This window comes from Pinus tabuliformis, chromosome 3_1 (assembly GCF_031772625.1).
Source record: "Pinus tabuliformis cultivar Carrire ecotype Pingquan chromosome 3_1, CPIR1, whole genome shotgun sequence".
In the NCBI taxonomy this organism is placed as follows: domain Eukaryota; kingdom Viridiplantae; phylum Streptophyta; class Pinopsida; order Pinales; family Pinaceae; genus Pinus; species Pinus tabuliformis.
In genome coordinates, this window is record NC_142301.1 from 177,602,239 (window position 1) to 177,890,596 (window position 288,358).

Genomic DNA, 288,358 nt, shown 5'->3' on the forward strand with positions numbered 1-288,358 from the left:
CCAAGGCATTATGAAGCCAAGGGAATAATATTAAACCCATGGGACTAATATTATAAACTTCACATCAAGTAAAGGCAAATATTAATACTACAAACACTAAAATAAACATAGTTTATTTTGATGGTGAGACAATCCTTGTCACAATGCGAAATTCAAACATGGTTCACCATGTTTGGCTACAATTTATATTATAAACCTAAGGGAATAAAAAGACCCAAATTTTGATATTATAAACCCAAAGGAATAATAAACTGAAGGGAGTAATACTAAAAACCCAAGGGAACAATATTAAGCCCAAAGGACTAATATTATAAATCCAGTATTCATAAACCGAAATATAAATATTACAAACACTAAAATAAACATGTTTTATTTTCATGGTGAGACAATCTTTGTCAAAATGTGACATTCACACATGGGACTATATTATAAACCCAACATTGGTAAACCCAAATATAAATACTACAAACAATAAAATAAACATGGTTTATTTTGATGGTGAGACAATTCTTGTCACAATGCGACATTCAACCATGATTGACCATGTTTGGCTATGATTGACAATGGTTTACAATTTTGATATTATAAACCCATGGGACTAATATTATAAACCCAACATTGTTAAATCCAAATATAAACACTACAAACACTAAAATAAACATGGTTTATTTTCATGGTGAGTCAATCTTTGTCAAAATGCGACATTCAACCAAGGGAGTAATATTATAAAACCAACATTAGTAAACCCAAATATAAATACTATAAATACTACAATAAACATGGTTTATTTTGACGGTGAAACAATTCTTGTCACAATGTGACATTCAACCATGGTTGACAATGTTTGGCTATGATTGACAATGGTTTACCATGATTTATATTATCAACCAAAGTGAATAATAAACCCAAGGGATTGATATTATAAACCCAAATGAATAATAAACCCAAGGGATAAATACTAAAACCAAAGGGATTATGAAGCCAAGGTAATAATATTAAACCCATGGGACTAATATTATAAACTTCACATCGAGTAAAGGAAAATATCAATACTACAAACACAAATAAACATAGTTTATTTTGATGGTGAGACAATCCTTGTCACAATGCGACATTCAAACATGGTTCACCATGTTTGGCTACGATTTATATTATAAACCCGAGGGAATAAAAAACCCAAATTTTGATATTATAAACCCAAATGAATAATAAACCGAAGGGAGTAATACTAAAACCCCAATAAGAACCCAAGGGAACAGTATTAAGCCCAAGGGACTAATATTCATTCATCCATTGTTGTTTATAATTCATCCTTCCTTTCTCTTCTGATCTCCATCCATCCATCGATTTCAGGGGTTTCACTGGTAGCCAATAGACTAGAATTACAAGAATGGCTCCATTCACTCTTGTAAGGGCACTACAAAAGAGTGATGCAAAGAGAGTCCACCCATTTCTAGATGAAGATCAGAACTTCATGGGAGCCCTCGAGTCTGTCGATCATTTAAGCAATCATTCCGTGCAAGGTTACAGTGCCTATCTGGATGCCATTCTCTTCCCATATTCCAACATTCATTCTCTCACTAATTCCAATTCCATGTGAGTTAACGTCTCCCTGAAGACATAGTGAAGCTTCTTGATATGTGCAATGCTGTTGGCGATAACATTGCAGACGTGAAACAATACCAGATGTTGCTTCAGAGCACTACTCACTTTGTGGATTGTGTAGGGATGGACATCAGCAATATGAGTCAAGCCTCGCTTGTAAAAGCAACCAATATGTTGGCCAACTGTAGAAGTGCCATCACCAATGTTAATGCCATATGCAATCCCTCTACTTCCAGATCGAGAGGAATGGTTCATATTGAAGAGGTTATAGACTCCTCAAGTTATTTGGGAGTCAGTAGATCAAAGGATGTTTTATTAGAGGATATTCATAATCTCAATGAGTGCACCACTTCCGTGCTTAAAACTGTAGCCAAGTACCCGTCAATTAAGATGCTAAGGCCATCTCTTCATGGAAGAGGTAATACCCGCATGCTCGCCAGTCCCAATTCCTGCCTCCGCAATTTGTTTGAAAGGGTCAGGAATCTGAACAGCAGGTGTAAAACCTCTCGTTGTCTATTGCATGAATTGGAAAATGTAGATGTGTAATAAAGTTGTATGATATTTTATTGGCCGACAAGCAGCAAAAGATGATCAATGAGCACGCAGAGGTGAAAGAGTTAGTGGACGCATTGAAGAAATGCGTGGCAGATTTTGATGAAGGGATTGTTGCACTGGACAGTAAATTCAACCAATTGTATAATGCTCTCATTAGAATTCAGGTGAAGTTGTTGGACATTCTAACCTACTCCCTTTGATTTGTTGAACCCATTAAGATACTATATGGAGGGTTTTGTGTTCTTCAAAAATTGTGGAGAGAGGATCTTCTTCAGGTTTATAGTTGAGCTACTGTTGGTGCTTGGAAATGCTTAGGCACCAAGGAGTCGAGATGTAAAAATATTACAAATATAATTTCTCAAAAATACTACAAATATAATTTCAATATTACAAACCTAATTTCTCTCTTGATTTATCTGAATCAAATTGTAAACAAAGTAGTTATGTTTTTCTTATTCACTTCTTGTTACACTGCAGCAGGCATGATGCAAACCATTCAATTTTGTTTTTGACTGGGTATTAGTTTGTCTTTGACCAAAAAATTATAACCCTATAATTTAACATTAAGAATTCATTTTTTTTTATTATTTAAATTTATTTATTTGTAAAGTGGTGAGTTGAAGTCTTATTATAGGTTCTTTAGTAACTTCCATTTCTATTAGTTACTATTTTCTTTTGTCTTTATTTAATTTACATATTTTAATAAATTTAATTAATTTTTTTTTTATATATTAATAGAAATAAAACACACACACATATAGATATATGTATTAATATAAACAATATTAATCAATCATATTTCTTAATTTTTTGTGATGACATTCCATAATAGTTGTTTCATTTTTGAAATCAAATCTTTGCTTTTGTTATTTTTTTGTTTAATTAAGTAGCTTTTGTTTTAATACCAATGCACATATTTCTACTTCAAATTCATTTTAGGTTGTTTTTACAGTTTTTTTTAGATAGGTCTCTTTCAATTCTATTTTTTTATTATACCTCCTTTCAGGATGTTATATTATTATTATTATTATTTTTTACACTCTTTTTTATTATATATGTCTCTATTTTTTTAATATGTGTTAGGTTATATTGTTTTTGTTTAGCTCATTTACATGAAATGACTAATTTCATGGTGTTTAAAATTGAATTGTCAAAAAAATTACTTAAAAAAAAAAACTTTTATATGCAACAAAATGTCATAACATTTAATAAATAGTACACCTTGTTGTCCTTTGAGATAACCTAAGGTCAATTAGTTATGCCAAAGCATCTATAATGTTTTGTTGTTTTGAGTGATTGGATGACCAATGAACACAGATTTTTGATAAAATGAAAGGTTGTTCTTTAACTGCAAATGGTTAGTTTGATTTTAATGTGATGGAAAAGTAGAGTATGGAGAGGTATAATTGATTTTATATTCAAACTGAATATTTAACCATTTACAAGAAGAAATTAAGAAAAGAGTGATTTCTTAATCAACAAAATATAATTAAACTATTATAGAGATCTAGTGTAATTTATGTTTAAAGAGGAATTTACAATAACAAATAGTTCTATAAATTAATCTCTTATTTAAATTACAACTTCAGAGAGGATTCAAAATGAAACTGATATTCAATTAAATTTTAAATCGGATGATTGCAAAAGAATTAATTTATATGAAGAAAACATAATGAAGAGACAAGAAGGAATACAAGTCACTGAGAGACAGATCATATGAGGCAAATCCAAAATATTTTATTATCTCAAACATGCTCCATCTTAGTACAAATCTGCTTGATAGCTTGTTCAAGGGTTCAACCCTCAATACTTTGACAGAATGAAGTATTTAAACAAAATTTACAAAAAGATTACAATTAATGCCTCAGTGACATGACATTCTATTATTTACTTTGAACTAACAGAAAAGAAATAATGCGATCAAAAGGAATGAATCTCATGAAGTGATCTCGACATCTAGCCCTGCTTTGGAGGAGAACATTTGTTGGCTGGCCAGTATTCGGGTGTTGCGCTAGTGAAGCTGACCTATCTTTTCAATCCTAGAATTCACACAACTTATCCCACTACTCTTCATCTAGAATAACAATCTTTGTTACCTTGCGGTAGATCTCATCTACCTTAGTATACTGAGAAAAAGTGTGTTTTACTGCAAAAATTTGTTTTATTTCTTGTTGGATAAAACTGATGTTGCTGGTAGCTTCATAAAAATATCTCCCTGTCATAGTACCTTTGATGCGGGAAGACTTAGCTATATCCTTTGAAGTTTCTTGAAGCTTATTCTTGTAATATTCCCTAGTCATTAATTTGTCATTGATCACAAATAGAGAAGGCAATCCTTTCTTGTTCAATGCATCTATTCTATTGAAAAACCTGTTAGCTGCTACCTCCAGAGTGTGACAATTGTCTGTCAGTTGTACAACCAAGTTATTCTTTGTTAGAACTTTCTTTACTTCCAAGATGGTTTCTGTTCTGTCATCTACTACTAGATCATCCAGCTCATATCTGTTTTTGGAATTGAAGAACTTTATGATGTTGTTGGTTGTAGCAGGCATTTCTCCCAATTCAACATTGATAGTGGAAATGGTTTGCTTGGCTTTCTCCATCAATTCCTTCTGCTCAAATATAATCTAGATACATGGCCAAATTTCATCTATTTATTCAATGATATTGTTCCATATGATTTATTTAACATGGGCCAATGTGTAGCCAATAGAGGACTCAACTGCTTACTTCTCCTATACCTCTATTTGATTTTGACCTCTCTATAGCTCTGCTGCATGAAAAGTCTCAGTATTTGTTCGATGATCTTGTAGAAGTTTGACTTGAGCCTATAATATTTTGATCTCTTCAGTCTGAAGAGACATGTTTTGTACTGCATTTGCCAACTGATCCGCAGCATCCCCTGTGCTTGTTGTAGAAGGTATGGTTGTAGGAATGGTTGTGATAGGGAGTGCTTCCAAAGGAACAACAGTCATTTTGGAAGGTTTCTCCTTTTCTTTAATCATCTTTTCCATCTATGTGTCCATTTGTTTCAACTTTTCACTCTCCTCCATGATGAGCTTCATCATGTCTGCCTTTTGTGTCTCTGTTTCATCAATATCCTTGGCCAAAGGATCTTTTGTAGCTGGCAATTTCAACTGCTTCCTTAATGTTGCTACGTCTAAATTCTTTTTCTTTACAATCTCCTCTATAGCATTGATGTTTGTAGGGTCATAACCCACTTTGATCACCAATTCCTCCAAAGTTTTGATCCTGGTGTCTTTGGCAAGTTCAGAGACCTTTTCCATCTTCAGTTGTGATTGAACATTGGCTAATGTAACCTGTAGTTTAGACAAACTCATAGCAATGTTAGTGACAATGGAAAAAATCATTTCTCCAGTTTGCTTTTGCATCTCCATTTGGTCAATGGGATGTATGTCTTTTACATCAAACTCAAATGTTTTCTTCTTGTATTCTGATGCTGCCTTAGGCTAGGGAACCTGGGCTTGGAGGAATGCCATTTGCATTTTACCTTTCTCTAAATCAAAGGCTGACAACAACCTATTTTGAGAACCAGAAGTTTGCTTCCAGAACTGATTGTAGGTGTTAATCTTCAAGGTGTCATTAATTACTTTTATCTCCTTAAAAATGTCCATTACACTTTTCCTTGTCTCCCTTGTAGTAGATGTGTTGGTCTGCATTTGCTGCTGATCTTGTGAAGCCGTGGAGGTAGTGGGAGACAATGTGGTCTAATCACCCACTAATGAGGAAACAAGTGGTTCATTAGTGGTGATAATGTTCTCATGCTATAAATCCTTACTGAGGCTTAGTTTGGAACTAAGCTTGGCCTTATTCCTATACATAATTTTGAATCTTTCACTGAAAATTTCAGTCCCTAAAGGGGACTCTTCTTCTCTGTTTCTCTTAGCTATTTTCTCCTGCATGGTTGGAGTCTGTACTATGGAGAATGATACCAGCTGCTCTTCTGCCTCTTATAGGGCATTCTCAACCCATTCTAGCTGGTTTTTATATTTCTCTATCTCTGGTCTGGTTGTGTGAAAATATGCAGTGGATTTGTTTTCCATTCTTAATTTAGAAATGATCCCCAATGTATCATATGACCAAGTGAAACTAAGGCTGAATTGCATTTATTTTAGTAGCTTATCGACTTTTTCCCTTTCTTCCCTGATGTTGCAAATGAAAGGCCCTATCTGTGTTTTAATTTTGAATTGAGACTTCTTCTTGGCGGCTACAAAGTGGATCTCATCCATCTTAAGCATTTTTCTGAAGTACTCTAGAGAAAAAATCCTCATTGTGAGGAATTTAGGCAGCTTGTAAGGGGCAATCTCACACTCAAATATTCTCAAATCTATATAATTATGTTAGAGGTACTAATCCCCTTTTTGAACTTGTTCTGATAGCTGCAACACCTTTCTAATTTCCTCACTGAACCTCGGTTTTGTTGTGCTACTTAAGAAACTGATTGTTGGATGCACAAACATCTCTATGAATTGTTTGTATGTGTATTCCTTTTGTTCCTTCATCACTAGAGTAGTCCAAAAGATGACTGACTGTTGGTTCCCTTCTACATCCAGCTTTTGTAAAGCAAGCTTGATGTTGTCTCCCTGAAAATATAAGAACATATAGACTAACACAGAAGCATACTTGAACACCTCCTCAGTGTGGAATTTGATAAACTTCTCATGAATTGAATATGTAAGAAATTGGCTAAAGTTAAACATGATGGAGGGCTTAGAATCAGTAGAGAAAATGGACAGAAATCCTATGATGGCCTCCTTTACCGACTAATCTGAGTAGTAGCCAAGGAGGTAAGAGATGACAGTGATAATTTTCTTGGCTCTCTCTGGGAAAATAGAGGAGGGATAGGGAGGATTCTTCTTTGGCAATGGGGCATCTTATGTCAAGAAAAGTTCTAGGGTTTTGGCCCTCTTGGCAAAGTCCAATTTTTGGTACAATTCAATAAGTGCTTCATAGGAAAAGGGGGTGGCATTCTCTACTGTAGGGGCTTGCATCATCTGGTCTATGGCTTGAGGAGTGATAGTAAATAGAATTTCTCTAGTGGGGGCAATGATGGCTCTTTGGCTTGGCAAATAACATGCATGACACTTCCTAACAAATTTTGGGGTGTTGTGGGTACGGGGAAAAATGTAGTGGGGTAAATTGGATTCCCATAACTGAATGTCATCGGCTTTTTCTATGTATTTGTCCTCAAGCCAGCGATAGATCTTTAAAAGGTCAAATTCACAGAGAGTCTCATGGATTTTATTGTCTCTGTTGGCCAAAGGGATGTAGTGAGAATCAATGGGAGGATAGATCAGAGGATTGACAGGTTATTCTGGTCCCTTGTCCTTTGGAGGCATCTTCGGATAAGGCTAAGGAAAGTAGTGAAAAATGGATCACAGGCTTCAATACACAGAGGGGACTTAGGATTTGAGGAAAAAAAAAGAGGTAATAGGCTGAAAACGAAGGATTGGAAGTGTCACTGGCAGGTGAAAATGTCGGAGTTTGGTCTAGAAAACATGTAACAAAGTAATAATAGTGGCAGTGTATGAATTTAGTAACCGGTTAATGAGTGAAAGGGAGAATTATATAACAGTATGGTTTTTTCGTTGAGGGTGGTGCGGGTCCATTGGATTAATGGCTAAACCATTTAATTATTTAACAGCTTAGTTTTGGAGGGAGTGGATGTGATTGGCAGAATAAATGGGAAAATGACGTGGCGGAAGGTGAGTGGCGAGAGCGCAATGGGTAGAAGAGTGGTATCGGGAGGCGTAGAAACTGATTTTTGGAGGGGGGGAGGCGGTTAACAGTTTCACCCGAGGGGGGTCCGAAATGCTGTAGTGTTGACACGTAGGGGCGGGCACTGTTTCGAATATCACCCATTTCAGACACGCCCCCCCCCCCCCCACCACTGATGGTAAAGCTCGGATGGTGGGGGGAGGCCGAAATGCTGTGTGGGCCATCAAATCTTGGAAGATGGGCACAGATGGGATGAGAGGTGGTGGAATGTTAATGTGAGGTGACAAGTTTCTTGGTGGGGTCGGGATAAAATAATTTAATGCATAGTGGGGAATATTTGGAGTATATGGTGGGGTAATAAAACTTAGGAATAGGGAAGTGGACAAAAATATGAGTGGGAGGTGAATTTGGGTATTAGAACTTAGGAATAGGGATTAATACACCAATATTATTTGATATATTAGTATTTAGAGTACAACTTTAATCCTTTGTCTTCTGCACATGAAAATAATACTTGAAATTTGACTTTAGGATAAAATCTTCATGTCTTTTCTCTAACCGCCATAGTGCTTCTACCTATCCTTTTCCATTCCATTCTTTTTCTAAGCTAACATTTTCTCTTCTCACTTTGCAGTGTTCACTTACGCTGGCAGACCCAAATCATTTTTCTTTTATGTACATCTACCTTATCCTATGACTTATTTCACCATTGACTCAGATTAAACTATTGAGTCAATGTTACTTCTACCTAGCTACTGGTTTACCAAGTTTAAACTATTTGGTAAACCTTCATTCACTAATCTATTTAACAGAAATTTAAATAAGCTCAGTCATGATTAAACTGTATGACTTGAACATAATTTCGATCATTGCAGCATTCAAGAATAATTTGCACACAATCCTTTTTTTAAAATGGAATAAAATATCTAACTTATCAGTAATGGCTCTTGGACTTGCAGCACTTTGAGTCTTATTTTCCATTTTTCTTTTGTGGGGTTCATATTTTTTTCTTTTTTTCTTATCTATTTTTCTAACATACCCTCTTTTCATTTTCTTTTTTCTATTTTTTGGAAATCATTTCAATATTGAAATTTATGTACAATATGAAATAAAAAATACAGAATACTCAATCACCTTGAGATCCTATAATTTATAGGACCCTTTTCATATTGATATGAATGCCTATAAAACATTAAATTTTCCTAACATTTTAAATCTTCTTTCTTTTGCATCCATATCCTAACTTAACATTTTGAAATTATTTTTGACTTATATACTAACTTATCAAAACCAAATTATGTTACAACGTCGGCTCCAGCTAGGAACTGCTCCCCCATATGGGATGCAGAGAACAAGAAGGTCCAACTGTCTTCTCCTTGGGCAATGGAGTCTTTGTTGAAATAGATACTCACTTGCAAATTTTTCAAAAATGAAATGAACTCTCCAAATATTTACAGATGGTGAATGAATGGATGAAAAATTAATAACGAATGTAATGTTTCAAGTATTTCCCATTGAATGGCAAAGAGAAATACTCTCATTCGAAATTCTGTAGGATGAATGTATTATTCCCTTTGACTTCTGCAATTCTAAATGGACCAAACCAGAGGTTGTAAAATTTTGCATGCTTTCCTTTATCTTTTCTCCTTGTATCCCATCTATGCACTAGGTCACCTTTCTTGAAATTTCTTTCTCTAGCCTTTCTGTCAAACAGTTATTTCATCTTATTTTGGTATTTCCTTAGCTTGTACTGAATTTCATCCGTCTTCATTCAACACAATAATTTGATTAATACTTCTTGAGAAATCATCTTTTTATTCATAGGATTCCTGAAGGAATCTCATAACAAGTAAATTTAAATGAGTAGGAAAAACTACTTCCTTGCCATAAATGAATTGGAAAGGAGACTTGCGTGTTGATCTCTTAGGAGAAACTCTATTTGCCAAAATTGCATGGATTAGGTGGTTGTCCCAACCCTTTTTATGGTCTTCAAGAGTCTTCTTAATGACCTTAACTAAGCTCTTGTTGGAAGACTCTGCTAGCTCATTACCCTATGGATAGTATGGTGTAGAATGGTGTAATAAGATTGAATATTTTTTACAGAACTCAATCATTTTAACATTGCTGAAAGCTGCTGCATTATCTTAACAATCTTTTGAGGACATCCAAATCTTGATAGGATATTTACTTCAAAGAATTTAATCACAACAGTATCAGTTTCATTTTTAACAAGTATGACTTCTACCCACTTGGTAAAATATTATGTAGCAGTTAAAATTCATATGTGTTGATTACTTTATTGTGGATGGATTTCCCCTATAAAGTCCAACCCCTACTGTAGAAAAGGCGCATGAACCAATATTGGAACCAAAGGAAGTGCTGACAAATTTTTTTTCCTGCAAATAATTGGCATGGTATGCGACTTCTTACTCTTTCTCCAACTTCTTTAAAAAGTGTGGGCCAGTAGAAACCTACTTTTAAAATTTTGTAGGTTGTTGCTCTCCAGGCATAGTGTCCACCAAAAAACCCTGCATGGAACTAATCTATAATTCCCTCTATTTCATTTTCAGTTAAACAAATAAGAAGGATATTAAGAGGGTCTTTCCAGTATAGATTAACATTGATAATGTAGTATTTTACTGCTTTAAGCTTCAGGGCTTTGCACTGCTTCAAGTTAAGATCAGCTGAACATTGGAAATCCCTAAGAAATTGCACAATATCAAAGTACCAATCATAGAGTAGATATTTCTGATCTATGTGAACAAGAATGGCTTGATCTGAAGAAAGAGGTTCTTGTGGGTTCTCCCCTTCTATAAGAGGAGGAGGTTCTTGTGGATTCTCCCCAGATATTAAGGAAGGTTGTTGTGGATTCTCCCCAGATGAAATTTCAAAAGCCAGATTTATCTCCAATACTTTGCAGTTGGATTCAGCTAACAAATTGGCCAGGCCTTGGCCTTTTACTAACTTTTCAATCTTAATTTCAAGGTCAAATTCAAGGATTTTAGCAATCCATCTCCCTCTTCTTCCATTAGTATCAAGCTGAGTCAAAACAGATTTAACAACATGATTATGGACATGAGTTGTAATGTGTGAAAGCAGGACATAGGTTCTAAAGGCTTTGAGGGCTTGAATTAAGTCCTAAGATTGTTTTTCAATAATATCATACCTAAGTTTAGCATCCTTCATAACTTTGGAAAAGAAGGCTATAGGCTAGTCATCACCATTTGTGTTCTTTTGTAAAAGTACAACAACTAAGGTTGTCTCGGATGCAAAAGAAAATATTCTAAAAGGTGAAGAATAATTAGGGTTAGCTAATGTAGGGGCCTCATATATAGCCTTTTTTATCTTATCAAAAGCATATCTAGCATAAAATGTCCATTTCACTTCATTGTTTTTCTTTAGCATATCAGTTATATCCTTAACTATCTTTGCATAATTAGGGATGAACCTTCTAAGAAAATTAATCTTTCCAAGGAAGGTTAATATCTCTTTCTTATTCCTTGGTAGAGATAGGTTCTAAATAGATGAAACTCTCTTTAGGTCAATTATAACTCCCTCCTTGGAGATTATATGCCCTAGTAATTTCCCTTCCTTTACAACAAATAAAGATTTCTTCGGATTGATGGATATGCCAAATTTCCTGCACCTGTCAAAAACCTTGCTCAAGTGTTTTAAATGATTTTCATCAGAATCAGAGAAAATAGTTAAATCATCTAAATAAATGACAGTAAATTCATATGTTTTACCTACAAATGCTAGATCCATGGCTCTCTGGAAAGTGGCTCCAGCATTGGTTAACCCAAATGGCATTCTAGCATACATAAATGTACCCCAAGGAGTGGTGAAAGCAGTTTTTTCTTGGTCATATTGACTTACCATGATCTGTTTGTAACCAGAAAATCCATCTAACATAGAAATCCTATTTGCACCTAAAACTTTCTAAAGTAGATGATCCATTTTGGGCATTGAATAATTATCCTTTAAATATGATTTGTTCAGATTTCGAAAGTCTACACATAGCCTAATCTCACCATTTTTCTTTCTAACAGGAACTAGGTTGGCTACCTAATCAGAATACCTTAAAGGTACTATGATATGAGCATCAAGTAGCTTTTTAAGTTCTTTCTCAATGGCTGGAAGTAGTATGAGTTTGATTCTTCTTAGTTTTTGTTGAAAGGGTTTTTCTTCTGGTTTCAAAGGAATCTTATGCTCAATCAAAGATACTCATTACAAGACTAGGAGCAAAAATCTTTGTAATTTTTAAGAAGTTTCAAGTATTTGCTTTTTACATCTAAAGGCAAGCTTTTTGATAATTTAACATTTCTCACATCATTCAAAGTCTCAATATTGCATTCTTTTATTTCTTCTTCAAGTGAGTTAAACAAGGGGTTTTTAGAGACATCATTATTATCAAATAGTTTTTCCAATGGAACTAATCCTTTAGGAATAAAATTATTAGATAATTGGATGATATCATGATCAATAATTTTAGGACTGAATGAAGTTTCTGGATTTTGGTGATTTGATTCTTGGACATCTTTTTGATCTTCTTCAATTTGCATATTTGAGAATTCATCAATGACTTGAAGGAAAGATTTTAATTTTTCATCATCTTCAAAAATATGCCAGTGTTTAAGGTTATCAGGAATTGATGGTCTATACTTGACTTGAATTTGGTACTCTAACAATACTAGCTCAGGGATTTTGAAAGATCTTGCTAAGACAACTAGTGAGTCAGCATGCATATTTTCATCTCTAGGAATAACAGTTATGTTAAATCCTTGGAAGAAATTTTCAATTGTGTCCCAAGCTTCATTTCTATAGGACCTAAGCCTTGGGTGTTTCGTTTGACACAGATTTCTAACCTGCTTCACTATAAGCTCAGAATTAGAAAAGACAGTCAAGTTTTGAACCTTTAAACTCTTAGATAGCTCAAGACCAAGAAGAAAAACCTCATACTTAACCACATTATTGGTGACCTCAAATTCAAGTTTACATGACTGAGTTATGTTTTCTTTATTTGGTGAAATTAAAACAATTCCTGCTCCTGCTCCTTCTTTTGAGCAAGAGCCATCAAAATAAAGTTTCCAGATATATGATTCTACAATTTTAGGTTTGGAAACTATATTTTCAATGGCAAGTTGAGTGTTTGATGAATTTTGTGAAGATAACTGAAAGCAACCAAAATCTTGATCTATTACATAGATAGGGTGGTTTTTTGCTTGATCAGACCTACAAACAGTATGAAGGAATCTGACTTCCCTATATAACCTTAAATGTTCACCTCCATAGACTGGAATAGTAGCAAAATACATGTACATCTAAAGTGATCCTCCAAGTTTATCACAACATGATCTAGATAGGAGCATGCCAAACTTGGTAGGAATATGAGTGATAACTATGTCTAAAACTATATTTTTGACAAGTATTTGAGCTAAGGTCACAACTAGGTCTTTGATCAATCCTAGGCATGGTAGTTTCTTCGAATCAAAGGTGTAAAGATCATGATAAGAATGAGTAACTCGTAACCGAAGCTAGTCCATAATTACCTTTGGCATAAGGTTATGAGAAGCTCCAGAATCTAGTATGTAGTTATACAAAACATAAAATCATGAGCCTTTAAAGTTACATAAAATGGTGGAACAATTTCATCAATCATATCAGAACTAGGGCCAAACACTACTGAGGGCTTAGAATCTTCAAAACTAATAACATCTCCCTCAGCATCTACACTAGAGGATTGTATCCATTTAGAAACTTAATTTTTATAACCAGGTTTTTTGGAAAGTTCAGCTAAAGGTATAGGAATCTTGACCCTTTCCAATTCCTTTTCAATATTAAAAGTTGTCAAAATGGTCTTGTCAGATGAAAAGGTTTCAGTGGATGACTCTGTAGTCTGAGGTGTTGGAGTTTGTGTTTGAATGGATTTTATGCAGTTTCAATTATAGTGGTAGATTTTGAAAGTTGAGCATCTCTTTCTTCTTGTTGAAAAGATTGAGGTGAAGGTGAAGGAACATTGCCATTTGTATTGTTGAAGAATCAATATTATTGATATCTTCAGTGATTAAAGTGCCTGTATCTGTATGTTTTAACCCCATACAGAAATTACCTGCATACGAATTCTAAAACACAGAAAATAAACAATGCAAGAGCATAACACATAAAGCACATATACACAGATATTTTCCCCTAGATCCCAAAATCTGGATTACCAAATTGATTTTTCATTATATTCCTTTCAATGTTACAATACATATTTATACATGCTAAAGCATCCAATACCATGGACCAAAAACCATTGCGTCCTAAACCATGGACCGAAAATCATCGCATCCAAAACCATGTGTGAAAACCATAGGTAGGTCCGCCCAACCTAATTTAGGGTCCAAAAAATTTCCCCGGGGTGCTGCTTCGGACCCCGTAGAGGAGGGTTACCCGCCCCCCCTCAAACCCCCCTGTGACCCCCCCACTGCACAAACAATGCAACGAAAGGGGGGTTGCCTCCAACCCCCCCCCCCCCCCCCCTCTACACAATCACCGCAATGAAGGGGGGGCACCACCCCCCTCTAAACCCCTGGTTAACTACGTGGGCTAGTAGTGGAAGGAATATAACACAACCCAACATTCTCCCTCTTGTTGTTTTCTTTCCATAAGGGGACACATGAGAGCTTAGTCATTTATCCAACCCTCCAATGCCCATTTCTTCTCTACACCAAGAGAACTTCTCAGAGCTCATAGATTTTGTCAATGCATTTGTAGTATTCTTCAAAGTGTCCACCTTTACCAACAACACCTTTTTGTCTTCTATCATATCCCTCACAAAGTGATACTAAACATCAATGTGTTTTGTCTTTGAATGGTAAGCAGGGTTCTTTGCTAAGAAAATTGCACTTTGGCTGTCACAGTCTACCCTTACAGCTCCCTATACGAACCCCATACTTGAACACAATCTCTGCAACCAAACTGATTCCTTTCTTGCATGAGTGGCTGCCATGTATTCTGCCTCTGTCATTGATAGTGCCACTATAGATTATTTCTTACTCATCCAACTGACTGCACCTCCAAATAGGTTAAGCACATACCCACCTGTAGATCTTCTCTGATCCAGATCTCCAACCCAGTCTACATCAACAAATCCACGAATATCCAACACTCTGTCCAATTCTGGTCTTCCTTGGTAACACAAACCATAATCGCTAGTGCCACGCAAATACCTGAAAACCCGCTTCACTACTGTCTAGTGCTCCTTCCTTGGTTTTGACATAAACCTGCTCAGTATTCCCACTGCATGTGCAATGCCTGGTCTAGTACAGACCATCACATACATCAGGTTACCAACTGCACTTGCATATGAAACACAGGAAATGTCCTCTTTCTCTTCTTGTGTCTTGGGACACTATTCAGCAGATAACTTTACACCTACAAGAATAGGAACCTTCACCGGTTTAATATCCTGCATATTAAACCTCTGCAGTATTTTCTCGACATACTTCCTCTAGCTTAACCAGAGCTTCCTCTTTGCCCGATCTCTTTTAATTTCCATGCCCAAAATATAGTTTGTAGCACCAAGATCTTTCATGTCGAATTTGGAGGACAATTGGGTCTTCAAATCCTGGATAATTGCTTTGTCATTTCCAACTAGCAATATATCATCCACATACAAAATAGATAGATAACATGGTCACCAATTAATTTAAAATACACACAGTGATCTGCTTTGCTTCTGGTGAAGCCAAGTTCCCGTATAAATGTATCAAATTTCTGATACCACATCATTGGTGACTGTTTTAACTCGTACAGAGACTTCTTTAACTTGCATACCAGTTCTTTCTTACCCTTCACCGCAAAACCTTCAGGTTGCTTCATGTAGATCTCCTCTTCTAGATCCCCATGAAGAAATGTTGTCTTCACATCCATATCTTCTACCTCAAAATCAAAAGCAATAGCAACAGATAAAAGTAATCTAATAGAAGCTACCTTGGCAAGAGGAGAAAAAATATCACCAAAATCAATTCCCGACACCTGGGAATAACCTTTTGTTACCAACCGAGCTTTGTATTTCTCCACCTTTCCTTCTGCATTTGTCTTCTTCTTGAACACCCATTTTCTACCAATGGGTTTCCTTCCAGTCGGCAACTCCACCAGATTCCATGCCTCATTTTTGTGCAAATATGCCATTTCATCAACCATGGCCTCTTTCCAGAGTTTACCATCCTGTGAATCTACTGCTTCCTTCACAATTCTGAGAGCATCATCAGTAATAGATAAAGAAAAAATTGAACAGAAAGCAGATGGACTATACCTTTCTGGCTGCCTTCTTTCTCGAACAGATCTTCTCACACCTAGAGTTTGTGGCTCTTCATCTTCTAATTCCTCCTCTGTTGTAGAGTCTGATTCTTCCTCCTTTAGGTCAAACTCTATCTTCTTAGGTTCTTTTGATGGGACTTCATGTTTAATAACATCTTTCACCTCTTTGAACACCACATCTTAGTTGTACACAACCTTCCTTGTTACTGGGTTCCAAAGCTTATAACCCTTTAAACCATCCTTATACCCAATAAAGATGCACTTTTCAGATTTACTATCCAACTTGGTTCTTTTCTCCTTTGGAACATGTACATATGCATCACATCCAAATATCCTCAGATGTGAAAGAGAGGGTTTCTTACCAGTCCATACCTCTTCTAGAGTCTTATCCTCCAACGCTGATGAGGGTGATCTGTGGACCACGTAACATGCTGTCTCCACCGCCTCTACCCAGAATTCCTATCCTAACATGATACCACTGAGCATGCTTCTTTCCCTTTCCATCAATGTCATGTTCTTTCTTTCTGCAACTCCATTTTGCTCAGGTGTGTATGGAGTAGTCTTATGTCGTGCTATACCACACTTCTTACATAATTATTCAAATTCCTTGCTGCAAAACTCTCCACCGTTATTTGACCGTAGCAAATTTATCTTCTTCTCTATCTGTTTTTCCACCAAGTCCTTAAATTCTTTAAACCTGTCAAAGACTTCAGATTTCTTCTTAAGGAAGTATATCCATGTATTATTTGAAAAGTCATCTATAAATGATACATAGTACACAAACTTACCCAGTGATGGAACCTTCACAGGTCAAAACACATCACTGTGCACAAGCTCTAATATTTGTTTCGCCCTCTTACCACCAGAGGGGAAACTCACCCAATTTTGCTTCCCATATACACAACTTTCACAAAAATCAAAATCTAGAGAGCTGTTAAGTTCATACCTTCTACCATATCTTTACCATGAAGTATTCGAAGGCCCTTCTCTCCAGTATGTCCAAGCCTTTGATGCCACAACATGTTCTTCTCTCTAGAGACCACTAGATTTTTTGCTCCACTTTCATGAACCACAAAACTATTGCACCCATCAACAACAGTGCTACCTTGCAGCTTGTACAGAGTTACAATTCGAAATCCCCACATCAATACCAGTGATCCCTGAACCATCTTGCAGGTATCCTTCTCGAACACTGTTTTTACACCTACATCATCCATCTTGCTTACAGAAATTAGATTTATGGCCAATGCAAGAATATGTAGAACACCCGGAAGTGTTCTAACCCTTCCACCTTTCAACTTTAACTTTAATTTTGTCAAACACACACATGGCAGCAATAGAATATTAAAGATAAGCAGGAGAGTGCATCTATTATTTGACAATGATATGCATTTATAGTACATTCGTGTGACTGCTGGGTTCCACATCCCAAGGTCTCTTGGAATTCCTTAGTCTATTTGGCTTCCACACCAACCCTTAGAGGATTAGGTGGCCAACATTCCCCCCTTTAATCTGAAGGGTTATGTATGAGTCCAAGAAGAGAGTTGTAATACAAAATGTGCAAAAATGCATGGCAGCACTAGGCTGAATGTGCTCTTTGAAATGTTGGTATAAATGGAGGTGGTTTAACGATGACCACCAACATTGGAATGCTTAGTGCAATTCTTGGAACTCTTCCAAGTCTGGCATGAAGCTCAGGTCTTCTGCTAGAGGAAGTGTTCCTGATGTTTTGAAGAGGGAAACCTTCAACCATGAAAGGGAGATCTCACCCCGCATAAAAGGGAGAACCTCAACCTAAAAAGGGAGTTCTCAACCTGTGATGCTTTAAGGATGACCAACAACTCTTGAATGCTTAATGCAATTCCTGGAACTCTTCCAAAATTGGCAAGAAGCTGAAGTCTTCTACTAGAGGAAGTGTCTCCAATTCTTTGAAGAGGTATCACTGACTGAATGCATGCTCAGGGGCATCTTTGTCTCTGGCTACAACTCTAAATCTGGTATGGCAGGTTATGGCTCAAGCTTGCTTGATGTGGCTTTGAAGCTTGTAGATGACCATCATTTCCCCCCTATCAGATACAAGGTGAGATGATAGAGAAAACTCAACTGCAAGACTATTCAATACTCTAGAACAAGTTCTGACATATGACTGGAATATCTTCTTGGCTGTTGATGCCCATTTCCAAGAGGCGATCCATCCAAGATGAATCTTTGTTCTTGCAGGAGGTTTGTTTCTGAAGCACTTGTTTGAAGAAGGACTAGTTTTATGACAGTTCTTACACTGATGAAGATCAAAATAGTGATCTTTCAGATGGCCAACTCGGTCACAGTGTTGGCATTTCACAATCTGTTGCTGTGGAAGAGGGGCAAAAGCTGGAGGTGAACTCTCATGAAGGAATCCAACACTTTGAAACTGAATGGGCTTTGAGTAGTTTGGAATGTGAAAGGACACGTCCTTGCCATATCAAAGACCTGTTCTATTCTTGTTATGGACAAGCTCTTCCCAAGGTCTGATGACTGACTTGGGAAGTGCAAACTGAATTTCTGCATCTGCATGTACAACTACTCCTGAGAGAGGCTCAATGATTTGATCAATTTTTGGTTGTTGATGGGAGTGTGTCTCAAACAAATAATTGTCCTGAACGGAGACAAGTTCAGAATCATGACTATACTTCTGTAACTCCTCTTGTTGTAGCTGTGATTCAAGCTGCAAAAAATCAATCTTTTCATGTACATCTTGTAAACAACAACGAATATCTGTGAGAAAATCCTTGCTGATTTTGACTGTATTATCCATAGTAGAGAGTATTAGATCGTACAATAACTCTAAGATTGCACTAATTGGAGCCATTTTTTAGCAAGTCAATCTCAAAAAAATAGTAAAATAATGAGGAAAAAATGGACACCAATTAGTCTCGAAAATCAATGGCAGTGAACGAATCTGTCCTTTAAGTGAAAGTGTCGTTTGTGCTTACTGCTAAATTGTTCCCTAGCATTTGCCAACATTTAATCTTGAAAATAATTTCCTTGCTATGCACGAACGTTCATTGAATCCAAAACCCTGTTCATGGTTGCAGGAGTAGTTGTACGAGCCTTTGAAAACTAGTTGAGTTCCAACTATAAATTGAACATGGAAAATTACATATGCAGACTTCCAACGAGAAGAATTATGTATCCATGCTTCCAATGCAACGAAATGCACTTACAGTTGTCAACAGAACGATAATATACCACTTTTGCAAACACTTTCCACACGGTTTTAAGCCACACAAAGAAAATTCAGCTTGTTTTGGTCGTTCAATATAGTTTAATGCAGTAGCAGTCAATAAAATTTAATGTAACAACTACCATGTAACAAGCACCGATATCGCCAATTTGACTTCTCCGACCCCATATATTGGCAATCACTGATCGAAAAGTCCAACCTTTGCATGATTCCTAATGCACATTAGTCTCGATACATGTCTGCCTTTTGTGTCTTTGTTTCTTCAATATCCTTGACCAGAGGATCTTCTGTTTCTAGAAATTTCAACTCCTTCCTTAATGTTGCTATGTCTAAATTCTTTTTATTTACAAGCTCTTCTACAGCATTGATGTTTGCAGGGTCTTGTGCCTTGGGTTTCGCCGACCCGATCCGCTAATGCCGACATTCCATCACCGACTTGCAAGCACCGATATCGCCAATTTGACTTCTCTGACCCCATATATTGGCAATCACTGATCGAAAAGTCCAACCTTTGCACGATTCCTAATGCACATTAGTCTCGATACATGGCCATATTTCATCTATATCTTTTAATGTGATGGAGAAGTAGAGTATGGAGAGGTATAATTGATTTTATATTCAAACTGAATATTTAAACATTTACAAGAATAAATTAAGAAAAGAGTGCTTTCTTAATCAAAACAATATAATTAAACTATTATAGAGATCTAGTGTAATTTCTGTTCAAAGAGGAATTTACAATAACAAATAGTTCTATAAATTAATATGTTATTTAAATTACAACTTCACAGAGGATTCAAAATGAAACTGATATTCAATTAAATTTTAAATTGGATGATTGCAAAAGAATTAATTTATATGAAGAAAACATAATGAAGAGACAAGATGGAATACAATTCACTGAGAGACAGACCATATCAGGAAAATCCATAATCTTTTATTATCTCAAAAATGCTCCATCTTAGGACAAATCTTCTTGATAACTTGTTCAAGGGTTCAACCCTCAATACTTCGACATAATGAAGTATTTAAACAAAATTCACAAAAGATTAAAATTAATGCCTCAGTGACACAACATTCTATTATTGTATTTGAACTAACAGAAAATAAATAATGTGATCAAAAGGAGTGCATCTGGTGAAGTGATCTGGACATGTAGCCCTGCTTTGGAGGAGAAAAGTTGTTGAGTGACCACTATTCAGGTACCGTTCTGGTGAAGCTGACCTGACTTTTTAATCCTGGAATTCACACAACTTTTCCCACTGCTCTTCATCTGGAATAGTAATCTTTGTTACCTTGCAGTAGATCTCGTCTACCTCAGTATATCAAGTAAAAGTGGGTTTTACTGCAAAAATGTGTTTTATCTCATGTTGGATAAAACTTATGTTGTTGATAGCTTCATAAAAATCTCTCCCTCTCATATTACCTTTGATGTGGGAGACTTGGATGTATCCTTTGCAATGTATTGAAGCTTCTTCTTGTAATCTTCCCTGGTCATCAATTTGTCATTGATCACAAATAGAGAAGGCAAGTCTTTCTTGTTCAATGCATCTATTCAAGTGAAAAACATATTAACTGCTACCTCCAAAGTGTGACATTTCTCTGTCAGTTGTACAACCAAGTTCTTCTTTGTTAGAAATTTCTTTACTTCCAGGATGGTTTCTGTTCTGTCATCTACTCCTAGATCATCCAGCTCATATCTATTTTTGGAATTGAGGAACTTTATGATGTTGTTGGTTGTAGTAGGCATTTCTCCCAATTCAACATTGATAGTGGAAATGGTTTTCTTGGCTTTCTCCATCAATTCCTTCTGCTCAAATATAATCTGGATACATGGCCATATTTCATCTATTTCTTCAATGATATTGTTCCATATGATTTCTTTAACATGGGCCAATGTGTAGCCAATAGAGGACTCAACTGCTGACTTCTTCCATACCTCTATCTGATTTTGAGCTCTCTGTAGCTCTGCTGCATGAAAATTCTCAGTCTTTGTTTGATGATCTTGTAGAATATTGACTTGAGCCTACAATCTTTTGATCTCTTCAGTCTGGAGAGACATGTTCTATACTGCATTTTCCAACTGATCTGCAACATCCCCTGTGCTTATTGTAGAATATGTGGTTGTAGGAATGGTTGTGATAGGGAGTGATTCCAAAGGGACAACAATCATTTTGGCAGCTTTCTCCTTTTCTTTAATCATATTTTCCATCTCTGTCTCCATTTTCTTCAATTGTGCACTCTTCTCAATGATGAGCTTCATCATGTCTGCCTTTTGTGTCTTTGTTTCTTCAATATCCTTGACCAGAGGATCTTCTGTTTCTAGAAATTTCAACTCCTTCCTTAATGTTGCTATGTCTAAATTCTTTTTATTTACAAGCTCTTCTACAGCATTGATGTTTGCAGGGTCTTGTGCCTTGGGTTTCGCCGACCCGATCCGCTAATGCCGACATTCCATCACCGACTTGCAAGCACCGATATCGCCAATTTGACTTCTCCGACCCCATATATTGGCAATCACTGATCGAAAAGTCCAACCTTTGCACGATTCCTTGGCACATTAGTCTCGAAAATCAATGGCAGTGAACGAATCTGTCCTTTAAGTGAAAGTGTCGTTTTGTGCTTACTGCTAAATTGTTCCCTAGCATTTGCCAACATTTAATCTTGAAAATAATTTCCTTGCTATGCACGAACGTTCATTGAATCCAAAACCCTGTTCATGGTTGCAGGAGTAGTTGTACGAGCCTTTGAAAACTAGTTGAGTTCCAACTGTAAATTGAACATGGCAAATTACATATGCAGACTTCCAACGAGAAGAATTATGTATCCGTGCTTCCAATGCAACGAAATGCACTTACAGTTGTCAACAGAACGATAATATACCACTTTTGCAAACACTTTCCACACGGTTTTAAGCCACACAAAGAAAATTCAGCTTGTTTTGGTCGTTCAATATAGTTTAACGCAGTAGCAGTCAATAAAATTTAATGTAACAACAACCATGTCATAGCATTAATACAAGTTTCGAACCAGCAATACTCACAACATCAATGCTAATCCATATCCATCATAAATTCAACGCAGAGAGATGAATACATATACCCAATGCACCCAGAGATATTTGATGCCAACGTAGATGTAATTCAAACCATTCAATGTAGAGCTTTGAAACAACATCCAATACTGCTCTTCAAAAACTCAACACTCCATTTCCAGTCAATGACGCTCCCTTTCTCGCCGAGAGCTCCAATCCAATGCAGTAAAATAGCACGACCAGCGATTAATATATTCCAGTGACATGACCAGAGATTTAATGTTTTTCTTCAATGACTTTCACATGATCTGCTTCAATTCATTTCTCAGGACTTCAAATAAAATCACAGAAAATGCACCAGGATTATGGACTTGGAATCAATGCACAACTAAAATTCAGAGGTAACATTTGAATGAGGAATGGAGAAAGAGCACACAACTTCCATTGGTTTGCAGGAACAGGTCTAAGTGGTAGCATGAAACTAACAGAGAGTGTTAGAGCGTTGCATTGGTAGAGAGGGACAGGTCTGGCAATCTTCCTCTTTGCAGTAGCAAGGGTAGGTCTACTCATAGCAAAGGAATGTTAGAGCTGATAGAGGTAACAACCTCTATTCTAACAAATGCTCAGAAAGGCATAAAATCTACAAGGAGGAGAGCATTGGTTTACAAAGGCCATAAAAATAGGTGGCTCACACTCGAGTAGTGCAGGAGTGTTGAAAATAGCAACAAGAAATGCGAAACTAGAAGTGCTAAAAATAACACTATTATAAATAGCAGTTTAGGTAGTAGTGCTGGATTGAGCAACAAGGAATGAAAAATGGAAGTGCTAAAAATAGAATTTCTATTTTTAGCAGTTCAGGATGGATTCCAATTTTAGTCAATCCATGGACTAAAATAGGAAGTAAAATTCGAATTTGAACTTAATAGTTGTTTGAAAATAAATTAACTAATTTACCATGAGTTAATTAGTTGTGAAAAATCAAGCATGAAGTCTATGTGAGGACATGCTATAGTTTCTCTATCAATTGAGGAATTTATCGATTAGTTAAAGAGATAAGGATGAGTTCTAAATTGAGTTGTAATTAGTTGGCTCAGTTAACTGAGTCAAGTCCAATTAGATTGGCTCACAATAGAGGAATGGAAAAGCTGATATAGGTAACAACCTCTATTCTAACAAATGCTCAAAAAGGCATAAAATCCACAGGGAGGATAGAATTGGCTTACAAAGGCCACAAAAACAGGTGGCTCACACTTGAGCAGGGTAGGAGATCACCTGCTCTGATACCATGTCAAACACACACATCGCAACAACACAATATTAGAGATAAGCAGGACAATGCATCTATTATTTGACAATGATATAAATTTATAGTACATTCATGTGACTGTTGGGTTCCACATCCCAAGGTCTCTTGGACTTCCTTAGTCTACTCGGCTTCCACACCAACCCTTAGAGGATTAGGTGTCCAACAACTTTTCCATGACCAACAATTCTAGCCTTCCTATCATCCCCTAAGAAGACATCACCACCATCGTATTTCTCATACTCGTAGAACCACTCTCTATGGGGAGTGAAGTGAAAGGATGCACCTGAGTCAATCAACCATGCCTCATGATCTACATGTGTACTTAAAGAAGCTAAGTACACATAACCACCTTCATCTGAGGTGGTTTTCGCCTCTGCAGAAGGAGCAACATCAGATCCTTTTCCTTTGTCAGGAGCTTTATATTTACAGTCCCTTTTGTCTTGCCCTTCCTTTCTGCATTTCCAGCACACCACCTTTACAAGTTTCCCTGGAGATTTAGATCTCCCTCTAGATTTGGATCTCCCACTTGATGACTTATTTTTGTTTCTTTTCTGGGACCGTCCTCATATAGACAAGGCATCACCATTCTGGCTCTCCATATTTTTACGTCTCGTCTCCTCCATCAGCAAGGATGAGACTATTTCATCAAACTGCAAGGTAGTTGCATTGCTACCTATTGCAATAACTAAACTATCCCATGAACCTGGTAGAGAACACAACAAACTAACGCACTTATCTTCATCTGAAATTTTAATATCAACAGATAATAACTAACTTACCATAGTATTAAATGCATTTAGATGCTCTATCACCGAGTCTCCATCTTTCATCCTCAGGTTATACAACGTTTTCCATAGGAACAGTTTATTCACGAGAGACTTAGATTGGTACAAAGTCCCTAACTTGTCCCACAAAGCCTTAGCCATAGCTTCCCCTGATAGATTCAGCAATACTGAATCTAAGACACACAATCATATTGTGCTCTTTGCCTTCCAATCCAACTTCTTCCATTCTTCATTGGACACTCCCATTGGCTTAGTACCCATATCTATTGTGATACACTTATATTTATCCACCAACAGATCCTCCATCTTGAGTTTCCACAACTCAAAACTCTGACCATTAAATTTCTCAATCTCTATCTTTCCATTGCTCGCCATCTTCTTTCACCACCAGAATCGATCACACAAATATCCCACTGAACAAGGTCTACCACAGGCCCGAGCGAAACCCCTCAGCAACAAAGGCGTCCCCTTGAAGCCAAAATAGCTTCGATACCAAATGTATGTTTTAACCCCATACAAAAATTACCTGCATACAAATTCTAAAACACAGAAAATAAACAATGCAAGAGCATAACACATAAAACACATATACACAGATATTTCCCCTGGATCCCAAAACTGGGACTACCAGATTGATTTTTCATTATATTCCTTTCAATATTACAATACATATTTATATATGTTGAAGCATCCAATACCATGGACTGAAAACCATCATGTCCAAAACCACGGACCGAAAACCATCACGTCCAAAACCATGCGTGAAAACCATGCACAAAAGCATAGGTAGGTCCGCCCAACCTAATATAGGGTCCAAAAAAATTTCCTCAGGGTGCTGCCCCGGACCCCGTAGAGGGGGGCTACCCACCCCCCTCAAACCACCCTATGATCCCCCGGCTACGCAATCGGCGCAATGAAGGGGGGGCTCCGCCCCCCCTCTAACCCCCTGGTTAACTACGTGGGTTAGTCGTGGAAAGAATATAACACAACCCAACAATATCCTATGGTTGTTGATCATCAATCAACAAAGGTGGTTGAACGTTTTGATCAGAACCTGGTCTCTGAGGAATCTGCATTTGAGGAGTTCTTTGGAATTGAGTTTGAGCTTAAGGTCTGACAGCAGTTTACTGAGCAATTCTAGGTTGTGTTTCAATTTTAGAAATCCTATTAGAAAGGTTTCCAAGTAAAGATGTAATTTCATCAAATTTCTAATCTTCAAGTTTAGATTTTGAAGAAGATGAGTCATCAACCCTAGATTTTAGTTTTCTTTCTTCTTTCTCTACTTTAGCTTTAAGTTTGCCAGAAGATGACCTATTAGCTTCTACCTATATAGAATTTGTCTGCAGTCTTCTAATGTATTAGAAACCCTTTCCCTTAGTGTGACTGCAAAGTCATCTTCAAATGCTTTGGAAAATATGACCTTTGCAGCTGCTACTGGTGGTTTAGAATCAATAGGCATTTTATGATAGAGTTTGTTAAATCTTTTGATGAATTCAACAACTGGTTCACCAGGGTTTCTCTTCAATTCTTCAAATTCAGTGAGAAAGTAAACAAGATCTTTCTTTACCCCCCATTGGTTTTTAAAGATAGTTATGAGCTCATTCCATGTTCTAATAGAGTCAGCCCTAAGTTTCCTAAACCAGATCCTAACATTTCCTTCTAAATATTGTACAAATAATCTCATATAAACATCTTCCTGTTCTATGTTCATATTGTTAACAAAATCTAGGAAAGATGATACATGATCCTCTGCTGAGGGACCTGTTTCTCCATTAAATCTTGGTAGATGTTTTAGATATCCATCAGGAAAATTTGCCAAGTTTGCAGGGAGAACTAGAGCAGCATACCTTGCTTGCACAATGGGTCGAAAAGCCATAATAGCAGGAGGAGTCTGGGGTGACTGAGTGGATGATGATGAGGAAGAGGAAGATGATGAAGATGAAGGGGATGAATATGAATCGATAGGGGTATTAGTATGTGGAGGAGAGAAAGAGGGAGGAGACCTCTTTGAGGATTTCAAAGGGGTTTTAATAACCAACTTCTGAACTCCTGGTGGAAATTCTTCCTTATTATCAAATAAAGGATTTGAATAGACAGAAAATGTCTCTTCAAGATTAGTAGAGGTTGATGGAATAGAATAAGGAGTTGGAGAAATGAAGTCTGTAGGCTTGAATTTAGGTAAATGTCAACCCAATTCTTCCTCAGATGAAGGTGATTTGATAGGAATGGATGGGACTTGATATGACTCAAGTGATTGTATTAAAGGCTGATGGAAGATCTACTCCTCTGGAATAGAGTTCAGAAAGCCTAAGAGGTAATTCAGTCCAATCAGGATAGGATGGCACAAATGAAAAGGGATCTACAGATGAGATGTCTTCAGGGTGTAAAGTTGAAAAAGAAGAAGGGGTTCTCATTCTTCTCCTTAAAGGGGCTCCCCTAATAAGTCTTTCTAGGTTTAGTAGAGGGTTAACAATCTCAGAATCAGAACGTGATCTAGTATTCTTAAAAGAAGCCAGCTTGGACTAGTGGAATCGACAGGTGAAAGATTTTGACCTAGATCCTTACCCTTTATTCACCTTCAAGGAAAGGGAGAATCGTTGCCCCAGGGAAAATTTAGCTTTCAATCCTTCGCTCCCAAGCAACAGTGCCAATCTGATAAGGTCAATTAGTTATGCCAAAGCATCTATAATGTTTTGTTGTTTTGAGTGATTGGATGACCAGTGAACTATTTATAAACAGGTGCTTTAAACTTAGACATATTTTTGATAAAATGAAAGTTTGTTTTTTAACTGCACATGGTTAGTTTGATTTTAATGTGATGGAGAAGTAGAGTATGGAGAGGTATAATTGATTTTATATTCAAACTGAATATTTAAACATTTACAAGAATAAATTAAGAAAAGAGTGCTTTCTTAATCAAAACAATATAATTAAACTATTATAGAGATCTAGTGTAATTTATGTTCAAAGAGGAATTTACAATAACAAATAGTTCTATAAATTAATCTGTTATTTAAATTACAACTTCACAGAGGATTCAAAATGAAACTGATATTCAATTAAATTTTAAATTGGATGATTACAAAAGAATTAATTTATATGAAGAAAACATAACGAAGAGACAAGATGGAATACAATTCACTGAGAGACAGACCATATCAGGAAAATCCATAATCTTTTATTATCTCAAAAATGCTCCATCTTAGGACAAATCTTCTTGATAACTTGTTCAAGGGTTCAACCCTCAATACTTCGACATAATGAAGTATTTAAACAAAATTCACAAAAGATTAAAATTAATGCCTCAATGACACAACATTCTATTATTGTATTTGAACTAACAGAAAATAAATAATGTGATCAAAAGGAGTGCATCTGGTGAAGTGATCTGGACATGTAGCCCTGCTTTGGAGGAGAAAAGTTGTTGAGTGACCACTATTCAGGTACCGTGCTGGTGAAGCTGACCTGACTTTTTAATCCTGGAATTCACACAACTTATCCCACTGCTCTTCATCTGGAATAGTAATCTTTGTTACCTTGCAGTAGATCTCGTCTACCTCAGTATATCAAGTAAAAGTGGGTTTTACTGCAAAAATGTGTTTTATCTCATGTTGGATAAAACTTATGTTGTTGATAGCTTCATAAAAATCTCTCCCTCTCATATTACCTTTGATGTGGGAGACTTGGATGTATCCTTTGCAATGTATTGAAGCTTCTTCTTGTAATCTTCCCTGGTCATCAATTTGTCATTGATCACAAATAGAGAAGGCAAGTCTTTCTTGTTCAATGCATCTATTCTAGTGAAAAACCTATTAACTGCTACCTCCAAAGTGTGACATTTGTCTGTCAGTTGTACAACCAAGTTCTTCTTTGTTAGAAATTTCTTTACTTCCAGGATGGTTTCTGTTCTGTCATCTACTCCTAGATCATCCAGCTCATATCTATTTTTGGAATTAACTTTATGATGTTGTTGGTTTTAGTAGGCATTTCTCCCAATTCAACATTGATAGTGGAAATGGTTTTCTTGGCTTTCTCCATCAATTCCATCTGCTCAAATATAATCTGGATACATGGCCATATTTCATCTATATCTTCAATGATATTGTTCCATATGATTTCTTTAACATGGGACAATGTGTAGTCAATAGAGGACTCAACTGCTGACTTATTCCATACCTCTATCTGATTTTGAGCTCTCTGTAGCTCTGCTGCATGAAAATTCTCAGTCTTTGTTTGCTGATCTTGTAGAATATTGACTTGAGCCTACAATCTTTTGATCTCTTCAGTCTTGAGAGACATGTTCTATACTGCATTTTCCAACTGATCTGCAACATCCCCTGTTCTTATTGTAGAAGATGTGGATGTAGGAATGGTTGTGATAGGGAGTGATTCCAAAGGGTCAACAATCATTTTGGCAGCTTTCTCCTTTTCTTTAATCATATTTTCCATCTCTGTCTCCATTTTCTTCAATTGTGCACTCTTCTCAATGATGAGCTTCATCATGTCTGCCTTTTGTGTCTTTGTTTCTTCAATATCCTTGACCAGAGGATCTTCTGTTTCTAGAAATTTCAACTCCTTCCTTAATGTTTCTATGTCTAAATTCTTTTTATTTACAAGCTCTTCTACAGCATTGATGTTTGCAGGGTCTTGTGCCTTGGGTTTCGCCGACCCGATCCGCTAATGCCAACATTCCATCACCGACTTGCAAACACCGATATCGCCAATTTGACTTCTCCGACCCCATATATTGGCAATCACTGATCGAAAAGTCCAACCTTTGCACGATTCCTAATGCGATTTGCCTTATAAAGGCTTTAAGTCCATTTTTATGAGAAAAACCTCCTTTTTTCAAAGGAAACATGGCAACTCTTTTCGCGATAACTTCATCATCCAGACTTGGATTGACGAACCATTCGCACCTCCATGATCAGGAAGACGAGATCTATGCTCTGGTCTTGGTTCAAAGTCATTCTGAGCGCTTTTGATTTTCGAGCGTTCATAACCCTCTATCCTGTGTGTCTTTCTAGAGCCACCTAGATCAATCCTCCCCACTAAGGAGCTTTTGGTCCTCCAAAATCATGGAAAAAAATAATCTGCAACTCTCTCTACACCGTATCTACATCACAGTGTCCTGAAAAGGTCTCACTTCCATCTCCTTCACCTTTGTTCTCCGGAGCCTTAAGCGACGAACCGACACCTGCTACTTCTACAACTTGTAGTATATTGTTTTTGCAAATTACATTCTTTGAATGACATGACAAACTAAAGACCCAAATGTCCCACACTTGCCACAAGTTTATAACACATACTCGGTGGTCAAGTTTACATCAAGATGGACGAAATACTCCAGTTATCACAACAAGGCCAACTTATCATTGTTTCTTCAAAAAGTGATGGAAAACACCTCATCACTACAACACATGATTTACATGCATAAGGCCAAACATTATTGTTTTGACAAGTGATGGAAACATAACATCACTTTCAAAGTTTTAACATGCAACTCAAAATATGACTCAAAACATGACCAGACATCATTGTTGCTGACCAAGTGATGGAAACACATCATCACTTTTACACTTTAAAAGGCAACAAATGATTTACAAAATAATGACCATGAAATGAAAACATGTCAACAAAACCATTTTTCACTTATCAATGTGAATGGGTCACCTCCTTGAGGTGGTTTTTCTTGTCGAACAACTGCTCTTCCTGGTTCACGCACCGATGCTTTGTCTTTAAGGCGCTGCTCTGGATGGAGCTTCCAACAAGTGGCTCTTTGATGGCCATTTCTGTCGCAATGACTACAGTAGGCTTTCTTCCTCCATATCTGCTTAACCTGTTTCTTTTCATGCTATTGAGAGGGTCTTTCACGCCTCATGAGTGCTGCCATTCTTTTCCAACACTTAGAAAAGGTATGGTTAGGTAAACCACAAAAGGTACATGTTTTTCGATGCCTTGATCTTCGTTCATTATTAACAACATGATCATAATCAAAATGAACATTCGAAGATCGAAAATGGTTATACCTTCCTTTGTTGTTTCTGATGTCAGTATGGTGATGAGAGCTTGCCTCAGCTCTCTCCCTGCAATGGAAACTACCATGGGATGATGGGGATGTTTTCCCATCATTCTCTTTCCTCGACGATGTCTCAGACGAATCTGACACCTTTGAGCACTCTCCTTTAGTGTATCTCAAGCCTGAAAATTGATGTTCATGCACAACCTCCAAAGGTTGAGTGATGCCTTGGTTATTAGCACCAGGTTCTTCTTTCTCCTCATGCCTCATCCTTATAAGGAGACTCATGTTTGTCCCTGTAATTGGGATCTCCAAATCTCAAACAGACATCATACTATGAGAAGATGAAATCAAAAGGAAATCGACATATTTTACCTTCTCTTTCAATTTGGAAAGAACTGATTAGGGATGCTCATCATCCGTCATTGGTGGTTTTCTAACTGTCTCAGAACATTCCCCAACTTCTTTCCTGACATACCCAAGTCTTGCCTGATGGCGTAATTCCTCTACTTTGATGGGATTGACAATGCCTTGGTCATTAACACCCGAGCCTTTTCCTTCATACCCCATTCTCTTCAACAGTTTGGAGCCAATTCCTGTGGTGTGATTTTCAAATGCAGCGAAATCATTATCAAGAAACATACATGAAGATGGAGAACTAATTTTTACCTCGCATGGGTCATGCTGCAGCTTTTCCAAGGTCTCATACTTTGCTTGTAGCTGTCGTAGAAAAATTTGTTTTTCCTCTTTCTCTTCATGTAGGCACATCTTCAATTCATCATTCTCTATTTGAAGATTATGTTTTTTTTGCTTCAGTTCTTCCATGGGCTTTTCTGTGGCTTGCAACTGAAGTTGCAACCGCTCTTTTTCCTCTGTCTCTTTCTGTAGAGTTTCATACATAAGCTCCACTCTCTTGGAAATGTTGAGCATGGTCTCGTACATCGCTCTTTCATCCTCTATCATTGTTCACACTAAAATTCATATCAATTCAAAGACTACGCTGATACCACTTGATCCAGGTCCAAGTGTGAAGAAGGACCCTTCCAAGACCTTTTACTTTCGTGATGTGTTAAAATTGCTTTTTAAAAGAACATTCACGAATGCATCTACATGCAGAAAAGAAGAGGAACATAAAAATCATCAGCACATGAAAACATAAGCATTGATAACAAAGTTCGTCCAGGCGGGACTACGTCTCCGGGCCCCAGTGTCAAGATGGTGTAGGCTGCTACATTAAGTGTTGTCAATAATGGTGATGTACACAGAGATGATGTCTCGATCATACAAGGAAAAATGCCCTCATGCAGGAGTGGCTCTAAGAGATATTCCACAACCAAAATTCTCAATCAAAAGACTCCTATCAGTATGATACAAAAACATGCATGATGAACATCCCGCCAACATGGCACAAAAGGGATGTCAAAACAAAACATGCATGACGACAACAAGAGTATCCCAACAACATACAACAAGGGATCTCAAAGCATAACATAAAGAGTTATGACAACAAGTACATCACATAAAATATTCCGCATAACATGAAGCAAGGAATCATGACAACATGTAATAAGCAAGATCATGCATGAACATCAATCAAGGATCCGTGTAGCATAATGTAAAAGAAGAAGTACATGAATAATAATCATATACCTCACACCACGGGCCATCTGAAGAAGTGGATTGTCACTGCTGACGCTGCTCAGACCATCGATCTCAAGGCGATGATCATAAAAAATTTTAGGGGCGAATGTTCGCCCTTTGGTGAAATTAAGGGGTTTTAAATTTTTAGTGGGCGAATATTTTGTATCATAGTAAATTTTTACAAATCACCTCAAATAGCCCACCTTATTTTAAGGGAGAGGGTTAAAAAGGTAAATTTAGCTCTTGAAATTAGGAGTTACAACCTTCCATTCGCCCATTTTCAAGAATAGGTTTTATTTAAGAGAATCCAATGGGCCAAAGGCCCAAATACCATATTTATAAAAGAGGTATGGTAAATAAATAAAACATTTTTTATATTTACTCCATAAGTCACCTTATATAGATGCAAGGGTGTACAAATAAAAATATAAGTAAAGTGGAGGTATGGTAAATAAATAAAACATCTTTTTATACTTACTCAAAAGGTATGGTAAATAAATAAAAATATAAATAAACTAGACGCATGGTAAATAAATAAAACCTCTTTTTATATTTAGTCCATAACCCTCGTTCTATTTATGAAGGCTCAAGAAAGAGGTTTTATTTAAGTGAATCCTATGGGCCAAATACCATATTTGTAAAAGAGGTATGGTAAATTAATAAAAATATAAATAAACGAGAGGTATGGTAAACAAATAAAACATTTTTTTATATTTACTCCATAAGTCACCTTATATTTACGAACACTCAAAAAATGCGTTATATTTAGGTGAAACCTATGGGCAAAATACTATGGGACAAATACCATGGACTAGATTGTTATTAATACCATGCAAAAAAACATTATTAACCCTAATATTAGTCTTAATAAAAATAAAAATGGCACTTGGTATTGACCCATGGTATTCACCTGGAATGTAGCCTATTTAAATGGGGGAATTAAACCATCATAGATCCACCTTTACTCTGGATCTACTAACCCCCGAGAGGTATCAAATATCGCGATATGAAAACTAGCATAGAGTGAAAAAATATTTGATCCGATCAAGAGTAAAAATGGATGTTTTAATTTAATGTATGTTAAACATTTTAGCTTGGTTAAAATAAAAAAATAAAAATTAAATAAAAAAATAAAATTAAAAAAAAAAATCAACTATTAATTTTATTAATTTTTATAAATTACTAATAGTAATTTTTAAGCTCCACGTTTATGATAACCCATGGTATTGACCCATGGTAATACCATGGTATTCATGTGAGCATAGACTATTTAAAGGGGAAATTCTATCATCTTAGATCCATCTTAATTCTGGGTCTACCGAGTTCTCAGAGGGATAAATAGATTTCATCCCCCTAAGAGTGGTAGATGTGGAGTTAAGATGGATATAGGTTGGTTTTTATGATAATGAAGATATTAAGTAGACTTAGGAAATTATATTGTAGAAACATCTTAAGGTGAATGGTTAAAGCATAGACATTGGACAAGTATATTTGTATACTTCTGTTTTAAACTGAAATAAATCCAGGGCTAAAAGGAACTGATTGATTGCACTAGTCATCCTTCTATAACTTTCCAACATATGCTGGAGTAAACAGATTGTAATTTGGGTAATTTTTCTAATTGCAAATAGGAACATACTTGTGTATTGGCAAGGTGGTTACGAGGTCAGAAGTGATGAATTTGAATTTTTCTTGGTTTTATATATAGTATTAGGTTTTTTCTCATGCTTTCTGTGAATGGCACGGGTGAATTTTATCCTACACCCACTAGGTTATCGATACGTAATTTCCGTAATTTTGATTTCAAAAGATATTTTAAAGAAATGCAATGATTTCATTTGTGTACTCAATAAACACAAGATTTTATAATTGAGTAAAATATTCACCATGCCTGGTGAGAGATTCGCCAAAAAATTATATATACATATCATATTATTGATAAAATCGCCTTCCATTTTTCCTATATACCATGGAGATTCGCCCATTTATTATACATGTAAATTTAGGGGGGGGGGGGGTTCTTAAAATTTTCCCTGGCAATGATCATATGAAGATGGCAGCTCACACAAGAATGTGCACATCTAAATCAGATTATCAAAGTGCTAAAACTTGCTTAAACATCGATTTCATAGCATCAATTGCAAGAAGAATCGATCAAAGAAGAATCAATCAAAGAAGAATTTATCAAAGAAGAATAACTGCTCTAGATTTCTCACTCTGTAGCTCTATGGCTATCTAGCCCTATAGCGCTCTGGCTTATCACTGCAACTTTGCAATCTGCCAAAATTTCAAGCACTATGACTCTATGGCTATTTGCGCTCTGGATTGATCAAGCTCTATGGCTCTATGGGATTCAAGCGTTGCACTGGCTTTCAAGCTCTCTCTGGCACTCAAGCTCTCGAGCCTCTTCCTCGCAGCCTTTCCATGCAGCCTCTTGGGCTTTCTGTCATACTGCTCTCGCCCACTGTTACGTAACCTTTCCACGCTCCCCCCGGCTCTCTATCACCATCATGTGTTATAACACGTTTGGATCAAAGCCACGCTTAAAAATAGAAGGTTTATTTTGTTCAGAATATAAGCCATTTTCTTAGAAGCATCGGCTAGTGCAACAAAATCCTCGAAATAGCCTTCTTTCTATTTAAAACAGAAATACACTAAAAACTGATAAATCCAACCAAAATCCTTTAAATTTGGCTTTCAAAACATTTTAAATCACCCCTACAAACTCTATCGGGTCCGCATTTAGATGCTTATCGCAATAGCTGTAGACCAGGGTCCTACCTTTGGCATCCGCTGATCGCCAATGCTGATCAGTCCAATCGCCGATATCGATGATCTCTAATCGCAATTGCAATCGGCCCAAAGGTCCGGGTCTTGTGCCTTGGGTTTCGCCGACCTGATCTACCGATGCCAACATTCCATCGTCGATTTGCAAGTGCCAATATCGCCGATTTGACTTCTCCGACCCCATATATCGGAAATTGTTGATCGAGGGTCTTAAAGTCTGCCCTTTGCACGATTCCCGATGTGATTTTCCTTATAAAGGCTTTAAGTCCATTTTTATGAGAAAAACCTCCTTTTTTCAAAGGAACCATGGCAACTCTTTTCACGATAACTTCATCATCCAGATTCGAATTGACGAATCGTTCGCACCTCCACAATCAGGTAGACGAGATCTATGCTCTGGTCCTGGTTCAAAGTCATTCTGAGTGCTTTTTATTTTTGAGTGTTCATAACCCTCCGTCCTGTGTGTCTTTCTGGAGCCACCTGGATCAATCTCCACTTTGTCAATGGGATGTATGTATTTTACATCAAACTCAAATGATGTTTTCTTGTAGTCTGATGCTACCTTGGGCTAGGGAACCTCTGCTTGGAGGAATGCCATTTTCATTTTACCTATCTCTGAATTAAAGGCTGACAATAGCCTGTTTTAAGAACCAGAAGTCTTCTTCCAGAATTGATTGTATGTGCTAATCTTAAAGGCCTCATTACTTATTTCTATCTCCTTAAAAACGTCCATTATACTTTTCTCTGTCTCCCCTGTAGTATATGTGCTGGTTTGGATTTGCTGCTAATCTTGTGAAGTCATGGAGGTAATGGGAGACAATGTGGTTTGATCACCCACTAATGAGGAAACAAGTGGCTAATTAGTGGTGATAATGTTCTCCTGCTTTCAATCCTTGCTAAGGCTTAGTTTGGAAATAAGCTTGGCCTTCTTCCTATTCATAATTTTGAATCCTTCACTGAAAATTTTAGTCCCTGAAGGGGAATCTTCTTCTCTGCTTCTATTGGCTATTTTCTCTGAATGGTTGGAGTTTGTACTGTGGAGGATGATACCAGCTACTCTTCTGCCTTTTGTAGGGTGTTCTTAGCCCATTCTAGATGGTTCTTATACTTCTCTATCTTTGGCCTAGATGTGTGAAAATAGGCAATGGATTTGTTTTCCATTCTTAATTTAGAAATGACCCCCAATGGATCATATGACCAGGTGAAGCTAAGGCTGAACTGCATTTCTTTTAGTAGCTTATCTTCTTCTTCCCCTGTTGCCTTTTTGTTGCCAATGAAAGGCCCTATCTATGTTTTAATTTTGAATTGGGACTTCTTCTTAATAGCTACAAAGATGATCTCATCCATATTATGCATCTGTCTTATGTACTCTAGAGAAAAAATCCTCATTGGGAGGAATTTAGGTAGATTGTAAGGGGCAATATCACACCCAAACATTCTCAATTCTATATAATTATGATAGAGATACCAATCCCCTATCTAAACTTGGTGTGATAGATACAACACCTTTCTAATTTCCTCATTGTTCCTCAGTTTTGTTCTGTTGCTTAAGAGACTGATTGTTGGATGCAAAAACATCTCTATGAACTGTTTGTATGTGTATTCCTTTTGGTCCTTCATCACCAAAGGAGTGAAAAAGATGACTGACTGCTGGTTCCCTTCTCCATCCAGATTTTGTAAAGAAATCTTGATGTTGTCTCCCTAAAAATATAAGAACATATAGACTAACACAGAAGCATACTTGAACACCTCCTCAGTGTGGAATTTGATAAACTTCTCATGAATTGAATTTGCAAAAAATTGGCTAAAGTTAAACATGATGGAGGGCCTAGAATCAGTAGAAAAAATGGACAAAAATCCTATAATGGCCTCATCTACCCACTGATCTGAGTAGTAGCCAAGGAGGTAAGAGATAACTGTGATAATTTTCTTGGCTCTCTCAGGGAAAATAGAGGAGGGATAGGGAGGATTTTTCTTTGGAAATGGGGCATCTTTTGTCAAGAAAAGTTCAAGGGTTTTGGCCCTCTTGGCAAAGTCCAATTTCTGGTACAATTCAACAAGTGCTTCATAGGAAAAGGGGGTGGCATTCTCTACTGTAGGGGCTTGCATCATCTAGTCTATGGCTTGAGGAGTGATAGTAAACAAAATTTCTCCAGTGGGGGCAATGATGGCTCTTTGGCTTGGCAAATAACATGCATGACACTTCCTAACAAATTCTGGGTTGTTGTGGATACAGGGAAAAATGTAGTGGGGTAAATTGGATTCCCACAGCTGAATGTCATCGGATTTGTCTATGTATTTGTCCTCATGCCATGAATACATCTCAGAAAGGTCAAATTTTTAGAGTTTCATGGATTTTATGGTCTCTGTCAGCCAAAGGGATGTGGTGAAAATCAATGGAAGGATAGATCAGAGGACTGACAGGTTCTTCTGGTCCCCTATCCTTTGGAGGCATCTTTGGATAAGGCTAATGATAGTAGTGAAAACTAGATCACAGGCTTCAATACACAAAGGGGACTTAGGATTTGAGGACAAGAATAGAGGTAATAAGCTGAAAACGAGTGAGCAGACAGTGTCGCTGGGGGGTGAAAATGTCGGAGTTTGGTCTAGCAAACCTGTAACAGAGAAATAACAATGGCAGTGTATGAAGTTAGTAACCGTTAATGAGTGAAAGGGACAATTATATAACAATCCGGTTTTTCCATTGAGGGTGGCGTGGGTTTGTTGGATTAACGACTAAAGCGTTTAATTATTTAACAGCTTAGTTTTGGAGGGAGCATATGTGACTGGTGGAATCAACGAGAAAATGATGTGGTGGAAGGTGAGTGGCGGGAGCGCAACGGGTAGAAGAGTGGTATCAGGAGGCAAAGGAACTGCTTTTCGGGTGGGCTGGGAGGCGGTTAATGGTTTCTCCCGACCGGGGTCTGAAATGATGTAGTGTTGACATGTAGGGGCGAGCGCGGTTTTGAATACCACCCATTTTGGACCCCCCCGACGATAATGTTTGGATGGTGAGGGGGGGCCGACATATTGTGTGGGCCATCAGATCTTGGGAGATGGGCATAGATGAGGTGAGAGGTGGCAGAGTGTTAATGTGAGGTGACGGGTTGCTCGGTGGGGTTGGTAAAAAATAATTTAATACATAGTGGGGAATATTTGGAGTATATGGCAGGGTAATAAAACTTAGGAATAGGGAAGTGGACAAAAATATGAGTGGGAGGTGAGTTTGGGTATTAGAACTTAGGAATAGGGATTAATACAACAAAATTATTTGATTTATTAATCTTTAGAGTACAAATTTAATCCTTTGTCTTCTGCACATGAAAATAATACTGGACATTTGACTTTAGGATAAAATATTCATGTTTTCTTTCTAACAACCATAGTACTTCTACCTACCCTTTTGCATTCCATTCTTTTTCTAAGCTAACATTTTCTCTTCTTTCTTTGCGGGGTGCATTTAAGCTAGCAGACCCAAATCATTTTTCTTTTATGTACATCTACCTTATCCTATCACTTATTTCACCATTTACTCAGATTAAACTGGTGAGTCAATGTTATTTCTACCTAGCTACTGATTTACCAAGTTTAAACTGTTTGGTAAACCTTCATTCAATAATCTATTTAATAGAAATTTAAATGAGTGAACAGTCATGATTAAACTGTATGACCTGAACACAATTTCGATTATTGTGCAATTCAAGAACAATTTGCACACAATCCTTACTTGAAAATGGAATAAAATATCTAACTTATCAGTAGTGGCTCTTGGACTTGTAGCAATTTTAGTCTTATTTTCTATTTTTCTTTTGTGGGGTTCATATTTCCTTTTCTTTTTCTTATATATTTTTCTAACATACCCTCTTTTCATTTTCTTTTTTCTATTTTTTGGAAATCATTTGAATATTGAAATTTATGTACAATATGAAATCACAAATACATAATACTCAATCACCTTGAGATCCTATAATTGATAGGACCCTTTTCATATTGATATGGACGCCTATAAAACATTAAATTGTCCTAACATTTTAACTATTCTTTCTTTTGCACCCATATCCTAACTTAACATTTTAAAATTATTTTTGACTAATATACTAACTTATCAAAACCAAATTATGTTACAACACACCTATCAAATCTAAATATTTATGTTTAGTAATTTATTTTTACACATCATCTTTTTAATATTTATTTTTACTATATACTTTTACTAATAAAAATGTAGAAGACAATAAATATAGTCATTCATATATTATATTATATTATTTTTAATTTGACAGTTTTTAATTTTTTAATTAATAATTAGATAATGAATTTAATATAAAATAAATAACAACATATTCTTAGTTGCGATATTCATTTGAATTAATTTATTTGCATAAACCATTTGGATTTCTTTCTAAATCTAGTTTGTTTATTTAGACAATGTTTATTTATAATTAATTTATTTATTTATGGTTATTTCCTCTCCATCATTGTGCATTATTTTATCTCTAAGGTCCTTAATTTCTAATATAGATCCCCTCTCTTATTTTGGGAGACTATTTTATCCACAACCTTATCCATTAACTTACCAAGCTTATCCTTTGACTTTGAGGTGTTTCTTGCTATATTTGATTTAATTAGACATTGGTTTCTCTTGAGGAGGGTTATTTAAATGTATTTGTGTTAGCAATAATACACACAAAAGTTTATGAGTAATTCAAATTGATCTCTTTATAGCTACTTAGACATTTTTCAATACAATTTAATTCTCTCTTCTTTCTTGTTATGCAATTGCCAACGTATAATTTTTTATGCAATAGATCTTGTGTTGACGCTTAAAATCCAACAAGGCTCAAGGGTCATCAATGATACCTCAAACCACCATAGATGACCTCTCAATCAAATCTTTGGCCTCTAATTTGCTATATAGGTATGATTAGGAGATTTGAGCACTAAGCATAGGTATTCCTTCCTTGGATGTGATTAAGAGAGGAAACTAAGGCCTTATGTCCTAAAAGAAGATTGTGGGCATGTAGTGCCAATAATGATATATTTAACCTCCAAATGGGGACTATTGAGAGTTTCTTATGTCTAGATAATCAACGTTATTATGATATTTTTAATATTAAGTATGATTCTATGGACCCTAAATATTATTAGGGGATCAAGCTCAAGAATTAGGCCATCAAGGAATATTTTAAGCTTCTAAGGCCAATAATGACATCTTGAACCACCACAACTAACCTCCCAAGGAAACCATTTACCTCTAAATAGGTATATAGGTACTATTATCACTTTTGAGCACTAGGTATGGTTCTCTTAGCCCTATACATTTTATCAAAAATGCACACATGCATTAGAACACATTTGTGCTACTACTTAGGAATTTGTTCATGTAATAAAGCATGTGTGTGTGGTGGTTCAGGGAGCACGAGTCTATAGGATAAGGGAACAAGTGCAAATTTCTAAGAACACGTGAGCATTTTTTGTTTATACTCTTCCGTACATACTACATTACCACTTCATTTTCCATCAACTCTATGCAAGCCCTGCATGATCTAATGGTCAAATAATTTGTTGTAGCAACTATTTCAATGCAAAACTAATTAGAAAAAAATATCAAAGATCAACATCCAATTTTATTCTTTGTAATTTCTCCATCGTGATTCACTTCCACCGCCTAGCAACATCATTTTTCTCAAAATTATGTGGAGTGGTCTTTTATATAGAAATACTCTATGATTTGCACAAAAATTTAAACTTCTCAAAATAATACTCACAACCATTATTGCCTTTTAAATCTTTAACATTCTTGGAACTTTTCCTTTCAACAAATATGACAAAGATCTTAAAATCTTCTATGTTGACACTTTCCTTCGTATAAAATACGCCCATGATTTTCAAAAAAAAAAACTTCAATACAAATTAGGAAGAAGTGAAATTCTCACCAAAAACACCAAAAAAACATTTATAATCTCACAAACATCAAAATACATTAACACAAATAATAACTCTTTCGTTGACACCCTCTTACCTCTTAATTTCTCAACACATGCCACAATACATCAACTCAAATAATTTTTCGTTTTGTGACCATTTACTTTCCCAACACATGCCACAAGCAATTCAAAAAAATTCTTCAAATCATCAAATCCAAATATAACGCTTTTAGTACACAACCCTAATAGGCCATTTTGAACATGATATTAATGATGCCATAACATCATGCATAAAATCAACAATTTGATTTTTATTATTATTTTTTAAATTTTACCTAATTACTATCCCTAATATGAATAAGTTATTTTCACGAAAATGTTAATACTCTCACAACATTATACATGATGTCTTGAACTCTGCATTGTGGCTCATTATCCATAACTTAAATACAAAGTTACAAACCAAATCCCTTTAACGAAACCTTATCCCTTTCACAAATTTACAACTTCCATTAAAAAAAGATCTTATCAGTCTAGCATGGAAAATTTTAGGGGCGAATTTTCGCCCTTGGGCTAAATTAAGGGTTTTTATATTTTTATTGGGTGAATATTTTGTATCATAGTACATTGATACAAATCGCCTCAAATTTATTTTATAAAAAAATTAGGTATGGAGGTTAGCCCACCTTATTTTAAGGGAGAAGGTAAAAAAAGTAAATTTAGCCTTTGAAATTAGGAGTTACAATCTTCCATTCGCCCTCATTTTCAAGAAAATGTATTTATGGTAGTTATAAATAAAAATATAAATATAGTGGAGGTATGGTAAATAAATAAAATCTCTTTTTATACTTACTCCAAACCTGGTATAGTAAATAAATAAAAATACAAATAAACTAGAGGTATGGTAAATAAATAAAACATCTTTTTATATTTAGTCCATAACCCTCTTTCTATTTAAGATACTTACTCCAAACTTGGTGTGGTAAATAAATAAAAATACAAATAAACTAGAGGTATGGTAAATAAATAAAACCTCTTTTTATATTTAGTCCATAACCCTCTTTCTATTTAAGAAGGCCCAAAAACGAGGTTTCATTTAAGTGAATCCTATAGGCCAAATACCATATTTATAAAAGAGGTATGGTAAATTAATAAAAATATAAATAAACGAGATGTATCGTAAATAAATAAAACATTTTTTTATATTTACCTCATATGTCACCTTATATTTATGAACACGCAAGCGTGTAAATAAATAAAAATATAAATAAAGTTGAGGTATGGTAAATAAATAAAACCTCTTTCTATATTTAGTCCATAACCCTCTTTCTATATAAGAAGGCTCCAAAAAGAGGTTTTATTTAATTGAATCCTATGGGCCAAATACCATATTTATAAAAGAGGTATGGTAAATTAATAAAAATATAAATAAACGAGAGGTATGGCAAATAAATAAAACATTTTTTATATTTACTCCATAAGCCACCTTATATTTACGAACACTCAAAAATGTGTTTTTTTAGGTGAAGCCTATGGGCCAAATTATTATTAATACGATGCAAAAAAACATTATTAACCCTAATATTAGTATTAATAAAAATAAAGATGGCACATGGTATTGACCCATGGTATTCACATGGAATGCAGCCTATTTAAAGGGGGCAATTAAATTATCATAGATCCATCTTTACTCTGGATCAAATATCGTGATATGCAAAATTAACATAGAGTGAAAAAATATTTGATCCCTCTCGAGGTTTGGTAGATCAAGAGTAAAAATGGATCTTGTAATTTAATGTTACTTAAAAATTTTAACTTGGTTAAAATAAAAATCAATTATTGATTTTATTAATTTTTATAAATTACTAATAGTAGTTTTTAAGCTTATGATAACCCATGGTATTGACCCATGGTAATACCATGGTATTCATGTGGGCATAAACTATTTAAAGGGGAAATTCTATTAGCTTAGATCCATCTTAATTCCAGGTCTACCAAGTGCTGGGAGGGATAAATAAATTTCATCCCTCTAAGAGTTGCAGATGTGGAGTTAAGATGGATATAGGTTGGTTTTTATGATAATGAAGATATTAAATAGATTTAGGAAATTATATTGTAAAAAAATCTTAAGGTGAATGGTTAAAGCTACATTTAGTCGCTTCACAAAATTTAGTAAAAAATACCGATATCTCCGTTAATATTTGTTTTTCTAATTTAACAAAAAAAAAAATCAAAACAATGAAATCTTAACTCTTTCTGCATCACCCTCACAGAAGAGAGATAGTCGCTACCCAGATTTCCCACCATTTTTCAAACATTCTCAATATGATATCTTCATGAAAAAGTTAAGGTACTAATCTTGGATTAGTTGTTTGGAAAATATGTTGGTTTGTACAACCTTTCATCTTCTCTGCTATTCTTAGTTTATCGTAATGATCTGTACGGGTTGGGTCACTGCAGCATATTGTCCTAAAAGGCGGAGATTGTGCACCAAAAAGGAAATTAATCCACATGTTACAACACTATTAAAAATGGTATGAAGGTAGTGAATTATGCTAATAAGAAATTTAGATTGGGAGAGACGTAATTAAATTTTGTTATTTAATTGAAGATTTCCAATTAAAATAATAATCAATCTACATTTATATATTTATATATTGATTGGAAGGCTTCTGACAATGGCCAATTCTTTCCATTAGATCCCCTTCAGGCCTTTGGGATACCTACTACTTCATTATATTATATAGTTGGGGCTTGCTACTTGTTGGCGTGTTGGGGTAAACAAACTTGATGTGTTTTTTTTTTTATCTCACAGTGGAAGTCTATGGAATAAGAAAGAAATTTGATAGGTTGGAAAAAGTGGTAGCTTGACAAAAGTGGTAGAGAAAGCATTAATCTCTCCTACCATGACAAACATGACCACTAAAACTTGCAACATTGTTTGTAGGAAATGAAAATTATGTTTCTTTTTTCCAAACATGTATGTTAGTAGATTACAGTTTAATGAATATGTTTTATTATTATCATATATGGTTTCATACTTTAACAAAACATTCACCAAGACTTCACAATGTTCTATTATTCAGTGAAAGATTTTCCAGGATCTTACAAGATTTTATAATTCAGTGAAAGATTCGCCATGACTTTACAAGATAATATAATCTAGTGAGAGATTCTCCGAAAAATATGTATATACATATTATATTAGTGATAAAATTGCCTCCCATTTTTCCTATGTATCATGGGGATTCACCCATTTATTATACATATAAATTTAGGGTGGTTCTTAAAATTTTCCCTACAGCCTAGCCTTCACGAGCTCTTTTTAGCGAAAATTTTCTAATAAATTTGCCCTATTGAACAACACTGACAGCTCTACAGATTGACTCAAGAAGGAAACACTTGAACCGGTAATTCACAAAGAAACATATGAGTATGAAGGTCTGTAAAGATATATATTTAACCTTTGGTGCAAGTTTCTAAGCATAGAAGTAAATAAAATAAAATAAATCAATTAGGAGAAAGCTATGAAGAGAAGTCTCTGCAAAAGGTCTTTGTACAGAGAGATTTTTAATATTTGGCACACGTTTATAAACATAGAAGTAAATGAAAGAAAATAAATTAATTAGGAGAAAACTATGAAGAGATTTGTCTGCAAAATGCCTTCGTAGAGTGAGATATTTAACCTTGGTGCACGTTTTTGAAGAGAGAAGTGAATGAAAGAAAATAAATTAATTAGTAGAGAATTAGGGGAGAGATGTTTATTGTTTTGTGTGGATAATTGTTATAGTACTGGTCCCACCAAACTAATAGAAATTGAGAGATGTGCAACCAATATTTAAACAAAAACAAATAACATTAAGTGCAAATCTTTTAATTTATGTCTAAAATTTCCCGAAACATTGATTGAACCCACAACTATCCATAAATAGTCTCTTAAGTATTAAAAGTATAAATCACATTGTTCCGACACAAAAAAAAAAACCATAAATCATTCCAAAATGGTCTATTCCGGAAGTACAAAGTAGCAGTCACTTCAACCCCCACTCATCAGTACTAAAACTATGTATCCCAAATACATATCCATACTTGCACATAGTAAAAGTTAATTCATGTTAGTCATAACTGTTGTGTTATTCAACATTTAAACCCATTTTGTTCAATAAATGACACCCAACCCATTATATTTCCCATTAAAACACAAAAGAAAATGGATCAACAAAAAAAATTCTCAGCCATTAAATCACATCCAAATCAATCCAAATCACATTCAAAATGAAGCCATTGTAATCCATGTCCATCCTTTCCACCAATTAAATTGAAGTGAAAAAACTATAAAACAAGTTCAACCACTGCTGAAGTTGCATGCTTAACATTCAAAATATTTACCAACCCTCGAGACAAACCATCACATAACATTTCATAGTATATTCAGGTTAGTTATTTCCATTACAACACAGATTTCTTATAGTTTTATTTCATTTCTCACAATTTTTATTTCAGTTTTCTTACTGTTTTATTTTCATGAAAATATATATTTTTTCTATTTTTTTATATTCCGAATCATTTTCAAGTTGACTGGAAAATATGACACAACCATAATGTAGAGTATTCACTAGTATGGCTAGCTACAAATGAAAAAGAACATAGCTCATTTAGAGTTGAACATCAATCCTTTTCTACAGTAGAAATTCTAAGCGGGAAGGACTTCATCTAAAGTTCTACACATTCATCCCAAAGCCAAAACAATGTCATAAAAACTAGTTCCTCAATCAGACTTAATTGGAAAATGAGCCTCCTAGCTACAGCTTAATAACAACTAGATGACCACTTGAATTAACAAGGAGGCTACTCAATTTTTTTTCAAGAGGTTGTCTAGGCTTTAGCATAAATTTATGACATGTAGGAACAAACAATGGAGAAGAATTTAGCAATAAACGACAACAGTTCCTTTATCAACTGCCTGTGAGTGACAAACTTGGAATGACAAAAATAGACGTAGAAACTCCTTTATGCTTCAGTTTCTTTGAGTACTTGTCATATTTGTTGAGAGATGAAACCAATCTAGATGAAATTTAGATTAAATTTGTAGTGAATAAAATGAATATCATCATTAGTTTTAGAACATGTAGTGATCTTTGTCATTTCTCTCAGTTGCATTTGAAGAGGAAATCTCTATCAATTATTTTTCAATTGTTTTCCCTTGTAACATTTTCATAATCACTATGTTTCTTTATAACTTACTTACCTACTTAGCATTCAAATGCTCAAGATACTTCATCTGTTTTTTAGATTTGCTTAAACCCACACTATCCTTCCCTTCATCGACTACGACATCTTCAAATGGAAATAAAGTACAATAGGTTTTTCACTATGATGCTCTTCAAAAACATCAGCAAGAAAATTAACATCAAAATATTGAGCTGACCATTGTGTCTTTTTTTACAACCCATTGATGAGGGATCAAGTCTAATGGGAGTGAAAAATCTTGGAAAATTTTTCTTACTAATTCTTTTTGGCTATCATCTATTCATAGAGCATGTATAATTTATTTGAAGTAAAAAATTTGGTAAGAATTTTTCTCACACCCATATATCTATCTGCAAAAACTTTTGATACATATGAGTGTAGTTGGATTTCACTAGATCATCTAGGAAATGATATGAGAGAACAACTCAATTCTCTATAAGTTTGAACATCTACATAACATCATAAACCTCTAGCCTAATCGTAGACTTTAAATTTGATATATTAAATACAATAGGATTTAAATTTGATGTATTTGATTCTTGTAACAGATTATATATTAGTCTTATTGCATGCCTATGACTTAGTGCTCCAAATCCATATAAAGGGCCATTGTATAACAAAATTAACTACATTACAGCAAAAACTTCTTTTTCTAGGCAGTGCACTTTATAATTAGGTCTAAGAACACAGCTAAGGCTACCCTCAATAACCAAACAACTTGCAAAATTACCATGCCTTACCAATCCAAACCTAGGATGTCTTTAAGTGTCTCCAACCTTGTCAGACTTTAAATGGAGACTTTACAGTTTTCAATATTTAAGGATTTAAGTTAATTCAAACAATAGTAACTAGACCATATCAATATATTAACTAGAAAAGGAACTAGGTGTCACTTTTTTTAGTTGAAATTCCTCCTAGAGCTTCCTTCATGCATGAAGAGTGTTATCTATAGGAATAAGAGTATTGACAAACTCAAAACCATTCCCACAATAAATTTTACAAACTCAGAACCATTCCCACAATAGGAGAATCACTAACCATTACTAAGGCAAGACTAAAGATTTTATTTAGTTGCTAAATTCCTACGGCAAGGCAAGCCTACAACTTCCTCCATGCCTAGAGGTTGTGATGATTAGAAATAACAATATTGACAAACATGGGGCTAAACAATTTAATTCAAACAACAATGACTAGATCATATCAACATCTAGTCTATAGGAGTAAGAGTATTGACAAACTCAGACTCATTCCCACAATAAATTTGACAAACTTAGAACCATTCCCACAATCGGAGAGTTACTAACCATTACTAAGTCAAGCATAGAGCTTTTATTTAGTTGCTAAATTCTTGTATTAATGCAAGCCTACAACTTCTTCCATGCATGGAGGTTCTGATGATTAGCAATAACAATATTTACAAACATGAGGCTAAACAATCTAATGACAAACAACAGTAACTAGACAAGATCAATATTCCAAATAAATATTAATAAGCTCCGCATGTTCACGCTCTCTCTTCTCAAACACAAATCTCATTGCCCTGAAGATGGACTCACTAAGTTAGTTTGAAACGTTGGTTTCAAAACTGCTCACAGGTTTTCCTCACAAATTAAAAAAAGATCAATATTTTATCTATAAGAACACCAATATTGACAAACTCAGAACCATTCTGACAATAAATTTGATAAACTAAGAACCATTCCCACAACAAATTTGACAAACTCAGAACCAGTCCCACAATAAGAGAATCATTAACCATTACTAAAGCAAGTCTAGAGATTTTATTGAGCTGCTAAATTCCTTTAGCAAGGAAACCCTATTAATGCCTCCATTCTTGGAGATTGTGATGATTATGAATAACAATAATGACAAACATGAGGCTAAACAAATTAATTCAAACAAAAGTAACTACCATATCAACATCTTAAACATAAAAGGAACTAGTTGTCACTTTTTTTAGTTGAAATTCCTCCTTGAGATTCCTTCATGCCTAAAGAGTGTTATCTATAGGAATAACAATAGTATTGACAAACTCATAACCATTCCCTATAGAGCTTCTATTGAACTCTATTGATTTCCATGAAACTAAACAATATTGACAAACATGAAACTAAACAATTTAAATCAAATTACATTTTATAAAAAAGAACTAAACTAGATCAACATCTTAACTAGAAAGATCACTTTGTTTAGTTGAAATTCCTCCTATAACGCATAAAATATTTTATCCAAAACATATATTGATATAATTGAAGACACATAACCAATTCTAGGTCAATTTCAACACACTAGCAATAGTTTTCCAAGTACAAATACAGTCATGGTATTTTAAGTGTAAAAACAAGTTATCAAAATAAAAATCACTAATATATTTGAAGACATACAACAAATTCCTTATGTAGATTTGAATTTTCAAGGATACTATCAAAAAGGCATATGTATGAAAATGTCTTAAGCTGCTACTAACATACATGTTGATAATGGCCTATAATAAAGCAGAAATATTTTTGGCTTGTATTAAAGCATAATTTTCAATTATGCTTAACTAAATGCATGCAATAATTCTGCAGGTATTTGCATCTATGATAAGATTTAGTTATGTTGCTCATACAAGGATAAATGGCAAGAGAGTGACCAGGGATGCCCAAATGCGATGCCCTTCATCAAATGAGGACATGATAGGTGATGTAAATGTCAACAATGCTCCAAGAAATGTTGTTGAGGATGACCATGCGACTAAAGATGATGTTGTCACACTATCACCCACAGAGCCACCGTCAACCACAATCGAAGGGGAAAGTTCAACTAAAAAGATCAGCGCTATAAGAGATTTTAATAAGGAAGAAATGTTAGTTGCAATTGATGACATAGAGTTTAATGGATATTTAGTTTGGGCATCTACAAAAAACATTGGTATTCCTCCCTCATCAATACATTATTAGATAAATGGGCTAACTCATAAAAAAATTTAGAGGACCTTTTACAGTTATGATTGAAGAGGAGGAGGCCGAAGTGGTTGAGTCGTGTAAAGAGATGGCCCAATTGGGACATGGGCTAGAGCTGATACAACTCAAATCCACAGTTGCTCAAATCTGACAAGGGAGGCCAAACCCATTCAAAGATGGGTTTCTTGGTAAATCATGTTGGTTTGGGTTTAAAAAGAACAAATCTAGACCTTGTATTGCATACAACTGAGGGCCTTGATAGACACAGAGCATTAACTTTGTGTCCTGCAGTTGTATGTAAGTTCTATGAGTCACACTCTTTCTAGTGCATATAATAAACATTCTTATGGTGTAGACCATATATGAAACTATGATGAAACAGGTTTACAAGCAAGAAGGAATTGTGGCTTGTGGGTAATTTCCAAGAAAGGGAGTCGAAACGTGCCAAATCATTTTCCTAAGAGTAGGGACTCGATAATTATTCTATGTTGTGTCAATGCATTTGGTGCTTCAATCAAAGGATTTTATCTAATCACAGGTGAAAATCAACTGAAATACTATATACAAAACTGTGAACCAGGTGCATGCATGACTGCACATTCCCATGCATGGATGACTAAAGAAAATTTTTTAAATTGGATTTTTCACTTTGTTGCATCTATACCAGGTGGTGTCTCACCTAATAATAGACACCTATTGATATTAGATGGCCATGGGAGCCACATTGTTGTACAAATAATTGAGGAAGCAAAATATTTTGGCATCAACCTGTTCACATTGCCCACTCATACCACTCACAGATTGAAACCCCTTGATGTTAGTGTGTTTGGCCCTTTCAAGAACTATTTTACGTCAGAGCATGTTGCATGGATGGCAAAGAATCCAGGGGTTTAGGTGAAAACGTTCGAGCTAGCAAATCTTGCAAGTAAATCATTTAAAAGGGCTCTGAAACCATCAAATATCAAGGTTGGCTTTAGGAGGACAGGAATATGGCCACTAAATTATGATGATCTTATGCATGATACTATTTGTAGCCAAGCATTTCATGTGGATGGTTAGGAAGAAGGGCATGTCCAAACAGGTGTTGAAGTGCAAGAAGTAGATGAACATGATGATGTGGTTGGAGCTAGTAATATGATTTCCCTCTATCAAGGACAATTATATGGAGATGATGATGAACATGTATGTGAAACACAGTATAATCATGAACAAAGTGACAGTAACATGGAGGTTATTCTACCAATTCAAGCACATATGCTCCTGATATTATTAATGAGATTATTGAACATGAAATTAACAATGAAGATGTAGTTTAAAATGACATTTCCAAGTTAAGTAACCCCACCATCATGGCTGGTAGAAGCCATGATTAATTTGAACAAACATAGTGTCTCAAGAACCAATGAACAAAGCATGAACATGCCTTCACAACCAGCAGAATTAAATAATGAAATTGTTCATGTTTTTGTGGACAATAGATTACTAGAAGAAGATGAAGCACATAATGAGGCATCAGATGAAGATATCAATATAGCTCAATCAGTTGTCTTGTATAATGAAAGGCAAGTCCCAAGCAATGAAATGTAGGTGGGAGGGGTGGAGAAGTTACTTGGTTGGTTCCTAAATCTACTAGTAGAGAGAGTGTCAATGAAAAAAAACAAGGAACACCAGGTAGTCTTTGTTTGGGCCGAAGTTCATAGTTACTCACCTCAGAAGACTATATAAACCTATTAGTTGAGTCTAAAAAAAGAAATTTGAAATTCAGGAATTAAAACAGAAAAAGAAGGATCTAGCCAAGGAGAAGAAGGCAACAAGGATTGTTGCAGCACAACATTGAGAAGATGAAAGGCTTGAAAGAGAGAAAGCAAGGCAAGAGAAGGACCAACAAAAACAAATGGCAATATAGGAAAAGGAAGCAAGAAAGGCTTAACAAATGCTTGAAAAGGAACAAGGGATGACCGATATGGTTGACAATGATGCAAGCACAACTGATGAAACCAAGATTATGTCAAACACATTGGAAAATATTGCATATAATACACCATTATTCTAAGATTTCATAAGCATTCAAGTTCCTCACTATCAAAATGGGGGTTTACCCACTTTCCTTATTCCCACCAGAGGAGGTGTGGTGAAGTAAAATTATGAGTGCGGACACAAACAATTCCTCTAGCCTGATAATGGGTCTAGCCACAACTGATACATTCTATGGAATATTTCCTTAGGTTAAAACCAATTAAGAGGATCTACCTCTTAGTACGCTTATCTCGTTCAATGATGTCCTTGCTTACTCGCTCCAACTATCTCTCGTTTCCTTCTTCAAACACCTGAAACAAGTAAACAACAGCAAACAACAACCGTGATAATAGACAAATTTTAATTCAACCTACTTAACAAGTCAAGAAACATTAAGCCATGAACATGTGAGATGACACATCATGTAGGAAATCAATCGATAGTTGCATATATATTGAATCAAGAAGAGATTACAACCATTGCCTTGACGTTGCCATTCTCCTCCGACAAAACCAGGTTCCCACACTCTTTTGCTAGCATTCCATTATGGCCTCAACAATAATAGTTTTAAGGCCCTTCCCTTTAGGCTTCACACTAAACTAAATTCACACTTCTCCCTCACACAACTAGAGAGCTAGAACTATGAATAGCTTGTTGTTTACTCCAAACTTAATTAGCACTAGCACACCAACATTAACACTAGCTTGTGCTTGGGAAAGAGGGAGGTTTATATAGCATGAATGGATGGGAGATGGATCCTCTTCTTATGGGAGAAGGTCTTATCTCTTTAAGTAGCTCCATCATTATACGTGAAAGGAGCCCAAAATGACATCCTCGATCCCATCCAGCCAAACCATTTACCAGACTTCCGTTATGAAGCTTCTAGAGCTGGAAGCTTCAGCTCTTTATTTAAAAAACTTTCCATAAGAGGACCGGCGTGACTGGAACAAAGCTCAGTCGCTCCGGTCGGTGCTAGGGACAGTGTTAATCCCTGTATATCGGCACAAGGAGGATAAGGGTCATTAGCGTCGGTCTTGTAAACTGGGAAAAACAAAAGATTTTGGGGAAATGGTGCAAAAGGGAATTGTTCTGCTCATGAAGAGGGACACAATGGGAGCTTCTTCATGAAGGGAAAGCATGTAAGGTTCACTGTAGAGGTCCTCCAAGATCAAGGAACGGAGAGTACAGGGACAGTGACAAAATAATGTGTAACAGATGCCCCCTAAAGCGTGAAGGCTGAAACTAGAGTGAGGGATGAAATGCTTTATGAATTAGTGGGGGTAACCATAGTCTGTCGTGAGAAAAATTGTAAGCAACTACAGATACATATACATAACTGAAAACTCTATAATGATACATGAATTTTGGTATGGATGCAGCCATCTAGAGAATGATCATGTAAATAGATCCAGGCATGGGCGCAACCATCCTTTAAAGAGGATCATAATGAAACCAAGGTATGGTCGCAGACATCTAATAATGAGAAGGATCACATACGATAACTCTTGGTATGGTCGCAACCATCCATCTGAAAGAGATATGCATATCAACATAACCATGTCACATCACTTCGCAACCTAGAATTTTGTGATCTAAGTCCAGGGTCTTGCACTGCAACACGACCTAATCAAAGTACAAATTCTAACATATGAATAGATGTGTTGACGTCAAACATGCTAAAAAGTCGCTTGGTTACCAATAAATGATGTAAACTATTAACAAGTGTGAGAGAAACTACCAATAATGACAATGGTCCTCAAGGTACTATCAGCACAATCCACGGAATGTGAATAGAGGAACTGAAGTCGAACACCCGTGAAATCACTTGATCGAAAGCCAATGATGTGAACTTGTCGTTGAGTGCGAAGAACTTGCCATTAGGGCACGCAATCTCTAGGGTACTGGAAGGGAATCTCTCGGTCAACTTCCCAGATAATGAGTTGAAGTCGATAGGATGTGGCCGTATTGAAGGAGGGCCATGATGAATCCCACATCATCGACATGAGATAAAAGGATGAAAAATGATTTTGGATGATACAGAGAATCAGAGGTAAGTGTAATTGTAGAAGGACAACTCTTGAACATATCGGCGACACAACTGGAAGTTTGGCAGCTTTTGGATCCATAGGATCGGTGGTCATGATGACGTGGCAGAGATCAAATGGAAGGAAAAAATGAATGGCCCAACCCAGGAAGGTCAACGATATAAAGGAGGATATCCCAACCCGACATGAAGCAAAAAGTGTCATGTTCAAGAGTGGGTTGCCGACACAACTGATTAGATTTCTAAATTTGCCCTCACGATTTCTGGTAGGTACCCCAATTATTTTTTAATCGCAAGCTTGAAGGGGATAACATATGCTTTCACTATAAGTTCATCCTTAGATGAATCCAACTTAGTAAGTTTAACGAGCCCTAGGAAGGAGAAGCTCATGTTCGTCATGACAATGAATCCAATGTCATTTAATATTTTAATGAGTCTGACAAAGGTGTAACTCGGTATCTTTTTCATGTTTAGAGAGTTTGAAAAAGACATGGAAAAGAAAACTCCACATGGTCCCTTTTCTTACATTTGTGTCTCTCAAGTCCGAAAAGGTAGAAAATGATACTTGAGAGAACCACTTAACTATTTCAGTCAAGGAGTACCTTTTTCGTAAATAGTGCCTCCCAGCCCGAAAAATGGGTAAACGTATACTGGGTGCACGACATTTCACATCCATTAACAAGTTCGAAATGACAAGGGCTCGACTATCTTTTCATTTTTAAAGGGTTGGAAAAGAACTTGAAAGTGGACCCCCCATTTTATTCTCTTTTACGAGTCAAAAGGGAAAAATACTCGGCAATATTTTCATATGATTTTTACGAGTCGAGAATAGAGATGAAATGTGACTCGACATCATCATCGAACATCCATCACCTGTTGCTACGCAAAAAAGGTAAAGTGCATTATCCAATTTGTGAGGCAAAATAGGTCAAAATATTTACAAAAGCCCAATATTTCAAGAAAAACTGAATAAAAGGGAGGAAACGTAAATATTTTTTACCATTACTATTTTACCTTGTTGTGAAAGAATTTTTACTCACTTTTTCCCTAATTGCTTTGGAGCAGATCGCGGGAGATCCGAGAGGTCATTCGTCGAGCCGCCAGTTACAGGTAAGAGCCAAAACTTTGAGCTTCATTTTCGTGCCATTTATTCATGTTTTTAACTATTTTTGGGATTGTTGAGGGGAGATTTATTAAAAGTTTTTTTTCCCTCGATCGGTGCGACTTCCAAGCACGGAATCACATCGGCCGAGGGCAATTAACACGGCCTATCGCACCATCAATGCAACTGTTTTTAAAACAGGCATGCCGACGCCGTGAATAGGGAAAAAACCCTATTTCCCTTTAAAACCACCATTGAAACTTGAAATTGATCGGTCAAAAATTATTATTGACTTAAATTTATGGCTTTTGCAGGAAAGAATCACTGAAAATGGTAGACTGGAAAGAATGGGAGCATGAAGATGTGGACACCCAGGCACTAAATGATCCAAATTGCCTGAAAGCTTTGAGGGCCTGTGAGCTCCTCAAATTCTTTCTCACGCCAGGGATGCAGGCCCAACCTGAGTTGCTTCAGTACCTGATTAGTCTCTGGGACATAAATCGAGAGATATTTGTCATTGGTGACTAGGAGTTGGAGTTAGAAACTTCAGACATATATTTCATCACAGGACTGTCCTGAAGAGGGGAACCAGTCAGCTTATATGGGTCACGACAACTGGGTCAAGCATATCCATGTTTCTCGCTGAACATCACCCTGAAGCCCTCAAACCCAAGAGTGGCAAGATTGAGATTTCCACCGTTCAAGATCTGACATTGAGAGTGCTACTGTTGACAATCAACATAGTGGCGAGGTCCCAAGAAGTGCACGAGAATAACAAGTGAAAATTCCTGTATGCCATTGACTGCATAGCATTGACGATCTTCAACTGGGCGGAGGCCATGAAAATCAACATAAAACGCCAACTGAAAAAAGCTAAGGTAGGGAATCTAAAGAAATTTTGCTTCGAATCCATACTAGTGACCTTTTTCTTGGAATGGGTGCCATTGTTCCAGTACCAATTGACTGAGGTAGATCCTCCCATGCCACGCGACCCACGGATGGCTCCTGGAGTCGTTTGATGCCTAGGATCATTGGGGGTCAGCACATGTTGTACAAAATTGCATTCTTTTCATGGCTACGACGAGAAAAGATCATTGTGGAGGACTGGCCGTACATTGGTACTGACTTCCATGGAGATATGGACATGCCGCTACCAGATGGAGAGGATTTTGATGATGAAGGTAAAAAATCAATTATTTAATTTTATGATTTTTTAATTATTTTTGATATATATATGTGTTTATAACATGTTGCTTTGTTAATGAATACATTGGACCAGAGCATCCTACTGGGATGTCCCCAATAGCCAAGCACATCGCCCGCTCGATTGACGTTGTCGCTCCTTATCAGGAGGGGAGTGACAATGAGGAGGAGATCATGAGGAACCTTGAGGGGTTGACTTGTGGTATCCCAGAGTATGCTGAGGTGGGAGACATTCCTCGCCAGTACTAGAGACACACAGTGGGAGAATCGGATCAGATTCGTCGATTGTTGACTCGTGTTGCACGAGCCATGTCATGCTACCATCATCACCATGCTGATTAGTTCCTAGGTCCAGCACTTACATTTTTTTAGGCCTGCTTGTTGTAGCTCCGATACCAATTGTTGTAGATCTGATCCAAAGATATTATGATAATAGAAATAATCCAAGAATAACAAGATATAAATAGATGGAAATGCTTCTTTATTAATATCAAAACCCTTAAGGTAGGGCAACACCATACATTCACTCCTTAAGGAAGGAGAACACTCCACAAGCCATATGCTTGTTCATACAATAATACTTCTCTTCATATCCTCCATGTGGAGTCTCTAGCCTTTATATAGGCCTCATACATACAATACCATGTATCATTACCATGGTTCCGTCATACCATCAAACTAATACCATGGGCCCATTACATTATTATTAACTACTTGTGGTCCCTTACATGACATGTGTTAACCGCCCTATCCTATTATTACATTATTACCTTGGGTACCTCCCTTGGTACCCCATATTATCCCCCCTAGGTATATAACATTCCCTTGGTACCCCATATTATCCCCCCTAGGTATATAACATTCCACCCCCCTAAGCATGTTTCGTCCCCGAAACATGGGAAGAACATAAATAATAAGATCTACTCAAAAGAGTAGTCCACTGATACCATGCACGTGCATCTAGCCATCCAAGAGAAAGGTGAACCCTCGATCTCGCTGGTGCCTCGCTCGCTTGAGATGGAAGTTGACCGTGGCAGTTCTTCTGTGTTGATGTGTAGTAGGTGGATCGTCTCTCCTTTCTATCCATCATGTGACTACTTGGTTTCCATCTTGATGGTTTTCTTGCGGGGTGATGTGGGTGATGATATGTTGAAGTTTTAACCCACAATGGCTTTTGCTTGACTTCACCCTGTTGTGGTGCCTGTTGTGGTGTCTTCTTTTTCAATATGACTTCAACCACTGAGCCCTCCTCTGATGTATCATCACCTGTAACCTTTTCTTCTGCAGCCTCTGTTTGTGTTTGATTGTCGATCATCAAAGGCTCATCATCTGATATGTCAGTCCCTTGAACATCTTCTGCTTCAGCCTCCATGTGCTCTACCTGTTTATGGATGGAAATATCCTGTAATGTAATTTTCTTCTTTTTATACCATAGCTTCAGGAATTTCTTCTGCACATTAATATTGATAGTACCCACGGATTCCATCCAAGGATATCCCAAAACAACATCCATATTATCCATCTCTAAAGCATAAAAATCACCATGCAACACATATTTATCCATAGAAATCTTCAAATCCTTGTACACTTGAACATCCTCATTATCAACCTGTGTATGTTCAATTTGTTTTGCTGGGACTTGCAATTTTTTTGCCAAATTAACACTAATAAAATTATGTTTACAACTAGGATTGATAGAAACAATGATCTTCACCTTTTAAATGAATCCATGAACCTGCAATAAGGAGACACCCGTAGCAATTAACTCCTTATATTTCTCATTCTCCTTTTTTCTAGCCCTAGACCATTTGTCCAAAAAGACTTTTTCAAATTTTGCATCTGAAAGTTTGGTCAACTGCTTTTGGTCAAGTGATGACCACCAATTTACATCCTCATCTCTCAGATTAAGCATCATTGAAACCTTCCAATATTGCCCATGTATGGACTTGTGTGTCTGTATGAATTCTTCAATAGTAGGACGATCATCTTTCCCTGTAAAATATAGCATCTCCATGAAGAGCGTTTGAGAAAAATTCCTCACTTGGCGAAAATTTAAAGTGGCCACAGTTTCATCAATATTACTCAGAATTTCTATTATAACCTGTTTTTAGAAATGGAACAATCATTCTGCATCTGCCCATGTGGTAGAAATCTTGATCCAAGCACTTGGAATTTCAGATCTGTGCTGCAACTCTCCCGCCGTCACCAAAATTTCTGCAAAAAAGAGCTGATTTTAAATCAGCTATATCTCGCTCATCCGGACTCCGATTCGACTGATTTGTTTTTTGAAATTCGGTGATTTTCTCAAACAATTCAGATCTAAAATTAGATTTTGTAGATCTTGCACCAGGACGTCTAGATCTGCGCCGCAAACTCGCTGCCCTGAAAATTGTCTGCAACCCCACTGATTTTTAAATCAGTGATATCTCCTTCATCTGGACTCCGATTCAACTGATTTTTTTTTTTAATTCAACTATTTTTGCACAAAGAATCCAGATCTGTAGTTATATTTTATAGATCTTGTACCAAAATGTACATATCTGACCTGCAAAGTCGCCGCCCCCAAAACCCTGCAAAAAAAAAAAAAAAATCTCCACTTTTGTGCCCAAGAAAGTGCTCTGATACCACTTGTTGTAGCTCCGATACCAATTGTTGTAGATCTGATCCAAAGATATTATGATAATAGAAATAACCCAAGAATAACAAGATAGAAATAGATGGAAATGCTTCTTTATTAATATCAAAACCCTTAAGGTAGGGCAACACCATACATTCACTCCTTAAGGAAGGAGAACACTCCACAAGCCATATGCTTGTTCATACAATAATACTTCTCTTCATATCCTCCATGTGGAGTCTCTAGCCTTTATATAGGCCTCATACATACGATACCATGTATCATTACCATGGTTCCCTCATACCATCAAACTAATACCATGGGCCCATTACATTATTATTAACTACTTGTGGTCCCTTACATGACATGGGTTAACCGCCCTATCCTCTTATTACATTATTACCTTGGGTACCTCCCTTGGTACCCCATATTATCCCCCCTAGGTATATAACATTCCCTTGGTACCCCATATTATCCCCCCTAGGTATATAACACTGCGTGCCACGGATATATGAGGCCAATGAGCCGCTGATGTTATTTTGGGCACACATACTATTTTTTTGGGTTTTGATGTATCAAACATTATCACCATATATATATATATATATGTTGTATTTTCTTGCTTGCTATGGTACAAATGGTTTGTTTTATCTTTTCACATGTTTCGTAAATGTCTATCCAACACATAATTAGCTAATACATCTATCAATGTATTCATGCGTCTAGGAATATGATGATATGTAATGTAATCATAATTCTTTTCGGATAGACGAATACGGAGACACGTTCTCAATATTTGAGGGTTTCTGATGGAATATTGCCCGTTGAGTTGAAGGACGACAAGCTATGAATCTAGGTTGACAACCAAATCTCGAATGTCAAGAGCAATGGCTTCTGACAACAGTTTGATGACCACACTGTATTCAGCAATGTCGTTAGTTGTGCGACCTAAAAAAATACCTCAAAGGTCAATAAAATCACCATTAGGGTCATAAATAACCCATGCTGCGGATGATAGGTTCTGGTTACTACGCCAAGCACCATCAGCAAAACCGATGTGGGGAGTCACAGACATCTGCAAAGCAAGGAAAACATAGTAAACAAGAAAGTTGTTTGAAAACTAACACACCAAAACACACTGTGAGAAAGGAATGACACACTAATGTACACAAGTAACCATGAAAGATGACCTAAGAATAGTACTTCTTGAGGTAAAGCCCATTTCGGGGCTTCTCTAGAGGATTTCCTTCATAATAAATAAGCTCATAGGCTCCTTTTTGTAAAACACGTTTCACAATGTAGGGCCCATGCCACATGGGTTCGAACTTGCTTGCCATCAGCTTATCATTAGCTTGGTCATACAGTAAGACCAAATCACCCTCAGATAACGCACGAGGGGAGACTGACTGATCGAAATGGGACTTGACTCATTTCTTTTGTGCTTCGATAACCAAAGTAGCGAGATGAGAAGTCTCATCCAATTGTTCTAAATATAAGAGGTGCTCTTCTTGAGGTGATCTTTCAGGGAGAAGTTTGACATCTAGCTTGAGTGAAGGAGTCTTGCATTCGATCGACAATGTTGCTTCCAAACCATAGACTAGCTGGAATGGTGTGAAACTAGTTGCATCTTTGGTCAAAGTTCGGTAAGCCCATAGAGCTGAAAAGAGCATGAGATGCCAATTTGACTTGTGCATCCCAATAGTATGCTGAAGGATTGTAACCAAAACCTTGCTCACAGCTTCAACTTGGCCATTGGCCTGAGGGTAATACGGGGTTGAGCCATCATGGTGCAAACCCAATGCGAATGTCAGCTTAGCCATCATGTAATCTCTTAAAAGGGAACCATGGTCTGTGACAATGGCTTGAGGTACGCCAAACCTAGAAATAACATGATTGAAAAGGAATTGAGTCGCCATTTTACAATATGTAGAGTATTTAGGCATTGCTTCGGCCCATTTGGTGAAATAATCCACAACAACGATAATATAGCCATGCCCCTCGGGTGAAAAAGGGTTACATGTCATATAATCGATGCCCATTTGGCAAAAGGACCAACGGTAATGACGAGGTGTAGGTGAGTGGGTGGGGTGCACATCTTGCATTGATAAATCTGGCATTCATGGCACTTGTGAATAGCAAGGATGTAGTCCTTGAAAATGGACAGCCATAAATAACTAGCGTGAAGGAGTTTTTGAGCAGTATCATAGCCAGACATATGACCACCACATGACCCAGAGTGGTAGTCATTGATAACTCTTTCAGCCCCCTCAAGAGTAAGGAATCAGAGAAGAACTAAATTGACACTGACATGGTATAAAATATCGCCAATAATATGGTAGGGTTGGGAGTGATGCCGAAACCTTTTGCGATCATCCTTAGTCAACGTGGACTGGAACATGGACGTCTGGAGATACACGATGATATCATCGTACCATGGATCAAGGGTGCTTATCAAGAAGAGACTCTCGTCCGGGAGCTGTTAATCTGCACTAGTAAGTAGAGACTTAGAAGGAAGGGAACAAATAAACTTAGCGAAAACTAGTGACTTCTTAGATTTAGCAGTAGTAAATACCAAATCAAATTCTTGCAGGATGACAATACATTTAGAATACTTGCCCCCAACAATTGACGAGTCAGGATGTAGGTCATGGGGTTGCATTTAGAAATCAAAGTAGTCGTGCGTAAGAGGATGTAGTGTAGAAAGCATTGAACATCCTGGACAACATCCAAAGCCAACTTCTCGACATGGGCATAACGTGTTTTAGTGTCAAGAAGATTATGACTAAGGAGCAGATAACATGTTCGTTGCCTTCATCGTCGTCTTGGACCAAGACCATTCTAATGGTGCTAGGGATTGCAACTAGGTAAGGGAAGTAATCTCGATGAGAATCATGGGGTTGCAACAAAGGAGTAATTAAAAGGACAGCCTTGAGATCATCGAAAGACTTTTTGGCAACCTCATCCCATAAAAAGGGTGTTCCTTGTTTGAGAAACTTGGTAAATCCTATAGCTAGCCCAGCATAATTGGGTATAAAACGACGGAGAAAATTTTCCTTTCCTTGTAGGCTTTGGAGTTGGTGCAATGAAGATGGAGGGGGTAAATTTACAATGGCCTTGACTTTAAGCAGATCAAGGCAAATACTGTCCTTGGAAACGATAAAGTTGAGGAGTCATATGGATTCTACGCAGAAAACACATTTATGCGGGTTGAGCCAAATATTGTAGTGTCTACAACGAAGAAAATTTTTCCGAAGATAGTCAGGGTGATCTTGGAGCTTATGAGAATGAGTGGGAAGGTCATCCAAGTAAGGTTGGACAATGTTGTGAATATCGTGAAACACATACGACATTGCCTGCTGAAATGTAGCCCCAACATTTTTGAGGTCGAAAGGGAGATTTTTTTACGGGAACGTACCCCATGGATAGATAAAAGTTGTCTTTTCTTGATCAGTCAATGCAATGTTAATCTGGTTGTAACCATAAAAACCATCCATAAAGGAAAAAAATTTGTTCCTAGCACATTCATCAATGATCTGATCAATGAAGAGAGCAGGGTAGTTATCCTTAGGACAAGCATGATTGAGATCATGATAGTCAACATAAACACGGATCATGCCTTGTTTTTTTGTCACCGAGACAATATTTGACACCCAATCTCTAAGAGGGATGGGATAGATGAACCCAACTTTGATAAGTTTTTCAAATTCACCCTTGATAGCGACGACCTTCCTAGGGTGCACTGGGCGGATCCGTTGTCGAACAGGCTTCGCGTGAGGAGAAGTGGGTATTTTGTGCACAACAATGTTAGGATCAATGCTAGGCATTTCTTCAAAGGACCATGTAAACACATCACAAAATTCTTGAAACAAACGAGTATAGGTCTTGATCTCATCTAGAGAACAAGATACCCTGATATGGACATGTTCAACAATACCAGGCTTGATAGAAATATCAATTGACATCATTTTGGTAATATTACCCAAATTTCCTTCCGACCCTACTTCATGAGTCATGATTAGTGGTGGAATCAGGAGGGATGGAATCAGAGAAGAGAACTCTTCGAAAGTGGTAGATGTGACTGTCGGGCGAGGAAGGAACGATGAACGATGATGAGTGTCAGTCCAAGGTGGTTCCTTGAGAGACATTACTTCCATGATACCTTCGTTAGCAACGAAAGTCTCAGCTAAGGGATCAAGTGATTCCAAAGTGCCAAACCACGGGGATTGAGAATACGTATCGAGAAAGGTCTTCGAAACAGAAGAATCATAGGATGCAGAACTTGAGGCCGAAACAATTTCTACGTAATTGATTTCAGCAAGACTAAGTGGCATAACCTCGCCCCAGGTATCAACAAGATCTTGTGAAAGTATGACCCAAGGATCAGATTTGACCAAGACCATGTTGAAAGAGGCAACATGAGGAGGTGGGAGCAGGAAAATTCCCATTAAGGAAGAATCTTTAAAAAGACCTGCCCCCTCACTCTCATAGGGAGCACCAGTTTGTTTGACGTACGGAACATTGCCATTCGAGGAGGAAGAGGCAAAGAAGGACAGCTGGTCGATAGTGAAAATCTTCCCTTGATAGGGAAAACGAATCACGTTGAATAGGCAGGAGGCTACAGCATGCATAGCATGGGTCCATCTTCGGCCGAGTAGAAGATTGTAATTGAGATTAGCGTCAACAATCTCTACCTCAAATTGTACTATCTTTCCCTCCAGAGTAATGGTAAAGTTAGGTAAGACACTGAAGGGTCGCGAATCGTGCCCATCGAAAGCTTCCAAAGTATTTGGGGATTGGTTCAAATCAGGAGAACCAATGGCCTTACAGCATGCAATTGATGTGATGCAGGTGGAAGCACCTTCATCGACGATAGTCTTGTGGATGGTCTTCTCATTGATGATTACCTAAATGAGAAAGGAAATCTAATGAGGGAGACAAGGAACATGGTTCTCTAGATCAAAACATATCAAATTGGAATTGGTGGGATCAATACCCCCGATAGCTGATAGCAAAGATTTCTGCTACGATGGGCATCTTTGGAGCACCTCGAGAGCCGACATAGCTTACGGTGCCTGAGCCAAATATTCAACAATATTATAGTGTTGAGCGGCTTGCGCGTTGGGATTGTATGAGGATTTCCTTAGTGCACCTCAAGAGGGTGGCCATATAGCGGAATCAAGGTTAGGGAACTCGATATGAAGAGGTCCAAAATTTGGGGCAGAAGAAGAAGGGGTGGCTTCTTTCTCTTTCCCAACTATCGGAGTAGGAGTTTGGTAATATTTTGATCTAGTAGCCACATTAATAGGCGTACTCATCATGAACACTTGAGATCCTTAGGAAGCAGATGATTAAGGTTGGTCTACCATTTGGGTCTGCTGAGACAGAAATGGACCTTTGAGGACAGTTGGGGTCCGTTTGAGCAAATGATTAACTTTGGATCATCAGGGATAATCCTTGGTATAGTGATCCTCCTCACAAATGAGGCAGGGATACTTAGGTTTCCATTGTGAAGATTCACCAGCAGACGATTTGAGAGGACCCTATTTTGGGGCATCAACTTTACCCTTGCCTTTGCCCTTCTTCTTACCTTTCAAGGATTTGTCCACTGTGGTAGACTAGACAGCGTGGACCTCTGAGGTTTTATCAAGGCCAGATAGATTCTGGTAAGAAATATTGGGAACAGCGTTCGAGACCGACTTGTGTATGGAAGAAGATTTAGCAGGGGTCCGGGATACTAAACCAATAACTCCATCAACAGGGGGTGCAGCCCGTGACTTCGATGCCATGGGATCAGATGATGGCCACAGAGCATCGGGTAATAACTCATAGAAAGTGCTAGACTGAGAGTAAACTAGATTTAAGTACTAGGCATGAGCAATGGCTTGTTCTTCAGTAATGCACCCACCCATAGCTATATCGCAAGCAATTGGTGCCATGAATGATTTAGTGAACCATTTGGTGAGAAACTGATCATCAATCTCGAATTTGATCAGGCAACGTCTACGTCTCCATTCATGCATGTGATCAGAGATGTGTGGCACACTATCTTGCTTAAGTGATGTGAGAAAATAGGTGCCAGTTTCATAGTGAATCGACAGTTGGCAATGCATGAAGAAAGCCATGGCTAAAGAGTTAAATTCATGGTAAGTACTTTGAGGAAGCTCGAGGTACCACTTGGCTGCAGCACCTATGAGGGTTCGTTGGAAAGGACGAGGATGAATGGAATTGTCAACGTAAGAGTTCGAAGAGCACTAGAGGTGATATGTCATCACATGGGCTTGAGGATCTTCTTTGCCTTTCCCATCGAATTTTGGAAAATCGCTCGGTATCTTGGATGGAATCGGAGGCCAGTATGGCAAATGAAGAATTGGATCATTCGTAAGACAAGACACATCTAGCAACTCTAGTGTGGCCAAGAATGGCAATTGAGTATTAAAAGGCATTGGAGGTTGGTAAGCGGGTCCAAGCAAAGGAACACATCCCTGTTGGTAAGGATTTTGGCCCCACAGTGGGGAATTTTGGCCATATGGCATTTGATGCTACCCCCATTGTGGGTTACCTTGGCCATAGGGAGGACTTTGACCTTGAATACCTTGAAATTGTCTAGTCATAAGTTGTTGATAAGCAAAGTATGGGTTAAGAGGCTGTTGCGCCTATTGACCTTGGACATATAGGCATTGCACCTCTTGTCCCTGAACATACGGGTGGTGAACATGTTGTCCCAAAACAAGACGATTTTTGACCTAGTGTCCTTGAGCGTAAGGTTGATACACTTGTTGCCCTTGGACATAGGGATTCTATACCTATTTCCCTTTACCAAAAGGATTCTGTACCTGTTGACTGAGGAAATTAGGGTTTTGTACCTGCTGCCCTTTACCAGAAGGATTATGAACCTATTGACCTAGGACATTAGGGTTTTGGGCTTCCTACTGCAAGACTTGACCCTAGCCTTTCCCTTGCAAGGGTTGACCCTGCTGATATGTATACAAGGGTTGTTGCTATAAGGGTTGGCCTTGCGGCTACAAAATTTGTCCCTGGGGCTGCAGAGGTTGGCCCTGTGAGGACATGGGCTGGGAGGTTTGTGGAGCATATTGCATCTGCTATTGCACGGTTTGCTGCAACTGTTGCAAGGGTTTCCCTTGCGGTTGTTGCAGTTGACCTTGTTGCGGGATCATTTTCCCTTGCTGTTGCATGGATAACCCTTGCTGCAACAAAGGTTGCCCTTGCGGTAACAAAGGTTGCCCTTGTTTTTGTAGAGGTTGTCCTTGCTGTTGCAAGGGTACTTGAACAATGCCCGAAAAATTCCCGAACTGAATCTGGCCATAGCCACCCTGGAAAGTGGATGAGCCAGGCTGAACGTACTGCCCAGACTGAAGGGTGTAAGGCTGATTAACCATTCCTTGAGAACCATATGGAACATAAGGAGTTTGGTATTGGACCTGAGCCTCATAGGGCTACTGATACTAGACATTTCTCGACCTAGACAGACCAATGGGATTTTGAACCTGTTGGTACTGGACATTGCTCGATCCAGTAGGATAAGCAGGGTTCAGAACAATTCCAGAAGAAGGTTGGTTCATACCAAGCATGTGAGCATGTGAGCCACTCACATTGGTGGCGCCTGACACCATAGAAACATTTAGGTTCTTCCCCCCAGGCGGTGGCATAGCTTGCCCGCTAACCAGAGCGATGGAGGAACTGAGAGAGACATTGCTCGAGACCGCTGGTTGAACCGAATGGGTAAATAGGATGGATGATACAAGAGGGTTTGGAATGGTGTGTTGCATTGGGACTGAGGTAACGACCTGTTTGGAGGTCAAGTTCACAATGAGTAGACCTGGAGTAGACATGGCGCCGGATGCCCAAACAGGGTTATGGTAAAGTGATGAGGCACTAAGCTTACCTGAAACCCACTGTGCCAAAGACACATAATTAGGCAACACACTGATGGGAATGCTCCCTATATAGGGGAAACCTTTAGGATGAAAAGGATGTTCTTCCTCCTCGACATTGTGTGGAGTAGAAACTTATGACTATTCCAGAGAGGTGACTGAAGCATCGCCTTTAGGTTCCATATCTAGGAACCAACGACGACGAATGACTGAAGAAGTACGAGGGGATAATTCCAAAGGAACACTCGGCTGATCGTATGGACTGTACAGATGCTACGGTGATATCACAACAGGGTCAAACAAAGGGTTCGAAGAATAGATAACCATTCCAAGTGTTTGGGCCCAACTTACCAAGGCAAGTTAAGCTCTTAATTCTTTTATCAACCCAAGAAAGTACACTTAGAGGTGCTTACCTAAAATATATAGATCTAGAAGGCTCTAAAATTCTAATGGCTACCTAATGGACTAAATTATCAGTGCTTTCTACAAAAGATCCTTTATTATCCTTTTAAATCATTTAAACATCAATCTAAGAGAAGCAAATTCTATGGAATTCTAGTTGCAGACTAACAAAAGCAGAGTGTTGATGATTGACTATAATTCTACATTCCCTTACAAGAATATTACTTCAAAGAATTTGTATGATCTCAATAGTCCAAAGTAATTTCAGTTTAAATCACACAGTGAATAAGATAAGCAGTATTATAAACCAATATTAGTTAGACCTCTTACAAGAATCATTTACCAAACTGAAAATTGAATTTTAAAACTCCATTCTTAAATCACTTCAGAAATAAAACTAGAACTATTCTTTAAAATTAAAGCTAGCAAACAAATCTTCAAATTAAACGTCAGCAGCATTCAAATATCAATTCCAAGATCAAGATTAGCTGAATCCTCTTGCAAGGCTCTCTCTTCACAACAAATTCAGGTTCTCTTTAACTGATAATTCTGATAACATAACTTTAACTTTGAACATGAAATGATTAACTGCTAAATTCGAATTTGCAGCTAGTAGGAAAAATAGAGTAAAGATAAACTGTACCAGCTAAGTGATGAGGGCCCTTCAGCACTCCACAAGCACACTAAGAGATGATTTAGAAGAGTGTAACTACTATGTCTTGAGAAATAAAATTGCTGAAGAGGTTTGTATTAAGTCTAAAATAAAAAATACATAAGCTGTCTTTTCATCTATTCATAAAAACCATTCTAAAACATAGTTTTCCCATATGGGTTATTTATCATGAATCCTCTAACAAAAAAAACTATTGTTTCTCCATCTAATACTAACAATATTCTATTAATTACATCCCAAGGAGGTTGAATTTAGATCTGTTCCTCCACTTATGCACAAATTTTAAAACTGGATGTTATGAAACCAGCTCAAGAAAAGATAGAAAAGATAGATCAACGCCTTAGAATCCAGCCTCTTCGAGGGGGCAATCTCCTTTACATTACATAAATGAAAAATTCTTGGATGATTCAAATGAAAAAACCTCCTTTCTATATATAGGAGTCTAAGGAGTCACAATATAACCCAGCCGACCTAACAATAATAATATAAAGCCACAAAAATAACAATAGAGGGATTCTATGGGGCATAGTAATAACAATATGGGGGCAATAGGGGCACAACAATATTAATAAGGGGTATAACTACAATAGTAATGGGGTAATCACTAGTATTATAGGGACCCAACATGCCCCTCTCCTTCAAAAAAGTGTTGTCCTCAACACTTGAGTAGTTCTGGATACTTCTGCATAAAATTCTCATCCTCCCATGTGGAATCCTCAGTGGATAAGTTCTTCCACTTGATAAGATACTCCGAAATTGATCGATTTCGTAGCTGTCGAGTTCTTTTTTTTTAACTGCTTCCGGTTCCAATATAATTTTTCCTTCCTCGTCAGGGTCTGGAAATATTGTTTGAACTGGGAGCTTGTCGCCTATAACCTTCTTTAAACATGAAACATGGAAAACTAGGTGCAATCGAGAAGCTGCAGGAAGCTCCAATTTGTATGCCATAGTACCAATCTTTTGCAACACCTTGTACGGACCATAATACTTTGGTGATAATTTATTATCCTTCTTAGCTTGCTTGAGGGACATTTGCTTATATGGTTGTAGCCGTAGGAATACCCAATCACCTACATCAAAACTTCTTTCACTGTGATGTTGATCTGCCTGTTGTTTCATTCTATTCTGTGCCAACACGAGGTTATCCTTTAAGAGTTGGAGGACTTGTTGTTGATGTTTGATGTGATGTTCCACTACTTGAACCTTAGAATTTTCTCTTAAATATGATGTGATGGATGGTGGTTGATACCCATAAAGTGCCATAAATGGGGTCATTTTTGTTGTTGTATGGAAGGAAGTGTTATACCACCATTCAGCCAGAGGCAACCATTTGACCCATTGTGTCTGTTTATCAGATACAAAGCAACGAAGATATCCTTCCAAACATTTGTTTACTATCTCAGTTTGCCCATCAGATTGAGGATGATAAGATGAGCTATGAGCTAACTGAGTACCAAGACAAGAAAATAATTCTGTCCAAAAATTTCCAGTGAAAATGGGATCTCTGTCACTTACAATAATCTTTGGGTTTCCATGTAGCTTTTGAATTGTTTCCATAAATGCAGTAGAAACTGTACTGGCTTTAAATGGATGTGATAATGCACAAAAGTGTGCATACTTGGTAAGTCTGTCAACTACCACCATGATGACACTCTTTCCCTCAACTTGGGTAAACCTGTGATAAAATCCATTGAAACCTCCTCCCAACGTTGGCTTGGAATGGATAAAGGTTGTAATAGACCCGCTGTCTTAATTGTTTCAACTTTATTTTGTTGGCAAACCAAACATTCCACCACAAACTTTTGAATATCTGATTTAAGGCCATCCCAAAAAAATTCCTTCTTAACCCTGTGGTAAGTTTTTAAAAATCCTGAGTGCCCTCCTAAGGGAGAAGTGTGCAATTCCATAAGAATCTTTTGTTTTAGCTGGGAATTCTTACAGAGGTATAAGCGATCTTTGTACCATAACGAATCATTTTGCCAGCTAAATGTATCAGATGTACTGGAATCTTTTTGTAACTTTCGAATAAGTGCCCACACTTCTTCATCATTCTTCCATTCCTCCCTTGCTTCGTTTATCCAATCTGGTTGGATAATAGAAATGGCGCACAACAATGCTTCCACATCCTCATCCTTTCTTGAGAGTGCATCTGCCACCACATTTTGCTTCCCTTTTTTGTAGATGATTTCAAAGTCATAACCCAACATCTTTGTGACCCACTTTTGTTGCTCTTCAGAGGATAATCTTTGTTCTAAAAAGTATTTAAGGCTATCATGATCCGTTTTTACCTTGAAGTGTCTTCCCATTAGGTAGGGTCGCCATTTCTTAAGTGCATGGAGTATTGCCAACATTTCCTTCTCATAAATAGCTTTGCTTAAAAACTTTCCCTTGATTGGACGACTTTCAAAAGCAATGGGTCTTTCATCTTGCATTAGAACAGCACCAATTCCATTTCCTGAAGCATCACATTCCACAATAAAGGTTTTTGTGAAGTCCGGTGTAGCTAAGATCGGTGCTTGGCACATTGCCTCTTTAAGATGTTCAAAGGCCTTTGTTGCTTCTGGAGTCCATGAAAATGCATCTTTCTTCAATAATGTTGTTAGAGGTGCTGCTATTCTCCCATAATTCTTAACAAACTTGCGATAATACCCTGTCAACCCGAGAAATCCTCGCAGATGCTTTATGGATGTGGGGATTTTCCATTCCTTAATGGCTTTAATTTTGCTAGGGTCTACCTTAACTCCTTCATGAGATACAATATGACCCAGATATTCCACCTCCTGGACTCCAAAGAAACATTTGGATCTTTTTGCATATAATTGTTTCTCCTCCAATAGTTGTAGCACCCTGTCAACATGTTCAACATGATCCTTCCAAGACTTGTTGTAGATTAGTATATCATCAAAAAATACTAACACAAATTTTCTAAGGAATGGTTTGAAAATTGAATTCATCAAACCTTGAAATGTTGAAGGTGCATTGGTAAGGCCAAAAGGCATGACCAAAAATTCATAATGACCCTCATGAGTTCTAAATGTTATTTTCACAATGTCTTCAGTCTTCATTCTGATTTGATGATATCCTGAACGAAGATCCAACTTGGTGAAGTAAATTGATCCATGCAATTCATCCAGTAATTCATCAATGACAGGAATGGGGAACTTATCTTTAATAGTGAGCTTGTTGAGCTCCCTATAATCCAGACACATGCGCCATGATCCATCCTTCTTGTGCACCAATACTACTGGAGCAGAGAAAGAACTTTGACTCGGTTGAATTATACCAGCCTCTAGCATTTCTGCAACCATACGTTCAATTTCACTCTTTTGGACATAGGGATATCTGTACGGCCTGATGTTTGGAGGAACACTTCCTGGAATCAGATGAATAGCATGATCATGATCACGCATAGGTGGGAGACCTTTGGGAGTCTCAAATACCTTGGAATGATTGTCCAGGACTTTTTGGAGATCTGGAGAAATAGATGATTCCGATGTGGAAACATCTAGCGAACATAATTGTGCAATTACACCTCTTTGCTCCTTTTTTAGAAGCTTTGTCATACCATTAGAGCTAATTATCTTTCCTGGTTTCCCTGCAATACCCCTTAATTCAACTTCCTTTCCTTCCATAAAAAATTTGATGAAAAGTTCTTGAAAATTAAAAGCTATTGTACCCAAGGATTGTAGCCATTGGACTCCTAGTACAACATCAGCACCTCCCATTGGAATGGAAAGCATTGGGCTAGTCAATACATATTCTCCCATGGATAGCTTGATATTATGGCACTTTCCAGAGCAATTTATTGTTCCTCCATTTGCAATCATCACTTGACACTCTGGTGCTGGATATAGGAAGCAATTCAATTCTTTTGCTACCTTACAATGAATAAAATTGTGGGTGCTTCCTGAATCAATCAACACTATTACCTTTTTCTTCTTGATTGTCCTTCTATCTTGATGGTTTGAGGAGTGGTAATTCCCGCCAATGCATTACAAGATATGGTTGGATTTATTTGTTCTTCATCTAGGCTTTGTTCCTGGAGTATATCCTCTTCTTTTGACCTTTCTTTCTCCTTTTCTTCTTCCTCTTCACAATCTATGTAGAATAATTTCTTCTCAGCACACTTATGACCTTTAGTGTATTTGCTATCACAACTGTAACAAAGCCCTTTTGCTCTTTTTTCTTCCAATTGTTGTGGTGTCAACCTTATAGGTTGTGGAAGACTAGGGGCAACAACACTTCGGTCTTTATATTTGTGAGTGGTATGCTTCCTGGTTTCCATAATTTTGCTTTCCATTTTTCTTGCTAACCTGAATGCCTTCTCTAATGAATCAAGTTCCCAAAGGCGAACATCATGTTGGATATTATCCTTTAAAGACCCTATGAACACATCAATCATATGCTCCTCTGGAATATCTTTTACCCTTATGTTCAATTTTTGGAACTCCTCAATGTGCTCCATTATTGAACCCTTTTGTTTGAGACTTATCAATTGGCTAAAAAAAGTGTTGCTTTTTGTATCCTCATAATGTGCTATCAATTCTTCTGTAAAAATTGCCCAAGTGATAAATTGTTTACGAGAGCAAAGCCATTGATACCATACAAACTGATTTGGTTCCAAATATAAAGTTGCCATACGTACCTTTTGTGTGTTTTGCACATTATTGAGATCTAAGAATTGCTCCATCTGTAATATCCATGTGGCGGGATCCTTGCCATCAAACTTCCTCATATCGATTTTTGGAATATGGTGAGTCTTTGATCCAACATTAGAGTCTATGGAATCATTATTAATATTTATTTTGTTTTCATCATGAGTTTCCTTTAGTACCCTTTCACCATTAGTGACCATTTCTTGTAGCAACTTATTCATATTTACCTTCAATTCTTCCATCTTATCATCCATGCCATCAATTTTAGCGTCCATGCCATTCACCTTAGCTTCCATGCCATCCATCTTAGCTTCTATGCCTTTCTTTAAACAATCCATCTTAGCTTCTACACCTTTCTTTAAACCATCCATCTTAGCTTCTACATCTTTCCTTAAACCATCCATCTTAGATTCTGTTGCTTTTTGTGCAAGTGACACTTGTTGCACTTGTTCTTGTAATTTTGATATATCATATAGCATTTCTTCTTCTTCTTCATGAGTCATGCTAGAGCTTTCAGGTCCTTACTAGGTGTTTGCATTTTCTTTCCTCGGGGCATCAGTTACCGATGATAATGCTCTACTAGCCCTTTGAATTCCTTCAAAATAAATTTTCAAACCACTCTTAAGAAAAAAATTTAAAAGAATCTACACACCTTTTTCTCACTTTGTAGGAGCTCAATATTGCCTCTGATGTACCTCTATATTTTCAGATCATCCAGTTCTGAAGTTGCAACCTGTGGTAGCCCTCTGTGTCCTATTTCCAATGCCACCAGTCTGATCCAATTTGGATTCTCCAAGGAAGAGTTATGCAAAATCTCCCACAGTGACCTGATTATAAACTAGTTCAATAGAGCGAACTTGTACGACGTGCCACGAGTCACTGTTTCGTCCTTTGGCTCTGAACAATATATACAAGAAACTACAGTCCGTCTTGTTTTTTCATCTTCTTACGAAATTTTAATCCAATTCTCAAGGAAAAAGTTATGATGATTTTCCGCAGGTCACTTGTTTGGAATGTAATTCAGGAGTCTGCAAAAAGACCAACTTCCTCAGATCATATCTCCGCAAATATAGCTCAAAAAGCTCTGAAATTCAGACCCGATATTCAGCGCGATGTCTTCTGAAATGGGTTTTTTTTTTAGCTTCTGAAACATCGCAGAAAAAAAAGTTATAATGAAAATGTCACGATGACCTGTTTGGAGCAGCGAAAACATAGAATCCAAAGCTTTGATACCAAATGTTATGAAACTAGCTTAACAAAAGATAGAAAAGATAGATCAACGCCATAGAATTCAGCCTCTTCGAGGGGGAAACCTCCTTTACATTACATAAATGAACAATTCTTGGATGATTCAAATGAAAAAACCTCCTTTCTATATATAGGAGTCTAAGGAGTCACAATATAACCCAGTCGACCTAACAATAATAATATAAAGCCACAAAAATAACAATAGAGGGATTCTATGGGGCACAGTAATAACAATATGGGGGCAATAGGGGCACAAAAATATTAATAACGGGTATAACTACAATAGTAATGGGGTAATCACTAGTATTATAGGGACCCAACACTGGAAAATATCTTGTGCACAAAAATCAGGAAAAAGTGATGAAGTGGCTGGGTTTGACCAGCTTTGACTGGACACTTGTTTTCTCCAAAACTGAAAATGAATAGTTGTTTCACCATTCTTGTACATTGTACTTTATGCCCATAGTCTTCGAATTTTCCCACCTGTGCTGCAACATGTCAATCAATAAAGTAATCAAAGGTTGTTAAAACTTCCTATAATTTTTCTTAAAAATGTCATTTAAATATAAGAAATTTCAAATATTAATCCCAAGCTTAAAATAATGAAAATGACAACATATGACTTAGTTTCTAAGGATTATAGTTGAATAATAAAGGTTAAATGGCCAAGAATGATGCTTAAAAGATGAATTTGAAGTGGAATGGTTAGTCAAATTTAGATACCAACATCCTCTCGAACCTAAGAATTTGCATGTCCTCATGCAACCAAGTCCTAACCTGTCAAGTGTTTTCTTCTACTGCTGCCTCTACCTCTGCTGCTTCAAGTAGAGCATTTATCTTCATTTGTGCTTCATGTTCTGTTTTTAGGATTTGATACTTTGTCTTAATTTCTTTCTTCTGTTTGTAAAGTTTTCAGGGCTTTCTACAAATCTGTACTTTATAGGTTGAGAGTTTCCTAACTTTCTTCTTCAGTTTTTCATTCTCTGCTTGAAGTTTTTTGCTTTGTATTTTAAGTGCCTCATTTTCTGCTTTTATCACTCTTTCTAACACTTTTGATTCCTTGAGCTCTTGTTGTAACCTCTCAACCTTTTTCTCCAATCTTCTTTTCTTTTTACCTGAAACCTGTTGTTTCTGTTGCTTTGTTTCTTTGTCTTTATCTTCCAATCCCTGTACATAGTCATATTGTGCTTCTTGTAGGACATCATCCTCTTCCAAAACTTTCCTTTGCTGGCCAAAATTTCTTTTCCTGGATTTTCTTGTGTAAGTAGTAAAAATTTTGTCTTGGTTGGTTTTTTTAGCATCTTCTCTCACCATCCCTCTTGTCCTAACGTTGCTAGTGGATCGAATGGAATTGCTTTGTCTAAATTCTGAAAAATTTTCCTCTATGGCATCTACATCAATCACTGGTTCTACATGTTGTTGCTCCTGTAAATTCTGCTATCCTTCTTGTGACTCTCTCTGTTCCTCATCAGTGACAAACTCATTAGTGATCAAGAATTTTTCCCATGTTATACCTATCTTTTGTAATTCAGCTTCAATCAGAATTTTTATCAAGCCAAAATGATGTAAACTTGTATCCTTATTCTTCCTTTACTTCTGCATAGTCTTAGACATTTTTGTCAGACTTTGTAAAAGAAAATAGGGAAGACTTATAGTACAATCCCCTCTCAGATGCATCAACAACTTAATATGATAGAGGAATACAACACAGAATCTACCTTCACAAGTTATAAATTTTTGAATTATATAAACCATCTCATCCCATGGATGGATTAACCAACTTCTAGGGATCCCTAATTTCCAATCAACTGCTGATAATCTTGACCTGGATATAAAAGGTGCCCATGTTTTCTCCTTAAATTGTTTGGTTTTAAAATATTTTTCTCCTTCTGGGCTTATACCAATTGCTTGAGAAATGGTGTCCTCCGAGACCCTAAATGACAAGTTTCCTACAACTGCCTTCTCCCCATTGAATGAAGAAGCAAATTCTTTTGTTGTTTGCTTATTATGCCCACTGTGTTTTTCTAAAACTGAGAGCCAACATTTTGCCCTAAGTATTTCTACACAGTCTTTATGATATCTGGAAGGGTCAAACTGTAATGGTTCTACCCGATTTGCCATAAGAGGAAAGGAAAACTATGTTGTTATCCTGTATTTGAAAGGAATTTACAGTTTGTAAAAAAAAATTCTACCATACTCTAAAAAAATGACTGCAGTCCTTCTTGTTGTAAAACAAACATTTTTTTACCAGAGTTTATGGTAAATCAACTACCTAGGCCCGATTTGTATGCGTAACTCCTGGAGGATGCTGCCAATAAAGTCGAAATCTCCCTTATTTTAATTCTGGTAAATGTCGTGCCTTCTTACGCGTATGTTGACAGTGTTATTGTCAACATACGCATAAAACACTATTTGCTTTATAAAACCAGCGTTTAATCCTTCAGGACAAGCGTTTTCTACAGGGAATGCATTTTTCTTCCTTCGTTCACGGCCTGTTTATGTCTTAAATCCCAAATTTCTCCACGCAGCCTATCTCAAGGGTTTTTAATGATGTCTTTGGAATCCTGGCAGCGGTGAAATGACTTGCACGCAGGTGTTTATGATGGTTCAAAGTCCTGGCAGCGTAAATTACTATGATGGGTATGGAGTCCTGACAACATAAACGGCTATGATAGCTATGAAGTCCTGGCAGCATAAATGGATATAATGGCTCATATTCAAATGATAGCCTTTGGTGTCCTGTTTTACAGTCGATTATATAGCCTTCATATTATAATGACTTGCTGATTGGACCGCTAAACTTTAGATCACTTACCCTTAGTCATTTCGTGCTTTTAGAAATGAAATTTGTAGGTTGAAAACCATACAAATTTCGTAAATCCTTCATGACCTGCGCTGTGGCTGATAAATCCTCTGTTTTATGACTTGGGCTCTTTGAAAATTCAATCCTTAAGTATGCAATCAGTTCTTAGTTTGGATAGGTCTGTTGGTATCCATGACTATGGGTCGATTAGATTAAGGAATTATGATATATACAAATAGGAATATGTGTTGCTCAATTCTGATTTGAGCAATGGTTATAGTTACAAGGTATAATAGGAAATGGTTATAGTTACAGGGTGTAGGTAAAAAGGGTGGAACTTAGGATAATGAATGATATAGGATAGGCTAGGTATTTAGAAACTAAAATAAAAAATTATCACAATTCATCATCAAAAATTTGAAATTAATAAAAGAAATTAAATACTTAAAATGACAATTCTTACAGCCCTTTAATATCTCTGTGTTGGAGCTTGCTATTTGATATGGTTAGGCAGAATGTAATGGTGTCCATAAAATGTATGTCTTCTTAAAGTTCCAGTCTTCTCTTGAATTTCTTGTTGCTGGCTTCTTCTTTGTGATTTTCTTCATCTTAGATGTAATCTTTCTTGTTGATGATGTAATTTTTCTTTGAACAGATCCCATTGTAAAAATGTACTCAAAACAGAGCCTTTACCTTAAAATTATGACAAATTTTCTTCTGAACAGGTCTTTTCTGAGAAGCTATGAATACAGGTCCCTTGCTGAGAATTGGATGATAACAGGTCCCTTGCTGAGAATTGAATGATAACAGGTCCCTGGCTGAGAATTGAATGATAACAGGTCCCTTCTGAAGAATGAATGATAACAGGTCCCTTCTAAAGAATGAATGATAACAGGTCCCTTGCTGAGATATGTTCTGATAATCTTGCTAAAAATGAAGACAAACCTTTTTTTGCTGAAGATAGGAAATTAGGAAAGCATGAACAAGTTCAGGCTTCCTTCTCCCCAACTGATGGTTTGAATTGTCCTCAAGTCATGTTAAAATTAATTTTCCTTTGTGATTGTTGTACTCAAAATTTAAAAACTAAGAATTCTTGCAAGCCAATTTCTTGGTTTTCTCATAGGAATTCGTGTTTAGACTATGCCTTATCTGGTTTTCATAGCTAAACATTATTATTTTTGTTGTTTTTTTTTAATATATTTTTTATTTTTTATTCTGAAATCAAAACAAATTAAGGTTTGGATATTACAGTTGACTTCTATAGTAGCTGTACTTCCTTTTCCTATGAAACAGTTCTCATAAAATCTTCTCTGTCAACAGGCTTATGATAAATTCAGAGCCTGTGTCCATTGACAAGATATGTCTGTCCTTCTTGGTCTATTGATGTTACTTTGACTGATCCATTGTCGAAGATTTCAAGGATTTCATAAGGCCCCATCCAGTGAGTAGTGAATTTAGCCTTATGATCCTTAAATTTGGAATCGAAAAGCAATGCCTAGTCGCCAATTTGAAATTCCTTCTTCTTAATCATCTTGTCATGCCATTGTCTTCTTTGCTGCTGAATCATTGTTGTCCTTTGCACGGCCTCTTGTCTCATTTCATCAAGCTGGTTTAACTGCATGATCCTTTCTTGCTGAGCTTCTGAAAGGTCCATCCCTAGGTCTGCTGCCAATTTATATGTGTGTATTTGGAATTCTATTGGCAGCATGACCTCTTTACCATAGACTAGCTGGTAGGGTGAGAACCCTGTTGTATCTTTCCAAGTAATCCTATATGCCCAAAGTGCTTCATTGAGCTTGTCCGCCCAATTCTTCCTATTTGTGGCCACTGTTTTTGTCATGATGCCTTCTAATGTTTTGTTTGTAGACTCCACTTGGCCGTTGGCCTGTGGATGATAGGGCGTGCTTCTTCTATGCTTGATTTGGTACTTCTCTGTTATTTCTTGAACCAGTCTTGATGTGAATTGAGTCCCTTGGTCTGTGACTATCTCTCTAGGCACTCCATATCTAACAAAAATTTCTTCAAATAGGAAATTGACCACTGTTTGTTTAGTTTCCCTCACCAGTGCCTTTGCTTCAGCCCATTTAGTGACATAGTCAGTACACACAAGAATGTACTTCTTACCTTTAGATGGTGGATTGATGGGACAATAAAATCAAGAGCCCATTTTTCAAATGGCTCTAGATGCACTTGCGGCTGGAGTGGCATTTCGTCAGAGGTAGTTGGTCGTCCCATGCGCTGGCAGCTGTCACAACTTCTTACATACTTCTTTGTGTCTTTAAAAATTGATGGCCAATAATAGCCAAGGCTAAGAATTTTGTGCGCTGTCCTCTTTTCTTTTACAAAATGGCCACCACAATGTTGATCATGGCAAGAGGTTAGTACATCAAATATTTCATCCTCTCTAATGTATCTCCTAATAATCATGTCATAACCAGTGTAAAATAATCGACATTAATCCATGAGTATCTTGTGCTTTGTTTGATTAGCCTTTTCTTTTCCTTTGAGATGAATGATGGTGGTACTTTTCCTGTGGACAAGTAGTTAGCTAAATCAGCATACCACGGTGTTGAAACTGAAATTGCAAACAAATGTTCATCAGGAAATGAATCGTCAACTTGGACAGCTTCACCTGGATTTTGAAGTCTAGAAAAGTAGTCTGCTACCTGGTTTTCTTTCCCGAGTCTATCCAGTATGGTGATATTGAATTCCTGCAATAAGAGTAACCACCTAGTGATCCTGCCATTGGTAATAGGTTTTTTCATTAAATATCGAATGGCGGAATGATTAGTGTGAACTAGGACCTCATATCCAATTATGTAGTGGCGAAATTTGTTCACTGCATGTATTATTGCGTGCATTTCCTTTTCTGTAATTGTGTAATTAAATTTTGCAGGGGTCAAATTCTTGCTAATAAAATAGGAAGCATATGTTGAACCATCTTCTTTTTGGCCTAATGAAGCCCCCACTGTAGTGTCAGATGCATCGGTTGAGATATGAAAAGGTAGTGTCCAATTAGGTCCTCTCAAAACTGGAGCAGTGGATAATTTTTCTTTGAGCTTATCAAAAGCAATTTGACAATTACCATTCCAATCAAAAGTTACATCCTTGGCAAGAAGTTTAAACAAAGGCAAAGCTATTTTACTAAAATTTGCAATAAATCGCCTATAATAGCTTGCATAACCAAGAAAACTTCTTACATCTTTTTGGTTTGTTGGAATTGGAAATTCAACAATGATTTGTATTTTGGTTTGATTTGCTTCAATTCCTTTGGATGAGATATGATGCCCTAAAACTATTCCTTGATTCACCATCATATAACATTTTTTGTTGCTTAAGGAGAAGTTTGTTTCTATACATCGTTGTAAAACTTTTTCAAGATTTTGCAAAGAGTGGTCAAAGGAGTCACCATATACTGAAAAATTGTCCATATATACCTCAACACATTCATGGACCAGATCTGCAAAAATAGCTAATACTGCTCTCTGAAATGTTGCTGGAGCATTACATAGGCCAAATGGTAACACGTTGTAAGCATATGTTCCCCAAGGATAGGTAAATGTTGTTTTATCTTGGTCTCCTGAGGCTATGCTGATCTGGTTGTACCCGCTAAAGCCATCTAAGAAGGAAAATGACTTTTTCCCAGCTAAAGTATCCAATACTTGGTCAATAAATGGCAATGGGAAATAGTCTTTAAGGGTGGCTTTGTTTAGCTCTCTGTAGTCAACACAAACTCGCCACTTACCGTTTTTCTTGGGTACTATGACTAGTGGTGATACCCATTGGCTGTCAGAAATGGGATATATGAATTTTACTTTTAACAACTTTTGCAATTCATCTCTGACAATTTCTTTAAGCATAGGGTTCATTCTCCTTTGTGGCTGCCTTAGTGGTTGAATGCTAGTGTCCGTATAAATGTGGTGAGTGCAGGTTTCTGGGTGAATTCCTTGCATATCTGTGTAGTCCCAAGCGAATGCTTTTTGGTATTTGTTCAACAAATGAATCAGTTTTTGTTCTTGAGATGTCTCTAGAAATGCCCCAATGTTCAATGTTTTTCCGGGACTGATTTCTATAGTCTTGCTTTGTGTATTTGTAATGGAATTGATTGGAAAAATTTCATCAAATATTGCTTTCAATGAGTACATCGTACAGGTTTCTTGAAAACTTTTTTCCAACATATAATCTGTTGTAATGTATTGTTCATTTCTCAACTCTTCCGAAACCTTAGGCTGGGAAATAAACATTTCCACTAAATCTGCATTGTTATTTTCCTCAATATCATACATTTGGTTTATGCTTAGCACAGAGTATATTTCTTCCTGATCATTGTACTTGTCATCAAGCCATAAGTTATGTGTTACAGCTGGGGCTTGTGCTGATGGGTACAAGGTAAGTTGTTTTCATTCTGTCCCTCTAGAAATGATCATATTACCGGATCTACATCCAATAAATGCATCAGCAGTTGCCAACCAGGGTCTACCAAGTATAATTGGATGTCCTCCTAAGTTTGATTTGGGCTGGAGTACCAAGAAATCGACTGGATACTCCCAAGAATCTAGTGAGACAATTATATCCTCTAGTATCCCCTCAGGAATGACTTTAGAACGATCAGCTAATTCCAAAACAATTGGGGTTGTCTGCAATTTTGTTAGCTGCAAAGTTTTCATTGTGTCTAATGTCATAACGTTTATTGCAGCTCCTAAATCTATCAAAGTGTTTGGAATTGAAATTTTGTTGATAATGGCCGTGACTCTTGGTATGCCTGGGTCGACATATTTCTCCATTGAAATAATATTTGACATCAAGCCTGCTAAGTTACCTATGACATGTATTGTTTTTGGGTCAAATATTTTCTTTGCAGGTTTCTTGAGACATAGTTCTTTGATTGCTTTGGTATAAATCGGGATATCCTTGATTGCCTGGAGTAATGGCATTTTGATATATACATTCCTTAATTCATCAAGAACATCAAATTGTGGCAATGGTGTGGGTGGTCTTGGTTGAAGTAATCTTTCTGGAAATGGAGGTGGTTGGAGTGTTTTGATTTGTTGGTTTTGTTCCAAATTGTCTTGTGTTGGTTCACTTTGTTTGCTACGTTGTTGATTTTCTTCTTCCTCTTTTTGTTTTTCTTGTTGTAACTGCGTTTGAGCAAGCGAAGGTTATTTTTTCAATGTCCGACCTAACCTTAGTTCGATATTTTTCAATGGTAGAGTTGGGTATGAAGGTCCTTCAACTATGCTATAAGTTGGTCTATCTATTCGATTATTTGGGTTAGCTATGGGCTGAGCTGGTAACTATGTGGGTTGAGGTGGTTGGTTGGATGGTAGTTGGAGCTGAGGTTGATTTATTTGTGGAGGAGCAGGTAATGCCTGTTGAGGATTTTGTTGTTGATAAGGTACTGGTTGCGGAGGGTATTGTTGTGGGTATGGCTGAGAATATTGTGACTGATAATGTTGAGAATATGGTTGATATGGCTGGGATTGTTGTTGAGCAAATTGTTGATATGGCTGGGATTGTTGTTGAGAAAATTGTTGATATGGTTGGGATTGTTGTTGAGCAAATTGTTGAGGAAAAGAATATCCTCTCCATCCTTGTTGTGGGAATGTTTGTTGTTGTTGGTTAGGCCAGTTTTTCCATGGCATAGGAACATTCCAAGAGTTTTGAACAGGCATGTTATAATTTGCTGCATTTGGATTTTGATACATACCTGGGGGTCTTGGTTGCCATGGTCTTCTAGCTCCCATGAAATACATGTTTTCCATTTCTGCACTAGCTTCCAAATTGTAATTCTGCAAAATTTTCATCTTTGTACAGTCTTTAGTGTCATGGTTATCTGTACAAAACCCACAAATTTGTACGTTGTCTAAGGGACATTCTTTCAAAGCATGTTTCTTCCTGCATTTGGGACAATATATAGATAGTTCTAGTTCTTGTTCATCTTGTCTTTTCTTTGTTTTCAAGGTATCTATTTGGTTTCCCAAAGTACTCATAAGGTCTGTTTTGAAATCCTCAAATAAGTTGCCTAGTTCAGCTCTAGTTATGTTTCCTGTAGCTGATTTTGTTATTTTTGATGTCATGGCTCTTTTATTTCTTGTCCTACTCCTAGAGTACTTTTGGCATAATTCGGAAATCTCCTCAAAAGGTAAGTTGGAAACATCCCCTTTACCCATGAGATTAAGATCATCTAAATACTCATCCCGAATGCCTTTAAGAAAGATTGTTCGAATAAGCTCAATTGACATAGTTCTATGTTTTGATTTTTGTAGATTGTATGAGAATCTTTCTAAGTATTCCTCTAAGGTTTCGTCTTCTTGTTGAGTCATTGCAAAGATGTCATCTTTGGAATCTTTTGATCAACAATAAGGTTGATACTTTTTCAGAAAGAATTTTCTCATATCATCCCAACTAGTGACTGAATGTTCACCTAATCCCATAAACCACCTAAGTGCTGCTGCTTTTAAGGTAGCAGGAAAAAGGCGAAGTCTATGAGCATCATCTGTATATCCATAGGTTCGACATACTATGTCAAATTCGAATAAAAATGAGTCTGGGTCTTCAGATGCCATCCCATAGAAATTTGGTAGTACAGATGGTGGTATGTTTTTCATTTTAATTTCCTCATCCATTTGCTCTCCTCTATCTTGAATTGGAAATTTAAATGTGGATTCCTCTGTTTCTGGCGGATTTTGATTTCCTCCAAATAGAGTATCATTGTTTTGTTTTGCTTCATTCTCCCTTCTTCTTCTCCTTTCTTCCATTTGTCTCTCATATTCTCTCATTTGTTCAGGTGTAGGTCCTCTAGATCCTCCTCCCTCTTCAGCCATCGAAATTTGTGATTTATCTAAGGTTTCTGCCTCTTCTTCTTGTTTTAGTTCTTGAAGAAAAATTTCTTCAGGACTAGGCTGTTGGATTTTTGTGCTACTCCCTTCAGATTTCACTACTGTAGAAGTTTCAAGTAGATTTCTTCTCTTTGATTCATGGCTTATTAGAATTTGTCTTTCAATAAGGGTGAGTCTTTGGCCTGATTTCACTTTTTCCTCAAGTTGTGCTGCTGTAACCTTTCCTGTTGGAGTTGTGTATTCAATCCTTTCTAATGACTCTGCTCCTAATGGTGGATTAGTTGTTGGGGGGTTTCTTTTAAATCTACCTTTTTCGTCCCTAAACCTAGACATAAATAAGCATGACTGAAATTTAAATTTAATTCTATGTTTTTGTTGTTTTGTCAATTTATATATATATATATATATATATATATATATATATATATATATATATATATATATATATATATATATATATATATATATATATAGATATATATATATTAATTTAGTCTTTCCAGTTGCACCTCCCTGGCAATGGCGCCAAAATGTTTGGTCCCAACTTACCAAGGCAAGTTAAGCTCTTAATTCTTTTATCAACCCAAGAAAGTACACTTAGAGGTGCTTACCTAAAATATATAGATCTAGAAGGCTCTAAAATTCTAATGGCTACCTAATGGACTAAATTATCAGTGCTTTCTACAAAAGATCCTTTATTATCCTTTTAAATCATTTAAACATCAATCTAAGAGAAGCAAATTCTATGGAATTCTAGTTGCAGACTAACAAAAGCAGAGTGTTGATGATTGACTATAATTCTACATTCCCTTACAAGAATATTACTTCAAAGAATTTGTACAATCTCAACAGTCCAAAGTAATTTCAATTTAAATCACACAGTGAATAAGATAAGCAGTATTATAAACCAATATCAGTTAGACCTCTTACAAGAATCATTTACCAAACTGAAAATTGAATTTTAAAACTCCATTCTTAAATCACTTCAGAAATAAAACTAGAACTATTCTTTAAAATTAAAGCTAGCAAACAAATCTGGAAGTTAAATGTCAGCAGCATTCAAATATCAATTCCAAGATCAAGATTAGTTGAATCCTCTTACAAGGCTCTCTCTTCACAACAAATTCAGGTTCTCTTTAACTGATAATTCTGCTAACATAACTTTAACTCTGAACATGAAATGATTAACTGCTAAATTCGAATTTGCAGCTAGTAGGAAAAACATAGTAAAGATAAAGTGTACCAGCAAAGTGATGAGGGCCCTTCAGCACTCCACAAGCACACTAAGAGATGATTCAGAAGAGTGTAACTACTAAGTCTTGAGACATAAAATTGCTGAAGAAGTTTGTATTAAGTCTGAAATAAAAAATACACAAGCTGTCTTCTCATCTGTTCATAAAAACCATTCTAAAACATAGTTTTCCCATATGGGTTATTTATCGTGAATCCTCTAACAAAAACAACTATTTTTTCTCCATATAATACTAACAATATTCTATTAATTACATCCCAAGGAGGTCGAATTTAGGTCTGTTCCTCCATTTATGCAAAAATTCTAAAACTGGAAAATATCTTGTGCACAAAAATCATGAAAAAGTGATGAAGTGGCTTGGTTTGACTAGCTTTGACCGAACAGTTGTTTTCTCCAAAACTGAAAATGAATAGCTATTTCACCATCCTTGTACATTGTACTTTATGCCCATAGTCTTCGAATTTGCCCACTTGTGCTGCAACATGTCAATCAATAAAGCAATCACATGTTGTTACAACTTTGTGTGATTTTTCTGAAAAATGTCATTTAAATATAAAAATTTCAAATATTAATCCCAAGCTTAAAATAATGAAAATGAAACATATGAATTAGTTTCTAAGGATTATTGCTGAATAATAAAGGTTAAATGGACAAAAATGATAGTTAAAAGATGAATTTGAAGTGGAATGGTCAGTCAAATTTAGATACGAACACCAAGCTAACCGTCAATGGTCAACGAACTCTCAGGAGTTTGAACGAGATTATCAGGAGATTTTGGGCCAAGATCAGCAAGTGAACCAGTATCTAAAGTAGGTGGAGGACAAGAAGACAAAGGTTGAATGCTCAGAACAAGTCCGCGTTCAACATCTTGGTCGTCGAGTGACTCTAGTCACTCAGGAAACGGCTCCTCAGGCAATCTTTCAGATGGAGGAGAGGAAGAGGAACTAGGTGAACCAGATGGTTCAACCATGATGACCTTGTCTTAGTTAACAGAAAAGAGAGATAAACTTCAAGGCTTTAAAATGTTCTTTAAGGGAAACTCACGATTTGGTCTAGAAAATACTAACAAGATGTTATCAGATTGTGGGCAATCAATTTATTAAGATGCATAAATAGACTGGTGCTCTTTCATTTTTTAAGAGTCAAGAAAGAAACAAAGATGACTCTATCACTTTCGATTGGAAACGAGCTCGAAAGGACAAGTGCTCGAATGATCTTTTAATTTTAATGAGTCAAAAATATCAAATGACTACTCTAGATGATCTAGGTAAAAAGGATTACCAGGGGACTGTGAACTATAGAATACCTCCAGGTGAACCAAGATGTACGGGCAGACAATCTCCCTGAATGCTGTGTTCGGTGTATCATGTTTGCAACGTGACCAACTCAACTTCCTATGGATAAATGATTGCAGCCTAGAGGGGTCTCCTGTTATATACTCGACAGTATTGGGAGCACAAATCCGTACTAGCGATGTCTAATGCCGAAGCTAATGACAGCTACTAGGTTTAAAGACACCGTAACATGTCTCTAGCCTAGAACGTCTAGATATGATCGTTAGATTTCAAATGCACCTTAGGTTAATTGAGCTCATTTTAAAGTTTATCGTGAGTTATGTCTCAATTTTCAAGCCTTAACAATGTGACTCGAAAAACCTTAAATTCATCTAAATGAGACAAGACCCTTTCAATTCGATGAATTGTCTATGCTAGAGAGGGTAGAAAACACACAGTCAAATGCAAACAACCAAGCAACTGAAAGAAAAATGATTTTTCACTACTTCACTTTTTGAGAAAATAAACTAATGAAAAATGCATTCCAATTCCTAATTTCCTGACAAGTACATTTCTAGCAGTCCTTCCAAAAGAAAAAGAGTTATTTAAATGTTAATGCAATCCTAGTATTTAATGATGCTAACTACCATAGCATACTGATGCAACAAACTAGAATTTCATACTTTTTCATGAAATGATGAAATGAATTTTCTACATACAACACTTCAATGAAAAAGTTTTCGAGACAATTATCTCGTCAAGCAAATGAAAACATGGAAAAAGAGACTCATTCAGACTAATGAAGTGCCAGCTTTAGCAAAAACAAGACAAGAAATGTGATCCATGCCGGAAAAGAAACGTTTAGACAAGCAAACGAAAACTTTTAAAACTGGTATAATGGAGGTCAAAACCGTAACAAGACCACAAATGAAATGCAAGGAGTAAATACACCAACAACTCGACTCGCTGAGTTCATAATCAGCTGAATGGATGACAATCTAGATTCCCTAGTGTCACTAACTATCCAATGACCCAAGAAATCAAGAAGAAAGATGACAAACCAACAAGCAAACAAAACCAAATGAAAAACAACTTTCTAGTTAGGGAGAAAACAATCTAAAAGGCTTTCGGGGTCGAAATCATGAGAGAAAAACACACTGGCCAAGATTGGGGACAAACCGTAATCTTCACTTATATGCATCGACACGACTGCCTCACTAACAACAAGATCCAGAAGGAGGTCAGCATGACTGTTTCTCAGCATATCGCGTTGATCGGCTCGACTGGGAGCGAATTAAGCGTGCTAAGCAACAGAGCCGAGAAAAAAATAAAAATATTAAAGCTGGGACTAAATCTGTTACTATAAATTTCAAACTCAGACCAGTAAGCAAAGGAAAAGAAACATAAGAAAGGGAAAAAGTGGAACTAGAAAAGTTCACACAAAATCATGAAATCTCAAACAAGACAAACAGAAGGATTGGTTCTCCAGTATGGTCGCCAATTTGTGGTGAAGTAAAATTATGAGTGCAGACTCAAACAATTCCTCTAGCCTGATAATGGGTCTAGGCATAACTAACACATTATATGGAAGATTTCCTTAGGTTAGAACCAATTAAGAGGGCCTACCTCTTAGTACGCTTATCCCGTTCAATGATGTCCTTGCTTGCTCGATCCAACTATCTCTCGTTTCCTTCTTCAAACACCTGAAACAAATAAACAACAACAAAAACAACCATGATAATGGACAAATTGTAATTCAACATCCTTAACAAGTCAAGAAACATTAAGCCATGAACATGTGAGTTGACACATCATGTAGAAAATCAATCGACAGTTGCATATATATTAAATTAAGAAGAGATTACAACCATTGTCTTGACGTTGCTGTTCTCCTCCACAAAACCAAGTTCCCACACTCTTCTACTGGCATTCCATGATGGCCTCAACAATAATAGTTTTAAGTCTCTTCCCTTTAGGCTTCACACTAAACCAAATTCACACTTCTCCCTCACACAACTAGAGAGCTACAACTATGAATAGCTTGTTGTTTACTCCAATCTTAATTAGCACTAGCACACCAACATTAACACTAGCTTATGCTTGGGAAAAAGGGAGGTTTATATAGCATGAATGGATGGGAGATGGATCCTCTTCTCATGGGAGAAGTTATTATCTCTTGAAGTAGTTCCATCATTATAGGGGAGAGGAGCCCAAATTGACATCCTCGACCCCATCCAGCCAAACAATTTACCGAACTTCCGTTACAAAGCTTCTAGAGCTAGAAGCTTCAGCTATTTATTTAAAAAAATTTCCATAAGAGGACCGGCACGACTGGAACAAAGCTCAGTCACTCCGATCAGCGCTAGGGACAATGTTAATCCTTGCATATCGGAGTGAGGAGGACAAGGCCCATTAGTGCCGGTCTTGTAACTGGGAAGATAGAAGATTTGGGGAAATGGTGCAAAAGGGAATTGTTCTGCTCATGAAGAGGGACACAATGGGAGTTTCTTCATGAAGGGAAAGCATGTAGGGTTCATTGTAGAGGTCCTTCAGGATCAAGGAACGGGCATTATAGGGACAGTGACAAAATGATATGTAGTAGGAGGTGTCAATTCTATGTATGCTCATCACACACCTCCACTTAATGCAGGGATTAGTAGCACAAGTGTGAGGTATGGGTACTCAATTACTCCATGGTTGGAAGGGGAAAATTAGACTCAATCATATGGAAACAATCAACCACATCCTAATCAACCCTTTTTGGGTGGGGAAACCTACTTGGCTTATGCAGGCAACTCAGGGAGTTTTGGCACTTAAGATTCTCAAGAACATAAAGAATAGGGGTGTCATATGTTTTTGGTTATAACCACATTATGATGTGGATTTTGGATGGACCGTCTCTTTTTCTTGTCATATGAAGATTTTGGCTTACAACCTAGGTTGATTTATTTCATATTGTATGTGGCATTGTAACCAAAATCGACTAATGGATAATTCTAACACAATGACATGAGAATGCAAATAATATCTTTGATTATGCCTCTACACACCAATTCATTAACAACACATTTATAATTGAGTTGTTAATTAAATGAAAAATTATCGAATAATGAAATCTTGAAGTGAACTTGTTTTAATATGAGAATTCCATAAAAAAGTGAATAATAAACATACCTAACCTCACACCTCATATGAAACCTCATTTACTATAAGTTATCTTAGAAGACAAAAAAAATGCATGTGTAATGAAGCATTAACAAGCCAAATAATGCATCAACAAGCCAAAATAATAATTAAATGAACATTTCCCATCCCAAATCAAGCCCAAGAAAGTGTTAGTCTTGACACATTCTAGACTGGAAAACCAATGCACAAATTAGCTCTGAATCAAACTGCAATAACCCCTTAAATCCCAAATCAAAACCCATTCTGAATGCATTTTCATCCACTCTGAGTGTCATCAAAACTAACCTTATATCAAAGACAACAAACTATAACACTATAAATCCTGCTCTAGATAAGATGAAATGAATAAAAAAAACAGACATGATATAAAGGAAATGGATTATTACCACTGCATTCGCAAACACTACATAACTCAACTAATAGCACAAAACAGATAGTCAAAAGTTTTAAAGCAGCACCAAGACCGATTACAAAATAGAAAGAAGAATAGTTTTCAAATTAATATTTAAAAATGTGTTACAAAGATATTCCCAACAATTAGAAATAGCTGATTTCGAGGAAAAGAAAATACATGTCAATCTAGAACATCACATCTGGGATCTATAGTTGCAAAAATATTTTTTTCTTACAGTGATTTACACTTGAAAATTTAAGATAGAAAATCAAGTCATCATAGTATTGAAGTAGATATCAATAGTTTACTTGGGAAATATTCTCATTGCTTCTAATGTTAAACTAAGGATGAAAACCAAACTAAATTATACTAAATCGATTTTTTCATTTCTACCATCTACTCAATGGTCACCCCAACTTTTCAAACAAAATTATAGTCATCTTGTGCATGTGACTATTTATAAGTCACAAAATTGCTTATAGCCAAATCACTCAAATGATGGCTAGAAAAAAATAAATTAAAGATATCTAGCTAATAGTGAATTCTTTAGCCTTAGATTTTTGGAAATGATGCTTTTAATCTTCTTTAGCCATATAAGGAATTCATCAATAACATGCCCATTTCTCAAACATTGACAAAAATCCACTACAAACTAGTCCATAAGGACAAATTTCATGATTTATGACTTGGCACAAAATAACATTGATATGCAAAAAATTATTAGCTTTTAAATAAAACAAAGTAATTATATCAATGAAATTAACCTGATTACCCTAAGAAAAGGCAACACAAGAAGTTACAAGCATCCTCACAGTATCAAAAATATTGAAATGGTGGAATGCATAAAATGCATTCTAACTAAGAGTATAAGGTATAGCAATATACTTCCTGGCATTAGTACACAATAGTTGTTTCCCATAAAAATTGTAGTACTGCCACAACGCCATGCATAAAAGAAAGGAGCAAACATTATAAACTTGAATGCTAACCATTTCTCTATAGAGACAAGCCCCAATTTCGATTCAGTGAAAATAGAGAGAAAATCCATATATGAATGCACTTATCGTTGAAAATGTGTTGTTTGTATAAGAAATAAGCATGCAAGTCTTTCGCACATGACCATCCCCCATAGTCACACACTTAACCACTACAGAGCAAGACACAACAAAATTACTGGGCTACCAAACCATAAACCCTGCAACAAAACCCAAACCCTAGTCACAATCAACACTACAAATAAAGACACAACAAAATTATCAGGTTGTCGAACCATAAACCCTACAACAAAACCCAAACCCAAGTCACAATAACCATTACAAAGCAAGACACAATAAAATTACCGGGTTGTCGAACCATAAAACCTGTAACAAAACCCAAACCCAAGTCACAATAACCACTACAGAGCAAGACATGACAAAATTACCAGGGTGTCGAACCATAAACCCTGCAACAAAACCCAAACCTAAGTTACAATAACCATTGCAAAGCAAGACACATCAAAATTACCAACTTGTCAAACCATAAACCCTACAACAAAACCCAAACCCAAGTCACAATAACCACTGCAGAGCAAGACACAACAAAATTATCGGGCTACCAGACCATAAAACCTACAACAAAACACAAACCCAAGTCAGAATAACCACTGCATAGCAAGATACAAAAAAATTACCAAGCCGTTGAACCATAAACCATGCAAAAAAAACCCAAACCCAAGTCACAATAACCACTGCAGAGCAAGACACAACAAAAATACCAAGTTGTTGAACCATAAACCCTCATTAGGGGAATTTTGAGGTCTAAAATGGGCCTCCTAAGGAAATTGTAAAATAATAGTGGAAATAATAAAATAATATTAGATTACATCATCAAATTTTAGAGGAAAAAAAAAAACTAACTATTTTTTCAACTCATATTTTCAACTTATCTCCCTATGGGTTTACTCAAATTTCGAGCGGAAATACTCATTGGATGCAAAATTTGATTCCTCATCCAAGGAGTACCCATGTTGCATACTTTTGATGGACCCTACTACATGAAAAATGAGAAATACATGAAAAACATTATTGCAATCACATTTTTTCATGTATTTATCATTTTTCATGTAGTAGGGTCCATCAAAAGTTTGCAACATAGGTACCCCTTGGATTAGGAATTAAATTTTGTATTCAGTGAGTACTCCCGCTCGAAATTTGAGTAAAACATTAGGGAGATAAGTTCAAATGCGAGTTGAAAAAGTAGTTTTATTATTTTATTATCTTTTAATCTTTTTATTTTCTTACTCCAAAAATGGTTAATCATCCCCCATGATTGACATCATCATCTTGAATCCTATTGGTTCTTATAAAGTTTATTTTGATTGTACTTTTTTCTCAGGAGGCCAATTTTAGATCTCAAAATTCCCTTAACGGAAACACAACACAAACCCAAGTCACAATAACCATTGTAGAGAAAGACATAGCAAAATTACCAGGCTGTCGAACCATAAACCCTGCAAAAAAAACCCAAACCCAAGTCACAATAACCAGTGCAAAGTAAGACACAACAAAATTATTGGGTTCCCGAACCATAAATCCTAAAACAAAATCCAAACACAAGTCACAATAACCACTGCAGAGCAAGACACAACAAAATTATTGGGTTGTTGAACCATAAACCCTGCAACAAAACCTAAACCCAAGTCACAATAACCATTGTAGAGAAAGACACGACAAAATTATCAGGCTGTCGAACCATAAAACCTGCAACAAAACCCAAACCCAAGCCATAATAACCACTGTAGAAAAAACATAGAGCAATATTAACAGGCTGCCCAACCCTACCATAAACCCTGCAACAAAACCCAAGTCACAATAACCACTACAGAACAAGACAAACAACAAACAACAAATTTAAGTGTTGAAAAAAAGAAAACTGCAGCAAGAGCTAAATTCCCAACAACAAATTCAAGTGTTAAAAAATACAGTGGCTAGCAGAATTTAGAATCCTACTGGAGAACTGCAAAAGCCATCACCGTGTGTAAATGTCATGCCAAACCTTGCCATACCTCTTCAACGTCATCCATACAGATTACACGCAACAAAAATAGAGAAAAACTAGCATTTGTGATAAAAACCACAAAAACTACAACGAAATTTGCAAAAAAAACCAAGAAATTTAACAGTTGACTACTGAACTTGCTCGAATCTCCCACTCGTTCCTTTTTCAAACAAGGACAAGCGCGGAACGAACAACCACAAAGTCGTCAGTTAACACCCATGAAGTAGAAAAAATACACATAGGTGCAACCATAAACCCCAAATCAACCTCTGCAAACAACAATGGTGGGTGAGCAACACTACAATGGCGAACCATGTGAATAGGAAATGGAGCTAAACAGAGCCATCATCAGCGGAGTGAAATGCCCACACACCAGGTCCGTACCAGATATAATAGGGCGGTAAAGACATCAAAGAAAACAGGTCAGAATAAACCCTAGACCCTCACTTAAGGTCAAACTTTATAACTCCCACCAACCACAATAAATGGCAGCGTATAGTCGACAGGAGTCGTACGGTAAAAATTTGAACTCAATTTTGATTGCCGGCGTGGATGAGAAAGCGCACAAGTAATGGCGTCCGTCCCCCTATGAAGAGATTTGTCTACAAAATTCCTTTTTATAATGAGCTATTTAAAGTTGGTGCATGTTTTTGAACAAAATGAAAATAAATAAATTAGTAGAAAACTATGAAGAGGTTTCTCCACAAAAGGCGTTTGTGTATGCTAAATTTTTTGTACTAGTAGGGACTCCAGAGTATAAATAATGATGTTCTAATTTTAGTCAACCAATTTAAATGATATTTGAATCTATGTGTGTTGTGTTGTTTTAGGTCATGTGTCATGCCTGCTCCAATGAAAAAAAAAATCTTTTTAATAAATATTCCTTGTTTGGGGACAATAGCTTTTATCTTTTCGATTAAAAAATCTATATTACTCACTATACACAATCCCATTGTACTTGAGGTTAATGAAGCCCATGACAACACAACCTATACTCTTAATTTCTCACGATACTTTGTAATAAAACACAAATACGAGGATAAATTTTGCTTGACACTACCATGGATGTGTTAGGGCACTGTTGGAGAATCTAAATCCAAGTGTCTTAGTTCAGTTTCACGTAGTCCAGTTTAAGTCAAGTTTCACTTGAGTCATTTATTAGTGATGTTTCCAATGTAATCTTATTTAATTGATTTGTAATATTGAGAAGAGAAGTCCTCTGCTCCACATTTTGTTCTCTTCAATTTTTGTCATGGTATCAGAGCTTATCCTGCGTGAGACTCCTTGAGAGCAACAAAAGAGAAGATAGGCTAGTTTGCATAAGACTACCTGAGAGAGAAGCAACGTGAGCAAAGTGACAGCATTTGAGAGAAGAGGCGAGCCTGCATAAGAGTCTTTGAGAGAGCAACAGAAGTTTGAAGAAATTTTAAGAAACCTCTACCAAGAAGCAGCAGAGAAATAGCCAGTTCTAAAGAAGGAGGTCGAGATTTATATGGTAACACATCAAAGAAATTAATCCACTGCATTATTAACGCAACCCAGAAATTCAGAAAAAAGCATTATGCATTATAACACAACAGAGAAGGTTTAAGAGTCGTGTTAGTCGACATTACTTACATGCTTTCCGACCTCACGCTCCATCCTAATGATGCACAATGCGTTATAGTAATTTACGACAAAGGTACAAGACAAAAGGCTCGAAGTTTTTTTATTGAAAAGTCAAAACTTCGTGAGTTTTAAGAAAGGTACTCGTGAGTCATTTCAAAATATGTTTGAAGTTTTTGAAAGTGTGTGATTTATATTATTTTAAAAAGGGAGGTTTCTTTTTATGTTTTAAAAAGGAGGATTAAAAAAAAAAATGTGGCTTTGTTATATTTTTTATAAGTTTTTTTTAATAAAAACTTGAATTTGTTATGAGGTGGTATTCGATTTAATTTTTTTGTAAAAAAAAAGGGGCCTTGCATCTTTCTTCCTGAAAAATAAGATAGAAAAAGGCATTGTTCTAGTCAGCTCTGGGTATTGTGATATTTTTGTGAAAGCCTTAGTAAAGAATTTTTGGAAAAGCAAGGTTTTTGTAGACCTGTTTTTGAAGTTGAGCAATAGAGAAGCCACCATAGAGGCATTTTTATTGCAGGAAACCACTATGTCTACAAGTCGATTTGTTTGGTGAGTCACATTATGTCAACGCTCAACAAATAGGAAAAGACAAGAGACTAAGAAGGTCAAAACGACAACAGGAGATGTTTGAGATCTTTTTAGATCTGGAAGTGAAGAGGCAAAAGGATGTCTTTGCATTGACATGCATAAAATAATCTATCGATGACAACATTCTTCCCCTAATTTCATATGCTAAGACAACCAAGGAGGCCTGGGACACCCTTGAGAGGAGTTTTGGTGTAAGGGGGAGCATTGAAGATGAAATTGGATCTATAGCATTAGATATACAACGAGATGAAAAGTTTGTTGAATCCCACTGTGATTAGCCACAAGTGGATGATGTCTGTTAAGAAGTTGTAGAAGTAGAAGATAAGGAGCACGTAGATGCTCATGAACCCCACTATGCACAGCCATAAGTGGATGAAAATTTGATAAATCCAACAACAAATCCTGTTGATGAAAATTTGATGATTCCAACAAAAAAGCTTTTTGATGAATTTTTTTTGAATCCAGCAACAGAGCTTGCTGATGAAAGTTTGGTGAATCCAACAGTAGAGCTTGTTGGGGACAACGAAGCTGCGATTGGAGCAGTCTATGCTATGATGAATCCAATAATTAATATTGTTGATGTAAAATTTGATGAAGAACTGTTGGTTAATGATTAATGGGGCAAGTGATGCAACAAAAACATCATATAGACATGATGCTATTCAGTGAGAAAATCCCACTTAAGTCAGTGGAAGACAACCTGTTTGTAGCAGCACAAATTAGTAAAGATGCCCAAGAGATAGAGACAGAAACAGAGGAAGATGCAAAGAAGGAAGCCCATAAAGAGAAAACATAGACAAAGGTAGAAGCAGAGATGGAAGTACAACATAAGGAAGTTCGCATTACAAGGTAGAAGGAACAGAGCCAATGTGGTTCTGCAAATATTTTTAATTCTAACGTTGATTTTCAGTATGCAGGTAAAGATAATGATTATGAAGAAGAGTTAAATTTCCTTGAAGCATGGCTTGCAACACCATGTCTAGATGAGGTCTGCATAGAAGTTGCAAAAATGAATGTTGAAGACAACATGCAAGATGAATAAATTAAAGAAATTTTCAGGTATTAGAGTCCTGAAGAGATGAAATTATATTATGGTCTTATGTTTCAGCAGATTGATGATGAAAAACGCACTACAGAAGATAATATGTGGCAACAACCCACATACAAGTCGTTTTTTGAAGAAGTCCGGGATATGCTTAGATAACCTAGAAGAATGGAAGACATGCACCAGCAAATGAAGAAACTGAGGTTTGAAGGATACAACAAAGAGAAAAAGTTGAAACAATTTAGAGGCTATAGAATATGGAAGAAGAGAATAAGAAAATAAAATGTAAGCGAATTCAATTTTTTTAAATTGTAAGCCTAGCTAAGACATAGACCAACATACATCTTAATTACATTTTTATGTAGTTGAAATTAAGGGGGAGTGTTGGAGAATCTAATTCCAACCACCTATTAGGTGTCAAAACCAGCCCTCCAAGTGTCCTAGTTCAGTTTCACTTAGTCCAATTTAAGTCAAGTTTCACTCCGGTCATTTATTAGTGATGTTTCTAATGTAATCTTATTTAACTGGTTTGTAATACTCCTCTGCTCCACATTTTGTTCTTTTCAATTTTTGTCCTCTACTCCACATTTTGTTTTCTTCAATTTTTGTCTATACAACCCAATCGCATGCCCATATTAAATGCACCATTGAACTGGTTATTCTGCTCAATTATAATTACTTTAAAATACTTTTAATATTTTCAATTATAAATACTTTTAATATTTTCAATTATAAACAAATAACATTTCGATAGAAACATATCAAATTTCTTATACAGATTTTTTTGAGTTATGGGCTTTGCTAGTAATCTGCGGAGGAAACATCACCACATTCAGTTCTGATTGTGTTGGAGTTGGAGGGCATAGGCAGTATATAATTGCTTGGAGATTGCCCTACCATCCCATACTTCATTCTTTTTAATTAATCACATGTCTCTCCGTGTCGCCAAAGGAGAGGACTCCATATATTTAAAAAAAATCGAATCACCATAATTGTGTGTATGCAACCCATGTGCGTTTTGGGAATGCAGCATATAATTGCTTTTGAGAAGGCTTCGCATGTATTCATTCATCCATTACGCTTTATAATCCATCCTTCCTTTCTCTTAACATCTCCATCGATTTCAAGGGTTTCACTCGCAGCCAATAGACTAGAAATACAGGAATGGCTCCATTCACTCTTGTAAGGGCACTGCCCAAGAGGGATGCAAAGAGAGTCCACCCCTTTCTTAATATTGCAGATGAAGATCAGAACTCCGTGGGAGCCCTCGAGTCTGCTGATCGTTTAAGCAATCATTCCGCGCAAGGTTTCACTGCCTCTCTGGATGTCATTCTCTCCGCATATGCCAACATTCACTCTCTCGCTAATTCCAACTCCAAGTGGGTTAACGACGCACTGGAAGACACAGTGATGCTTCTTGATATGTGCAATGCCGTTAGCGATAACATTGCGGACGTGAAACAATACCAGATGTTGCTTCAAAGCGCTGCTCACTCTGTGGATCAAGCAGGGATGGACATCAACAAGATGAGTCAGGCCTCGCTTGTAAAAGCAACCGATATGTTGGCCGGCTGCAGAAGTGCCCTCGCCAATGTTAATGCCAAATGCAATCCTTCTACTTCCAGATCGAGAGGAATGGTGTATATTGAGGAGGTTATAGCCTCCTCGAGTTATTCAGGAAACAATAGATCGGAGGATGATTTATCAGAGGATATGCGTAATCTCAACGAGTGCACTGCCTCTGTGCTTAAAACTGTAGCCAAGGCCCTCTCAGTCGAGTTGCCGAGGCCATCTCTTCACGGACGAGGTAATACCCGTGTGTTAGCGAGGCGCTGTTCCCGCCTCAGCAGTTTGTTCGAAAGGGTGAGGAATCACAACAGCAGGTGTAAAACCTGTCGTTGTGTATTGCATGAATTAGAAAATGCAGATGTTTTGGTGAGGAAGTTGTATGATATTCTATTGCCTGAGAAGCAGCAGAAGGCAATAAAGGATCATGGAGAGGTGAAAGAGTTAGTGGACGCACTGAAGAAATGCGTGGCAGATTTTGATGAAGGGATTGCTGCACTGGACAGTAAAGTCAAGCAATTGTTTAATGCTCTCATTAGAATTAGGGTGAAATTGTTGGACAATTTAACCTACTCGCTTTGATCTGCTGAACCCATTAAATCCACTACATAGAGGGTTTTGTGTTCTTCAAAAAATTGCAGAGATAGGATCCTCGGACGGTTTTTGTAATTATAGTTGAGTTGCTGTTGGCCCTTGGAAATGCTTCGGCACCAAGCTGTCCACATGTAAAATATTACCGATATGATTTCAATATCACAAATATAAATTCTCCGACGACTTTATCTAATTCTAATTGTAAACTGACAACTCACTTTCTGTTATTAATTTCTTGTTTTTAAATTAATATTCCGCTGATTAGGCACCAACGCACATACAATTCTGCTTACAGTTTCACTTTAGCTTTTCGTACACTATCTTTTACATATAGTTATCTTAACTCTAGTTGATTCGAATGAATTGCGCGCTGTATCATTATTCCATACTGGTTATCCTATTCTTATATTTCAAATGAGAAATAATCCTGCTTGCTCGACAGCTTCTTAAAATATCCTAAGTGGCAACCCAACTTTCGCACGTGCCGAACAATGGGAACCTAAAACGCATCCAATCTGTAATGAATGTTTTGCAATCAGCATTCTTACCAACAACTTTTGATAGCGGAGGGCACTTTAAAGTGAATGCATCACATATCAATTGCAGGGATCAGAGCACACGAACCCTTCATAACATAAAATTCTTTGTTTTAATCTTTTCAACTAAGTTAGAGTTTTTGTAAGATAATTTTTTATTTAAATTTATATCAATGAATTTTATTTAATAATGTAAGTTGTTGAATTTTATTTAATAGTGTAAGTTGTTGAATGGGAAAGTTGCAGTGAAAAGATAGGATAGGTCCAAATCCAGGGAGTATAAATTTTATTTGAGAGCTAATTTGAATTTATTAATAAATTTATTTATTTAGAAAGTCACTTTTATTTATAATAATTTAGTTTTAATTTGAATTTTTTTATTTCTAAATTCAAATTTATTCATAAAAATTTAATGATTGTCTAAGACTAAAAGTATGGTTTAAAATCATTATAAATAATCTAATAAGATAAGTTTGGTGATTATTCAATAATCAAAACTAAATTATAATTTATTGTTTTATTTAATTAATCAAAATAATTAGCTTCTTTAGTCTCATACTAGAGATTGAGATGAATTATACAACTAATCTTTCCTATGTCTCATAACTTACTCTAAAAAATATTATACTCATAATTTAAAACAAAAAACATGTAATACATGATATTTAAATGATGGGTAAAAATAAAAATCAAATGTCATATGAAAGACAATTTTAAAATGAAACACATTGACCAATAAAATTGCCCTTCAAATTTATATCCTGATTCCCTCCTTTTTACAGTTCTATATTTTCCTAATAACTTAATTCAAAGTTTTTGTAAAATAAAAAATACATATATAAATTTAAGTTTAATTAATATTGTTAAATAATATTTAAATCTATTATTATGTAATTAACATATTTTATTAATTATTTATGAATGTATGAATGTAATTAAAGATACAAGATGAAATTAATAATATAATAATATAGAAAATTTATATTATTATTAATAACAAAATATTATACTAAAAAATAATTATATATTCATAACATTTTAATATTTAAAAAATAATATTAATATTAAGTTTTATATATATTTGCCCATGGGGCTTTGGATTGGTGGTGAATGGGTGCATTGCTAAGGCACTCTTTGAGATAGATCACTGGTTCAAATCCCCCGTCGGTGCTTTACCTACCAAAAGAAAAAGTTTTATATATATTTGTTTGTAAATAAACATGGAAGAATTGAGCATGGAGCGTACATTAATGTTTTATAATTTTATTTATTTATTTATTTATTAATTATTATGTTAACTATAATCTCATTAGAAAGCTTTATTATTATTTTTTTGCAAGAAGTTATTAATTTTCCATCATTTTTGCTTGAATAAGGGTATGCCTATTAATATTGACAAATCTAAAATCAAGATATATTAAATCTAAAAAGATCATATAAGACATTTTCATATATGAAAATAATTATTAGTGGAAGTTTTTTTTTTACAGATATCTTGGAATCCATATTCATAACAACCTCAATTAGAATTATAGAATTGAGAAAAGGATAAATGGAGGATGGAAATCTTACTATGGTCATGAAAACAATTATAAGTGGGTGAATCTTTGGATATGGGATTAAAAAGGAAAACCCTCGTTGAGACTCTTGTCACTCTTGTTATTTTATATGATTTTGATATTTGGGGTTGTAGTATCTGCAGAGAATCATGGGGCAAGATAAAACAGATCTAGAAGTAGTTTATAACCTACAATCTCAAGATTAAAGGAAATACTCCTTATTCAAGCGAGACTTTCCTCCATTGAAAGCACTTGTGTGCTTAGGTATCAAATATGGATTAGATTATTATATTATTTTTCATCCATATCGATGCATTTAGAGAGGAAAAATTGCAGGAATCAACTTGCAAGGTGAATTTTAGTAGTGGTCCTAGTTTGAAAAACTGGAGGAAAAAATAATAAAGAGCAATTTTAAGGCCTTAAATGCCTAATTTATGTGGTTCCAAACTTACTGTGGGCATATATTCCATAATATGTACAACAATACCTTTACAAAGATGCATAAGTCATCTCAATCTATGCTCGTATGAGAAATTTATGCCTCTCAAAAGTTGAATTAGCATGTTTGACTATGATAATTTGAGAGGATGCCACATCGGCCCTTATTACTCATGGAAAAGGGGCTAAGCATGTGGAGACAATGAAGAAGGCCTTAGAAGGGTCAAAGTTGTAACTCTAGTTGAGAGTTGAAGAATTCAAGCGTAACTCCTAGTTGGTTATTAGGTTGTATTATAATTGGGCCACTGGGAGGAAAAGTGAAGCCCCATCCCATTTGAGTGAATTTTATTCTATAGTAGAGAAAAGTAGTTGAACGTGGATAGACAAAGAGAAAAACATAAGGGGTTTATGTTCTGTAGGAGCCCATAGGACATGGGTCTCGGTAACCCATAAGAGTGTTTTCTCCTTTGTATTTTCATTATTACCATTCTAAAAAAAAGAATAAAATTGTCTTAACTTCCAATTAAGTTTTCTCCTGAAAGGGTTTCCTAGAGAATATATTAGTGTTCATTGTGATTTGTGTGTGTTTACATTTCACTATTATCTATTTTCTATATTTTATCCTACATATATAAACAAAAAAAACCATATTAATATATCTAGAATCTAAAGGAATTAATGATCTAGGTGGATATTGGTGGCCACTAGCCTATTCCACTTGGGCCCCTAGCATTGTTTCCTATCATTTCATATTTTTCAGTACAATTTCCTATTTCAACAATTTTCTATTTTTTGTAGTTTTCGTGTCCTTAATTTCTGGAGCCGTTTTGAGGCCCTAAATGACGTTTTTTTGGCGGGAATGAGAAAATGTGAGGCAAAGAATATCCTTGTAGTTAAAAGTTTTTGTCCTTGAATAAACCTTTCTAATGGGCTATCATGCAGGCCAAATGAAGATCTTATGCCAAAGTTACGACCTTGAGAAGTCGACATTCCAGTTAACCCCATCGGAGCCAACAAGCTTTTGGTGTTTCATGTCCTAGGGTCAAAGTTTTGGATGTTTAGGGTTTCTCATTATTTATTCATGATAAAAAGGCCTTGGAACCTCACTGTGACAAATTTTAGAAGGTATCTAGTCGTGACATCTCTTCTAAAAGATAAGATACTACTACCCAAGCTAGTTTGCTTTCATTCTACATGTAAATTGTTTTCAACATTTGTTATTTATCAATTGAAGTTTAATTTTGCTATATCTCTGTGTTTTTGGTTTAAATATGTATTTCATTTCATTCCTTCATAAATCCAAATGAGTGTTATCAAAGTGGTATCCCCTTTATCTATTTTTTTGTGCATGTCCCAATGAGGTTGCGATATAAGGAACTCAGAATCAAACTACTTGAACCCTTGCAATACAATCCGTGCTAACCTCGACAACCTCCCACGGTGGAACAAAGAAGAACAAGGGAACAAGAGGTCCTATCAAATTGTTGTTCGAAGGAGCCCTCGAGCAATATAGGAACGAAATGATGGATAAATTTTCCCAAATTATTCGGTGGATATCAATAAGCAACACATCTTCATACAATAGTCACTTCAGAGGCACCTCCTCCTTTGAGGTATAAGTTAACTTTGATATTCCTATATTCAAAGGTCGGATGGATGTAGATGTTGTAGATAAATGGTTAATTCTAGTTGAAAGATATTTTTGAGTCCATGATTTTTTTGATAGAGAGTATTACTTTTGCCCTACTTAAGCTTGCCCCTCATGTCAAGGACTGGTGGGAAACTTACTGTGAGAAAAGGGCCATGGAGGAGTCTGCACTGTTTTGAGTCACACCCTATTGGAACTCTTTTAAGATGTTGTTAAGGAACAGTATTACCCTGTTGGAAGCTACGAAGACAAATATATAAAATGGACCAAATTATGATAGGAAAGTGACCAAAACATTCCAGGGTTCCTGAATATATTTCTTACTTTTCTCACAAACTTGAGTGTCAAGGACTCTAAGCAACATCTGGTGCTCAAGTATCATGGTTTTCTACACAAATACATCTAGAAAAAGATGGAGTTTCTGGACATCTCCTCACATGGCTCAACATACTTATATGCTACGTAAATCGAGCAAAATTTTAAATAAAAGAAGAGAGAATTTGGTTCTACAAATCTGAAGTAAGGCAAGGCACCCCTAAACCTCAAAATAAAGGACAAAGCAGTCAAAGAAAACCCATTGAATATGTAAGCAAATAATAAAAGTGGGAATATGAAGAAAGACACAGGAAATTCGCGTGAGTTAAACAATAGCCCCACTCATAACACAAATGAGTGTTATGCAAAGTACTCATTGGTGGTTGAGATGAAAGCTTCAGATCCAAATGCAAGATCTGACTCTAAATCAGACCCAGAAAAGGGGAAAAAATCATTAATACAGAACCCAGTGCCATTGTTGCTACTACGAAGGTTCAACACAAGGAGCCCGAAGATCCAAAGGAAGGTGAGTGTCTCTTCCACTCACAAATGTGGGTAAAGGGGGATTCATTGTGTTTCATTATCAATAGAAGGAGTTAAAAGAACCTCATCCTAGCAGAGGTCATTAAGCAGTGAGGCCTGCCGACAATGCCACACCCACAATCATACACCATCAAGTGGCTCCACCAAGGGAGAGATCTTTGTGTCAGCCAATACTTTCACCTTCCCTATAACATCAAGCCTTTCAAAAATGAGGTATTGTGTGATGTTGCTTCCCTTGAAGTTTGTGATGTTTCATTGATTTATCTATACTTGTGGAAGCATCATGTCATGTACGAGTCTAGACCTTGTACTATTTTATTACTTTGGTCAGAAAACTGTATAGGATACTAGAGGTAGCCTTTCCTACTGGAATTTTTTTCCTCTTGATTCACTCTCAAAATAAAGGGAAGATCACAGCCACATTAATGGCCTCCACAAAGGTCTCCTACATGCGGAAAAATAGAGCGGATAAGGTCATGGAAGAGTATATAGAAATCTTCTCATCATGGACAATGGTGACTTTATAGTTTAAGGTCAAATATTTCATCCAAGAGTTGTTACAAAAAGGACACATCCAACTAAGTTCCTCACCCTGTGGGATCCCAACTATACTCGTGTAGAGGAAGGATATGTCCGAGAGGCTCTGTATTGATTATCAGGCCCTCAACAAAATTACAGTTAGGAACAAGTACCTGATTACATGAATTGATGACATTCTTGATAAGATAAAGTGGGCCAAATACTTCAGCAAGACTGATTTGAAATATAACTATCACCAAGTTCTAATAGAACCCACAGATGTGTGGAAGACCGCTTTCAAGTCTAAGGAGGGTCTTTTCAAGTGGTTAGTCATGCCCTTTGGGTTGACGAATGCCCCCACAACTTTCATGAGGACGACGAATGACATCTTGTTGCCTTTCACCAACTCATTTGTGATTTTATATCTCAATGATATCGTCATCTTCAGCCGGAGTTGGGAATAACACTTTCAACATATTCAGTAGGTCCTAGATACATTGTAGTAGCATAAACTATGTGAGAACTTGGAAAAATGCTCCTCTGGCATGGACAATGTCAAATATTTGGGTTACATTTTTGATGAGAAAGGTGTGCATGTGGATCCAACTAAGATCAAAGTCGTTCGGGATTGGTTGGCACCAACGAGTCTCACACATCTTTGCATCTTCTTGGGTACTGATGAGTCTCATAGAGTTTAAGCATGGCCCTAGTGCTAGCGAGTGTTCATAATCTTGACAAGTTTACTTGTACTTTCCATAAATATGTGATTTCAACTCTCTTATTTTCCACTATTTTTATTAGCATATTTGGATAATTGTATTTATCAATTAGGTGAAGAGGGTGGGATGGTATGAGGAGTTATATTTAAAGAAATAGTTGTAGTACTAGTTAAGTTTAACCACACTAGTCTTCGCTTCATCAACCAAAGTAGAGGATTTAGTTGTGAGTGGTATGGGAGGGATTCAAAGTAAAGTCCACAGACAATTCATTCCTTTATAAAGGTGAACTTATGCTACCAGAATCGTATCTTTAATGTTCCCCATAGATAATGGTGGATGCTCAAGAATGTGAAAACTTGATAAGGATGACCTTTAGATAAATGAAATCTTATTGAAATGATGGAATAAATATTCCCCATATAAACCAATTGGCGTTGCATAAGAAAGACTCCCCCCTGTAGATTTTGGAAACATCACAAAAATCCAATCCAAATCAAAATTGAAATTAAACTACTACAAAGACTTTCAATATATAATCTTGCAAATTTTGCAAAAAGAAAAACTAAAGCAAATCGAAAGTAAGATCAAACCACTAACGAGAATTTTCAAATGAAGAGAGAGAATGAAAACTTGAAAGGAAATGCAAATGAATAAGACAAGAATAAGAAAAATATCTCAAACTAAGAGGAATAATATTTAGTTAACATGTGGATTCTTAATTAAGTTGTGTAATTGGTTATATCTTGTAAGGTTTGGAATAGATCAGGCCTTTTATTCAAAAGGAAATTCTGAAGCTAGGGAGCAGTTATTAATAAAAGATGAAGTTGTATCAAGATTCCAATTTTGTTGCAAATATCATATTTTAAAATAAGTTTTGAGAAATAAAGAATAAGATACTAAATAAAAATAGGGTAAGGTACAAAGACTCCCTAATGTAACTTTTTTGCAACTTTAATATCATCACAACTACTTCTCCAAACTTGAAATATTGTCAGCAAAATCTACTTTCAACAAGGCCAACAAAAACCTGCAAAAGCTAAGCTTAGATTAGAAAAAACTAAATCGAAACTAAAACTAAAATTAGAATGAAAACTACTAGAAGATGAAAATAAGCATATGAAATTTACCTTGAATAATTTCATTATGATTTATCTTAGAGACTTCAATTTTCTCCAAATTCCATGCTTTAAAGAAGTAACCTCTTCTTATGATCAAAATTAAAGAGCATGAAGAATTTGCATCTTTAAAAAAGTTTATATATGCCTATGATCATCAATTTCTTGAACCTAAAGTAAGGCAAGCATTAAGCCTATGAGAAATACTTACTAGGAGATAATTCATGTTCAAGATATCAACAATGAATAAGAATCATCATAAATTCCATATTTGTGCTAAAAATAATGATCGAACAAAATGAAAATTTTCTAGAATGTACTTCGCTTTATCTTGAAGCTATGAATATCCTCTTTGCAAATTCTGATTTGAGTTATGTTCTTGATATGATGCAGACAAGAATGAGAGAATATTGATTATATATTAGCCCAAATAAATTCCTTTATATATATATTAGCTCACCATGAACTTGAGTAAATCAGGAGAGATATTGTGGAATGGTATCATTCTTCTACATCCTAATGTTTCAAAGTTTGTCTTTCAGGGCCAATTTTCTATAATCACTGTTATTTTCAAATAGCTCAGTCAGTGTATTCCACATAGAAAGTGGTGTCTCTTCTCCATGGATATTTGAGACCACGTGGTCTCTCACACCTTCTTGAAGAATTCTCCTCGCCTTTGTAACATCCTTCTTCCATTGGGCTACTTGTTTTGCATCAGACTGTTGGGGTTTTGCAATGCCAGTTTTAACATATTTTAACACACCATTATCATGAAGCACTACTGTCATTCAATCCTTCCAAGCTATGAAATCCGAGCTACCCTCCAAGGCATACTCCAATCTCAGTCTGTTGAAAGACATTCTCCTGATTATGAAGAAAATTTGTTGCACTAAAGCTGCAAAATCGAAATTCTTGAGAGACAAGTTTGAAATAATAGTTCTAATGTGATTTCAATGCTTCGATGCCATGTATAAATTTGATATAAATTGCATCTGCTGAAGATTTCAACCTGAAACAATAGAGACACAATTCTACTCTACTGATATGCAGAATGGAAATCACAATTTAGCACAAAATGCATAGACATGCAACTAACAAAACCACAAGTACACAATGGTTTCTAGGGGAACCCAACTAGGAAAAAACCCTCAAGCCTCTTTGTATTAATCAGCTTAGTAGATAAATTATTACAATTGCTTGCTTTAGCTTTGAGCAAAACCTGCAAAAGAATAATTGTTCTCTCTTCTAAATGAGAGCCTCTAGCCCACACTTAGCTCATTATCTGCTCCTCTAGCCTCATATTTCCTTGTGAAAATCTAAGCAAATTTGAGCTCCTAAACAATAGGGAACACTTTATTTCCTTGCACAATTCCCAAGGAATTGATCTTTTGATTGCATGCAACAACTTTACACTCAACTAGTATACAAATCAAGTTGCAATGGCGTTGTCACCTCCAATCGAGTTGAGCTATTTGAATTCCATGCATGCATGAGCTATTTTGGGTTGATTTATTAGTTAAGTGAGAGATCTCTGCGTTAGACTGTTGTCCCACTACTCAACTGACCTTCAAGTAACTCTATCAATAGTTAGATGTCAGTAACTGAATACAACTTAAAATAACTAAACTAGATGGCTAAAATTTAGCAATTACACATGCATGATTGAACTCCAAGCCCACTAACTCGAATTTATTGAGCTAACTAAGTGACAAGAGCCATGTAACACTAGTTAATTGCCTCCAAGTTGTCCTGTTGAGGTGGAAACTCGATTTACTCAATTTGACTAAGGATAAAGTCAAACTGAGCCTTTCTTGCTACATTTTTTTAACATTTCCTTCTTTACTTTTCTCTTGCGTATGTCAAATCCATTTTGAGGATTTGTTAGGATCATCTGAAGAGGAGACAATGATGACATTTCTTTGAGACAGTTCCATTACTGGAGGTTCTGTAATATTTGTTGTTTCCTTAGCACTATAAGGGTGATCTAATTCATGGATATGTTTGTACCTGCTCATTAAATAAGACAAAATTATGGCCGAGTTTCTTTCATTTTCATTGGAAAGATGGGCGTCCTCGGTTGAGGGATGAGATGGTTCTCTATGTAGCTGAGTTGAATCTAAAGGAGTTGAGTTGGTGGTAGGTGTTTTCTGTTGAAGTATAATGTCCTTATTGTGAGGTGAAGTATTCTTAGGTCCTTTGGTATCATTTGGTTCTCGCCATCCATGACTCTTTTTCTTAGCATCTGGATGGGAATAGGGCCATTGAGAAAAAGGGTAGGCATTTTGAAGATGGTCAAGTTTTTGAAAATTTTTGCAATAGAAAGCAGTTCTTTCAATGTCCAGTAGATGCCAATAAACCTTGCATCTCCACTTGAGAAGGGTTTTATTGGGCATCCCTTTGTTGAGATCTACTTCGACACATATGCAAATAAATGTTACAATTCCTTTCACAAGCCTTTCAATGTCTATTTTAATGAAGCGACCTAGTAAGTTTCCCACATCAGCTAAGAAGTTTTGTTGTATCAAATGCATGGGTAGGTTAGGAAACCTTACCAAGACTATAATGACCATAGTCGTCATGTAAGGAGGATTAAAATCTAGAAACCATGGTTAAAATGAGATACCAAAACGACCCCAAAATCAGGGTCCCTAATAAAAAACCTTCTATATGTCCTCTAAATTTTTGAAGAGCACCATAAAGAATAATTTTGAACAAAAATAAAGATTTGTATTCTAGAACTAGTTCTATGTATCCATTCTCGAAGAGTAGTTGTTGATGGCCAAAATCAATTAAAACGACAAATAATCACGAGTTGTTCATAATTTCCGAAAATGAGGTCAGATACAAGATTATTTACTTCAAGTGATGGAGTGTCTACTGCCTTATCCACAACAAATGATGGCCCTCATAGATTTTTGGGATTTGGAGTTGAAATTTCTAGTTTTAGGGCATCCTTGAAAGATTTAGATTGGGAGGAGGAGGGTACACGCTAGCCTTTCATTCGACCTCTAAATCTTGAGACTAGATAAATTGAGGCATCCTTAGCTATGTTGTACTCGCTGAGGGATTTTATCTCCTGAAGTTGCTTACCTCCATGTAGGAGCCAAATACTGCCAAACGAGATTCCCAACTAATGTTGAATTCTGGTTATGAGTGATGAGACCATATTTGTGACTTTGACCTACATACAAAAGGAACCTTCAGAGATTAGCCTCACAAAGACCATAAAGAAATTGTCCTCATTAATGAGATCATCGAGATTATGCCCTAATTAAACTTTAGTTGGCCCCTGCACGACATCTGCTATTTTATTAGTTTCCCTCAACACTAATGCATGCGAACACTGGTCAAACAATATACCCTTGGCCATTGTCGTCACCAAGGGCAAGCCTTATTTAACATGTTATCGCTCCATAAATGCGTGGGGGCATTATATGCCCACCATTGAATCGAAACAAGTACATTATCCATTTCGATCCAGCTGTGGGCATATACTACCCCACACATTTATGGATGGATAGCATGTTAAATAATGCTACCATGCAAGAAAAAGAAGAAAACATCTAATCTAGGTAGGATATTTGTTTGTCAAACTCTGCGACGACTTCTCTAACCTCTAAGGTCCAACAATTACATCTCTGTTTCTGTTTGTTGCTGCCATAGAGCAAATGGTCGAGGATTCGATCTGCTAGTGCCACAACAACAACGTCGACCCACTTAAGCCGATCGAAGCATTTCAAGCATAAAACTCTGACTAAGGAATCACGACATGCAACACAGATGGTGGGGTCTCTAACTCTGATCTTGTTATGAACTCCATCGTCGTCAAATAATAAGAAGCCCGTCTCTCGGCGATGCAACAAAGGCCATAGAAAGGCATCTGGAATTAGGTTTCGAGTTTAGGAATCCACTAAAATTTGGTTGCACATAGGGACTACGAAGCGAAGACGTTTCCCAACAAAAAGGCACATGTTAAGTAAATGATCTTAATTAAAAAATATTATATCTAAATAAATTGTAAAATTTCATTATAAATATTTAGGTCTTCTCACCTCGGATTTTGTGAACGATACACCTGCTTCCTTCACAAAATATTAGATTACTTGAACCTTAAGCATTTATTTCCATATTTTAATTTAAAACTCTTCCCACCCTTTAATATCATCCAGTTCATTAAAATACTTTTAAGAACAGTATTTAACCTTAACACATGTTTCTAAAAGTATATGAAAAAACCATAAAGAAATTAGTTATGAAAAAACTACTAAGAAATTCGACGACTCAAGCATTCCTAGATTATCCTAATTTTCGAGAGTACTGATAACGATCCGATGTCAATGAAGCCAATTAAACGATTTTTAATCTATGTGTGTATTTAGGCCACCTAAATGTTTTGTTGTTTTAGGGCATGTGTTACACCTGTTCCAATTTAGACACAAAGCTATAAAAGACTCCATCTTCGATATGTTCCATCTCGGTGTACTTGGACAACCAACCTATACTCTTAATTGCCCATCAAACTTTGTTATATAGAAAAAAAAAATGGAATAAGGTTAGCTTAGATGCAAAGTGACACCCAATAGTGTGCTCATGTTCAATGCACCTGTTAGTGGCTTATCAATCTCCATTAAACAAACCAGCTATTTATAGTCCCTTCGCCTCCTTACATCGATTAAACCCCTTATAAACCCTGCTCTTATATGTTATGGTAGATGGATAGACAGAGACAAATGCAGCTGTCATACATTCAGTAGACAAATACATAGATAAATGGAATTGTCATATGCACTGTTTTGAGTGACGGGCTTTGCTCGCAATCTATGAAGGAAACATCAACACATACAGTGCTAATTCGGTTGGGGTCTGACGGCATGCGACAGGCAGCATATAATTGCTTGGAGATTCCCTTACCATCCCATATTTTCATTATTCCAGATGTCCCTTGGTATCGTGAAAGAAGACCGTGTTTAGGCAACCCATGTGCGTTTGACAATGATTTGTACGTATTCATTCATCCATTGATCTTTATAGTCCATCCTTCCTTTATATTCTCTCCATCGATCGACGATTGATCTGAGGAGTGTCACCGACAGCGAGAATTAGATATAGAAGAACGATTCCATGTACTCTTGTGAGGGCACTACCAAAGAGCGATGCAAAGAGAATCCACCCATTTCTTAATATTGCAGATCAAGAAAACTCAATGGGAGTCATCGAATCTGCTACTCGCTACGCCTTAGCGTTCCTCTTATGGAATCTATGTTTTATTTTGACTTGTTATGTCGTCCTGACCGTGTAGATTAATTCGATAATCACCCTTAAGGCTGATTTGAACGGTTGATCCAAGCTGCACGTAAGACAACGATAAGTTCACTGATGAGGTCAGAGAAAGCAGAATTTGGGCCGGCAGTCTATAAAGATATGACCAAGCTCCAACAAGAAAAGAGGCACTTCACTCAAAATCATTAGTTTCGTATTGGACCTAGTCTTTCTACTAAAACTATGACTAGAAGTTACTCTAGAAATCTCCTAAAGTTCTATTTGAATATACCATACTTTCAAGGAAGTGTTGGAATGATAATTTTAAACGGCCGGGAGTTGAACAACGATTGGAATTTCCCTGCGATGCGATCTGATCGCATATCGCACTTTCCCTCGTCACCCTTCGTTGCATGTTTGATTATCTGCGATGCGATATTTGCGATGCGATCGCAGATCGCAGATCGCATGATTTAAAGGTTATAGAGGCGGTGGCACATCCTTCCCTTCCTGCGATGCGATGGTGGGATAAGCATGCATTAAATTCAAATAAGATATTTTGAGGCGCGTAATAAATGATATTTACTAGGGTTGGTAAATGTGGGTGAAAACTTAAATTTTATTATTTTTTTTATTTTCACGGAAGTATGGAAAAGCAACACGTATTGTAAAAGATATTTTGTGTTGTTCACCATATATAAAAGAAAATGCAAGAGCAGAGACGCGTAGAGCGTAGAGAGTATTAGCCAAGAAGTTTTTTTTCTTCTTGCAACGCACAGCAATGCTGAACTATTTTTAGTTTTCTGAGATATTGGACTCAGGTTCTGGAACTGAAGTTCCTCTTGTAAATCCCTCTGAGTTGAGGAAGAAAAATTCTGTAACAGTTTTTATTATTGTTTTATAATAAAGATCCTGTAGAAAACCAGAGCGTTGTTCTCTGTGTTATTTATTTTTGTGTGTTTGAAATGAACAAAAATTTCCAACATGGTATCAGAGCTAGTCTAGGCACTCAGTGAGTCAAAAAAAACAAGAGTTTGTTTTCTCACTGTAGGAGCTGTAAGAAGCTTATTGAGCATCTTTTTTCTTAGTAGAGAAAGTTTTTGCTTTTTTTATAAGTCAGTATCTCTTCTTTATTTTTCACAAGTTAAGATGGCAGATGCTGGAACTGGTTTGACAAATCCCCAACTGCCACAGTTTAATGGGAAAAACTATAGTTATTGGTCCATAACAATGAAAGCATTGTTTGCTTCTCAAGGAATATGGGAGCTGGTTGAAACTGGCTATGCTGAACCGGCAGATGCAACAGCGTTGGCTGCTTTGACAGCAACAGAAAGAGACCAGTTGAAGAGTGACAAGAAGAAGGATGCCAAAGCCCTCTTTTTCCTCTTCCAATCAGTGCATGAAAGCGTTTTTCCGCGGATTGCAGCAGCAACAAAGTCCAAGGAGGCCTGGGATATTCTCAAAACTGCCTATCAAGGCATGGAGAAGGTGAAGACTGCAAAGTTGCAGATGTTGAGGAGAGACTTTGAAAATCTCAGCATGAAGGAATCTGAAACAATAGATTCCTTCTTCACTCAGGTTATTGGCTTAATAACCCAGATAAGATCTCACGGTGAGATTCTTGAAGAAAGAAAGATTGTAGAGAAAATCTTGAGATGTTTACCCTCAAAGTTTGAATCTATTGTGGTAGCAATAGAAGAAACAAAAGATCTCTCACAGTTCACGGTAGATGAACTGAGTGCTTCTCTTTTGTCTCATGAACATAGACTAAGTAGAGGAACAGATTCCTCTTTTGAGCAAGCATTTAAGACTCAAATGTCTTTTGGCCAAAGAAAAGGTCGAGGCAGAGCAAATAACAGAGGTCGTGGAAGAAGCCAAAACAGAGGCAGAAATTATCCTGCAAGCACAAGCGGAAGGAGCTGCAATCAGAACCAAGATGAAGGTTTAAGCAAACAGCAAGCTCATGGACAAAGGTATGACAAATCCCAAGTCCAATGTCATTATTGTAAAAAATATGGGCACTATGCCAATGAATGTAGGAAAAAGCAAAATGACATGAATAATAGGCAAAACGCTAATTTTGCAAATGAGGAAGATAAGAACCCAAAGAACGTGCTGTTAACATGTAACATTGCACAAGACAAACAAGAAGACTTTTGGTTCTTAGACTCAGGTTGTAGTAATCACATGACTAGTAATATTGAAATGTTTGCCAATCTGGATGAAAATGTGAAATCTGAGGTAACAACAGGAACTGATGATACGATATCTGTCAAGGGTAAGGGCAGAATCAGTATCCGAGCAAAAAATGGAGAACAGATGATTGTGCCAGATGTATACTATGTACCTGGTCTGAAATGTAATCTTTTGAGCATTGGACAGCTCATAAACAAAGGTTACAACGTTTTCTTCAAAGATGATTTGTGTACTATCAGAGACATACCTCCAAGTAAGAAGATCATTGCACAGGTGCAGATGACCAGCAATAGAATGTTTCCTCTCAAACTCAGGGCAGATTTGAAGGAAGGCAGAACTATTGCGGCTGTAACACAAGAAGTCTTTCGAGAACAAATGAAAGATGTGAATTGGTTGTGGCATTTGAGATTTGGACATCTCAATTTTGGAGGCTTGAATCTGTTGCACAGAAAGGGAATGGTAAAGGGATTACCATTGATCGAAAAACCAGACAGCCTTTGTGAAGGCTACATCTTGGGCAAGAAACACAAAGAAAGCTTTCCAGCAGGAAAGAGTATAAGGGCAAAAGCACCATTGGAAATTGTTCATTCTGATGTGTGTGGACCAATGCAAACACCATCATTTTCCGGAAATAGATATGTTTTAACTCTCATTGATGATTACACCAGAAAGACATGGGTGTATATGCTGAAACAGAAGAGTGAAGTAATAATATGCTTACCTATAGTCTTAGTTAACCTCAGTATTTTTGGTTTTAAATTATTAGTTATGATACTAATAGTCCTAGATTTAACGACCCTAGATTATGGATTTACCTAATATAACTAATTTCTAGAAATATTATTAGTAGATATAGATGTTTTAATAAACATATATTGTTTATTATTAGTTTTATATAACTTATCATTTTAATGACCAATTAATTTAAACACTATTTATGATTTATTCTAAAAAACATGATCTATCTTACCATTAGATAATTATGAATAAATTACCTAGGATAAATAAAATTCTAATAATATTAGTAATGAGTTATCTTTACTTATAATTTATATTGGAATAATAATGGATTATAGATTAATTATTATATAGTATGACCATTATTATTATAATATTAATTTTTCTTAATATTTGAGATAATATTAATATTATTATTATTAATATTATTATTATTATTATTATTATTATTAATAGTCCTAGCTTTAACGACCCTAGATTATGGTTTTACCTAATATAACTAATTTCTAGAAATATTAATTATTAGTAGATATAGATGATTTAATAAACATATAATTATTGACCAATTAATTTAAACATTATATATGATTTATTCTAAAAAACATGATCTATCTTACCATTAGATAATTATGAATAAATTACCTAGGATAAATAAAATTCTAATAATATTAGTAATGGGTTATCTTTACTTGTAATAATGGATTATAGATTAATTATTATATAGTATGACCATTATTATTATAATATTAATTTTTCTTAATATTTGGGATAATATTAATATTATTCTTATCTTTAAATTAACAATTGAATTTCCTTAATTTACCTTATTTTTACTTTCTTCGAGAAATATTAACTAACTAATTTAGTGGTTTGACCTGGTCAAAATTAGCCGTTAGGATTTAGCTGTTGGAATCTCTGCACACTCTATTTATTCTCGCTAAGCCAGATCAGTTCTTCATCTTGTCCTGACGATGAACCACACTGGTTGGTTCGAAACGCGTCGACAAAATATTGGTTATGTGATTTTGCCGAAGATATCTAAACAATGTTATGGATCACAGAAGTCTAAATTCCTTAAGAAGAGTGAAGTGTTTGAGAAATTCCGCCACTTCAAAACTCTTTTTGAGAAGCAGTGTGGGCATTATATCAAAGTGCTCAGAACAGATAGAGGAGGAGAGTACATCTCCCAAGACTTTCTGCGTTTTTGCAGAGAGAATGGCATACGAAAGCAGTTCACCGCGAGGTACACACCTCAGCAAAACTATGTTGCTGAAAGAAAGAATAGGACCATTCTTGACATGGTCAGAAGTATGCTGAAGGCAAAACACTTGCCGCATGAGTATTGGGCAGAAGCTGTCACTTGCGCAGTTTACATCTTGAATAGATGCCCAACTAAAGCTGTCATGAACAAAGTACCAGAAGAAACATGGAGTGGTCAAAAGCAAACTGTCACTCACATGAGAGTATTCGGTTGTGTTGCATATGCACATGTACCGGATCAGCTAAGGAAGAAGCTTGATAGTAAGGGGGAGAAGTGTGTCTTTATTGGCTATTGTGATGAGTCAAAAGCACACAAACTCTATAATCCATCCACCAAGAAATTGATAGTAAGCAGAGATGTGCAGTTCATTGAAGATGAAGCTTGGGATGGAAGCTTAGAGAAGACAGTGAATGTGAAGACAACTGTGTCTCACGAAGAAGAAGAGGAAGGGACAGCAGCAAATAATCCTCCTTTGGTGGCTCCTCCTACACCACAGCAAGTACAACAAACCACACCACAATCTGGAATTCGAACAGCCTTAAGAAGTCAAGGAAGTGCTTCTCCAAGCACACCACAGGGATCAGATATACCCTCAAGTTCGGATGGAACTCCAAGTACACCAAGAAGACCAAGATTCAGAAATCTAAATGAGATTTATGAACAAGGAGAGGTAAGTAACAATACCGGTCTGAATTCATTATTCGCTTTATATTGTCATGTTGATGACCCAGTTCATTTTGAAGATGCTGTAAATGAAGATAAATGGATTGAAGCAATGAATGAAGAAATTGGTGCAATTGAGAAAAGTAAAACATGGGAGCTAGTGGACCTCCCTGTAGGCAAAGCTGCCATTGGAGTTAAGTGGGTCTATAAGACCAAAAGCAATGCTGAAGGCAAGATTGACAGGCACAAAGCAAGACTTGTTGTGAAAGGCTACAAGCAACAACAAGGCAAAGACTATGATGAAACCTTTGCGCCAGTAGCAAGGATGGAAACAGTCAGAACAGTGTTGTCTATTGCAGCACAACACAAATGGAAGATTTATCAGATGGATGTTAAATCTGCATTCCTGAATGGAGTGTTAAAAGAAGAGGTTTACGTTGAACAACCTCCAGGCTATGAAGTTGAAGGCCAAGAGCACAAAGTTTGTAAACTGAAGAAGGCTCTTTATGGGCTGAAGCAAGCTCCAAGAGCATGGTACAGCAGAATAGATGCTTATCTGATTGAAAATGGGTTTGACAAGTGTGATGGTGAACCCACACTCTACATAAAGGAGAATGACGGTAAGATTCTTATCGTTGTTCTATATGTAGATGATTTGATTTTTACAAGCAATGATGCTTCACTCATTGCTGATTTTAAAGCAGTCATGAAAAGTTAATTTGAAATGACTGACTTGGGCTTCTTAAGATATTTTCTTGGAATTGAAGTAGACCAAAGTGAAAATGGCATTTTCATTTCTCAAGATAAATATGTAGAAGCAGTGTTAAAGAGATTTAACATGCAGAACAGCAAAGCAGCTATGACTCCAACTGTAGTGGGGTTGAAATTGACCAAAGAAGAAAGCAGTAAGGATTTTGATCCAAAATTGTACAAGAGCATAGTTGGCAGCCTTATGTACTTGACTGCAACTAGGCCGGACATTATGCACGTTGTAAGTTTAATCTCCAGATTTATGGAAAGACCGAAAGAGACTCATTGGCAGGCAGCCAAGAGGATTCTAAGGTATGTGAATGGAACGAAGGGGTTTGGTATTTTATACTCCTCTTCTGAAAGTTTCATGTTGACAGGTTACACTGACAGTGATTGGGCTGGAAGTGTTGATGATAGGAAAAGCACATCAGGATATGTGTTTCATATGGGATCGGGAGCCATCTCATGGGCTTCCAAGAAGCAACCAGTTGTGGCTTTGTCAACAGCAGAGGTAGAGTATGTGGCAGCAACAACAGCGGCATGCCAAGCAGTGTGGCTGAGAAGAGTTCTCAGAGATTTGTGTCATGAACAGGAAAAGGGCACAACCATTTACTGCGACAATAGCTCAGCAATAGCATTGTCTAAAAATTCTGTTTTTCATAAAAGAACAAAGCATATAGACACCAAATTTCACTTCATACGTGAATTGGTTAACAATGGTGAGATTGTTTTGCAGCACTGCAGAACAGAGGAACAGCTAGCTGATATCTTGACAAAACCATTGGCAAAGAAAAGCTTTGATCATTTCAGGAAATGCCTGGGTATGCAGAAAAAACCCAGCAGTTAAAATTAAGGGGGAGTGTTGGAATGATAATTTTAAACTGCCGAGAGCTGAACAGCGATTGGACTTTCCCTGCGATGCGATCTGATCGCATATCGCACTTTCCCTCGTCACCCTTCGTTGCATGTTTGATTATCTGCGATGCGATATTTGCGATGCGATCGCAGATCGCAGATCGCATGATTTAAAGGTTATAGAGGCGGTGGCACATCCTTCCCTTCCTGCGATGCGATGGTGGGATAAGCATGCATTAAATTCAAATAAGATATTTTGAGGCGCGTAATAAATGATATTTACTAGGGTTGGTAAATGTGGGTGAAAACTTAAATTTTATTATTTTTTTTATTTTCACGGAAGTATGCAAAAGCAACACGTATTGTAAAAGATATTTTGTGTTGTTCACCATATATAAAAGAAAATGCAAGAGCAGAGACGCGTAGAGTGTAGAGAGTATTAGCCAAGAAGTTTTTTTTCTTCTTGCAACGCACAGCAGTGCTGAACTATTTTTAGTTTTCTGAGATATTGGACTCAGGTTCTGGAACTGAAGTTCCTGTTGTAAATCCCTCTGAGTTGAGGAAGAAAAATTCTGTAACAGTTTTTATTATTGTTTTATAATAAAGATCACGTAGAAAACCAGAGCGTTGTTCTCTGTGTTATTTATTTTTGTGTGTTTGAAATGAACAGAAATTTCCAACAGGAAGCTCCTAAAATTCTATTTGAATATACCATACTTTCCAACTGATTGAATCAATTCTGCTTGCATGTGCAGAGCCAAGAAAAAGGTCTGATTGAATCGATTTTGGTCGCAGGTGCAGGGCCAACAAAAAGGTTGTAGAATAGGTTGTGAATGGGGGCTCCAAATTATTTAGGCACGTCAGTTTGTTGTGTTGCGGAAACGCACAAGCTAAATCCAAGTGATGAAAATTACTTTTGGAGAAACAAGTATTAGTTTGAAGATTGGGACCGAGGTCAAGGGATGAAACCTTCTCATTAGGTCTAAAAATTAGTTTCCAAGGCTATAGAGTCATAAATAAGTCCTCAAATTACTATGGTTGATTTTTCCTTGGAAATTTGTCTTTTAAGTTGCAATATGCACATTATTAAAAGCTTTTGAGGACATACTATAGATCATAGGCATTAGACATGGTCAAGGGAGGAAATTTGGCTTTTAGTGCTAAAGTAAGTTGCTAGGCATCTAACTCTAAGCACAATGCCTTGAACCCCCACATATAATGTCTTGGGAGTATCATTTCCCTCTTAATTTGGATAAAAATATTATTGTAAAGTTTTGAGCTTTAGATATGAGTGTTGTGGCCTTAACCATGGTTGGGGAGGAAACTTAGACCTCATTCCCTAAAGATAGCTTCTAAGGCTTGAGGGACATGAATGAACACTTGAACCACCATGTACGACCTTTCTATGAGATACTTACCTTTATGATGGGATATGGGCTCTATTGGAAGGTTTTTAGCAATAAATTTAGGTCTTGGTGCCTTCAAGATGGTTAGAGGTTGAAACCTTAGCCTCTAACCCTAAAGAAAGATTTAGTGCATCCTAGGACAATAAGGCAACCTTAAACTTGGGCCTTGGGTTATACATGGTTAGGAGATGAAGCATGAACCTTTGGCTATAAAGGAAGCTTATATCCATCCAAATCCAAGAAGGATGCCTCAAAGAACCACACAGGGCTTACGAATGGTATCCTTGTGATAAGATTAGGGATGTCAGTGCAACTAAGTGGTTTTGAGAAATAGAAATGTGCCTCGAGGCCTTAGACATGATCTATTCAATAAGGCCATGCCATTTTTCGTAAAGAAATCTTTAAGGAATCCAAAGCCATGAACAATACTTCGAAGCACCACACATGAGCTTTGGAGTGTATCCCTATACTCTAGGAAAAGTTGTTAGTTCCCTCAAAAGTTTTTGAGAATTAAATATGGGTCTTAAGGCCTTGATAAGGTCATGGGAAACCTAAGCCTTATTGGAAGTATAAAGCTTCCGTGGAACTAAATCTAAACACAATGTCAAACTAGCACACTCGTTTCAGGTAACTTCTAGAGCTCTATGCTCATGAATAGTGCCTATAATATAACTTTGAAAATGTAACAACCCCTGGTTGATTTTCCGTGTATATAAAATAAGACCAAGGTCATGGGACACGTATTTCAAGTTGAATGTTAGGCAATACATAGTGATGGGTATCACTTGTGATTAATTTATGGCTATGGAAATTGGCAAAGGAAGAGTGGCAATAATTGGCAATTTATCTATGAAAATAAAGGAAAATAGGAGAAAAGGGAGATGAAGGGTCACAGATTTGCATGAGGAAAATTGAAGGAAAAAACAAGGAAAATGAAGAAAATAGAGGCCTCGATGATAAAAAGGCTTCTGAGGATCAGTTCATGACTTTTTTTTATTTTTAACTTTTGTCAATATCGATTTTGCTAGTTTAGCTTTTTCCAGTTCAATTTTGGAACTCTCTTATATTCTCTCATTCTCTCACACTCTCGCACACTTCGAGAAATCTTGGAGCATTATTGGAGCACTTTGGCATACATTGGATTTGGCGAAAGAAGGCAAGGAAGTAAGAAAGTGCAAGGGAACATGTGGATTAGTGGCTACAACTCGATTGCTTTGTAGGTAATAGGTTGTGAGCATGATTTCCTTGTTGATTTATGGATGCATGGTATATGTATGTGACTTTCTAGTTATGTGTTGTCATTAGCATGGATATTTTCCTGGATTTATAGTGGTTTTAGCCTTGCCTTGTCATTTTCTTGATAGCCATGGTGTTGTGGCTTTTTCACTTGATTTCTTTTTTATGGTGCACGTAATTCCTTATGGATGTGGGTTGGAACAAACGCTATAGAAGCCCTGAAACAACTTGGGTTGAGTTACTAGTCCTGGACCCTAGGTTGCGAGAAACACTCTAGAGCCCTTGGTGGGTTGAGATACTGGTCCCTGGAGTCGAGTTGGACAAATGCGCTAGAGCCATGGAAGGTTGTGGGTTGAGTTACTAGTTCCTAGAGCCTTGGACAACTTGAGTAGAGACCAATTTGGTTGGTGCTAGGGATGTCCAACAATGGAGGTGGAATCATTGTGTATGAGGGTTGAGGTGGTTTGGCCTCTGGAAGCCCTGGTTTGGTTTTGTCTTGGTTTATTCCATGAGATCCCACATTCATGCTTGTAATATGGCATGGGGGCGATTAGCAGAAAGAGAGATTTGGTTCATCCCAATCTATGGTTAGGTGGTACACGGAAGTCCCTGACTTGGTTAGTATTTTTACATGTTAACATGATACATTTCCATATTGTGATCTATGACCATTTATATTGTTATGTTGGAAATATTATGGTTGAGCTTCCATGGTTTCTATGTTGGTTATTTTTTGGTTATATGTTGAATAAATTATGTGTTATATCTATGGCTCTTTACATGTTTTTATAAGCTACCAAATGGTTGATGAATGTATGGAGTAACAAGTGTTATTGCAACTATGTGGAGAAGGAATAGGGCCTTCTTGTAGATTTTTAGATGAATCTCTGACTCTTATGATGAGATATACATTCATGGCCTATAGCTTACATATTTGCCATGTGTTTAACGAAATGTATGGTGTTTTCTAGGAAGCCTGGGTCAAGTTTCTGATTCGAGTTTGAATGTTTATTTTCTTCATGGAGTAATTATGACTGTGGAAACTCTTAAGCAATTCTGGGTAATCGTCTAGAGGCTAGCCTGAAAAGTTGGCTCAAATCCTAGGACCGCACCCTTTAAACTGGGAAAGTTGGGTCACAATCACATGGAGGCAGTGTTGTGCATGCGGTTGGGAGCTAATCTTACGGATAAGCAGTGTCATCTCATGGTTTGGTCACCTAGGCTGCTCCTTTGTTCTCTGAGTGTCCTATAGCCCTAAGGGATGTTGTGAGTTGTCATTTTGTGGTCAGTTTGCAGGCCCCACTTCCTTAACTAGAGCTAAGAGGTGAGGTCATGTCATAGTAACTCTTTGTCTCATGTATACTCTGGCAGTCTTGTGTAAATGGTTAAATGTGGGGGAAGGCATGTTACATAAAAAATTTACAACAACGTAATGAATACATAATTTTTTAATAAACAGAAAAGTAAAACAATGTCAATCACATATTACATAAAGATTGTTAGGATATTCCGACACATAGGAAATAGTTAAGTATAACTTGGTCTAGTATAGAGTTAGGTAAAGTGTGTTTCTTTACTATGTACATTTTGTAACTTACAATCCGAAGGTCACGATATGTAGTGATCTGATGGTTCATTCTCTCGGTATTACCGACATTTGATCCGTGGCTTAACACCCGATTGGTCCATGATCTCTATTTAAATAGCATGGAGGGTCATTTGTAGGTTAACCGTAAGCTTATGTAAATTTTCATTCTTTTATTAATAAATTGCCTGAAGTGGCTGCGTTGGCTCAGGCCGTGGACTGTTTCCCTCTTTGAGAGTTTTAACCACGTCAAAATACTGGTGTATTGATCTGTGATCTATGTGTGAGCGGTGTCCTTTGGTGTTCTGTCTGAGGAACTTACCCTGTAAATTCCTACATTTACCTTGGAATCCAAAACTAGGAAAACCAACGAATTTTTTTAGAGCTACTCTAACTTTTCTCTTCAATCAACTTCATTATTGACAATATAATATCATGGTCCTGTAACATCCAAAAACCTCCAATCCATTAAATTGGATTAGATTACAACATTAACTCCTTATTGAAATTAGAAAACCATGATCTTAACAATCATGTAGCACAAAATTTCCCGTAACCAAAATCGTGTGTTAATAACCTCCAAAAATGGATGCAAAAAACCATCTAATTATTTTTGTAGGGGCTCTCGTCTCCCTGTGACACCCATGTTGCATGCAATGCATAAGAATTGTATATGGGGCTAGTCATGCAAGTAATATAACACTTACCCAACAACCTCAAATGTTAATGGATGACATCTTGTTGAAAATAACAACAAGAAATGTTAAAAATAGAAATGCTAAAAATAGCATTGCTATAAATAGCATTTCAGGATATATTCCAATTTTAATTAGTCCCTGAATTAAAATTGAGAATTAAAATTCGAATTTAGTCTCAGCAGCTGTTTGAAAAATAATTAATTAATTCATCTTGAGTTAATTAGTTGGAGAAAATCAAACATGAAGTCTTTGTGAAGACATGCAACAGTTATCCCTTTGATTGAGGAAGTTATCCCTTAATTAAGGAGATAAGGATGAGTTGTATTTGAGTTGTAATTAGTTAGCTCAGTTAACTGAGTTAAGTCCAGTTAGATTAGTTCCAAACAGTTTGTGGAACTGATTGTGAGTTCAGTTAGTTAATGCATGCATGCATGCAACTAGTGTACTTCAAATAACTGAATATTCTCTCATAAATAACTCATGCATGTCAGTTCAAACAAAGACCCAGTTGAGATTAAAGGAAGGGATAGTGTACTATCAGTTGCTAGAATATTCCCATGTGAATATCTCTTGCATGTAGAAGGAATTCATCCCTTGAGGATTGCGTAGTTATTTCTGAGGCCAGAGCAGTGTGTGAGGGGAGAATCACACAGGTGGCAGCTCGAGGACCCAGCAGAAATTACGCAAGGAAATAGGAAGCTTGGAGGACTGAAGGAAGGCTTATGTGTTGTCTATTATGTCTATGAGCAGCAATGAGGGATTGTATTGAGAGTTGGATAGCTTGAGAGCTAAAGCTTTGTGTAATCCTTAGATATTTCCACTTGTATGATAATACAGATAGCGGGGTTTTTAGTTGAGGCTTCCCCCAGAGTATTATTCTGTGTTTCATGTGTGATTGAATCTTCATCTCTGTTATATGTGTTCTCTTTGATCTTGCTCAAAATCGATTAATCTTCCACAAGTTTGATTGTAGAAGTAGATTAAGTATTTTGCTTTAGTACAATGCATAATCAGTTTAATCTACGGTGAGAATTTCTACACATCTGAAGGGGACTTTTGGCCTTCAAGTGGGGAAATGGCCATCACTAAGAGATTTTGAGCATTGGTATGGGTATTGTTCTCTTGGACATGACCAACAGAGGCAGCTTAGGCCTTAGGTCCCGAAGGAAGTTTCTAGGCATATAGGCCAACAATGACATGTTGAGTCACCACAATAGACCTTTTGAGGGTATCCTTGGTCTCTAGATGAGGATAGTTGGAATTATGAATATTTGAACATTAAGTACAAGTTTTTAAACCCTGAATATGGTTAGGGAAAAAACCTAATATTTATACCATAAATGAAGCTTCTATTTCTTGGAATGACACCTTGAACCACCATAAATGACTGCTCAAGGGCATCCTTTACCCCTAACTAGGCACATAGGTAATGTGAGAATTTTCTAGCACTAAGTATGGGTCTCAACACCTTGAACATGAACTAGGGATTAAATATGAACCCTAGGACCTAAAGAGTCTTTTAGCCATCTAGGGCTAAGAATGACTGAAAATGCCACATATGGCCTCTTGAGGGTATCCTTATCCTATTATTGGGATGTTAGTGCCATTAGGTTGTTTTGAGTAGAATGTATTTGTTTGAAGTCCCTAGAAACAATATATGGAAAAAAAACATGCCTTATGTCCTAATGAAAGATTTGAGGCATCTACAACCATGAATAATGCATTGAAGCACCAAACATGACCATTAGGGGGTATTATTGGCATATAAGCAACGATGTTAGTGCCCTAACAAGGTTCTAAGTATTAACTATAGGTATCAAGGCCTTAATATGGCCAAGGGCAAGAACCCAAGCGTTAGCCAAATTATAAAGCTTTTAGGCATCTATGGCCAAACACAATGCCTCAAACCAAAACACTTAAACTCTTTATTTTTAAGCATCCTTTAGGGATCAAAGGCCATGAATGACACCTCAAACTTCCATTGATGACATCTTAAGGAGATATGTATCCTTCAAGTAGGGATATGGGTGTCACTAGGAAAATTTGAGCATTTGTTGTGGGCCTTATGTCCTTGGACATGATTGAGAGATGAAACTCAAGCGTTTAATCCTAAAGGAAACTTCTAGGCATATGGAGTTAAAAACAACATGATGAACCATCAGAATAGACCTTTCTAATTTACCCTTCGTCTTTGGATGGAGATAGTTAAGATTATGAGGTTTTGAACATTAAATATGAGGCTCCAGACCTTAAATAAGGTTAAGGAAACAAATTCAAGAGTTAGGCCCTAAAGGAATATTTTAGGATCTTGGGCCACAAGTGATAGGTTGAACCACCATAGATGGCCTCTTGAGGGTATCCTTTGCCTCTGACATGGTATATCAATATCATCAACATTTTTTAGCATTGTATAGGGTCTTGAGGCCTTGGACATGGTCAAGGGAGGAAACATGAACCGTAGTCCTTAAAGAAACCTTTTATCCATCCAAGACAATGAAGGATGCCTTGAACAACCATACATGGCTTCTTTAGGGTATTATAGCCTATGACTAGAGATGTTGGTGGCTCTAGGAATTTTTTAATGGTAGGGTATGTGTGCACGTTTTCTAGAAATTATACCAATAGCTAATGCTCAAATGGGACAGTCAGCTTGGTTTTTAAAATTAATTATGAGCCTATGGACCCTGGATATGGTTAGGGGATCAAACCAAAATGAATATTCTAGGTCTGTAAGCATAAGAATGACACTTTGAACCACCACAAATGACCTCTCAAGGGGAACATTTTCCTCTAACTAGGTATATCAATGATATTAGCACTTTTTGGCACTAGGTATGGATCATGTATTCCTAAATATTCTAATAATCATATGCACAAACTTTAGAAGAGATGTGTGCTCCTATTTAGGAACATGTGCAAATTATAAAGTGTGTGCATGCTCCTTGTTAGGAACACGTGTGTTCTAAAGTATGAGCACATGATCCTTAATAATGCACAAGTTATACTAAAGTTTTGATTTGGCAAATGTGCATGGTGGTTAAGGGTGCACCAAGACTATAGGATTAGGAACACATGCACATTTCTAAGAACACACGTGTTTATATGAACACATGCGCATTCATATGTGTGCACAATTTACACACCACATTGTCACTATTTTAATCATTAATTTCATGCAAATATCCATGACATAAGGGGTTAAATCATTTTTTTTGTAAAAACCACACTGACTCAAAAATAAATTCAAAGCTCAACTTTCACTTTGATTCCTTGTACTTTTTCCATCTCAACATCAATGTGTTTCTCAAGAGTATGTGGATTGGCCTTTTATGTGGCAATACTCTACACTTGCAAAAACATCTCAAACTCTTGGAATAATACTCACCACCATTGTTGCTTGTCTTTCAACAAAAGTAACCTCAACTGTTTAGTCACGTGAGCTATTTGATAGACATAGGAAGTGACAAAAACAAGCCATCTAAGCAGGGCACCTACCAATGGGAGAATTCTGCTTAAATTTTAGAGGAATTTGTGGAAGTATTGGAATGCAATGAACCAGAGCATATATCTTGGACGAAATTTGAAATCATAGGCTTTCATTCAACTACTGAAGATAAACACTTAAATGAAATACTCCGAAAAGAATACATTCATGGGAAACATTTACTAAATAGACTGCAAATAAAAAATCATTGATATCAATACGCTGCAAGTACTTTGGCTCTGAGCGAACTTTGATTAACAACGGAAAAACTTCTTACAAAAAGAGGTTCTCTCTCAAAGTCCGAACCATTTTACCTTACAAATGATAATATATATAAACCAATACATTATCCTATCAGTCTCAAAATCAATTAAAAATCCTAACATAAAGAAAAATATGAAAAAAAAAATTTGAAAGTGTGGGAAAACTGATTTCAAAAATTTCTTACATGTGATAACACTTATGTTGGAGACAATTGACTTTATCTTTTGCTAAAATATTATATCATCAATATACGCAATCTCATTGTACTCGAAAAGTGTATAAAGCCTACGGCAACCAAGCCTCTACTCTTAATTGCTCACTAAACTTTGGCATATAGAACTCTAACACGAGGGGCAAGTGGATTTGTCAGTGTCCAGTGGCACCCAATAGCATGCTCATATTCATTGCACCCGTTAACGGACTATTCAGCTCAATTGCTTTGAGATTATTTTTGACATTTTTGAAATATTTAATTAACATTTTAATAGAGACACAAAACAATTTTTCACATAGATAAGTGATAGGTTTTGCTCGCAATATGTGGAGGAAACATCACCACATCCAGTGCTGCTTCTGCACAGCACTGGGGCTCCAGAGCATCCGACAGGCAGCATATAATTGTTTGCAGATTCCCCACCATCCCATTCTTAATTCTTTTTAATTAATCCACATGTCTCTTCGGGTGGAGAGCTTTTTAAAAGAAAAGAATCACAATAATGGTATTAGGAAACCATGTATTCATTCACCCATTTCTCTTTATAATCCATCATTAACCCTCTTCTAATCTCCATAGATCTATAGATTTCAGGGATTTCACAGGCAGCGAATACACTAGAAACCCAAGAATGGGGCATTCGCTCTTGTAAGGGCACTGCCAAAGGGCGATGCAAAGAGAGTCCACCCCTTTCTTAATGTTGGAGATCACGAGAACTCTGTGGGAACCCTCGCCTCTGCTGATCTTTTAAGCAATCCTTCCACGCTGTCGTTTACTGCCTCTCTGGATGTCATTCTCTCTGCATATTCCAACATTCACTCTCTCGCTAATTCCAATTCCAAGTGGGTTAACAACACCCTGGAAGACATCGTGAAGCTTCTTGATATGTGCAATGCCGTTAGCGATAACATTGCGGACGTGAAACAATACCAGATGTTGCTTTAGAGCGCTACTCACTCTCTGGATCGTGCAGGGATGGGCATCAGCAAGATGAGTCAGGTCTCGCTTTAAGTAACGAATATGTTGGCCGACTGCAGAGGCTCCATCACCAATGTTAATGCCAAATGCAATCCTTCTACTTCCAGATCCAGAGGAATGGCTCATATTGAAGAGGTTATAGCCTCCTCAAGTTATTTGGGAGTCAGTAGATCGGAGGATGATTTATCAGAGGATATGCATAATCTCAATGAGTGCACCGCTTCCGTGCTTAACATAGTAGCCAAGGCCCTGTCGGTCGAGATGCCGAGGCCATCTCTTCACGGTCGAGGTAAGACCCGCATGCTCGGGGGGCACAGTTTGTGCCTCCACAGTTTGTTTGAAAGGGTCAGGGATCTGAACAGCAGGTGTAAAACCTCTCGTTGTCTATTGCATGAATTGGAAAATGCAGATGTTTTAGTAAGAAAGTTGTATGATATTTTTGTCAGGCTAGGAGTAACTCTAGTTTGGTAGAAAACTGATTCGATTTATTTCATTAGGTAGCTATTGTTATATACAAAGGATGTGACTGCTCAGTTCATCTTCTGATGACTGTTCACATTCCAAATTCACCCAATCGCAGAGGATTAGGTGTCAACATTCCCCCCCTTAATCTGAAGGGATGTTGGTGATTCCAAGCATCGTTCTGAATCTTTCAAGCTTTTCTCTTCCAAGAGCTTTGGTGAAGATGTCTGCAATTTGCTCATTTGTGGAACAATGACGGAGATGGATTGTTTTGGTCTTAACATGATGTTGGATCAGATGATATTTAGTATTGATGTGCTTTGTACGATCATGGAACTTTGGGTTCTTGGCCAACTTTATTGCAGAGGTCTTGTCAATCATGAGTGGAGTTGATTGTACTTGTTTTACCTGCAAATCTTCAAGAATTTTCCTGAGCCACACAATTTCTTTCGTTGCTTCAGCTGCTGCCACGTATTCTGCTTCTGTTGTGGAATCTGTTGGAACTGATTGTTTGCGTGATCTCCAAGAGACAACTCCTGATCCAAGACTCATAGCATATCCTAAAGTAGATACTCCAGTTTCTTTGTCTCCATCGAAGTCTGAATCAGAGTATCCAATCAAGCTGAAGTCGTCCACCTGTTTATACTTGATTCCAAGGTCTTGAGTTCCCTTCAAGTACCTTAGAATTCAATTTGCAGCAGACCAATGTCCCTCACAAGGCTTTCGCATAAACCTGGAGAGGATTCCAACAGCAAATGAAATGTCTGGTCTGGTAGTAGTGAGGTAGATGAGACTTCCTACAAGTTGTCTATACTTTGTTGCATCCTCAAATTCCTTTCCTTCAATAGATGTGAGCTTTAAGTTTTGTTCCATTGGAGTAGAAAGAGGATTGCACTCTGTCATGCCAAATCTATTTAACAAATCTCCAATGTATTTCTTTTGAGAAAGAAATATGGATTTTGGATGTTGGGTTACTTCAATGCCAAGATAGTAATAAACATAGCCCAAATTAGTCATTTCAAAACTTTTCCCCAATTCCTTCTTTATGGATGCAATGTAGCTTTCATTGTTCCCTGTCATTAAAAGATCATCTACATATACCACAAGATATACAACTGTTTTGCCAACTTTCTTGACAAATAAAGTTGCATCATCAAGATCAAAATGATTGAAGTTGAGTTTCAGAAGATGCTCAGTTAGTTTTTCATACCAGGCTCGCGGTGCTTGTTTGAGGCCATACAAGGACTGCACAAGTTTGCATACTCTATGTTCATGTCCTTTCACAACAAATCCTTCAGGCTGGGACATAAAAACATTCTCTTTTAGATCTCCATTCAAGAAGGCAATTTTTAGATCCATTTGATGGACTTTCCAACCGTTCTGAGCTGCTAGTGCAAAGAGTGTCCGGATCGTGGCCCATTTTGCTGTGGGGGCATAAGTTTCCTCATAATCGACCCCTTCCTACTGTGCAAAACCTTTTGCCACAAGCCTAGATTTGTGGTTGTCAAGTGAGTCATTAGCTTTGTACTTGTTCTTGTAGACCCACTTGCAGCCAATTGGTTTGGTTCCAAATGGAGGATCAACCAGCTTCCATGTGCCGTTCTTTATGAGGGCATCATACTCCTTTTGCATCGCTTCTTTCCATTCATCATGAGAAGCAGCTTCTTTGAAGGAAGTTGGTTCAAAATCTGTAGACAAGTTCAATTCACAATCATAAGTAACATCCATATCAACAGGTGAATTAGAGTCATCTACATCACCTCCATTTCATTGGTTTGAGTTTCTGGTTCCTGCTTTTCCAATTTCATCAGGATGAACACTTTCAAGTGTCTTTGTCAGCCACTTCGGGGGACCTTTCTGAGATGGTCCAGGCTGCTCTGTTGATTGAGTTGGGACTGAATCAAGATTGAGTCTCCCAATTCTATTAATTACATCACTTAAAGCATCATCCGTTGTTGGAGTTTCATGCAGGGGAGATTGTTCTTCAGAAGAAGATTCCACATGTTGATCTAGTATAGGAATCCCCCCTTCAAGATGTGGAATCTGATTATCAAATTCTTGAAATGATTTCGTTTTTGCGAATCTATCCAAGCGATCAAGTTGCCGCTCAACAACATTGTTAGATTTGGATGATTCAAGAAAAATTACATCTCTAGATACAACAAACTTTTTATTTGCTTCATCATAGAGGCGGTATGCTTTGGAGGTGTTTGAATACCCCAGGAAGATACACTTACGACTTCTAACACCAAGTTTGTTTCTGTGTACCTTTGGTATCAAAGCATAACAGGTGGAACCAAAGATCCTGAGATGTTTTACTGAAGGAACATGTCCATACCACAATTCATAAGGAGTCTTGTTTCTTATAGCATTAGATGGACATCTATTCTTTATATATGCAGCACATAGAACAGCATCAACCCAAAACATTATCTTTACATTTTTGAAGAAAAGCATGGATCGTACCATATTCAAGATTGTTCTATTCATTCTTTCAGCTACACCATTCTGTTGGGGATTATAAGGCACAGTTGTTTGATGTTTGATCCCATGTTGGCGAAGATAGTTTTCAAATTCATTTGATATATATTCTTTTCCATTATCAGTGCGAATAGACCCAATATGAGATTGTGCATCATTTTCAATCCATTTATGAAAATTCTTGAATGTTTGAAAAGCATCATATTTGTTCTTCAATAAATAAACCCAACACATTCTGGTGTAATCATCAATAAATGTCATGATATATTTATTTCCATTTGCAGAAAGAACAGGCATTGGACCACATAAATCTGAATGAATGAGTTCAAGCTTCCTATGTGCTCTTGAATGTGAATCATGAAAAGACTGTTTGCTATGCTTTCCTAGAATGCAAGCATCACATTGCTTATGTTTCCTAGGAATTGTAGGAAAACCAGCAACACTATTTTTCTTCAATAAGCGGAGACTATCATAGTTTAAATGTCCAAATCTAGCATGCCATAATAAACTTGATGGAAGTGTACCTTCTTCATGATGAGAAATATATGAGAAATGTTGTGCATGAGCAAAGGTTCCTTGCAGTTTTAGAAGCCTTTCTTCTTCTATTCCCCTCATGACAAGTGAGTGGTCAGAAGCTTTTCTTACCTCAAGTTTGCCATCAAACATATGAATGGAGTGACCTTGCTGGCGGATGTGGACCAAGGACAACAAGTTTCTCTTGAGCTGTGGGAGATATAGAACATGATCCAGAAGAAAGTCTGGAAGACCAGGCAGTTTAAGCCTGATTGTGCCAAGCCCTGATGGCTTGATTTTTGACTGATCTGCAAAGTATACTGCTCCATCAACATTATCAGTGAAATCTTCAAAAAAATCTTTTCTATGAGTCATATGACAGGTTGCTCCTGAATCAAGCAACCAATCATTTTTCGAAGAAGCGAGTGAAGCATTAAACAAATCTTCATTTACTCCAATGTTACATTGTGCCTCAATATAGTGAGCGGATTCAGGTGCTTTACCTTGTCTGTATCATCCGTTTTACCTTTCTGTTGGTTTATTTTCTGCTCAATTTTGTCTCATGGTAGCTTGCATGTAGAGGCATCATGTGATCCATTTCTTTTGCAGTGAATGCAATGTAAGTCTGCCTTTTCTCCTTGAGAATGTCTGCCCCCCCTGCCTCTGAAGTATCTTCCTCTTCCTCTTCGTCCACCTCTTCCTCTTGTAGAATCTTGAGCAGGATGCTTTTCTTTATGAGCAAGGCACACAGTCTCTTCAGAAGATTCAGGGGCTGTCTTCTTTCCAAAGGCTTTCTCTCTTTCAGCAAACTTTTTCACAAGAGAGTCAAAGGTTATATCTTTAAGATTTCCATTTGCTTGTAAAGATTCAAGATAATTGGAGTAAGTAGGATATAGTGCCTTGAGAAAAGCAATAAGAGGGATATCCAGCTCAACCTTAGTGGATTTGATATCATGCATTATAGATTTTACTTCAGATGCAAGAGCAAGAGGATCATTATTTTTCAGTTCAAGAGTGAAGAGTTTAATCATGAGCTGAACAACTTCAAGTGCAGAATGTGAGTCTGTTATGAAACCAGCACAAGAAAAGATAGAAAAGATAGATCAACGCCTTAGAATTCAGCCTCTTCGAGGGGGCAACCTCCTTTACATTACATAAATGAACAATTCTTGGATGATTCAAATGACAAAACCTCCTTTCTATATATAGGAGTCTAAGGAGTCACAATATAATCCAGCCGACCTAACAATAATAATATAAAGCCACAAAAATAACAATAGAGGGATTCTGTGGGCAAATTAATAACAATATGGGGGCAATGGGGGCACAACAATATAAATAAGGGGTATAACTACAATAGTAATGGGGTAATCACTAGTATTATAGGGACCCAACATGCCCCTCGCCTTCAAAAAAGTGTTATCCTCAACGCTTGAGTAGTTCTGGATACTTCTGCATAAAATTCTCATCCTCCCATGTGGAATCTTCAGCGGATAAGTTCTTCCACTTGACAAGGTACTCTGAAATTGATCGATTTCGTAGCTGTCGAGTTCTTGTTTCTATAACTACTTTCGGTTCCAATATAATTTTTCCTTCCTCGTCAAGTTCTAGCAATATTGTTTGAACTGGGAGCTTGTCGCCTATAACCTTCTTTAAGCATGAAACATGGAAAACTGGGTGCAATCGAGAAGCTGCAGGAAGCTCCAATTTGTATGCCATAGTACCAATCTTTTGCAACACCTTGTACGGACCATAATACTTTGATGATAATTTATTATCCTTCTTAGCTTGCTTGAGGGACATTTGCTTATATGGTTGTAGCCGTAGGAATACCCAATCACCTACATCAAAACTTCTTTCACTGCGATGTTGATCTGCCTGTTGTTTCATTCTATTCTGTGCCAACACGAGGTTATCCTTTAAGAGTTGGAGGACTTGTTGTTGATGTTCGATGTGATGTTCCACTGCCTGAACCTTAGAATTTTCTCTTAAATATGATGTGATGGATGGTGGTTGATACCCATAAAGTGCCATAAATGGGGTCATTTTTGTTGCTGTATGAAAGGAAGTGTTATACCACCATTCAGCCAGAGGCAACCATTTGACCCATTGTGTCTGTTTATCAGATACAAAGCAACGAAGATATCCTTCCAAACATTTGTTTACTATCTCAGTTTGCCCATCAGATTGAGGATGATAAGATGAGCTATGAGCTAACTGAGTACCAAGACAAGAAAATAATTCTGTCCAAAAATTTCCAGTGAAAATGGGATCTCTGTCACTTACAATAATCTTTGGGTTTCCATGTAGCTTTTGAATTGTTTCCATAAATGCAGTAGAAACTGTACTGGCTTTAAATGGATGTGATAATGCACAAAAGTGTGCATACTTGGTAAGTCTGTCAACTACCACCATGATGACACTCTTTCCCTCAGACTTGGGTAAACCTGTGATAAAATCCATTGATACCTCCTCCCAACGTTGGCTTGGAATGGATAAAGGTTGTAATAGACCCGGTGTCTTAATTGTTTCAACTTTATTTTGTTGGCAAACCAAACATTATGCCACAAACTTTTGAATATCTGATTTAAGGCCATCCCAAAAAAATTCCTTCTTAACCCTGTGGTAAGTTTTTAAAAATCCTGAGTGCCCTCCTAAGGGAGAAGTGTGCAATTCCATAAGAATCTTTTGTTTTAGCTGGGAATTCTTACAGAGGTATAAGCGATCTTTGTACCATAACGAATCATTTTTCCAGCTAAATGTATCAGACGTACTGGAATCTTGTTGTAGCTTTCGAATAAGTGCCCACACTTCTTCGTCATTCTTCCATTCCTCCCTTGCTTCATTTATCCAATCTGGTTGGATAATAGAAATAGCGCACAACAATGCTTCCACATCCTCATCCTTTCTTGAGAGTGCATCTGCCACCACATTTGCTTCCCTTTTTTGTAGATGATTTCAAAGTCATAACCCAACATCTTTGTGACCCACTTTTGTTGCTCTTCAGAGGATAATCTTTGTTCTAAAAAGTATTTAAGGCTATCATGATCCGTTTTTACCTTGAAGTGTCTTCCCATTAGGTAGGGTCGCCATTTCTTAAGTGCATGGAGTATTGCCAACATTTCCTTCTCATAAATAGCTTTGCTTAAAAACTTTCCCTTGATTGGACGACTTTCAAAAGCAATGGGTCTTTCATCTTGCATTAGAACAGCACCAATTCCATTTCCTGAAGCATCACATTCCACAATAAAGGTTTTTGTGAAGTCCGGTGTAGCTAAGACTGGTGCTTGGCACATTGCCTCTTTAAGATGTTCAAAGGCCTTTGTTGCTTCCGGAGTCCATGAAAATGCATCTTTCTTCAATAATGTCGTTAGAGGTGCTGCTATTCTCCCATAATTCTTAACAAACTTGCGATAATACCCTGTCAACCCAAGAAATCCTCGCAGATGCTTTATGGATGTGGGGATTTTCCATTCCTTAATGGCTTTAATTTTGCTAGGGTCTACCTTAACTCCTTCATGAGATACAATATGACCCAAATATTCCACCTCCTGGACTCCAAAGAAACATTTGGATCTTTTGGCATATAATTGTTTCTCCTCCAATAGTTGTAGCACCCTATCAACATGTTCAACATGATCCTTCCAAGACTTGCTGTAGATTAGTATATCATCAAAAAATACTAACAAAAATTTTCTAAGGAATGGTTTGAAAATTGAATTCATCAAACCTTGAAATGTTGAAGGTGCATTGGTAAGGCCAAAAGGCATGACCAAAAATTCATAATGACCCTCATGAGTTCTAAATGCCGTTTTCGGAATGTCTTCAATCTTCATTCTGATTTGATGATATCCTAAACGAAGATCCAACTTGGTGAAGTAAATTGATCCATGCAATTCATCCAGTAATTCATCAATGACAGGAATGGGGAACTTATCTTTAATAGTGAGCTTGTTGAGCTCCCTATAATCCGGACACATGCGCCATGATCCATCCTTCTTGTGCACCAATACTACTGGAGCAGAGAAAGAACTTTGACTCGGTTGAATTATACCAGCCTCTAGCATTTCTGCAACCATACGTTCAATTTCACTTTTTTGGACATAGGGATATCTGTACGGCCTGATGTTTGGAGGAACACTTCCTGGAATCAGATGAATAGCATGATCATGATCACGCATAGGTGGGAGACCTTTGGGAGTCTCAAATACCTTGGAATGATTGTCCAGGACTTTTTGGAGATCTGGAGAAATAGATGATTAATGTGGAAACATCTAGCGAACATAATTGTGCAATTACACCTCTTTGCTCCTTTTTTAGAAGCTTTGTCATACCATTAGAGCTGATTATCTTTCCTGGTTTCCCTGCAATACCCCTTAATTCAACTTCCTTTCCTTCTGTAGAAAATTTGATGAAAAGTTCTTGAAAATTAAAAGCTATTGTACCCAAGGATTGTAGCCATTGGACTCCTAGTACAACATCAGCACCTCCCATTGGAATGGAAAGCATTGGGCTAGTCAATACATATTCTCCCATGGATAGCTTGATATTATGGCACTTTCCAGAGCAATTTATTGTTCCTCCATTTGCAATCATCACTTGACACTCTGGTGCTGGATATAGGAAGCAATTCAATTCTTTTGCTACCTTACAATGAATAAAATTGTGGGTGCTTCCTGAATCAATCAACACTATTACCTTTTTCTTCTTGATTTGTCCTTCTATCTTGATGGTTTGAGGAGTGGTAATTCCCGCCAATGCATTACAAGATATGGTCGAATTTATTTGTTCTTCATCTAGGCTTTGTTCCTGGAGTATATCCTCTTCTTTTGACCTTTCTTGCTCCTTTTCTTCTTCCTCTTCACAATCTATGTAGAATAATTTCTTCTCAGCACACTTATGACCTTTAGTGTATTTGCTATCACAACTGTAACAAAGCCCTTTTGCTCTTTTTTCTTCCAATTGTTGTGGTGTCAACCTTATAGGTTGTGGAAGACTAGGGGCAACAACACTTCCGTCTTTATAGTTGTGAGTGGTATGCTTCCTGGTTGCCATAATTTTGCTTTCCATTTTTCTTGCTAACCTGAATGCCTTCTCTAATGAATCAGGTTCCCAAAGGCGAACATCATGTTGGATATTATCCTTTAAAGACCCTATGAACACATCAATCCTATGCTCCTCTGGAATATCTTTTACCCTTATGTTCAATTTTTGGAACTCCTCAATGTGCTCCATTATTGAACCCTTTTGTTTGAGACTTATCAATTGGCTAAAAAAAGTGTTGCTTTTTGTATCCTCATAATGTGCTATCAATTCTTCCGTAAAAATTGCCCAAGTGATAAATTGTTTACGAGAGCAAAGCCATTGATACCATACAAACTGATTTGGTTCCAAATATAAAGTTGCCATACGTACCTTTTGTGTGTTTTGCACATTATTGAGATCGAAGAACTGCTCCATCTGTAATATCCATGTGGCGGGATCCTTGCCATCAAACTTCCTCATATCAATTTTTGGAATATGGTGGGTCTTCGATCCAACATTAGAGTCTATGGAATCATGATTAACATTTCTTTTGTTCACATCATGAGTTTCCTTTACAACCTTTTCACCATTAGTAAGTATTTCTTGTAGAAAATTTGTCAAATCTGTCTTCAAATCTGCTATGTCTGTCTTCAAATCTGTCCTCAAATCTGTCTTCAGATCATCCATCTTAGCTTCCATGCCCTTTATCTTAGATTCCACGCCATTTATCTTAGCATCTGTTAGCTTTTGTGAGCGTGACATTTGTTGCACTTGTTCTTGTAATTTTGATATATCATGTAGCATTTCTTCCTCTTCTTCATGAGTCATGCTAGAGCTTTCAGGTTCCTTACTAGGTGTTTGCATTTTCTTTCCTCGGGGCATCAGTTACCGATAATAATGCTTTACTATGCCCTTTGAATTCCTTCAAACCAAGCTTATGCAAAAATTAAAAAAAAAACTACACACCGTTTTTTACTTCGTATAAGCCTGATATTGAATCTGATGTATCTCTGTAATTTCGAATCATCCAGTTTTGAAACTGTGACCTGTAGTAGCCTTCTATGTCCTCTTTCCAATGCCACTAGTCTGATCCAAATTGGATTCTCCAAGAAAGAGTTATGCACAATCTCCCACAGTGACCTGATTATAGACTAGTTCAATAGAGCAAACTTGTATGAAGTGCCACGTGTCACTGTTTCAACCTTTGACTCTGAAAAATATATACACGAAAACTACAGTCCGTCCTCTTTCTTTACCTTCTTACGAAATTTCAATCCGATGCTCAGAAAGAAAGTTATGACGATTTTCCTCAGGTCACCTGTTTTGAATGTAATTCAGGAGTCTGCAAAAAGACCAAATTCATCAGATCATATCTCCGAAACTATCGCTCCAAATGCTCTGAAATTCTGACCCAAGGTTCAGCGCGATTTCTTCTCAACTGGGTTTTTTTTGCGACTTCTGAAACGTCACAAAAAACAAGTTATAGCGAAAATGCCACGATGACCTGTTTGGAGCAGCGAAACCCTAGAATCCAAAGCTCTCATACCAAATGTTATGAAACCAGCACAAGAAAAGATAGAAAAGATAGATCAACGCCTTAGAATTCAGCCTCTTCGAGGGGGCAACCTCCTTTACATTACATAAATGAACAATTCTTGGATGATTCAAATGACAAAACCTCCTTTCTATATATAGGAGTCTAAGGAGTCACAATATAATCTAGCCGACCTAACAATAATAATATAAAGCCACAAAAATAACAATAGAGGGATTCTATGGGCAAATTAATAACAATATGGGGGCAATGGGGGCACAACAATATAAATAAGGGGTATAACTACAATAGTAATGGGGTAATCACTAGTATTATAGGGACCCAACAGAGTCATAGAGTTCTTTCAGCTTTTGTAAAGCTTCAAAGGCAGTTGAATATGATGAAATATGGCGACTCACCTCTTCATTTATAGATGCTGCGATTAATGCATAGGCTTTGCTATTCTTTTTTTCCCAGATGACGAGCTCTTTGTCTGATGTAGGCTGCACTGGGTCATTGTCTCCTTCTTCGACACACACTCCTTTCCACAACTCATTGAAGATGAGGGTGTGTTTTATCATCCGGGACCATTCAGGATAGTTCTCCTTGCCAGTGAGAACTATTCCTACCATAGAGATGATTGAATGCATTCTGTAAAAAAATACTTCTGCTGATAAAAAAAACTTCTGCTGATATACAGTGAAATTGTACTCAAAAAATTTCTGTGGGAAATAATTTTGGTTGTTTAAAAATAATCAATCATTCACCGCGAGCTCTACAAAGTTGGAGCAGCAACGACATCAACCGCGAGCTCTACAAAGTTGGAGCAGCAATGGTATTACAATTTCAAAGTTCACTGAAAAGACTAAAAAAAATCACCATAAATCCCTTTGATTCTCTAGACTTTGAAGCCAGTAATAAAAATATGGCAGCGTTAAAGTGCTGGACAGTTTTTAAAATATGGGACAGCGTTAAAGTCGTTTTAAAGACATACTAAAAAAATGCGCTGGATCACCATTGCCAATCAATATATACCATTTAATATACAACATTCAACGCAAATGGGAATGCAAAAACCCTTCCGCACTCAACCATATACCATATACCAGGTTGTTACTGCTTCGTTGAACAGTCGATACCATATAACGCATACTATATACCGGAACAATGAGAGGCGTATTGAACAGTTGAGAATACCGGAACAATGAGAGGCTTTGATAACCCACTAACGCATACTATATACCCACAACGCATAGCTCATATAAACCACAACGTTAATACAACCCACAGCGCACAGCTCATATAAACCACAGCGTTAATACAACCCACAGCGCACAGCTCATATAAACCACAGCGTTAATACAACCCACATCGCACAGCTCATATACAATCAGTCTCTGTCGTGTGGAAAACAAGGCAAAAATGCACATGTACTGTTAATTTGTCATCACAAATCCATTCCAATACCCAGCGGTATTTGAAGTGTTGGTTCAATTCCAACGCCCACTGGACAGACGAGAATACCATACAACGTTTCAAATACCATATAAACAGCGCACAGCTCAATACCATACAACGTTTCAAATACCATATAAACAGCGCACAACTCAATACCATACAACGTTTCAAATACCATATAAACAGCGTTAATATTCCAGATTAAAAGAGCCGTGGAATAGTGAGTAAACCCACAGCGTTAATACACATTCAACGCAGTTCAACAGGAAAACTGGACAGCGTTAAAACCACTGGATTATTAGACAGCGCATACCATGAGACAGCACATTCAAACGTCCCACTCGTATATCCATTCAACAACGCATACAGGAGCTGGTGGCGTATCTCTGCAGTGGCACCGTCAGGTCTCAGTATGGACAGATGTGCAGTGCGGCAGAGGCAGATTATTTCAGAACAGAAGGGAATAAAGCAGAGGCAGAGGCAGAGGCCAGGACAAAGGAGTTACAAGGAGCATAATAGCTAAAACAAGGAGCTGGCTCTGATACCATGTCAGGCCAGGAGTAACTCCAGTTTGGCAGAAAACTGATTCGATTTATTTCATTAGGTAGCTATTGTTATATACAAAGGATGTGACTGCTCACTTCATCTTATCATGATTGTTCACATTCCAAATTCACCCAATCGCAGAGGATTAGGTGTCAACAATTTTATTGACCAACAAGCAGCAGAAGACAATGAATGGGCACGCAGAGGTGAAAGAATTAGTGGATGCACTGAAGAAATGCGTGGCAGATTTTGATGAAGGCATTGCTGCGCTGGACAGTAAAGTCAAGCAATTGTTTAATGCTCTCATTAGAATTCGGGGGAAATTGTTGGACAATCTAACTTACTGTCTTTGATCTGCACAACCCATTAAAGCCACTCTATAAAGGGTTTTGTGCTCTTCAACAAATTGCGGAGAGAGGACCCTCTGCCCATTTTTGTAATTATAGTTGCCGGTTTTTGTAATTATAGTTGAGCTGCTGGTCGCGCTTGGAAATGCTTCGGCACCAAGGAGTCCAGATGTAAAAATATTACAAATATAATCTCTCAAAAAATACTACAAATATAATTTCAACATTACAATATCATTTCTGTTTCTCTTCTTTTCAATGCACATACCTTTCTTTTCTAGTTTCACTTTATCTCTTATATATGGTCCTTCCAACTTTCTTTTATATTATAATAAAATTGATTCCAGTTATGGTTATTCCAACTCTATTTTATTCTAATAAAGTTGATTCTAATTGTTTGCTCGCTGTATGACAAATAATCCCCGATTCTTCCACCGCTTCTTAAAAGATTGGAAGGGGCCAACATAACTTTCCCACGTGCAGAGCAATAACGCAACATAAACTGCATGCGATCCATATTGATTGTTCTGCAACCAGCATTCTTACCATACACATAATATGAATAGCGTTTTATACTGAAGGGCATTTTAATGTGAACGCATCCATGTCAATCGCTGGGATGACAGCACCGAACCCGCTTATAACATTAAATCCTTTGTTTGAATGTGGACAGAGCTAATGTTTTTTTTTTTCAGAAGAAAAAAACAGTATTTTCATTCATATGAATATATCATAAGAAAACATCTAAACTAGATTGTAGCGCAAGGAACATCTACAATGTAGTATCCAAATCTAACAGAACAGGTTTGCCCAGAGTCCTATCCTCATCAAACCTGTAGCATCCGCATCAATACAAAAAGATAGAGGAAGAGTGAAATAGAAACAGCATATATGCAGAGTGGACAGAGCTAATGTTATCTTAGTATTTTTACATACTATATATAATAGACTAAATATCATACAATTAAATTATTATTTCATTGTTAGAAAAGGTAAAGTTATTTTAATATTGTTTCACTGTTCGGAGGTAAAGTTATGTTAGTATTGGTAAAAATATTAATATATAGATATTATAATTATAGATTTATTAAGTGTTTATTGGAATTGAATTTTTTTATAGGTAAGTTTTTATTTGTGTGTAAAATGTGAAAAACAATTTATATTTTAAGATATTTGATTTTTTTAACCTTGATAGATACATGGCCGTGAGGATGGAGCTATATTATTTCTATACACACCATTTATAATTTTTCATTGTTTAAATTTCATTTTTTAATGCATTAAAATAATGTCTTGAGAATCTCTTTGGAAAATTGGATTCTATAGAATACACAACTTAAAGTTGCAATTCCAAAAAATATTTGGTAGATTTTGCACAAAATTGAGGGAAAAATATACCTAAAAATGGTCAAATTATAGAATAATGAAATCACTCCAAAAGTTTTAACCATAATATTTTTTTTTATTGATTTATATAATATATAGGGTGATGGTATGCCATGACGCTTTAGTGGCAATGCCAACCTAGAAAACCTTGGAAAATGAGGCATTATATATATATATAGTCTCTAACTATCTAAATTTTGAGTTTTCTTAACATTGGTATGTTATTTTTCATGCAAAATATAATGCATATGTTTTAGTTAGTGCATTTTTTAGTATCTAAGTGATAAATCTTGCTGCAAAAACTGTTGGAGTTGTAGAAAACATATTGTTATTGTGCATATCTATTTTTCATAATATCCTTGATATTCCAAGGCATTATGTTACTGCAACCTAATAGGGTGTTTCCGTTAACAATCCTTCCCCTTTTTTTAATATTGTAGGTCTTAATATTCTCTAATCCACCATATAATTTTTTTTTCCAAATGGTTAAGGGCCCAAAAAGTTATAGGGGAAAAACATGAGAGATGTGTTTTAAGATTTTGATATAGTCAAGAGAAAAATGTATTTAAAAAATTAAACTAATTCTTTTTAGACTATATATTTAGAATCCACATGCAAGCGAGCGGGCGGACGAGCCGCAGACAGGTGAGCAGGCGGGCGGTCGACACGGGTTGGCAGAAGTGTGAACAGGTGGGTGCTGTGACAAGTTAGGCAGGGCACCCCCCGGTTGGGTGATGCGCCCGTGGACGTGTCGATCGAGCCGTGTAGGTGACTCGGGTGGGCAGGTGCGCCCGCAGTTCGAGTAAATGGAGAAGGTTCGAGCGAGCACAAACGGGCAACACGATAGTCGAGCGGGAGGGAAAATCGCAGGTGTGCGTCAGGTGGACGACATGCCATGGGCGAGGCTACACGAGGGTGAGTTTGGCAAGCGGTGTTGAACGGAGGCGGACGTGGGCAGACCCGCGAGTTGGGTTGAACGACAGAACGACGGTTGGTGCGGAGGGCGACCCGGGCATGGGTGCCTCTGCCCGGTGTGTTGGGCGACCCGACCCGGTGAAGGGTGGGCACTCCAAATGGCAGTTCAGGTGGGCTGCATGACTGGCAGATCGACTTGTGAAATTTAACTATTTTTGTGAGCAAGAAGTTGGGGTTCTTCTCCAAGCGTTGATTTTGTATAATTGAACTATTATCATTATTATTGTGGGAAGACTCATCTTCAGGGAGTTTCCCCTCCCGTTATATTTCCGTTGTGCATATGTGTAAAGTAGTAATGATGATGAAATATATGTAAATGAATGTTTCCGCTGTGCATATGTGTAAAGTAGTAATGACGATGAAATATATGTAAATGAATGTTTCCGCTATACTTATGAATGTTTATACATAGAAAGTGAAAAATAAAATATGGAATGTTAGGCGTAGTCCACACTTGAAAGTATTGGTGAAAAGAAATCGGGTGGTAGTGCCGCACCCCCCTTCATGCGGTTGAAAGACTACCGCCAGGGTAGGGGCATGACAGGTGGTATCAAAACTCTGAATACTTGGCATTCGTGACAGGTGATTCAGGTTTGCAGGTGATATCGGTTTATGGTCTATACCAAACTACAAAAAAAGTGGATGGCTAGAGAAGCTTTCTTGGACAGGGTATTGGATAGAATGGAGGAGATGGCTTCTGATATGGCTTCAATGAAGGCTGAGAACATTGAAGTTTGGGAAGGCTATGCGAAGGTGAAAGGGGAGCTTGAAGACCTCAAGGTCCGGTACGATTATACTGAATGGCAGTTTATACAAACAGAAAAGGAAGTCAAAGAGATCAATGAAGCAAGAGATCAAGGTTTGGCAAAAATCTTGAAATTGCAGAAAGATCTTGATGATGCTTAGAATGAGATTGTGGTTTTGAAGAAGGATGTTGGGCATAACTCAGGTGAAGGGGTGGCTCATGTCAAAGTTAAGGAACCAGATTCTTATGACGAGACAAGGAGTGCGAAAACTCTTGGTAACTTTCTATTGGACATGGAACAATACTTGGAGCGTTTGGGGATGTCCGATGAAGAAACCAGAGTCAAAGTAGCTGCTCAGTTCTTGACGAAGGATGCTAAGATGTGGTGGTGAAGGAGGATGGATCAGATGCCAACGGAAATGCTGTGGAGATCACTTCATGGGATGAAATAAAGAAGCCTTTGCAAACTCATTTTAGTCCAAAAGAAGAAACATGGGATGCAAGGATGAAGATAAAATACATAAAGAAAACAGGGAGTCTACAAGCTTATCAGCAAGAGTTCTCAAGTGCAGTTTTGGAACTTCCAGACATGGCAGAAAGGGACAAGGTGTTCAATTTTATCATAGGGTTGAAACCTTGGGCACGCAATGAAGTGAAGAGGCAAAAGATAAAAACACTTGAAGAAGCATTTGCTGCTGTGGATCACTTGGTAGAGCACTATGATGAAGGAACCGAAGAGAAGAAGAAAAAGACTAACAAGCCGAAAGAAAAGTCTACAAAGGAGGAATCTTCGAAATCACATGATAAGACGAAGACGAAGAAACTGTTGAAGTGTTGGATATGTGAGGAACCACATACGGTGAAGAATTGTCCTTCAAGACTGAAAGTGGTTGCCATAGCACAGTCCAATGCGAAGAAGAAAGAAGAGACTTTTGTGGGGGTCATGCAGATTCTAGGAGTTGTGGTGGCTACAGAAGCGGTCTCACGAAGAGATCCGGAAAGAAACAAGTTAGAGTATGTTGAGATGAAAGTTGGGAGTGGTGTTGTACTCACTATGGTGGATAGTGGGGCAACTCACAAATTTATGAGTGAGGATACTGCGAGAAGGATTGGACTGAAGTTTGTACCGATGCAGGCACAAATGAAGGCAGTGAATTCTCCTCCAAATTCTGTGATCGGTGTAGCTGAGAAAGTGGATGTGACACTTGGTGAATGGACAGGGAAGGTCGATTTCACTGTGGTGCGAATAGATGACTATGAGGTTGTACTGGGCATGGAGTTTATGAAGCAATTTGAAGCTATGGTTGTTCCCCATATGAAGAAACTGTACATTTACGACGGACGAGAGGATGTACCTATCGATGTTCCAACTGTGGGAGTTACAAAGGCCGAGTGTAAACTGACAGCGATGAATATGGAGAATGAGAAGCGAGATGAAGAGGTCTATAAGCGATTTTATATTGCAGAGGCAAAGCTTATGGAACAGTCACAGATTGTCAGGACATTGTCTGATAGTATCTTGGATCTATCAAGGAGGCTAGAGGCAGTGGAGGATGATGATGATGATGAGGATGTTAGACCGAATGTTCAGACGGAGGATCGGGAAGCATACCTATAGAGATTAGAAGTGGAGGATCCGGATAGGTGGATTGAGTTGATTAGTGAGGGAGAGCCTTTAGGCTCTACTCCCTCCTTATCTTCTTAGACTATCATGGAGATGAGGCTCATTGTTAGCTACTCATGGTAGTGAGTCTCCAACATTTTGAGTAGGCATCTAGGGGTGAGATGACACAAATTGACAGGTAGCATGCAGCGGAGAGTCATGATGATGTAGGGGCATGAGTTCTTATGGAGATGATGCATGGTTGGATTAGCTACCCAACTAGTCATTGACATGATGGGTACCAGCACATGATTCCTTGCAATGTTTGGCATATCTATGGCGTGAGGCAAGTCAAGAGGTGGACACATCTGGATTACCCATACACACAGTTTGTGTGGTTTGATGGTCTTGGCGACAGATGGTTGCTGGGATGGAGAGTTGTCGAGGACGATAACCATTTAGAGTGGGGGAGTATGTCAAGCCCACGAGTCATGATGTGTGATGTGCGACGAGTTGGGTGAGTGCTCCCAGTGATGTGGGATGAGCCGGGCGAGCGACCAGTCGGCGGGTGTGACGATTTGGCAAGCGGGCGCGTTGGTTGTGACGTTTCACTGTGATGATGGGACGAGTTCGAGAAGTGCGACGAGCTGGGGTGGTCGGTTAAAGGTGCCCGGGGCACGAGCGCGATGAGCCAACAGAGGTGTCGAAAAACCGAGAATTGGAAATTCGGCTAAGTATGGCAAACTTTGCAAAGGTCGCCTTATACCATGCGAGTTTGGCATGTGGACTCGATGGGGCGATGGTGTGGGCGAGCCAACGAGCGAAGTGGGTGAGCCGACGTATCATTGTGGGCAAGCTGGTCGAATGGGCAGGTCGACCCATGAGTTATCCATGGCGGTGGGTATACATAGGTGACTGTGTGGATGGAAGAGACAACAATCCAAGTCTTCATGTCTAACACAAATGAGCAAGGGTGATATGCAAGTTGTAGGAGTTAGGCGCATAAGGTGGAGGGCGAGGTGCAGTAGGGTTCCCTGACCGAAGCACCAAATCGCAGCAAACGGGCCGCAAAAGGGTTGAACAATCGGGCCACAGGTCGAGCGGGTAGATGAAACATAAGCAGGTAGGTGGGCGGACGAACCGCAGGCGGACAGGCAGGCGAGCGGATGGGCCGCAGGCAGGCAGGCGAGTCGATGAGCAGAAAACAGGTGAGCAGGCGAGCAGGAGGACGAATTGCAGGCGAATAGGTAGGCGGGCGGACAAGCTGCAGGCAGGCAGGTAGGCGGATGAGCCATAGACGGAAGAGCAGGCGAGCGGGCAAACAAACAGCAGGTGGATAGGCAGGCGGTTGGACGAGCCACGGGTAGGCGGGCGGGCGGACGAGCTGCAGACGGGTGAGCAGGCGGGTGGTCGGCACAGGTTGGCGGAAGTGTGAACAAGTGGGCATCGCGACGAGTTGGGCAGGGCGACCCCCGGTTGGGCAGTGCGCCCGCGAACGAGTCTAGCGAGCCAGGTAGGTGACCTGGGTGGGCAGGTGTGCCCACAGTTGGAGTAAATGGAGAAGGTTTGGGCGAGCGTGAACGAGCGACATGACAGTTGAGCGGGTGGGCAGATCAAGGGTGTGCACCGGGTGGATGACACACCATGGGCGAGGCTGCATGACAGTGAGTTCAGCGACCGATGTTGAATGGAGGCAGGTGCGGGCAGACCCACGAGTTGGGTTGAACGACAGAATGATGGTTGGTGTGGAGGGCAACCCGGACGTGGGCGCCTTTGCCTAGTGTGTTGGGCAATCCAGCCCGACGAAGGGCGGGCACTCTGAATGACAGTTCGGGCGGGCTGCACGACAGGCAGGCCGACTTGTGAAATTTAACTATTTTTGTGAGCAAGAAGTTGGGTTTCCTCTCCAAGCGTTGATTTTGTATAATTGAACTATTGTCATTATTATTGTGGGTAGACTCATCTTCAGGGAGTTTCCCCTCCCATTATATTTCCGTTGTAAATATGTGTAAATTAATAATGATGATGAAAGATATGTAAATGAATGTTTCCGTTGTTCTAATGAATGTTTATACTTAGAAAGTGAAAAATAAACTAAGTATGGAATGTTAGGCGTAGTCCACACTTGAAAGTATTGGTGAAAAGAAATCGGGTGGTGGTGCCACACACCCCTTCGTGCGGTTGAAAGAGTACCGCCAAGGTAGGGGCACGACAGGTGGGGTGGGGAGAGAGGGATCGAGGGGTTAAGGGAGATAAAGATAGAAACATATGGGTTTGTGGGGGTGGTAAGGGTGAGAGAGGTAGGGATAGAGGGGCCAAGGAAGGTAATGTGTGTATATGTGTTAATAAAGATTATATAAACATTGCATTAATCAACTATTTAGAACTATTTTTTCCTTCTAAATAGATTTGACCTTTTTTTTATTTCAGACTTCTGTGATCCATATCATTATCAAATAAAATTTTTGAAATAATCACATAGTTGTTTTAGAGTCGACATTTTGAACCATCTATTGTGGTACATCCTCGAGACAAGGATGAAAAACAATATCTGAGATTAGGTATAAATAGCAGAGATGCCCTCATGTGCCAGAAGTAACCGTTAGAAATTTAGTTAAGTAAATAAATAATTTTAGTTGTAAGAAGAACATTAGAGATTAGTTAGGTCAAAATAATATTAAAAATTAATTAGTTAGGATATTAAATACTAATTTAAACATAATAGAATAATTAAAAATATAATTTAGCTAGGATAATAAATACTAATTTAAACATAATATAATACTTATTAATATTAAACATAGATAACCATTAAAAATATATATATGAATAAATAAAAATAAAAATATATAAATAGAAATATAAATAGATTGAATCACAAATAGGACAATATTGAACTAGTGCTCTCTTAATTCATCAATAAATGGTGAGATACATGGGGGTTCACTTAGTAAACCTAGGGCATAACATGTTCGTTCATGCGATATTAAAAGTTGTTTCTACCTCCAAAAAGTTGAATGTTAACACCCCTTCACAATATATCGTTATAAATAAAATAACTCCCCATTTTCCACAATAATTATAAATACAATTCTTTTAAATAACCTCTTTTAGATTCACTATTAAATTTAATCAAATTATGTTGGTTTTAATAGTTGAAATATGTATCCAACATAAATTTTAGAAATATTGTTTACCATATGTGGAGCTTTGAGTTAGGACCATCAAACCTTTTCTTTAGGAATCGCAAAAATATTTTGTATTTAAATCCCTTTATTATATCTATAATAATGGTGATTCCTTGTTTAAATGACTTTTACGGTTCATTGGAAATGTATATAAGTTGAGTATTGATATTCCCACATCATATGTAACACAGGGAAGAAATATATATATATATATATATATATTTATTTATTTATTTATTTATTGTAAATTCTAGCTTTATCGAATCGACTTCCAACATTTTCAAGATTCTATGTCAATATAACATTATAGGTTTCAACACAACTTCTTACTTCTATCAGCGTGATAATTTATATTAAAAAATAAACTATTATTTATAGAGATATTGAAATATAATATAAAATATTTTTAACACAATATAATGATTTCCTATCCAATATAAAATAACAAAATAAAACATAAAAAAAATTATGTCACACAATTATTTTAATACTAAATAATATTATATTCTAGCTTTATCGCATCAACTTCCAACATTTTCATGATTCTACGTCAATATAACAGGGTTTCAACACAACTTCTTGCTTCTGCCGGCTTGATAATTTATATTAAAAAAAAAAACTATAATTCATAGAGATATTGAAATATAATATAAAATATTTTTAACACAATATAATGATTTCCTATCCAATATAAAATAACAAAATAAAACATAAAAATTATGTCACGCAATTATTTTAATACTAAATAATATTATCTCTAAACAAATTATAAACTTTCATTAATAAATATTATTAACTCTAAACTATTAATAAATATTAACTTTAAATTCGAAATTTTTAAAACATTTAGGTTAAATATTTAAGTTTTGATTTCAAAATAAGATATTCTCATATTTAAGTTTTAATTCAAAATTAGATATTCTCACTTTCCGATTTTGTCAACTATTTTTTTTCAGAGAAAAAAAACATCATAGCTTTATATTAAGAGTATATAAAGATCTTGAATACATAATTCAAAATGACTGATTTGGCATGGATATGCCCAAACCTCTTCATAATGATGCAAACAGATTCCCATACAGGGAGATAATGCCTATCATCCTTAGCAGAAAAACATTATGTCGGACCAGTTCAGAAGAGCACATGAAATAGAACAAAGACAATATATAATACATCTCCAGGATCAGTTGATAATGGAGATGTGACAAAACTTTACAGGTCTGTACCAAAAAGGAAATTCCATTCAAAAACATATAAGAAGAGAGCAACTACGCCCTGCCTATATGAAGAGGAACCAAAAACAAAAGAGATGAGACCTCATGCAGAATCACAACTCGTGGCATCAGATGGGATCACATGTTGATGCAGTAAGATATTAATGATAGGAATCATGGCAAGCCAAAATACGCTGAAGAATAGCCTGGAGAGGCTCCTTAGAGTCTTGGAAAATGTGTGCATTCCTCCAATTCCACAGATACCAACAAGTGATAATGAACAATGATCTCCTAGAGGGGGATTGTCTACTCCACCAGAGAAAACCTTCCTGAACAGAAGAAAAAAAGATGTGAGGGAAAACAAAATATGTAGACAAATCATACCCGATTATGAGAGACATAGGGCACTGAAAGAACATGTGCAAGTTTGATTCCGAGGCATTGAGGCACATGGAGCATCTACTTAGACCCTGCCAACATCTCCTTTGTAGAGTCTCTCATGTAAGATTTTTGTTCCGAAATAGCAGCCAGGAGAAAATGATCATCTACATCGGGCATGCAGCTTTCCAAAAACATGGAGGAAAAAGCGGAGGAGGATTTCTGGCAACAACAGAAATCATGTCAGTGTAAATGTTCTTGACGCTCACAGGTTTATGGATAGACCATACCAGACTATCATTTGTGCCCGTTCAGGAGATCCCCAAACAATCAAGTCTCGCTATTACCCTCAGCCATAAAGGAAGCAACTGACGAGGCAAATGAAGCTCCTCCCCATCCTTCCAAATCGGAGAGGCACCAGACCAACCCTTAATCAACTTGTCCCACGTAAAGACTCCCAGCCTATGAAAATTATATAACAGTGGATGAGGAAATGTGAACCCCTGGCCAGATAAAATAGAGTCAAAAGCAATAAAGATGTTAGATCCAGAATATAAAGTCCAGCAAAATTTTTTCCTGAAAAATGGGTGGACTTTTCGCAGGCTTTTCCATATCATCGAGCCGCTTCTGGTGCCAAGGATCCGCTTCCTGTACCAAAAGTCAACGGACTTTCCCTTCAGATATTTAGTCTTTACAAGTCTACTCCACGGCCCATCCCCATATATTCCTCTGTAGAGAGACTTACAGAGAAGAGCATTACCAAAAGAGCGGATGTTTTGCAAGCCCCATCCACCCATATTTTTTGGAACAGAGATGGAGGCCATCTTTACGAGATGAATTTTACACTGATATGCATGACCTCCCCAAAGAAAGTTAGCAATCAACCTGTTCATCTGCTTTATAATACTGCTGGGAAGATAAAAAATGTGAGCCCAGTAGACTGATAGTTGGCAAAGCACAGACTGAGCTAATATAAGTCTGCCGGCTAGTGAGAGGAATTTATATTCCCATCGTGCAATCTTCTTGTAAAACCTATCCAGTAGCCATTGCCAATCCCTAACAGTATATCCTTTTTCCTTTAAAGAGAAGCCCAGGTATTTGAATCCTTGATGTAATGAATATGGAGCTATACCCATCAGATCTGAAATCCACTGAACAATATCCAACTTTACATCATTATGAAACAAGAAGGATTTTTCCTTATTTATAAACAGACCTATAGCCTTCTGGAACCTTGAGAGAATGTCATTTATGCAAGCCCAAGAGGCCCTGCAGAGCATAGCAAAGATGAGAACATCATCCACAAAAATATTATGTGAGATGGAGATATTCTTACAGATCTTAACCGGAAGACATCTCTTATCCGCGACGGCTTTGTTAATCTGGAGACTAAGAGAGTTCATCACCAGAATGAATAGTAATGGAGAAAGGGGACATCCCTGTCGGAGTCCCCTCTCAGCTTGAAAAAAGACCGAGGGGATTCCATTCACGATCACCGAATATTTTACATTCTCCACACAAGACATGACCCAATTAACACCTTGGGATTTAAGTCCAATCTTTGCCAACAGGATTCTCAAAAATCCCCAATCGACACAATCATAAGCTTTTTGCAAGTCAATCTTGAGGATTGCCGCATCCACATTCTTTGATATCATTTTAAAAAGGCTTTCTTGGGTCATGGCAACCGCGTCCAAGATGAATCTGCCCTTTAAAAAAGCATGTTGGTCTCTAGTAATATAGGAGTTTAGTAGAGGCTTCATTCTCTCTGCAACAATTTTTGATATGATTTTGAACATGATGTTACATAAAGAGATTGGCCGAAAATCCTGAAAGGATTCAGTCCTATGCTTCTTTGGAATAAGCGCGATGAATGTTGAGGTAGTTGCTGAGTGAATGTTTCCAGCCATCCGGGAAGCATCTACCATGCGCAGCAGATCCAATTTGAAGAGATCAAAAAAATGAAGGAAAAATTCTATTGGCCAACCATCAGGCCCCGGGCTTTTATCCTTTTTAAAGGATTTCATGGCCTTGCACTCTCAACTTGTCGATTTTGTCAACTATACACATAGTTCATTCACAAAAAATTTAATTACTTAAACTCTTCTGACCCTTTAATATTATCCAAAACATTGAAGTAGTTTTAATTTTTTTATAAAACCCTAAATTCAACTCATATGAAATTACTAATGAATTCCCTCAATCTGGGTTTGAGATACCACTCTTAAATCCCGTCAATCTGGGCTTGATATACCACTCTGAAAATGAGTGTTAAGATCAATATTTTATCTTAACGCACGTTTCTTACCATAAAAGTAAATGAAAAAGCCATAAATAAATTAGTTACGATGAAACTGTCATTATTTTCGAGAGTACTGATAATGATCCGATGTCAATGAACCGCTTTAAATGATTTTTAATCTATGTGTGTATTTAGGCCACCTAAAAAGTTGTGTTGTTTTAGGGGCATGTGTTACACCTGCTCCAAGGTAACCTAAAAAGTTGTGTTGTTTAGGACACCTGCTCCAATGCAACCTAAAAAGTTTTGTTGTTTTGGGACACCTGATCCAAGGCAAACACAAAGTTATAAACAGTACATCTTCGATATGAACCATCTCGTTGTACGACGAATCCCACGGCAACCCAGCCTGTACTTTTAATTGCTCATCAAACGTTGCTGCATAAAAAATCAAAAAATTCGGAAGAGAAAACAAATTGGAATAATGGTTGCTCAAATGTAGAGTGATACCCAATGGAGTAGTCTAACAAGGCGGAGAAATTGCCCGGTTTCCATCACTGTCTAGAAAAACGTCCGGCTTTGGCCATTGGTAATCCCTTCGCCAGTTCTGCTACCCTCCTCCACCGTTCCACATTAATTGGTGATGGGATCTTGTCTGACATATTTTTTCCACTCCGCGTTACTCCATTCTCCTTTCCTTTCGAATTTGGTCCAGTTCGCGCACTCTGCAGCTCCCCTCACCAATTCGACTCGGTGCAAAAACACCATCTCCGTGCTCTGTAGCTCACCTCCATTGACCCATCACCAGGCGACAGACAGGTAGAAAAACCAAGCTCCCCATCACCAGGGGACAAACAAAAGCAGGTTCATTCATCTGGTTCATTTTTTCAGGTTCATTCATCTGGTTCATTTTTTCTGCCCTTTTTCGTTGTGTGCATGTATGATCGAGGAACAGGGTCTTACTCTTTTAGACTACTCCATTGATTGGCTTGGTGGGTCTGTCATCCTTCACTACATTATTGCCTACTGCTGCTGCATTATGATCACCATTAGCACCAAGTCCTTCCAAAAGGAACTCATTCGATTTAATGGCAGCCTCAATCCTCAATTTTAAGTCTTGCAGGGCCTTCTTCTCTGATTCCTTCAGATCTGATATGAAGTAATTGTCCTCCTTGAATGATGACAATGTGGACTCAAACCAGCAACTTCTTTTAACAGATGAATCCCCCTTCTTCTCCACAGATCTCTTCTTCCCATCTGCCCCATGACCATTTTCCCCCTCTTCTTCTCCATTGAAGAACTTCACAACCTCCTCATCCTGGGCATCCATTTGCATTTCCCCAAGTATGATTAGAATGAAAAATCCAATGGACTCAATCCAAGCCTCCCAAACACACTACCTTCACTACCTTCTAAGTCTGCTCAGTGGCAGACACACCTTGACTTGTTGCAGTAGCAGACACCAGGTTTCCCATACTTATCACACCCCTAGCAAAAATATTAATAAATATCTGTCTGGGTATCTGTTTGTACATCAAATTTGCTCAACCCAACCTCATAATTGATGAAGAGAAAGAAACAAAAAAACCATAGAGCGTGATGGTAACTAAAGGTCATCCATCTGTACAGTGTAAAATGGTAAAAATCAAATTTAATTCAATGCAGGGAATGAAATTTCAAAATCCAACTTTTTCGAACTCCAAGTTAAAAAGCAGGTTCTGGCAAAATTGCCCGGAAGCCTCAAAAACTGAATTTTAGGGATATCCATGGAAACCTTCAATTTTTGAATTCTAAGATTCTTAATATGAAGCAAAGGCTATCAAGTCCTTTTACAATTGATTATTACACTCTTATTGGTTTGAGAAGAGGTTGCACAAGGGCAGATGTCGAACGTGCACATCTTTTACTTTGCCTAAGGCATAGGCCTGATAAAGCTTCTCATTTTGTTGATCGTTGCGAGTTTGTGGATGAAAGAGATATTGATGCTGTTAAAGATCAGGCTTGTCTCTCGGCCTTGATGCTGTATAGATTGTTACAGAAGGCCTACACATATATAATGACTTCTATCATGGAAGAAGATGTTGAGAAGCAAAAGCAGCGAAGGGTCAGTGAATTAAAATGTGAAGAGCCTGATAAGCAAGGTGCTAGAGAACCTGAGCAGTGTCTTCAAGTTAGAAGTGAACCTTCTATTGATGTAAAGGTTGATTTCAAGAAATCAGATTGTTGTATAGAGAGTGAAGCAAGTAACATGAGGGCCAAATTTTCGGGTTCCAACAAAAACATTGTTAATGGTGAGCTTTATCAGATTTTATTGGCAACAAGTTCGGTGACTGATCGAACATTGATGAATACTACTTCTGGGGTAGCTGGGGTAGCTGATGTTCCTAGGATCAATGATACATCTGAGTTTATCATATACACTTCTGTTAAGAAGGATTCAAGCCTACAGGAGTTGGCAGATACTTCTATATTTCAAGCAGTCTTGTGTAGAGATTTAGTGGCTATTGGGACAATGTTATCACATGGATTCCCTTCATAAAGTTGGATGAATGCACATCAAGGACATGCCATAAGGCCCCTTCCAGTCACGTATGAACCACTTAGTTGTTAAGCTAATGCGATAAATCAATATCATATACTATATCGCTGGTTCCGATCCATTTAGAAGTTCTTCAGAGGATATGCAGACCACTGACTAAAGGGGATGTCAAAGACCTAGGAGTGCAATTGAAAAACCTTTATCCTGCACAACAGTCTTTTCAACAACAATAAACATCTGGCTTTTCATTTTGGGGAGACAACAACCTTCACTTGATCTGTAAGCAGTAGACATGGACCAACAATCAAGGACAATGGTGGTGATTGTGATCAAATAAGAAAAAATTGCTCTACCAAGGTATTTTGTAGTAGGAAAACCGCCTAAAATCTCAGAGAAATTGTCCATTGAAGCCACCAAATTCCCTCAACACTTCCAACCAACTTGCTTATAAAGATCAAACTTGTCATTGAATGTTTATGGTGGTCAATCTTCTCAGTTGACTGGATGGATTCTCCCATTTCTATAACATTCCAAAGCAATTTCTTTGATATTGCATCTTTTGGTGGAAGACTCTAGTTTTTCTTTGTAAATACAATCTTTAATGTCAAAACTAGAACAAATGTTATGCTTTAGCCTCAATCTTTAATGGCACTCAAATGGATGAGCCTCAAAATATAGAGGCCCAGTAGAAGCCTGGCATGATTTTGATTGAGTAAGCACCCTTCAGACACCTTAGCCTAAGGAAGTCCATTTCTTGCAGTGCAACCCATCTGGACATGTTTCTTAAAGCACTTCCAAAAGGGAAAAAGACAAAGGAAAGAATAAGAAATCGCTGAATATGTCCATGTACTCATTATGCATAAAATTTGTGGGAATACTATTGTGTTTTCACAGTACGAGAAACTAATAATTGAATGTCCATACTCAAATATTTTGTGGGAAATTAATGTATTGTTTAATACAAAATATATAAACCAGATCTGCCTAAAGATCCCTATTTAAACAATCATATAAAAGGAATATCTCTGTAAAATATATATTATAACTTTTAGCCTTTTTCAATATGGGCCGAAGATGTATGTGATTTGACACCATTTGAAACTAGCAACAATTAGTCAAGTAATAGATATCTAAAGGTTCATCAGAAATTTCAATGTTTGGTGTGCCAAATCGCTCAAACACCAGATCTACGACGAATGTTGAGGGCAGGGATGAGGCCGGACCGGATCAGTTTCACTAGTGCTCTTGGTGTTTGTGTTGGTATTGAAGATAGAGGAGGTAAGCAGGTACATGCCCATATTGTTAGAACTGGATTTGAGTCTTGTATATTTGTGGGGAGTGCACTTCTTGACATGTATGCGAAGTGTGGAAGTATGGAGGAAGCAAATAGAGTGTTTGACAATATGCCGGAAAGGAATGTGGTGTCGTGGACTACCATGATTTTGGGGTATGCCCAGAATGGTCATGGTGAGGAGTCCCTGAGGTACAAAGATTAATTAAATGGCGAGGTCATGTTTGTGGGAATAGGTTTCAAAACACATTGTAAACAAACTAGATTGTCAAGTCTGAAATACCTATTGGAAATAAAAACATTAAAGAATATTGAACGTTAATATCAAAACCTAAACAATTCACTTGGCAGCCATCTACAGGAATATAACCAGTATGGAATGTGCCATCATCTCTAACATTTTCAGCCTTTTCTCGCCTCTAAAACAGAAGTCAAGGACACCACTGTTCAATATATTTTGAGATCTGTCTTGATTAGATTTGAATGCAAAATGATATTGTTGTGGATCAACGAAAAAAAAAAAGAGGCATTTTTTTAAAGATTTGCACATGTTTCATGTATATATGGCAGCAAACTAGTGGAATGGATATGAATTTAATAAGATGAAATTATGTTGTTCCTAAATGAAGACAGTGAAAGCTTGAGTTGATGATTTTATACTTTATAGAAACAGTAAGAAAAGGTAATGGAAAAGCATATGTATAGAGTTGGAAATAGCCTTCTATTGTCTTTAAAAGCCGCCTGTTTTATCCTTACTTTGGGGAGATTTTGTCATTAAAGAAAATTCTACGTTGGACTGTAACATAAGGGCAAGAAACTTACAATTTATTTGTTTACTTTCAGAAACACCAATTGGCAACTATGATGAGAGATTGCATCAACCAAGAAAAGCTCAAAGGCAACTAGAGGAGAGGGATAAACAACAAAAAAGAACAACTGTCTGCCATGGAAGGACTTCAACTCTAGTGGGAATCAATGAGGTATGCACAAAGAATAGATAAGCTAGGTTTTCATGGTCTTGTTAGGTGGGTTGCCCTTTTTCATATGATAAGTATATTTATGTTTTCCTATTGTTATGTTGTTATGAAAATACCTTTTTCATAATCTGTTCATGGTCACTGAAAAATTAGGATTGCCAAATGTGATCATTGTCAGTGCTTATGTTTCTTCCCATGCATTTCTCACTGAAACAAAGTTCAGTCCTCAACACCTTCCCCCACTAAGGTGTTAATTGTATTTCCTATGCCAAAGTCATGGGCTTTACATGCCTTTTTATGCTTGTTCAAGGTTGAGGAAAAGGACCATCATATTGGTTCATTGCCCACACTGTTATTTTTCCCTTTTCATCATGCTCACTATCAAATAGAATCTCTTTACTTATTTATGTTCATGCAACATGTTTGATTTTTATACTTAAACATGTAGTTACTATGTTCTCATACCTATGTTCATGGTTCGATGTTTATTATATTTATAGATCTTTATATTTTACATCTTTATAAAGTTATGGTTAGATGGTCAAAGGCCAATGAGGTTTGAACCTTATCATTGCGTTTTTTGTTGTTGGATTTTTGATTCCTTGCCTCTAGTCAGAGATCTCGTTGGATTTTCATGACTTCATCAAGCTGATTTTGCCTTCATGGAATAGTATATGATAGCGTAGTAGATTGTTATGTTATTTTGAACATGCCCTCTTCATGATTTGTTGATGTTCACTGAACGATGTTTTGTCCTTTTATGCCTGTGATAAAGTGTTAACTGTCCTATTGCCCAAATCAACGTCGGTTGTTATCTTTTAGTTGTGTGTTCGGTGAAAGTGTTTATTTTGATCTTGTGTGCTCGTGTATATATGTGTGTTGAAGTTCCTTGTCACATATAGTTTATGGTCTGCTAGGATAATGAAGGTGTTGATTAATTTTCCAAATTTTAACGTGGATGCTCTTTTTTTTCAAGTTGTTCTACAGTTTTGCTTCCAACCAGGATTCTCCATGCATTGATTCTCAATGTGGAAGACATAAATTCTCATCCAAGCACACAATGTGGTCTTTTGCCAAGCACACAATGTGGTCTTTTGCCAAGCACACAATGTTTATCTATACAAATATTTTTTGTTGTAAAACGCATCATGGAAGTGATGGTCATGGTTAAAGCTTGTATTTTATCTAGTCCATGGTTTTCCAACTTCCAGTTGTACAGCAAGTGATAAAGTTGTGATAGATTAATTTACCTTTTGTATAAGCATCATTACATGAAATGATGCTTTGGAAGCACGGGGGAAGTATTATTCAGCACTGTGGCAGTGTCCATGGCCTTGAGGAAACGGTTCTAGCATTTTGTAATAAATTGAATATAATGAAATCCATTGCAGTGAATTTCTTGCTAGCAATCTGTTATATTTCCAAACTTTTGATGTTCAGCTCCACTCCATTTTGGTATCTTCCTTTTTATGTCATTAAAGCAGATCCGTTGCAATCACTGTACTTATCATTCCAATGGTAACTCCTTTAAATTATTAATTAACCAATTTTAGCTAATAAGGAAGATCCTTGCAAGTGTACACTCTATTCCATCTATGTTCCCCGAACATGCCAATGAAAACACTGATTCATTCTTTGAAATTTGCTCGCTTCACCATATTTCCTCTGTTGATCAAATGGCTCTGTTGTGCATATAGTAATGATAATATTCCTATACCCACTTGCCCCTGATAGTTGAAATGGCTTAGGCATTTTCTAGGATCTACAAAATCCCATGTTACATTACACTTTATAAATGTTCCAAGAATTTTTGTCCTTGCTCATTTCCCTTAACAGAATTTATAAAATTTGACAGTGTTTAAAAATATTGATGGGGTTCAATTATTTGAAACAGAGTTTTAGGTTCTAGAATTCCACAGAAGGTATATTTAATGAGCTTTTTTCATCATTTTTTTATATTCTGGAGTACCCAAAAATGTGACATTTATGTTGGATTCATTTTGAATCCAAATGAATCCATCTTCCCCAGAATAATGAGTCCCGGGGAAATCATAGACATCTCTGCATTGTCATGAATTTGACATGGCTTAGGCCCAGAAATGGCATTGGTTCTAACAGAATTTATAAACTTTGCCATGCCCACAGTGCACAAAAGACAAGTAGAATCCCCAAATATATGGATCCTATGATCTAATCACTTCCAGAATTGTAAAACTCTTAGCCACTTCATAAAAGCAGAGTCTAACTGTTCTATGTTTTTACCCTTTTATAGGCATATTTTCTGGTCATTTACAGTATGCTAGTTGTAGGATCCAAATACAAATCCATCATACTAAACCCATCTTTTAAGCTGCAATTTGTACATCAGATTTAGATTCAGTGTAATACAAAAAGAAATTGATGGAGAAAATGATAATGGTATTTAATTATTCATGTCCATTTTCAAGACTCAAAACTAAAACTACATGCCTGGAATATCCATGAAATCTGCCCAGAACATCCTTGAAATGGCCAGCAAGTCCCCGAGTCCCTGATGGAGTTCTCAGCAGTTTGTGTACATTTACTAGGGTTCCCCAAGTGCTTGAAATGCCAGAACAGAGGGTAACCGTTTTTTTTTTTAGGCAGGGGGGGCGCGGCGGGCAGGTCCCTGTTCAACATAATGATTAAGATATTAATTCTTTCAATGAGTTCAGATGTCAACCAAAATTTGTTTAGAGATTCTGGAACAACTCTTGTTGCTCAAGAAGCTAACCATCACTGTTAGACCATTTGTAAACAAGGGGTATCTCAACTAGCGTATGAGGATGCTCTTCTAGAACCACGTCTTCATGGAGAGACAGCAGCTACAATAGTAGTAATCAACTCAGAAATCAACCAAATTTAATGCTTTTTCACATGCATTGGTGTACACTCACTGCCAACCTTATATGAATTCTTTTTCAATTTTAAGCAAGAATGGGGTGAATGTTAATATGCTTTGGACAGTCTCCTTGGAAAGCATAGAATTATTGTTCAATATAGAAGTAGATATTATCAAAAGCACAATAAAATATTAAATGCTGAACAAGTCTCTGCAATAATATGAGCTGGCAAGTTATTGCGTTGTTTTGGATACAAAGTCACTACTAGATTTGAAGGAATGAGTTATTCATGAGAAAACAACCTTATTTATATGCCACAAATGCTTTAATGATGATTGGTTGGATTGTCTAAGGCATGTTCCTATTTGAGAAATGAATCCAGGTTGGTATTTCATATTTGTTATTTCTGATAATAGAATTATTGAGCAGCAAGTTTTCGATCAAACCCGCTTCTACAGGAATTCTGTGATAGAAAGATAGTTCAGATTTTAAACTCATGTTGCTTGGGAAAATTTGCAGATGTATTCCAAGAACTACCCCATGGACTGCCACCAATTCAAGGAAAGTTCTACCAGTAGATGAGGTAACACAAGAAGACAAGATGTCCTACAACACCCATCACTACCATTGCTTTTGGGCCAAAGTAATTCAAGTTGGGGGGCTGTTACAATACTTGAGGATGATCAGCTTCAACATTAGTTATTGGTATTCATTACTCAAAAGACAAAAATATCAGTCTAATGATGGGAATCAATGAAAAAGGCAGTCAGGAAATCTAACAAGGCTAATTAGCTTAATTATGTCAATCAGTATAGAGAAAAGTGGGAGTTTACAAAAATGGCTTGTTAGTCAGTGTCAGTAGTCTAATTTTGAAAACTGGGAGTTTTCATTATGAGTAGCCTTTTAGGCATTATAATGGCAGGCTTTATGGGAAAAATGCTATTGCAAGTAGTCTGGAATTGACTATTTGGGCCAAGACCAACGTTCATACTACCTTGGATTTACCCTGAGTTGGTGTCCACACCTCATTGGGATAGTTTCTGATTGTATTGCTGAGGAGTTTTCACCAATTCAGTTCTGTTACTAAAAAAAGTGTGACTTTTCGTTATAAAGAGGCTTTTTGTCATTATAAAGGCAGGCTTTTCGGGAGCTGTTGCAATTAATCTGGAAGACACTATTTATGCCAAGAACAGTGTTCATTGGTTCATACTGCCTTGGATTTTCCCTTAGTTGGCATCCACAACATCTCAGGATAGTTTCAGATTGTATATACTGAGGATTTTTGAGCAATCAAACGTTGTTACTAGCCACCAGTGTTGTTTTTCCTTCTGCTGTTAGTACTATAATATGCTATTAAGGCCAATACTGTTTCTGGATGTTTAAATTTTCCCTAAAAGAAGAAAATGCCAAAAGTATCAAATTCCATATTTTGGAACACTACAGTTTTTCGGAAGTGTCAATATCATAAAAAATGCCAAAACATGCACACTACTAAAATGGTTATCAATGGTTCAGTCTTTGCTATGTATTATGTTTCTCTTTCCTTTTTCCATATTCCTTCACCATTGGTTGGGTGACCTCTGAACTTTTGGTGGTGCAGTTCAAGACATTTAGGGAAGGAGAGACTCCTTCAACTAAGCAACTAGATAATTTCATTTAACAAAGTCAAAATAATTACACTTTTGTTTTTTACTGCAGATATTGCTGCATTGGTTTTGGGTTAGATGATATATAGTGTTGAGTATAGGTCTATGTTAGGATATGTCAATTTGGCCAATGTTATTCTGGAACTATTGATTGTTAGACTATAAGCGGGTTTGAAACTTATTATTTCAAAACATTGGCCAATTTAATCTATCGGAATACATGTGTCTCAAGCAAATCCTTCAACAGGAAGATACATTTGTCTTGCTTGTAGGACATTAGTGTAATTTCGTTTTGCTAATGTGATGAGTTCCTAACTGGGCTTCTTAAGTTGATCTCTTCCATCTTTCTAACTCTTTGTTCTTTTAACATTGATAACCTGCACATGTAAGCAGGTAAACAACAAGACCTCTAATTTGTGTCTTGATTAATAAACTTTCTTTTAGCCAGATAATTCATTTCAAAAAACAATCTTACTCTTTGGGCAGATGTGTGAGAAATTCAGGATAAGCTGGTTGAACCTTCCCTCCTTTATAGGTTGCCAATGAAGACAGGTGAGAAAATCTGACCTAGGTTGGATAACTGCAAGGGGCAATGTTCTTCGCATGGTTGTGATGGTAAATCATTTTGCCAACTATGTGAGAAATTCAGGATAAGCTGATTTTTATGAGTTACCAAACTTGCCAATGAAGGCAGGGGGAAATATGACCTAGGTTGGATCACCGTAAAAGCACGATGTTGTTAGCATTGTTGTGATGGTAAATCATTGTGCCATCGCAACAACATAGATTCTATGCATTTAGCCTATTTACTGTTACACTGCTTGGCTCAGTGCATTGCAAAACTTGCAATTGCTGTCCAACAGAATGTACTTATTCCTTGAGGGATCATGTTTCACCTGTGCTTCTTTTGATGTAGTTGGGTATGATAAAATGTTTTAATAAAGTAGATATCATTGACCTGAATATTTCAAAAGAATCAGTCTGTGTTTAGAGTCTAGAGTCATGCACTTCAAATTTGATCACCTTGTATCAAGTTTCAAATTTATTCGAAATTTCAATTGTAGAATGTTTGATACCTGCAGTACTTTAAATAACTACAAGTACTCTAGTCATTATACACAGGGTATGTGTTTGGACTGCATTCTTGTTGGTTTTGCTGGCCATTCTGGGTGCATGCTCAATTATCAACAAGTTTACCAGGGTAGCTCGAGAACTCTTTGAGATGCTCATTGCCATGTTGTTCATGTGCAACAGGCTATCCGGGTATAGTTTTGGGTGCATTAGAAAATGATCATTCTGCATGATTCACTTTCCATAGAAGCTTACATTAATGAGTTCCTCTTATCAAATTTCAGATTTAGCTCCATGTATTTGGTTACCCTGGAAACAATTAACTTTTTCTTTTCCTGCATTTGAAACATACATGAGCACTTTGTTAAAGTAGGGTATGATACTATGGTCACCTTTTCATAGATATTCTAGTTTTTATCTAAGAATCCCTTTGTAGAGGAAAAACTAGTGCAAGATTTGGAGGAAGTGGAGTGGTCACATGGGAGATTTAGCATAGTAGACCATCATGATGGATGTGATTTCTTGGAGAAATATTGACATTTCCTAACTTATGACACACTGAGCATGAGCAAGATTTGCTTTGATTTAAAAAGACTAGGTCCTTACTATCATGATAAATCCACAAGCACAAGATCTGAAATACAGAGAAGTCAAGCCAAAATAGGGTTGTATAGGGAAAAATAACAGCATGGGCAATGATGGAAAGGGAAAAATAACAGTATGGGCAATGAACCAATATGATGGTCCTTCTCCTCAACCATGAACAAGCATAAAAAGGCATGTAAAGCCCATGACTTTGGCATAGGAAATACAATTAACACCTTAGTGGGGGAAAGGTGTTGAGGACTGAACTTTGTTTCAGTGAGAAATGCATGGGAAGAAACATAAGCATTGACAATGATCACATTTGGCAATCCTAATTTTTCAGTGACCATGAACAGATTATGAAAAGGGTATTTTCATAACAACATAACAATAGGAAAATATAAATATACTTATCATATGAAAAAGGGCAACCCACCTGACGAGACCATGAAAACCTAGCTTATCTATTCTTTGTGCATACCTCATTGATTCCCACTAGAGTTGAAGTCCTTCCATAGATGCTCTTGAGAAATGAAGATTGTTTTCTCGATGAGCTCTAGCTGATTGTACAATAGGAGAAGAGTTCCCTTAAGTAGAAAGACTAGCTTGCATGAGAATATAATCTTTTATGCATTCAGCTACATCTTGGAATTGTCCACCTATTGTATTTCAAATGTAAATTCTTATTTAAAATTTAAAATTTAAATTCTTATTATCATAACTAAACTCAAGCACAAATCAAACCAGTAGGAATTTCAAATCTGAAACACTGGTTAAACTTGAAGGTTTTTGTAACAATTTAGTGAACATTTTCATCATTTTAACAAAAATGTTGATGATTTTTGGCTATATTTAACTAGAAAATCATGCAGTAACAAACAATTTGTCCATCAAATTCCATATATAGTGAAGCTCAGGACTAAGCATCCACATTCTCATTCTAACTTGGGAGGTCCATACTAGCCAAATTTCAAAAAGAATCTTACTTTCATGAATCATCTCATAATATTGCCGAACAACTTTCAATAGTAATCCAGTTCAAATTGCAAAAATCTTGAAGTGGTACAACTTTCAAAATTAATCCAGTTCAAGTTCAAATTGCATGAATCGTCTCATGATATTTGCCAAACAACTTTTTAAAGTAATCCAATTCAAATTGCAAACTATTGAAGTTGTACAACTTTCAAAAGTAATCCAGTTGAAATTGCAAAAATATTTGTGGTAAGCCAATTGTTGCATTGTAGTACAGCTGTACCAATGTTTTATAAAATGGGCAGCAAATGGATACATTATAACAAAAAGTCACAGCATGTTACCAAAAGCACACATGTGATCTACTCATAGAAAAGCATAACATTTGTTCCAGTTTTGACATTAAAGATTGTATTTACAAAGAAAAAGCAGAGTCTTCCACCAAAAGATGCAATATCAATGAAATTGCTTTGGAATGTTATAGAAATGGGAGAATCCATCCAGTCAACTGAGAAGATTGACCACTATAAACATTCAATGACAAGTTTGATCTTTATAAGCTAGTGCTACAAAATCTCAGAGAAATTGTCCATTGAAGCCACCAAATGCCCTCAACACTTCCAACCAACTTGCTGCAGAGTTTGGTTGCTCAAGGTGGTTTTCCTGCTACAAAATACCTTGGTAGAGCAATTTTTTCTGATTTGATCACAATCACCACCATTGTCCTTGATTGTTGGTCCATGTCTACTGCTTACGGATCAGGTGAAGGCTGTTGTCTCCCCAAAATGAAAAGCCAGATGTTTATTGTTGTTGAAAAAATTGTTGTGCAGGATAAAGGTTTTTCAATTACACTCCTAGGTCTTTGGCATCCCCTTTAGTCAGTGGTCTGCATATCATCTGAAGAACTTCTAAATGGATCGGAACCAGCCATATAGTATATGATATTGATTTATCGCATTAGCTTAACAACTAAGTGCTTCATAAGTGACTGGAAGGGGCCTTATGGCATGTCCTTGATGTGCATTCATCCAACTTTCCGAAGGGAATCCATGTGATAACATTGTCCCGACAACCACTAAATCTCTACACGAGACTGCTTGAAATACAGAAGTATCTGCCAACTCCTGCAGGCTTGAATCCTCCTTAACAGAAGTGTATATGCTAAACTCAGATGTATCATTGATCCTAGGAACATCAACTACCCCAGCTACCCCAGAAGTAGTATTCATCAATGTCCGATCAGTCACCGAACTTGTTGCCAATAAAATCTGTTGAAGCTCACCATTAACAACGTTTTTGTTGGAACCCGAAAATTTGGCCCTCATGTTACTTGCTTCACTCTCTATACAACAATCTGATTTCTTGAAATCAACTTTTACATCAATAGAAGGTTCACTTCTAACTTGAAGACACTGCTCAGGTTCTCTAGCACCCTGCTTATCAGGCTCTTCACATTTTAATTCACTGACCCTTAGCTGCTTTTGCTTCTCGGCTTCTTCTTCCATGATAGAAGTCATTATATATGTGTAGGCCTTCTGTAACAATCTATACAGCATCAAGGCCGAGAGACGAGCCTGATCTTTAACAACGTCAATATCTCTTTCATCCACAAACTCGCAGCGATCAACAAAATGAGAAGCTTTATCAGGCCTATGCCTTAGGCAAAGTAAAAGATGTGCACGTTCGACATCTGCCCTTGTGCAACCTCTTCTCAAACCAATAAGACTGTAATAATCAATTGTAAAAGGACTTGATAGCCTTTGCTTCACATTAAGAATCTTAGAATTCAAAAATCGAAGGTTTCCATAGATATCCCTAAAATTCAGTTTTTGAGGCTTCCGGGCAATTTTGCCGGAACTTGCTTTTTAACTTGGAGTTCGAAAAAGTTGGATTTTGAAATTTCATTCCCTGCATTGAATTAAATTTGATTTTTACCATTTTACACTATACAGATGGATGACCTTTAGTTACCATCACGCTCTATGGTTTTTTTGTTTCTTTCTCTGCATCAATTATGAGGTTGGGTTGAGCAAATTTGATGTACAAACAGATATTTATTAATATTTTTGCTAGGGGTGTGATAAGTATGGGAAACCTGGTTTCTGCGACTGCAACAAGTCAAGGTGTGTCTGCCACTGAGCAGACTTAGAAGGTAGTGTGTTTGGGAGGCTTGGATTGAGTCCATTGGATTTTGCATTCTGATCATACTTGGGGAAATGCAAATGGATGCCCAGAATGAGGAGGCTGTGAAGTTCTTCAATGGAGAAGAAGAGGGGGAAAATGGTCATGGGGCAGATGGGAAGAAGAGATCTATGGAGAAGAAGGGGGATTCATCTGTTAAAAGAAGCAGCTGGTTTGAGTCCACACTGTCATCATTCAAGGAGGACAGTTACTTCATATCAGATCTGAAGGAATCAGAGAAGAAGGCCCTGCAAGACTTAAAATTGAAGATTGAGGCTGCCATTAAATCGAATGAATTCCTTTTGGAAGGACTTGGTGCTAATGGTGATCATATTGCAGCAACAGTAGCAGTAGTAGGCAATAGTGTAGTGAACGATGACAGACCCACCAAGCCAATCAATGGAGTAGTCTAAAAGAGTAAGACCCTGTTCCTCGATCATACATGCACACAACTAAAAAGGGCAGAAAAAATGAACCAGATGAATGAACCTGCCTCTGTTTGTCGCCTGGTGATGGGGAGCTTGGTTTTTCTGCCTATCTGTCGCCTGGTGATAAGTCAATGGAGGTGAGCTGCAGAGCGGGGAGATGGTGTTTCTGCGCGAACTGGACCAAATTTGAAAGGAAAGGAAAATGGAGTAACGCGGAGTGGCAAGAATCCGGCGGAATCCCGAAAATATGTCAGACAAGATCCCATCACCAATTAATGCGGAAAGGTAGAGGGGGGTGGGGCAGGGCGGAGGAATTACCGATGGCCTGGCTGGAGCGGGGCGTTTTTCCGGGCGGGGACGGAGACTGGGCAATTCCTCCGCGTTGTTAGACTACTCCGATACCCAATGGCGTGTTCGTGTACAATGCACCTGTCCGCCGATTATCGATCTCCATTAAACAAACGAACTATTTATAGTCCTTTCGTCTGCTTACATCGATTAAAATCTCTATAGACAAATGCAGTTGTCATATATTCGGTAGACGGATACACAGAGACAAATGCAGTTGTCATATATTCTGTTTTCCGTGATGGGCTTCGCGCGTAATCTGCGGAGGAAACATCAGCACATCCAGTGCTGATTGTGTTGGGGTCTGACGACATGTGACAGGTAGCATATATAATTGCTTGGAGATTCCTTTACCATCCCATATTTTCATTATTCCAGATGTCCCTTGGTATGAGTCCATTCACTCTTGTGAGGGCACTGTCAAAAAGTGATGCAAAGAGAGTCCACCCATTTCTTAATATTGCAGATCAAGAAAACTCAATGGAATGCGTCGACTCTGCTACCGGTTACGCCTTAGCGTTCCTCTTATGAAATCTATGTTTGGATTTGACTTGGTGTGCCGTTCTGGCAGTCCAGATTAATTCGACGACCACCATTAGGCTGATTTGAACAGTTGATCCATGATGCAGGTAAGACAGCTAGACGCTGATGAGGGCAGAGAAAGCAGAATTCGGACCGGCAGTCTATGAAGATAGGACCAAGCTCCAACGAGAAATGAGGTATTCCACTCAAAATCATCAGTTTCGTATTGGATCCAGTCTTTCTACTGAAACTATGATTAGAACTTACTCCATAAATCTCCTAAACTTCTATTTGAATTATATACTATACTTTCCATATGATTGAATCAATTCTGCTCGCAAGTGCAGGGCCAAGAAAAAGGCGGTAGAAGAGGTTGTGAATTGGGGCACCAAATTATTTAGGGACATCATCGTGTTGCAGAAACTATGATTAGAACTTACTCCATAAATCTCCTAAACTTCTATTTGAATTATATACTATACTTTCCATATGATTGAATCAATTCTGCTCGCAAGTGCAGGGCCAAGAAAAAGGCGGTAGAAGAGGTTGTGAATTGGGGCACCAAATTATTTAGGGACATCATCGTGTTGTGCTGCAGAAACGGTCAGGCCAACGTCAAGTGATAGGAACTTTTGGAGAAATAGGCATTGATCTCGGTGATGAAACTTAGCCTAAAAAGTAGCTTTCAAGGTTGAAGAGCCATCAATAAGTCTTCAAACCACCATAGATGATCTTTACGTGCCATATTTGTCCTTTAAGTTGCAATATGCACACCATTAAAAGCATTTGAGCATTAAGTACCATATGTCTTTTAAGTTGCAATATGCACATTATTAAAAGCTTTTGAGCATTAAGTATAGGTCATGGGCATTACACATGGTAAAGGGAGAGAAATTGGGGTTTTAGTGCTCAAGTAGGCTTCTAGACATCTAACTCTAAGTACAATGCCTTGAACCACCACATATAATGTCATGGGAGTATCACTTCCCTCTTAGTTGGTATATGGATACTATTCGAAAGTTTGGAGGTTTAGATATGAGCGTTGTAGCCTTAACCATGGTTGGGGCAGGAAACTTAGACATCAATCCCTAAAGCTAGCTTCTAAAATTTTACTAAAGTTTTGATTTGGCAAATGTGTATAGTGGTTAAAGGTGCACCAAGATTATATGATTAGAAACACATGATTATTTCTAAGAACATACGTGTTTATATGAACACATGCGCATTCATATGTGTGCACAATTTATACACCACATTGTCACTATTTTAATCATCAATTTCATGCAAATATCCATGATATAAAGGGTTAAATCATTTTTTTGTAAAAAGCGTACTGACTCAAAAAGAAATTTAAAGCTCAACTTTCACTTTGATTCTTTGTACTTTTTCCATCTCAACATCAATGTGTTTCTAAAGAGTATGTGGATTGGCCTTTTATGTGGCAATACTCTACAATTTCAAAAACATCTCAAACTCTTGGAATAATACTCACCACCATTGTTGCTTGTCTTTCAACAAAAGTAACCTCAACTGTTCAGTCACGTGAGCTATTTGATAGACATAGGAAGTGACAAAAACAAGCCATCTAACCAGCGCACCTACCAATGGGAGGATTCTGCTTAAATTTTAGAGGAATTGGTGGAAGTATTGAAATGCAATGAACCAGAGCATCTATCTTGGACGAAATTTGAAATCATAGGCTTTCATTTAACTACTGAAGATAAACACTTAAATGAAATACTCTGAAAAGAATACATTCATGGGAAACAATTACTAAATAGACTGCAAATAAAAAATAATTGAGATCAATATGCTGCAAGTACTTTGGCTCTGAGCGAACTTTGATTAACAGCGAAAAAACTTCTTACAAAAAGAAGTTCTCTCTCAAAGTTAAACACTTAAATGAAATACTCCGAAAAGAATACATTCATGGGAAACACTTACTAAATAGACTGCAAATAAAAAATCTCTGAGATCAATAAGGTGCAAGTACTTCGGCTCTGAGCGAACTTTGATTAACAGCGAAAAAACTTCTTACAAAAAGAGGTTCTCTCAAAGTCCGAACCATTTTCCCTTACAAATGATAGTATATATAAACCAATACATTATCCTATAGTCTCAAAATCAATTAAAAATCTTAACATAAAGAAAAATATGAAAAAAAAAAATTTGGAAGTGTGGAAAAACTGATTTCAAATATTTCTTACATGTGATAAGGAGACAATTGACTTTATCTTTTACTAAAATATTATATCATCAATATACGCAATCTCATTGTACTCGAAAAGTGTATAAAGCCTACGGCAACCAAGCCTCTACTCTGAATTGCTCACTAAACTTTTGAAGATAGAACTCTAACACGAGGGGCAAGTGGATTTGTCCGTGTGCAGTGGGCCCCAATAGCATGCTCATATTCAATGCACCCGTTAACGGACTATTCAGCTCCATTGCTTTGAGATTATTTTTGACATTTTTGAAATATTTAATTAACATTTTAGTAGAGACACAAAACAATTTTTCACATAGATAAGTGATAGGTTTTGCTCGCAATATGTGGAGGAAACATCACCACATCTAGTGCTGCTTCTGCATGTTAGGTATTAATCACGAATGGTGCTGCTCACTGTTCAGACGGTGTCGATCACTGTTCAACAGTGAGCATAGTCGGCGAGTGTCAGTATCATCTGGTGCAATGATTGTTCATCCCTAGCTGGAAATGTGTATAAATTGCTATGTTTAGTAATGAACGAAACAAGCTTTCATTGTGGATTTTGTTCTCTGATATGGTATCAGAGCCGCTGGTGGTAGCTTTGTGGTAGCTGTGTGAGAGGCCACTTGTGAAGCTGAGTGTTTTGCAGAGAGCGTGAGCTGTGGGAAAGCACCTTAGTGAAAAGCTCTTATGGTGTGCCACTGTGTTGTGAGACAGCGTGAAGGAATTATTGTGTGAGAGTGGAGTGTTAACTGAGTGGGGTGAGAGTTGTGTTAGCTCTGCAAGGGTCTTGAATTGCTGCAAAGAGCCTTGTTAATATGGTGGAGTTTTGTGCTTCCAAGTGCCTGCTAATCTGGTGGAGTTTTGCTGTTTGGGTGAAAGCTGCAACCGGCTAATCCGATGGAGTTTTGCTGTTTAGGTAAAAGCTACATTGAAGCAAATAATTTTCATGTTGCTTGAAAATAGTGGAAGTAGTTTGAGTTAAAAAGTTTCAGCCCTCTTTTACTTATTTTAAAACAAAGCAAATCAAAGTTTGGTTTGTTTTTTTTGTTGGGAGACGTAAGTTTTTTAAAAATATTTGCTTTATTTTAAGTGTTGAGACTAAATTTAAAAAAGGGTGTTTGTTTTTAATGAGAAGATTATCCTAAGGAGTGATAAGGTTTTTTAGTATTTGTTTTTTATTTAAAGTGGTGAAAGGTAAAAAAAAAACAAACAAACAATTGTTGGTGGAAATTTTTAATAGCGAAAAGGAGTTAGTAAATATTTTTATGGTGCATGTGTGGTGAAAGTTTTCTCTGATTTGGTGAATTTGGGTGCATTTGGATTTAGATCTGGTGGTATTTTGTTGATTGGAAAAAGTTTTTTTTTTCCATCATGTCAAATTTGTTGAGTGATGCTTATTTGAATGAATCCACCAAAATTGATGGAGGAAATTATGTGAATTGGAAATTCAAGTTGCTGACTATTTTAAAAGGTTATAATTTGTGGTCCATTGTGAGTGGGGATGAACCCAAACCTACTATTGCAGCTTCTATTCCAGATTGGGAGAGAAGGGAGACGAAAGCAAAGGTGTTGTTGTGTATGTCCGTAAAGGACAACATTATTCCTCACATCAGAGATTGCAAGACATCAAAGGAAACATGGGATATGCTGAAAGGTTTGTATGAAACAACAAATACAAACCGGATCTTGTTTTTGAAGACTAAGCTTTTATCTCTAAAAATGGAAGCAAATGAAAATATAAGCAATTTCATATCTCGTGTCAAAGATTTAAGTGATAAGTTAGGAGATATCGGTGAAAAGGTGTCTAGTACTAACTTAGTCACCATCACATTAAATGGCTTAGTGCAAGATTATCAAATTTTTGTTTTAAGTCTTTTAGTTAGAGAGAAGCTCTCTACATTTGATGACTTGACAAGAATTCTTCTACAAGAGGAGGAGAGGATGAAGAGCTTTAATTTGGGCTCTAGTAGTTCAGATTTGGCGTTGGTAGCCAAGGGCAAACATCCATACAGAGGCAAGCCATGGGATAAGAAAAAAGGAGGCAAGTTTCAAGCAAAACAGAAAGGTATGACACAGTCTAAATTTCCAATTCATGATAAGAGAAATGATGATTGTTATTATTGTGGCAAACCTGGGCATCATTCTAAAGATTGCTATAAAAGGAAATATAATGAGTCTAGGCAAAGAAACAAAAGGCATAATGGAAATTTTGTGGACAAAGAAACCCCAATCAGTGATGGATTTAAAAATCTTAAATTGTTTGTTTCTGATGCTGCATTGTCTGTGGAAAATGATGATGTGAATGCTTGGTTCATTGATTCTGGTGCATCACTCCATATATCTTGTAATAAGGAGTGGTTTGATGAATATTATGAAAACATTGATGGAACATATGTTTATCTAGGAGATAACAGATCACTTAAAGTTCAAGGTTATGGAGTAATAGGTGTGAATTTGCCTAAGCGACAAGAGAGACAAATCCATAATGTGATGTATGTTCCTGGTATCAAAAAGAATTTAATTTCTGTTTCTGCTTTTGTTGACCAATATTTGAAGGTGGAATTTGTTAAATCACAGTGTGTAGTGAAAGACATTCAAGATCAGTACAAGGTTATTGCCACAGCTACTGGAGTTGGAGGCTTGTATAAGTTGGATGTGCCAGGAAAAGTCATCAAGTGTTGACATCTACAACAATATCAACAGTAGAGTTATGGCATCAAAGGTATGGACATCTAAATTCCAAAGATTTAATGCTACTTCAAAAGAACACAATGGTTGAAGGTCTTCATGTCTTGAAGAATGATCATGTTGAATGTGAAGCATGTGTACTTGGCAAGCAACATAGAGAGGAATTTCCTATACATAAAGAAAAAAAGCAAAGGGAAATACTTGAATTAATTCATACTGATGTATGTGGACCTATGCAAACTAGATCTATTGGTGGAGCATGGTATTTTCTTATTTTTGTGGATGATAGATCTAGGTATACATGGATTTATTTCATAAGAAAGAAGAGTGATGTTTTTGAGTACTTTAAAGAGTTTAAGAGTATGGTGGAAAAACAAACAGGTAATTACATCAAAATTTTGAGATTTGATAAGGGGGGGAGAACTGATGGGACCAGTCCTGTACACCTACGATTCGATAATTAACTGCTAATTGTATTTTGATCGTTGTGTGGTTGGTTGACTTTATGGCACGGTACTATGGTTTAATTGTTTGAGGAAAAGTGTCCTGGTCTTGGGGTTCGCTCCTCCCACCCTTTACTATGACCAAGAAACCCTAGCTCGGCTCATTTCACTTTGTTTGCTCCAGCCTTCTGCTACGTTGTCGAGGGGAGTCTCTCCGCCCTATCATAGGTCACTGCTCCTCAGGGTTTCACTTACACTCTTCGACAATGTTTACACTCTTCGACAATGTTCTCTGCTCAGCACCCTGTTGTGAAGTCTCGGGACCTCTGGTCTCAGTCGTGGGTCTCTGTTTGTTCGGCTCTGGTTACGGTCTTAGGTCCTTGCTATTTTCTAGTTTCGATTGTGTTACTGGCTTTCAGATGTCCGCCTCGCTATCTGATTGTGAACTTGGTTCTTCTTTGCAGGTCACGGTTGTGGGGCAGCTCGGCTCTCGGCGTTATTCCAGGACCAAACCAGAGGTAAGCTCTTCCCCTCCATGTTTTATTATTTTGCCTTGTTTTCGACTATTGCTAACTGTTCTTGCTCCTCGTGAGCAGTGGGCGCTGTGCAACTATGGCCTTGTCACATGATTTCTTTCCGTCGTTAGCAGAACTCAGCTCTGGTAAGTGAACCTTCTCTAACCCTTGGCTCTGTCTTCGGTTTTCTTGTTCCACGACTCTATCTTTTGGTTTTTGATGGCTTTGTTTTGGTGGCCGTGAAAAGAATTGGAGCTGGGGTTTGCTATTGGCTAGTCGCGTACCCTGACACCTACACAAGTATCGGGTAGGGTCACGCCTTGCTCTCCCTCAGTCATTTTATTACATGGGTTATGCTCCTTGCTTGGTCTATTTTCCAGGGCAAGGGCTTCGGCCTCCCAGTTTCGTGTTCTGTAACTTATGCCTTCAGGTTGTTGTTGTATATGTGATTGTATTTATATTTTGAAGGGACTATGCTTATGTTGGTTCCGTGGAGAACTCGAAGTTCGGTTTGGCACCATAGTATAGGAACTCTGTTCTACGACCTAAATGTATTTGATTTGGGCAGCTGTACCTGCGACTTTAGGTGTTCGGTTTCGCTATATATATATATATATATATATATATATATCTATATATATATATATATATAATGATTTCTTTTTTGGATAATTAAATAGTGTAAGAAAATGTTGTGTGTTCTGTTTAGTACCTGTAGAAGTTGTATGCTCCTTCGGCGATGTTTCACTTGATTCTTCAGTAGGCTTGCTCCTTTGTTTTTATGAAACTTGTCCACGTGCTCTGTTTGCTCCTGTGTTAATTATTTGTTTCCTACCTTCGTTATAAATTAGATCAATGGTCTCTGTTAAGTTAAGGAAGAAAGTATTCAAACTGTAATATATGGATGCAGATTGCCCAAAATAATTTCACATTGGTTTCTATTCAATACTATGATGGTTCAAAGATTCCAGTAATTGTTTCCTTTCTCTATTTTGTAAAGATCACTAGACAGTTATTAAACTGCCAATAGTTACATTTGGTTATTTTTGGATAACTGTTCTTTCTTGACTATAATATAAAAGTAAAGTTTAAATAAAAAAATATAAAGAACATAAGCAAAACTAACAGTGGGCTGAGACAGCCGTTCCTAGAAATTTAAATGAAAATAAAAAAAAAACTAACTAAAACATATCTGTTTGCAAAGACAAACACTCCAGCCATGACCTCCCTGAGCTAGATGCTCTTGCATCAGGCTCGTGGGGTAGATGAAAATTCATGGCTCCGGTCCATGAGCTCCTCGATAGAATACCTTGCACGTTGTATCTGTCCTGCATCGAGCCACGAACTGTCCTCAATAGGGTGGTTCTTTCACTTGATGAGGTACTGTAGGTACTCCTTTCTTCGAGTCTGCCTGGCCACCTGTGTATCGAGGATTCCTTTGATTTCAAGTGGCTGAGCTGAAGTCATTTGTCTCTTCCACGAACTACTCTCTTCCTGGGTATCCCGTTTTGGTTGCGCCGAACTATCCACTTCAGGACTGACAGTGTATGGGAATAAATCCACCACATTAAATATGGGTGATATTCCTATACCTAGAGGCAATTGCAGCTCATAGGCACTTGCAGAAAACTTACGCAGAATTTTGCAAGGTCCAATTTTTTTGAATTTCAGCTTATTGTATTCGTCCTTAGGGAATATTTCTTTGCGCAGATGCGCTAGAACTTGATCCCCTACATTAAATTGTACCTCCCGTCGTTTTAGATCTACTTTCTGTTTCTACCTTTGACTATTGTCCTGTAATTTTGACTTCACCTGCTCATGTAGGTCGTTAATTGATCTCACAAAATCTTCCCCGTCAGCGCTTCTTCTCTCTAATTGTCCCAAATCTCGTAACTCATGCACTCCTCGGGGATGCATTCCATACAAGATCTGGAAAGGACTACTTCCTATGCTTCGATTTGGTGAATTGTTGTAAGCAAATTCTGCTTGAGCAAGTACATGATCCCACATTCGTGAATTTTCTCCAACTAGTCTCCATAGCAGGTTTCCTAAGCTTTTGTTTACCACCTCCGTCTGCCCATCGGTCTGTGGGTGATAAGCGGAGCTGAAGTTTAACTTTGTATCCAGCTTTTTCCACAAGGTGTGGCAAAAATGTCTTGTGAATTTCACATCCCTATCGAAAATAATGGACTTGGGTAAGCTGTGCAGTCTGACGACTTCAGTGAAAAAAAAGTGTGCTACATGGGTAGCGTCACTAGTGTTCCTACAAGGGATGAAGTGTGCCATCTTGGAGAAATAGTCCAACACCACCATGATGGAGTCAAAACCCCGATGTGTTTTGGGCAAACCCAGGACAAAGTCTAGACTGACTGAATCCCACAGTCTGTTTGGAATAGGCAAGGGTGTATACAACCCCGTGTTCTGACTGTGCCCTTTCGCCAACTGACATATCTTACACCTGGTCACATATCGTTGCACGTCTCTTTGCATCTTCGGCCAGTAATAGAAATGACTGAGTTGATCCAATGTCTTATCAATTCTGAAATGTCCAACTAGTCCTCCACTATGTTTTTCCCGGATGATGTTCACCATCATCGAACATTCTAGAACACACAACTGTCCACCCTTGAATACCAAATCCTCCTATAAGTTATAGTCCAGCCATGGACTATTGTTCCTCAACAAAGGATTTTGGCAGGCCTCATAAGCCTCCTTGAAATTTGCATCTGTTTGATACAAGTCCTTTAGGTGTTCAAAACCCAACACTTGTATCGTGCTCTCCTGCAAGAGTAAAACTCTTCTGCCGTGCTTCAATACGAATGTAAAACTCTGTAAGTACTCCACCCATTTTGCGTGCTTATGATTCAGCTTATGTTGCTGCATAACATACTGTAATGCAGAATTATCAGAAAACAAGACAAACTCATTACCCAACAAATAATGTCTCCAATGCTTCAAGGCTTGGACGACGACATAAAACTCCTTGTCATAAGACGTATACTTTTGCCTGCTTTCATTTAATTTTTCACTGAAATAAGCTACTGGTTTGTCTTCCTGGCTGAGTACGGCTCCAATGGCTATACCACTGGCATCACAACGAACTTGGAAAAGTTTGTTAAAATCAGGCAACCTCAAGATTGGCCTTTTAGTGATCTTCTTCTTCAATATTTGGAAACTCTTCTCCACAGCTTCAGTCCAATGGAAAGGCTGACTTGCCTTTTTTATGGTATCCAACATGGGTGTGTAGATTCCACTAAAATTCTTTATAAACTTGCAATAGAAACTTGCCAACCCATGAAAACTTCGAACTTCGAACAGACTCTTAGGGGATGGCCAGCTAAGTATAGCTGCAACTTTTTCTGGGTCCATTTTTAGCTCATTTTCTGCAATCACAAAACCCAAATAGACTAACTCCTTCTGAAAGAAAGAACATTTTTTAAAATTTATCAGCAACTTGTTTTGTTGCAACTTCTCTAAAAAATATCTAACGTGTCAAAAATGTTCTTCGTTGGTCTTGCTGAAAATCAGTATATCGTCAAGATACACAATCACAAATTTCCCAATGAACTCCTTCAACATCTCGTTCATCAGGCGCATGAAAGTGCTAGGGGCATTACTCAACCCAAATGGCATCACCAGCCATTCATACAGCCCTTCATTGGTTTTGAAAGTTGTTTTCCATTCGTCCCCCTCTTTTATTCTAATCTGGTGATATCCGCTCTTCAAATCTATCTTCGAAAAATATGCTAATCCACTCAAGCAGTCCATCATGTCACCCATTCGTGGCAATGGAAACCTGTACCTGATAGTAATTTTATTTATTTCCCTTGAATCTGTACACATCCGCCACCGGCCTCCTTTTTTTGGAGTTAAAACTGTCAGAACCGCACATGGACTTAAAATTTCTGGTATCAATTCTTTGTCCAACAATTCCTGTACCTGCTTCTTGATCTCCTTGTTGTCCTTAGGACTCATCCGGTAAGCAGCTTTGTTTGGTAAACTAGCTCCGGGAATGAAATCTATGTGATGACTGATACTCCACTTTGGTGGTAATTTATTCAGTAAATCATCCACCACATTGTCGCTGAATTCCAACAACAATTACTGGATTTCCTTAGGTAAGTCAGAAATTTCTGTGTGCAACAACACTGCTCTTGGTCTTCTTACAACAACATACTTTACCTCGTCATCTTCAATCTGTTTTAGAAATTCTTTTCCACCCACCAGCAGCACTTTTGTCCCACTAGTTTCTAAATGTTTCTTCTTCTTTGATGGGTACTAGTGTATGCTTAATCCCATGCTTGACAAACTTATAACAGTTTATTTTTCTGTCATGAACAAATTTTTGGTCATACTGCCATGGTCTCCCTAGTAGAATATGACACACATCCATGGGCATGATGTCACAAATCACCTTGTCCCTATACTTGCCAATATGGAACTCCACCTCACACTGCTCATCAACTAGCAGTTGGTGACCTTTCTGTAACCAAGACACCTTATAGGGAGTTGGGTGTTTCAACCTTTTAAAAACCAATTTCTCCACCATCTCTATTGCAACCAGATTATCAGTGCTTCCACTGTCTATAATCAGTTTGCAACATTTTCCATGTGACTTGCACGTAGTCTGGAATAATTCCTTTCTCTGGGTTTGTTCAGCTGTCTCCTTTGTCAGTTTCAGTAGTACCTTATTCAAGACTAAGGCCTCCCATGTCTCCGGTACATTCTCTACCTCTTGGGGTGGTGCCTCCACTTCCTCTGTTTGAGCAACATATGCTCCTCTTTGTCCAACCTGTTCACCTTCAAGGCACTCAGAGGACCCGTGCCCTCACTTGTGGCACTTGTAACACTAGTAGGCAGCCCCTCTACCTCTGCCATTACCCCTTCCTCTCTGGTATGCCCTTCCTCCCCTAGTGCTACCTTCCTTTTCTGTTGTCCTTGAGGTCTTTCAACTGCTGCCTTCTTCACTATTATTGGCAGTCCTTCCTCTGCCAAAGGATTGTCCTTTCGCTATGCCAGTTCCACGCCCTCTTCTGGCATTCTGCTTCCTTGCGATCTTTTCTTCTGCCTTTAAGGCACTCTGGTATACTTCCCCTATGGTTTTTGGAGAAAGAATACTTATCTCATCTAATATCTCCAGCCTTAGGCCATTCAAAAACCTTGCTGTCTTTTCGAGGGTGTCTTCAATGTAACGAGCTCTCAAATTCACCCTATAAAATTCTTCAGTATATTCTTTCACCGTCATTCCTCTCTGCTTCAAATTATGCACCTACCAATACAGAGTGATCTGGTAATCTTTGGGCAAAAACTTACCCTTCATCTTGGCAACCATTCTGGTCCACTTTTTAATAGGTAACTTATTTGATCTTCTCCTCTCTGCTTGGACATTGTCCCACCATAAGGCCGCGTGTCCTTTTAACTTGGTGGCAGTGAATTTAACTTTCCTATCTTCGCTGATCTCCTCACATTCAAAGTATTTGTCTAACTCACTAATCCAGTCCAACAGCACTTCTGTGGACAAACTACCATCATAGTTTGAAATCTCAGGATTTGGCTTACTACTAGCCAACAAAACTGACCTTAATATTTTGATTTCAGGCCCTTTCTCATCTGATCCATCTATCGTAGCTGCAGCTTATTCATTATTGTCATCTCCTCCTTCAGGATCCCTTCTCCTTCCTACTTCTACTGCTGCCAAACGGGCATTCATGATCCTAATCTCTTCCCTCAATCCTTCACTACTACCCTTCGAATAGCTCTGCCCCAACCTCTTCTTCCAACTTCCATTTTGAAAAAAAAAAAAAAACAATTAACTCTAACCAGCTCTGATACCAAAATTTGATGGGACCAGCCCTGTACACCTACGGTTTGATAATTAACTGCTGATTGTATTTTGATAGTTGTGCGGTTGGTTGACTTTATGGCGAGGTACTGTGGTTTAATTGTTTGAGGACAAGTGTCCTGGTCTTGGGGTTCGCTCCTCCCACCCTTTACTGTGACCAAGAAACCCTAGCTCGACTCCTTTCACTTTGTTTGCTTCGACCTTCTACTGCACTGTCGAGGGGAGTCTCTCCACTCTATCACAGGTCGCTGCTCCTTAGGGTTTCGCTTACACTCTTCGACAATTTGTACACTCTTTGACAATTTTCTCTGCTCAACACCTTGTTCTAAAGTCTCGGGACCTTTGGTCTTAGTCGTGGGTCTATATTTGTTCAGCTCTAGTTACGGTCTTAGGTCCTTGCTATTTTTTGGTTTTGATTATGTTACTGGCTTTCAGATGTCCGCCTCGCTATCTGATTATGAACTTGGTTCTTCTTTGCAGGTCACGATTGTGGGGCAGCTCGGCTCTCGGCGTTATTCCAGGACCAAACTAGAGGTAAGCTCTTCCCCTCCATGTTTTAGCATTCTGCCTCGTTTTCAACTATTGCTCACTGTTCTTGCTCCTGGTGAGCAGTGGGCGCTCTGCAACTATGGCCTTGTCATGCAATTTCTTTCTACTGTTAGCAGAACTCGGCTCTGGTAAGTGAACCTTCTCTAACCCTTGGCTCTGTCTTCAGTTTTCTTGTTCCACGACTCTATCTTTTGGTTGTTGACGTCTTTGTTTTGTTGGTTGTGATAGGAATTGGAGCTGGGGTTTGCTGTTGGCTAGTCGCATACCCTAACACCTATACAAGTATCGGGTAGGGTCGCACCTTGCTACCCCTCTGTCAATTTATTAGATGGGTTATGCTTCTTACTTGGTCTATTTTCGAGGGCAAGGGGTTCGGCCTCCCAGTGTTGTGTTCTGTAACTTATGCCTTCAGGCTGTTGTTGTATATGCGACTGTATTTATAACTTGAGGGGACTATGCTTATGTTGGTTTTGTGGAGAACTCGAAGTTCAGTTTGGCACCATAGTATAGGACCTTTGTTCTGCGACTTAACTGTATTTGTTTTGGGCAATTGTATCTGGGACTGTAGGTGTTCAGTTTCGCTATATGTATATATATAATGATTTCCTTTTTTTGATAATTAAACAGTGTAAGAAAATGTTGTGTGTTCTGTTTGGTACCTGTAGAAGTTGTATGCTCCTTCGATGATGTTTCACTTGATTCTTCGGCAGGCTCGCTCCTTTGTTTTTATGAAACTTGTCTGCGTGCTCTGTTTGCTCCTGTGTTAATTATTTGTTTCCTACCTTCGTTATAAAATAGATCAATGGTCTCTGTTAAGTTAAGGAAGAAAGTATTCAAACTGTAATATATGGATGCAGATTGCCCAAAATAATTTCACATTGGTTTCTATTCAATACTATGATGGTTCAAAGATTCCAGTAATTGTTTCCTTTCTCTGTTTTGTAAAGATCATTGGACAGTTATTACACTGCCAATAGTTACATTTGGTTATTTCTGGATAACTGTTCTTTCTTGACTATAATATAAAAGTAAAGTTTAAATAAAAAATAAAAAGAACATAAGCAAAACTAACAGTGGGTTGAGACATCCGTTCCTAGAAATTTAAATGAAAATAAAAAAAAACTAACTAAAACATATCTGCTTTCAAAGACAAACACTCCAGCCATGACCTCCCTGAGCTAGATGCTCTTGCATCAGGCTCGTGGGGTAGATGAAAATTCATGGCTCCAGTCCATGAGCTCCTCGATAGAATACCTTGCACGTTGTATCTGTCCTGCATCAAGCCACGAACTGTCCTCAATAGGGTGGTTCTTCCACTTGATGAGGTACTGTAGGTACTCCTTTCTTCGAGTCTGCCTGGCCACCTGTGTATCGAGGATTCCTTTGATTTCAAGTGGCTGAGCTGAAGTCATTTGTCTCTTCCACGAACAACTCTCTTCTTGGGTATCCCGTTTTGGTTGCGCCGAACTATCCACTTCAGGACTGACAGTGTATGGGAATAAATCCACCACATTAAATATGGGTGATATTCCTATACCTAGAGGCAATTGCAGCTCATAGGCATTTGCAGAAAACTTACGCAGAATTTTGCAAGGTCCAATTTTTTTGAATTTCAGCTTATTGTATTCGCCCTTAGGGAATATTTCTTTGCGTAGATGCGCTAGAACTTGATCCCCTACATTAAATTGTACCTCCCGTCGTTTTAGATCTACTTTCTGTTTGTACCTTTGACTATTGTCCTGTAATTTTGACTTCACCTGCTCATGTAGGTCGTTAATTGATCTCACAAAATCTTCCCCGTCAGCGCTTCTTCTCTCTAATTGTCCCAAATCTCGTAACTCATGCACTCCTCGGGGATGCATTCCATACAAGATCTGGAAAGGACTACTTCCTATGCTTCGATTTGGTGAATTGTTGTAAGCAAATTCTGCTTGAGCAAGTACACGATCCCACATTCATGAATTTTCTCCAACTAGACTCCATAGCAGGTTTCCTAAGCTTCTGTTTACCACCTTCGTCTGCCCATCGGTCTGTGGGTGATAAGCGGAGCTGAAGTTTAACTTTGTATCCAGCTTTTTCCACAAGGTGCGGCAAAAACGTCCTGTGAATTTCACATCCCTATTGAAAATAATGGACTTGGGTAAGCCGTGCAGTCTGACGACTTCAGTGAAAAAAAAGTGTGCTACATGGGTAGCGTCACTGGTGTTCCTACAAGGGATGAAGTGTGCCATCTTGGAGAAACAGTCCAACACCACCATGATGGAGTCAAAACCCCGATGTGTTTTGGGCAAACCCAAGACAAAGTCTAGACTGACTGAATCCCACAGTTTGTTTGGAATAGGCAAGGGTGTATACAACCCCGTGTTCTGGCTGTGCCCTTTCACCAACTGACATATCTTACACCTGGTCACATATCGTTGCACGTCTCTTTGCATCTTCGGCCAATAATAGAAATGACTGAGCTGATCCAATGTCTTATCAATGCCGAAATGTCCAGCTAGTCCTCCACTATGTTTTTCTCGGATGATGTTCTCCTTCATCGAACATTCTAGAACACACAACTGTCCACCCTTGAATAGAAAATCCTCCTATAAGTTATAGTCCAGCCATGGACTATTGTTCCTCAACAAAGGATTTTGGCAGGCCTCATAAGCCTCCTTGAAATCTGCATCTGTTTGATACAAGTCCTTTAGGCGTTCAAAACCCAATACTTGTATCATGCTCTCCTGCAAGAGTAAAACTCTTCTGCTGTGCTTCAATACGAATGTAAAACTCTGTAAGTACTCCACCCATTTTGCGTGCTTATGATTCAGCTTATGTTGCTGCATAACATACTGTAATGCAGAATTATCAGAAAACAAGACAAACTCATTACCCAACAAATAATGTCTCAAATGCTTCAAGGCTTGGACGACGACATAAAACTCCTTGTCATAAGATGTATACTTTTGCCTGCTTTCATTTAATTTTTCACTGAAATAAGCTACTGGTTTGTCTTCCTGGCTGAGTACGGCTCCAATGGCTGTACCACTGGCATCACAACGAACTTGGAAAAGTTTGTTAAAATCAGGCAACCTCAAGATTGGCCTTTAAGTGATCTTCTTCTTCAATATTTGGAATCTCTTCTCCGCAGCTTCAGTCCAATGGAAAGGCTGACTTGCCTTTTTTATGGTATCCAACATGGGTGCGCAGATTCCACTAAAATTCTTTATAAACTTGCAATAGAAACTTGCCAACCCATGAAAATTTCGAACTTCGAACAGACTCTTAGGGGATGGCCAGCTAAGTATAGCTGCAACTTTTTTTGGGTCCATTTTTAGCTCATTTTCTGCAATCACAAAACCCAAATAGACTAACTCCTTCTGAAAGAAAGAACATTTTTTAAAATTTATCAGCAACTTGTTTTGTTGCAACTTCTCTAAAAAATATCTAATGTGTCAAAAATGTTCTTTGTTGGTCTTGCTGAAAATCAGTATATCGTCAAGATACACAATCACAAATTTCCCAATGAGCTCCTTCAACATCTCATTCATCAGGCGCATGAAAGTGCTAGGGGCATTACTGAACCCAAATGGCATCACTAGCCATTCATACAGCCCTTCATTGGTTTTGAAAGTTGTTTTCCATTCGTCCCCCTCTCTTATTCTAATCTGGTGATATCCGCTCTTCAAATCTATCTTCGAAAAATATGCTACTCCACTCAAGCAGTCCATCATGTCATCCATTCGTGGCAATGGAAACCTGTACCTCATAGTAATTTTATTTATTTCCCTTGAATCTGTACACATCCGCCACTGGCCTCCTTTTTTTGGAGTTAAAACTGTCAGAACCGCACAGGGACTTAAACTTTTTGGTATCAATCCTTTGTCCAACAATTCCTGTACCTGCTTCTTCATCTCCTTGTTGTCGTTAGGACTCATCCGATAAGCAGCTTTGTTTGGTAAACTAGCTCCGGGAACGAAATCTATGTGATGACTGATACTCCACTTTGGTGGTAATTTATTCAGTAAATCATCCAGCACAATGTCGCTGAATTCCAACAACAATTCCTGGATTTCCTCAGGTAAGTCAGAAATTTCTGTGTGCAACAACACTACTCTCGGTCTCCTTACAACAACATACTTTACCTCGTCATCTTCAATCTGTTTTAGAAATTCTTTTCCACCCACCAGCAGCACTTTTGTCCCACTAGTTTCTAAATGTTTCTTCTTCTTTGATGGGTACTAGTGTATGCTTAATCCCATCCTTGACAAACTTATAACAGTTTATTTTTCTCTCATGAACAACTTTTCGGACATACTGCCATGGTCTCCCTAGTAGAATATGACACACATCCATGGGCATGATGTCACAAATCACCTTGTCCCTATACTTGCCAATATGGAACTCCACCTCACACTGCTCATCAACTAGCAGTTGGTGACCTTTCTGTAACCAAGACACCTTATAGGGAGTTGGGTGTTTCAACCTTTTCAAAACCAATTTATCCACCATCTCTATTGAAACCAGATTATCAGTGCTTCCACTGTCTATAATCAGTTTGCAACATTTTCCATGTGACTTGCATGCAGTCCAGAATAATTCCTTTCTCTGGGTTTGTTCAGCTGTCTCCTTTGTCAGTTTCAGCAGTACCTTATTCAAGACTAAGGCCTCCCATGTCTTCGGTACATTCTCTACCTCTTGGGGTGGTGCCTCCACTTCCTCTGTTTGAGCAACATATGCTCCTCTTTGTCCAGCCTATTCACCTTCAAGGCACTCAGAGGACTCGTGCCCTCACTTGTGGCACTTGTAACACTGGTAGGCAGCCCCTCTACCTCTGCCATTACTCCTTCCTCTCTGGTATGCCCTTCCTCCCCTAGTGCTACCTTCCTTTTCTGTTGTCCTTGAGGTCTTTCAACTGTTGCCTTCTTCACTATTATTGGTAGTCCTTCCTCTGCCAAAGGATTGTCCTTTCCCTATGCCAGTTCCACGCCCTCTTCTGGCATTCTGCTTCCTTGCGATCTTTTCTTCTGCCTTTAAGGCACTCTGGTATGCTTCCCCTATGGTTTTTGGAGAAAGAATACTTATCTCATCTAATATCTCCAGCCTTAGGCCATTCAAAAACCTTGCTATCTTTTCGAGGGTGTCTTCAATGTAACCAGCTCTCAAATTCACCCTATAAAATTCTTCAGTATATTCTTTCACCGTCATTCCTCTCTGCTTCAAATTATGCACCTATCGATAGAGAGTGATCTGGTAACCTTTGGGAAAAAACTTACCCTTCATCTTGGCAACCATTCTGGTCCACTTTTTAATAGGTAACTTATTTGATCTTCTCCTCTCTTCTTGGACACTGTCCCACCATAAGGCCGCGTGTCCTTTTAACTTGGTGGCAGTGAATTTAACTTTCCTATCTTCGCTGATCTCCTCACATTCAAAGTATTTGTCTAACTCACTAATCCAGTCCAACATCACTTCTGTGGACAAACTACCATCATAGTTTGAAATCTCAGGATTTGGCTTACTACTAGCAAACAAAACTGCCCTTAATATTCTGATTTCAGGCCCTTCCTCATCTGATCCATCTGTCGTAGCTGCAGCTTATTCATTACTGTCATCTCCTCCTTCAGGATCCCTTCTCCTTCCTGCTTCTACTGCTGCCAAACGGGCTTTCATGATCCTAATCTCTTCGCTCAATCCTTCACTACTACCCTTCGAATAGCTCTACCCCAACCTCTTATTCCAACTTCCATTTTGAAAAAAAAAAAAAACAATTAACTCTAACCAGCTCTGATACCAAAATTTGATGGGACCAGCCCTGTACACCTACGGTTTGATAATTAACTGCTGATTGTATTTTGATAGTTGTGTGGTTGGTTGACTTTATGGCGAGGTACTGTGGTTTAATTGTTTGAGGACAAGTGTCCTGGTCTTGGGGTTCGCTCCTCCCACCCTTTACTGTGACCAAGAAACCCTAGCTCGACTCCTTTCACTTTGTTTGCTCCGGCCTTCTACTACACTGTCGAGGGGAGTCTCTCCACTCTATCACAGGTCGCTGCTCCTTAGGGTTTTGCTTACACTCTTCGACAATTTTTACACTCTTTGACAATTTTCTCTGCTCAGCACCTTGTTCTAAAGTCTCGGGACCTTTGGTCTTAGTCGTGGGTCTATATTTGTTCAGCTCTAGTTACGGTCTTAGGTCCTTGCTATTTTTTGGTTTTGATTATGTTACTAGCTTTCAGATGTCCGCCTCGCTATCTGATTGTGAACTTGGTTCTTCTTTGCAGGTCACGATTGTGGGGCAGCTCGACTCTCGGCATTATTCTAGGACCAAACCAGAGGTAAGCTCTTCCCCTCCATGTTTTAGCATTCTGCCTTGTTTTCGACTATTGCTCACTGTTCTTGCTCCTGGTGAGCAGTGGGCGTTCTGCAACTATGGCCTTGTCATGCAATTTCTTTCTGCTGTTAGCAGAACTCGGCTCTGGTAAGTGAACCTTCTCTAACCGTTGGCTCTGTCTTCAGTTTTCTTGTTCCACGACTCTATCTTTTGGTTGCTGACATCTTTGTTTTGGTGGCTGTGACAGGAATTGGAGCTGGGGTTTGTTGTTGGCTAGTCGCATACCCTGACACCTACACAAGTATCGGTTAGGGTCGCACCTTGCTACCCCTCTGTCAATTTATTAGATGGGTTATGCTTCTTACTTGGTCTATTTTCGAGGGCAAGGGCTTCGGCCTCCCAGTGTTGTGTTCTGTAACTTTTGCCTTCAGGCTGTTGTTGTATATGCGACTGTATATATAACTTGAGGGGACTATGCTTATGTTGGTTCTGTGGAGAACTCGAAGTTCAGTTTGGCACCATAGTATAGGACCTTTGTTCTGCAACTTAACTGTATTTGTTTTGGGCAATTGTATCTGGGACTGTAGGTGTTCAGTTTCGCTTTATATATATATATATATATATATATATATATATATATATAATGATTTCTTTTTTTGATAATTAAACAGTGTAAGAAAATGTTGTGTGTTCTGTTTGGTACCTGTAGAAGTTGTATGCTCCTTCGACGATGTTTCACTTGATTCTTCGGCAGGCTCGCTCCTTTGTTTTTATGAAACTTGTCCGTGTGCTCTGTTTGCTCCTGTGTTAATTATTTGTTTCCTACCTTTATTATAAAATAGATTAATGGTCTCTGTTAAGTTAAGGAAGAAAGTATTCAGACTGTATTATATGGATGCAGATTTCCCAGAATAATTTCACGCTGGTTTCTATTCAATACTATGATGGTTCAAAGATTCCAGTAACCATTTCCTTTTTTTTTTGTAAAGATCATTGGAAAGTTATTAAACTGCCAATAGTTACATTCGGTTATTTCTGGATAACCATTCTTTCTTGACTATAATCTAAAAGTAAAGTTTAAATAAAAAAATAAAAAGAACGTAAGCAAAACTAACAGTGGGTTGAGACAGCCGTTCCTAGAAATTTAAATGAAAATAAAAAAAACTGATTGAAACATATCTGTTTGCAAAGACAAACACTCCAGCCATGACCTCCCTGACCTGGATGCTCCTATATCAAGAATACAAATCAAGAGAATTTAATCAATATTGTAAAAGCAATGGGATTCTACAACAATTTACAGTGCCACATACACCTCAACAAAATGGAGTTGCTAAGAGGAAAAATAGAACACTAGTTGAATGTGCACGTAGTATGCTTCAAGGTAAAAATATCTCTAATGGTTTTTGGGTTGAAGCTATTATTACTGTTGTTTATTTGAAAAATAGGAGTCCAACCAAAATTTTAGAGCTCAAAACACCTTTTGAAGCATTTTATGGGTACAAACCAAAAGTGAGTCATTTAAGAGTTTTTGGTTGCAAGGCATTTGCTTATATTCCAGAAGATGAAAGAAGAAAACTTGATGCAAAGTCAATTAAGTGCATATTTATTGGTTATTGTGATGATCGGAAAGCATACAAGTTGTTTGATCCCAGTATTCATAGACTTCTTGCAAGTAGGGATGTGGTGTTTCATGAGAATGCAAATGAGGGTGATAAAATGAATAACACTGGTGTATGGCATGATATTGATAATTATGTCAAATTAGATACAATTGTTGAACAAGAACATGAACAAGCACAAGAACAGGTACAAGTTCAAGAGCAAGGAGCATCAAGTAGTCATGATACTCCGAGAAGAGGAGAGGAGACTCCGCAAAGTAGAAAGAAAGATGAAAGCAGTAAAACTCCAAGAAGGTCATCACGTCAAAGTCAGGTACCTGTAAGGTATAAATATTATGCATTAATGTCTCTTGTTATGAATGTTGTAGAACTTTCAAAGCTATGATGAAGCTAAAGAATATTAAGAATGGAGAGATGCAATGAATGAAGAATATAACTCTAAAATGAAGAATGACACATGGGAATTAACAGAATTGCCTAAAAACAAAGTTCCCATAGGATGCAAATGGCTATATAAATCCAAGTTTAATATTGATGGAAGTATTGATAAACATAAATCTAGATTGGTTGCAAAAGGATATTCACAAAAGGAGGGAATTGATTATGAAGATACTTTTGCACCTGTAGCTAAGTTGAACACAATTAGAATCATGATTTCATTAGCTAAAAAATATAATTGGAAAATGCATCAATTAGATGTCAAATCTGCATTTTTGAATGGTGAGTTAAAAAAAGAAGTTTATTTGGTTCAGCCTGAAGGGTTTGTAAACAGGGACAAGAGCATCTGGTTTGCAGGTTAAAGAAAGCTTTATATGGTTTGAAACAAGCACCAAGATCTTGGTATGTGAAAATTGATTCTTTCTTTTATGAGAAGCAAAAATGATCCTAACTTGTACATCAAGGCAGATGAAGGTGGGAATGTTGCTTTAATATCTGTGTATGTTGATGATCTTATCATAACAGGAAATGAATGCAAGTTGATTGAAGAAATTAAAATTCAGTTGTCACATGTATTTGAGATGAAGGATCTTGGTGAATTACATTATTGTTTAGGTCTTGAAGTTTGGAGGGAATCTGGTAAGACACTAATCACACAAAGAAAATATACAAGGGAAATCCTTAAAAGGTTCAATATGATTGAATGCAAGGCAACATCTACTCCTTTAGAGCAGAATGTCAAATTGTGTAGTGATGATGGAACCAAAGAGGTGAATGGAACTATGTATCATCAACTGGTGGGAAGTCTGAACTATCTCGCCACTACCAAGCTAGATATAACATATTCTATCAGCATACTTAGTTAGTTCATGGCTAAGCCTTGTGAAAGCCATTGGAAAGCAGCAAAGAAAGTCCTTCAATATTTGAAAGGAACACTTAATTTTGGTATTATGTATACTGATGAATTTGATGTTGAGTTGACAGGTTATTCTGATTCTGACTGGGCTAGAAATATACTATTGGATACGTGTTCAATATTGGTTCAGGACCAATATCATGGAGCAGTAAGAAACAACCAACTGTTTCCTTGTCATCCACTGAAGCTGAGTATAAAGCATTATGAAGTGCTACCTGTGAAGCAATATGGCTTAGAAGGATACTTGAAGATGTTGGAGAAACACAACAAGCACCTACAGTAATCAGATGTGACAATCAAAGCACTATCAAATTGGCAAACAATCCTATATATCATGCAAGGACAAAACACATTGACACACAACATCATTTTGTAAGAGAAAAAGTGCAATCAAAAGAAATTGACTTATCATATTGTAATACAAATGAAAATGTGGCTGACATATTCACCAAGCCTCTTGGAAAGGCTAAATTTGAAATGTGTAGAAGTAAGTTGTGCGTTGTAGAAAATCCAAATTATGTTGTAAGCCTAGCTAAAACTTAGACTAGCAGGCAAGTTAACATGTAGATCGTGATTAAGGGGAGGTGTCAAGTATTAATCACGAACGGCGCCACTCATTGTTCAGATGGCGCCGATCACTGTTCAACAGTCAGCATAGTTGGCTAGTGTCAGTATCATACGGCGGAGTTACTGTTCATCCGTAGCTAGAAATGTGTATGAATTTTTATGTTTAATACTGAAAAAACAAGCTTTCATTGTGGATTTTGTTCTCTGATACTGCACAGCACTAGGGCTCCCGAGCGTCAGACAGGGATCATATAATTGTTTGTAGATTCCCCACCATCCCATTCATAATTCTTTTTAATTAATCCACATGTCTCTCCGGGTGGAGAGCTTTTTAAAAGAAAAGAATCACAATAATGGTATTAGGCAACCATGTGCATGTTTTCAATGCACATACCTTTCTTATATACTCAATGTTGGGAATTTCTGATAATTCCAAACAAAATGACTGAACAGAGAACAATGCTCTGTTTCTTCACAAGATCTTAACACAACGGAAACTAAAATTGTTTATGAAGAAAAGAGTTTTACACACACATAAAAACTTTGTATTCATTAATAAGACTGAGTTTACAAGATTCTTCCTCTCACAGAGGGATTACAATAGGACACTTCAGTTCCAGTTCCAAAAAAAAATTACTCTGTCTCTGTCTTCAAATTCTACACTGCTGTGTGTAAAAACAATTTCTTTACATTCACTGCTGTAAAAAAAATCTTCTCATTTCATTCACACTGCTGTGTGTAAAAACAATTTCTTTACATTCACTACTATAAAAAAAATCTTCTCATTTCATTCACACTACTTCATATTTCATTTTAATCTCTCAAAAAAAACATTACATTCACTGCTGCGAATTCCTTTCGTTTTCACTCAACGAAAAAAAATTTCTTCACGCTGTTGTGTTTTCACACTACATTGCATATGCAACAAAAAACAGAACATAACATGTATTGTTTTACTTGTGCCGTAACTCCCGTAAATAAAAAATAATAAACTTAAAAACTTTACCAACGTCTACCAATCACATTAAATTCACTAATGTTTCACTGACAAAACTGGCGTTAAATAAGGTTTCACTTCACGTCAAGTCATGGTGCAGCATGTACATCAACCCTGGTTCAATCGGAAGGACATCAACCTTGATTTCAATCAGACGGTTGTTGAACCATATCGCAAGCCCTTTTCTTCTGAACATTACGTTCCGGGAAAAAACTGCTTTGGAAAAACTGTTATCCACGTGTCTGTTGATGGGTGTTATCGCTGCCCCTTCGGAAAATAGCACCGTCTCATGAAAAGCGGTGCGATGAACACTGGCGAATTTCTGGAATATAACACGACAGTGGAAATTATAATTTCAACACCCCTTTAATTTCAACTGCTGGGTTATCAGTCATACCCAGACATTTCCTCAAAAATTCAAAACTTTTCTGCCCCAATGGTTTGGTCAAAATATCTGCAACCTGCTCCTGAGTTCTGCAGTGTTTTAAAACGATTTCTCCATTGTTTATCAATTCTCTGATGTAATGAAACTTTGTGTCAATGTGTTTCATTTTCTTATGAAACAAAATATTCTTGGATAATGCAATAGTTGAGCTATTGTGACAAAAAATCACAGTTCCTTTTGCTTGTTCTTGGCCTAAACTCCTGAACATTCTTCTCATCCAAACTGCTTGACATGCTGCTGCTGTAGTTGCCACATATTCTGCCTCTGCTGTAGACAATGCTACAATAGGTTGTTTTTTTAGAAGCCCATGAAATGGCTCCTGAACCCATGTGAAAAACATAACCGGATGTGCTTTTCCGATCATCTACACTTTCAGCCCAATCACTATCAGTGTATCCAGCTAAATCTGAACATTCTGAAACAGAATATAAAATCCTAAACCTTTTAGTACCTTTAACATACCTCAGAATCCTTTTTGCTGCCTGCCAATGTGCTTCTTTTGGCCTTTCCATGAATCTGGAAATTAAACTAATAGCAAACATTATATCCGGCCTAGTTGCAGTCAAATACATGAGGCTGCCAACTATGCTCTTGTACAAATTAGGATCAAAATCCTTGCTGGTGTCCTCTTTGCTGAGTTTTAATCCCATCACTGTGGGAGTGATTGCTGCCTTGCTCTCCTGCATATGAAATCTTTCCAGCACTTCATTAACATATTTCACTTGTGAGATAAAAATCCCATTTCCATTTTGTTCTACTTCTATTTCTAAGAAGTATCTCAGCAAACCCATATCAGTCATTTCAAATTCTTTTTTCATGACTGTTTTGAAATTTTCAATGAGGTATTCATCATTACCTGTGAAAATAACATCATCAACATATAACACAACAATTAGTAATTTACCATCATTTTATTTTCTTTTCATAGCCTAGAGGTTGTTCAATGTAAACCTCTTCCATTAACACTCCATTTAGAAATGTTGACTTCACGTCCATTTGGTAAACTTTCCACTTATTTTGCACTGATATGGATAGCACTGCTCTCACAGTTTCCATTCTAGCAACCGGTGCAAAAGTTTCCTCATAATCTCTCCCATACTACTGCTTATATCCTTTGACAACCAGCCTTGCCTTGTGTCTTTCTATTTTGCCTTCAGCATTACTCTTAGTCTTGTAGAACCATTTAATTCCAATGACTTACTTTCCTTTTGGTAGTTCAACTAAATCCCATGTCTTGTTTCTTTCTATGGCATTGATCTCCTCATCCATAGCTTCTATCAATTTCTTATCCTTAATTGCTTCTTCGAAATGAACAGGATCATCAACATGACAATATAAAGCAAACAAAGAGTTCATACCTTCATTTGCTGCCTCTTGTTCATAAATGTCACTTAAATTTCTAAACTTCTTACCTCTTTCATTCGGTGTAGAAGTACTTGAAGAAGCACTTGAATTTCCTCCTTGTGGTGTGCTTGGAGAAGCACTTTCATTTCTCCTCAAGGGTGTCCCTTGCTGTCCTTGTGTTGGTGTTGCTGTTTGGGGATGTATTTCAGCCATCTCCTCATCATCCTCATCATGAGACATAGAGTTGTTAACATTCACTGTCTTCTCTATGCTTCCATCCCAAGCTTCCTCCTCAATGAACTGAACATCTCTACTGACAATAAGCTTCTTGGTGGATGGGTTATGAAACCTATAAGCTTTGGATTCCTCACTGTATCCAATGAAAATACATTTCTCCCATTTGTTGTCCAACTTCTTCCTTAGTTGATCTGGAATGTGTGCATAGGCCACACATCAAAAAACTTTCATGTGGGTGACTCCTTGCTTTGTCCCACTCCATGCTTCTTCCGGTACTCTGTTCATGACTGCTTTTGTAGGGTATCTATTCAAAATGTACGCTGCACAGTGTACAGCTTCAGCCCAATAATCATTTGGCAAATGCTTTGCCTTTAACATCCTCCTCACCATATCCATGATTGTCCTATTCTTTCTTTCGGCAACTCCATTTTGTTGCGGAGTGTACCTAGTGGTAAACTACTTATGAATTCCATTTTCTCTACAAAAACGTAGAAATTCCTTGGAGATATACTCACCTCCTCTATCAGTTCTTAAAACTTTGATATGCAGCCCGCTTTGGTTTTCTACAAGTGCTTTGAAATTGCAAAATCTTTCAAACACTTCACTTTTGTTCTTCAGGAAATAAACCCAAGTTTTTCTAGTAAAGTCATCAATAAATGTTAGAATATAGTGGCTGCCTGCAAGTGATGGAGTTTGCATCGGTCCACATAGATCTTAGTGGACAATCTCTAAGGGTGCTTTTGCCTTTTTGCTTTTCCCAGATGGAAAACTTTCTCTGTGTTTTTTCCCCAAGATACAACCTTCACAAAGGCTATCTGGTTTCTCTATCAATGGTAATATTCTTACCATTCCTTTTCTATTCAATAAATTAAGACCTCCAAAGTTGAGATGTCCAAATCTCAAGTGCCACAACCAATTTTCATCTTTTGGTTCGCTTTGGAAAGCCTCTTGTGTCACTGCTACTATTACTTCTTTATTTTTCAAATCTGCTTTCATCCTGAGAGGGAACATCCTGTTCCTTGTCATCTTCACTTCAGCAATGCATTGTTTGCTGGGTTTTTTTATCCATGATGGTGCATACATCATTCACAAAGAAAACATTATACCCCTTTTGAACAAGTTGTCCAATACTTAGGAGATTACATTTCATTCCAGGAACATAATAAACATCTGCTATGGTTTTCTTTTCACCTTTCTTTGTTAAAACATTTACTTCTCCTTTTCCCATAACAGAAACTTTATTATCAGTCCCTAGTGTGACTTGTGACTTCACACTCTGATCTAACATAGAAAATAGGGCTATGTTTCCTGTCATATGGTTACTGCAACCGGAGTTTAGAAACCATACATCTTCACTCTTTTCTTCAGCCACATTACAGGCTAAAAACAAATTATCTTAGCTGATATTTTCTCTAGTGAAATTTGCACTAGTTCTATTACTCATATCATGTTGTTTCTTCCTACATTCACTTGCATAATGCCCATATCTTTTACAATAATGACATTGGACATTGGATTTATCATACCTTTGTCCTTGAGCATGATGTTGTCCACTTTGTTGGCTGCTACCTTGGCCTTGGTTCTAATTTGGATTGTTGCCTCTTCCTTAAGCATTTGCTGGACTGTTTCTTCCACCTCTGTTTTGGCTTTTGTGTCTTCCTCTCTTGTTTCCTCTGCCTTTACCTCTTCCTCTTCCAAAGAAAATCTGGGTCTTAAAGGCATGCTTTAGAGATGAGTTTTCATTTTTACTCAATCTCTGCTCATGTGTTATCAGTGACGCATGCAGTTCATCAACTGAGAAGTTTGAGAGATCCTTTGTTTCTTCTATGGTGGTGACAATCACATCAAACCTTGAGGATAGGATCCTCAATAGTTTCTCCACAATCCTCCTTTCTTCAAGAATCTCTACATAAGACCTTATCTGTGTGACCAAACCAATCACATGTGTGAAGAATGAGTCAATATTATCTGACTCCTTCATGCAGAGATTCTCAAAATCTCTCCTCAGCAACTGTAGCTTTGTTGTCTTCACTTTCTCCATGCTTTAATAGGCTGTCTTGAGAGTTTGCCATGCTTCCTTGGATCTCTTAGCTGCTGCTATCCTTAGAAACACACTCTCATGCACTGCTTGATACAAAAAGTAGAGAGCTTTAGAATCCTTCTTCCTATTGCTCTTCAATAGATCTTTCTCTGCCTGAGTTAAGTTATTAAACTCATTTTCATCTGCTGGTTCTTCAAAACCATCCTCAACAAATTCCCATAAGTCTTGGGAAGCAAGCAAATCTTTCATAGTTATTGCCCAATAGTCATAGTTTTTCCCATTAAATTGTGGGAACTGAGTATTACAGATACCCATGCTAGTGCTGGCTCCAGCAATTCTTGCACTCTTAATTATGCTTCAAAATACTTGACTGTGTATTTAAAATAACTGACTGTCCTCAGCAGTGACACTAAAACTGACTTGAGAAATACCTTGGATTTTTTTTTACTGAGTCTTCACTCTGCTAGAGAAGCTGCTGCAACAAGAAATCCTTCCTTCAGCTTCTTTGACACTTTCAAAGAGCCTGGACAAGCTCTGATTCCATGTTGGGAATTTATGATAATTCCAAACAAAATCACTGAACAGAGAACAATGCTCTGTTTCTTCACAGGATCTTAACACAGCGGAAACTAAAATTGTTTTTTGAAGAACAGAGTTTTACACACACATAAAAACTTTGTATTCATTAATAACACTGAGTTTACAAGATTCTTCCTCTCACAGAGGGATTACAACAGGACACTTCAGTTCCAGTTCCAAAAAAAAATTACTCTGTCTCTGTCTTCAAATTCTACACTGCTGTGTGTAAAAAAAATTTCTTTACATTCACTACTGTAAAAAGAATCTTCTCATTTCATTCACGCTGCTACATATTTCATTTTAATCTCTTAAAAAAACATTACATTCACTGCTGCGAATTCCCTTTCGTGAAAGTTTTCACGCAACCAAAAAAACTTTCTTCACGCTGCTGCATTTTCACACTACATTGCATATGCAACAAAAAACACCTTTCGTGAAAGTTTTCACGCAACGAAAAAAACTTTCTTCAAGCTGCTGCGTTTTCACACTACATTGCATATGCAACAAAAAACAGAACATAACATATATTGTTTTACTTGTGTCGTAACTCCCGTAAATAAAAAATAATAAACTTAAAAACTTTACCAACGTCTACCAATCACATTAAATTCATTAATTTTTCATTGAAAAAACTGGCGGTCAAACAAGGTTTCACTTCACGTCAAGTCACGGTGCAGGCATGTACAACAACCCTGGTTCAACCTTGATTTCAATCGGATGGTTGTCGAACCATATCACAAGCCCTTTTCTGCTGAAGTTTACGTTCCAGGAAAAAACTGCTTTGGGAAAACTGCTGTCCACGTGTCTGCTGCTGGGTGTTATGGCTGCCCCTCTCGAAAATACCACCGTCTCATGAAAAGTGATGCGATGAACACGGGCGGTTTTCTGGAATATAAAGGGCCAATGGAAATTATAATTTCAAACACTCACTTAAACTTTTCTTACATTATCGTTTATATATATGGTCATTCCAACTCTATTTTGTTCTAATAAAATTGATTCCGGTTATGGTTACTCTATTTTATTCTAATAAAGTTGATTCTAATTGTTTGCTCGCTGTATTACAAATGATCCCCGACTCTTCCATCGCTTCTTAAAAGATCCGAAGGGCCCAACATAACTTTCCCACGTGCAGAGCAATAACGCAACCTAAAGTGCATGCGATCCATATTGTTTGTTTCTGCAACTATCATTCTTAGCATGCACATATTATGAAGAGCGTTTTATACTGAAGGGCATTTTAATGTGAACGCATACATGTCAATCGCTGGGATGACAGCACCCAACCCGCTTATAACATTAAATCCATTGTTTTAATGTGGGCAGAGCTAATGTTATCTTAGTATTTTTACACTCTATAAATAATAGAGTAAATATCATACAATGAAATAATAATTTCATTGTTGGAAAAGGTAAAGTTATTTTAATATTGTTTCACTGTTCGGAAGGTAAAGTTATGTTAGTATTGGTAAAAATATTAATATATAGATATTACAATTATAGATTTATGAAGTGTTTATAGGAATTGAATTTTGTGATGGGTAAGTTTTTATTAGAGTGTAAAATGTGAAAAACAATTATATTTTAGGATATTTAATTTTTTTTAAGCTTGATAATTATATGGCCATTATGATGGAGCTATATTATTTTTATACATATTATTTATAATTTTTCATTGTTTAAATTGCATTTTTCAATGTATTAAAATAATGCTTTGAGAATTTTTTTGGGAAATTGGATTCTATAGAATACACAATTTAAAGTTGCAATTCCAAAAAGTATTTGGTAGATTTTGCACAAAATTGAGGGGAAAATATACCTAAAAATGATCAAATTGTAGAATAACCAAACCACTCCAAAAGTTTTAACCATAAGAATTTATTTTTTTGGATTGATTTATATGATATATAGGGTGATGGTATGCCATAGCGCTTTAATGGCAATTCAAACCTAGAAAACCTTGGAAAATGAGTTGGCTTTCTATATATATATATATATATATAGAAATTGTATCTAACTATGTGAATTTTGAGTTTTCTTAACATTGGTATGTTATTTTTCATGCAAAATATAATGCATATGTTTTAATTTGTTTTAGTTAGTGCATTTTTTTAGTATCTAAGTGATAAATCTTGCTACAAAAACTTTTGGAGTTGTAGAAAAGATATTGTTATTGTGCATATCTATTTTTTAGAAATCCTTGATATTACAAGGCATTCTATTACTGCAACCTAATAGGGTCTTCCCATTAACAAAACTTCCCTTTTTTAATATTATAAGCCTTAATATCCTCTAATCCACCATATATATATATTTTCCAAATGGTTAAGGGCCCAAAAAGTTATAGGGAAAAACATGAGAAATGTGTTTTAAGATTTTCATATAATGAAGAGAAAAATGTATTTAAAAAATTAAACTAATTCTTTTTAAATTATATATTTAGAATCTACCTAATGGACTCTATATAGGTAAATAGTTCCATTTAGAACATATTTCTCTAGCTTATAAAAAAATAATATTTAATGATTTCATGTATTTCTAGCCTAAATCATAAAGTTTGTGAGCCTGAACCAATACCCAAGGAAACAAAATCATCTTGCACGTAGGATTTTGGCCAATAAAAATATAAATTAAAAAAGTGTGTCAATAGTGTATGCACGTTCTAAGTGTTAACAACACATGCACGTTCCAGTTATACTCATTATTAAATTTCAGTTATACTCATTAAATTTAATTCCGTTATAATGGTTTTAATATATATCCAACATTTATTTTAGAAATATTGTTTATTATATGTGGAGCTTTGAGTTAGGACCATCAAACCTTTTATTTAAGAATGGAAAGAACATTTTATATTTAAATCCCTTTATTATATCTATAATAATTGTCATTTATTGTTTAGATGACTTTTATGGTTTATTAGAAATGTATGACTATTAATGTTCCCACATCATATGTAATATATGAAAGGAAAAAAGGGCATATAAATATATATAAATATAAATAGTAAATTCAAGTCTTATGGCATCTTATTTTCAGCATTTTCATGATTTTACATTAATATAACATTATAAAGTTCCAACATAACCTCTTACTTCTAACTTCTTGATAATTTATCTTAAAAAGTAATCTGTAATTCATAGAGATATTGAAATATAATCTAAAATATTTTTAACAGAATATAATGATTTTCTATCAAACATAAAATAACAAAATAAAACATAAAAAAATTTATGTCACATAATTATTTTAATACTAAACAATATTATCTCTAAATAAATTATAAATTTTCATTTTTTTTTCTCTGTAAATACTAAGTCTATTAAAAAAGTAAAAATATGTACAATGAGGTCAGAGCCTCAGAGGATGCCAAGGCCATTCCCCGTCCAAAAAAACAGAGACCTTACAGTTTATCCTTTCAGCCGGATTTACAATGCAGACCTTGGAAATTTGAGTTTGGTCCTTAACCAACTGACAAAATTTGCCCAGATTACATTTATTAAGCCCATCAGTGACTTCAAAAAACACAGTAGCATCTGGCATATCTGCCTTTAGAACAAAGTTGAAATCAGTGGAAACTGACATAACTACCTGAAACATGAGACTGAAACCGACCAAGAGACTAGCTGCCATATCAAGGACATCGGAACACAGGCACAAAAAGAATAGAGCAGGTGCACCCAATGGAGATTATTCCGCCTGGCCTGGAGATGCTTGCATCTCTTCCTTCGCCGGGCCTGGAGAGGCGACCCACGTGACATACCCATCTTCGTTCAGAAGCGGCGCTCCCCCAGAATCCGTGACCATATGTAAACGACCAGATGGTCTTTGAGAATGATCGCGAACAGTGTCATCCTCCATCCCCGGTTCTTGCTGCTGAGGCGTTCCCTGTGCAGTGGCCTCCTCATTCCAGCGCTCAACATGAAACACCCGCCCCGTCATGTCCCCAAGAAGAATGCTGTCGTCCTGCGAATTTGAGGAAGCAGGAGGGGTCGGGCTGACAGAGTTCCTTACCTCCTCAGAGACAAAAACTGTGAAATTCACAGTCACCACCGATCTATTGAGCTGGCTATGGAAGACAAATCTAGAGGAATGATAAGAGTTGTTCGGAATGATCCCCTCTTGGTCTGAAAGCGGAGAAGCGGGAGGGACTGAGGCAATTGGGGAAACTTGCTGGGGAGCAGAGTGGGAAGGGCTGGCCCTGATTCCAGACCGACCCCCCCGACGCGGAACACCTCTACTTCGAGGCATTGAAGCAGAAACCAGCGACTTGAGAGGGCAATTGAGGCGGAGGAAACCTGAAATGGCAGACGTGCTGCTGAGGAGATAACAGAGCCAAACTAATATGTCCACAGGGAAGATGAGACAAGGAGAATGAAGCGGCTGAGCTTCATATAGAAGCGGATCCATAATGCCCGGCAAAATCGAGGACAGAGAGACCATGTCTGCATTGAATTCCATATCACTTCGAGACTGACCCTTCTTGAATTCACCTGCTTTATAACTTAAACCACCACCGCTGCTGCGTACCCGGATGGTCTTGCTCCTGCCATCTGTCAGGCCAGGCGTCGACACGGCATGCATTCTCATTGATGACTGATATGAACACCCGCATCCGGGTATAAATTTTCATTAATAAATATTACTAACTCTAATTTTCATTAATAAATATTACTAACTCTAAACCAATAGTAAATATTAACTTTAAATTCAAAATTTTTAAAACATGTGGCAGATTAAATATTTAAGTTTTAATTTCAAAATTAGATATTCTCACTTTCCGATTTTGTCAACTATACAGAGCGTATAGTTCATTCACACAAAAAAATTAATTACTTAAACTCTCCTCTATTTTCATTTAAAACCCTTCTAACCCTTTAATATCATCCAAAACATTAAAGTCCTTTGAAGTTATCAATAAAACCCTAAATTCAACTCTTATGAAATTACTAATGAATCCCCTCAATCTGGGTTTAAGATACCACTCTTAAATCCCGTCAATCTGGGCTTGATATAACACTCTGAAAATGAGTGTTAAGATCAATATTTTATCTTAACGCACATTTCTTACCATAAAAGTAAATGAAAAAACCATAAAGAAATTAGTTACGGTAAAACTATTATTATTGTCGAGAGTACTGATACCGATCCGATGGTTCATTAAATGATTTTTAATCTATGTGTGTATTTAGGCCACCTAAAAAGTTGTGTTGTTTTAGGACACCTGCTCCAAGGCAAACACAAAATTATAAGCAGTACTCAGACGAAGCCCACGGCAACCCAGCCTGTAATTTTAAGGCAGCGGCTAACCAGTCTGCCATAGGGCATTAAATGTCCGGGGAGATGCAGGCTGGATAGTCCGCATACACGCGAATTCTCATTTCTTATTTAGTGCCCAGTTTCTGAATTCGCGTATATGCTGGCTATCCACCCTGCATCTCCCCGAACATTTAATGCCCTATGGCAGGCTGGTTAGCCGCTGCCGTACTTTTAATTGCTCGTCAAATCGCTGTATAAAAAATAAAAAAATTTGGAAGCGAAAACAAATTGGAATAACGTTTGCTCAGATGTAGAGTGATACCCAATAGCGTGTTCGTGTTCAATGCACCTGTCCGCGGATTATGGATCTCCATTAAACAAACGAACTATTTATAGTCCTTTCCTCTCCTTACATCGATTAAAATCTTTATAAACCTTGCTCTGCTATTGAGATCATGTGCAGCATTTTATGGTAGACGGATACACAGAGACAAATGCAGTTGTCATATATTCAGTAGACGGATACACAGAGACAAACGCAGTTGTCATATATTTTGTTTTCAGTGACGGACTTCGCGCGCAATCTGCGGAGGAAACATCAGTACATCCAGTGCTGATTGTGTTGGGGTCTGACGGCATGTGATAGGCAACATATATAATTGCTTGGAGATTCTTTTACCATCCCATATTTTCATTATTCCAGATGTCCCTTGGTATGAGTCCATTCGCTCTTGTGAGGGCACTATCAAAAAGTGATGCAAAGAGAGTCCACCCATTTCTTAATATTGCAGATAAAAAAAACTCAATGGGAGGCGTCGACAATGCTACCGGTTACGCCATAGCGTTCCTCTTATGGAATCTATGTTTGGATTTGACTTGTGATGCAGGTAATACAGTTAGAGGTTGATGGGGCCACAGTGATAAAAATGACAATGTTTGTATTAATGAAAATAAAACCCACTGGTCAGCTCTACGAAAGAGAGTTTGAACCAGGAGAGTCTCGCTCTGCAGAACGCTCTATATTGTTCATCAACATTACACATTAAATAGAATACATAGTTTTAGGGAAGTTAAAACACCATCCTAAGAAATAGAAACTACTTCCTATTGAGGTTAAGTGAACCAACTCTACCTATTCTAGGATATTCTCCATTATCTTCAACACTTCTCCTTAACCGAGAATGGGTTTACATATATGCCTAGCATCTCCCTAAACATTTGAAATTTTACTTTTCCAAAGGGCTTAGTGAAAATGTCCACAACAATATCACATGTATTACAATATTCTAGATGAATTTATTTATTGAGTATCAATATGTTTAGTGTTTTTGTGAAACACCAGATTGTTGGCCAGCTTGATTGAACTATGATTGTCGCATCTGATTGTTGTTGCGACTGTCTGTTTTCCCCAACATCCTGGAGAAGTATCCGCAACCAAACCGCCTCGCACGTTGTTGCACACATGGCTTGATACTCTACTTCTACTGAGGAAAAGGAGATTGTGTTCAGCTCCTTGCTGCTCCAAGTGATCACCCCAGATCCATGACTAAATGCATAACTTGTTATAGATCTGCGATCATCTACATTTCCTGCCCAATCTAAATCTGCAAATCCTGTCAGTCTAACATCAGAAGAGTCAGTGTAAATAATTCCATAATCTATAGTACCTTGTAGATACCTCAAAACATTCTTCGTTGCATTCCAATGGCTTTCAAGTGGCTTAGACATAAATTGGCTTAACACGCTAACTACATAAGCCAAGTTAGGGCTAGTGGTGGTTAGGTAGATTAGACTCCCAACCAGTTGTCTGTAAAGTGTTGCATCCACCGCTTTTGAGCCATCCTCACACTGAAATTTGATGTTTTGCTGCAATGGTACCAGTGCCAGCTTACACTAATCCATTCTAAACTTTTCTAACAGGCCTTTGACATACTTTGCTTGAGACATAAATGTTTGACCTGAATCTCTCCTGATCTCGAGACCTAAACAGTATCTGAGCTCACCGAGATGTTTCATCTCAAACATCTGTGACATCTGCTGCTTGATTTCATCAATTAGATATATAGCATCACCTGTAATTATCAAATCATCTACATATAATGAAATCAACACTACGCACCTTTGTTCATCTTTCATGGTGTAAAGATTAGGGTCATTCTTACTTCTATTATAGCCAGCTTGTAGAAAAAATGAATCAATTTTCTCATACCACGACCTGGGAGCTTGTTTTAGTCCATAAAGTGCTTTCTTCAATCTACAAACTAAATGTTCTTTTCCTTATTGGACAAACCCTTTTGGTTGCTCTAGATAAACCTCTTCTTTCAGTTCTCCCTTCAGAAATGTGGACTTTACATCTAGTTGGTGCATCATCCAATGTTTCTTGGTAGCTAAAGCAATTAACGTTCTGATGGTATTCAATTTAGCTGCAGGGGTGAAGGTTTCTTCATAATATATTCCTTCTTTTTGTATATACCCCTTTGCAACCAACCTAACTTTCAATTTTTCTATAGTTCCATTTGCATTGATTTTTGGTTTATATAACCATTTGCAACCTATGACCTGTTTTCCTCTAGGGAGTTCTACCAATTCCCAAGTGTTGTTTCTGATTATTGAATCATATTCCTGTTCCATGGCTATTTTCTATTCATTACTTTCATTTGCTTCTTTATAACTAGATGGTTCAACAACATTCATCATACTAGTTATAAATGCATTTTCCCTATATCTTGCAGGCATTTGAGCTTTCCTACCTGATCTCCTGAGTGGTGGGGTGGTGGTTTCAAACCTTATTTCTTCCTGCTGCTGCTGCTGTTGTTGCTGCTATTGCTGCTGTTATTCATCCTCTACCTTTGTTTGTTGTTGATCTTGATTGTTCTCTGCATCCTCTTCTTTAAAGTACGGAATGTACCATCCATCATAGTGCTCATTAGTTTCTTCACTATCCTGCTCATGGAATTTAACATATTTACTAACAAAGATCTTGTGAGTAGAGGGATTAAATAATCTGTATGCTTTATATGACGAACAATACCCTATAAAAGTGCATCTGATGGCTTTTGAGTCTAATTTCTTTCTATCTTCCTTGGGTATGTGGGAAAATGCTTTACATCCAAATATTCTTAAGTGTTTTACTGTAGGCTTATATCCATACAAAGCTTCAAAAGGAGTTTTAAACTCAAGACTTCTTGTAGGACTCCTATTTTTTAAATAAACCGCAGTACTCACTGCTTCAGCCCAAAAACCATTTGAAAGATTCTTACCTTTCAGCATACTTCTCGCACATTCCACCAGAGTTCTGTTCTTCCTTTCTGTTACTCCATTCTGCTGTGGAGTATGGGGTACTGTAAATTGCTGCAAAATTCCATGATCTTTACAATTCCCGATCAGCTCATCTTTCCTGTATTCTCTCCCTTGATCAGAGCAGAGAATTTTTATTTGTTTCCCTGTTTGTTTTTCAATCATATTTTTAAACTGCTTAAAGTATTCGAATGTATGACTCTTCTTACTTAAGAAATACACCCAAGAAAACTTCGTACAATCATCAATAAACAGTAGGAAATACACTACACCTCCTAATGATTTTGTCTGCATGGGACCACAAAGGTCTGTGTGCACTAACTCCAGTATATCCCTCTGTTTCTTTTCTACTCTAACAGGGAATTCTTCTCTATGCATTTTTCCTAAAGTACAAGCATCGCAATCATTATGTACTTGCTTTAGCATAGGAAGATCTCTTACCATTTCTTTCCTCTGTAGTAACAACAAATCATTGTAATTGATGTGGTCGAATATCTAGTGCCAAAGCTCTTCTGTAGTCAGGCTCGCTGCTATCAATGCTCGAACCGGTGCAGGTCTCACATCCAGCTTGTACAGTCCTCCTGTTCGGATCCCTGTAGCAATTGTCTTCATTCCATCTAGCAGATCCTTAATGTAACAATTAGATTTTAAAAATTAAACTTTCAAATCTTGATCTGTAATCATTGATACAAAAAAAAAGTTCTTTGTTATGCTAGGCACATACATTACATTATAAATTTGTTTGATATTACCATCAGGTAGAATGACAGATACTTTCCCACATCCTTTGATTTGATGACTTCTGTCATCACCTAGGTAAATCTGTGCACCTTTGTTGATCTCTTTAAAATCCTCTAGCCAGTGCTTGTTCCCTGTCATGTGTGTTGACGCTCTTGAATCTACATACCAGATGTCTGCATCAACATTTTCCTCATGATCTGCCATGAACAACCTTAAATTCTGCACCTAATCATTGTTTGCGAGATGAACTGCATAACTCTTTGAACACATATTTCATTAAATTTGGAATTAAATAGTGGATCTAGAATTTCAAAATAACTAAAAAGCTCAATTTTAGTGATGTACTTGTAATAAAAAATTTCCAATTTTAATGAAATATGTGTTTTTGGCTTTTGTTTTTCTTCATGATACTTTTTTTTCCTACATTCCCTGGCAATATGACCCAATTTTTTGCAATAAAAACATTTAGTTTCAGAGTAGTTTTTATTAGGGTGCATATCTTGGGTCAGATTTGGCTGTTTCTGTGAACTTGCTCTGTTTTGCTGTTGTGGACTTCCTTTCCCTTTGTAGAAGTTCTTCCTCACCACCAATGCAAGATCGGCACTCTGGGGCTTCAGATTTGATCTCCTCTCTTCTTCCTGCATCAGTATACCTGTCAATTCTTCAAAATGCGGGATCTTTTCTCTGGCATTAATCCAGTGATGAACATCTGATAATCATTAGTGACACCATTCATTGTAATGGTCACAAGATCTGTATCGTCCATTTTATGACCAATATCTAAAAATTTGGTTTTTAGATCCTTGATCCTTTCTACAAACGAAGCAATCGTTTCATTCTCCTCCATCTTCATGGATAGGATCTTACTCTTGAGGAATAGAAGACGATTTGAATTCCTGATCACATACAACTCCTTCAGAATTCCCCAGATCTTGTTAGCTGACTTACCTTCTCTGATGTGCAGTATAATGCAGTCTTTCACTTACATCTTTAACATTGTCCTTGCTCTACTTTCTCATTTCTCCCAATCTGGGACTGTGGTTGATCCAGCCGTGGGCCTCGGCTCATCCCCATTCATAATCATCCAAGCACTCCACGCTTCTAGCAGAGTCTGCACCTCAAACTTCCAATTTGCATAATTGGAACCATCGAGCTTGTTATGCTTGTTCATGCATGCTTCAAAAATGTTGTTATTCATCTTGGCGATTTAGAAAAAAAAATTGATAGGTAAAATATGTTAAATTTACCCCAGATCTGTGACAAAGACAGATTATTGTTGTTTGATCTCGCAACACTCGCAGATCACGTGGCTTTCTTCTCAACCTCCAAACAACCTCCTGTTGTCAGCTACAACATTGTTCTTGGTTTCCCCACTCAGCTTCTCTGACAGCTACAACCTTGTTCTTGGCTCCCTTTGCAATTTCTTTGATTTACATGATCGTCGTAGATATTTGCCCAATATCCGAGACCGTTGCAGATATACATCAATTTTCTGAGACTAGTCGCAGATATACGCGCAATATCTGAAATAGTCACAGAAATACACCAACTTTCTGAGACCGTCGCCGCTGTACACTGAAAGTTGCGACGATCGAAAAATAAAAATTTCGAGAAGTGTAATAGTGCTATCATCGCGGCTATCCACTCAAAAACTGCAACGATTGCGGTTCAAAGAACCACCCACCAGCCAGTGTACAGGTTCCTCAGCCTTGACGCTCTGATACCATGATAAAAATGGCAATGTTTGTATTAATGAAAATAAAACCCACTGGTCAGCTCTATGAAAGAGAGTCTGATCCAGGAGAGTCTGGCTCAGTAGAACGCTCTACATTATTCATCAACATTACACATTAAATAGAATATATGGTTTTAGGGAAGTTAGAACAACATCCTAATAAATAGAAACTAATTCCTATCCTGAGGCTATGTGAACCAACTCTACCTATTCTAGGATATTCTCCATTATCTTCAACACAGAGAAACCAGAATACGGACTGACAATCTATGAATATAGGACCAAGCTCCAACGAGAAAAGAGGTATTTCACTCAAAATCATCAGTTTCATATTGGACCCAGTGTTTCTACTGAAACTATGATTAGAACTTACTCCATAAATATCCTAAACTTGTATTTGAATTATATACAATACTTTCCATCTGATTAAATCAATTCTGCTCACACATGCAGGGCGAAGAAAAAGGCGGTATAAGAGGTTATGAATTGGGGCACCAAACTATTTAGGGACATCATCTTATTGCACTGTAGAAATGGTCAGGCCAACTTCAAGTGATAGGAACTTTTGGAGAAATAGGTATGGATCTTAATGATAAACTTAGCCTAAAAAGTATCTTTCAAGGTTGAAGAGCCACCATAGATGATCTTTACGTGCCATATTTGTCCTTTAAATTGCAATATGCACATCATTAAAAACTTTTGAGCGTTAAGTATAGGTCATGGGCATTGGACATGGCCAAGGGAGAGAAATTGGGCTTTTGGTGCTCAACTAGGCTTCTACACATCCAATTTTAAGTTCAATGCCTTGAACCACCACATATAATGTCATAGGAGTATCACTTCCCTCTTAGTTGGTATATGGATACCATTAGAAATTTTTGAGGTTTAGATATAAGCGTTGTGGCCTTACCCATGGTTGGGGGAGGAAACTTAAACATCAATCCCTAAAGGTAGTTTTTAAGGCTTGAGGGACATGAATGAGAACTTAAACCACCATGAGAGACCTTTATGTGGGATTTGTATCTTTATGAAGGGATATGGGATCTATTGGAAGGTCTTTAGCAATAGATTTGGGTCATGGTGCCTTCAACGTTGTTGGGGGTTGAAACATTAGCCTTGGACCCTAAAGAAAGATTTAGTGCATTTAAGGACAATAATTCCACCTCCAACCTAGGCATTGGGGCCCTCGACATGGTTAGGGGAGGAAACATGAAACTTGTCCCTAAAGGAAGCTTATATCCATCCAAAGCCAAGAAGGATGCCTCAAACCACACAGGGCTTTCTAATGGTATCATTGTACTATGATTGGGGTTGGTAGTGGGACTAGGTGATTTTGAGCAATAGAAATGTGTCTCAATGCATTAGAGATTATCTATTGAATAAGGTAATGCCTTTTGTCCTAGAGAAATCTTTAAGCCATCGAAATCCATGAATAATGCTTCAAAGCACCACAGATGACCTTTGCGGGCTACCCTTAGCCTCTAAGAAAATATGTTACTTCCGTTAAAAGGTTTCGAGAATTGAATATGGGTCATAAGGCTTTGAAAAGGTCAAGGAAGACCCAGGCCTTAGCCAAAGTATAAAGCTGCAATGGATCTAGGGCCAAACACGATGCCTTAAACCAACACACCCAAGCTCTTAAGGTTTTAGGTAAATTCTAGATCTCAATGCTCATGAATAGTGCCTATATAACTTTTAAAACATTACAAGGCAATGCATACATATATTCTTAATAAATAGAAAATTAAAATAATGGCAATCATATATTACACAAACATTTACCTTGGAATTTAAAACTAGGGAAGCCAAGATTATAGTACTACATTAACTCCTTAATTGAAATTAGAAAACCCTGAGTTTAACAATAATGCACCACAAAACTTCCCAAAAGCAAAATAGCGTGCCAATAACCTCCAAAAATGGATGCAAAAAACCACCCATTTTTTAGGGGCTTTTGTCTCCTTATGATGACCTTGCTGCATGTAATGCATAAGAATTACATGTAGGGCTAGTTGTGCAAAAATATAACACATAACAAACATCCTCAAATGTAATTAATGACCTCTAAAACATATCTATGGCCTTCAAGTGGGGATATGGGCATCATTAAGAGATCTTGAGCATTTATATGGGCTTTAGGTTCTTAGGCATGATCAAGAGAGGAAGCCTAGGGCTTAGGTCTTAAATGAAGCTTCTAGGCATATATGGCCAACAAAGACATGTTGAATCACCACAATAGACCTTTTGAGGGTATCCTTGGTCTCTAAATGGGTATAGTTGACGTTATGAATTTGTGAACATTAAGTATGAGTCTTTAAACCCTATATATGGTTAGGGAAATAAACCTAATATTTATGACGTAAATGAAGCTTCTATGCTAATAGGTCTAGGAATTACAACTTGAACCACCACAAATGATTGCTTGAGGGCACCCTTTACCCCTAGCTAGATACATAGGTATTGTTACCTTTTTCTAGCACTAACTATGGGTCTCAACACCTTGAATATGATCAAGGAATAAAACATGAACCCTAGGACCTAAAGAATTTATAGCCATCAAGGGCTAAAAGGAATGACTGAAAATACCACATATAGCCTCTTGACGATATACCACATATAGTAAGTTAGTGTTCCAAGGCACTAGAAACAATATATGGAAGAACGTTATGTCTTAGGTCCTAATGAAAGCTTTGAGGCATCTACAACCATGAAAATTGCATTGAAGCACCACACATGACCACTAGAGGGTATCCTTGGCTTCTAAGAAAGGATATTAGTTCCTTGACAAGGTTCTGAGTATTTGCTATGAGTATCAAATCCTTAATATGGTCAAGGGTGGGAACCCAAGCTTCAACCAAATTATAAAGCTTTTAGGGATCTAGGGCTAAACACAATGACCCAAACCACCACACATAAACTCTCAAGTTTTAAGCATCCTCTAGGGCTCAAGGGTCATGAATGACACCTCAAACTTCCATTGATGACCTCTTAAGGGGATTTTTTCCTTCAAGTATGGATATGGGTGCTATTAGGAAATTTGACCATTGTTTATGGGCCTTGGGTCCATGGACATTATTTAGAGATGAAACTCAAGAGTTTAATGCTAAAGGATGCTTCTAGGCATATGGGGTCAACAACAACATGATGAACCATCACAAGCACCTTTTTAAGGTATCCTTGGTCTTTGGATGGGGATAGTCAACATTATGAGGTTTTGAACCTTAAATATGAGGCTTGGGACCCTAGATATGGTTAAGGATACAGACTCAAGAGTTAGGCCTTACAAGAATATTTAAGTCCACTTGGGCCATGAGTGATAGGTTGAACAACCATAGATGGGCTCTTGAGGACATCCTTTAGCTCTGACATGGTATATCAGTGCCATCAACATTTTTGAGCATTGGGTATGGGCATTAAGGCCCTAGACATGGTTAGGGGAGAAAACATGAACCTTAGTGCCTAAAGAAAGCTTATATCCATCTAAGACAAAGAAGGATGCCTTTTAAAGGCACACATGGTTTCTTCAAGGCATTCTAACCTATGATTGCGAATATTGGTGGCACTAGGTGGTTTTGAATTATAGGTGTGTGTGTACAAGTTCTAGAAATGATACCCATATCTAATGCTTAGATGAGATCTTCATCTTTGTCAAGTTTCTAAAATTAAGTATGAGCCTATGGACCCTGAATATGGTTAGGGGATCAAACCCTATATTTATACCTAAAAGGAATATTTTAGGCTTCTAGGCATAAGAATGACACCTTGAACCCCCATAAATGACCTCTCAAGGGAAACATTTGGCTCTAACTAGGTATATCAGTACTATTAGCACTTTTTTTCACCAGGTATGGTCTCGTGGTCCTATATATTCTAACAATAATAGGCACACACTTTAGAAGACATGTGTGCTCCTACTTAAAAACATGTGCAAATTATAAAGTGTTCACATGCCCTTGCTTAGGAACATGTGTGTTCTAAAGCATACACACCTCATCCTTAACAATTCACAAGTGATACTAAAATTTTGATTTGGCAATGTGAATTGTGGTTAAGGGTGCACCAAGGCTATAGGATTAGGACCACATGAACATTTCTAAGAACACATGTATGTTTCTATGAACATATGCACATTCCTATGTGTGCACATTTCTACACATCACATTGTCACTCTTTTTACCATCAATTTCATGCAAGTATCCATGATGTAATGGTCAAATAATGAGTTGTAAAAACCACATTGGCTCAAAAAACAAAAAAATCAAAGCTCATCTTCCACTTTCATTCTTTGTACTTTCTCCATGAAGTTTCAATTCAACCTATGAACATCATTGTGTTTCTCAAGAGTATGTGGAATGATCTTTTGTGTGGAAATATTTGCGAAAAAATATGAAACTATTGTAATAATACTCACCAACATTGTTGCTTATCTTTCAACAAAGGAAAAATGTTCCTAAAAACTTTGATATTGATAGTTTTCTTATTCCTATAAATTATGGTTGTTGCACTCTTTTACTTTCATTGCAACATTTATGTATCCTTGATGATGTGTGGAGTCTCCACTAGAAAATACTGCACAATTTAATTCCCCAAAATTTAAAAAGGATTTTTTATCAATTCCAAAATATAATCTTTTTAATATACAAAAGTTATAAGCTATTTTCACCAAAATGTGCATAATACTATGACATCTAATATATTTGTAATTTAATATATATGCTTTTATTGATGAAGGATGACCATTAAAGTGTATATTCACATCTAACTTGTATAAAGCTCTAAGTCAAACACCCTTTAACAAACCTCCTCTTGAACCAATATTTAACTTCCATGAATCTATCAAGAGCCAAAATGGATCAAATATCTCAAGTGCAAACCCTTTTTTAGTGTAGAACTTGGTTATATATATTTAATTTTTCTTAGATATCTATTGTTTTATTTTTATTTGACTCAGTCAAAATGTTTACATAATATTACAACATCTCTTCTATATTGAATTGGAATGCCTCTAAAAAAAGAGGCTAATGTTAACTAATAATTTGAACCCAAATTTATCCTTTTTTTAAAGAATTTTTCCTTATCAATCCATATTGATCCCATTGCTCATATACATGGAGTAGTTCTCATTCACAACTAAATGTTTGCTTTGTAGAACTTCTTGCAATCTTTTTTAATATAGTAGACTCTACACAATTTACTTTCACAAAATTTAAAAACAACCTTTTATCAATTCCAAAATACAATAACATCTAATATATATATGTATATGTATATTTTGTTGTTGTTGTTGATGGATGACCACTAAAGCGAATATTCACGTCGAACTTGTACCACTTTTTAACAAACCTCGGGTTGAACCAATCTATAACTTGCATGAATCCATCAAGAGCCAAAATAGACCAAATCTTAATCTTTTTTATTACGGGTAAAATTTGGTTATATATATATAAGTGTTTTAAATATTTTTATTATCTTATTTTTATTTGATTGAATCAAAACGTTTACATAGTATTGCAACATCTCTTTAATATTAAATTAGAATGTCTCTATAATAAAAGATTTTATCAACCTACTGTTAACTAATAATTTCAACCCAAATTTATTTTTTTCTAATAAATTTGCTGCCTTGTTGATCTACATAGAGCCCATTGCTCATACCACCCTGATTAGTAACACACACAGCGGTGCGGATCGACTTAGAGCAGTACTAATTCACAACTAAATGTTTGCCTTGTAGAACTTCTTACTCGCATATTACTTTTAAGATGGGTTGTGAAATTAACCTTTGATGCACGCCTTTGAACGTAGAAGTGAAAGTGAAGAAATTGATTTGGAGAAAACTATGAAGAAATTTGTCTTCACAATGCCCTTGGATGCTAATATTTTCAGAATAATAGTAGGGAATTGTTGTAGCAGCTACAACCACCCTCCAAAATTTTGGCCTGCACCCAATTTTGGAGCCTCCCTTGAGAGTTTCACTTGATGATTGCACACACTTGGGTTCACTCCATGAGCTCACGTGAGTCTTCGCATTCACCTTGCTTGTTCATTTCACCAATTCTTGCATGTTGATGTCAAAGTCATGTTTGCAACCATGTTCTGGTTATGCTCAAAGTCTTCACTTCGTGTGTTCTTATTGTGTTCGTTATGAAAACATTTGTCGCACTCACACACAGAGTTACATTCACTGTCGCGCAAGCGTCGTCACGGTCGACTGACGATCATTCACAAATGTCACTCTTGTCGCCTACATCGTCAGTCAGTCATGTTGTACATATGGTCTGGATGGTCTGAGCCATCTTGTCGTCGATTCATTCAAGTGTGTGTTGCAAGATCACATATGCATCTTTCACTCGTTCACACACTTAGTCATTTTGTTGAAAATCTGATGACGGGACTCCCCTCTAACATCTGGATCATCACCCTGCCATCGAATCGATCGACTATCACCCAAAAAAGCATAGGGGAACTAAAGCAAGACATTTCAAGTTACGCTGCCCGCAAGAAAATCAATTAGTCTCCATGCTGGTCAACCAGAGAGTTTGAACCGACAGCCACCCTAGGGCTAACTCCCCTGAAAAATTGCACAAAGGTTGTAGGCATTGCCTACTCTGTTGACTGAGAAAATTGCAGACAGGCCAAACAGACACCCAGTGCTCGTCCCTGTCTCTCTCAGAAAATTGCACAATTTTTCCAGCCAGCCCTCCCGACAGTTGACCCGATGCTCATCTAGAAAATTGCGTAGTTTTCACGAGTAGGCCCTCTTTTGCCCAGCGATCAACTCAGCTCAAAAATTGCGCAGAGATGATCAGCAGGTCGGCCTCCCAGCATCAGAGCAATTTCTCTCGCCAACAGTAGACTGTCAGTTCCCTCTAGGAATTGCCTAGTTTCTACTGCCCAGCTCCCGGTAGCTGACTGCTAGTTCCCCTCAGGAATTGCATAGTTTCTGCTTCTAGTGACCCAGTAGCCAGCTTCCAATTCCCTCTAAGAATTGTGCAGTTTTGGCTGCCAAGTGTTATAGCACCATTTACCACTCTTGGTATTTGTGATGCTTTGTTTATGGCCTAAATATATTAAAAACAATGTTTTATTCCCTATATGCTACTTTTCCCTGAGCTAAAAGCGTGTACACACAGGCCATTCAATAGCTAACCTGCGTATATGTATTAAAACACCTAAAAAAATTAAATTTCCCAACTGTTTCCCAACTAAAAAACTAATTGGAAGAAGTATAAATAGTCTATGGGAAGGCCTTAGAGCAGGAGAAGAGATAGAGTTATTATACTGAGATTATCCCTGACTCAGTCTGATGAATCCCTGTGCCTCATGCACTTCCCTGAGCTTCAGGAAACCCTTGTTTCCTTGATTATAGATATCCTTCCTTTTGCTTGAGATATCATGGTATTGGTTATGGAAGAAGACGATTGAAGGCTGGATAGGACGAATCCGAAGGACAGTTCCTCTTAGACCCAGAAGAAGAAGACTCAGGTGAATTCTCTCCATGCTATTTATAGCTTACTGCAATAAAAGAAATGTTGTCTTGTTTCCGAAATTAACTACGTTTATGCATCAAATTATGTTTTAATTCATATATGAATGATGTTTTGATGTATGATCAATCATATTTTTATATGATATAAAGTCAATTTCGTGAATATTCTTTACTTCTATACTACTATGTATGTTCGAATTGAATGATTTTCAGGTTTGAAGAACATCGGGAGTTGCAGAGGGTCTAAACCCTGTGGGACCTACTCGAAAGGAAATCTGGGTACAGTCACTCTTACGTAGTTTGATTATATAAGCATTTTTCCTAAGCTGTATGAGTGTTTCTTGTTGTAGTTTGCTTCTTCTCTGTTGGGGTTCTAACCCAAAGCCCTAGGGTGCTTCCACCCAAAACAAAATTGGTGACTCCACTGGGGATAACAATCTTGTTATTCCTGGTTTGGGTTGTTCATTACCAATCAGGGCTTAGTCTTTGGTTTGCTTGCTTTTACAATCTTATTTGGTCTACTAGAGTCTCAGGCTTTAAGTCTAATCTTTTGGATCATATGTTGTTTATTTTTTCTTGCAAAGCTTTGTATACACTTTTTACTTTGTTTACAGTAGCGTATACACACTTGTTTCTGTAAAGTGAACCCATGTATACGCGAGTTTCCTTTGTCATAAGCACATGTGCACGCTTCTGTGTTTGAACACAGATGCGTATGCAAATTTTTGCATTGTTTTTTCAAATCTCTCTGCCCAGATAGATTTATTGCCTGGTCCTTTTAGTCTTTGTGTGGTCAATTTCTGTCTGAAGAATTTAATTATTTTGCAAGATTACTGTTTTGAAGTCTCTTCCTCGTTGAAAATATTTGACCTATGTTTGCTTTTTGAGCGAGTTTGTAATTGGTGTTTTGGCACACAAGACTTCGTTCAGAAGTTCTTGATTGTTCTGGTCCTCCAAAACGCAAAATTGTTTTCAGTTTTAGTGTCAAGCTCAGATTTCAGATCTGCTTGCTTTGCTTTCCTTCGTTTTGTGGCCTCATAGCTTTTCTTGCTTTTTGAAAGTCTTTTTGACGAATTTGGAAGTATTTATTTCCTAGCTTCTTGGTCATTTTGTCAAACTCTTTGCTAATATTTGGGTCGTTTTGTACAAGTTGAAGTCTTTTTGCTCAAGTTTTCATTCATTTTTGAGTTTGTAATTTGCAAAGACTCCTTGTGCTCTCTTTTCGATCTTTGAGGTTTAGTAGCATTTTGGTGTTTTCAAAAAGTTGTTTTTGGTTGTTTCTTTAAAAAGAAAAGATCTCAAAAAACTTTGTTTTTGTTTTTCTTTTGCCAAGTTTAGTTTTTGGTTTCTTTTTTTTGTTGAAAGCGAATTGCAATCTTTTTCAATTTGTCCTTCTTGTTTGGAGAGAATTTTGTGTTCAAAATTTGTATCCTCTTCAGTACTTTAGTTGGCTCATTGTTAGTTATAAACAATTGCTTTTGCTTTTTGAGTGATTTAGGATCTTGCATCTCCATTATATCTTGCATTAGGGTAGTTTGCATTGTTAAAGCATTCATAGTCTTTTAGTTTTTTGGGTGTGTGAAGTGTGTTTCAAGAAAAGAAGAGAAAAAGTACTTTGCATTTTAGAAGTTTCGTAGAACCCATATAGAGATATCTTTTCATCGAAGAAAAAATGATTGCATTCATGTAGTTAGTTTTTCATTGATTTCTATTGCATCATACACACATCATTGGTTTCACTCCCATCTATACCCTTGACTTAAAGAACAACCATTAAAATCAAGCGATTAATTAAAATAAACTAGAACTTTTGTATTGTCATCAGAATACACCAACAAGTTTAGTTTTATTAGGGCCTTGGATTAGGCGAGATGAGAATTAACTTTCCAAGGCCACTCAAAATTACCAAACATAGAAGTTTGATTAATGAGTGAAATCCAATAGCGTTAGGAAGACCGGGAAAGCTAAAAAAAACTGGGAGTAAAGCACGAGGGAGAGTGAAGATAAGGACGAGAGATACCCCCTATCTTACTTGTCGGATCTTGCCTCACGACTGTTCCACCCAACTTCTGATACGAGTTGGTGACCATAGCTGCCTATCCTAGGGACCACACAGGTGGCTGCAGAGGGGAATCCTGTGGCACTTGAGGTTGACGTTGTATCACATTCAACAGTACTTCTGGAGGGCACCCTTGCGAAGCTTGGGGGCTTGCACCGACAAAGGCTATTGTCTGAAGGTTAGTGTAACTACCTCTGATACCTTCTCTAGTAGGCCTGGGGCATAATTACCCCAATCTATTTTCAGAAGGCCCTTGTTATCAAATTTCTTGTATTTTGGTGTCCAATCCTAATCACTCGGAGCGGAAATACTCGAGACTTGTTTGATTGATGATATCTTTAGGGACTTTTTATTGAGTGTTCTTTTCTCCTAGTCGGTCTAGCTCTATAATTTTTTGAGTCTTTAAGTAGATCTTTTAAATAATTCAAAGTGTATGACCGACCATCTCGACGGTCTAGGAGACTTCGTGGGCTATCACCTACGAGTCCTGAGCCTTCTCCTAGAAGGCGTAGGAGCGATTCTGCTAGTGGTTTTCAACCAGTGGTAGCAAGCACATCGGAGATTGATATTCTATTTGGGGTCATTGATTCACAATATAGACCTGACACTAGTAGAGAGCTAGAGAGGAGCACACCAGTTCTTTCTCGAGTACTTTTTCAGTCCGAAGATAATATCGAAGTTGAAGAGCTTTCATAGTCGGTTGTGGCTCCGAATTCTCCTCTTCCTCCTGATCATTCAGACATTCTATTGTATGTCGAAACTCCGACTCATAAGCCTTTGAGCCCAAGTTTACATACATCTATTCCTTCGATGACCACTATTGGAAGCATGGCATCTACGACAAGTGCTGTGAGCATGCAGACTCCCATATCTGTACAAGGAGGAGGAACTATTTCCATCCCTTCTATTACTCCTAGCACGGCTATCTTTGGGTCTACTTCCATTCCATCAACAAGTGGAATTTCTCAGACTACTGCATCCAGTGTTGGATTTTTCCCTTGTGGAATGCCGTCTCATGGGATTCCTTCAGTTCCCTTGAACATACCATCGGTTGCCTATACATCCATGATGAGTGGATTAGCTTCTTTTTAGGGTTTCTCATTTGGAAGTGGTCATATACCACATTCCAAACCGACATTAGGGTCAATGCCTTTTTCTTTTATAAGTCAAGGTAGTAACCCCTTCCAAAGTTGGACAAACTCTGCAATTAGTGGGATAGGAGCTGGGAATCAACTTTTCGGCCAACAAGGGAATGTGTCGTATTCTTCAGTCAATTCATTTTAGAATTTTCAACCCTTTGCTAATGGATGGAATCCTTATCAGGGCGTGTCAGCTCCTTTCAATACTTCGTTAGGGGGTAACTTCACTAGTTACGGAGGATTTTCGACAGGAGTTGGTCAAACTCCGAATTTTGCTGGACCACAAGGTCCACCTTTTGGTTCAGTAGGCTCTACGAGTTACTTCAGGAAACTTAGTGTTTTTTCAAAATCTAGGCCATTCTTTTCAGACCTTTGGGAACCCTGCCTGCTCTGGATGGAATTCCCAAGGTCCACCACGACTTCCTTTTCTAGCCACGCTGAACTTGCCAGACTTAACTAAATTGACAAATGATCCGATTCGGTACAATCCGGCTTGGCCTCCGGTCCCAACTAAACTTCCCTCGGATATCCCAAAATTTGAAGGAAAGAGTAGTGAAGATCCGGGAAACCATGTAACCACATTTCACTTATGGTGCTCATCCAAATCCCTGATAGATGATTCGATCAGGTTGAGGTTATTTCAGCGCACCCTAACCGGAAATGCGGCCAAATGGTATATAGAGTTGTCAGGGGACACCTATACTTATTTCTGTGATTTGGTTAATATCTTTTTGAACCATTTTCAGTTGCCTATCCGATACGAAGCCGGAACTGAAATTCTGGCTAACTTTCAGCAAGACACCGCAACTCACATTTAGGATCACATCCAGGAATGGAGGAGGAGGAGGAAAAGGCTTATCAAAGCTGAAATCATTCCAGAGTTCCTTCTCTAATGGTTTCTCAAATCATTACAACATGATATCTCAAAGGATGTGTCTCTTTTCGGGGTTTATTCGGAAGAGCAGGCTATTTCTCAGCCCAACAATTAGAACTGATATATTCTCAGTCTAGGAGTCTTCAGAAAATTCTACCTGATGCTCCTAGATCTAAGGTCAATTTAGCCAAACCGAAGCCAAGCCCCCACACCGATGGTATAGTCAGATCGATTGATGTTAACATGGTGAACCTTTTGAATCAATTACAGCAGTTGTCTCTACAAACTGCTTCTTCTAACTAGGCAACACCATCTACACATATACCTTCCCAACCTACCTCTATAAACACTGTCTAGACCTCTAACCCCAAAGGAAATCAACAATCTAATGGGAAGATGAAGGGGCGAGGTAAGAAGAAGAACCAGGAAGCGAAAGGCAATGTAAACAAACCCGGCAATGGTGCCAGAGAGGGTAGGAAAGAGTCCAAGAAAAAGGTAAAATTTGCATGCAAGTTATGCAATGGAGATCACCTAATTCACCTCTGCCCCAAGATGTAAGATGCTCAACGCTTATTAGTACAGCAAGGGTCCTCTAGCTCCGAAGCTGTTTTGACTAGCCCTTTTCCCCAAGGGTGGCAATTACTTGTTGGCACAAATTCTAATGCTGGTACCTCCTCCAGGGGTAATCAAGAAGGGGAAAACTCGTCAAATATTTATATGGTGGGCTCTCATATCGACGTCACTACGCGAGCACATGACTGTGGTGAATTGGAAACATCTAAGGCTAAATCTATTCTCGAAGCCACTGAACCGCTTCATATTGAGTGGCCCCCAGTTGAGTCTATACCTCAGATACCAAAGGGTTCCGCAAAGCGCTTGACTATTAACCCTAATGCTAGGGCAGCCCAGAACTACTCTATTGTAGAAGATCTGGCTCAAAGTCCTTATGCTATGTCTGCATTGGAGGTACTCCAGTCATGCCCTGCTCAAAGAAGTGTTTTACTTTCAGCGAATGGCGTAGTAGATCCAAATATTTCTTTAGTGCTCACTTTTGATATGTTGAATGTCAAAAAGAGACTTCCTCACCATATGGCTTCCAAATAAAGTCCACATATTGAAAGACCAATATTTTTCGGACAGTTATAGATGAGGGAGCTTCCACATGCGTGATGTCCATGTCATGTTGGAAGGCCATTGGGTCACCTTCATTTGTTCCTTGACCCACTCTTTTGATAACATTTGATGGACATTCTCATAGACCGATGGGATTATCCCAGCCTTTCCTATCTGTGTTGGGGGAAAGGTAGTAAATATTGAGGTAGAAATCATTGATGCGAACTTGGATTATAACCTCCTCTTAGGCAGGAATTGGATTTACGAGATGGATGCCATTGTTTCATCATTATTTCGCATCCTCTGTTTTCCTCATGAGGGGAGGATTGTTAGAATTGATCAGTTAGACTATTCTCTAGGTGACTCCCATGCAACTTCGGATTCTACCGTTCCATTGGTGGACAATCCCCGTCAACCTATTGAGAATTTAGGAGTTGGGATGTACTCTTCGTTAATGGGTATTTTTGACCTCCCTATTCCTACAACTAGAATTAATGCAATTTCATCCTCTAAGTGATCTGAAAATGGGGCACTAGAGGCTTCTTGTGAGCTTACAAGAACCTCTCCCACTTCCAAAGCTTAAATATTCCCAAGTCTTTATGATTAACCAATTGCGGAATTAATAAGTGCTTGAAAATATAGGTGTATGCTTATGTTTGTTTTGAAACTATTTATGTGTTGTAAATTAATTTGCTTAAACTGATATAAAACATATAACAGTGAAAAAATGCAGCAAATGAGCATCACACATAAGACAACAAGTTTAATATGGAGTTCACCCAAAACTCTTGGGCTACATCTCCTTGAGCTCTAGTCAACTCAACTAGGCTCTCTAGGATTATGGCAATAGTTCTTTTACAAGCTCCACACTCAACTCCACTATTTTACATAGAAAAAATGGGCTTAGAACACCATCTCATCCCTGGCTCTGAAGCTCTTGGCTTTCTGGCTCTGCGCTCTCGCTCTAGCTCTCGGCTCTGGCTCTGGCTCTTGGCTCTAGCTCTGGCTCTTAGCTCTGGCTTCTTTGAGCTCTCTCTCTCTCTCGGCCTCTTCATGCATCAATGGTTTGCTAGACCTCCCAGTGACCTTTAGCAACCTTCCAGCGACCTTTTGCGGCTTTGCTGCCTGTCAATCGTGCTCTCTGGCTTTTCGCTCTTTCAGCTAACAACTCTCCTTCAGCGACCTCCAGCTCTCACCAACAACCCTGTCAATTGGGCCTTCTAGCTCCTTTGAGGCATTTTCCCGGCTCTGCGGCTTCCCTAGTCATTTCTCTATATGTCATTACTCCCCTGCGGCTCTATGGCTTCTCTGTGTGTTGTCTGTTCGATTGGCCATCTGGCTCTGCGGCTCTTATGGCTTCAAACGCATCATTGTCTGCCAAAAATGCCCGCTTGTAGTGTGGCATAGTGATCAGGGGCCGTTACAGAGGAATCGGGACCTTCTTCCAGGAAAAAACTTGAAAATGGAGAAAAATCCAATACACAGAGATTTTTCCGAAATTACACTATCGGGCATGAATTCCAGACTTGAAATTTCATTAAATTGCTCGTATAACCCTATCGGGTCCGCCATTAGTCACAATATCGCTATCGCATCATCGCATGGCCAAAATCCCAAATACACGGGTTAAAATAGAAAATCTGAATTCCCGGACTTCAAAAATTATGTAATGGGGCTTATAATCCCCATCGGGTTCGGCCCTTATCGCTTATCACAATCACAATCGAATTAGCCCTGCTATCTATTAGAAATTATATATTAGGAGCAATGGAACACATAAAATATTGCAGAAATATAAACACAGAAAACGCATAAAACAAGAGAGACACAGATATACGTGGTTCACCCAGTGTCATTTGGTGTGATTGTTTCTGTTTCCTTCAGTTGTTAATATGTAATATGTTGAGCATGCACTAGTGTTTATTTTCTGTATTTACATTGTAAATAACTTGTTAAGTAACGGAACAAGTAGGTAGGAATAAATAAGATAAAGTGCATGGAGGGTTTCTAACTGGTAGACTTAGAAACTTCAACATGGTATCAGAGGGTGGCTGCAGATCATAGGAGAATTGAGGACATTAGCTGAGCGGAGCAATAGTAGCAGAAAACAATTGTCCCGAGTGACAGAAGCTGTTTCTAGGGGATCAACAACAAGGGAAGGGTGACGCAGTGCCTGCATCATCAAGGGTGAGCCAGGAAGAGGCAGCATAGAGGTTAAGAGAGGCAAAAGGAGCCTCACGCAGAGCCATGCAAAAGCTAGGAGGGCTGACGCAGTTGGATAAGGAGGCCGGGTTACTGGTGCTAGGATTGCGCAGAGTCTAGGAGCTCTCACCTTCAAGTTGCTAGGGTTTAGAACGCTGTGGGAACATTGCAAAGTGGAGCTAGTGAGGTATTGTAGTAAGAATAGTACCTGACAAGGCAAGGACAAGAGGAGGGAGTTACTACCGAGGGTTTCTAGCCGAGAAACCCAGATCAGTGGTGCGGTTTCACAGACGATCAGAGTAGGGGGGAATCTCGACATCAACAGAAGGATTTCCAGGAGGGAAATCGAGACTCAGAGGGAGTCAGATTGAGAACTTCTAGGAGGGAAGCAGAAGAGCATCATGGCACTACACGGAGTAAGATACCAGGACAAGCTGGATAGAGCATCAAACTTCGTAGTCTGAAGGCCAGAATCTTATCCTTACTTGACATAAATCGTGTTAACAACTTCGCCTTGAAGATTATAGCTATCCGAGTCGACCCAAATGATAACTACAACTACGAGGAGGCAATGGCTAGGGCGAAGAGCATCATCCTTGACAAGGTCAAGGACCATGTCGTACCACACATTTCTGAGAAGGAAATGACATATGAGATGTGGGAGGCCCTCAAGAAATTGTACCAGCATATTTCTGTGTAGAGAAGAATGTTACTAGAAAATCAGCTGAGGTCATATCAGATGAGGAAGAGAGAACTGATTGCCACCATCCTCGGAGGACTGAATGAGATCCAAGATTAGTTGACTGCTATAGAAGCCATGCTGGATTAGGAATTGATGGTGAGGACAGCCCTGAATGTTGTCTCAGAAGACTGGGAGGTATTTGTCCAGAGTATACTGGGAAGAGGGACACTTCCACCTTGGGATGAGATGTGGGCGACTCTTCGCCAAGAAGAGATCAGACGACAGTCAAAGGCAGGAAGTAGCAGTAAGGGGATCAAAGTCAAGCAGGAGGAGGAAGATGTTTCCCTAGAATATGAGGGAAAGCAGGAAAAACGGAAGAAGAAGGATCTCACTAAGATCAATTGCTTCCACTGTGGGGAGTTGGGTCATTATGTGACCCAGTGTCCTAGGAAGAAGAGTAAGGGAGAGTCTTCCAAGACTAAGGCAGCGCCAGCAAGGGAAAATAAGGAAGTATTGACAAATGATGACTATGCCATGAGTACACATGCACCACTTGAGTAGAAGTGGGGAGACATCAAGTTGTAGTCAGGCGGACTACAGGTGATGAGGGGTAGGATCCTCAAGGTACCCAACCTCTTAGATTAGACCTTGCTATGGGAGCCCCGAAGAGGAGTATCAGGATTGGCTGATTTGGGTAGAAATAGATGCGGATGAAGCAGTGGAGAGAGCTATAGTGCAGTTGTCCCGACACTGTGCGAGGCTAGAAGGATGCAACAGTGCGAGAGGCACGGGAGTGTTGCACCAGCGTAGGATGGAACAGAGAGGTATGCAACGGTGCAAGATGCAGGGAGTTGTTGCAGCAGTGTAGAGGTCAAAGAAGGAGCACTTGTCAGTGGCAGAGGGAGCTTCAGCATCAGGAGGGTCTCTAGCCCAACAAAGATGTCAAAGTTGGGAGATTAGTTACTTACTTCTTAGTAACTGAGTTGTAGTGCAGCAGTGGGCAACACGATGCAACATGATGAGAGGAGGTGCAGTGCGGATGCAGTGCTGGGAGAAAGGACCAGTAACAACACAGATGTAGAGGGCGCTGTCGTACAGATGCAACAGTGGAAGTGGTAGAACCATGGGCAGCAGTACAAGATACAACAGTGCAGAGGGTGGTCGGCAGTAGCCCTAGCATCAGCACAGCAACCGATGCCGAATAACCAGAGTAATACTCAGTGAGGAGTATTGCCAGAGCACAGTCCTCGCTAAGAGGGAGTGTTGATTTGGGGTAGAATCGGATGTACTCTAGCCACGAAATTTGGTGGAGAGGTTGGGACACATGAGATCTCCAATACCCATAAAGGGTTTGGCAAGATTCTAAATAGTTCAGGAGATATTAAAATATTTAATATTTTTAATGGAGTCCCTAAGTCTAAACTTAGGGAAAATAAAATATTAATGTGTGTTAATATGAAACTTTGTTAGAATGGTCCAAAATACATGGATCAAGCCAGATCTAATCTTAGTCATTGATTAGGGACTTAATCTTTGCCGTTGATATGTCAACGAGAAAAGTATAAGAGGAGGCTTGAGGGTCACTTGGAGAGTCCACTAGAGTGATCTGTCATTCTATTCTCTAGAGTGGGGTTTGCTAAGAAAGGTAGAATCAGTGATCGGAGTTGCAGCTGAGGGGCATTGAGTATAGAGAGACAGAGAGGTAGAGATAGTGTCGGGAGAGCAGCGCAGGAGACAAAGAGAGTGATGCAGTAGAAGTCAGGGCTCACACAGGGCCACGCAGAGGCAACCGTGAACTGTGCAATGCTTCAGAGAGGCCACCGTTGCTGATGCAGAGGGCTGGAAGGTTGATGCAGGGCCTCCTGAGGCTGATGCAGACCCATTCAGGGTGACGCAGGGCCAGCGCTGGGCAGAGAGAGGCGGACGCAGTCCAGAAAGGCAAACGATGGGGTTTCTGGGGCAGATTGGAGTTAAGGAGCTGGCGGAAGGTGTTTCCAGGGTTTCAACCGGGATATTTGTCTCAAACTAAGAGGTATTACTGCCAAGGAAATTTTCTATTGGGTAAGCCATATTTGGCACCTAGATTTTACTCTAATATTGCTTAATAAGGAAACCCTTAGATAGTTGCACCGGTTTTCCCACATTGGGTTTTTTCGGGGACATTGGTCCAAAAATAATGGTGTCATTTGGTGTGATTGTTTCTGCTTCCTTCAGTTGTTGATCTGTAATATGTTGAGCATGCACTAGTGTTTATTTTCAGTATTTACATTGTAAATAACTTGTTAAGTAATGGAACAAGTAGGTAGGAATAAATCAGATAAATTGCATGGAGGGTTTCTAACTGGTAGACTTAGAAACTTCATGTCCTTTGCAGTATTCGTTTCACTATGATCTTTTGGAGTCACAAATAACAAGCAACTAGACAAGCCCCATTCCATACTCATGCTTTACACTTCCAGTCTCATCACAAATTGTATAACTTATTGGAAAAGAATTCATATAAATATTCTGGTCAAAACAAAAGGAAATTGAATATTACAAAAGTATTTATGTATCTTTAAAGAAACGGAAGTTTAAGCCGAACTCCATATCAAATAGATGGTGAAAAAAAACTAGAAGTTGGGTAATACTTTTGCTTGAAGGTTACTTACCTAGCTATGGATTGAGTTGTTGCTCTCTGCCTTGTGCTATATGTCACTCTCCACACTCTTTGATGGCACCATGTTATTAAAACTAGATGCAATTTAAGATTTAGAGTTTTTCTTGTGAATTGATAACATTTTTTCACATTTTCCAAAATTTACAACTTAAAATATTTATGAATAGATAAATTCATTCCTACAAATCCTCTACTCGCTGTAATTTCATAAAGAAAAGAAAATGAAAATTACAGAAATAAATATCACAAAAGAGATAAATATCACAAAATATTACCATCAATGGAGGAGGATGGGAATGTGAAATCCTAATTATTGCCCAATGCAAAGAGCTTCTGAAAAAGTTTGTGGACGTTGCACAACTATATGTTCTTGATTTTTTTAATTAGTGTTTATCGTTTTGTATTTGGAATGATAAAGTTTGAGGACATTGTTAATACTACGTTTGTCTATTGTCTTTGAAAAGCACAGTACCTATGGATAAAAAAAAATGATATTGATGGGATTTTGAAAAAAAAATAATTCTGAGAACAATCTTCGGTGAAAATCACATAGAGATATTTTTGTCGACGTGTTTCGAACCAACCATTGTGGTCCATCATCAGGACAAGTTGAATGAATAGATCTTGCTATGCAATATAAATAGATTGGGCAGAATATCCAATGACCAAATTTCTAGACCAGGAATCCGAGCAAAAACCATAATAGTGGTGGAATCTCTCCACTTTTTAAGAAATGCCAGATTTTCCTTCAACTTAGAAACCCGCAAGCGTGTCCATTCAAAATGATGAACCTTAGTTGCAGTGGGTCCTCCGTGTAGGAATTCAATTATTGAATTTAGGCTTTTGTGATCCATATCAATTTTGAGAAGAATCTTCGGCGAAAATCACATAGAGATATTTTTGTTGACACGTTTCAAACCAACCAGTGTGGTTCATCGTCAGGACAAGTTGAATGAGCAGATCTTGCTATGCAATATAAATAGATCGGGCAGAATATCCAATGACCAAATTTCTAGACCAGGAATCCGAGAAAAAACCGGAATAGTGGTGGAATCTCTGCACCTTTTAAGAAATGCAAGATCTGCGCTTGCAGGTTTCTAAGAAGGAAAATCTGGAATTTCTTAAAAGGTGCAGAGATTCCACCACTGTTCCGGTTTTTGCTCGGATTCCTGGTCTAGAAATTTGGTCATTGGATATTCTGCCCGATCTATTTATATTGCATAGCAAGATCTGCTCATTCAACTTGTCCTGACGATGAACCACACTAGTTGGTTCGAAATGCGTCGACAAAAATATCTCTATGTGATTTTCGTCGAAGATTCTTCTCAAAATTGATATGGATCACAGAAGCCTAAATTCAATAATTGAATCCCTGCACGAAGGAGCCACTGCAACTAAGGTTCACTGTTTTGAACGGACATGCTCGCAGGTTTCTATGTTTGAAGGCAGATCTGGCATTTCTTAAAAGGTGCAGAGATTCCACCACTATTCTGGTTTTTGCTCGGATTCCTGGTCTAGAAATTTGGTCATTGGATATTCTGCCCGATCTATTTATATTGCATAGCAAGATCTGCTCATTCAAATTGTCCTGACAATGAAGCACACTGGTTGGTTTGAAACGCGTCAACAAAAATATCTCTGTGATTTTCGCCGAAAATTCTTCTCAAAATTGATAAGGATCACAGAAACCTAAATTCAATAAAAAAAATTCCGTATGCGATCTAAAAATATTTTAAATTATAGTGATTACAGTGTTACACCCACGTGACATGTATTACAAACTTCGGCTTATTCTTATCCTTAGACAAGAACTTTTAAAATTTATATTCTTATCGTTAAACACAAACTTTTAAAATTTATGATCTGTGACATTTTCGGGTCAAAAAAAATGGGAATAATGGTTTTTGGTATTCATATTTAAACGAATAATATTTTTTATTGATTTAAATATTCTACTCTTAAATTTGGAACGGATGTAGTAGTGTTAATAAATTGGAATATTAAATTAAAAATAATTTTAAAAGGATATAATATTGATTCATTTTCATAAATATGTGTATAAAATTTTAATAAATTTAATTATATATATTATAATAAATTTAATTATATATATTATAATAAATTTAATTAAAAATATATATTGAGAATTAGAAATATTTGTACATAGAATGATGAGATATATAAAAATTAAAATACTATTTATAAATTAAAATTTATTTGATCATAAATTAAATTATATAATTAATATATTAATAATTTAATAAAATAAAATTAAGAATATTTATATATAGATATATGAAATTATTTTAAGAATTATTATCGATTAATCTTTAATTCAAGATATATTAAGCTTTTAGACGAGTCAAATTTTTGGAGGTCTAAATTTTTTAGAATTTTTTGTAATGGTAAAATGTTTGCATTTTAAGATATTTTATTTCTCTCTAACTCTTAGTAGATCTAGATTTAGATCTAGATTTAAAATGGATCTATGCAAATTTATAAATCATGATTATATAGTAATTTACTATTCTTTTCACCAGATCTAGATTTAAAATGGATCTATGCAAACTTATAATTCATGATTATATAGTAATCTACTATTATTTTCAGCAAAAAAAATGCAATATTTTTTTTTGGTGCAAGTTGATTATCTAAATAAAATTTAGATGGTGATTAATTTTTTTTAGTTATTTGTTGTTTAGATGATATTTAAACTACATATTTTAATAATATAAATTTATAATTAATTTACATGTTAAATTTATCTAAATTTAATTTACCAAAAAATATTAATATAGTTGTTAGTAAGGGATAAGTAATATTATAAATTGAAGCGATAAATATTAATATAAATCCCAGGGTTTAATATAAATCCCTTGAGTTTATAATCATGGTCAATCGTGGTCCACCGTCACATTGTGATAAAGATTGCCTCAGTATGAAAATCAACCATGTTCAAGCATCGTCAACCAACATCAATCATGGTCAACCATGGTCCCACATCACATTGTGACCAACATTTTCTCAATATGAAAATCAACCATGGTCAACCATGTTCAATCATGGCCAACCATGGTCTAACATCACATTGTTACAAATATTGTCTCAATATGAAAAGCAATCATGGTCAACCATAGTCCAGTCAGAACTACGCAATTACCATCATCAAGGCTACTTTCCCTCAAGGATTATGCGGTTTCTAGAGGCAAACTCAAAACTTTTTTGAGACTAAGTCGGGAGATCAAATTGTGAGTTAGAAATATCAGTTAAGTATGGAAACAAGCAAACAAAAGCATAAATGAAAAGGATAAGTCTCAACCATAACATGAATACCTGAATCAGTGTAAGATAATCTCCCATGGATAGGAAGGAAGGCTCCAAAATCAAAGCATAGGCAAAATTTTAGAGGGTGGTTGTAGTCACTGCAAGAGGTTCTAAAGGAATCATTTATGAATGACCAATAATGACAAATTGAATCACCATAAAGGGCCTTTCTAGGGTATCCTCAGGTGATCCTTGGCCTTTGAACCTTAGATATGGTTAAGGAAACAAACTTAGGACTTAAGCCATATTGGAGGCTTCTTGGCTTCCAAGACCAAGAATGACATCGTGAACCACCACAAATGACTAATTTAGTGTATCCTTTGCCTCTAACTAGGTATATAGGTACAATTATTATTTTTAATCAAAAGGTATGTATCTCAGGGCCCTAAACATGTTCAAGGTAGGAAATATTAACCTTCGACCCCAAAGGAATCCTTTAAGCATCTAAGGTCAAGAAAAAATCCTTAATCAACCACACATGGCCTCGCAAAGGTATCCTTGTCCTATGATTATAATGTCGATGAAACTAGGTGATTTTGTGAAGTAAGTATGCATCTTGAGGCCCTAGCAACAATATTTCTGAAGACATCGATGCCTTAGGTCCTAAGGAAAGCCTTCAAGTATCTATAGCTATGAACAATTCCTTAAAACACCAAGATGAACTCTCCAGGGTGTCCTTGTCCTCTAAGAAAGGATGTTAGTGCCTTTACAAGGTTTTGAGCATTAGATTTGGATCCCAAGGCATAGATATGGTTAAGGGTGGAAACTTAAGTCATAATTAAGGCATAACGATTTTATTCTTCTAGATCTAAGCATGAGGCCTCAAACCACCACACTCAAACTGTTGAGGTTTTAGGCATTTTAATGTCTCAAGGGTCATGAATGACACATCAAACCATAGGCCATCGTAGGTGACCTCTTGAGGTTATATTTAGTCTTCAATTGGTGATATAATGATTACTACGAAATTTTTAACATTGTGCATGGTATTGGTTCCTTAGAGATGATTGAGAGAGGAAACCAAATCCTTAGGTCCTAAAGGAAGATTTTACGAATTTGGGGTCAACAATAACATGTCGAAACACCACAAAGGACCTTTCCATCCTTGTTTTATAGGTGGGGATAGTTAACATAATGATTTCTTGAAAATTAAGTATGTGGCTTTGTACCATACATATGGTTAAAGGAAAAATCCTAAGATCTAGCCCCTCAATGAAATTTCTAGGATATCAGGGCCAAGATTAGCGCCTTGAACGACCAAAAATGACCTCTATATGGCATCCTTTGTCTCAAATTAGGTATATATGTACCATCAACATTTTTGGAAATTATCTATGGGTCTCAAGGTCCTACATATGGTTAGGGGAGGAAACATGAACCTTTGAAACTAAAGAAAGCTTCTATCCATCTAGGGTTAGAAAATATGCCTTGGAAAACCACACATGGCTTCCCAAGGGAATCTTGGCCTATGGTTAGGGATGTAGGTATCATGAAGTGGTTTTTAGTAATAGGTATGTTTCCCAGGGTCATAGAAATGATATAGGGAGGCAATGATTAGTTCCTAAGGAAACCTTTGAAGCATCTAAGGCCATGAACAATGTCTTGAAGCACTACACATGACTTCTTAATGGTTCCCTGACCTCTAAGAAAGGATGTTAGTGTCCTCACAATGTTTTCAACATTAAATATGAATCTCAAGGCATTCATATACTTGAAGGGGGTAAACCCAAGCCTTAGCTAAAGTAAAAATCTTCTAGGCATCCAAGCTCAAACGTGATGCCTCAAACCACCATGTTTGACCTCTCAAGGATATATGTAGCATCTATGGCTTGTTGATGAAAATACACATTTATGGCCTCATCCATATATAATTAGGTCAATACATGACCATTTTGTTTCATCTACTAGAGATTACCTAGCATTTGGAACCATCTTCTATTTTTAGCATTTTTCTATTTATAATAAGTCTACTTTTAGTGGGCCTACCTAGGTAGTGAATGGTTATTTCCTCTTCATTATTGTGCGTTATCTTATCTTTAAGGTCCCTAACTACTAATGTGCATTCCCTCTCTTATTTTAGGAAACTACATTATCCACAACCATATCCATTAACCTACTAATTTCCTCTCCATTATTGTGCATTATCTTATCTCTAAGGTCCCTAACTGTTAATGTGCATTCCCTCTCTTATTTTAGGAGACTACATAATCCACAAATTTATCCATTAACCCACTAAGCTTATCCTTTGACATTGATGTGTTTCTTTCTATATCAAATTTAGGAGTTGCATGAGGGACTATTGACTTCAATTATAACTTATTTTTTAATCCAATTACATTTACTCAACTCTATTTAGACTCTCTTTCTATTTTAGGGTTTCCTACCTTAATTTTATGTTAAGAGCTAATTAGGGAAGGTGGCTTTTTTATTTGCCATTGTGCATGCACTATAAAAATCCAACCTAGTGCACATTGGTTTCTATCAAGGAGGGTTATTTAAGTGTATTCATGTCAGCCAATAATACACACAAGATTTTGTGTGTAATTCAAATTGATCTCTTTAGCTACTTAGACTTTTTTCAATGTAATTTCATTCTCTCTTCTTTCTTGTTATGCAATTTGATCTAGGTGGATATTGGTGGCCACCCGCCTATTCCACTTGGACCCCCACCATTGTTTCTTATCAATTTTCTTAATTGTAGAAAAACTTACTATTTTGGGAAGTTTTTCGGGTCCTAAACTTCCGGAGCCGTTTTGAGGGACTAAAAGGCGTTTTTAGGGAAAACGAAGAGACCAAAAAAATCTCAAACTAGTTTACTTATTTCTTTTTGTCCTCCTCTTTGAGATATTCAAAACAAGGTATTTTGATAGCCAAACGGAGATCGTATGCCAAAGTTACAACCTCGGGAAGTTGATGTACCAATTTACCCAAACGAGGCCCATAGTTTTGGCGCTTCATCTCCTAGGGTTAGGTTTTTGGCTATTTAGGGTTTTCCATTGTTTCTCAATAATAAATAAGCCTTTGAGCCTCATTGTAACATAGTTCAGAGGCATGTAGCGGCTACATCTCTTCTCAAAGATAAGTTACGATTGCCTGAGCTAGTTTATTTACATTTCTGTATGTAAGCATATTTCGGTTCTTTGATATTAATGAAATGAAGTTTTATTTCTGCTGCATCTCTGTGTTTATGTCTATATATGTATTTTTTTGTGTTCCTGCATATGTCTGGATTAGTGGTATCCGAGCGGTCTGATATTTCTCTGTTTTTCTTTTCATGTATGCAACAAGGTCAAGGTATAAGGAGTTAGGGCTTGAACTGGTTGAACCTTTGCAAGATCAACATCACAAACCCTGACGACCTCCCATGGCAGAAGAAAAGAAAGACGAGGGGGCAGGAGATCCTTTTAAAATATTTCTTAAGGAGGCCCTCTAGCGACAAAGGAATGCGATGATGAATAATTTTTCCCAAATCCTTTGGCAGCTACCCACAGGCGACACATCTTCATCCAACAGCGACTCTGGAGGCACCACTCCTTTTAAGGTATAAGTTAACTTTGACATTCCCATATTTGAAGGAAAAATAGATGAAAAAGTCATAGATAGATTGTTAAATCTGTTAGAAGGATATTTTTCAGTTCATGACTTTTCCAACCGGGAAAAGATTACTTTTTCACTCCTCCAAGTCGCCCCACATGTCAAGGTCTGGTGGGAAACCTACTGTGAACAAAAGGATGAGAGGGAATCCTCACTCTTTTTAGCTGCATCCAATTGGAATTCTTTCCGCAATGCCATCAAGGAACAATACTACCTTGCCGGAAGCTATGAAGATAAATACATAAAGTGCACAACGTTGTGACAGGGAAGGGACCAATATGTGTCAGAGTTCACAAATGTTTTCCATACTCTTCGCATGAAGTTGGGTATCAAGGATTATGAGCGGCATTTGGTACTCAAGTACTGCATTTGTGTACACATGTACATCTAGGACGAGATGGAGTTTCTGGACATATCAACACTTAGTGTCGCCTATCAATACGCTATCAAGGTCGAGAAGAAATTTAAACAGAAAAAGAGAGACTTTGGATCTGTAAATCTGAAGCAAGGGAAAGGGGCCCCCAAACTACAGAACAAAGGACAAATCCAAGGGAGGGCGACCCAGGACAACCCGCTGAAGTTGTAAGAAAAGAACAACAGGACGAAGGCAAAGAAGGACATAAGGAAATGGTGTGAATTCCATAAGAGACCCACTCACAACACAAGTGAGTGTCGAGCCAAGAAGTCACTGGTGGCCGAGCTAAAGGCTTTCGAATTAGATGCATGTGTCAACTCTGAGTCAGAAACCGACAAGGGGAATGACACAGAGAAGAAAATTATCTATGTGGAGCCTAGTGCCACCGTTGCCACCACCAAGATCGAGATGGATGAATCCAAAGATCCAGAGGAGGGGGGGAAACTCTTCCACTCAAAGATGTGTGTGATGGGTTCTTCGCAACAGTTCATTGTCGACAGCAGGAGCCAAAAGAACCTCATTTCAGCAAAGGTTGTGAAGCGGTTAGGCCTACTGACCACACCACACACACAGTGATACACACTCAGGTGGCTTCACCAAGGGTGATATCTCTGTGTCAGCCTACAATGTTACCTTCCCTACAGCATCAATCCCTTCATATATGAGGTATTGTCTGATTTTGCTCCGCTTGAAGTTTGTGATGTTTTATTAGGTCAACCATACTTATGGAAGCTACATGATGTGTATGAGTCTAGGCCTCACAATGTTATTATTACTTTGGGGAATAAGTTGTACAGGATACTGGAGGTAGCACCGCTTACCAACGTTTCTTTGATCGATACGAAGCAATGCAGTAAGATAATTTCCCAGACTGGGAAATTTGTTTTCCTGATGATTTTCCCTCAGGGCAAGAATAAGATTGTGGCCACGACCTCTAGACAGGACTCCTCCGCACGACCACAGCAGATGGAAAAATGTTGTATAGAAGTATAGGGACATCTTCACCTCACCCATAAGGGTACCTCTACATTGTCAAGTCAAGCACTCCATCGATTTGACCCCGGATGCGTCGCTACCCAATGGACCGATCTATCGACACACTGTTATGGAGAACGATGAAATCAAGAGGCTTATTCAGGAATTGTTGCAGAAAGGGCACATCGGGCCAAGTTCATGACCTTGTAAGAGCCCAATCGTGTTGGTACAGAAGAAGGATGGGACCTAGAGACTCTGTATTAACAATTGGGCACTTAACAAGATCACTGTTCAGAATAGGTATCCAATCCCATAGATTGCTGACCTTCTGGACCAGCTCAAGGGAGGCAAATATTTCAGCAATATTGACTTGAAGTCCAGCTATCACTAGGTACCGATCAAACCCTCCGATGTGTGTGAGAATACCTTCAAATCCAATGAGGCCCTTTTCGAATGGCTGGTCATGCCTTTCAGGTTGACGAATGCCCCCACAACCTTCATGAGGCTAATTGACGTCATCTTGAAACCCTTCACCAACTCATTCATGGTGGTGTATTTGGATGACATTCTGATCTTTAGCCATAATTAGGAAGAACACCTCTACCATATTCGACAGGTTCTCCAAACCCTATGGAAACACAAGTTGTGTGCAAATTTGGATAAATGCACTTTTGGTATGACTCAGGTTCAATACCTTGGGTACATCATTGATGAGTGGAAGTGTGCATGTGGACCTAGAAAAAATACAAGTCATTCGAGATTGGCCAACCCTAACCACTCTACCGCAGGTTCGTGTTGGGGTTCTCTCATATCACTTGGCCTTTGAATCAAGTCACCAAGGGACGAGAAAAAGCATAATTATTTTTTTCTGAATCCCAACAGAAGGAGTTTGCAGAGTTGAAGTATCACCTCTACTTTACACGATTTCTCAAATTACCAGACCTGCAACAACCATTTGAGATCGAGATAGATGCCTTCGACTATGCTATTGGTGCGATTCTTACTCGACAAGGGCATCGAGTGGCATATCACAATGAGACACTTTCAAACACATTCCAGAAGTATCCCACCTATGACAAACATATGTATTCCACTGTGCAGGCTTGCTGAAAATGGAAGAATTACATTCTGGGGAAGGAAATGATCATCCGCACAAACCATCGGCCCCTACAGTTCATACAAGCACAAGGAAAGTTGCAGAATGATAGCCATCATAAATGGTCCACACACCTACAACACTTCCATTTGAACATTAATTACAAGAAGGGTAGACCAACAATTTTACAGACTGCCTCAGCCGACTACCGGTCATGGTGCTAACCACTATGTTTTATTCTTGTGGGCAATAGACTATGGGGTGGCTACCTCTTTACAAGAGCGATCCATAATTCGGCAACACATACCAGACGCTCTTGGCAGGAAAGCAAGTTCCAAATTTTCACCTCCAGGATACACTGTTATTCCACCTGAGAAACCTTTGTGTTCCTTCAAGAGAGTGTGCTAAGATGATTTAGGAGGTGCACTACAATCAAGTCGTTGAACATTTTGGGGTAGAGAAAATAGTGGCAGTGTGGTAGAAGTATTTTTATTGGCCGAACCTTCGACAGGATGTTGGAAATTACACCAGATCTTGCACTGTCTAAGCCATTTCCAACTCGACTGTTATGAAACTAGCTCAAGAAAAAGATATAAAAGATAGATCAATGCCTTAAAATTCAGCCTGTTCGAGGGGGAAACCTCCTTTACATTACATAGATGAACAATTCTTGGATGATTCAAATGAAAAAACCTCCTTTATATATATAGGAGTCTAAGGAGTCACAATATAACCCAGCCGACCTAATAATAATAATATAAAGCCACAAAAATAACAATAGAGGGATTCTATGGGGCACAGTGTTAACAATATGGGGACAATAGGGGTACAACTACAATAGTAATGGGGTAATCACTAGTATTATAGGGACCCAACATGCCCCTCTCCTTCAAAAAAGTGTTGTCCTCAATGCTTGAGTAGTTTTGGATGCTTCTCTATAAAATTCTCATCCTCCCATGTGGAATCTTTAGTAGATAAGTTCTTCCACTTGATAAGATACTCTGAAATTGATCGATTTCGTAGCTGTCGAGTTCTTATTTCTGTGACTGATTCTGGTTCCAATATAATTTTTCCTTCCTCGTCAAGTTCTGGCAATATTGTTTGAACTGGGAGCTTGTCACCTATAACCTTCTTTAAACATGAAACATGGAAAACTGGGTGTGATCGAGAAGCTGCAGGAAGCTCCAATTTCTATGCCATAGTACCAATCTTTTGCAACACCTTGTACGAACCATAATACTTTGGTGATAATTTCTTATCCTTCTTAGCTTGCTTGAGGGACATTTGCTTATATGGTTGTAACAGTAGGAATACCCAATCACCTACATCAAAATTTCTTTTGCTGCAATGTTGATCTGCCTGCTGTTTCATTCTATTCTGTGCCAACACGAGGTTATCGTTTAAGAGTTGGAGGACTTGTTGTTGATGTTTGATGTGATGTTCCACTCCTTGAAACTTAGAATTTTCTCTTAAATATGATGTGATGGATGGTGGCTGATACCCATAAAGTGCCATAAATGGGGTCATTTTTGTTGCTGTATGGAAGGAAGTGTTATACCACCATTCAGCCATAGGAAACCATTTGACCCATTGTGTCTGTTTATCAGATACAAAGCAACGAAGATATCCTTCCAAACATTTGTTTACTATCTCAGTTTGCCCATCAGATTGAGGATGATAAGATGAGCTATGAGCTAACTGAGTACCAAGACAAGAAAATAATTATGTCCAAAAATTTCCTGTGAAAATGGGATCTTTGTCACTTACAATAATCTTTGGGTTTCCATGTAGCTTTTGAATTGTTTCCATAAATGCAGTAGAAACTGTACTGGCTTTAAATGGATGTGATAATGCACAAAAGTGTGCATACTTGGTAAGTCTGTCAACTACCACCATGATGACACTCTTTCCCTCAGACTGGGGTAAACCTGTGATAAAATCCATTGAAACCTCCTCCCAACATTGGCTTGGAATGGATAAAGGTTGTAATAGATCCGGTGTCTTAATTGTTTCAACTTTATTTTGTTGGCAAACCAAACATTCTGCCACAAACTTTTGAATATCTGATTTAAGGCCATCCCAAAAAAATTCCTTCTTAACCCTGTGGTAAGTTTTTGAAAATCCTGAGTGCCCTCCTAAGGGAGAAGTGTGCAATTCCATAAGAATCTTTTGTTTTAGCTGGGAATTCTTACAGAGGTATAAGCGATCTTTGTACCATAACAAATCATTTTGCCAGCTAAATGTATCAGACGTACTGGAATCTTGTTGTAACTTTCGAATAAGTGCCCACACTTCTTCGTCATTCTTCCATTCCTCCCTTGCTTCGTTTATCCAATCTGGTTGGATAATAGAAATGGCGCACAACAATGCTTCCACATCCTCATCCTTTTTTGAGAGTGCATCTGCCACCACATTTTGCTTCCCTTTTTTGTAGATGATTTCAAAGTCATAACCCAACATCTTTGTGACCCACTTTTGTTGCTCTTCAGAGGATAATCTTTGTTCTAAAAAGTATTTAAGGCTATCATGATCCGTTTTTACCTTGAAGTGTCTTCCCATTAGGTAGGGTTGCCATTTCTTAAGTGCATGGAGTATTGCCAACATTTCCTTCTCATAAATAGCTTTGTGTAAAAACTTTCCCTTGATTGGACGACTTTCAAAAGCAATGGTTCTTTCATCTTGCATTAAAACAACACCAATTCCATTTCCTGAAGCATCACATTCCACAATAAAGGTTTTTGTGAAGTCCGGTGTAGCTAAGACTGGTGCTTGGCACATTGCCTCTTTAAGATGTTCGAAGGCCTTTGTTGCTTCTGGAGTCCATGAAAATGCATCTTTCTTCAATAATGTTGTTAGAGGTGCTGCTATTCTCCCATAATTCTTAACAAACTTGCGATAATACCCTGTCAACCCGAGAAATCCTCGCAGATGCTTTATGGATGTGGGGATTTTCCATTCCTTAATGGCTTTAATTTTGCTAGGGTCTACCTTAACTCCTTCATGAGATACAATATGACCCAGATATTCCACCTCTTGTACTCCAAAGAAACATTTGGATCTTTTTGCATATAATTGTTTCTCCTCCAATAGTTGTAGCACCCTGTCAACATGTTCAACATGATCCTTCCAAGACTTGCTGTAGATTAGTATATCATCAAAAAATACTAACACAAATTTTCTAAGGAATGGTTTGAAAATTGAATTCATCAAACCTTGAAATGTTGAAGGTGCATTGGTAAGGCCAAAAGGCATGACCAAAAATTCATAATGACCCTCATGAGTTCTAAATGTTGTTTTCGGAATGTCTTCAGTCTTCATTCTGATTTGATGATATCCTGAACGAAGATCCAACTTGGTGAAGTAAATTGATCCATGCAATTCATCCAGTAATTCATCAATGACAGGAATGGGAAACTTATCTTTAATAGTGAGCTTGTTGAGCTCCCTATAATCCAGACACATGCGCCATGATCCATCCTTCTTGTGCACCAATACTACTGGAGCAGAGAAAGAAATTTGACTCGGTTGAATTATACCAGCCTCTAGCATTTCTGCAACCATACGTTCAATTTCACTCTTTTGGGCATAGGGATATCTGTACGGCCTGATGTTTGGAGGAACACTTCCTGGAATCAGATGAATAGCATGATCATGATCACGAATAGGTGGGAGACCTTTGGGAGTCTCAAATACCTTGGAATGATTGTCCAAGACTTTTTGGAGATCTGGAGAAATAGATGATTCCAATGTGGAAACATCTAGCGAACATAATTGTGCAATTACACCTCTTTGTTCCCTTTTTAGAAGCTTTGTCATATCGTTAGAGCTGATTATCTTTCCCGGTTTCCCTGCAATACCCCTTAATTCAACTTCCTTTCCTTCCACAGAAAATTTCATGAAAAGTTCTTGAAAATTAAAAGCTATTGTACCCAAGGATTGTAGCCATTGGACTCCTAGTACAACATCAACACCTCCCATTGGAATGGAAAGCATTGGGCTAGTCAATACATATTCTCCCATGGATAGCTTGATATTATGGCACTTTCCAGAGAAATTTATTGTTCCTCCATTTGCAACCATCACTTGACACTCTGGTGCTGGATATAAGAAGCAATTTAATTCTTTTGCTACCTTACAATGAATCAATCAACACTATTACCTTTTTCTTCTTGATTTGTCCTTCTATCTTGATGGTTTGAGGAGTGGTAATTCCCGCCAATGCATTACAAGATATGGTCGGATTCATTTCTTCTTTATCTAGGCTTTGTTCCTGGAGTATATCCTCTTCTTTTGACCTTTCTTGCTCCTTTTCTTCTTCCTCTTCACAATCTATGTAAAATAATTTCTTCTCAGCACACTTATGACCTTTAGTGTATTTGCTATCACAACTGTAACAAAGCCCTTTTTCTCTTTTTTCTTCCAATTGTTGTGGTGTCAACCTTATAGGTTGTGGAAGACTAGGGGCAACAACACTTCCATCTTTATAGTTGTGAGTGGTATGCTTCCTGGTTGCCATAATTTTGCTTTCCATTTTTCTTGCTAACCTGAATGCCTTCTCTAATGAATCAGGTTCCCAAAGGCGAACATCATGTTGGATATTATCCTTTAAAGTCCCTATGAACACATCAATCCTATGCTCCTCTGGAATATTTTTTACCCTTATGTTCAATTTTTGGAACTCCTCAATGTGCTCCATTATTGAACCCTTTTGTTTGAGACTTATCAATTGGCTAAAAAAGTGTTGCTTTTTGTATCCTCATAATGTGCTATCAATTCTTCCGTAAAAATTGCCCAAGTGATAATTTGTTTATGAGAGAAAAGCCATTGATACCATACAAACTGATTTGGTTCCAAATATAAAGTTGTAATACGTACCTTTTGTGTGTTTTGCACATTATTGAGATCGAAAAATTGCTCCATCTATAATATCCATGTTGCGGGATCCTTGCCATCCTCATATCGATTTTTGGAATATAGTGGGTCTTCGATCCCACATTAGAGTCTATGAAATCATGATTAACATTTCTTTTGTTCGCATCATGAGTTTCCTTTACTACATTTTCACCATTAGTAAGTATTTCTTGTAGAAAATTTGTCAAATCTGTCTTCAAATCTGCCATGTCTCTCTTCAAATCTATCTTCAAATCATCTATCTTAGCTTCCACACCCTTTATCTTAGCTTCTATTAGCTTTTGTGATAGTGACATTTGTTGCACCTGGTCTTGTAATTTTGATATATCATGTAGCATTTCTTCCTCTTCTTCATGAGTCATGCTAGAGCTTTCAGGTTGCTTACTAAGTGTTTGCATTTTCTTTCCTCGGGGCATCAGTTACTGATAATAATGCTCTACTATGCCCTTTTAATTCCTTCAAAATAAATTTTCAAACCAAGCTTAAGCAAAAATTTAAAAAAATCTACACACCTTTTTTTCACTTGGTAGGAGATCGATATTGCCTCTGATGTATCTCTGTACTTTTGAATCATCTAGTTATGAAATTGTGACCTGCAGTAGCCCTCTGTGTCCTCTTTCCAATGCCACCAGTGTAATCTAAATTAGATTCTCCAAGGAAGAGTTATGCGAAATCTCCCACAGTGACCTGGTTATAGACTAGTTCAGTAGAGCGAACTTGTACGACGTGCCACAAGTCACTGTTTCGACCTTTGGCTCTAAAAAATATATACAAGAAACTACAGTCCGTCCTCTTTCTGTACCTTCTTATGAAATTTCAATCCGATGCTCAGAGAGGAAGTTATGACGATATTCCCCAGGTCACCTGTTTGGAATGTAATTCAGGAGTCTACAAAAGGACCAAATTCCTCAGATCATATCTCCACAAATATAGCGCGGAAAGCTCTGAAATTCGGATCCAAGATTCAACACAATGTCTTCTCAAATGGATTTTTTTTTTAGCTTCTGAAACGTCGCAGAAAAAAGTTATAGCGAAAATGCCACGATGACCTGCTTGGAGCAGCGAAACCTTAGAATCCAAAGCTCTGATACCAAATGTTATGAAACCAGCTCAAGAAAAAGATAAAAAATATAGATCAACGCCTTAAAATTCAGCCTCTTCGAGGGGTAAACCTCCTTTACATTACATAAATGAACAATTCTTGGATGGTTCAAATGACAAAACCTCCTTTCTATATATAGGAGTCTAAGGAGTCACAATATAACCGAGACAATCTAACAATAATAATATAAAGCCACAAAAATAACAATAGAGGGATTCTATGGGGCACAATAATAACAATATGGGGACAATAGGGTACACAAAAATTAATAAGGGGTACAACTATAATAGTAATGGGGTAATCACTAGTATTATAGGGACCCAACATCGACCATCAAAAAGAAAGGCATATACACTCCTCTTCCTACTCCTAGTCGACCTTGGGAATCCATATCCATGGATTACATGTTGGGCCTTCCTTCTAGTAAGCATGGAAATGACGGCATTTTCGTGGTCGTCGACAGATTCTCTGAGATGGCCATTATGGCGGCTTGCAAGAAGAGTATAACAATAGAAGCCACTACTAAGCTCTTCTTTGAACGAGTATGGCTACATTTTTGGGTCCCGCAGTCTATTATCTCATATCTTGACAGTAGGTTCCTAAGTACATTTTGTTAAATTCTCTATTTGATGTTGGATACCAAGCTCACTAAGTCCACGACTTTCCACCCCAAAATTAATGGCCAAACAAAAGTTGTCAACAGGATGATCGTATTCTATGTATATACAACTCGAAGCATCCACGCACATGGGATGAAAGCCTCCCCTATGTTTAGCACAGCTACAACAAAGCTCTCCATATCTCAACTCGCCAAAGCCCCTTTCAAGTGGCATTGAGATTCCAACCACTATGGCCCATTGATGTGGCCATACCATTTACAACTACTCAGGCATATTCGACTCATGTCTATTCTGAAGCCGATAGGGCTAACAACTTCATTTAGTGCATTCAGCACATCTGCCAACATGTCCATAACATATTGGACAGAGCCAATGCTAAGTACAAGTAGCATCATGATCAACATTGGGTGCCACACAAGTTCCAATTGGGTGACAAAGTTTGCTACATTTGCAGAATAAGCGCCTCGTTGAGACCCACTATAAGCTTCGCCTGCTCTGATATGGGCCTTACACCATTGCTAAGGTTGTAGGGGAAAAATTTTTCGAGCTCAACATTCCACCATTCCTTGGCCAACACCCAGTGTTCAATGTGGACCGCCTTCAACCATACACTACAACAAAACCAGCGATTAGCGTCCCTTTTTACTTCTTTTTTTGCATCTAGAGCCCATTTTTGGTGCTATTTGCATCCATTTATCAAATATGGTGCAAAACTTGACACAAAATTTGCATCAAGTTTTGCACCAAATCTTACACCAAGTTTAGCACCAGGTATTGCAATAGGTTTTGCACCACGTTTTGCACCAAATTTTATGCCAAGTTTTGTATCATCCTTTACACCAGGTTTTGTTCCAGGTTTTGCATCAAGTTTGGCACCTAATTTTGTTTGACATACTTTTGCATCCTCATTTGCATCCACTTTTTGCACCTACACTTGCATCAACTTTTGCATCCTTTTTTAAATCATTTTTTGCATCCATTTTTTCATCCATTTGTGCATCCCTTTTGCGCCAAGTTTTACATCGTGTTTTGTGTCTAGTTTTGCATAAAATTTTGCATCTACTTTTGTTGCATCCACTTTTCCCTCTTGTTTGGCATCCATATTTACATCCTCTTTTGCATCTATTATTGTACCCACTATTGCATCTAATATTTTTGTGCCACAATTAGCGCCTAGTTTGGCACCTCCTTTTGCACCCACTTTTGATTATAATTTTGCATCCATGTTTGCATCCTCATTTGCGTCTAGGTTTTCATCAACTACTACATCTATTTTTGCATCCTTTTTTGTATCCAATTTTGGACCGGGATTTGCATCGGGTTTTGTGTCTCGTTTTGCATCTACTTTTGCATCGACTTCTATTGCATCCACTTTTGCACACAATTTTGCATCCACTGTTGCACCCATTTTAAATTTCACTTTTTGCATCCCTTTTTACATCTTCATTTGCATCATACTTTGATTCTTTTTTTGCATCTATCATTACATCCACTTTTGTTATGCCACAATTTGCACCATGTTTTTCACTCATTGTTGTATCCACGTTTGCTTCCAATTTTGCATCCATGTTCACATCCTCTTTTGCATCAAATATTGCATCTATTTTTGCATCCACTTTTATGTCAGGTTTATGCATTGGGTTTTGCATCTCGTCTTGTATCTACTTTTGCATCTACTTAAATTATATCCATTTTTTGCATCCAATTTTGTTTTGCCTGTTGCATCAATGTTTGCTTCCACTTTTACAGCCATTTTTGCATCTTATTTTGCATATTTTTTGTCTATTGTTACATCCACTTTTGTTGCACCATATCTTGCGCCTACCATTGCAACCACATTTGCTTCCACGTTTGCATCCCCTATTGAATCCACTTTTGTTTCATCCATTTTTGCATATACTTTTGTTTCCGTTGTTGCATCCACATTTGTTTCACCACAATTTGTGCCAAGTTTTACACCTACCATTGGACCCATGTTTGCTTCCACTTTTTCCTTCATGTTTGCATCCAAGTTTGCATTGACAACTGCATCTACTTTTGCATCCACTTTTGTGTCAGGTATTTCATGTTGTTGTGCATCTACTTATGTTGTATCCACTTTTCATCCAATTTTACTTCTATTGTTGCCCCCATTTCTATGTTCGCTTTTGCATCCCTTTTCCAACACTCATCATATTTTCTGCATTGATGATATTCCTTATGGCATTGACAATTATGAACAATTGATGACAATGTCAATAATATTGACAATGATGAAAATGAAGATGATGGCGATGACATGAATTGTGATTATGATGATAAAGACGATAGTGGTTACAATGACAATGATGATGATGGCAATGATTATGATGATGACGTTGGCGAATCTTCCCAATTTTAGATGTTGTCATTGTCATAATCATAAGCATTATCTTTAGTGTCATGATCATAATTTCATCTAGGTCATCATCAAAAACAATAATGGCATGAATGATGATGATGCATGATTACAACAATGTCGATAGAAATTACATTAATGATGATGATGGGGATGATAAAAATGACAATGACGATGATAATGGTGGTGATGATGATCATCATCGATCATCTGTCAAAAATAGAGTTGTTATTTCTCTTACGTATATCAATGTGTCCTAAACAACCCTTTTCTAGCACTGATCACATTTTTTGGGTTGATGATATTTCTTACAACATCTACAATTATGAACAATTGCAAACAATGTCCATAATGATGATGATGATGGCATGAATGGTGATTATGATGATAATGTAATGATGGCAATAACAATGACAAGGATGATGGTGATGATGATGACAATGATTATGATAATGAGAATGACCTTACAATCTTATGGATTCGTGAACAATTACTAGTTTCAATACCATCTTCTGGATACGTATTACTATCATACTTTTTAAATTTTCTGTCTCTCTTGAGGTATCTTACTATAATGGTGTTGTCAACACTAGAAAGATATCTTGTTGTAATGGTGGTTCTAATGTTAGCACTAGCAAAGTTTAGTAGGGAGGATGCTACTACAAGAGGAATTCCTTCTAAGTGACTATGGCATTCAAAATGAGGCTTTATGGGCTGCTTGTTAACACATGTTCTCATGCTCATATAAAATTAATGTGAAAAGTTTCTTTAATTGGTTCCCATGCATAATTGATATTGATAATGGGGTGGTATAAAATTGTAATGGGCATATACGTTAGTTAGTTATGATGGGTCAACAACATTGAAACCATCCAAGTGACATTTCACCTTGGAACAATCGTCGCTCGTGCGAAAACACGAAGTTTATGTAAATGAAAGTTGTGATTGTAGTGGAATTAAAACCATCGAGAAATATCAAAGAAGACGCTGCCTACCAGTTTTGAAAGACAACCAAGGCATTGAACAACTATTTGCGTTAGGATGTAGTGAGGGAATCGAAGGAAATTTGGCAGCCCTAAGTTGCCATTACTATTGCCAATCACACATTCAATAGTAACCATAAAAGGTAGCCACATATAAACAGAACTTCGAGGTGTTGACAGTCAGAATCTATTGTAATAGCTTTGACGTATATATAGTTTTGTGTTTAGATGAGAATGAAGTGGGCTTCATCCAGGGTTCGGCTCAATCCTCGTCCATTCCATGCAGTGGTGTTTAATTCGCCAAGCAAGAGAATATTACGTGAGTGTTCAGAGTTAAATCAACAGAAATCAAGGACGTGTGATTGTCAAATTATTTCTCCTCCCTTATGATTGAGCGCTTGATGCGATGGTCATTATCCTTGGGTGATACTTTTATTCCCCATTTTCTATTGAAAAAGTAGCGTTTTTCTGTTCGATTATGATAGGATTGGATGAACGCCGGTTTGGGTGGATGTAGACCCATGTTTTTTTGTGGTGATCTTCAAATGTCTTGAGGATAAGAAAAAAATCCTTGACCAAGGTCCATGGTTTTGGGGATGAGTTGGTCTTCTAGTGAAGCCATGGTTTCCCAACTTCAATCCTCTCACTATGTTGCCGATGACTACTCTAGTATGGGTAAGATTCCCAGTTTTCCCATTCACTTTACCCATCTAGATCTCTTAGAAAAAGTGGGCAATTTTATTGGAAGATTCGTCAAAGTAGACAGGGAAATACTTTTGAAAGGCATTTTCACCTATGTTTGCATATGTGTTTAGGTAGATCCCAATGAAGTTTTGCGAGATAAAATTGAGCTCAAGTGGATGGGAATTGTGTATTCCCAACCCCTGGACTATGAAAATACAACTTTTTGATATAGGAATTACCAACAAGATAGACACCTTCAAACTATCTGTCCCTTTCCAATAGGGGCTTCCTCCTTACAGTCATCTAAGAACTCTAGCTGCCGTTGGAGGGATCTTAAGGAAAGAGAGGGATCCAAAATGTAACACCCCTCCCTTGTGTGTCAAACTTTGCAAACCTAAGCTGAGAAAAGCTAGGTATGATGTGTAATATAAAAAGTAAATACATTATTAATAAATTAATCACTTGGAAAAGCGAGACACCAAGAGATGAGATTCTTGCCAAATCACATTGGTGAATGGGAAAGGATAATTCTTTCATGGTAAAGTTTCTCGATTTAATTCTAGATAAGTTGGATGGATTGGAGATAAATATCCATTGAGAAAAACATAAAAGTTGTGCGGGAGAGAAAGGCAATCTTCTATGAGGAAAATCCTCATGGGAGAGAAAGGTGAGCTTTTATGAGATAAGCCTACGCAAATGGATAAAAAGATCCATAAAAGCGAGACACCGCTAATGGAAACCATATCATGAAAGAAGGTATTAAATACCCATTGCATAGATCAATTGGAGGCAGTTGATCCATGGCAAGAACCTCGACTCGGTGGTGAACTGAAGAGTCATTTCTAGGTTGGGTAGCGGTGCTCTGTTTTCCAAGTGTCGTTCTCTCTTTTGATCTAGTTTGACTCACTTGCGTGGATTGTTCTGTATGTTGGTTTCTTACCCTCTATGTTATAAATTCCTTAGCATATGAGAGAATTTGCTTGAGTTTTAAATGCACTGCATGTGGCATTAATGAGATGATTTTATGGATGCACATAAATGAAATTCTAATTACAGTCACAGTATGTGGATCTTATGTAGAATTGGTGTTAACCTGTCTTTTGTTAAGATAGTGAATAGTCGTGCTTGAGCCGCTATGCAAATTTGTTAATTGTGGTTAAGGCTCGACTGTATAAACTATGGTACAAGTTATTTGTGCTATGCATCCAATGTTGTGCTTCTGATTAATTGTGCATAATCCCTAAGATACACATGTTAACGTGTCATGCAACTGTGGCAGACGGATTATTGATTATGTATGATAAATGATTTTGTTTTGAAACGGTAGATCCTATGGTTCGGGTTATCTAATATATGCATTATGCATTATAGGATGAATTACATCCATTGAGGCATTCTAATTATTTATTCGTATTGCATAAGATATATGTCGGTGGTACTTTCGGCCATGACAATAGGAATATGAACATGCTATATCGCAAAGCTAGTTATTGTAAATGGATGACCTGATCTCCATAAATGTTGGATTGAATCCTCAAAGGAGGGATACTCGAATGCGGGATATTGAATAATATTGATTGATTCCTCCTCTGTGATGTGATGTAGGCATGGGTAGAAGTTCTTGTGTTAGCTTTGTTATGAGGTAGTTGTATATGAACGCGTGTGACAACCATTACATCTAAATTTATTACAAGCTAAAATTAGTAAAGGAAACCAATATGTTGCCTTTAATACTGTGGCTAGGAGGTGTCTACTGAAAGAGGACCCAAAGTTGATCATAATTCATGGAACAAGGTACCAATCAACCTTAAGCACAATGCAAGAATAGGATGAAAACCTTAAGCATGACCACCAACTCATCGAATGGCCTTGAGGCTGCAATATGCAAGAAGAGGATGAAAAACATTGACTTTGAAAGCTTTACAACCAGAGAACCTTAAAACCCCAACTCCCTCCTTAGGACAAGTGTATTTGAGTTTACCAAGAGTTGGCTTCCAACACACCCAACGCTCAATGCTAAACATGACATGGTACACTAAAACACAAAGACAGTAAAACCTTTCAACATATCGACAAAGTACACATTCTTCCTTGAAATACACATTCTAAGGAAACCCACAAATGACTTCTCCTCATTTTGAGGATGGTACATAAGTTAAATTGGATTGCATAGGGATTTCTTAACATAGGGTTCAAAATTATTACAACAATATACTCATTAATCACTAAATATGTCATTTGTAGGAATTGCAGTTAGGTGGGGAGGATAACACTCCTATCCATTTTTAAAGCTACACCCAATTAATAAGTTCTCCATGTGCCACAATAAATGAAATTTTTATGACTATAGTGACACATCCCTCGAGATTTCCTTCCACACCAACACTTTTATCCATGAACTAAAGAGTGACTATTTCATTATTATATTATACATACATGTTAATATAAGAATTAAAATTTGTATTCCTTTGTAAAAAATGCTAGTCCAAGAGATACATTTGATCACCTTGTCTTGTATCCAATATCCAATGTTGACCCCTATATCCTTAGATCTAGAGTGAAGGTTTCATTTCTAATGTTGTGTTTGAGCTTAAATTCTAATTAAATATTTGGGTTAGCCAAGGTCATTACTTAACTTAATGCCTTTGCAATATACAATGTATCATATTTTTTTTAAGTTCAATTGGTGAGATATGTCTGGGGGATTGAACTTTCGATCACTTGGATACACAAGGGCTTGCCAACATGCTTTTTTCCAATTGTGCTACTACCCTCAGAAAATATACAATGTATCATATTAACATCCACTTAAACCAAATTGACTTTTGGGACACATGTCTCTTTGATGATGAAGGGAATCCAATTATGTGATGTCAAACACATTCCCTCACAAACACTCACAAAGACCCTACACTTTTTAGGGTTCGAACCTAGGTTGTCTATTATGAAACCAACTCACAAAAAGATAGAAAAGATAGATCAACAACTTAGAAATCAGCTTCTTCGAGGGGGCAACCTCCTTTACATTACACAAAAGAAAAATTATTGGATGATACAAATGACAAAGCCTCATTTCTATATATAGGAGTCTAAGGGGTCACAATATAATCAAAGTCAACATAACAATAATAATATAAGGGCACAAAAATAACAATAGTGGGCTTCTATGGGGCACAATAATAACAATATGGGGACAATAAGGGCACAATAATAACAGTACGGGCCACAATGACACTAGTAATGGGGGAATCACTAGTGTTATAGGGACCTAACATTGTCTATATGGAAACACTATATAATTTTGAATTTATTTATTGTAGATTTGTACATAGATGGATATTCCTTTCTTTGCATTTATCTTTTAGACTTCTTGCTTTCACCAATTGATTTAGAGCTTATGGAGTCTCAAGTAGCACCAATCCCCTTGCTTCTATTGGATTGAATAACATGATTTCTCTTTTGAAATCCATAATATCTCATTCACATGCTTCCTATTTCTCCCATAAGACTTTAGCTATTCTCCCATAATTCTCCTCTCCTTGTAAGAAGAAAAACTCTAGCTATTCTCGCTTTCCAATGTAACATTTCTGCAATTTTATGTATTCTCCTCTCCCGATAAAAAATAAAAACTCTAGCTATTCTCGCTTTCTACATGTAACATTTCTTGCATTAAGGGTTCCCTGTATTATGAGTGCGAAGAAGCTTACCGTATACTAATTACTAATTTGGAAATAAATACATGGGGTGTCTTTCTCGTCCCCTCAGTTGAAGAATGGAATTGGCACATACAATCCTACCTTGTGCAACCTCCAACTTAGCAGAATTTCGTCACATACTTAAAAAGGAAGAGCATGTAAATATTCATGCACACTCTAACATCAACATCAATGGCGATGCCTATCTCATCCATTGTCGTAGCCCAACTGTAGCTTCCACTACCATTAAATGCAAAACCACTGACAAACAGAAACAGACACAGAAGCCAAACGCCGTTATTGATACTTACGAAGGTGTGGCTTCATATTTGCAAGCTTGTACACACATATTCAGATTTGGGTTTCATGGAAATATTTTCTTGCTAAGCAAACTAATAAACCTCTATACAAAGTCGACCGCATGAATTATGCACGACTGGTTTTTGAAAATTCCCCTAAACGGGACTGTGTTTTATGGAATGTGCCCATCAGAGGGTACGCCATGAATGGACCCTGTGAGGAAGCCCTCCTACTCTATTCCCAAATGCGGCAGAAAGGCATATAGCCCGATGAACTCATTCTTCCCTTTATTCTGAAGGGGATGAAGGTTCATCATTTTATAATAAGAGCCGGATTGGATTGCAATCTATTTGTGGGGAACGCCCTTCTTGCTCTATATGCAAAATGTGGAAGTATAGAGAACGCACGCCAAGTGTTTAACAAAATGTGTGAGAGAGACTTGGTGTCATGGAACTCTATGATTGTTGGATATTCTCAGAATGGACATGCCTATGAGGCATTGACGCTTTTCCATCAAATGCTGCTAGAGGAGGTGGTACCGGGTCCCGTTACTATGGTTAGTGTTCTCCGAGCATGTACATAGGTCGAAGCTCTTCAACGAGCTAAGTGTGTGCATAGTTACATGATTAGAAATGAGATTGAGATCAACATCTTTGTAGATACCTCCCTCACAGATCTCTATTCGAAATGTGCAAGTATTGAAATGGCACGTCTATTGTTTGACAAAATGTCTTGATAGAGATGTTGTGGCATGACTGCATGCAGTCAAAACACCCACGAATGTGATGTAGGTTGGCTTCACGCCACTGTGCTCCATTTGAGAAAAGAGCCCAAGAGCATTTTCAGCATGCCCGTTCATACCAAGACCCTCAATAATGTCTTGACCGTTTCAGAGGGGCTATTGCGAGGTTTGCGTAATGGAGTTCGGACAGATTCAGGACGGGGGGTTTTCTGCATTTTAAGACGGTGATTCGAGGTTTTGTTTCTGAAGCATAAAATCTCTGTAGGGAAAATGAAGTCTTCTTTGAGGAAGCTGCGAGGGTTTTCACTCAGCAAACATGGAGTTAAAGAGAAATTGGGCGCGGTCTATCACAGCCAGAAGCAGCAGCAGCTGCCACCTCCGGCTTCCCTGGACGAGCTCGTTCAAGCTTCCCAGGTACCGATTTCATGGATCATTTTTCAAGTTAGGGCATGCTGTTGCGTTATTTATATTTTCAAGAAAATTGAGCTTTTTCCTTTAAAAGAATTCGCGATAAAGAGGTTCTTGTTGCGTTTTAGAGATAGCCTATGACAAATGATTTTCAAAAATGAAATGCGAAGCGTTAGTTCTCTTGATGAGTTCAGAATGTAGTGATTTCTTTGATAAATTGTAAAGTTAGGACAGGTTATGATATTTCAGGTTTCAAGCATGGAAGTTGAGCTTTGCCTTAAAATGAATTGCATTTTTTTTTGCCCAAAACGGTTTTCTTTGAGTTATGCAGATCGAATTTAGGCGACGATTTAATCATCTAGACAATTCTAGAGGTTTATTAAGCCCGTCCTAACTTAAAAAAATATAGTGCATGAAATCACTACATCCTAGACTTCTAACATTTAATCCCAATGTTTTTTACACTAGATCTGTAAACCTGATAACAATCACTTCCGACGTAGCATTTCAATTTCTTTAAAAGCAAAGCGCGGTTCGATGCTTAAAACTTCCAATATCACAACGGCCTATCCTAACTTTAGAGATAATCAATGAGGTATTCATTTAAAAGCAAAACTCTATGGCCGTGTGTGAAACTAAAATATCACGACAGCCTGTCCTAAGTTCATAGATAATCACTGAAGTGTTCCTTTCGAATGAAAGATTAATTTCCATGGGTAAAAGTTCAAATATCAGGATAGCCTGTCTTAACTTCACAGATAATCAATGAAGTCGCTAGATAGAAAATCCTAGAAGTTTTTGATCACAGTGGCAAAAAGAACATAACTTGTTAGGTCATTGAGATGTTGCCTTTGGCAATCGGTGATCCCAGGGCTTGATCTCGTCACCTCTGGCTGGCATGTGTAAAGGGCTATCATGCTATGTTGAGGGTTGATTGTTATGTTATTTGAAGTTTTATGCATGTAGGTTGAGCTTTACCTTCAAATGAATTGTAGCATTATGTTAAAAGGGTTCTCGTTGAGTCTTTGTTGTTAACGATTTGCTAAGTTGATCAAATTTAGGGTTGTAAACATGAATCATCACGCTTCTAGATAATGCGAGAACTTTTGTGTGTTATGTAACATGTTGAAGTGCAGAACTGAGTGGCTCGTTGAGAGGTTTACTTTTGCAATTGCTGATTCTGCACAGTTTGAACTTGTGACCTCTAGCTGGCATGTGACAAGGGCTAATCGTATGACTCGCTGAACCTAAATTGAGTGAAAAATACAGCTCAAAACACTTCAAGTCAATGAGAAGCCATCTGCTCTGGAGGAATTAAATTGTCTATGAAATTTAAATACAGAAATTTTGAGTCTTAATTAGCTTAATGTTGCTTAGGTTCCATTCCCAGAAAATGATTGGCATTAGGAAGTTTGAATCTATTTTCATTCAACAGTGTTGCTTAGATAATATCTCAGCACAGTCATCTTCAATATCGTTTCATGCTGCATGCTTTGATTTTTGGGGTAATTAAGATTTTATTAAAATACAACTTGTAACAAAATGAGGATAATAATGGTTTCCCCTGTTGATTCTGAGTATGTGCTATATTTTTCATTGCTTTACATCTTTCAAAAAAAGAGAGGACTTTAACATCTCCTTACTTGAAATTCCTGGTTTAAACCCTTATATGTTCATATTGAATATTTTGTTGCATGTGCTGTTAATCAGGCATAAGTTTTATTCAGTTCTGAGTAAATATTGCAGCTCAAAGTACAACAAACCTAAACTTATAAAAGTTTCATTCTAACACTTTTTCATCCAACTTTTAATTTACTATTAACAACCACTGAAAGTCGTCCCCATTCTACTAATCAGCTATAGTTAGCTTATCTTAATTAATTAAGCGTAAGTTGTATCCAGTTCCAAGCAAAATGCTGCAGTTCAAAGTACAACAAATATACTAATAAAAATCATATTCTAACCTTTTTCTATCCAACACATTATCTTAAAATTTATATCCATGAATAACCTGTGGCAATCATTCCTAATCTAGTAAGTACTAAGCAGCTAGAGTTAGCTTATCTAAAACTACTTCTACATCATGCATTTGCCATTTTAAACACAAAGTCAAATTCTTTTTCGTTATTGAGAGTGTTTATGCTAAAGACAATAAGGGTGGCTCTTAATTTTTTTGTTTATGTGCTACAGAATCTCCTCTACAGTAAGCGAAACCATTCTAGGTGCGGGGTAGGATGTGCAGGGTTGAGAGGGAGACAGATGCTACTTGCCTTCCTTTGTTCTCTCGACTCAGCAACTTGTCTGTTTGCTAAACATTAGAGGAATTTTTAACCTTTTAGAAGTTGATTATATGGGAGAAGACAGTCAGGATTCAAAATAATAAACTTATGTTCTTTAATGAAATACCACTGGAGTGTTTTTGGTCATTCGTACTGAAAGAATTTTTGGTCATTCTTACTTTCATCTACATTTTTGTAATTAACTTGTACTTCAGACTCTTTTTTTTTAAAAATTTTTTTTTTCAACTCGTGTCTCCCATATCTCTCTTACTTTCCAACTATGTTGCATGGAGAGTCAACATGTGCCTGATGACAAATCCCTTGTACCCTGCATTCTAGTGTTTTGGGGACTTAAAAATGGCTTGGGAATGTCCCAGAATAGCTGGGGGCATCATTGGAGACATGGGAACTTCTAGGGCATTCCCAATCCGTCCCTCACAAAAATATCTGGGACAGTCAACTGACCCTTGAACCTACTGACAGCTCAAGAATATATCTATATATATAGATATATATAACCTAAATCCATCCCTGCACCTGCCTGAAGTCTAAATCCTACCTGCTTCTAATTTTCTAAATCCTACCTGTCATCTCAGCATATCATTCTAAAATTGTTCTCAGCAATTCCTTTCTGCGGCGCTGGCACTCACAGACTCCAGTGCATCATACTCTCAGTCAATACTTGCTATTCCTCTGCAATTCTTATCCCTGACTGTATTTATAATCTTTATCAGTGTCAGGGGGGTGGGCATCAACGGCGGCTTTTGGGATCTATTTAAATTTTCTCTTTGAATTTATTTAAATTCTTATTCATAGTGTTTCTTATTTGCAATTGGAATTTATTTAAATGTTTTATATTTATCGTGGTGAATTAAGAAAAAAATATTATTATTATTATATTTAATATTTTATTATTTTCAAAATTTTAAATATTTATGATTACTATTACTATTATTATTATAATATATAAAATAATTTATATATTATTGCCATCTCCAACTTTCTGTCCCCTGAAAAATTTGGGGGTGCACTCTGGTGGTTTCGGAAACTTACCCACCATCCCTGCTACCCCCCGTCCCAAAGCCAGTGCGACATAGCTTTCTAACTATGTGTTTGCTGCAGCAAGGTGGTACAATTCGAGTTCAATTACTTTTTCCAGAAAGGCAGAAACAAGTTAGTTGCTTGCAGTTGTCTCAAGTTATTTTGCTTCATTGAATAGAGTGAGAAGTCCTCATGAGTCAAGGCCAGTATAATCCCCATGAGATTTGAACCTTTCTGAACATTGCAAGTATGAATTCTATTCACCATTTGGACTGACCATGGAGAGTAGTTGGCTAAGATACAACTGTTTGCAGCTGAGTTAAGGTTACTTTTCACTAATAAATAAACTAAGCTAAATAAAAGTGATTTGTAGACTGGTCATCTAGCATTCCATGAATTCTATTTTACAATTTTGTGGAACTTCCTATTCTTTCTATAGAATTCTGTGGAACTAAATATTCTTTTCATCCTCCCCAAGTTAATGGTTTATTCAATCTATTGCTATTGTATTTTACAGGATTGGTCTGTCCTGATCTATATCCCAGGTTAAATGGAATAATTTTCAATTATCTTGGAGTGTATAAGATGTTTAAAACAGAGAAACGGTTTGTAAATTCTTTAGTACTTCCTCTAAGATTGAAAAAAGCAGAGGCTGGTCAATTTCAATTTGATTTACTCTTGCTCCCAGAGTTCATTGTGAAAGTCTTGGATGAGATTTTTCTTAATTTTTTATTTTATTTTATTTATTAGGCAGGGATAAGTGGCTTTTATGTTAATTTCTTGTGATTGCAGAATGGTTCCGAGGTTAATAATTTTTTTCACAGTTATAGCTGGAATCCATTTATTGATAACCTATGTTCCTTCTTGTAATATTCTACATAATATTTGACTTTTTTTTTTTTTTTTTTTTCAAAGAAAAAAAATGTATATATTAATTAGGCAAAAATATATGCATCTTCTGACTGGCAACTGATTTTTCAGTTTTGCCAAAATCATGACTGGCTGTTTTCTAATCTTCCCAAAAAAAAATATTTGACATTGGTCATCCTGTTGATACAAATTACCTTTTTGTCATTTGCGTTATCCTTAGGCAGAATTGTTTGCAGGAGGCTTGAAATTTCCATTAGTTCCTGTGTAAGTTCACATACTAAGGATTTAGGGTAAGTGTTGCACCATTTTCTTGATCTACACATTACAGAAGCGTCGACCCTAAATCAAGGTGAACAACTTGCTTGGCAAGTTGAATAAATTCTGCCCTAATTACTTGACGTTCAGGGCTACAAATCTAATTCTTTTCAGATCTGAATCTGTTTATGAGAGATAAAACACACAAATGGCATAATAATCATTTATTGCTCATCATAACATTCAAATGCATGAGATCCACGCCTTCCAAGTCACTTTCATGATGGAACAATTGACTGCATAAACAGTTTAATTTTTAGCCTGTTTCCATTGCTTTCTTGCAATCATTCTGATAAATCTAGCAACAGAGAACATCTCCAAGGACAGAGTCATGCCAAAACAAGATGAACAATTTGACTAATATAATTGGAATGATCTATGTTATTGAAGTTCGATGTCTGGAGTTTGAGATCACATTATTCTAATCTGCAAGTATTCATGATGGGTTTGGTATTTTATAGCTTGATACATCTTCTAAAGACTCACATTAACGCATGAACAAGCCTATCTCTCTGCCCTTTGGAATTTATGAACAAGGTTTGCTACTCTGCAACCAGATCACACTCTGCTCTGTCAAAACGTTTCCTTTTTGAAAATTTTTGCATGAATGATATCTCAGGTATATCCAAAACTAAATCAGTGCTGATAATAGCCCAAACATCCACTCAATAATACTAGCATCACACTGGTTCTATCTTCTGTTACTAGGAGTTCAAGTACTAGCTTTTACTGCAGAATTCTTGAGATCATGCTAACGTCCTGAATGATCAAACTTTGGGGTTTATTTGCATCATTGTTATGTAAACTTTCTTGTTTTGGAACTAGTATATATCTTCTATTTTTTATTTTTATTTTTTATTATTATTATTGTGGATGCATTGTTTTACATACATAGTATTGTGCTTTGGTGCTGGTGTCTTTCTGTCATATCTGAACATCATTAATGTGTTTATTTGGCACTAGTTTGACCATTGTATGTTGGAATCTAAACTTTGATTTCATTTACAGCACTCCTCTCTTGAATTTTGGAAAATTTTGACATTGTTTCAAATTTGATTCATATTTGAAATAACACTTGAATGCTCATTAATTGGTATACATCTGGAAGCACTAAGGGAGCATTTCTATGTTGTTTCATCATTTACACAGGGTACTTCCTAACTGTTATTCTACCCCGGATTCAGAGGAGCAGCCAAGATTTTATCCATAGTTTCTTTCCTTCCAACTTTAGATGGGATCTCACCTCAACCTTCTGCCTTGGTGGTCAATCAACATCTTTGATGCCTGTTCGGGGTTGTGCCATATTAGGTTACAGATCATACATAATCAGACCGAGTTATGGACCAGCTCCAAACAGATCCAAAGTATGGCGCCTTCCACCCATTAGGGGTAAATCAGCTCTAGACTGATCCAGAGTATGACACCTTCCACCTATTAGACTAGGCCATACATAATCAGAGCGAGTTATGGACCAGCTCCAGACAGATACTTTGCAGATCCAAAGTATGGCACCTTCCACCCATTAGGGGTAAACCAGCTCTAGACAGATCCAGAGTATGGCACCTTCCACCCATTAGGGGTAAACCAGCTCCAGACTGATCCAGAGTATGGCACCTTCCACCCATTAGGGGTAAACCATCTCCAGACTGATCCAGAGTATGGCACCTTCCACCTATTAGACTAGCCCTACATTCAGCAGAGCAGAGATAATATTTTCAAGAGTTTCCTTGCTTGGACATTAGATGATAGGAGAGCATTTTGCATATGTTCTTAGGATGCTTTTGTGCAGATTATAGTGGGTTGGTAAGGGATCCCCCTCCCCAAACACCCTATCAGCATAGTTAAGACTTGAGTTTAGGGTGGCTTTAATTATCTCTGGTAATAGAAAATGATACGGAGGATTGTGCATAACCCACCCCCTTTTTTATTCCAATAAGCAGAGGTGGTCACTATGGTAATCCAATTTCAATTTGTAGTTAGAAAATGGGGTCACAACTTTCCATATTTTTTGTTTTGTTTTGTCTTTTTACATCAAACAATAGTATATTTATTAGAACCATAGTCAACTAAACAAACAGGAAACAATTTATTTGACAGGTGGAAGAAGTGATAGGCTTAGAGCAATTGAATTGTAGGCCATGCTTCTTGACAAATTGATGAACAGATGTCTCCTTACTTGAGATTTAGGTTGGCACCATGGCACCGTCCTGTCCATCATTATACACTAATCTTGTCATTATCTTCTTCACTGTGAATGACTGGCCTGTTCCCTGCAAATAGATCTGGGCATAGAGGAGCCAATCCAAGAACAGTAATCTCTAGCACAAGACAATATTAATGATCTAAATACCTAATCCTGAAGCTTGAGTTTGATTTTTCTCTGCTGGTTCTGAATCTCTGATTGAGAATCTCCCACTCGTCATTATCAAACCTTCTCCTTCATCATTGGCATCAGCTGCACTGCTGAGGTACGTTGGTTGGTTGTCATTGGACTTGAGAGCTTGAAGTTTCAAATGATTATAGTAACAGACAGCCAAAAAAGCCAGTCCACACCCACTCAAGTTTATGACTGTAACCTTTTCATTTATTACAGACAAAGATTATGTTATGAGCAGCCAGTCCTTGACAAGACCAACAACATTCATAGTCAAGGCTGAAGTCTTTCCTATCAGAAGAAACACTGCAAGATTAAGAGCCAAGGCACAAGCAGAAATGTCATGTAATCCAAATCAAAGGAAGAGACCCTGATTATCAGAAATGGGTATTCTACTAAGGCCCAGGGGGTGTTGAGAAAAACAAGGCAACAAGGAGCAACAAAGATGTGATGGGATTCAACTTAATCCCTTTTGATGTTCGTGGAATTTGTATGAGAACCAATTGGGTAGTCTCACATGCAACTGCACTTAACTGGAGAATCACCTCCCATGCATTCATCTTGGCCTCCCCATAAGCTGAAATAGTAACTCCAATGGATATGGCCAACATATTGGCCTCGGGCTCACCTTTATAAGCTTCTTTCTTCAGGGAAACCACAATCAAATACACAGCAATGGGAATTAGAGCTTTCAGCATTTGAAATAATGATACTGAGAGGAAAACATAGGCAGAATTTGAAAACCAGAGACCCAAAGAATACACTTATCAATACTATGGGTTCAACGAGCTTGAAGACTCTTACAATAGCAACAGCCAGTGTTGAGTAGAAGCCCATGTGAATCATGGTGGGACTGATCACACTAAAGTTGTCAAGCAATGGCAACTCCAATGGATATGGCTAACATATTGGCCATGGCCTCACCTTTATAAGATTCTTTCTTCAGGGGAACTGCAATCGAATGCATATCAAATGGGCACAAGAGCTTTCAACATTTGAAATACCGATACTTTGAGAGACGTGCACCAAAGGCTGCATCATTTAGGATTTGTACTCAGTTTAGGTGTCATATTCAAGGGGAAGTTGTTATGATTTCCACCACTTCATAGATTGTTAGAGTGATGAAACAAAAGAGGCTCCCTCTTGAGGCTAGATTATGTCATTCATATCAGTTGTGTTGTTGATGTCCTAGCTCAGCCAGGTCTTGCCAAAACTCTGTTGAGGTTCAAAATTTATTATAAACTGAAATGTCTTCACAATAATTGATCTCATAAAATGCCATAATCACAAGATATTCCATACATGGCTGTGATTATGGCTCGCAAGACCCTTAGACTTTGAGCAATGAGGCTCGCAACATCACTTATGATTATGCACTCTACAATTCTGTGACCAGCTGAATGTCAAGCAATTGAACCGCGATTTAAATCATATTTTGTCAGCAATAAGTACTATACTTTGTCTTTATTTAGTGTAGAGAACCAAGCACTTATTCTGCTCATCTATAGAAGGGACAATGGTTGTTTGCCTATGAGGTATAAGGAAATCCTATCAGATGTTTTGTATTTTCGTATGGAATTGAATCATACTCCTGCACACTGTAACATTCATATATATCAACCTGTAGAGGCTTTAATAACACCTGGTATTCTGGTTAGTGATTTTATTGGACCTCATGTGCATATCCTACATGCACAGGATGGACTATTCATATGTTACAAGGTATTATTCTTATTATTTAGGGTGCACATCTTCAGGTGCTCAAGAACGATTACTAGAACAGTCAGTTAATTCTGCAATTTAAAGGATGAAAAAGGAGGTTATAGGAGTCTAGTTTTGGTTCTCATCCACAATGTCACACTAGTCTGCCTGGGCATGGTTCTCATGGTTTAATAGTGACTTGAGGAGTCATAATACCACATATCACTAAACACGAACAGCTAAGGTAGCCCAAGGACAATAGCCATCTTTACACATTAATTAACAGGTCTTACATTAATTATCCTAGGGGGTTTTAATACTTCCAAATGCTTAAAAAACAGTTAGCAGAGCATTCACATTACACATTCCATCAATCTTTTCTATAAACCAACCAAATGCAGTCAGGAGAGCCCTCCTTTTACACTATACAACCTTATTGTTAGTATGATCAACCTTATTTTAATATATAGTGTGACAAACCGTATGTGACAGGCAGGTGGAAAACTTTTCTCGCAATTGACTAAGCGACGTCCTGCGAGCCAGACTTGAGACGGAAACCCTCGTCAGAAGTTTATGCTTGGCTCTTTTCCAAACAAATGAAGAGTCAATGAGGTTTTGTGTAATCACTTCTGGTATCGTATTGGGTTATTGTTAGAAGCGATAATTGGATTCGGATTCTCATCGAGTGAGTTGTTCTGCTTTCTCAATTTGAGAGGGTTTGTTTGGAGGGAAAAACGAAAGAGGACATACAAGAATAGTGAGGGGAAAGATGCAGAGGAAGAGGATTGAGAACATCGCCAGCAGGCAGGCTACATTTTCCAAACGTAGGTGGATTGCTGAAGAAAGCTTACGAGCTCTCGGTGCTCTGCAATGCAAAAGTTGAACTTGTGATTTTCTCCCCAGCAGGAAAGCACTATGAACTGTTTTTTAGTGCAAATCCTACTATTTTGATTCTAATAATCATGGCTATCCAAACCTCATGAGATTCTTACTAATAACCCCGGTGGTGCAAGCCCTAGTAAGCTCGATGTTGAAAAACTTAGTGTAAAACCTCCAAATCGCTGGTTTTGTTGTAGTGCTTATTGGAGAGTATATAAAAAATTTCACACCTTTTTATGAGATATGGGAGGAAAACATGTTAAAGATTTTTAATAAAAATAGTTACGTGTGATTCTTTTTTCATTGTTTGTGATTATGAAAAATGAAACTCAATGTTTTTTCATTAGTGCACACATATTTCATTATATAATTGCATATAGAAAAATCATTCCAGAGCCGATAACAATAAAAATGAAGAATTTATGGTCCAACGTTATATTTAAGGGAGATGTTTAAGGATGACATTTGAATTTTGTTTTTCATTTTAAGACATTTGGAGCAAATATTAGGAAGGACTTTGAGAAAGGATTGTCCTTGATTTTCAAAAATGGAGTTGTTCCTTTCCAGCCATATGCCCCAAGTGACCATCAAAGGGAGAGCTCATATGTTTTTTGGATGTTTTCTTTATAGCCATTTTTTTACACATATCCATAGAGTCCCCATGCCATTGATGTGAATTACTTGTTCGGTTTTTTTTAACCAAAATTTTTAACCAAACAAGAAAAATTAAAAAAATTCCTCAAGATCAAAGACTGAAACAAAGACCTATTGACATACCTTTTAAAGTATGGAAAGAACTTGTAAAATCATATGAGAAGTTGGATGCACAAAGAAAAGCCGGCAATGAGAGCATTCAGGGATTGAATTTTTCATTAAACATTATTTAGAATGTATTAATACTTATAAGTATCTTAGACATGTATTTGTGTGAAAATAAATTGAATTGGTTTATGTTTAAGGACAAGGCATCCAAGGCGAGGTTAACCAAGACAAAAGTTACTCATCGTAGTGGCCAGAAAGGTTTAAAAGCACTGATAACAACCTTTGTAAGTATATTAAACATGTGATATTTTTTTAGTAAATTTTGTACTAGAAGAAAGTCATTGTTATCTAATTTCTCCCTATTTACTGATTGATAGGAACTAAAATATGGAAGACCTCCAAATCATTTGGAAAAGGAGGTGCTGCAGCAAAAGAGATGGGTTGAATTTGTTGTTTGGATGGACTCTATGGTATGTAATTTTAGTTGGATTTCCAATATACTTTTAAACCATATTTTCATTTTATTTTTTAGTACTATTAGATATTATATCTTACCTCATTTTATGGTTAACATTGTATAACAAAAACATGCGTTGTGTTATGTAATTAATACTAACATGTAATATTGATTTTTTTTGTCAGAATGCTATAGGTAATGATTGCCAAGACGATGATCCAAATTATGTTCAACATATATCAGGAGATGATGAGGATGAGGATGAGGATGATGGTGGTGAAGGAGGAGATGATGATGATAGTTGCGGTGTTGGTGATGATGTGGATCAGAGTAATGAGGATGGTCAAGATGATCATGAGGATGATCTTGGTGGTGGTAGCTAGGCATGCACATGCATTGTTTTTTATGAAGAAATTATTGTGTAGAATGACATTGTTATGTTTATATGGGTGTTGTGAATTTACCCTATATCAATGAGACATTTTGATTTTGTAATCATACGATGAGTTTGATTTATGTATGTTGTTAATTTATCGTAGAATAACGATATTCATGAAATATTTTGATTTGTTAATCATATTTGAATTTTACTTGTTTTGATTAAAAATAATACTGATTTTATTAGTATTATGTTGCTATTTTATACATGTTTTGAAAATTGTTAATGACACATTGTTATTTTTTTGGATGGATGTTGTCAATTTCTCTTAAATTTCTTTACAAATGATTTTGAATTGTGATATCTGCTTTAATGATATTTAGAAACTATCATATATTTCACTATGAATCTATAAAGGGGGTCATATATGTAAAGAAAAATATACTCTATATAAGAAGTCAAATGCGGATGTAACCATGGATGCAAAATTGGATGTTAAACTAGGAATTAATACAAAATGCAAACAATTGACATACAAAGTGTTTTAAATTAGAAGTGAAAAATTGTGCAATAGTTGACACAAAGAAGGGAACAAAACATGGCATACAAAAGGATATCAAATTGGGCAAAAACAAGGACACATAAATGGGCACCAAATTAGATGCAAAAAAAGACAACAACTAGATGTAAAATAAGATGCAAAGTTGAGCGTTAAAAAGAAGCAAAAAACGTTACAAATTAATATGCCAAATGATGATGCAAATAATGGTGTAAATTTGGGATGCAAACTTGGGTGCAAAAAAAGGAAAAAAAAAAGATGTAAGAAAAGACATAAAACAAGATGCAAAATGGGGCTGAAAAAAGGTGAAACCAAGGATGCCATATTGGATGTAAAAAATGATTCCTAATCACATGCAAATTTAGGCTCGAACTCAGACACAAAATTATATGCAAATGTGGACACAAAATGAGGCAAAAAAGATGCAAATTTGGATGGTGAAAATGATGTAAAACTAGACACCAAAAAAATGCAAAATTGGATGAAAAAGTCGGTGTAAATAATGGTGCAACATTGGACACAAGTAGACACAAAAAAATGGTGCAAAAAGGGGCATAAAATAGCTTAAAATTGGATGCAAAACTTGGTGTAAAAACAAATACAAAAGTAGAGGTAAAAAATGGCTCTAAATTGAATGTACCATTAGACACAAAATAAGATGCGAAGGTGGACACAACACATGACTCAACATAAGATGCAAATATAAATGCAAATTTGGATGCTCAAAATGATGTAACATTAGATGCAAGAGATGGTGTTAAAAATGATGCAAAATTGGATGAAACAAATGACGCAAAATATGGTGCAAAATGAGATGGGAAAAATGGAGACAAATCAAACGTAAATGTGGATGTAAAAAATGGTCCAAAAAAAGATGCAAAAATGGGCACAAAAATGGATGCAAAATTTGGTGCTAAATCAAATTCAACACATGGTGCAAAGATAGGCACCAAAGCTGGTGCAAAAATAGAAGCAAAAACTAGTGTAAGACTAGATACAAAACCTGGCGTAAGACTAGATGCAAAAACTGACACGAAATGGATGCATAAAAAGATGTTAAATTGGATTCAAAATACAGTGTAAACTTGATGCAAATGATGGTGCAAAAATGGAAGCAAAGAATGACACAAAATAGGAAGCAAAAGAGAATGAAAAATAGATGCAAAAAATGACACAAAACTAGAAGCAAAACCTGTCATAAAATAAGATGCAAATCTTGGTTCAAAATTTGACGCAAAAAATGATGCATAGTTTGGTGTAAAAAATGATGCAAAATCTAGCGTGAAAAAGGATGCAAAATTAGGTGCAAAAAAGGACGCTTTAAAAATTGTACAATAGAGCCAGATTTAGCGCCAGGTTGCTCATCACAATTACAAAAAAAATGCACTAAAATCTGGCGCTAAATCTGGCGCAAATCGCTGGTTTTGTTGTAGTGATACTTTCCACCATTACTTGACACATCAGAGATTGCAGAGCAACTCTTGCGAACAAAGTTAAACCCAGACTGCATGGAACATGCCACAACTGATCGAATCATGGACACGCAGATCAAGAGCACTTGCTAGTAGATGATCCAACTGTATTGAGTTGTCAAAGCTGACCAACTCCTACACCAAGGCAAGTGGCTCACCAATACCAAGTTCAACAGAAGTTTCCCCATCTCATGGAAGCACTCAACGCAATGGGGACTGTTGCTTCCTAAGGGAGGAGGATTGATCCAGGTGGATATTGGTGGCAACTCGCCTATTCCACTTCGACTCCCACCATTGTTTCTTGTCAGTTTCCTTAGTTGTAGCAAAACTTACTATCTTTGGCAGTTTTTCGGGTCTTAAACTTCCATAGCTATTTTGAGGGACTAAAAGGTGTTTTAAGAGGAAACAGAGAGACCGAAAAAGTCCCAAATAGGTTAATTGGTTTTTTTTCGGCCTACTTTTTGAGATCTTGGAAGCGAGGTATTATGAAAGCCAAACAAAGATCGTATGCCAAAGTTACGACCCCAGGAAGTTGATGTACCAATTTACCCAAACGGGGCCCACAATTTTGGTGCTTCATCTCTGAGGGTTAGTATTTTGGATGTTTAGGGTTTTCCATTATTTCTAAATAATAAATAGACCTTTGAGCCTCATTGTAACACAGTTCAGAGGCATGTAACCGTCACATCTCTTCTCAGAGATAAGCTACCATTGACCGAGCTAGTTTATTTCCATTTTTGTATGTAAGCATATTTTAGTTCTTTAATATTAATGAAATGAAGTTTTATTTATGTTGCATCTTTGTGTTTATGTCTATATTTGTATTTTTTTGCATTCCTGCATAAGTCCGGATCACAATTGCTAATGTAGTATTTTTTATGCAATAGGACCAATAATGACATCTTGAAGCACCACAACTAACCTCCAAAGGGAATTATTTACCTTTAAATAGGTATATAGGTACTATTAGCACTTTTGAGCACTATGTATATGCATCTCAACCCTAGACATTCTAACAAGAATGAACACATGCTTTAAAACACATTTTGTGCCTACTACTTAGGAATGTGTGCATGTTATAAAGCATGTAAATGTGGTGGTTTAGGGGCGAGTCTATAGGATATGGGAGCAAGTGCACACTTCTAAGAGCACATAAGCATTTTTTTTTTTTTTATGTTCATTTGTGAAGATTGCATTGCCACTTTTTTGTCTATCAACATTATGCAAGCCCTCGTGATTTAATGGTCAAATAATTTGTTGTAGCAACCATTTCAATACAAAATTAATTAAAAATAATCTCAAAAGTTTGCGTCCAATTTTATTCTTTGTGCTTTCTACATCATGGTCACTTCGACCTCTAAGCAACATCATTTTTATCAAGATTATGTGGAGTGGTCTTTTGTGTGGCAATACTCTATAATTTGTTGTTAAAGTCTTCTATATTAACACTTTTCTTCTTGTAGTGATTTTCATAAGAAAACATCAGATGAAATAAAAACATCAATACAGATTATGAAATAATGAAATTCTCAGAGCAAAAAACATCTATAATCTCATCATTATCAAAATACATCAACTCAAATACCTCTTTGATTTTGTTTCCCTCCTTTACTTTCTAACCCTTCCAAACATACATGCTACAAACAACTAAAAAGAATCCTTCAAATCATCGAATCCAAATAGCACATCAACTCAAATACCTCTTTGGTTTTGTTTCCCTCCTTTACTTTCTAACCCTTCCAAACATACATGCTACAAACAACTAAAAAGAATCCTTCAAATCATCGAATCCAAATAGCATCCCTTTAGTGCACAACTCTAATAAGCCATTTTGATCGTGACGTTAATGATGCCACTGGACAGTAAAGTCGAGCAATTGTATAATGCTCTCATTATAATTCGGGTGCAATTGTTGGAAAATCTAACCTACTCTTTTTGATCCGTTGAACCCATTAAAGCCACTATATGGAGGGTTTTGTGTTCTTCAAAAATTGCAGAGAAAGGATCTTACGCCGGTCTGCCGGTTTTTTAATTATAGTTTAGTTGCTCTTGGGGCTTGGAAATGCTTCGGCACCAAGGAGTTTAGATGTAAAAATATCATAAATATAATTTCTCAAAAAATATTACAAATATAAATTTTCAAATATAATTTCAATATTACAAACGTAACTTCTCTCATGATTTATCTAAATCAAATTGTAAACAGAGTAGCCACGTATTTCTTATTCACTTTTTTTTATTCACATATTTCTATTTCAGTTTCATATTTATTTATTTATTTATTTTTAACTTTATTTTTTAATTAAAAGTTATTTATTTTTATCATCTTAGTTTTATTTAGCTTTTTGTTTCAATTCTATACTTATAGATTAAATTGTTTTTGTTTTTAGTTAAAAAAATGATTTTTAATTAGTTTTGAAATTTCTAAATAAATTTTATAAAAGTCTATTAAAATTTTGAAAAAAATATATATTAAACTAAATATTTTAAAAATCAAAAATAAAATTTTAAATTTTATAAATTCAAATTTCTATTTGAATTTAGTTCATTTACATGAAATGACTAATTTCATGGAGTTTAAAATTGAATTATCGAAAAAAAAATTATTTGAAAAATCAAAAAATATTGTATGCAACAAATGTCATAACATTTAATAAAGAGTACATCTATCAAATCTATATATTTATGAAAATGAATGTCATTGTATGAAGTACCAAACGAAGTGTCATAGCATTTAATAAAAAGTACACTTATCAAATCTAAATATTTATGCTTAGTAATTTATTTTTACATCTCACTTTTTTAATATTTATTTTTACTATATAATTTTACTAATAAAAATGTACAAGACAATAAATATAGTCATTCATATATTATATAATATTATTTTAATTTGATAGTTTTTAATTTTTTAATTAATAATTGGATAATGAATTTAATATAAAATAAATAACAACATATTTTTGATAAAAAATTGATAGTGAAAACTATCTTCACCTCTATTAATCAAATATCATATTACATATATAGAGGAGTATTGTCTCAAGATAGGAAAACTATCTTGGATATACAATATGTTAGTTGAGAGAATATCTCAACCACACAGCAAACTAGGGAAACAACTCCTATAGAATAGGAACAGACTCTTTACATATAGAATATGAACATACTCTTTACATAGAAAGTCACGCTAGATACAAGTAGGAATTAATATCCCAACACACCCCCTTAATGGGTACTTGTCTCGATATCAATCTGTAAGATCTACATCTGGTCCAGTGTTGTAATTACACCTTGTACTTTGTTCATGCAATTGTCGATGTCCATATAAAGGAACAACCATCTACCAGAATGCATGGGTTTTGAACCGCTGCAACCGCTTGTCTACTAGGAAGTCCTTCACATACATGGTTCATCCAACCTCTTGATGAACTCCCCTTAGTTATAAAATTTCACCTCATGGAGTCTAAAACCAATGTGGCCCACCCAAGTGTATCTATCCCGCATGACACAATCTTCGAGGGTGTTAAAACTCTCTTACAGAGGGAACATATAACAAAGGTTATGCATGCCTCTTTGGGTCTTACAACAGGTACATACAACATTTCAAGGACCACAATTAACCATTACAGACCAATAACATGTAGATTTTCCATAATTACAATGTCTGACTCATAATACATCATCATCATGAGTCTATTCCACAAACTCATACAAATTCACACAAACTCAATTGCCCATCATCTGCCAATCTCTGATGCAGCTCCTCTAATGTCATCTTCACTGTCATGTCTTCATTATATCATATTACATATATACAGGAGTATTGTCTTGAGATAGGAAAACTATCTTGGACATACAATCTATTGGTTGAGAGAATATATCAACCACACACCAAACTAGGGAAACCACTCCTATAGAATAGGAACAGACTCTTTACATAGAAAGTCACACTAGAGGCAAGTATTCCAACAATTTTTTAGTTACAGTATTTATTTAAATTAATTTATTTGCATAAACCATTTAGATTTCTTTTTAAATATAATTAATTTATTTAGACAATGTTTATTTATAATTAATTAATTTATTTGTGGTTATTTCCTCTCCATTACTGTGCATTATCTTATCTCTAAGGTCCTTAATTTCTAATCTATTTTGGGAGACTACTTTATCCACAACCTTATCAATTAACTTACCAAGATTATCCTTTGAATTTGAGGTGTTTCTTGCTATATTTGATTTAGGAGTTGCATGAGGGAATCTTGACACTAATTATAACTTCTTTTTTACTCCAATTACATTTAATCGACTATATTTTAGGCTTGCTTTCTATTTTAGGGTCTCCTACCTTAATTTTATGCTACTAGCTAATTTGGAAAAATTGTTTTTTTATTTACTATTGTGCATGAACTATAAAAATACAACCTACTACACATTGGTTTCTCTCAAGGAGGGTTATTCAAGTGTGTTCATGTCAAGTAATAATACACACAAAATTTTATGAGTAATTCAAATTGATCTCTTTAGCTACTTAGACATTTTTCAATGCAATTTAATTATCTCTTCTTTCTTGTTATGCAATTGCTAATGTAGTATTTTTTATGCAATAGATCTTATATGATGCTTAAAATTCAACAAGACTCAAGGGTCATCAATGACACCTCAAACCACCATACATGACCTTGCTATATGTGTATGATTAGGATATTTGAGCACTAAGCATAGGTATTCCTTCCTTGGACATGATTAAGAGAGGAAACTAAGCCCTTATGTCCTAAAAGAAGATTGTGGACATCTAATGCCAATAATGATATCTTTAACCTCCAAAGAGGACCTATTGAGAGTATCCTTTGTCTAGATAGTCAACATTATTATGATATTTTATATCAAGTATGAGCCTATGGACCCTCAATATGATTAGGGGATCAAACTCAGAGTTAGGCCATCAAGGAATATTCTAGACTTCTAAGGCCAACAATGACATCTTGAACCACCACAACTAACCTCTGAAGGAAATCATTTACCTCTAAATAGGTATATAGGTACTATTAGCACTTTTGAGCACTAGGTATGGGTCTCCTAGCCCTATACATTTTATGAAAAATGCACACATGCTTTAGAACACATTTGTGCTACTACTTAGGAAAGTGTGCATGTAATAAAACATGTGTATGTGGTGGTTCAGGGAGCATGAGTTTATAGGATAAGGGTACAAGTGCATGTTTCTAAGAACACATGAGCATTTTTGTTTATGCTCATTCGTGCATACTACATTACCACTTCATTTTCCATCAACTTTATGCAATCTCCTTGCATGATCTAATGATCAAATAATTCGTTGTAGCAACCATTTCAATGCAAAACTAATTTAAAGGTCAACATCCAACTTCATTCTTTGGGCTTTCTCTATCATAGTTCACTTCAACCCCTAAGCAACATAATTTTTCTCAAGATTATGTGGAGTGGTCTTTTGTGTGGAAATAGTCTATGATTTGCAAAAAATGTCAAACTTTTTCGAATAATATTCACAACCATTGTTGCCTTTTAAATCCTTAACCTTCGTCGAACTTTGCCTTTCAACAAAGATGACAAAAATCTTAAAATCTTCTATGTTGACATTTTCCTTCTTATGAAATAAGCCCATGATTTTTAAAAAAAGACTTCAATACAAGTTATGAAAGAGTGAATTTCTCAAAACAAAAACAAAAACAAAACACACATCTATAATCTCACATACATCAAATTACATCAACTCAAATAATTCTTTCAATATGTTACCATCTTACTTTTTCAACACATGCCACAATACATCAACTCAAATACCTCTTTAGTTTTGTCACGCTCTTACTTTCTCAACGGATACCAAAATACATCGACTCAAATAACTCTTTCGTTTTGTCACTCTCTTACTTTCTCAACACATCCCACAAGAAACTCAAAAGAATTCTTCAAATCCAAATATAACGCTGTTAGTACACAACCCTAATAGGCCATTTTGAACATGATATTAATGATGCCATAACATCATGCATAAAATCAATAATTTGATTTTTTTAAACTTTATTTTCGTTGTTTTTTTTAAATTTACCTAATTACTATCCCTAACTTGAATAAGTTATTTTCACGAAAATGTTAATACTCTCACAACATCATGCATGATGTCCTGAACTCTACATTGTCGCTCATTATCCATAACTTAAATACAAAGTTACAAACCAAACCCCTTTAACGAAACCTTATCCCTTTCACCATTTTACAACATAAATTAAAAAAAGGATCTTATCAGCCTAGCCTTCACGATCTCTTTGGAGCGATTTCTTTCCTATAAATTTGCCTTACTGAACAACACCGACAACTCTACGGATTCACTCAAGAAGGACACGGTTGAACCGGTAATTCACAACGAAACATACGAGTATGAAGGTCTGTAAAGAGATATATTTAACCTTTGGCGCAAGTTTCTGAGCATAGAAGTAAATAAAAGAAAATAAATCAATTAGGAGAAAATTATGAAGAGAAGTCTCTGCAAAAGGCCTTTGTACACACCAGACTTTTAACCTTTGGCTCACGTTTCTGAACGTAGAAGTGAATGAAAGAATATAAATTAATTAGTAGAGAACTATGAAGAGGTTTGTCCGCAAAATACCTTTGTACAGTGAGATATTTAACGTCGGTGCACATTTATGAACTGAATGAAAGAAAATAAATTAGTAGAAAACTATGAAGAGATTTCTCTACAAAAGGCCTTTGTGTATGCTAAATTTTCCGTACTACTAGGGACTGGGGATTATAATAATGATGTTCTAATTTTAGTCAACCAATTTAAATGATATTTTAATCTATGTGGATGTGGGCCACTTAAAAAAGAATGCTGTGTCGTCTTCGGTCATGTGTCATGCCTTGCTCCAATGAAAAAACAAACCTTTTTAATAAATCTTCCTTGTTTGGTTGGGGACAATAGCTTTTATCTTTTCGATTAAAAAATCTATATTATACTCAATATATGCAATCTCATTGTACTTGAGGTTAATGAAGAATACGACAACACAACCTATACTCTTAATTGCTTACCAACTAAGTAATAAAACGCGAATACGAGGAGAAAGTTTGCATGACACTACGATGGATGTGTTGGTGTACGGCCCAATAGCATGCCCATATTAAATGCACCAGTAAATGGGTTATTCAGCTAAATTATTTTGAAATATTTTTAATATTTTCAATTATAAACAATATTTGATAACATTTCGATCGAGAAAGATCAAATTTCTTATATAGATTTGTCATCTTCTTACATCGATGGTAGACAGTTCTCTGCTGGATGCATGTGGAAGAAACATCACCACGTCGAATGCTGCTTGTGCGGGAGTTCCAGATCATCTGACAAGCAGCATATAATTGCTTGGAGATTCCCCTACCATCCCATACTTTATTATTTTTAATTAATCACATGTCTCTCGGTGTCGCTAAAGAAGTCGACACTCCATATATTAAAAAAAAAGGAATCACAATAATTGTGTGCATGAAACCCGTGCGCGTTTTGAGAAGGCTTCGCATGTATTCATTCATCCATTGCTCTTTATAATTCATCCTTCCTTTCTCTTCTCATCTCCATCCGTCCATCGATTTCAGGGGTTTCACTGGCAGCCAATAGACTAGAATGGCAAGAATGGGTGCATTCACTCTTGTAAGGGCACTGCGAAAGAGCGATGCAAAGAGAGTCCACCCCTTTCTTAATATTGCAGATGAAAATCAGAACTCCGTGGGAGCCCTCGAGTCTGCTGATCATTTAAGCAATCATTCCGCGCAAGGTTTCACTGCCTCTCTGGATGCCATTCTTTCCGCATATTCCAACATTCATTCTATCGCTAATTCCAATTCCAATTCCAAGTGGGTTAACGACGCCCTGGAAGACATAGTGAAGCTTCTTGATATGTGCAATGCCGTTAGCGATAACATTGCGGACGTGAAACAATACCAGATGTTGCTTCAGAGCGCTACTCAGTCTGTGGATCGTGCAGGGATGGACATCAGCAAGATGAGTCAGGCCTCGCTTGTAAAAGCAGCCAATATGTTGGCCGACTGCAGAGGTGCCATCACCAATGTTAATGCCAAATGCAATCCTTCTACTTCCAGATCGAGAGGAATGGTTCATATTGAAAAGGCTATAGCCTCCTCAAGTTATTTGGGAGTCAGTAGATTGGAGGATGATTTATCAGAGGATACTCATAATCTCAATGAGTGCACCGCTTCCGTGCTTAAAACAGTAGCCAAGGCCATGTCTGTCGACATGCCGAGGCCATCTCTTGACGGACAAGGTAATACCCACACGCTCGCAGGGCGCAGTTCCTGCCGCCGCAGTTTGTTTGAAAGGGTCAGGAATCTCAACAGCAGGTGTAAGACCTCTCGTTGTCTATTGCATGAATTGGAAAATGCAGATGTTTTAGTAAGAAAGTTGTATGGTATTTTATTGGCCGACAAGCAGCAGAAAACGATCAATGAGCACGAAGAGGTGAAATATTTAGTTGACGCACTGAAGAAATGCGTGGCAGATTTTGATGAAGGGATTGCTGCGCTGGACAGTAAAGTCAAGCAATTGTATAACGCTCTCATCAGAATTCAGGTGAAGTTGTTGGACAATCTAACCTACTGTCTTTGATCTGCACAACCCATTATAGCCACTCTATAAAGGGTTTTGTGCTCTTCAACAAATTGTAGAGAGAGGACCCTCTGACGATTTTTGTAATTATAGTTGAGCTGCTGTGGGCCGTTGGAAATGCTTCGGCACCAGGGATTTCAGATGTAAGAATATTAACAAATATAATTGTTCAAAAAATACAACAAATATAATTTCAACATTACCAAAATAATTTATTGTTTCTCTTGTTTTCAATGCACATACCTTTCTTTTCTACTCACTTTAGCTTTTCTTACAATATCTTTTATATATGGTCATTCCAACTCTCTTTTATATTATAACAAAATTGATTCCAGTTATGGTTATGCCAACTCTATTTTATTCTAATAAAGTTGATTCTAATTGTTTGCTCGCTGTATGGCAAATAATCCCCGACTCTTCCACCGCTTCTTAAAAGATTCGAAGCTATCTTGATTGTTCTGCAATAACTTTCCCGCGTGCAGAGCAATAACGCAACCCAAAGTGCATGATGGTTCTGCAACCAGCATTCTTACCATACACATATTCTGAACAGCTTTTTATACTGAAGGGCATTTTAACGCATACATGCCAATAGCAGGGATAACAGCACCCAACCCCTTTATAACATTAAATCCTTTGTTTTACTGTAGGCAAAGCTAATGTTATCTTCGTATTTTTACATACTGTAAATATTAGAGTAAATATCATACAATCAAATTATTATTTCATTGTTGGAAAACGTAAAGTTATTTTAATATTGTTTCACTGTTTGGAAAGGTAAAGTTATGTTAGTATTGGTAAGAATATTAGTATATAGATATTATAATTATAGATTTATTAACTGTTTATCGGAATTGAATTTTTTGATATGCAAGTTTTTATTGAGTGTAAAATAAAATGTGAAAAACAATTTACATTTTAAGATATTTGATCTTTTTTAAGTGTGATGGTGAAAAATAAAGTCATCTAGGATTTTGGTTATTAAAAATATAAATTAAAAAAGTTGGTTATTAAAAATATAAATTAAAAAAGTGTGTGTTGTTAACAACACATGCACATTCCATAAACGTGTGCATGGAATATGTAATTCCTACTTATCTCAATTGTGATTCTTTCTATCTTGAAGAGTTTGTTCTTATTTTGTTTCCTAGATTTGTGTATGGTTGAGATATTCTCTCGACCAACAGATTGTGTGTCCAAGATAGTTTCCCTATCTAAAGACAACACCTCACGTATTTATTTATAACATTATTTGATTAATAAGGATACAGATTTCCTTATGGAAATTTAACATGGTATCAGAGCCCCTGAGCACCTGACCGTCCTGCGCTGAGGGAAACGCTGAGGGAAATAAAAAATGTGTGTTGAGAGTAGAGTGAAAGGGTGTGAATTTTTGTCCATTATTCGATTTTTTTGTTGATTGCTATTTAGGCAAGAGTTGCATCAGGAGGAGCAGCGTTCGGATCTGCTGCTCGTGGCTTGTAGCAGCAGCGCGGAGGTGGCATTGGTAACCAGTGGATTGAGGTGGAGTTGCGGTGCTTTGGATCTATGACTGAGATCTGGCAGATCCTCAATTGACAAAGCAACGTGAGGAGGACCGAGTTGATGTAGTTGGATCAACCTGATCTGAGGTAGGGGTCCGATCTGTCAACTCCAGCGGCAGTCGAGTAGTGGATCATGAATTGCTGTAGAATTGTGGTGTGCAGTAGATGGCCCTCGTGCTGGTGGAGTGGTGATATGTTGATCTCATAGTTAACCGATCGATTTGCTGGTTTCACGCGATCTGAAGAGGCGGTCATGGTGGGAAATGTTGTCCGTCGCTTGAAGGACCTCGATTCCAATGTCCGCGATGGCTGCATCGATGCAATCAGCATCATGGCGTCAAGGATCACATACTCGAATTAGTTGATTTTTGTGTTTGTGAAGCCTTTCTGAGTAGCGTAATTGAGCTGGCGTTGGGTTTTTTAGTAGTTTCAAGTCGGTGTGAGGTGTCGTCTTACCCTTGCGTCTAGGAGCGTCGTTGACCTGATGTCGATGGTGAATATTGCAGACTCAAATCACATCTTGGCTTGGTAACCAGCTCTCTCAGTGGCGCAGTGGCCGTGTGGTGGATTCGTGCTGTGGAGGTTTGCTGGGAGGCCAAGCGGTGGAGCAACAAAGGTGGAGACCGTGAGGTTGCAACGTATCAATAGACGTAGGTGAGGATTTGGAGGAGATCAACTGTGTCATTATTCAACAGTTGCAACCATCGTTAAAAGCAGATTTTGTAGCATCTTTCCAGCGATAAAACCTATTCACAAAGATGAACTCCTATATTATTGGCATCGTTATGCCTGTGCTGTTATCATTCGTGTTAAGGAACAGAAGAAAGGGAAAGGTATATGGAGTGCCTGTCGATGTGGGCGGGATGGTGGTTTTGCAATCCGACACCATCGCAATTCTTCCTTAGTTGAAACGCCGTAGGAAGGAGGCTCAACTCTTTTGGACATCTTTGACCTCTTTGAGAAATCATGTAAAAGACGTGAACAAATGCCCTTACTCGAAACCCGAAAGTTGATTAGCAGAGAAACGAAAGTTAGTGAAGGTGGCAAGGTGGCAAGAGTTTTCTAGGAGATTATGAGCTATTAAGTTATGGGCAAGCACTCGAGCATGTTTGTAACTTTGCATTAGCTGTGGTAGAACTTTGTCATCGAAAGAAGGAGAGATTCGTATGTGTGGGGATTTTTCTTTTAAAATCCCAAAAACAAAATAAACTGAACACACAGAACAATGCTCTGTTTCTCTCTAGGATCTTAACACAGCGGAAGCTTTTAAAATTATTTCTAAGAACAGAGTATTACACACCCATAAAAGGATTTGTATTCATTAAAATAAAATTACTGATACAAAACTCATCCTCTTTCACTCAAAGGGATTCACCTAAAAGAAAACATAGTGCTACTCTATTCATTCCTTTCCAATACATTTAGTATACTACGCTGCTGCGTATTACTAACATTCATTCACTTGCGCTGCTGCACTTCTACCTTCACTCTCTCTCTCTCTACAGACTACTACACACTGAATAACATACATACTAAATCTGAATGATTTTTTTAATGAACAAAAATGGAGTCCCATGCTGTGAACTGCTCGAGGCTGTCCTTCTCGTCCTTGACTGAGCTGAACTTTAACTGCGGTAGCTGAAAATTCAATGTCTTCCTTCTCGGCCATACTTTGAATTGAAGGCTTCTGCCTACTACGCTGTACTGCTCCATGCTTGCTTTAATTGACTTCGCGCCATTGAACAATCCTGCCCATCTTGCCATCAAAGATCAATGCATGCAAAAACTTTTCTATCGGGTCCGCTTTTCGGGTCACATTGCATATCACAATCGGCCAATCCTCTGTTTCTCCTTATACTATAAAATATATGAGAAACACTGTAAAACACAAAAATTGGCTTTGGGCGGATTTGAAAATTTATCAAAAACCATTTATAATGCTATCGGGTCCGATCCATCGGGTCGGATGCATGCCTTATACAAAAGTCCCGCTCCTTTGGTTTCGCCGATAGCGAAATGCCGATGTGATATCCGTCGATGCAATATATTATAACATATGCCTGAAAAACATTAAAACACGGGAAAAAGGGCCGCTGCGGAACTGAAATAATATGAAACAAAATGTTAAACACCCGTCGGGTCCGGCTCATCGGATCGCGACTATATATATGTGCAAAGGCTCCGCCACATTGTGAATGCCGATAGCGATACGCCGATGCGATATCGGCGATCGCTCATCGCAACATATAAATGCCTCTTTGTAAGTCCTCCACTGCGACTTCGCCGATGCGATATCGGTGATCGCTCATCGGCGATGTTTCCATGCTACTGCACAGCTCAACTGTTGCGCAGTTGAAATTACATTTTCAACACTCCCCTTTAGTTTCAACTGCTGGGCATTCAATCAAACCCAAGCATTTCCTCAAAAATTCAAAGCTTTTCTGATCCAATGGCTTTGTCAAAATGTCTGCTACCTGTTCCTGAGTCCTACAATGTTGTAAAGTGATTTCTCCATTGCTTACCAATTCTTTGATATAGTGGAACCTGGTGTCAATGTGTTTCGTTCTCTTATGAAACACAGAATTCTTTGATAATGCAATAGCTGAGCTATTGTCACAAAAAATCAATGATGCTTTTGCTTGCTCTTGGCATAGACTTCTTAACAGTCTCCTCATCCTAATCGCCTGACACGCTGCTGTTGTAGCTGCCACATATTCTGCCTCTGCTGTAGACAACGCCACGATAGGCTGTTTCTTAGAAGCCCATGAAATGGCTCCTGAACCCATGTGAAAAACATAACCGGAAGTGCTTTTCCGATCATCTCCACTTCCAGCCCAATCACTATCAGTGTATCCAACTAAATCTGAACATTCTGAGACTGTATATAAAATGCCAAACCTTTTAGTACCTTTAACATACCTCAGAATTCTTTTTGCTGCTTGCCAATGTGCTTCTTTTGGCCTCTCCATGAATTTGGAAATCAAACTAACAACAAACATTATGTCAGGCCTAGTTGCAGTTAAATACATAAGGCTGCCAACTATGCTCTTATACAAGGTAGGATCAAAATCCTTGCTGCAGTCCTCTTTGGTGAGTTTTAATCCCATTATCTGGGAGTGATTGCTGCCTTGCACTCTTGCATATGGAATCTTTCCAACACTTCATTTACATATTTTGCTTGTGAGATAAAAATTCCATTTTCATTTTGATCTACTTCTATTCCTAAGAAGTATCTCAGCAAACCCATGTCAGTCATCTCAAATTCTTCTTTCATGACTGATTTAAAATTTTCAATGAGGTAGTCATCATTACCTGTAAAAATTACATCATCAACATACAACACTACAATTAAAATCTTACCATCCTTTTCTTTGATGTAGACGGTGGGTTCTCCCTCACATTTGTCAAATTCATTTTCCAGTAGATAGGAATCTATTCTACTGTACCACGCTCTTGGCGCTTGCTTCAGCCCATAAAGAGCTTTCTTCAATCTGCACACTTTATGCTCTTGGCCTTTCTTCTCATAGCCTAGAGGTTGTTCAATGTAAACCTCCTCCTTTAACACTCCATTTAGGAATGCTGACTTCATGTCCATTTGGTAGACTTTCCATTTGTTTTATGCTGCTATGGACAACACTGCTCTCACGGTTTCCATTCTTGCAACCGATACGAAAGTCTCCTCATAGTCTCTCCCATATTGCTGCTTGTATCCTTTGACAACAAGCCTTGCCTTGTGTCTTTCAATTTTTCCCTCAGCATTACTTTTGGTCTTATAAACCCATTTGACTCCAATGACTTCTTTACCTTTTGGTAACTGAACCAAATCCCATGTCATGTTTCTTTCTATGGCATTCATCTCCTCATCCATAGCTTCTATCCATTTCTTATCTTTAATAACATCTTCGAAATGAATAGGGTCATCAACATGACAATACAAGGCAAATAAGGAATTCATTCCTTCATCATAAATGTCACTTAAGTTTCTGAATTTCTTACCTCTTTCATTTGGTGTGCAAGTGCTTGAAGATGCACTTGAATTTCCTCCTTGTGGTGTGCTTGGAGAAGCACTCTCATTTATCCTCAAGGGTGTCGCTTGCTGTCCTTGTGTTGGCGCTACTATTTGGGGATGTGTTTCAGCCATCTCCTCATCATCTTCATCATGAGACAAACAGTTTTTAACATTCACTGTTTTCTCTATGCTTCCATCCCAAGCTTCCTCCTCAATGAATTGAACATCTCTGCTCACAAAAAACTTCTTGGTGGATGGGATATATAGCCTGTAAGCTTTGGATTCCTCACTGTATCCAATGAAGATACATTTCTCCCCTTTGCTGTCCAACTTCTTCCTTAGCTGATCTGGAATGTGTGCATAAGCCACACAACCAAAAGCTTTCATGTGGGTGACTCCTTGCTTTCTCCCACTCCATGCTTCTTCAGGCACTTTGTTCATCACAACTTTTTTTGGACACCTATTCAAGATATATACTGCACAGTTTACAGCTTCAGCCCAATAATCATTTGGTAAATGGTTTGCCTTCAACATGCTTCTTGCCATATCCATAATGGTCCTGTTCTTCCTTTCAGCAACTCCATTTTGCTGTGGGGTGTACCTTGCTGTAAACTACTTATGGATTCCATTTTCTCTACAAAACCGTAGGAATTCCTTGCAAATATACTCACCTCCTTTGTCTGTTCTCAAAATTTTGATGCGCAGCCCACTTTGATTTTCCACAAGTGCTTTGAAATTTCGGAATTTTTCAAACACTTCACTTTTGTTCTTCAAGAAATAAACCCAAGTCTTTCTTGTAAAATCATCAATAAATGTTAGAAAATATTGGCTGCTAGCTAAAGATGGATTTTGCATCGGTCCACACAAATCTGAGTGGAAAATTTCTAAGGGTGCCTTTGCTCTTATGCTTTTCCCTGATGAAAAACTTTCTCTGTGTTGTTTCCCCAATATGCAACCTTCACAAAGGCTGTTCGGTTTCTCTATCAATGGTAATCCTCTTACCATTCCTTTTCTACTCAACAAGTTAAGACCTCCAAAGTTGAGATGTCCAAATCTCAAGTGCCACAACCAATTTTCATCCTTTGGTTGGCTTTGGAAAGCCTCTTGGGTAACTGCTGCAATTTCTTCTTTGTTTTTCAAATCTGCCCTTATTCTGAGAGGGAACATTCTGTTCCTTGTCATCTTCACTTCAGCAATACATCGTTTGTTGGGTGCTCTATCCATGATGGTGCATACATCATTCTCAAAGAAAACATTGTAACCTTTTTGAACAAGTTTTCCAATACTTAAGAGGTTACATCTCATTCCAGGAACATAATAGACATCTGTTATGTTTTTTTTCACCCTTCTTTGTAAATATTTTAACTTCTCCTTTACCCATAACAGAAATTTTGCTATCAGTCCCAAGTGTGACTTGTGACTTCACACTTTGATCTAAAGCAGAAAACGGGGCTATGTTTCCTGTCATATGGTTGCTGCAATCGGAGTCTAGAAACCATATATCATCACTATTTATTTCAGCCATATTACAGGCTAAAAGTACATTATCTTGGCTGATATTTTCTCTACTGATATTTGCACTAGATCTATTGTTCATATCATGCTGCTTCTTCCTACATTTATTGGCATAATGCCCATATTTTTTACAGTAATAACATTGGACATTGGACTTTTCATACCTTTGTCCTTGAGCATGATGTTGTCCTGTTTATTGGCGGCTGCCTTCGCCTTGGTTTTGATTTGGGTTGCTGCCTCTTCCTTGAGCATTTGCTAGACTGTTCTTTCCACCTTTGTTTTGGCTTCTACTTCTTCCTCTCTTGCTTCCTCTGCCTTGACCTCTTCCTCTTCCAAAGGACATCTAAGTCTTGAAGGCTTGCTTTAGAGATGAGTTTTCATTTCTACTCAACCTCTGCTCATGTGTTATCAGTGATGCATGTAGCTCATCAACTGAAAAGTTTGAGAGATCCTTTGTCTCTTCTATGGTGGTGACAATCACATGGAACCTTGAAGGTAGGACTCTCAATATTTTCTCCCCAATCCTCCTTTCTTCAAGAATCTCTCCATGAGTCCTTATCTGTGTGACCAGACCAATTACATGTGTGAATAATGAGTCAATATTTTCTGACTCTTTCATGCACAGGTTCTCAAAATCTTTCCTCAGCAACTTTTAGTTTTGTTGTCTTCACTCTCTCCATGCCTTGATAGGCTGTCTTGAGAGTTTTCCATGCTTCTTTGGATGTCTTGGCTGCTGCTATCCTTGGAAACACACTCTGGTCCACTGCTTATACAGAAATACAAGGGCTTTTGAATCCTTGTTCCTATTGCTCTTCAACAGATCCTTCTCTGCCTTAGTTAATATATTAAACCCATTTTCATCTGTTGGTTCTTCAAAAACATCCTCAACTCATTCCCATAAATCTTGTGAGGCAAACAGGGCTCTCATGGTTATTGCCCAATAGTCATAGTTTTTCCCATTAAACGGTGGGAGCTGGGTATTAAACATACCCATGCTAGTGCTTGTGCTGGCCATTCCTTGCATTCTTGACTTGATTCTTTTGTTGAGTCTTCACGTTGTTGGAGAAGTTGCTTCAGGAAGACACCTTCCTTCAGCTTCTTTGACACCTTCAAAGAGCCTGAACTAGCTCTAATACCACTGTTGGGGATTTTTCTGTTAAAATCCCAAAAACAAAATAAATTGAACACAGAGAACAATGCTCTATTTCTCTCCAGGATCTTAACACAACGGAAGCTTTTAAAATTATTTCTGAGAACAGAATATTACACACCCATAAAAGGATTTGTATTCATTAAAATAAAATTACTGATACAAAATTCATCCTCTTTCACTCAGAGGGATTCACCAAAAAGAAAACACAGTGCTACTCTATTCATTCCTTTCCAATACATTCAGTATACTACGCTACTGTGTATTACTAACATTCATTCACTTGCGCTGCTGCGCTTCTACCTTCACTCTCTCTCTCTCTACAGACTACTACACATTGAATAACATACATACTAAATTTGAATGATTTTTTTAATGAACAAAAATGGAGTCCCATGCTGTGAACTGCTCGAGGCTTTCCTTCTCGTCCTTGACTGAGCTGAACTTTAACTGCGGTAGCTGAAAATTCAATGTCTTCCTTCTCGGCCATATGTTGAATTGAAGGCTTCTACCTACTACGTTGTACTGCTCCATGCTTGCTTTAACTGGCTTCGCACCATTGAACAATCCTGCCCATCTTGCCATCAAAGATCAATGCATGCAAAAACTTTTCTATCGGGTCCGCTTTTCGGGTCACATTGCATATCGCAGTCGGTCGATCCTCTGTTTCTCCTTATACTAGAAAATATATGAGAAACACTGTAAAACACAAAAATTGGCTTTGGGCGTATTTGAAAATTTATCAAAAACCATTTATAATGCTATCGGGTCTGATCCATCGGGTCAGATGCATGCATTATACAAAAGTCCCGCTCCTTTGGTTTCGTCGATAGCGAAATGCCGATGTGATATCCGTCGATGCAATATATTATAACATATGCCTGAAAAACATTAAAACATGGGAAAAAGGGCCGTTACGGAACTGAAATAATATGAAACAAAATGTTAAACACCCGTCGGGTCCGGCTCATCGAATCGCAACTATATATATGTGCAAAGGCTCCGCCACATTGATAATGTCAATAGCGATACGCTGATGCGATATCGGCGATCGCTCATCGCAACATATAAATGCCTCTTTGTAAGTCCTCCACTGCGACTTCGCCGATGCGATATCGGCGATCGCTCATCAACGATGTTTCCATGCTGCTGCACGGCTCAACTGTTGCGCAGTTGAAATTACATTTTCAACAGTCTGCAGGTGTTTTTTGGATTCAACAAATTGTTGACCATGTGTGATCTGCAAGTTTAAAATGTTTTGGGCAATAGGTCACTCCTCCTCCTTTTTTCCTTTTTATTAGGTCACTCCTCTTTTTTTCTTTTTTCTTTCTTTTTCTTTTTTTCTAATGCGAGTGTTTTTTTGATGCGAGTGTTTTTTACTAAATGAATTTTTTTAGGATGAAAGCAATTTTGGAATTAAAACCAATATATATATTGAGGTTAACCACCTCAATATAAAGTTATTTTGTTAGAATTGGCTATTCTAACAAATGACAGGTTAAGCATGGAATTCCAAGAGTTAATTGGAAAAAACAAAGTTGCCTGAGATGTGAAGAATTTTAAAGGAGGAGGTAAAGGAGCAACAATAACAATCAAAGGATGATGGATAACTAGGTGAAAATTTGTGTGAGCTTTTGGAATAGACTCACTAGCATGATGTATTATGAGTCACACATATTAATTGTAAGCAAGTCTAGGATGTTTTCCAGTGGTCTTTATAGTGTATGTACCTGGTAAATCTAAAAATTGGAGTGAAATGTAAGCCTAATGAGGCATGTGTATCCCCATAAATTTCATGGTAATCTTAAAACCACTTTGTAATTGCAGGTTTGTGGTCAGCCAGAAAACACTATGCAGTGTTGGTTTGTGGTAAGCCAGAAACCATGTGCGAGAGTGAAGTGGACAGGGATTCCTATAGGCATGGTTAAGGGTGAGCCTATAAAGCCCTCGGCGTGGTTGAGTTGGGTCTTTGGTGAGCCTTAGTGGCTGGAGTGCCCTAGTGGCAAGTTTGTAGCCCAAAGTGGTCGGAGTGCCCTAGTGGCAGGTTTGTGGCTCAGAGTGGCTAGAGTGCCTTAGTGGAAGATTTGTGGCCGAGAGCGGCTGGAGAGCCTTCCTGGCTAAGTTGAGCCTTGGTGGTTGAGTTAAGCCATGGTAGCTGAGAGCCCTTGGTGGCATGGTTAAGGGTGATCCGATAAAACCCAGAGCATGGTTACGAGTAATCTGATAAAACCCATGACGATGATATTAGAGGGGGATTTACAGGTACAGGTACATGTATGCAGTGATAATGGTTGACAAGACGATGTATGCGAAGGACATCCTACAAGACTGGCGGTTGCAGCGGTTGGCACCCATGCATTCCAGTGGATGGTTGCTCTTTTATATGGACATTGACATATTCTTCTGTTATGTTTGACCACAACTAGACTTTGCAGATTGATATTGAGACAAGTACTCATTAAGGGAGTGTGTTGGAATATGTAATTCCTACTTGTCTCAATTGTGATTGTTTCTATCTTGAAGAGTATGTTCCTATTTTGTTTCCTAGATTTGTGTGTGGTTGGGATATTCTCTCAACCAACAAATTGTGTGTCCAAGATAGTTTCCCTATCTCGAGACAACACCTCACATATTTATTTGTAACATTATTTGATTAATGAGGATACAAATTTCCTTATGGAAATTTAAGACGTTCCAAAAATTTATGCTCATTTTTGGTGCTAGGAATGCATATGCATTCATGCAACTAGTGGCTTTAAAGAGTGGAAAATGTTGAGGTGGGTTTTGGTGGAGTGGGGTGGGGTGGGGAAGGAGGAAGAGGGATGGATAGAGGGGTCAAGGGAGATAAAGATATAAACAAGGAGAGAGATAGAGAGAGTAGGAGTTGGGGAAGAATGAGTTGGTGGGAAATTCTTGAGATGGGTTTGTGGAGTGGTAAGCGTGAGAGAGGTAGGGATAGAGGGGCCAAGGAAGGTAATGTTTGTATATGTGTCAATAAAGATTATATAAACACTTGCATTAATCAACTATTTGGAACTATTTTTTCCTTCTAAATAGATTTGACCTCTCAATCTACATAAAAGTCTATTTGTCATTATTGGTATAAAGATCAACATTGACAACTCTATAGATTGAATCACAAATGGGACAATATTGAACTAGTGTTGTCTTAATTCATCAACAAATGGTGAGATACATGGGGGTTTACTTAGTAAACCTAGGGTATAACATGTGCATTCATGTGATATTAAAGGTTGTTTCTACCTCCAAAAAGTTGAATGTTAACACCCCTTCACAATATATCGTTATAAATAAAATAACTCCCCATTTTCCACAATAATTATAAGTACATTTCTTTTAGGTGACCTCTTTTATACTCATTATTAAATTTAATCCAATTATGTTGGTTTTAATATTTGACTTATGTATCCAACATTTATTTTGGAAATATTGTTTACCATATGTAGAGCTTTCAGTTAGGACCATCAAACCTTTTCTTTAGGAATCACAAGAACATTTCATATTTAAATCCCTTTATCATATCTATAATAATCGTCATTCCTTGTTCAAATGACTTTTATGGTTCATTGGAAATGTATATAAGTTACTGTTGATGTATCACTTTGTTCCCACATGTAACACATGGAAGGAAACACACACACACTAAATTTAAATCTTGTTACATCTTACTTAGAGCATTTTCATGATTCCAATAATAGATGCATCAATATAACATTATAGGGTTCCAACACAACCTCTTGATAATTTATATTAAAGAATAAACTCTAATTCATAGAAATATTGAAATATAATCTAAAATATTTTTCAGACAATATAATGATTTCCTATCAAATTTAAAATAATAAAATAAAACATTAAAAAAAAAAATGTATCACACAATAATTTTAATACTAAATAATATTATCTCTAAACAAATTATAAATTTTCATTAATAAATATGATTAACTCTAAACCAATAATGAATATTAACTTTAATTTCAAAATTTTTAATACAAGTCCTAAATCAAATATTTAATTTTTAATTTCAAAATTAGATATTCTCAATTTCCGACTTTGTCAATTATACACAGTTCATTCACACAAATTTTAAATACTTAAACTCTTCTCTATTTTAATTTAAAACTCTTCTAACCCTTTAATATCATCCAAAACATTAAAGTACTCTTAAGTTATTTATAAAACCCTAAATTCAACTCATATGAAATTACTAATGAATCCCCTCAATCTGGGTTTGAGATACCACTCCTAAATCCCGTCAATCTGGGCTTGATATACCACTCTGAAAATGAGTGTTAAGATCAATATCTTATCTTAACGCACGTTTCTGACCATAAAAATAAATGAAAAAACCATAAAGAAATTAGTTACGATAAAACTATCATTATTTTCGAGAGTACTGATAACGATTCGATGTCAATGAACCGCTTTAAAAGATTTTTAATCTATGTGTGTATTTAGGCCCCCTAAAAAGTTGTGTTGTTTTAGGACACCTGCTCCAAGGCATACACAAAATTATAAACAGTACATCTTCGATATGTGCCCACGGCAACCCCGCCTTTATTTTAATTGCTCATCAAACGTTGCTGTATAAAAAAACAAAAAATTTGGAAGCGAAAACAAATTGGAATAACGTTTGCTCAGCTGTAGAGTGATACCCAATAGCGTGTTCTTGTTCAATGCACCGTCCGCGGATTATCGATCTTCATTAAACAACCGAACTATTTATAGTCCTTTCGGCTGCTTACATCGATTAAAATCTTTATAAACCTTGCTCTGCTATTGAGATCATGTGCAGCGTTTTATGGTAGACGGATACACAGAGACAAATGCAGTTGTCATACATTCGGTACACGGATACACAGAGACAAACGCAGTGGTCATATATTCTGTTTTCAGTGATGGGCTTCGCGCGCAATCTGCGGAGGAAACATCAGCACATCAAGTGCTGATTGTGTTGGGGTCTGACGTCATGTCAGGCAGCATATATAATTTCTTGGAGATTCCTTTACCATCCCATATTTTCATTATTCCAGATGTGCCCCTTGGTATGAGTCCATTCACTCTTGTGAGGGCACTGTCAAAAAGTGATGCAAAAAGAGTCCACCCATTTCTTAATATTGCAGATCAAGAAAACTCAATGGGAGGCGTCGACTCTGCTACCGGTTACGCCTTAGCGTTGCTCTTATGAAATCTGTGTTTGGGTTTGGCTTGTTATGCCGTCCTGGCCGTCCAGATTGTAAAGGATCAGAGGCGCACAGCACTCAAGCACAACACAGAACAAGAAACACATTCAAGACAGCTGAACGCTTGCTTCATTCACAGATCAAACAGATATATATACATGCTACAGAAGTTTCTGGAGATTATTAGAGTCGGTGGCTTGCTGGAGAAGTTTCCCCATTGTCAATGTATCCGCCGACTTCATTAAATATAGCAGCGGCTTTCTAGATTCAGCATTTACTGTTTCTGTTGAATTTTAGTGGCAGGTAGTTGGAATTATTCATGGTTTCTAACACTCCCCCTTAATTTCAACTACATACAATAAACAAGACACTATACTCTTAATTGTCATGCCTGCTGGTCTAAGTCTCAGGTAGGCTTACAAAATTTGGATTTTCTACAATGTACAACATATTTCTACACATTTCAAATTTAGCCTTTCCAAGAGGCTTGGTGAATATGTCAGCCACATTTTCATTTGTATTACAATATGATAAGTCAATTTCTTTTGATTGCAGTTTTTCTCTTATAAAATGATGTTGTGTGTCAATGTGTTTTGTCCTTGCATGATATATAGGATTGTTTGCCAATTTGATAGTGCTTTGATTGTCACATCTGATTACTGTAGGTGCTTGTTGTGTTTCTCCAACATCTTCAAGGATCCTCCTAAGCCATATTGCTTCACAGGTTGCACTGCATAATGCTTTATATTCAGCTTCAGTAGATGACAATGAAACAGTTGGTTGTTTCTTACTGCTCCATGATATTGGTCCTGAACCAATATTGAACACGTATCCAGTAGTGGATTTTCTATCATCTGGATTTCCAGCCCAGTCAGAATCAGAATAACCTGCCAATTCAACATCAAATTCATCAGTATACATAATACCAAAATTAAGTGTTCCTTTCAGATATCGAAGGACTTTCTTTGCTGCTTTCCAATGGCTTTCACAAGGCTTAGTCATGAACTGACTAAGTACGCTGACAGAATATGCTATATCTGGTCTGGTAGTGGTGAGATAGTTCAAACTTCCCACCAATTGATGGTACATAGTTCCATTCACCTCTTTAGTTCCATCATCACTGCACAATTTGACATTCTGTTCTAAAGGAGTAGATGTTGCCTTGCATTCAATCATATTGAATCTTTTAAGTATTTCCCTTGTATATTTGCTTTGTGTGATCAATGTCTTACCAGGCTCCCTCCAAACTTCAAGACCTAAACAATAATGCAATTCACCAAGATCCTTCATCTCAAATACATGTGACAATTGATTTTTAATTTCTTCAATCAACTTGCATGCATTTCCTGTTATGATTAGATCATCAACATATACAGATATCAAAGCAACATTCTTGTCTTCATCTTCCTTGATGTATAAATTAGGATCATTCTTGCTTCGTATAAAACCTTTCTCATAAAAGAAAGAATCAATTTTCACATACCATGATCTTGGTGCTTGTTTCAAGCCATATAAAGCTTTCTTTAACCTGCAAACCAGATGCTCCTGTCCCTGTTTTACAAACCCTTCAGGTTGAACTAAATAAACTTCTTCTTTTAACTCACCATTCAAAAATGCAGATTTGACATCTAATTGGTGCATTTTCCAATTATATTTTGTAGCTAATGCAATCATAATTCTAATTGTATTCATCTTAGCTACAGGTGCAAAAGTATCTTCATAATCAATTCCCTCCTTTTGTGAATATCCTTTGGCAACCAATCTAGCTTTATATTTATCAATACTTCCATCAGCATTAAATTTAAATTTATAAAGCCATTTGCATCCTACGGGAACTTTGTTTTTAGGCAATTCTGTTAATTCCCATGTGTCATTCTTCATTATAGAGTTATATTCTTCATTCATTGCATTTCTCCATTCTTCATATTCTTTAGCTTCATCATAGCTTGAAGGTTCTACAACATTCATAACATGAGACATTAATGCATAATCTTTATACCTTACAGGTACCTGACTTTGACGTGATGACCTTCTTGGAGTTTTACTGCTTTCATCTTTCTTTTGGCTTTGCAGAGTCTCCTCTCCTCTCTTTGGAGTGTCATGACTGCTTGATCCTACTTGTTCTTGATCTTGTACCTGTTCCTGTGCTTGTTCCTGTTCTTGTTCAACACTTGTATCTAATTTGACATAATCATCAGTATTATGCCATACACTATTATTTATTTTATCACCTTCATTTACATTCTCATGAAACACCACATCCCTACTTGCAAGCAGTCTATGAGTACTGGGATCAAACAACTTATATGCTTTCTGATTATCACAATAGCCAATAAATATGCACTTAATTGCCTTTGCATCAAGTTTTCTTCTTTCATCTTTTGGAATGTGAGCAAATGCCTTGCAACCAAAAACTCTTAAATGGCTTACTTTTGGTTTGTACCCAAAAAATGCTTCAAAAGGTGTTTTAAGCTCTAAACTTTTAGTTGGACTCCTATTTTTCAAATAAACAGCAGTATTAACGGCTTCAGCCCAAAAAACATTAGAGATATTTTTACCTTGAAGCATACTACGTGCACATTCAACTAGTGTTCTGTTTTTCCTCTCAGCAACTCCATTTTGCTGAGGTGTATGTGGCACTGTAAATTGTTGTTGAATCCCATTGCTTTTACAATATTGATTAAATTCTCTTGATTTGAATTCTCCCCCTTGATCAAATCTCAAGATTTTGATATAATTACCAGTTTGTTTTTCTACCATATTCTTAAATTCTTTAAAATACTCAAAAACATCACTCTTCTTTCTTATGAAATAAACCCATGTATATCTAGATCTATCATCCACAAAAATAAGAAAATACCATGCTCCACCAATAGATCTAGTTTGCATAGGTCCACATACATCAGTATGAATTAATTCAAGTATTTCCCTTTGCCTTTTTTCTTTATGTATAGGAAATTCCTCCCTATGTTGCTTGCCAAGCACACATGCCTCACATTCAACATGATCATTTTTCAAGACAGGAAGACCTTCAACCATAGTGTTCTTTTGCAGAAGCATTAAATCTTTGTGATTTAGATGTCCATACCTTTGATGCCATAAATCTTCTGTTGATATTGCTGTAGATGCTAATGCTTGATGACTTTTCCTGGTCACATCCAACTTATACAAACCTCCAACTCTGGTTCCTGTGGCAATAACCTTGTACTTATCTTGAATGTCTTTCACTACACACTGTGATTTAACAAATTCCACCTTCAAATCTTGGTCAGTAATAGTAGAAACAGAAATTAAATTCTTTTTAATATCAGGGACATACATCACATTATGAATCTGTTTCTCTTGCCCATTAGACAAATTCACACCTATTACTCCATAACCTTGAACTTTAAGTGCTCTGTTATCTCCTAGGCAAACATATGTTCCATCAATATTTTCATGATATTCATCAAACCACTCCTTATTACAAGACATATGGAGTGATGCACCCGAATCAATGAACCAAGCATTCTTATCATCATTATCCACAGACAATGCAGCATCAGAAACAAACAATTTAAGATTTTTAAATCCATCATTGATATCTTTGTCCACAAAATTTCCATTATGCCTTCTGTTTCTTTGCCTAGTCTCATTATATTTCCTTTTATAGCAATCTTTAGAATGATGCCCAGGTTTGCCACAATAATAACACTCATCATTTTTCTTTGGAAATTTAGACTGTATCATACCTCTTTGCTTTGCTTGAAACTTGCCTCCTTTGTTCTTGTCCCAAGGTTTGCCTCTGTATGGATATTTGCCCTTGGCCACCAATGCCAAATCTGAACTGCTAGAGCCCAAAAAATTCTTCATCCTCTCCTCCTCTTGTAGAAGAATTCCTGTCAATTCATCAAATGAAGGGGGTTTCTCTCTAGCTGCAAGACTTGAAACAAAAATGTGATAATCTTGCACTAAGCCATTTAATATGATGGTGACTAAGTCAGTATTAGACACCTTTTCACCAATATCTCCTAACTTATCACTTAAATCTTTGACACGAGATATAAAATTGCTTATATTTTCATTTGCTTCCATTTTTAGAGATAAAAGCTTAGTCTTCAAAAACAAGATTCGGTTTGTATTTGCTGTCTCATACAAACCCTTCAACATATCCCATGTTTCTTTTGATGTCTTGCAATCTCTGATGTGAGGAATAATGTTGTCCTTTACGGACATACGCAGCAGCACCTTTGCTCTTGTCTCCCTTCTCTCCCAATCTGGAATAGAACCTGCAACAGTGGGTTTGGGCTCATCCCCACTCACAATGGACCACAAACTATTTCCTTCTAAAATAGTCATTAACTTAAATTTCCAATTCACATAATTTTCTCCATCAAGTTTGGTGGATTCATTCATATAATTATCAAGCAACAAATTTGCCATGATGACAAACTTTCTCCAATCACCAAATTTTTTCTATCTTTCACAACTTCAATATTTCCTTATTTGTTTATCACATCCACTAATGATTCAAAGCAAAGCCAACAAAGACAAATTGATCATAATCAACCAGATGCTGTTTTCCTCCTCTCTTTTTTTTCTGTTTTTTTTTACTGGAATACCACTTCAAATCAAAAACAGGTCCACACTGTTATACCCATCTTCAGCTTTTGAAACATCATTAACAGAATCGCCAATTAATTGAGCATAAACATAACAGATTTCAGATATTTAGCTGGCTGGACAGTTTATCCCAACATATTTACAAGAAGTTTTGAACCATAATGATCTAAATCGTTCAAATACCATCAAATAGTTTTCAAGTTTGCCTTACGACTTAGCAGATCCATATATGTCATATATATGAAGATTAACTGGCACAAAATTTATTTATATCGAGAGCAAAATATCACTGCAAATCGCATGCTAACAGAATGCATGGAACTTTTACAAATCCGACTTACTCAGAGTTTTTCCGGCATGCTTACCACACCAATACAGAGAGAGCTCCCAGCAGCCACACCAATACCAGTATCTGCAGCGTTCTTTCAAAAATGGCAGCTTGATTCAGTGCTCTTCACTCAACTCAAACCACACAGCAGGCTCACATACTCAGCGCTCAACCTTCGCTCACAGCTCACCAATACTTACTGCGCTCACACAGCAGGCTCACATACTCAGCGCTCAACCTTCGCTCACAGCTCACCAATACTTACTGCGCTCACAATTGGCTCCGATACCATGTAAAGGATCAGAGGCGCACAACACTCAAGCACAACACAGAACAAGAAACACATTCAAGACAGCTGAACGCTTGC

The 288,358-nt window shown here is 37.2% G+C and overlaps 1 protein-coding gene across 1 annotated transcript; it reads left to right on the forward strand.

The window, feature by feature from the left end:
• Positions 1 to 257,779: 257,779 nt before the first annotated feature.
• On the forward strand, positions 257,780 to 259,086 carry LOC149186377 (uncharacterized). Its single transcript, XM_089412609.1, has 3 exons — positions 257,780 to 258,397; positions 258,491 to 258,583; positions 258,756 to 259,086. The coding sequence occupies exons 1-3, from the start codon at positions 258,269 to 258,271 to the stop codon at positions 258,951 to 258,953; spliced, it is 420 nt and encodes a 139-aa protein (XP_089268735.1). The 5' UTR covers positions 257,780 to 258,268; the 3' UTR covers positions 258,954 to 259,086.
• The last annotated feature ends 29,272 nt before the right edge of the window (positions 259,087 to 288,358 follow it).

Bases quoted from the DNA above. Each gene is read 5' to 3' on its own strand.
- LOC149186377 (XM_089412609.1), top strand. From the start codon at position 258,269: ATGTATTTGTGTGAAAATAAATTGAATTGGTTTATGTTTAAGGACAAG. The intron at 258,398-258,490 runs GTAAGTATATTA...ACTGATTGATAG, and splicing joins AAGCACTGATAACAACCTTT to GAACTAAAATATGGAAGACC. The intron at 258,584-258,755 runs GTATGTAATTTT...TTTTTTTGTCAG, and splicing joins TTGTTTGGATGGACTCTATG to AATGCTATAGGTAATGATTG.